Here is a 271,122-nt window from a genome sequence, read left to right as displayed (position 1 = left end):
TATATTCTGACATCATGTTTGACCTACCAAAATGAACCATCTCACATTTACCTAGGTTGAACTCCATCTGCCACTTCTCAGCCCATTTTTGCATCCCATCAATGTCCTGCTGTAACCTCTGACAGCCCTCCACACTATCCACAACACCCCCAACCTTTGTGTCAGCAAATTTACTAACCCATCCCTTCATTTCTTCATCCAGATCCTTTATAAAAATCAAGAGTAGGGGTCCCAGAACAGATCCCTGAGGCACACCACTGGTGACCGACCTCCATGCAGAATATGACCCGTCTACAACCAGTCCTTGCCTTCTGTGGGCAAGCCAGTTCTGGACCAACAAAACAATGTCCCCTTGGATCCCATGCCTCCTCACTTTCTCAATAAGCCTTGCATGGGGTACCTTGTCAAATGCCTTGCTGAAATCCATATACACTAAATCTACTGCTCTACCTTCATCAACGTGTTTAGTCACATCCTCAAAAAATTCAATCAGGCTCGTAAGGCATGATCTGCCTTTGACAAAGCCATGCTGACTATTCCTAATCATATTATGCCTCTCCAAATGTTCATAAATCCTGCCTCTCAGGATCTTCTCCATCAACTTACCAACCACTGAATTAAGTCTCACTGGTCTATAATTTCCTGGGCTATTTCTACTCCCATTCTTGAATAATGGAACAACATCCGCAACCCTCCAATCTTCCAGAACATCTCCTGTCCCCATTGATGATGCAAAGATCATTGCCAGAGGCTCAGCAATCTCGTCCCTCACCTCCCACAGTAGCCTGGGTTACATCTCATCCGGTCCCTGTGACTTATCCAATTTGATGCTTTCCAAAAGCTCCAGCACATCCTTTCTCTTAATATCTACATGCTCAAGCTTTTCAGTCCACTGTGAGTCATCCCTACAATCGTTAAGATCCTTTTCCATAGTGAATACTGAAGCAAAGTACTCATTAAGTACATCTGCTGTCTCCTCCGGTTCCATACACACTTTTCCACTGTCACACTTGATTGATCCCATTCTCTCATGTCTTATCCTCTTGCTCTTCACATATTTGTAGAATGCTTTGGGGTTTTCCTCAGTCCTGTCCGCCAAGGCCTCCTCATAGCCCCTTCCAGCTTTCCTAATTTCTTTCTTAAGCTCCTTCCTGCTAGCTTTCTAATTCTTTAGAAAACTATCAATACCTAGTTTTTTGAACCTTTCACAAGCTCTTCTTTTCTTCTTGACTAGATTTGCAACAGCCTTTGTACACCACAGTTCCTGTACCCTACCATTCTCTCCCAGTCTCATTGGAATGCACCTATGCAGAACTCCACGCAAACATCCCCTAAACATTTGCCACATTTCTTCCCTACATTTCCCTGAGAACATCTGCTCCCAATTTATGTTTCCAGGTTCCTGCCTGATAGCTTCATATTTCCCCCTTACTCCAGTTAAATGCTTTCCTAACTTGTCTATTCCTATCCCTCTCCAATGCTATGGTAAAGGAGATAGAATTGTGATCACCATCTTTTTCAAAATGCTCTCCCACTGAGAAATCTGACACCTGATCAGGTTCATTTCCCAATACTAGATCTGTTACAAGGTGGGCGTTGATGGCGGACCCAAATGCAAGACACAGACACTGAAGTACTAGGATCAGGACAAGGTTTGTCAAGAAAGCAAGGGGAGTCAGGAAGAAACGACGATGGACATGGACACAGACCCTGGATGGGACAAGGACACCGGGCCTGGGCTAGGACTAAGACTACGAAAGCGGGACCAGGACAAGGAACTTGGAACTAGGAGCCTGGGCTTGGACTCTGAGCCAGAGACTGGACAGGGACCCAGAACCTGGGTCTTGACTTGGGCTTGGACCCTGGATCTAGGCAAGGACTCGGGACTAGGATCTTGGCAAGGACAGGATGTGGCCACAGGACAGGACGAGGAATCTCCAGCACCGGACTGGGCGAGGCACTGGAACTAGAAGAGGACACAAAGCTCAGATTTGGACAGGGCTGGAACACGGCGCTTGGACTTGATCTTGGAACACGGGAACACAGAGCCTTGGACTTGGACTGGATGAGGTACTCCAGGGCAGGACGAGGCTCTTGGACCAGGGTTGGCTCGGCTCTTGGACTCAGCTTGGTTAGGCTCTTGGGTACGGAGCCGGGACTCCACCTTGGACACAGAGCTGGGACCCCTTCTAGGACGCAGGGCCAGGATGACTGCTGAGGCAAACTGTCAAGGGACTCCTGGACTAGACGAGATCACGAAACCTTGGCTTGGACAGGACAGGAACACAGTGCCTGGAACTTGGAACACAGAACACAGAGCCAGGACCCCTTCTTGGGAACAGGACCTAGGGCCGGGACTCTTCTTTGACATGGACACTAAACACGGGGACGCAAAGAGATAGTTCCAAACTCAATGGTAGATAGTTCCTTATCTCGGTGTGGCAAGGCTCTGGTCTCACTCTGGTAGTTGAACTTGACAGGGATGCAGGTGAGGCTTCAGAAGGAAGGGAGGGGAACAGTCCAGACCAGAATCCTTGGTTTGAGAGGTATTTATGTGCCAGTTGAAAACGAGACTCAGGTGCCTCAATTAAGGCACTCAATGGAACAAGGGAAAACAGGAAAACCCAGAATAAGGAATCGATGGACCGGACCGTGAACCGGAATGCAGACTTCATGGACCAGACCATGACAAAATCAAGGACAACCTTTCCTCTTGTAGGCTTATCTACATATTGTGTCAAGAAACCTTCCTGAACACACCTAACAAACTCCACCCCATCTAAACCCCTCGCTCTAGGAACATGCCAATCGATATTTGGGAAATTAAAATCTCCCACCACGACAACCCTGTTATTATTACACCTTTCCAGAATCTGTCTTCCTATCTGCTCCTCAATGTCCCTGTTACTATCGGGTGGCCTATAAAAAGCACCCAGTAGAGTTATTGACCCCTTCCTGTTCCTAACTTCCACCCACAGAGACTCCGTAGACAATCCCTCCATGACTTCCTCCTTTTCTGCAGCCGTGACACTATCCCTGATCAACAGTGCCACTCCCCCATCTCTTTTGCCTCCCTCCCTATCCTTTCTGAAACATCTAAAGCCTGGCACTTGAAGTAACCATTCCTGCCCCTGCACCATCCAAGTCTCTGTAATAGCCACAACATCATATCTCCAAGTACTGATCCACACTCTAAGCTCATCTGCTTTGTTCATAATACTCCTCGTATTAAAATAGACGCATCTCAAACCATCTGTCTGAGCGCGTCCCTTCTCTATCACCTGCCTATCGTCCCTCTCGTACTGTGTGCGGCCTTTTATATATTGGCGAGACCTGACGCAGGCGGGGAGACCATTTCGCTGAACACCTACGCTCTGTCCACCAGAGAAAGCAGGATCTCCCAGTGGCCACACACTTTAATTCCATGTCCCATTCCCATTCTGATATGTCTATCCATGGCCTCCTCTGCTGTCGAGATGAAGCCACACTCAGGTTGGAAGAACAACACCTTCTATTCTGTTTGGGTAGCCTCCAACCTGATGGCATGAACATTGACTTTTCTAACTTACATTAATGTCCCTCCTCCACTTCTTACCCCATCCCTTACTTATCTATCTATCTATCTATCTATTTATTTATTTATTTATTTATTTATGGCCCTTTCTTTCGCTCTCTCTCTTTTTTCTCCCTCTGTCCCTCTCACTATAATTCCTTGCCTGCTCTCCATCTTCCTCTGGGCTCCCCTCCCCCTTTCTTTCTCCATAGGCCTCCCGTCCCATGATCCTCTCCCTTCTCCAGCCTTTTGCCAATCAACTTTTCAGTTCCATCCCTCCCCCTCCTGTCTTCTCCTATCATTTCGGATCTCCCCCTCCCCCTCCCACTTTCAAATCTCTTACTATCTCTTCTTTCAGTTAGTCCTGACGAAGGGTCTCGGCCCAAAACGTCGACTGTACCTCTTCCTATAGATGCTGCCTGGCCTGCTGCGTTCCACCAGCATTTTGTGTGTGCTGCCTGAATTTCCAGCATCATGCAGATTTCCTCGTGTTCTCGTACTGTCTCCAAGCTTTCTCTATTTGTGAGTCAACTGCCTCTTCCTCCGTCTCTTCAGTTTGATTCCCACCCCCCAGTAATCCTAGTTTAAACTCTCCCCAGTAGCCTTAGCAAACCTCCCTGCCAGGATATTGGTCCCCTGGGATTCTCCTTCCCACTTCAGGATATCGTGAACATGATCAGAAACATCCCGGACCCTGGCACCTGGGAGGCAAATGTCCTTCCATGCTTCTTTCCTGTGCCAACAGAATCGTTAGAGTCCCCTATCACTGCTGCCATCCTCTTCCTTTCCCTACTCTTCTGAGCCACAGGGCCAGACTCTGTGCCAGAGGCACGGCCACCGTTGCTTCCCCCCAGGTAGGCCGTCTCCCCCCAACAGTACTCAAACAGGAGTAGTTATTGTCAAGGGGTACAGCCACAGGGGTACTCTCTAGCCTCTGACTCCTGTTCTTCTCTCTCTTGACTGTTACCCACTTCTCTGTCTCTCAAAGCCCAGTGTGACTACCTGCCTATAGCTCCTCTCTATCACCTCCTCACTTTCCCTGACCAGATGAAGGTCATCGAGCTGCATCTCCAGTTTCCTAACATGGTCCCTAAGGAAATGCAGCTCGACGCATCTGGTGCAGCTGTAGCTGTCCGGGAGGCTGGGGGTCTCCGAGACTTCCCACATCTGAAGCACAGAACACCAGCCTCACACACATTCTTCCTGTCTGTATTCTACAGATGCAACCTACCTTGCCTTGACCGGTTGAGCCAAAGCCTTCCTACTCTGTCTTCCTCTACTTCATCGCCTGCTCCCCTGATGCCCACTCTATGAAGCTGCCTCCTTTTAAACTCTTCTCACTGTTCTTACTGGCTGACGTTCACGCGCTTGTGCAGTGATGCCCCAATCAAACCGCTGAAGAAATAACCGTCTCCTTTTAAACTCTTCATTGTAGCCATTATTGAGACTTGGTTGCAGGAGGTGCAGGACTGGCAGCTCAGTGTTCTGGGGTTCCATTGTTTTTGATGTGGTGGAGTGGGAGGGGTAGCATTACTAGTCAGGGAAAATGGCATGGCAGTGCTCAGGACAGACTGGAGAGCTCGTCTAGTGAGGCTTTATGGAGAGAAATGAGTAATAAGAAAGGTATGACCATGTTAATGGGATTATATTATACACCACCCAACAGTCTGTGGGATTTAAGAGGAGTAAATTTGTACAGAGATTACAGACTCTTTCAAGAAACATAAGTTTGTGATAGTAGGCGATTTTAACTTCCCCCATATTGACTGGGACTTCCACACTTGTAAACAGACTGTATGGGAAAGAGTTTGTAAAATGTGATCAGGAAAGTTTCCTGAGTCAGTACATGGAAGTCCTAATGAGCGAGGGTGGGATATTAGATATCCTATTAAGGAAGGAAACAGAAGTCTGTGCAGGGGAGCACTTTACATCTTGTAATCGTAATGCCATTAGTTTCAAGGTAATTTTGGAAAAGGGTAGGTCTGGTCCTTGGTTTGAGATTGTAAATTGGAGAAGGACCAAATTTGAAGGTATCAGAAAGGATCTTGCAAGTGTGTGCATTGGGACAGGTGGTTTTCTGGCAAAGGATACTTGGTAAATAGAAGGCCTTAAAAATGAAATTTTGAGAGTACAGAGTCTGTCAGAATAAAAAGTAAGGATGACAGGCTTAGGAAACCTTGGTTTTAGAGAAACATTGAGGCCCTGGTTAAGAAAAAGAAGGTATTAGCAGGTATTGGCAGGCAGAAACATATAAGGTACTTGAGGGGTATAAGAAATGCAAAAAAATAATTAAAAAGGGAATCAGGAGACCTAAAAAATTGGTCCTCTGGAAGATCAGAATGGTAATATATGCATAGAGCCAAAACAAATGGATTTTTTGCATCTGTATTAACTCGGGAGACAAACACAGAGTCCATAGATGTGAAGCAAAGCTGCAGTCAGGTCATGGACCCTATACAGATTACAGAGGAGGAGGTGTTGGCTGTCCTGAGGCAAATTAAGGTGGAGAAATCCCCAGGGCCTGACAATGTGTTCCCTCTGGACCCTCTGGGAGGTTAGTACAGAAAACGCAGGGGCCCTAGCAGAGATATTTAAAACATCCTTAGCCACAGGTGAGGTGCTGGAGGATTGGAGGATAGCTAATGTTGTTCTATTGTTTAAGAAAGGCTCTAAGAATAAGCCCAGAAGTTATAGGCTGATGAGCCTGACATCAGTAGTGGGAAAGTTATTGGAAAGTATTCTAAGAGACTGGATATGTAAGTATTTGGATAGATAAGGACTGATTAGGGATTTTCAACATGGTTTTGCGTTGGGCGCGAGGCCAAGTGGTTAAGGCGTCCGTCTAGTGATCTGAAGGTCACTGGTTCGAGCCTCAGCTGTGGCAGCGTGTTTGTGTCCTTGAGCAAGGCACTTAACCACACATTGCTCTAGTGTCTGTGCAAGGAGTGGCGCCCCATACAGACTTCCAGTCTGCGCCTTGTAAGGCATGAAAATGCCCGACGCAGGCCTCTCATGGTCTGAGTCGACATTCCCTCCCCCCCTCCCCTTTATGCTAACCAATCATAGAGAGTTTTACAGGGAACTTATCAAGAAAGTTGGTGAAGGCAAGTTTGTAGATATTGTTTGGCAAGGCCTTTGACAAGGTCCCACATGGGAGTTTGGTCAAGAAGGTTCAGTCACTTGGCATCAAGGTGAGGTAGCAAATTGGATTAGACATTGGCTTCATGGGAGAAGTCAGAGAGTGGTAGTAGATGGTTGCCTTTCTGACTGGAGGCCTGTGACCAATGGAATACTGCAGGGTTCAGTGCTGGGTCCATTGTTGTTTGTCATCTAGATCAATGATCTGGATGATGTGGTAGACTGGATCAGCAAATTTGTGGATGACACCAAAACTGGGGATGTAGTGCACAGCGGGGAAGATCATCTAACCTTACAGCGGTACCTAGACGAGCTAGAAAAATGGGCTGAGAAATGGCAGGTGGAATTTAATACAGACAAGTGTGAAGCGTTGCACTTTGGAAGGATCAACCATGTAGGCCTTACATAGTGAGTGGTAAGGCACTGAGGAGTGTGGGAGAACACAGGGATCCGGGAATACACATCCACTGTTTGTTGAAAGTGGTGTCACAGGTAGTTAGGGTCGTAAAGAAAGCTTTTGACACATTAGTCTTCATAAATCAAAGTACTGATCGCAGGAGATGGGATGTTATGTTGAAATCGTATAAAATGTTGGTCAGGACTTATTTGGAGTATTGTGTCCAGTTTTGGTCACCAGCCTACAGGAAGGATGTATAGATAAGACTATAGATAAGATTAAAAGGATGCAGAGAAAATTTACAAGAATGTTGCCAGTACTTGAGGACCTGACTTAGAGGTAAAGGTTGAACAGGTTAGAGCTTTATTCCCTAGAATGTAGAAGATTGAGAGGAGATTTGACAGAGACATACAAAATTGTAAGGGCTATAGATAGGTTAAATGTAAGTAGGCTTTTCCCACTGAGTTTGGGTGAGATTGCAACAAGGGGTCATGTGTTAAGGGTGAAAGGTGAAATGTTTAAGGGGAACATGAGGGAGAAGTTCTTCACTCAGAGGGTAGTGAGTGTGGAATGAGCCACCAATACAAGTGGTGGATGCGGTGTCAATTTGAACACTTACGAGAAATTTGGAGAGGTAAATGGATGGAAGCAGTATGGAGGGCTATAATCTGGGTGCAGGTTAATGGGACTAGCAGATTAATGTTTTGGCATGGACTAGATGGGCCAAAGGACTTTTTTCTGTTCTGTAACTCTATTATAAGGAATATCAGAATAATTATCCCAGTGCCTTATGACTCCTACCTTATAAGGTACTATGAAAAACAGAATGAACAAACATGTAGAACATAGTCTTGTGTGTGGCAGCCAGAGAAAATTCTTTAGTGAGGTATAGTAATAATATTCACAAGATATTTGGATAAGTGCATGGATAGGAGGGGCAAAGGGATATGGACCAAATGCAAGCTAATGGAACTAATTTGGTGGGCACCATGGTCAGCACAGATGAACTAGGCTGAAGGATCCATTTCTGTGCCGTGACCATCTTGTTTCATCACCTTGAAGTTGTATAGAAACACAAACCTGTTAGATTGCACCTGTGTAAGAATGCAATAGAACCAGGAGTTGGTCATTCGACTTGTGTGCCTACTCTGCTCTGCGATAGGATCGAGCACCTCCACTCCATTCTTCAAAAGCAGAACTTCCCAATAACTAAACATTTTAATTCAGATTCCCATTCCTGTTCTAACATGTTGGCACATGGCCTCCTTTGGTGCTATGATGATGCCACCCTTTGGGTCTAGGAGCAACACCTTATATTCTGTCTGAGTAGCCTCCAACCTTATGGCATGAATATTGATTTCTCCCAATTTCTCTGTTCTCCACTCTGGCCCACTACCTCTTCTCACCGCCCCCGGTACCCCTCCTTCTTCCCTTTCTCCTGTCCCATCAAATTGCTTCATCTCCAGCGCTTTACCTTACCCACCTGGCTTAACCTATCACCTTTTAACTAGTCCTCCTTCTCTTCGCCCCACCTTTTTAACTCTCCCTATTTCTTTCCGTCCCTGAAGAAGGACCTCAGCCCAAAACATTGACTGTTCATTTCCATGAATGTTGCTTTACCTGCTGAGTGTGCGTTGCTCTGGATTTTTAGCATCTGCAGAATCTCGTGTTCATGAACTATCATGTCACCTTCCTCCATTAAAACTCATCTCCAGATTCACCCAATTATAAAATCTGTCAATACACATTGAGCAGGTCTCCACAGAGAATTCCCTACGGCCTCCAAATCTGTGTGAGGAAATTTCTTCTCATCTTTATGTACTGATCCTTTGTGACGGCAGTCCCAACTTCTGGGCATTCCAGCCAGGAGAAACATGAATGCTTTCTCTACCATCAAGCCAAAAGGTACTGCAACAAAGAAACAGGCCCTTTGGCCCATCAGGTCCATGCCAACCCGATCTTACACCCAGTACCCTCTATCCGCACCCAGACCATATCCTGCCAAGCCCTTCTCCATCCATGTACGTACCTATCCAAAACTCCCTTAATTTTGTACCTTTGAAACAGATCAAACTGTATTCAAAGATTTACACAGGTAAATGAACACATATAATTCTAAAGTGAAATAAAATAAAGATGCTTTTTAAAAAAATTCACAGATTTTTATTGTTTTTTTTGGCTAGATTTCAGAATCCTCTTGTGAGAGGTATCAGCACCAACTTTACAAGTAGTAAACAATGACATTACATTAAAAGGTTTCCAGTAGCTGCCCATTCACTTCAAGTACATTTAAGAACATTTTATATATTAGATCAGGTGATCTGAGTGCAATCTGAAATAACCCATGCAACAACTTTTTAAAAAAGTTTTGGAAACAGTTGAAAACTCACATTTGGATACAATTGTTTTATTAATGAATGGGTAAGGCATTTACAAAGTGTTATGTCACAGGTGGCTGAAATTAAAACAAGAATGATAAGTCTTGATTGTAACATGGGAGGAGGATAGGACTGACAGGGCCAGTTTATCGAGTGTTGTGCCAATTTTTATTCTGGGCTACATTATCATTTTAGTCCAGTTTATCTGTGAGAATGTTTCATAGTCAGGTAGGTAGGCTGTGAAGGGACATACGGACAATCCAAGGTAAGCCACTCGATCCTCCAGCTCCTTTGCACCCAATGGTCCCTGCAAGGCTGACATCAGAAGCAATGCTGCCACCTAGAACTACAATATCAGGGCACAGATGAAATGGTATTTTGGCAAGGTTCTCAAATTCTTGGTCCTATGTGTTTTATAGTAGGTCAGAAAATGCTCATCAAAATGGTCTGGGTATGAGGATTAGCTGCTAAAGCACCATGTCATTGAAAGTGGGGACAAAACTCAAAGCAAATAAGCTCTAATTAACCTAGATAAATCACTTTGTCTTCTATACTTAAATATGTGAGAAGGTATCAATGTAAAAGCTGTTGCACATATTTAATTTGAAGGGAAAATTCCTCCAAAATACATGCATTTCAGAATTGTAAATGCTCCATTTAATTATCACATTAAAATTTACAAAAATCATTTCCCCCCAATAATACAATAAAATTAAAGCCCGAAACACCAGAGACTATTGTACTGTTCCTCCAAACATTTGTTTAAAAACAATTAAAACATTTGCACAAAGATTACTGCTTTTTTCCAAGCTTTCAAACCAGTGTTTTGATCAAAATTCTTTTCAAGAAATAATCATGATTTTGAACTGAGCTTAGGCAAAGTGACAGCACATTTATTGCCAAAATCTGAATCATTTAGATAATCTATATTGATCAACTTTAATAAAAAGTAGCCTGTATTCAAAAGTTTTAACAGCAATGGCACTGAAAAGTATGGTACTTTGTGCGATTGCGTCACTATAGTCAGCACCCTTATTAAGGTTAGTGAAGACCAAATCCATAGGCTGAGGTCACAAAGAAGTTTTGCTCAATAGAGTTTTAATTTTCCCCAGAGGTAATTCCAGCCAACCAACAAGCACTTCAGAACAGAAAACACTCTGATTTTGCATTGAATTTGCATAAACAAATGGGCACCTGGATCCACTTTCATTCCTCTATTAAAAAAACTCATAATTAGCTAAATAATGGTCCAATATAATTAGCTAATTCTGAAATTGAAACTGCTATTGATAGAATTTCAATGTGTGCATATTCTGAGAAAGGTACACTGCATAAGCTCCAAATCAGCAAACAACTAAACCTCTGTAACAAACTTCGAAAAGTTGCCTTACTATTTTTTGAACCTCAACCATTCTGAGCAATCAGTACAGGCTATGATGTTAAGAACCTGCTGCACCAATATTTTAATGACTTAACAGCCTTACAATTTAAATAGTTGAGCAAAATAGAACTGTAGCACAGGAAGAAAACAACTACCAGACCATCATAAATGAACTTAAAACTTGTTTTAAACTACCTTTTCCCCCATAAATACTTTGGGCAATTCTGAAAGTTTAAAAGTTCAGCTTTCTGAACATTACTACATTAAGTTTACATGTAACTCTAGAGTTAAAACATTACAAAAGAAAATTTTCAAGAGCTCCTCAGTTCAAAAACTGAGTTATTACTGCATTAAACTGCAGCAACATGGAAATTCTGCAACTATTGTCGATTCATGATGAACCTTCTTGAGGCTGTGCACAGTAATTGCTGATGGAAGGAATCTGATCAGCAAATGACTGAGTCATCCACTGGCCGTCAGGAACCTGACAAAATGTTGAGTCCACGTTGAATTCGCTGTTGCTGGTTGCTGATACAAAACAAGTCTGGTAAGTTCAAGGATATAGCAAAAGCAGCATTGACAGATCAAAATTGCAAGCTGAAATTGTAAAATCCAGGTGAAAACATTTTAAGGTCACTAATCTTTAACAATTTTCATGCACAAAAATTTTAATGTCCATTTCCTGTTCCGAGACAGACATTAAGAATCTATCTGGAATCACCCAGGAGTTCAACATGTTTTGTGCAATATTTTCAAACTCAAATTACCACAGGAACTGCTTAAGGGGAAAGAAAGTTGGTTTTATCCTTTCCTGCACAACACAGTAAGTTGTTGGTAATCCAATCTTTATCAATTACTCTACAGCACACTCAAATGACAAAAAAATTGCCAGGATCATAAATTTAATGTCACATTTGCTCCTACACATCTATAATTGCTACATCATGCCTCAAATTATTTATGTACTGCATCAGAAGAGTTATTTGCCAAATGCATTTGAAATAGAAACTAACTGGATCAATACTAGCTGCCTGAGCAGTCATCCTAGGAAGCACATTGACAACTCCCTCACTGAACTGGCTTTTTTATAATTTTGGAGTCCATCCCCTTCACACATAGGCTACAGAATTCTAGTTCCACTGTCTCGGATAAGGCGAGGAAAGCTCATGGTGGTCAGTTGACACCCTACTCTATTCTAAAAGGAGATTTTTCTTTACATTTTAAACAAGACAGGGACTTGTACAAGAAGATATTATTATATTTCCTTTAGGAAATAAGAACCAGAGACAGGGGCAGATGCAGGAACAAACCACAAGTTCCACCAATTCTGATCTGCCACTCATTAAGATCATGGCTAACCTGATCAAACAAACTATTCTTTCTGATTCCCATCCCCACTGATTTCTGTTATTAGAATACTTTTTCATATTTAATGATTGCACGTGATACCACTATGTATTTCATAGTACTTTAATACCTTGGGGACTAGCTATAGTAGTATCACTGTAATACTATTCCATTGCCCTGAGCAACGCTAGGTGTTCACACATCTGTAAACCATCTCACATATCAAATGCAAATTAGCGAGAAATGCTCAAGAAGTACTAAGTCCAAACTACTGCGGTTTTGTCATTAATGTCCTTTCTTTTCATGTTTCTGCTTCCAAAATAATCGGTATATCAGAAGATTGTTCTATGAATATTTGCTCAACTATTCTACAAAGACACAAATGGACCCTAGGAAAGGGGTAACAAGGCAACAAATATAAAGGTCTGGAGAGATCATAGGCTGATGATACAGTGATTAGGAAATTACAAGCAAACTGTTCTTTGACACAGCTGACAAACTTTTTATTATGAAGTATATGCAATGCTAAATAAAAAGCATGTATCCTGCACTAACTTTTGAATTATGACACTAATTAGCTGTATTGATTTAATTATCTAAGTTTTACATAATTGTCAACAGTCCACATTTCCTGCATGCTATTAGAACAGGAGATATTCACAGAATTGTTACAAGGTGAAAGACCATTCTGCCCATTGAGTTTGCATTTGCAATCCTGTTAGTCTGTGTTGTCAAGCAACACACATCAAAGTTGCTGGTGAACGCAGCAGGTCAGGCAGCATCTGTAGGAAGAGGTACAGTCGACGTTTCGGGCCGAGACCCTTCGTCAGGACTAACTGAAGGAAGAGCTAGTAGGAAAGTGGGAGGGGGAGGGGGAGATCCAAAATGATAGGAGAAGACAGGAGGGGGAGGGATGGAACCAAGAGCTGGACAGTTGATTGGCAAAAGGGATATGAGAGGATCATGGCACAGGAGGCCCAGGGAGAAGGAAAAGGGGGGCAGGGGGAACCCAGAGGATGGGCAAGGGGTATAGTCAGAGGGACAGAGGGAGAAAAAGGATGGAGAGAGAAAGAATGTGTGTATATAAATAAATAACAGATGGGGTACAAGGGGGAGGTGGGGCCTAGCGGAAGTTTGAGAAGTCAATGTTCATGCCATCAGGTTGGAGGCTACTCAGATGGAATATAAGGTGTTGTTCCTCCAACCTGAGTGTGGCTTCACCTTTACAGTAGAGGAGGCCGTGGATAGACATGTCAGAATGGGAATAGGATGTGGAATTAAAATGTGTGGCCACTGGGAGATCCTGCTTTCTCTGGCAGACAGAGCATAGGTGTTCAGCAAAACGAACTCCCAGTCTGCATCGGGTCTCGCCAATATATAGAAGGCCACATTGGGAGCACCGGACACAGTATATCACCCCAGCTGACTCACAGGTGACGTGTCACCTCACATGGAAGCATCCTCTGGGTTTTTTCCCCCCCTCCCCCTTTTCCTTCTCCCTGGGCCTCCTGTCCCATGATCCTCTCATATCCCTTTTGCCAATCAACTGTCCAGCTCTTGGCTCCATCCCTCCCCCTCCTGTCTTCTCCTATCATTTTGGATCTCCCCCTCCCCCTCTCAAATCTCTCACTAGCTCTTCCTTCAGTTAGTCCTGACGAAGGGTCTCGGCCCGAATCGTCGACTGTACCTCTTCCTAGAGATGCTGCCTGGCCTGCTGCGTTCACCAGCAACTTTGATGTGGGTTGCTTGAATTTCCAGCATCTGCAGAATTCCTTGTGTTTGAGTCTGTGTTGTCTGCTCTTTTCCTGCAGCCTACAACCTTTTTATCCCTTAGGTACAAAATAGCTGGATTTGAATGAAATAAATTACTCAACAAATTTGCTCCAAAGCATTGATTATGTTGTGACTTACCTGGTTCAGTAGCAGCAAAATTGCATTGCCCATTGCTTTCAGCAGTTCTTTCAAGGTAGGCACCACCATAAGCAGCTTCATAGCCAGGGTCATATTTTTCCTCTTTGATTGCCATTTTCTTTGCTTCCGCTGAAAGGAGAATTTTAACATTATTGAAATCTCTTTGTTCCCTAAACAATGAAAACTAAAAAGTCAACTCCCATTTAGGCTGTGGCCTGAGCAAGAACCTGATCAATGTGGACCATTAAGATGGGAAGGTTGGGGATTTTACACTTGGCCAACAAATGGGAATTGAACAAATCAATAAAACAACATCAAACATCAACTGGACAGAAAATAGAAAATCTCAGTAAGGTGACCCTGTATTATGGGGTGTGATTGAGGGGTCACATTTCCAGAAAATGGCCTGCACCACAATTTTCCATAATTCGAAGTAACACCACCAGCACGTGCACCAAGAAATGTCAGCAGAGAATAAAATAAAAATTGACAAATTCTGAGAGAGTAAATTTTATTCCACATGTCAGATTTCTAGGCAGTGATTTGTGAATTCCTTAAAGACAAATTTCTGTTAACCAAACATAATGCACGGTCACCCATGTTTACAATTTTAATTCACCGGTCTATTTGGGCATATTCTTCTTTGAGGAATCTCTGATATGCATCCTTATTTGACAGTAGTTCTTTCTCTAATTACACATTAATGAAACAACAACTTGGCTTTACCAGTCAGTTAAGGAAATTATTGGAGCTAGCTTTATCCAATTAGATATCCTTTTGTTATTGAAGTAAGTAATAAAGAGTTCAGATTGAGTCCTGATGTAGTGTCATGTCCCAGCATGAAACGTCGACTGTTTATTCAATTCTATAGATGCTACCTGACTTGCTGAGCTCCTCCAGCATTTTATGCATGTTGCTCTGGATTTCCAGCATCCGCAGAATATCTTGGTGTCCAGATTGGAAGCTGGCTGGGCTTAATTGACCTTGTATTACCCTAACCAAATACTAAATCGTGGGCTTTGTACATTGTTAAAAGAGCAGAGGTTCCTAATACAACATCAATCCCCAGGTTTACAATGTTGATGGTTGCATCAATGTAATAGCATTTTTGTGTAATCTACCAGTCTATCTGGTACAAGAACTTAAGCTCTATTTGATGAACACAGCACAATACAAAAGTTGTACAGTGATAAAATTGTTTAAGTTTCCTGGATAGCAAGCAGATTCTTTGAAAACTAGATTTATTTTCCTGTCAATGTAAATGAAAATTACAATGGATCTTTGCAGAGATTTAATCATATACTGTACTCTGGATTAATGTCAGTTTTTGTACTTTTTTTAAAAGATTAGTTTCATCTGTTGCAAGTACTTTGAAACGCGCAGTAAAATGTATTGTTTACGTCAACGACCAATATAGTCCAAGGAAGTGCCGGGGAAAGTCCGGAAGTGTTGCCATGCTTCTGGTGCCAAAAGAGCATGCCTGCAGCTTATTAACCCTAACCAATACATCTTTGGAATGTGGGAGGACACTGGAGCACCTGGAGGAAACCCACTGTCATGGGGAGGGTGTACAAGCCCTGATCGTTGGCGCTGTGAATGTTATGCTAGCTGCTATGCTACTGTGCCACCCTATACAATTCTATTTAAAGCTATTACTTTCATTCTAATATGAAAGCATAATTGACCTAAGCAGATTATTCCCAAGCAACTGAACATGATAGGATGATTGGTAAATGGAGAAAGTTAAGTCTACATATTAGAAGAATAAAAAGCAATATTGAACTAGACCCCATGTAGATTTTCAATCTGAGTGAGTTTGTTTGAATTGCAACCACATTACTAACCTTGAGCTTTTTGCAAATCAAACGAGTATTCAACTTCTGTGACCTCTGGAGCATTCTTAATGCCTTTCAAATGATTTCGTAGTTCCTTTAGCTTGATATAATAATGTACCTTATCCTGGGCCCGAGGAAACTGTGCACACCTTGCACTGGAAGAGGGCATGACATAGATCACCTTTAAAATAAATTTACATTAATGTAATTACCCTTACAGAAAACCCACTGAAGGAAAAGGAAGTGAGATTGTGCCTTGGCTATCTGGCATTGACAATAGCACAATGAAAGGATGAAAAAGGATAGCATGTAAATATAGAGAATAATGAACCCTGGGGTTGGATACAAGGCAAGGCAAATCAGAAGCACTGGGGAAATTTATTAGATACAGGAAAGGATTCTGGGATTCATAGATGGATGGAAGATGATACTGAACAAGACGTTGAAAATTTGAAAAGTATAATATTGTAGATGCTGGAAGTTTGAAATAAAACCGGAAAATGCTGGAAATCTTATTTGAGTTGACAAATGTTGTTGGATAGAGAGGAATCAAAAGTAATTGGGGATGCTTTGGGGACAAATGAACAATTCAGAAATCTACAGAACTAAGGCAGGGTATAACTGCATCATTCTATTACTAGTTAGGATAAACTAGTGGATCACCAGGACAGAAACAGTCCCAAGAAAAAGAACAAAGGGAATTCCAAGTCAGATCACTGGGTTGCAAAACGCCTGAGATTATTTTTTTCAGCAACCTGAGCACAGGGGAGTTCAGGTTTCAAACAAGGCAACAGATTCTCCGAGTAAGAAAATAGACAATGGACCACAATTCCAAACTGAAAACCAAACATGAATTTACATGAAATATAAGCAGAAAAGACGCCATTCAACTCTCAATGCCCCATCAGCCATTCAGTAAAATCACAAATGATCCTTTATTTCAACCCACTTTCCTGGACTGACCCCATGTCACATGATTTCCTTCATAATAAAACATTGATCAATCCTTCTACTGCAGATAGGTACTCCTTAGCCAGGGAAACCACATCTATACAGGATTTCTTCTCCAACCTCCAGTAATTTCTCTCCCTCCCACCTTCTCTTTTCTCATTCCCAATTCTGGTTACACTCGCACCCCTTCTCTTCTACTCACCTGCGAAACACCACCCTCTGGTGTCTCCCCTCCTTCCCTTTTTAATCTGACTTATGTTTCTTTCCTTTCCAGTCTTGATCAAAGTCAGGTCAAAGTACATTTATTACCAAAGTATGTATATTATACAACCTTGAGATTCACCTTCTTACAGGCAGCGACAAAGAAACCCAATAGAACCCATTAAAACAAAAGAACACTATCAAACACCCAACATGCAGAAGTAAAAAAAAAGGGATAAGAAGTGCAAATAAAAGAAAACAAATAGCATTCAGAACTGAAGTTCACAAAAGTGAGTTCACACTGTGATAGCTGCAGGCCACAGCCACAGTTCGGTGCAGATGCGTCAACCTTGTGGAGGTTTTGTCATCTCTTCCCTGAAGTGTCTTGGCCAGAAATATCTACTGTTTATTTCTCTCCATGGATGCTGCCTGACTTGCTGAGTTCCTCCAGCGAAACTCCACAAAATTTCCAGCACCTACAGAATCCCATGTTTAAGAGCTGGATACACTTTTCAGATGCACTCTTTGATTTAATTGCCACAATAAGTTTCTATTTTTAAATCCTGTTCTAATAAAGACCAACATTCTATTTGGCTTCCTAAATGGAAAAACACAATTATTTTCTCACCAAAGTACATTTTCCTCAGTATAGTTCACCTGCCATATTCTCACTCATTCACTTAGTCTGTCTCAGTACCCTGAAACCTCTTTGAACCCTCTTGATAACTCTCACCGCCAGTTTAAAATCATCTTATTGCTAAAACAAATGCTTCCAGAATGCATACAACCTAAATGAAGACAAAGCAGCAGATTTTTGCTATAGGGTACAGCAGCAACAGATGAAGCTCATTAGTTAATGATATTTATTATGTGAAGATATGGCAGCAAGATAGGAATGAAAGAGAAAACTGGAAGTGGGATTTCAGATTAATTCTATATGCTATAAGGTTGGGTAATATGCTTACGGTTTCTCCTTCTGGAATCTTGTGTGGCTGTTGCCCAAATTCCAAATTCTTGACCTTAACTCCAAACACTTCCTTGCTAAATATTTCATAAATGCCTGTAATAAATGATTAGTAGAATCAAATTTAATATAGTCACCAAATTAACAAGCTGGATTCTAGTCATCCATTTCTGAAGTGCTGATGCTTTTCAACAGAATCCCTTCATCAATACCAACGGACACTTTGACCTAAACATTACTTTTCTGTCTGATGAATTAGAATGTATAGATTTGTCAAAATGAGGGGCTTGAGGATCTTTCTAAACTAATGATTTAAGGATTAAATCCATATCCCTCAGAAAGTATAGATGGTCAGGTGGCTTTTTACCTAGAGGGTGATCTTAAATCCAGCGTAAATTAATGGGATAAAATTATACTCTTTTCCCCGTTGGTGCAAATGCATTTTCTTCTGTCCTGAGCACGATCTAGGAACGTTAAAGCCACCACTAGGTCGTATTCTCTACTACACACACAAATAATTTCCATAAGATGAAGAAGCCATTTGGCCCATCGAGTCTGCTTCATCATTCCATATGGCTGATTTATTATCCTTCTCCACACCATTCTCCTGCCTTTTCAACATAATTTCAGATATGAATTTATAGCCAGAGCCAAACTCAATCTGATTTTACTACTTCAAATTTGCACTTACATTTTCCATTAAAAACAGCAATCCGTGGCTTATATTTCTGCAGTTTTTGCAGAAGTATTTTTCCTCCTTCCCGAATCTCTTTACTGAAATAAAAATAGAAATTAAATTTTCATTTTAAGCAAAACTACAAATCAGAAACTACTTCACATTCATTAGTCACCTTTTAAGGTCTTTGCTTCCTGGAGTAGTTCTCTCCACCATGTTTGTGAAACCAATTCCATATTTCTCTGGTAAAGAAGCATCATCCATGTGATTTAAAGGCACATCAATAAGACCAGACATAAATAAGCACTTCCCTGTAGAAAAAAAGCAGAAAAATGAGTTTGAATATACATATTTTAAAATAAATTCAGGTAACACCTCAGAAACATAGATATTCCATTTCTGAAAGTGTGTCACTCCCAACAAATACAAAACATCTGAAAGATTTAATATCCACCAGTGTTGCTGAGCCATTCAAGAACTTACAAAAATGATTTCCAGGTCCAGGATAATGATGTCCTTTGTATGCAGCCATCAACCCGGGATTAATTCCAATCTAAAACAGACAACAAGCACAGTACATATTGAAAAGTTAATTATAATTCGTATGTAATGAAAACATACAAAACTAAAATACCCAATAATTGGCTTTCTTCATTAACAATAGCAAGGTTTAAAAGATATTTGCATAAATACATGGATAGGAAAGGTTTATAGGGGTATGGATCACATGGGACTGACTAGCTTAGGTGGGCACCATGGTCAGCATATGACAGTTGTATGTTATATTATCAGATTCATCTTAAGACTGCATCTCTAGCATAGAAAAAGTTGACTGAGGGACTTGATTTTGTGTTGAACACATCCATTACAACTGCGTGTGATTATTATGCACAAAGTTCTCTGCAACATCCCTGAAGATTTTACTGGTGCTGGCCAATACTTTTAATCAACAATGATACTGTTCAACAATACATTCCACACTGAGATCACTACAGCTGAGCCCAATGCTGTCACCAGTGAGCACTCCCCATACTGCCCCAGTTTGCGTATTACATCAGCGGTCCCCAACCACCGGGCTGCAAAGCAAGCGCTACCGGGCCACGAGGAAACGATATGATTTGGCGATAGGAGTCAGCTGCACCTTTCCTCATTCCCTGTCACGCCCACTGTTGAGCTTGAACACACGCGAGGTCATTACCCGCGCGTCATCCATGTCAGCACGGGAAGAAGATCAACTCCTCGAGGTTGCAAGTCACGGCCGGCTGAAAAGTATATTTGATATGACATCTCTGATGGCATTCTGGATCAAAGTCAAGGCTAAATATCCTGAGTTAGCCAGGAAAGCACTGAAAACGTTGCTTCCATTTCCAACATATCTCTGCGATGAACGCAACGAAAACCAAATTGCGGAATAGACCGGACATAAGGAACCCCCTTTGAGTATCGCTGTCTCCCATTACCCTTTGATGGCACCGTCTTGTTGCAGGAAAACAAGCCCAGGGCTCCCACTGATTCAGCGATATTGGTGTGTTGCAATGATTTTATAGGTTCATACGAGGAAAATATGTGCTGTGTGTTTAATATCCAAACGTTACTTAAAATGTTATGATGCTATTGACTTACTTATGTAACCATATAACAATTACAGCACGGAAACAGGCCATCTCTGCCCTTCCAGTCGGTGCCAAACGCTACTCTCACCTAGTCCCACCGACCTGCACTCAGCCCCTAACCCTCCATTCCTTTCCTGTCCATATACCTGTCCAATTTTTCTTTAAATGATAATATCGAACCTGTCTCTACCACTTCTACTGGAAGTTCGTTCAACACTTACTTCAAGCTCCCCTGTCCTCCCCTGATAATTGACTTATCACTATATTCATGTGAGGAAAATATGCGCTGTGTGTTTAATATTAAATTCGTTAGATAAACCCTTTTAGAAATGAAATTGAGTGTATTAGCCACTTATCACCAATATTCCGGTAGTGATTAACACCCCTACCACCCCCTGAACTGAATCGCCAAAAATGATTTGTAGAAAGAATCGGCACGTACATGCATGCGTAAATCACGCATGCGCACTGGTGCCCGCACAAGGCTTCATGGCCATTGTAGGCTTTTCGGGGTAAGCTCAACGTGTTTCACTGCTACTCTTGTCCGTTGGCAACCCTACCCGCACCCCCCTACCCCCGATCGGCCGCTCCGCAAGAATATTGTCAATATGAAACTGGTCCGCAGTGCAAAAAACGGTTGGGGACCCCTGTATTACATAGACAGCTGGGATGCCACATCCATGGCTGACCCTGACTAACAGAGGGCCTTTCAATTGCATATGTGATGATTGCAATATACACCATTAGAGTAAGGAAACACCTGGGTTTCCCTGTGCTTTAGGAGAAGCCTGTTTAGAGAAACTACAGCTGCTGTTCTACAACTAACAAAATATTGTATTTATCAGATGTCCCAACACAGTTCCCAAGATCACAACAAACAAAAAAAAATCTACACCATGCTGTGCAAGGAGACACTAAAATAGATTTGTTTAAAGACAGCTTTTAAGCATCATCTTAACAGGAAAAGAGAGAAGTAACCAGATGTACAGAGGAATGTATCAAGGCACTGGCAGCTGAAGACAGGATGCAAACTGTGATGGAATTAAATCTGGAGATAACTAGTTCAAGGAACACAGGTTTGAGTACTTTTCCCCTTGAATTCATTGTCTTTCAATCATCCCTTAAATTCTCCCTCCAAATTAACCTCATAACCTGCATTCATCACCACTCCATGAATATAAGACTAAAAGACATAGGAGCAGCCTTCTTCTAAACTCTAGCAAGTACAAGCCAGGGGCCATCAAATACTCATGTTAACCCTTTCATTTCCTGAATCATTCTCTGGAACCTTTCCTATGATAGCACATCTTTTAGATAAAGGGCCCAAATCTGCTCACAATATTCCAAGTGTGGTCTGACCAATGCCTTATAAGCCTCAGGATTATATTCAAAAACAACAGGAATTCTGCAGATGCTGGAAATTCAAGCAACACACATCAAAGTTGCTGGTGAACGCAGCAGGCCAAACAGCATCTATAGGAAGAGGCGCAGTCGACGTTTCAGGCCGAGACCCTTCGTCAGGACTAACTGAAGGAAGAGTGAGTAAGGGATTTGAAAGCTGGAGGGGGAGGGGGAGATGCAAAATGATAGGAGAAGACAGGAGGGGGAGGGATAGAGCCGAGAGCTGGACAGGTGATAGGCAAAAGGGGATACGAGAGGATCATGGGACAGGAGGTCCGGGAAGAAAGACGGGGGGGGGGGGGGGGTTGACCCAGAGGATGGGCAAGAGGTATATTCAGAGGGACAGAGGGAGAAAAAGGAGAGTGAGAGAAAGAATGTGTGCATAAAAATGAGTAACAGATGGGGTACGAGGGGGAGGTGGGGCCTAGCGGAAGTTAGAGAAGTCAATGTTCATGCCATCAGGTTGGAGGCTACCCAGACGGAATATAAGGTGTTGTTCCTCCAACCTGAGTGTGGCTTCATCTTTACAGTAGAGGAGGCCGTGGATAGACATGTCAGAATGGGAATGGGATGTGGAATTAAAATGTGTGGCCACTGGGAGATCCTGCTTTCTCTGGCGGAGAGAGCGTAGATGTTCAGCAAAGCGGTCTCCCAGTCTGCGTTGGGTCTCACCAATATATAAAAGGCCACATCGGGAGCACCGGACACAGTATATCACCCCAGTCAACTCACAGGTGAAGTGATGCCTCACCTGGAAGGACTGTTTGGGGCCCTGAATGGTGGTAAGGGAGGAAGTGTAAGGGCATGTGTAGCACTTGTTCCGCTTACACGGATAAGTGCCAGGAGGGAGATCAGTGGGGAGGGATGGGGGGGACGAATGGACAAGGGAGTTGTGTAGGGAGCGATCCCTGCGGAATGCAGAGAGAGGGGGGGAGGGAAAGATGTGCTTAGTGGTGGGATCTTATCCGCGTAAGCGGAACAAGTGCTACACATGCCCTTACACTTCCTCCCTTACCACCATTCAGGGCCCCAAACAGTCCTTCCAGGTGAGGCATCACTTCACCTGTGAGTCGACTGGGGTGATATACTGCGTCCGGTGCTCCCGATGTGGCCTTTTATATATTGGTGAGACCCGACACAGACTGGGAGACCGCTTTGCTGAACATCTACGCTCTGTCCGCCAGAGAAAGCAGGATCTCCCAGTGGCCACACATTTTAATTCCACATCCCATTCCCATTCTGACATGTCTATCCACGGCCTCCTCTACTGTAAAGATGAAGCCACACTCAGGTTGGAGGAACAACACCTTATATTCCGTCTGGGTAGCCTCCAACCTGATGGCATGAACATTGACTTCTCTAACTTCCGCTAGGCCCCACCTCCCCCTCGTACCCCATCTGTTACTCATTTTTATGCACACATTCTTTCTCTCACTCTCCTTTTTCTCCCTCTGTCCCTCTGAATATACCTCTTGCCCATCCTCTGGGTCAACCCCCCCCCCCGTCTTTCTTCCCGGACCTCCTGTCCCATGATCCTCTCGTATCCCCTTTTGCCTATCACCTGTCCAGCTCTCGGCTCTATCCCTCCCCCTCCTGTCTTCTCCTATCATTTTGCATCTCCCCCTCCCCCTCCAGCTTTCAAATCCCTTACTCACTCTTCCTTCAGTTAGTCCTGACGAAGGGTCTCGGCCTGAAACATCGACTACGCCTCTTCCTATAGATGCTGCTTGGCCTGCTGCGTTCACCAGCAACTTTGATGTGTGTTGCTCAGGATTATATTCTTTCTTTTATATTCTATTCCTCTTGAAATGAATGCTAATATTGCATTTGCTTTCCATACTACTGACTCAACCTGCAGGTTAACCTTTAGGGAATTCTAATGAGGTCTCCTAAGACCCTTTGCACCAATGATTTTTGAATTTTCTCCCCGTTTAGAAAATAGACTATGCCTTTATTCCTTCAAAGTACATGACCATATACTTTTCGACACTGTATTCCATCTGCTAGTCATCTGCAAATTTGGCCACAAAGCCACCAATTCCGTCATCCAAATTATTAGGGTGAAAGGAAGCGGTCCTAACACCAACCCCTACATAATTCCACTAACCAGAAAAGGCCTTCTGCCAGTCAGCCAATCTTCTATCTTTCCTGTAATATCATGGGCTCTATCTAAGTAACCTCAAGTGGGGCACCTTGTCAAAGGCCTTCTGAAAATCCAAGTAAACATCCATTTACTCTCTTTTGTTTATCTTTGCCCGTTATTTCCTCAGAGTTTCAAGAGATTTGTCAGGCAAGATTTCCCCTTAAGGAATCCATGCTGACTTTGGCCTATTTTATCATGTGCCTCCAAGTACCTAGCGACACATCCTTAATAATGGACCTTGTCATTTTTGTCCAAGAGACAGGACTGGATGTGGAGATCAGGTTTAATTGCATTTGATCCCCTCCAATCAAGTTTTCACCCCTGTCACAGAACCAAAGCTCTCTTAAAAATCAGTTGACATCCTATATGATTATGTTAAAGGAAAATCTTCCTTCATTTATCTTCACCTATCTGCAAACGATGACAAGTCCACTGCACCATCTCCTCCAATACTTTCTCTTGCTCTTGTTTGACTGGGTAGGACGGGACCTGTGGCTCTGTTCTTATCTACACAGTAGTAGTCTATACTATTTGCTCTTTCTGTTTCCACACCTGGTATTTTTGATGACATCGGAAGGATCTATCCCCACCTCCTTCTCACTTGTAATGTCATCCAGAGATGTAGGATCAACATGAACATGTACTGCAGTGTAACCCAAGTTTTCCTCACTACCACTCCTTCATAGTCAACTGAAATTGAAAGGCTGGTTATCTGTAATACAGTACCAAATACATTATCTTTAGTCCCCATCACGAACTCCATTTTCTAGTTCATTATATCTTCTTTGGGGAACCATCAGAGGCTATGTCAGACTGCTTAGTACTTCGATTTTATTCTGAAGCTGAAGCTACAGACCACATATCTGTAATTCACTGTTGACTGATCTTCACCTCTATAATATTGTTAGGCTCTGCCTTATTCAAGCTAATCTGCTAAAATATTTTTCTTTGTTTTTACATCTGAACTATTCTAGAACATTCCAGCCCATTTTCCCCCCTCATTTTATCCTGGGTGAAGCTGAGACCATTAAAAAAAAACTTGCTCCTCAGGTCCCATTCACTAAATGCCATTGGGTTTGCTAATTCAGCTGCACACAAGTTATACCTTGATCTTAAAAACCTATCCTTGTTTCAAATCCCTAGTCTCACTTCTCCCTCTCTGTGACTGGTTCAATTTGCAGAGGTAGTGAGATGATGAGGTGAAGGGGATGGCTACGAGTACAGCTTACAGAGGTGTTAAGTTTGGAGGGTGAAATAATTAGAAAAAGGCAAGCACCATGAAGTGTTCACGTTGTGGCTCCCTGATATCATAATGTCACATCTTGGATCTTGCCAGCAGGATATCAGCCTACCAATTAAAAACTGATTCAGGCTTGGTTTTATGAGGCAAGATCACAATAAATCTCTATCCTCATTTCAAGTACAAGAATAGAAAAGGAAATTGAAAGATTAGTCCAAACCAGATAGCTTAGGGACTACTTTTTAATGATTTAAAAATTATTTTTAAAGCTCCACTATTAAGTTTAAATTCAGTTTATTGTCATTCAACCATACACATTTATACCACCAAATGAAACAATATTCTTCCAGATAAAGGTGCCCAACACAATACACATACTTCACACACAACAGTTATATTACCACAAATAAATTAACAAATAATAAGGTGCATTTATGAAACAAATTAAAAAGTAAACAATATATCATTACTGGCGGTTCATAAGTGGTCAAACCTGGGTGGCAGGGAGTTCTTATGGTCGGGGGGTGGGGGAGAGCCATTTCTCACCCTAACTATTCTTGTCCTCATGCTACAGTTCCTCCTGCCTGATGGTAGAGGGCCAAAGAGATTGGTGAATGGACAGAGGGATCATAGAAATAACTAGGGCACTGTGTATGCACAGAGACCCAGATAATCCTCTCAGCAGTCCTCTCAATGCTTTGTAGGGACTTGTAATTCCCTATCAGACAGTTATTGATTAGAATGGGGGGTGGGAGGTGGTGGAAGAGAGGAGGAGCTTCATTCACCTCAATCTCCTGAGGAAGTAGAGATACTGTTGTGCTTTCTTGACCAAAGAGATGGTGGCGAGAGACCAGGTGAGATCGTTCATTCTCAACATTCACTCCCAGAAATATAGTGTTCTTAACTCTCTACAAGGAGACAAATTATTTCCCTTTTCTATCTTTGAAGAAGGGCTTACTCAATGAGCGGTAGGGCACTGAGGGGTGCAGTGGAACAGAGGGATCTGGGAATGAAAATCCATAATTCCTTGATAGTGACAACACCAGTAGATAGGATCATAAAGAAAGCTTTTGGCACACTGGCCTTCATAAATCTAAGTACTGAGTACAGGAGACGGAATGTTATGATTAAGTTGTATAAGATGTTGGCAAGACCAAATTTGAATATTGTCTGCAGTTCTGGTGAGACTACAACTAGAGGTCATAGGTTCAGGATAAAAGGTGAAATATCTAAGGGGAACATGAGGAGGCAGTACTTTATTCAGAGGTTTGTGTGAGTATAGAACAAGCTACTAGCTGAAGTGGCGGATGTGGGTTTGATGGATGCCAGAAGTTAAGATAGAGAAGTTTGTACAAGTACATGGATGGAAGGGGTGTGGAGGGCAATGGGACGAGGCAGAATATAGCTTGGAACAGACTACACATAGGCCAAAGGGCCTGTTTCTGTGCTGCAGTGCTCTATGACTCTAAGGACATGAGAAAAAAAAACACTAAACTCTGACTGTTGAATTTAAAACATCTGGGCTTCTGGACTTTGCTAATCTCCAGCATTGTTTATAAGAGGAATCAATACCAGCCAAAGGTCTGTACAGAGAAGTACATCTCCAAGTATTCAGTATTTTAAATAGCGAGAGTGTTATTGCATTAGTGACATGAATAAAGAAGAGCTGGGATTCAAAACCAAATACTGAACAGCAATCAAAAGATCACTAGCACCCCTAAGTGGCAATTAGGGCACTCGCAGCAAAGTCCAGTCAACTAAATATAGAGGTTATATTTCTACCACTGCATCTAGTCATCAAAGAAATCAGTACAGTTCCAGCTTTCATTAATGCCAGGAAATGCAATATTTCATGTTAACAAATTCACGCCATTCATTCAAGCATCAGCATAAAAATTTTACTTTATGCTTTCTAATTAGTGTAGGATTGTAATGCAGATTATATATGAACTAAGTTAACATTTTTGTGATTAGATAGAGGAACTTGTTTCATAAGATACCAATGATAGACACAGGGCCGAAAAACTGGAGAATTTGATATTTTACATTCTTCTTCCAAGAGTGAGGATAAATGCAGAAAATGCAGATCAGTGAATTTAACTACAGCAGTGGTTAGAAGCAATATTACAATTTTAAAAATACTTAGATGAGTATGGACTAAAGTCAGCAGTGATTTGTAAAAGGTAAATCACATTTGTCTTTTTCTTGATGAGCTAATACAGATTGATGGGGCAATGCAGATGATGTGTTGTGTGTGGACTGGAGGAAGATGGACTGTAGTGCCACTCTAAAGCTGTTTTTGGACCACAGTTAACAATCTGAATTCAACTGCACAATGAAGAATTTAAAAATTAGACCATACAAAACTATAAGTATAGTAAACACTGAAGTGTATGATAGTACAGCAAAACATAGACACGCCACTGGAAGAAGCAGATAAAACTTAACACAAATATTTGAAATGAGAAATTTGCAAGAAAAAAGTAGAATGATAATAAAGATGTGCAGTAACTGGGAAACTTGTGTGTATAAAGCTTTAAAAGTGGCGAAGTACATTGAGAAAACAGTTAAAAGCAAAGCAATTGAAATCTCAAACTTTGAAAAGGAACATGTATTACAAAACTGAGGTTATTGAATTGAATTGACTTTATTTCTTACATCCTTCACGTACGTGAGTAAAAATCTTTACTGTACATGTCCGTCTAAATGTGCAATTGTAGTAATTTATAATAAATAGAACAGTCAATGTAATATAGAAATAAACTCAAATCAGCGTGAGTTAATCCGTCTGATGGCTCAGTGGAGGAAGCTGTCCCAGTGCCTGTTGGTTCTGGCTTTTATGCTGCGGTACTGTTTCCTGGATGGTAGCAGCTGGAATAGATTGTGGTCGGGGCAACTTGGGTCCCCAGTGATCCTTCGGGCCCTTTTTTCACACCTGTCTTTGTAAATGTCCTGAATCATAGGAAGTTCACAACTACAGACGCGCTGGGCTGTCCACACCACTCTCTGCAGAATCCTGCGATTGAGGGAAGTACAGTTTCCATACCAGGTAGTGATGCAGCCAGTCAGGAAGCTCTCAATTGTGCCCCTGTAGAAAGTTCTTAGGATCTGGGGCCCATACCGAACTTCCTCAACCATCTGAGGTGAAAGAGGCGCTGTTGTGCCTTTTTCACCACACAGCTGATGTGTACAGATGTGAGGTCCTCCGTGATGTGGATGTCGAGGAACTTAAAGCTGTTTACCCTCTCAACCCCGGATCCACTGATGTCTATAGGAGTTAGCCGGTCTCCATTCCTCCTGTAATCCACAACCAGCTCCTTTGTTTTTGCGACATTGAGGGAGAGGTTGTTTTCTTGATAGCACTGTGTTAGAGAGATGACTTCTTCCCTGTAGGCCACCTCATTACTGTTTGAGATTAGGCCAATCAATGTACTGTTGTTGGCAAACTTAATTATCAGATTAGAGCTGTGGGTGGCGATACAGTCATGGGTATACAGGGAGTAAAGGAGGGGACTTAGTACACAGCCCTGAGGGGCTCCTGTGTTGAGAATCAGAGGGGTGGAGATCAGGAAGCCCACTCTTACCATCTGCCAGCGAACTGACAGGAAGTCCAGGATCCAGCTACACAAGGCAGGGTCAAGGCCGAGGTCTCTGAGCTTCCTGTCCAGCCTAGATGGAATTATGGTGTTGAATGCTGAACTGTAGTCCAAGAACAGCATTCTCACATAAGAATCCTTCTACTCTGTTATAACAAAACCCAGTGGTTCAATCACAACAGGAATACTGCATTCTATTCTGTTGTTGCACTTTAGGTAGGACCCAAAGGGCAGCAATTTACTAACCTAGTTTCAGGGATGAAGGCTGTGTGACAAGGAAAGGCTATAGAAACTGAATTATTCTGGAAGAAGATGTGAAAGGGATGTTCAAAACAATGTTTTCAGACAGAGTAGAATGAGAATTATTGCCCTTAGTAGAAGGATTGAGAATCAAAGATGACATGAGCACAGCTAGAAACTTGCATTCAGAATGCACTTCCTAAAAGGATAAAGATGATAGATTCAATTGTAGCGTTCAGAAGAGAAATGGATCAGTACTTAAAATAAAACCGAACTACAAGTCTTCAGAGAAAGGGAGGACAGCGGTAACAGCTACATTCCCAGTTCAGAGATCTGACATGGACTCAGTTGTGCACAAGGCAGTTTTAAAAAAAAAATGATGAGTGTTAAGTCCTGTAAGAATTTTAGAAGTTTCAATGAGATTGCCTCTTGTGTTTTTGAAATCTGGAGTGCTGAGCCAGTGTAGTCTTGCTTTGTATGGCAGATCTAAACACTGCGGTGATACCTGCGGGCTGCACCCAGCATATATCTGGGTGTGTTGGTTGTTAATGCGAATGGCACATTTCACTGTGTTTCGACGTACCCGAATCTGAGATCAGCATTTTAGGAACCAATCCAGTGATTCATCATTGCACTCCCTCATGACAGGTATATCTTCATAACTCCAACACAATACTCCATTTGTGATCTCAAGACTATAAAATTGCGGGAAAATGCTATACTCTGATCCTCTCCCAACAAGGGCCAACATACCACTTGCCTTCCCTTCACTTGCTGCACCTGTACATAAACCTTCAACGACTGGTGTGCAGAGAACACAAGTCTCTTGGAACATCAAATTTACCCTTAACTGTCACCTTTAAACAAAAACACTGCTTTTCTGTTTTGTGCACCATAGTAGAGCACCTCACATTTCCACATGTAGGAAGGATGCTTCCCACAGATGAGGAATATAGAATTAGTGGTACACTCTCAGCATAAGGGCTATACCTTTAGACTGAGAGGAGGGCGGTGACTTTTTGGAATTCTATGCTCTGGAGGACTGTGGAGGATTGGTCTTGAACTTATTTCTTCAGGAACTTTTTTGAAAATTAAAAATGGATCACGAATAATCTTATGAGCATTTAACCACAAGTTCAAACCTACAAAGAGCACATCTATAAGAAGCACTGTCTCAGGAAAGCAGCATCCATCATCAAGGAACCCCACCATCCAGGCCATGCTCTTTTCTCGCTGCTGCCAGCAGGGAGGTGGTACAGGAGCCTTAGGTCCCACACAACTAGTTCAGGAACAGTTATTACCTCTCAACCAACAGACTCTTGGACCAAGAAAGATAACTTCACTCACTCCAATGCTGAATTAATTCCACGGACTATCTTTCAAAGACTCTGCAGCTCATATTTTCGATCTATATTACTTATTATTATTTTGCTTATTTTTGTATTTGCACAATTTGTCACCTTTTGCACATTAGCACCCTGTACTTTTGTTGTGTGCAGATTTTCATTGATTCTATTCTGTTTCTTAGTATTTACTGTGAATGCCCACAAGAAAATGAATCACAGGGTAGTATATGGTGACATATACTTTGATAATAAATTTACTTTGAACTTAGAACTCTGAAATAAAATTCACAAGAAACTTTACTTACAATCACGATGTCCAAGCCATAGGTCAATATATCTGGTAGGGTTTTTGTCAAAAGCTCAGCTTCTGTTGTTCCGTTGAAGCGATCAATTTTTCTCTTCACAGTTTTAAAAGAATCTGTGATTTTCTCTTGCTTTCCCCCTGATTTTGCTTCTGTTTTGGCTCGCTTAGTTCCTGCTCCCTCAGATTTCTTTTGTTGTGTTCCTGCTGGTCTTCCTCTTTTTCGTTTTGGAGCTGCTGAACAAACACGTGAAGTTCAGAATTACTTCTCTCTTGCTGTAATATCAGTCACCATTGCTTCATTTATCTCATAGCTCACTGGCAGTTTTGACAAGACTCTGGAGTCCACTCTAGACAGAGTCCTTGACTTTAAAAGTACTTTACATTACTAGAATAATTTCTGCTCAATAAATATTAAAATTACTTTCTAAATGCATAATCAACTGAATATTTGTTTTGGCAGTCTGAGGTTTCCACCTGCTCTAAGCAGGCCACAATCATACCCAAGAATGTTGTAACCTGCCTCATCGTTCGTTAGCACTTACATCCACTGTCATGAAACATATCAACACCTGTGTGAGGAGCGACTTGGATCTGCTACAATTTGCCTACCGTCACAACAGGTCCACAGCAGATGCCATTTCGTTGGCTCATCACTCAACCCTGGAATATCAGGTTATTAAAGATACCGTACACACATCAGGATGCTCTTCATTGATTACAGGTTTGCATTCAACACTATCATCTCCTCAAAACTAATCAGTAAGCTCCAAGACCTAGGCATCAATGCCGCCTTGTGCAACTGGATCCTTGATTTCCTCACTTGCAGATCCCAGTCAGTTTGGATTGGCAACATCTCCTCCAATATCACCATAACTACAGCTGCACCACAAAGGTGTATGCTTAGCCCCTTTCTCTACTCACTTTATACTTTGAGGCTACTGTTGTTGGCCAAATCAAAGATGGTAATGAATCAGCATATACGAGGGAGATTAAATATCTGGCTGAATGGTAACAAATCATAACAATAAGTCACCTAATGTCAGCAAAACCAAGGAACTGATTACAAAACTACAGGAGGAGGAAACCAGAGGTCCACAAGCTAGTCTTATCAGGAGATCGGGGTAGAGAGAGTCAACAATTTTAAATTTCTTGGCACTATAATTTCAGAGGATCTGTCCAGGGTCCAGCATGTAAGTGTCATTACAAAGAAGACAAGGCAATGCCTTACCTTCTTAGAAGTTTGCAAAGATTTGGTGGGTCAACTAAGACTTTGACAATCTTCTATAGATGCGCAGTGGAGAGTATACTGACTGGTTGCATCATGCTCTGGTACGGAAACACTAATGCCCTTGAATGGAAAAGCCTACAAAAAGTAGTGGATGCAGCCCAGTCCATCACGGTAAAGCTCTCCTAACCACTGAGCATATTAACATGGAGTGCTGTCACAGGAAAGCAGCATCCTTCATCAAGGACCACTACCATTTAGGTCATGCTCTCTTCTCACTGCTGCCATCAGGATGGAGGTACAGGAGCCTCAGGACTCACATCATTACTTCAGGAACAATCATAATCCCTCAATCATCAGGCTCTTGAACAGTGTTGATAATTTCACTCATCCCAACACTGAACTGATTCCATAACCTATGGACTCACTTTCAAGAACTCAACAATTCATGCTCTTGATATTTATTAGAATATAGAACACAGAATAGTACAGCACAGTACAGGCCCTTAGGCCCACAATGCAATTGTTTATTATTAGTTTTTTTCTCTATTTTGTATTTGCACAATTTGTTGTCTTACATGTTGGTTGTTTGTTGTGTGCAGTTTTTCATTGACTTTATTGTTTTTCTTTATTTACTGTGAATGCCCACAAGAAAATTAATCTCAGGGTTATATATGATGACATATGTGTACTTTGATAATAGATTTACTTTGAACATCTAAACCTACTGGTTGAAATCATTCTGGAAGAAAGTTCACTTTAGGCCAGTGGCAAAAAAAAATTACAGGCGGCAGAGAATTCTGTCCTTTCACCAGCATCAACAGACTGATGACGCACTGCATTGCAATCTGATTTCATTCAAGAGAAAAAGGAAGCCTTGAGTTGAATTTCCACACAGCTGAGAATTGCCTAAGTCACAACAACTCACTTGTCAGGATCCATCTGTAAATGTATTTATTATTCAGAAAAGTATAGTGCAGTGACTCTCCAGATTTCATTGCCTCAAATTATGAACACGAATTAATTAAGTTTATGTCAGTTTAGAAACAGACAACACAGGATAAGATTTTTGTCCCTCAGTGTGTGGTAAAATAAAATCCTAATTTACAAATGGAAATTTGAGGGAAGAGACAGAATGGAGAATATTTGCAAATTTCTTAAAACGGTAGATGAAAAGCAATAGCAATATTTTTATAATGTATTTTCCCTCCCTTTTAAGATGTACCAAGATGCACCAAAATCAATATATTACTTTTTGTTATATTCTGTTACTGTCTGTAAATGCTCTTGAACTACAAGGGATAACTTCACTTACCCCACTAGTGAAATGTTCCCACAACCTATGGACTCACTTTCAAGAGCTCTTCACCTCATGTTCTCAATATTTATTTATTGCTTCCTTCTTTCTTTCTTTCTTTCTTTTTGTCTTTTGCATATTGGTTGAACACCCAAGCTGTCCATACCGATTTGTTATTCAGTCGGAGAAAACACTCAGAGGCTACGTTTTCGCTCGAGCAATTCTTTATTTAATTTGATCCGAGGAGAGGTAACCACCATACGCTTCTACAGCGTCTGGCAATCAACTCTGCCTAGCACGAGTACAAGGTTACATTTATATCCAAAAGAAATGGTTTCAGTTAGCACCTGTTTCCCCTGTCCACGCTTGTGACGGTTTTGTGGTTAGCAATTTCATCATGGTCACAACAGCTTCACGTGCAGAGGTACAGGTCAGTAAGCGCTTCTATTCTAAGTGATGAGCATGCAGTTGCAACATCCTAACCGTGCCCGGTTCTGTTGTCTAGTTCCCGCCACTGCTATATTTTCCAGGTCACATACACATTTAACCCTTCCTATCCCATACTCTAACCCCCTTTTCACTTACACATTCCCTCCTTTTATCATCTCAATGATAACCACCAATATCATGGAAATCCTCAGGTATCGGTTCAAGCAGCTCACCGGCTTCTACAGGGTTCTTCACTACCATCATTGGTTTTGCCGGCATTAAGTCCCCTAGGGAGAAAAAGCCAGCCACCCCATACCCAGCCACTTGTCCCGGGGTGAGGGTAGTCAGTTTCCAGTAGTCCACGCAGAACTCTTGGGAAACCTCTCTCTTAAGTCTTGCAGGTGGTGGTGCCATTGTAGAAGAAGAAATACCCCTGAGAAGTGTACAGGGTTTCAATATACCCTTGGCTGTCATCAGATACCCATGGTCCTTCCAGGCACTTGGGCTTTTACCGGGAGGAGAGGAGGCCCATTTGGTCCCCTCGATGTAGTCCGGGCAGGGGAACAGGTGGTTGTAGACTCGGAGGTGTGTGCGGTGTCCTTCTCCGCATAGGAGGTGTCTTCCCCGGACAGGGGCACACAATTCGACTTACTACAGGTACAGGTGACGCTCTGCCCTTTGTTCGAGGGGCGACACTGCCTTCTTTCGCAGACGTCATATAGGCAGGCGAAGGGTGTGCAGGCAAAAATGTCAGAGCATCTCCATTCTGTCCCGTTGTAACAGTTCTCGTAGCCTGGGCCTCCCCACGGGGGTTTGGGGTTGCCCTTCCACCAGAGGTCTCCCTTAAACCATTCTGTACTGTAACGGTGGTCACTACTTGTCCATGTAATGTTAGCCAGAGGAAATAAGACAGTCCGCCACAGGGGCCTTGGTGGGGTCATAGGTAAGTTTCACCCTCCTTTCCTTAGGCAGGGTACTGTTGCGGGGGGCGCGCCGGAAAGGTTGGTAAGTGCGGTCCCAGTGTGGGAAGATAGTGAATAGGGAGGAGACACTCGTGGGGGGAAGATAACAGATGATAGTGGTTCCAAATAATCGTCTATGTACCTTTTGAAAGTAACTTTCACTGATATATCCCAAGGGGGGGGCCTTCCAAGCATGGAGCTTTCAGTGAAACCCCAATTCCTTTTTTTTCAAGGTGCCCCTCTTTGAGCCCACTAAGGATGTTGAGGTCCCTTTTGGGCTCCCCAGGAACACCTTCCTTTATAGGACTGGTTTTCCAGTTGGTTCTTCATTCGGTTCCTTCTGCAGTCAAAATCAAACCTGCGGTTTCGGTACTGACAAGGGAGGACCCAAGAGTTCCTTCCGTCCAGGACTAGCCCAGCGGTCTGGATGCTCGAGCTTTCCGGTACAGTAATTGATCTTGGTAATGTTCCATTCCCCTAATTTATCATCCCTGTCACCCCCACACATCAGAACATCCTGACTGCAAAGATGATATACCCTATTTTCCCGCTCTGTATCGCAGGTATGTACTCGTCCCCTGATCCTACCCATAGTTTCTACTATCCCTAAAAGGATACAAACAATCAAAGTTATCCTACCTTCCATCCCCCCGAGCATGGTTTTAGGGCTGTGGCACTCCAAAAAGAAAAAGACACAGGGAACAATCTTAGTACAATTATCACTACTCTTTTAGTCCTTCACAGTTCCTGGTGATTCTGGGTCCCAGCGTTTGCAGTCGCTCAGATGGATTCAGCGCTGTTGTCCTTCCACCTTGACTGCTGAAGAGGTCTGCAGGAGGACCTGGTGCGGTCCCTTCCACCAAGGTCCCAACTTTGGTCTTTCCCAGTCTCAGATCAGCACCCATTCGCCAGGTTCGGGGTTAGGCCAGTCGCTATTGTTTGCTCCCTCCTTACAGGCTTCCACAACCTGAGTATGGAGGAACTTCAAAGAGAGTGTTAATTGCCTACAATAATCCTGTAATTCTTGTCCCATTATTTGTAAATCCATTACAGGAGGGGGAGGTCTGTCACTGTCCCAGGGAGTCCTACCAGGTCGTCCATAAACTATCTCTGCTGCAGTTAGTCATGTCCCAATCTGGGGAGTGATCTGCATATGATATAATGCCAGCGGAAGCACTTTCAACCAGTTCTGTCCGGTCTCTAGGGTTAGTTTAGTCAATTTGTCCTTTAGTATCCCATTAGCCCTTTCCACCAGTCCTGCCGCTACAGGGTGGTGGGAGCAATGGAACTACTGGTCTATCTTTAGTAATTCACAGAGTTCCTTATTGATCTTTCCAATGAAGTGCGGCCAATTGCCTGAAGACAGGCGACAGGGGATTCCAAATCATGGTATGATGTCCTTTACTAGTATCTTAACCACCGTACTTGCTTTGTTACTGGTAGTCGGAAAAGCCTCTATCCACCTGCTAAACACATCTACTATCACCAAGCAATATTTGTAACAGTGTACTCGAGGCAGCTCAATAAAGTCCATTTGTAACACTTGAAAAGGCCCCCGCGGAAGTGGAGTCCGGCCTCTTTCACATTTGATAGATTTTCCAGGGTTTACCTTCTGGCAGGTTAGGCATCGCCTGGCTCTGTCCTTTGCTGCCTCCTGCATGTTAGGGCTCCACCAGGTTCTCAGCAATATTGCACACATTCCCTCCTTGCCCAGATCTGTATCAGTGTGTAGTTTATCGACAAGAAGGGGTAACCATGCATCTGGGGCACATATTTGTCCCGCTGGTGTCTGCCAGAGACGCGTTACAGAGTCTTGAACGCAATTGTGGTCGCGCCACAGGTCAATTTCAGCCTCGGGGCGTCCCCCTGGGGCTGCAAAATGGTGGATATGTCAGGACCATTAGGGGGTCTGCGTGATAGCAATGCACACTGTTCTGTGCTCACTTCCCAGGGGCCAAGTAGGGACACCTCTTTTGCTGCCGCGTCGGCGCAGGAGTTACCCTGGGTCACCGAGGAGGCGTCTGTTAAATGGGCAGCGCATTTAATAGTTGCCAATTTGGAGGGCAACAGTATGGCTTTAAGGAAGTTGGAGATATAATCAGAATTGGCAATAGGTTTGCCCGTCGAAGTCTGGAATCCACGCTGTGCCCAGAGGGATGTGAAGTCATGGGCGACGCCAAAGGCATAGCGGGAGTCCATATATATATATTTGCGCTGACTCCCCAGGCTAAAATGCAAGCCCTAGTAAGGGCAAACAATTCCGCCTTCTGGGCCGAAACGGGAGGTTTAAGGGCCGCTGCTTCTAAGGTCTGGGAGCAAGATGTCACAGCATAGCCAGCCACCTGGTCGCCTGCAGGGGAGATTGAAGAGGATCTGTCCATGAAAAGAGTAAGGTCAGGGTTGGGTAGTGCATGGTCAGAAAGATCAGGTCAGGGGGAGGTAAGAAAGTAGTTAAGTTCTATGCAAGAGTGAGGGGGGGGTTGGTTAGGGGTGTCGGTGGCTCCTGTAAAAAGGATGCTGGATTGATAGCAGAGCAATATTCAAAAGTAAGGAGAGGGTTCTGAAGGAGGGCAATCTCGTATCGATTAAGGCGGGCCTGGGTAAGATGTTGAGTACTGTGGGTAGTGAGCAGCGCCATAATCATGTGGGAGGTATAAACTGTTACTGGCTGCTGAAGGGTGATATTAGCAGCTGCCGTGACCATGCTGTAGACGGCGGGTAATGCTTTAGTACACGGGGGAAAGCCCTGGGCCACTGGGTCCAAGGCTACAGAATAGTAGGCAACCGGACGGCGTTGGTCTCTGCGTGTTTGTGCCAAAACCGCTGTTGCACAGTCCTAAGTGGGAATTGTCGGGTCAACAGAGACCAGTCATTCCCGGAATCATGACCAAAATTAGAGTTGGGGTCTGGGGGTCCGGGGTGGGACCATCGCCCAACAGCCCATCAGTTGGCGAGCCACCGCGTTGTGCTTTGGCCGGGGCTTTGGGACTGGAATCTGGGAGTGCTGTGTGGTCCACGAGCAAGTTCGGGTAGCAACATAGTCCGAACATAGTGGGGTATCAGATCCACCATTAGTAATAGTCCCGGGAAGTATGGAGGATGCCGGGACGGGGGTTGATGTGGGGATAGGAGAATAGGGGGGTGGTCTCCAGACCTGACCTGAAGGATCTGGTAAACCGGGTGGGGGAGGGAGTGGGATTCCACCAGGGGCTGAAGGAACTATTACACCCTCATTGTTGGTTTCTTCGTCGGTGTCAAATAAAATCTGCAGTCCTGACATATCCAAAGGCGCACCTTTCCCAGTTGATTTAATTTGTTGTTTATCAAATAATTCACATAAGGCCTTTTTAAAACCACATATGGTCGGACCTGGCCCTGATCATTAGTAATAGGGACGTTCCATTTTTTTTTGGCATTTTTTTACCAGTATGTCTGTCTGGAATGCTCACTTAATCTGTCCGCTACTTTTACCTACTTTGTAATCAAATCTTTGCATTATTGAGAGCAATTTTGCTTCCAGACTTCAGTCACTGCTTTTTTTGCATTTGTCCAGGTCCCAAGTTCCCCCTAACGGCCAATCCCCCCCCCACCCAATCTTTTATTTAAGCGCGCCCTACGACGTCTTAGATTCTTTTCTAGCTCCAGATTCTCCTTACACATCTTTCCGAGTGGGGTGGTAATGTTCCCCTTATCCAAAGTCTGACCCATGTTTATCACTTTACTCCCGCATCCACTTCAAGGTCCTGACCTTCGCGTGGGGGATTTCCCCTCTTGACAACCGGTCTAAGGCTGGATGCAGTTTCAGTGAAATATCACCCGCCCCTCCCTGATTCTTTTTACTGCAGTACTCGTGTGCGAGGCAACCCCAACTCAGTCACTCGTAGAAAAGCAAGATTTCCACTAGTTCATAAGTGTACCCCAAAACGTTTTTACAGCATCCGGATAGACTGCAGGGGAGAGCCACTTCCCCTGTGTTTGGCCAAACGTCTGCTCTGCCCTCTGCTGATCAATTTAATCTACACGCCCCGTCCCCTCCTACGCCAATTAGAATGGTTACCAGCTTCAAAATGTAATAGGTTACTGCCACTAACCCGCTGACCAATTTGCTGTAACACACTCAAAGAAAAACGTAATAGGTCACTACCAATGATCTACTGCCCAATTTATTAGCACCAGCAGGCTTTAATACTCAGAATACTTCGGGGATTCTGACCCCTCACTGAGGTCCCGGACATCCAAAACAAATCCTGCGCTTTGGCCCCTGGCCTCGGGGTCCCCGACTCCCCGCCTTTCAGACACTGTTTCTCTGCGCGTCGGCCCCCGCCCTCGGGGTCCTCGACTCCCCGCCTTTCAGACACTGTTTCTCTGCGCGTCGGCCCCCGGCCTCCGGGTCCCCGACTCCCCGCCTTTCAGACACTGTTTCTCTGCGCGTCGGCCCCTGCCCTCCGGGTCCCCGACTCCCCGACTCCCCGCCTTTCAGACACTGTTTCTCTGCGCGTCGGCCCCCGCCCTCCGGGTCCCCGACTCCCCGCCTTTCAGACACTGTTTCTCTGCGCGTCGGCCCCTGCCCTCCGGGTCCCCAACTCCCCGCCTTTCAGACACTGTTTCTCTGCGCGTCGGCCCCCGCCCTCCGGGTCCCCGACTACCAGACACTGTTTCTCTGCGCGTCGGCCCCCGTCCTCCGGGTCCCCGACTCCCCGCCTTTCAGACACTGTTTCTCTGCGCGTCGGCCCCCGCCCTCCGGGTCCCTGACTCCCCGCCTTTCAGACACTGTTTCTCTGTGCGTCGGCCCCCGGCCTCGGGGTCCCCGACTCCCCGCCTTTCAGACACTGTTTCTCTGCGCGTCGGCCCCTGGGTCCACGACTCCCCGTTTTTCAGAGAATATTTCACTGCGCGTCGGCCCCTGGCCTCGGAGTCCCCGACTCCCCGTTTTTCAGACACTGTTTCTCTGGGCGTCGGCCCCTGGCCTCGGAGTCCCCGACTCCCCATTTTTCAGACACTTTCTCTGCGCGTCGGCCCCTGGCCTCGGAGTCCCCGACTCCCCGTTTTCCAGACACTGTTTCTCTGCGCGTTGGCCCCTGGCCTCCGGGTCCCCGACTCCCCGTTTCTCAGAAACTGTTTCTCTGCGCGTCGGCCCCCGGCCTCCGGGTCCCCGACTCCCCGTTTTTCAGACACTTTCTCTGCGCGTCGGCCCCTGGCCTCTGAGCCCCCGACTCCCCGTTTTTCAGACACTGTTTCTCTGCGCGTCGGCCCCTGGCCTCGGAGTCCCCGACTCCCCGTTTTCCAGCCACTGTTTCTCTGCGCGTCGGCCCCTGGCCTCCGGGTCCCCGACTCCCCGTTTCTCAGAAACTGTTTCTCTGCGCGTCGGCCCCTGGCCTCGGGGTCCCCAACTCCCCGTTTTTCAGAGAATATTTCACTGCGCGTCGGCCCCTGGCCTCGGAGTCCCGGACTTCCCGTTTTTCAGACACTATTTCTCATACAGATTCTCTTATCAGAAATCAATCAACGTTAAAACCACTTACCCTCGTGGCCTCTACCGACTGTGGTCCGTGGAGTCCGCTGAGCATCTCAACAGGAACCCTGAGGGGAACCAGCAACCAAAGGAGACCGTGAGAGGACCGGGAGAAAGTCACTCTGTGGGCTGTCCGTCTCAGTGGCATCCAGTGGATCGCTAGTTCACTAACACCAGGATCGCTGGAAGCTCCCGTTGGGACTCCTGGCTGGCTCGCCAAATTGTCCATACCGATTTGTTATTCAGTCGGAGAAAACACTCAGAGGCCACGTTTTCGCTCGATCAATTCTTTATTTAATTTGATCCGAGGAGAGGTAACCACCATACGCATCTGCAGCGTCTGGCAATCAACTCTGCCTAGCACTAGTACAAACAACAGGAATTCTGCAGATGCTGGAAGTTCAAGGAACACACATAAAAGTTGCTGGTGAACACAGCAGGCCATGCAGCATCTCTAGGAAGATGTGTGTGTAGCACTAGTACAAGGTTACATTTATATCCAAAAGACATGGTTTCAGTTAGCACCTGTTTCCCCTGTCCACACACTTATGATGGTTTTGTGGTTAGCAATTTCATCATGGTCACAACAGCTTCACGTGCAGAGGTACAGGTCAGTAAGCGCTTCTATTCTAAGTGATGAGCATGCAGTTGCAACATCCTAACCGTGCCCGGTTCTGTTGTCTAGTTCCCGCCACTGCTATATTTTCCAGGTCACATACACATTTAACCCTTCCTATCCCGTACTCTAACCCCCTTTTCACTTACACAAAGCTGGTCTGGTTTTTCATGGATTTTATTATGGTTAATATTCATTTATGGATTTATTGAGTATGCCTGCAAGAAAATGAATCTCAGGTTTGTATATACTGACATATGCACTTCGTTAATAACTGTACTTTGAACTTTGAGTTTCCCCCTGAATCCTGCGCACCTGGTTTTCTCCCACATTCCAAAGGCGTGTGAGTTAAGGCTATTAAGTTGTAGGTTGGTGCAGGAAGCATGGTGACGTCCTCCGACTGTGTTGGTAGTTAATATAAAATTACGCCTTTCACTGTATGTTTCAAAGTACACGCAAGGAATAATGCTAATCTTAATCTTAGGGACAGGATAACCAGTTAGTGGATAGCTCCTACATTTAGAGTTGTGGAACCAAGCCAACATGCCAATATAATTATATTGAGGAATGATAAGGCTGCTCTTGGACGCAGGTGCATGGAATCTTTAACTGCCACCTGATGCTGCCCAGACTAGATGGTTTTGAATTATAAGGAGAGACTGGGTTTGTTTTTCCTGAAGTGCAAGAGGCTGATCCTATTATTGTGAGGGGAAAACGTAAGGCAGATGGCCCCAGAGTAGGGGAAGTCTAAAACTAGAAGGTATAGGTTTAAAGTGAGACGGAAACAATGTAAAGAGGACCTAAGGGCAATTTTTTTTCACTGTACATTGGAAGGAGCGGCCAGAGAAAGTGGTAGAGGCAGGTACGATTACGATGTTTAAACGGCATTTGGCCAGGTAAATTTAAATGGGAGATTTAGGAGGATCCGAGCCAATCACAAGCGAATGGGACTAGCTCGGTTAGGTACCTTTCTCAGAATAAACCAGTTCTGTAGAACTCTGACCGGTCTCCTAGAACGCACCTCAGACAGTACGGCATTCCCTAGTACGACAATGCCAACGTCCGCCTCCAGTTTTAAGACGCTAAAATCCTGAACCAGATATATTTACTGTAAAAGTTAACTTCGAGTTGTGTTCAATGGCAAGATACGGACTGGTCGGCTTTCCTTACCCTGTGCGGCCTCCGGCGCCGGATGCACAGGCCCGGGCGGTGGATGGCAATCAGTCGGCTGAACCGCCGCAGACTGTGGGGCCGTGGAGTTGTACCTGAAGATAGAGAGACAAGGGATGAGTCAGTAGCGTCCGTGACGGAGGAGGAGAGAGGTCGGCGCCCGGGACCTGGCATTGCTCTCGGTTTCGCTCACCAGTGCAGCGCGTATCCAGGCGGCGGGTCCGGGGCCGGTGCTTCCATGATCACAGGCGGGAAACCGGTTCGTGGATAGTCGAGCAGGGGAAAGAACAGGATCGCCCCGGCCTTCCTCTCGTTCTCCGCCGGAGCCCCGCTGCTTCAGCCGCTCGCCTGAACAAAGGGGGTGCCTAGTCACTGCAGCAGGGGCTGCCGGGCTCCCGCACCTCCGGAGAGGGGGGAAGGGATAACAGAGGACAATTATTAAAAACATCCCAGATATCCTCCTGGAGTAAATAGATTATTTCGGGAGTATTGAAAAAATTAATCGTGCAATATCAAACAATTTTTCTTTAAATGAAATAAAAATAAATGTATTATCACGTTTATTTCAGTGCTCCCCCTCTCCATGTTGGTGGATTCCCAACGGTTATTCCGACGCTCAATGGCTTCCTACGCGGTATTCCGGTTTGGAGAGCTGTGAGTGAAATAATCACCTCTATCTCTTCCGTTTTACTCCCCCCTCCCCTTAGAAGTAATCTGTTGGTGTGAAGTAAAGCCGGAAGGCTGCCGAATTATTTTAAGCGGTTTTCAGGGATGAAATAATGCCATCTGCTGAGCTGCGGAACCAAGTTATCGGCGGCGATGTGCCAGGGATGGGGCGAGGGTTTATGAGCGGCGCACTGTAGCAGGTAGCAGGGGGGCTGGAATGGTGAGTATGAACAGCGAGTAGGTCGTGTCTTCCCAACCAAAGTACAGTATCGCACTCTGTCCGTATTTCTTGGTCATCTCACGGAGGTCTGCTGGTTGAGTTACTGAATTAAAATAATTCTGTGCCCTCTATCCATCAGGATCACTTGTGACCTTCCAGGAAGGTCCTTGCTGTCTTTACCCAAATCTGTTTTATATCTGATTCCAAACCAACGTGTAGTCGCCTCTTCACTCATGCTAAACGATGGCGTTGCCAATGACGTGTATATCTTGTCAGCCTACTTAAAATGGCAAGAAGTAAACTTTAAAACAAAACATTAGCTGTTAACAACAGGAATTCTGCAGATGCTGGAAATTCAAGCAACATACATCAAAGTTGCTGGTGAACGCAGCAGGCCAAGCAGCATCTGTAGGAAGAGGTGCAGTCGACGTTTCAGGCCGAGACGTCAGGACTGACGAAGGGTCTCGGCCTGAAACGTCGACTGCACCTCTTCCTACAGATGCTGCTTGGCCTGCTGCGTTCACCAGCAACTTTGATGTACATTAGCTGTTAGTTACTGTCTCATTACAGGGAGGATATGGAGGTTTTGGAAAGGGCACAGAAGAGATTCACCAGGTATCAGCTATAAGGAGTAGTTGGACAAATTTGAGTTGTTTTCTCCGGAGGGTGAGGGGAGAAGTTCATAAAATTATGTGGGGCATAGATGGGGTAGGGTTTCTTTATCTTCGGGTAGAAATATCAAATGAGGGCATGCATTTAAGACGAGAGGGGGAAGGTTTAAGGGAGATGTGTAGGTTAAGTATTTACAGAGTAGTAGGTGCTTGGAGCGGGCGCTCGGGGTAGTGGTGGAAGCAGATATGACAGTGCCGTTTAAGAGATTTTTAGACGAACACATGAATATGCGGGGAATGGAGGGATATGGATCATGTACAGGCAGAAGTGATTCGGTTTAATTTGATATTGTGTTTTGCACAGACATCTATGTTTGAAGGGCCTGTTTCTGTGCTATACTGATCTATTTTTCCCTTGGAAAAGTGGGTGAAACCCCAAGGCCATGACAGAAGGAGTTCTTAAGAGTGCCTGAAAAGACTGCAAGAGATGCTGAATAAATTGGGAGCCGTGCTGGCTGTCCCTTCAGAGACTCTGGTGTTTATCATTGGTGTCATCCACAGTTGAGGTGTTACTCTCAACTTTACATCCATGGATTGGGGATGTTACTAGCAAGGCTGAAATTTATCCAACATCCTTACTGGTTGCTAAGAACCAACCAATTTGAGACTTGAATTTGGTATGGACCAGATGGAGAGGTGTAATTGTCTTTCCTTGTTGGGGGGGGGAATGTGGGTCACTGACATTTCATTGATTTCGTGATGATAAGTGATGCTAACCTCTTTATCCAGATTTAATTATCTGAATTAAAATTTTCCACCTGCGGTTGAAATTGGGATTGATTTATTATTGTCACATATACTGAGACACAGTGAAAGCTTTTCTCTGTGTGTCATTCAGATAGCTCATTCCATACATAAGTATATTGAGATGATATAAGAAGAAAATGCTTAATGCCTGATCAGCATTCTTAATACTACTTTAAAAACTTAACAGCTTGATAACCATGCTCCAAGTAAACAGAAACAAAAATGCACATCCAACATTTAGAAGGTCTTAGACAGCATTGGTGGGGGTGAGGAATGGGAAAGAAAGCTAATACTTCAGCCAGAATGCTTAGTCAGAATATTTAGGTGTGGACTCTTCAGCATAACTAGAAAATTATTTTAAAAGGGCTGTTGGAAGATAAACTAAATGAATTGCTAAGTATCTTAATGCAAGCAAGGAAATGATCTGAGTAACATCTAATCTGCCTGGACAACGTACCTCATGGGATGATGATGTAATAACAGGGATTATAGAAGGGGAGGGTTTACAGTATAACAAAATAATTGTGCTATATTGACATAAGATTTTTTAGTCCCTTAAGTAGGAATGAGTCATAGAAACCACAGAACAGAAACAGGCCCTTCGGCCAATCCTATCAGTGCCGAACTCTTATGCTGCGTAGTCCCTTCAACCTGCACCCGACTGTAGCCCTCCACACCCCTCCCATCCATGTACCTATTCAAATTTCTCTTAAATTTTGAAACCAATCCTGCGTTCACCACTTCCGCTGGCAGCTCTTTCCACACTTTCACAACCCTCTGAGTGAAGAAGTTCCCCCTTACGTTCCCTTAAACATTTCATCCTTTACCCTTAACTCGACCTCTAGTTCTAGTCTCACCAAACTTCAGTTGAAAAAGCTTGTTTGCATTTACTCTATCTATGCCCCTCATAATTTTGTATACCTTTATTAAGTCCCCCTCGTTATTTTATGCTCCAGGGAATAAAGTCCTAACTTTATTAGTTGATAAGAAGGAGAGGGTTTATAACAAAATAATGTTTGTGCTATATTTGCATCAGATTGTTTTAATCCCATAATAAGGAATAAGTAACTATTGAAGTGATAACTCTTTTTACAAACCACAAAATCGAATATAAAGTTCACAGATGACATGTAAAGCAAAATAAACAGGTTGGGGTGTAGGCAGGAATAGAATATGTCAAGGTTTATGTGGAAACTCGTTTGGATCATAACCACCAATCCAGACACATGTTGGGCTGTTTCAGGGAATCAGAATCAGATTTAATCACTGGCATATGTCGTGAGATTTGTTAACTTAACGGTAGCAGTACAATGAAATGCATGATAAATAAATATAGAGAAAGAAAAACTGAGTCAAGAATATATAGTTGCAACAAAGAGTTTGTGAACCCTTTGCAATTACCTGGTTTTCTGCATTAATTACTCATAAAAAGTGGTCTGATCTTCATCTAAGTCACAATAATAGACAAACACAATCTGCCTAAACTAATAATACACAAACATTTGTACTTTCCATGTCTTTATTGAACACATTGTGTAATCATTCACAGCCTAGGCTGGAAAAAGTATGTGAACCCTTGTATTTAATAACTGATAAAACCTCCTTTAGCAGCAATAATCTCCACCAATTGTTTCCTGTAGCTGCTGATCAGACTTGCGCAATGGCAAGGAGGAATTTTAGACCACTGTTCCATACAGAACTGTTTCAGTTCATCAATATTTCTGGGATACCTTGCATGAACAGCCGTCTTTAGGTCATGCAACAGCATCTCAATTGGGTTAAGGTCTGGACTCTGACTTGGCCATTCTAAAACATGAATTTTCTTAATTTTAAGCAATTCTGTTGACTTACTCTTGTGTTTCACATCATTGTCTCGTTTCATTGTCCAACTTCTATTAAGCTTCAAGTGACAGACTACTACCCTGACATTGTCCTGTAAATTGTCTTGATACAATTTTGAATTCACAGTTCTCTCGACGATTGCAAGCTGTCCAGGCCCTGAGGCAGCAAAGCAGCCCCAAACCTTGATGCTCCTTCCACCATGCTTCACAGTTGGGATGAGGTTTTGGTGTTGGTATGCAGTGCCCTTTTTCCTCCGAACATAGCAGTGCACATTTCTGCCAAAAAGTTCAACTTTTGTCTCATCTGTCGACAACATTGTCCCGGAAGCGTTGCGGAACATCCAGGTGGTCTTTTGCAAACCTTGAGACATGCAGCAATGTTTTATTTGGAGAGTGATGGTTTCTTCCATGGTGTCCTTCTATGAACACTATTTTTGTGCAGTTGTTTTTTTTTAGAGTGGACACATGAACAAGTTCTGTAGGTTTCAGGTATTTTGCTATTACCCTTGGTTCTTTTTCATCTCCTTCAGCATTGCACATTGTGCTGTTGGTATGATCTTTGTCCACTCCTAGGGAGAGTAGCAACAGTACTGAGTTTCCTCCATCTGCAGACAATTTCTCTCACTGTGGACTGGTGAACACTCAGATCTTTAGAAATGCTTTTGTAGCCTTTTCTAGTTTCATGCATCTCTATAATTCTTCTTCTAAGGTCCTGTGAAAGTTGTTTAAGTTGGGCAAGGTGCACATATACAGATCTTTCTTGAGAAGAGCAGGCTCTGTCAGTAACCTGACTTTGTGTGTCTTTTTTTATAGGGCAGAGCATCTCTACAATCCACACCTTCAATCTTGTCTCATTGACTGGAATACCTGACTCCAAATAGCTTTTGTAGAAGGCATTACCCCAGAGGTTCACATACCTTTTTTGAACTTAGACTCTGATTGTTTAAATGGTGTACTCAGTATTGACGGGAAGATGTACAATTATTTTTGTGTTATTAGTTTAGGCAGATTGTGTTTGTCTATTCTTGTGACTTAAATGAAGATCAGACCACATTTTATGAGTAATTAATGCAGAAAACCAGGTAATTGTAAAGGGTTCACAAACTTTTTCTTGAAACTGTATATGATTATTAAATAATTATGTTAAAATAATTAGTGCAAAAAAACAGAAATAAAAAAAGTAGTGAGGTAGCGTTCAATGTCCATTTAGAAATCTGATGGCAGAGGGGAAGAAGCTGTTCTTGAATTACTGAGTGTGTGCCTTCAGGTTCCTTTACCTCCTTCCTGATGGTAACATTGTGAAGAGGTCATGTCCTGTGTGGTGGGGATCCCTAACGATGGATGCCAGCTTCCCAAGGCACGGCTACTGGAAGATGTCTTGGATATTACGGAGGCTGGTACCCATGATGGAGCTGACTAATTGTACAAGTTTCTGCAACTTATTTCGATCTTCTGCAGTAGCCCCTATACCAGATAGTCATAGTCATAGTCACACTTTATTGATCCCGGGGGAAATTGGTTTTCGTTACAGTTGCACCATAAATAATTAAATAGTAATAAACCATAAATACAAACATTTGTAATTAAATAGTATATGTAAATTATGCCAGGGAATAAGTCCAGGACCAGCCTATTGGCTCCGGGTGTCTGACCCTCCAAGGGAGGAGTTGTAAAGCTTGATGGCCACATCAAACCACATAGATGGTGTTGCAGCCAGTCAGAGTGCTCTCCACAGTATATTTGTAGAAGTTTTTGAGTGTTTTAGTTAACAAACCAAATCTCCTCAAACTCTTAATGAAATATAGCTGCTGTCTTCCCTTCTTTATAGCTGCATCAATTATGTTGGGACTAGTTTAGGTCCTCAGAGATATTGATACCCAGGAACTTGAAGTTGCTCACTCTTTCCACTTCTGATCCCTCTATGAGGAATGGTTTGTGTTTCCTTGTCTTTCCCTTCCTGAAGTCTACAATCAACACTTTGGTCTTGTTGCTGTTGATTGCAAGGTGTTGCTGCGACGCCATCACCATCTGAAATTCTGATAACGATGACTGTATTATCGCAAATTTATAGAAGGCATTTGAGCTATGTCTAGCCACACAGTCATAGGTGTGGAGAGAGTAGAGCAGTGGGCTAAGCATGCATCTCTGTGGAGCACCAGTGTTAATTCTCAGCAAGGTGGAGATGTTATTTCTAATCTGCATAGATTGTGGTCTTCTGGTTGGAAAGTCGAGGATCCAGTTGCAGAGGGAGGTACGGAGGCCTAGGTTCTTTAGCTTTTCAATCAGGGCTGTAGGAATGATGGTGTTAAATGCTGAGGTATAATCAATAAGCAGCATCCTGACATAGGTATTTGCATTGTCCAGGTGATCCAAGGCTGTGTGGACAGCCATTGAGATCGTGTCTGCTGTAGACCTATTGTGGCGATAGGCAAATTGCAGTGGGTCCAGGTCCTTCCTGAGACAGGTGTTGATTCCAGCCGTGGCTAACCTCTCAAAGCATTTCCTCTCTGTAGATGTGAGTGCTACTAGATGATAGGCATTGAGGCATCTCACGCTGCTCTTCTTGGCCATTGTTATAATTGTCGCTCTTTTTAAGCCGGTGGGAAATTTTGACCATAGCAATGAGAGATTGAAAATGTCTTTGAATACCCCTGTCAGTTGGTTGGCACAGGTTTTTGAGCCTTACCTGGTACTCCATCAGGCCCTGTTGCCTTGCGAGGGTTCACCCTCTTGAAAGACAGCCTGACATCATCTTCTGAGACAGAGATCATAGCTGTGGTTTTATTCTCCCTTTCAAAGTGAGCATACAAGGCATTGAGCTCGTCTGGTAGTGAAACATCGCTGCCATTCATGAGGTTAGGTTTTGCTTTGTAGGAAGTAATGGCCTGCAAATCTTGCCGGAGTTCACGTGCATTTGATATTGCCTCTAACCTTTCCCGGAACTGTTTCTTGGCTCTTGAAGTAGCCCTCTGCAATTCGTGTCTGGTTTTCTTATACAGACCTGGATCGTCAGACTTAAATGCTACTGATCTAGCCCTCAGCAGGCTATGAACCACCTGGTTCATCCACAGAGTTATAGCATTATGTTTCATTTATGTGCTGGACATTCGATGTAACTTGTACTTGCCATATTGAATAAACATCATTTTTGTAGGAAGGAAGAGTGCAAATGTATTTACATTAATTTATTTTATCTGAATTTATTTTCTGTAATTGGTAGATTACATCTGTTAATTGCAGTGTAATTTGAGCAAAGTTGTAAATTAATAATGTGTAATCTGATGTTTATATCACAGCTGTCAGCATTACTAAGGAGACTTTTATGATCAAGTAAAGATGCCAGCAGGAGTATCCTGGCCCCGTTACTTAATGATGTTGGGAACAAGCATCCTGACAATGTTTGCAGGAGCAGAAGTAGTGCACAGATACTACAGACCGGATTTGGTGAGTGAGAACTCACAAATTCTGTTTCTCTTTGGTTTGTTCACCTCTCTAACTTTGTATCCTTTACTTTAATATTCTTCGATTGGTGAGCAGGGTGTAGGCAAATTCATCTTGGGTCTGTGCTGATCGCTTGCCTCTAGGATAGAAACATAGAAAATAGGTGCAGGAGTAGGCCATTCGGCCCTTCGAGCCTGCACCGCCATTTATTATGATCATGGCTGATCATCCAACTCAGAACCCAGCCTTCCCTCCATACCCCGTGACCCCTGTAGCCACAAGGGCCATATCTAACTTCCTTTTAAACATAGCTAATGAACTGGCCTCAACAGTTTGCTGTGGCAGAGAATTCCACAGATTCACCACTCTCTGTGTGAAGAAGTTTTTCCTAACCTCGGTCCTAAAAGGCTTCCCCTCTATCCTCAAACTGTGACCCCTCGTTCTAGACCTCCCCAACATCGGGAACAATCTTCCCGCATCTAGCCTGTCCAATCCCTTTAGGATCTTATACGTTTCAATCAGATCCCCCCTCAATCTTCTAAATTCCAACGAGTACAAGCCCAGTTCATCCAGTCTTTCTTCATATGAAAGACCTGCCATCCCAGGAATCAATCTGGTGAACCTTCTTTGTACTCCCTCTATGGCAAGGATGTGGACTCCTTAGTTGTTTTCCAGTTTTAATTTTCACTTCCTTCAACCTTTATTATCTGTAATTTCGTGGTTAAGTTTGAGAAGCTCATGTAACCCTCAGGTCCTCAGGTTCGGCCAGCCTGTGGTCATCTAGGGGAGAACAGCCTCTGGCCCTGCCAAAATGAGAAATCTCATTTGTGTGGATGCTGTGTGATGTGTTGCCCAGTTAGAAACCCACACCGCAAAATATCAAACAGTACACAATATGTGATTAAACGATTGAGCTTTATAATTCTTAATTTGACTGTGGTTAGTAAAGAAACAAAAAAAAGAGGGCCCATTCTCATGAAACAGTCTATTGCTCAACGTTGGAGCTCACTGTTCGTTCATTTGTTCCTGTCGACCTCCGAGCATAGCCGGCCCTCAGACCTTTGCTCCTCAGTCCCCTCCATCCGGTGGTCTACCAACTCTCTCCATTCACGTCCTCTCTCTCCATCGCTTCCCGATGAAAAACCACGAAATCCCGGCTCCCAGACACACAAAAAAGAACAACACCCCCTCATTGGCTAACATGCCCCGTTATCTCTAGTCATAACCCAAACCTTGCTGCTACAGAGAAACCATTTCCTTAGCAGTGGAACATTACATAGAAATCATTACATTCGCCTTAGCAGTGAAACCTTACAGCGTGTTACACTTATTTTCAAGGTGTGCACTGAATCCATGATCCCTTTGTTGTGAGCTCTGATACAAGTTCTGGTTCTAGTCTCACCCAACCTCAGTGATCTAAGAACTGCACGCAGTATGGCCTCACCGATGTCTTGTACATCTTCAACATAATACCCCAACTCCTATACTCAATATTCTGAGTTATGAAGGCCAATATGCCACAAGCTCTCTATATGATCCTATCTACCTGTGACACCAGTTTCAAGGAATTATGCATCGGTATTGGTAGATCCTTTACCAAGGTATTTTGTAAATCTGGATAGTTTGGGAACAGAGGAGTGGTGTTTTTTGAGTATCTGGAAGCAGTGGGGAAAGTAGGTGATTAATTGCTGTTGCAAGATCTGTCCCACCAAATCAGAAGGTCATTGGCAAAGTTAAGTGAAGTCAAATGATTCATTACAGTTAACGGATAAACATAATTACTTTAGGGGCAGCATGGTATTACAATATTGGTGACCCGGGTTAAATTCCCGTTGCCCGTGGTATTACAATATTGGTGACCCAGGTTAAATTCCTGTAAGAAATTTGTATGTTCTCCTCATGACTGTATAGATTTCCTCCAGGTGCTCCAGTTTCCTCCCACATTCCGAAGATGTACAGGTGAGTAGGTTATTGGGTCACATGGGTGTAATTGGGCAGGGTGGACTTGTTGGGTTGGAAGGGCTTGTTACTGTGCTATCTCTAAATAAAATAAAAATGGTGTTAAAAATATTAAGATTCGGTTTTATTTATTCAGCAGTTTTTAGATATTTTTCTGAACTCATTTGCCTGTTATGCTTCTATTCCCTGCTAAACTTTATAATTTCCTATTTTTATTTTTAGAGTATACCAGAAATTCCACCCAAACCAGGTGAACTTAAAACAGAGCTTCTTGGACTCAAAGATAAAATTCAGACTCATAACTCTGAAAAACACTGAAGGAAACAAAGCAAGAAGACCCATTCTCATAAAATATATAAACAACAGCTAAAGAGATTGACCTAAAACTGTAAAGTTAATTACACATTGTTTTGCAGTCTAGATTTTCTGTGATAACTTTTAAGTGGTCTCAAAGAGTGCAGTTGCATCCACTTTATACATTGCAGTTAAAGTGAGAAAAATAATTTACCACATCCATCTTTGGGTTACAGATTAACACCTATTGACCACTCATCCTGACCAGTGACACGTGTTAAAATGAAAACAAATTGATTTGAAGTCTATGATTGTACCCTGAAATTGTGATCCTTATAGCAGATTTATTCATATGAACAAAATTGTATATACTTGATGTGACCTAAAGTGACTCTTAATGCAAACACCAACTTGGTTAACTGAATTAATCTAATGTAAACTTTATGTAGATATTTATATTCTTGTGCAGATGTTAACTAGAATCCATGGTATTGTGGGGAGATGCAATGTAAATATATACATTTTCTACTGAAGCCAAATCTGATTAAGGTGGCCTTAAATATGTACTTTGAGGTCACAAATTTTCCTTGAGTGTACATTGCTACAAATAAATATACTTGAACTTGAGCATATTTGTTTTTGTTCAAGGTTACTGATTACATTGGTTTGTTTGTCGTCATTGCTACTTCTGGCACTTGCCTGGCATTATCCAAAATCCTTTATTTGCTCCAAGATGAAACTGACAAATGTCTGAAGCAGCTATATTGATGTGAAAATTCAAGATTCAAAAATTTACAGTATATGCTTAAACTACACAACGTTACCTGTAAACGGGGTTACAAGAGCTTTGAATTGTCTTGCATTAGACAACCTATCATAAGGCTGATGACTATGATGAGATACATCTTGGGGTTGGGAAAATGAGATTTGGATAACCAGAGTCTTCATTGACAACCCTGAGCCTGGAGTTCAGGATAATGACACTGGCAAGGCTGATGGTAGCAAAGATCTAAGCCTGTAAGTCAAGGGCTGACAGCCATTCCTGTAGTACTGTGTGAGAGTGGTGGATGAGAGGGAGGAAAGGAGTTTGTGTTATTGTTCTATGGTACATTGTGGGCATGACATATTGGCACCAGAATGTTTGGGCATACTTGCAGGCTGCCCCAACCACTTCCTTAGGTTTTGTTATTTAATGCAAATGATACATTTCACTATATTTTGATGTACATTTGATAGATGAATCTGAATCTATCAGCCAATTATTTGGAATATGATGCAATATAATTCATTCAGAAAATCCATTTATATAAGAACCAGGCAAATCACACCAATCTTGTAGTGATGTAAAAAGAAATCAAACTTCACTTTAGAAGTCAAATTCACTTAAAATTATTGGAGGATATGGACATTACTGTACAATAAATACAAATTCTATCTCTAATTACTCCTAACCTGAGAAGAAAGTCAACTGAATTAGCAGATCTGAAATTAAATAAGCCATATACAATGAGGACAGGAGACTTCATGAAATATTAAACTAAAAGGGCTTTTACAATAACCTACTTAGAGCAGTGATTTAAAAAAAAATTAGCTTTGTATTAATTACTTGAATTTAAATTACCCAGTTTCCTTGGTAGGAGTTGAACCCCTGTATCATCTGTTAATTGCTTATTCACTAAGCTAGAATAAAGCTGGTGATCACCAGAAGACCCTATGCACAATGAAATCACTAATGTTCTTAAGGGAAGGTCATCACCGAGCTTCATCTGTACTTCTAACCCTCAGCAATTTGAGTGTTATCTGAAATGGGCCAGCAAGGCAAAGATGTGTTATACTGATACAAAAAGCAGAATACACCACCTGGCATCAAGTTATATACCAGATTCAAAGGCAAACATTGCCCAATCATCTTTATGCTCATTTACTGCACTAAAAAAATAGGGTATCAGTCAGGTTAATTATCATTGACATATGACAAATATATTTTGCAGTAACAGTAGTGCAATACATATATTATTAAAGTAGACTAAGCTACATAGCATGATATAGCTTAATATAATCCTTTATTGAGACTGAATCAGTAACAGTCAATGCAGAGAGGATGTTTTCCTATGGCCAAGACTATTAGAAGCCCTTAGGAATTGCGTATTTCATTCCCGCACTTAAAGGCTCAGGACCAATCTATATATCTACAAAGAGGAAAATTGCATGTGGCAAATCTTTGCTACAAGCAAATATGCTTTACAATCACTCTAATGCAAATATATTTTTTTAAGACCAATAGTAAATACTTCAGGTCCAGACCCAAATAAACCCCATTCTTGTACTCAAATCATATTGCAATAACCAGCTATTTGAAGCTGCATAATCATTATTACCTAGAACACCAACATCCAAGGTCTCGCCATTTAATAGGTCTTTTCAAAAAGTCCTCAAACAACCCTTCCCAGACATCAGCTATATCCTCGCCAGCTGTCTACATTCTCTCCTTCCCCAACAGCAACCCCCATATCCCAATCTTCACCAATACTAATGATCTGTGCCACAAGTGAGATTCTGAAGAAATATTAAATAAGCATAAACAAGTTTGAGAGTTTGTGGAAAAGTTTTATTTATGGTTTACATGACACTTCACAAGAAATTGTCATTTTAAATATTACAAATTTACAGTCATTTCACTTCCACAAGGAATGTAAATAACATACAAAACTCCTTTGCCCTCCTAGACCTTTTAATAGGGATGAATGGATCATTTGTTCTTCAACATTCTGTTCAATAGTTTCACATCCCAGCAGTATACATCTCCCTATTCAATGTAGATTAATGATAGTAATTAATCCCTTATAATTCAATTTTTGTATCTGTGGGTTTCTGGAACAGATGGAAAGGATAAAACATTAGTTTTTAAAATTTAAACTACAAACTCAAAGCATTAAATTAATTACAAACAAGACCTACTTCAGTCTGTTCTTCTGTTTCACTTTCCTCTGCATCCTCTTCCTTCACATCATCATCTTTTGCCTCATCTTGTTCATCATCTACAATTTCTTCATATTCTTCAACCTAAACAGGAAAACAGAAATTGTTTCCAAAGTTGCAATTAGATCAACAGTCAATCATAATTACCATAGAATTATCAATTCATTTCATAAGTGATAAACTCCAAGGCACCATAACTAGTTGCTGAAAATTAAATTAGGGGAACTAGAAAGACTGATATAGGACCAATGTATAAATCTTAACCAGTCACCTGAGCATTGAGATCAATGTTCATGCTGAGACGAAGCATTCTTTCAATTCTATCACCGTATGCTTTAGTATCTGGTAATTGGTATCCTGAACGTAGTGTAGCAGTCTCAAGCAACACCACAGCAAGATCTGTAGCAGTATTATCATCTTCACTTTCCTTTACAAAAAGCAAGATTTCTCATTAGTTGGTAATTCACTTGTAAATTTTCTAAATTCAGTCTAAGACTAGCTGACTTAAAATTTCACCTGTCATTTTAGTACAGTATTTTGCTTGCTATTTGGCCATTTGTTATACCTTTTCTGCCGATGGGCAATTAATGCTATAGGAAATTGACAGATCACAAAAACCATTTCTATACAGTTCACTTTACAAAAAGCAACAGCATAAAATGAGCCAGAGCACATTCTCCACATGTCCTGCTCAACTAACAATTCTCAATAAACTTGCCTTAACTCGTCTCAGCATTTCCTTAATCAAAGGATGTCTTGGGTTAACTTCAAATGTCTTCTTTTGGCCAGAATAGTAGCTGCAGGTTAAAACACCAGTAGATAAGTTTACAAGTAAAATCAAATCCCATCATTCTTCTCCACTACCCATTTTAGCTTTAAAGGAACACAAACACACAATGAGTACTCAAAATGAGTGCTCACTCTTCAACCACAAAATTCATCTGTTTTTCATGATTATGGAAACAGCTCATTTCATGTTATGAATTGTACCCGTTTAAAGTTTATTAAAAACCAACTTACTTTGTGGAAATATCTTTTCCAGTCTGGTAGGCCTGGGCCTTCATGATTCTCTCCATATTACCAGACCACCCATATTGACTAGCCACTAGAGCACAAGGAGAATCAGTGAGACGCTGGGACAGGACAGCCTTTTCAATCTTAAAAAAATAAAATAAACATTTTAATTTTATTTGGAAACAATTTTGTCAATCCTAAATATTGAAAGCAATTAAAAATGGCAACACAAACTTATTCAGGCAAAGCGATTATACACCAATAAAACCTTAATCAAGAACTAGAAGACAGGTGGAAGCTCCTTACAGCAACACTTACTCAGTGAAGTTACTGAGGTTTTTCCTGACTATTTGCATCGGGATAATTTACTGTGATAAGGATTTCTTTGACTTCAGAAGCAGATAGCAGATACAAATGAATGTTATAAATTGTATACCTTATCTTTCAGAGCTTTATCTTTCAGCCAGGTCAAGAGTGGCTCATACTCTTTCTCCAATGCTTCATGTTTTTCTTTTGCTTTTTCACTTTCGTCAAATTTCAACCCTTCTTTGGCAACATTCTGGAATCTCTTTCCATCAAATTCAGGCAGAGCTTGGATACAGTATTCATCTACAGGTTCTGTAAGGTACAAAACCTCATATCCCTTCTTCAACAATCTTTCAACAAAGGGGGAAGATTCAACCTACAAAAAGAATGGGATGTAGTTTGATAAATTAAGCAAAGTTTTTAATACTCCAATGTACAAGAGATACTGTAGATACTGAAAATACAAACACACAGAATGCTGGAGGAACTCAACAGGTTAGGCAGCAACTATAAAAAAAATAAACTGTCAACTTTCAGGCTCAGATCCTGATGAAGGGTCTTGGCTCAAAACATTGATTGAAAAATCTCTTTGTAAATAGGCCTATGCTGATTATTACAATAATATCTACTATTACCTCTTTCCTGCTTGCTCCAGCCATGAAGTAGATTTTGTCTTGTTTCTCTTTCATTCTTTCCAGGTACTGCTCTAAGCTAGTCTGTTTGGACTCATGGTGAGAAGACTGGAACCGTAGCAACTTAGCCAAACGGGTTCTATTAGAGTGATCCTCGATTACACCCAACTTGATGTTGGTTCCAAATTCCTTCCAGAATATTTCTTCATATTTTTCTTCTGCAATCTTCTTGATCATGTCTAGGGTTTTACGCACTAGCTTCTTTCTAATAACCTATTTTAGATTAGAAAAAATGTCAGTCCAGTTCAGCAACAGAATGAAGACAACTATTGAATGCAATTTAGGTTTTCTAAAAAAAAATGCAAAGTACTATTGAAACAATCTGTACACATTGATCTAAAAGCTTAGGATAGTGCCAAAGCACTAAAGCTACCCAATTTTAAATTAACCTAGAGCTCAACTACTGGGCATTTTCTAAAAACACTTCATCTGTGTTAAATTAACTTGTTTGCTATCTCATACTACTGTATTCAGATACTCAAACTCATGCAGTAGATACCTTCAGCAATTTATGTTGTTGCAGAGTTTCACGGGAGACATTCAAAGGCAGGTCATCAGAGTCCACCTGGTGGGGAATAAAAATGTTAAACGCATGAGCTGCTGAACTGTCAAACTGCCACATTGAAAGCTCAAGTTTAGAAGGGTCATCTGGACATCTACAATTGACAGTTCTGTTGGTGTGCAAATTTCAAGACCAAATTTTAATGTACGTTACAAATACAGTGGATGCTGGTTAATTAGGACTCACCAGGACCAGTAATTTAGTCTCAATTAAGCAGCTGCCCCAATTAACCAGTTACATGGAAAAGTTAAAAAAATATTATCAAAAAGACAAGTTACCATTTAACAGAGTATTTAAATGAAATATGAACAAATTAGAATAGAACACTCAATGCTACAGAGTACTATAAAACTATTAGTTCCTAATAGTTATCAAAGGAATCCATCCATGTAGGGGGGTGGGGTCCAGAAAAGGTAGCACCTCTGGTATCCATTGATCATGTCCTTGTATCCATTCTGGAGCAGCTCACTCACCTTTGGTCCCCACCAGATACTTAGCTCTCAGTTGTGGCTTTAAGTAGCTGTTTGTATGCAACAGCAGCCACACCCCAATACACCGCTTTGACAGGCAGGCTAAACCAAGTGAGGGTAGCCAGACACCTCAGTGAAGTAAGGACATATTTGTTCAAGCAGGTGAAGCTAGCCTCAGCAAACTGGGTAGATGAAATCAACAGTGAGATCCAATGGCCAAGGCAGTGGTTCTGCAATGCTTTGTGGAGAATGACAAGTACAGTAAGGCACAGAAGTCATGGTTATCCATTGCAACCAATGAAAGTCCCAGTTTGTGCCGACTACTCATACCACTGGACCAGGATTTCTGAGGTAGAGAAATTGGAACTGTCCCAGTACAACAGCTTTTCCACTTTAAAAACTGTTGCACAGGTTTCACTGTCATCGTTAGTTGCAATGGACAACCAATAAGGCACAGTGTTTTTTTGATAGCACTAATTTTGTTCCTTTACAGTTAGACACCTAATGCAGATAATGGACTGCTTTCATACAATATTTTCAATGACTGCATCCTCCAAATCTTCATTTTCATTGTAACATTCAAGATGATTATTATGGAAACCTTTAAAATTCTTTGTAGCTCCTAACTTAATTGCTTCATTTTCACTCTCACTGTTTCTGGCATCTCCAAGCCTGAAGCTTGAAGCCACAGTGAGCAAAACAATGCTAAAACCGTTCTACTAGTTTCTTGCCAACTATCAGTGATAAAAATCGTTGCTTTTTGAACACAAAACACACACACTACTATTTAAAAACTATTCACCGACCATGGTGTAGAGCCTAACGGCAACAAAAATTCACACAACTGATGCTAGTGAGAAACTGTTTATTTGCAACACTTATGCTGCTTTAGGGTGTTGTCAAAGGGAATCCCAGTTATTTTCTTGATTAGCTTTAGTTCTTTAAGGGTTGACCCAAATAAGCAGCTGCCCCGATTAACCGAAATCCACTGCATCTAAAGATCGAATTTTGATCTAATCAGGATCAATACAACCCAGTTAGATTCTGGAAATCAGTTTTTTTGTCTCTGACCACATGTAAATACACCACTTATGAATACTTACCACCCCCTTAATGAAATTCAAATACTTTGGCATCATATCATGGAAGTCATCTGTGATAAACACTCTACGAACAAACAGCTGCAAAAAGACGAAATTTGATTAATGATGGCCATAATTTTGAACGTAATTATTGAAAGCTATTACTAGAGCAAAAACCACTAGAGCTACAGGTCTCCAGTTTTAGAACAACCAACTAAGCACAAGAGATTCCTGCAGTTAGAACTCTAACTCTATCAAGCACACAGGAAACATTTAAAAATATCTACGAATTCGAAGTATAGGGAAAAAAATTTAAGTCAAGAAAGAATCAACGTCATCTTGTTGAATGGCTTTAGTTGTACTGTTGTTCTTATGCTTTAAATCAATGCAATGTGCTTCAAATTGGCACTTGGAAGCACCCTTAGACATTGTTTCACTGCTGTAGTAGCCCCTGATCTTTAAGCTACATAATGCTTGTAATTGAAAGATTTAATTGCTCCAATTACACAAAAGCTCACACTGGAAGAGAAGCAGGTAGAATTGTAGTCCATGTTTTCTTTCTAAAGGAAAACAGAAACAAATCAGCAGTGTTCTCCAAATCAATTACATCAGATATTTCAGTAAGAATGCAGAACCCCACTGGATGTTGGGGTCCGTGTTCCAGTGTCCAAGTACAAACTGATAAAACATCTTTCAAAAAAAATACTAGTTAGTATTGGTAGCAATTCTGGCAAGTGTGACAGAAATTGCTAAAGAATCAATTTTCTTTTGATAATTCAACATACCTTAATGTAGTCAGATTTTTTGGATCCATATTCATCAAATAAACCACGGGGTGCAGTTTTGGGCACAAACAGTATTGATTTGAATGTTACTTCTCCTTCAGCAGTAAAATGAATATGAGCAATTGGTTCATCTGTGTCCTAGGGAAAAGAAACCTTTCATCAAAGACAAGATAAATGTATTATGATGTGATGGGGAGTTCTCCATTTGCTGCATTAGACTTGCTCTATGCACACAATGAGTGTGATGATTTTTAGGAGCACCCACAAGTGTATTCAAAATAATACCAGGGTCACTGTCAGCTAGGTATTTCACATTGCAATGTTTGCAGGCTTCAAGGCTGTATGGTGACACATATTTTGATATTAAATTTACTTTGTACTGAATGCCTTCCTTGTTCCAAAAACTTAATGAAATGGTGAAAAGAATCAGTTCTTCAATGCTGTATACAATTTTATTCCTTCACAAGCTTCTGTCCGCACCTTTGACAGCTAACCACATTTCTAACCATCACTCATCCAATCTTCACTCCATTAATCTGCCATTTTGCTCTCTGCAAGCTTAACTTCCACTTAAGGCAAATATACTTTCACTCTGCAGATGCTATGGCCAGTTAAGTGTTTCCATTACTGATTTTAGGAACTTGCCTCCTCAAATGCCTTCAACTCCGTTAACACCCAGTTTGCTTGATGTTGTGACTTTTAAAACAATGAAGGCAAAGGCACCAACATCAAATGCTGTAGCTATTCTCCAAGTTATTTCATTTAAGGTTCACATTAAAACTTACTTCCGGCTAACTATGAGCAGCTACTCCAAACCAATAATGCATAGCAACATTTCTGAAGTGTTTTGAAACACTCAAATTAAAGTATTGCACAAGCTATGATTTTTTTCTAAGAACTATACCATTCTGTAGTAATGCGAGCTTGCAATGTTTAATTTTGTCCAGAAGCATCAACAGATGTGTGTACACAGCAGAAATAAAATGTTACCTTAGAAAAGGTCTTATAGAAAGCTGTGTACTCATCATCTTTTATTTCTTTGGTTGGTCTTTGCCAGATGGGTTTAATGTCATTCATCAGCTCCCAATCCCAGACAGTCTTCTCAACCTGCAAGAAATAGGAATTGTGGTAACATAGAAAGCCTAAGCGGCTTGTCTTGCATGTCTGCCATCTTGCTTTTGCTGGCCTATGATTCCACAAACCTTTATAAAATAAGCAATACTTTCAGAATTGGCTGAAAATGGTCCAGTATCAAACTACACCAAGATCGCTGTTTGTACTCAAGGATATAACCAATCCGCAAGCTTCCACTCTGGAAAATTACACTGTACTGCAATAAATCAGGAATTTTGGGAAGAACATCTTATATTGGGGTAATATGCAAGTTCTAAATAGGAATGATTTCCACTCATTTCGATTCTGTAGAGCACTTGTGACTACTGCAGTATTTCACCAAATTTAGAGCTGTCTACATTTGATGGGAAAACTAACCTTAGTCAAAAATCTGAATACCTAGTTTAAAAAAAAATCCAGCACTCTTGGGACTAGTAAATTTTCCAGACCATCATGTCCCTGACCCTTGGTACTTTAGACTTCAATGCCAGCCCAAGTTGCACAGCAGCCCACAGTCCATACTCTGGCACTGCTCCCCTGCTGCATTCTTGATCCTAGATCCATTCACATTGGCTTAGAGTCTCATTAGCAACCAACGAGTGATCCAGATGTTAGATCATATTTCTAAACTGGATGCCAGATTAAGAGTTCATCATGACCAATTCTTTAACACAACCAAGCTTCGTACCTTCTTTGTTTTCTCTTTTTCTTCAGTTTCCTCTTCAACTGCTGCCTCATCATCACTATCTTTTTCCTTTTCATCCTTCTCCTTTGCTTCCTCCTCATCTATTGGTTCCTCGACAGTTTCTGTCTATAATGTAAAATTTCTGTTAATAGACGTCATTTAAATTAATCAATGCTAATCCAATTTAGCAACTCAGAATCACCTTGCTGCTCCAGATATAGATAGGAAAGTTGATGAATTGGGAGTACTTCTTCACTAGATTTTTGATCGTTTCCAGTTCAAGGTAGTCAGATGCTTCCTCCTTCAAAACTAAGCTACAATGAACAAGTACATTTAAAGATTAGATTATTGCACTTAGGGAAAAGGAATGAGTTCTTTAAAGCAAAAACAAGCCAGATCCAAATGACCATATTTTAGCAAATCAAACTATTAACCACACCTCCCTTAAAATATTGAAATCTCTCTCAACTGGTACCATCAGGGAAATTTCTATGCACCAAACCAAAGTCAATTTCAGTAAAAATAGCAAAGAACTCTTTCACTTACGTGATAGTTGTACCTCGTCCCAGTGTGTTTCCTCGAGGATCCTCTATTATGGAAAACTCATTGGAGTCAGATTCCCAGATATGCTGTGTACCATTGTTGTGCTTGGATGTGACAATCACCTTATCTGCCACCAAGAAAGCAGAGTAGAATCCAACACCAAACTGACCAATTAACTCCGAGGTGGACTGGTCCTCATTTTGCATCTCCGTCAGCTTATTTAAGAATTCACTTGTTCCAGACTTTGCAATTGTGCCAAGGTTTTTAATCAGCTCCTCTCTAGTCATGCCAATACCGGTATCTGTGACATGAAGCATGTTCTTCTCTTTGTCAGCCTAAGAAAACAAAGAGTAATGTTCTTAGCTCCTTATCAATCACACCATTTTTTTTGTACATAAACTCCAAGCACATGAATGATTTAATTTATGTATACCTTTCACATCATTTTCAGAACAGCTCCAAGGGCTTTTGAAGTGCATGTAGTCACAGGAAGTGGTAATCTGTACAAACTCCCACTTTCATCTGGTTACTCTTTTGGCTTACTGAAACTACACTGACCATCAAGTACTCATTTAAACTAATCTTTATTTCCCCCACAACTCCAGTTTATCATTTGCTTACACACCAGATCCTGTTTAGAGGGACTAATTAACTCACAAGCCAAACCATCCTTATGTCATGGGAGAACAAACGAACTCCACACAGGTCACTGTTGAACCTGGATTGCTGGTCTGTTAGGGGCTGCCCCATCATCTTGTTTCCGATGGAAACAGAAATGCTGTTCAAGGAATAATTATGGCCAGGGCACCAGGAGTAATTTATACTTATAAAATAAAGCTCTAGGGATTTTATCTACTATACACACATGAAGCAAGGCCTGGGCAGGTCAGTTAATGACCACTGAATGGCAGATGGCCTTCTTTTGTTCCCATTTTCCAATATACTCAATAAATCCTCTGAAAAGCAGAACCTCACTACAAACTCTGGATAATATCATTCACATTAAGCAGAATTTGTTAACCAGGCCCTGATCTGGCTGGAGAACAGCAAATTAAGATACACTTGATCCTTATCCAATTTAAAAATACCCAACATGCTCAATTATATGATAAGTAGAGCATTACCTAAAGGTCTTCAATTGCGAATTTGATTACAGAGGACCTCCCCAAATTATGAAATCCTGACTCATGTACAGTAATACATACAACCAAGCATCTGATAGACTGGCAAAATGGATTTGGTGACTACAGGCATTCTTTACCATGAGAGTACTCAGTAATTGGCTGCATTTCTGACTTGACTTCTGGGTTACAAACAGTTCACAAGGAGGAAATATTGTGGTGACTTGGGGCAGACCTGTACTAGAGCAAAATTAAAAATTAATGAAACCAAACCTTTATCTTGATCGTCATTTCCTCTGTGGCATGCAGTGCTGTTTCATTTGTTAGTGATATCAATCGGATCTTGTCCAGCGCATCAGAAGCGTTAGAAATCAGTTCACGCAGAAATATCTAGTAATAATTACAATCATTAAATATTCTGCAAACATACAATTGAATGCTGATATGAATTGGAACTATATCCCAGCACCATCCAGTCAGAAGGAATTGTTACAATACTTGCTTGTTCAGAATATTAATATCCACAGAAAAGCAAAACAAAATCTCAGTCATTTCAAAACAATTCCTCCCTTTTGCTAAGAACCAAGGAAGCAATCATTGGCATTCAAGGAGCAGAAATGAATCATTTCAGCCTAGGGCATCACTTGGTTTGCCCTAACTTGCATTGCTCAGAGAACCATCAGTTACTAAATGACCTGTTTTTTCCTGGGGTTGGAATTGAGGACACTTGCTATCATTTCCATACAGAATTCAGTGCAATTCATGGGTTCCTGCCTGTAGTTAAGACATGACAACATGCAGGTATGGATCACAATAGTACACTACATGTGCCAGATAATGATAATCACCAAAAGATTAACCTCAATGGCACTATCACCAAATCCCGATCAGTTTCAAAGTGGAGAGGTGGGGATCACCTGCCTTTCAAGAGGTTGGAACTGAGGATGTTCACTGTCACTGTCAGCCAACCACAAGAACAGGCCAGAGACTTGCCTTCTTGACACTGAAAATATTTCCCACCATTCACAATGCAATAATCAGGTGTGAACTTTTGAATTGCATGGATAAGCACAGATACAACACTATTCAAGACAAAACATTTGATTGGTACTTCATCTACTGCATCAGCTTAAAGACAAGAATGGAAAATAGTGGTTTGTCAAGACCCATATTCCAAAATAGGGTCATTTCTACTGAGCGGAGACAAATCCAAAAGTGGCAAACCACTTCTGTAGAAAAGTTTACTGAGAACAACCATGGTCAAAGATCATGATCACTTGCATCATACAATATGACATATAATGATGATGAATGCTCCAAACTTACCTCTTTGTTTTTATAAAGTGAATTAATGATCAACTTCATCATTCTGTTAACTTCTGCTTGAAACATAAACTTTTCAGCCTTTTCCCTTATTTCTTTAACTTGAGCAGGATTCAATCCATCTAGCTGGATAGACTCTTCCTCCCTAAGAGAAAATTCAGTAGTTCTTACACACATGCAAGAGACCATAGTTCAAGATATTGTTTTTTGAAGAGGCGCAGAAAGCTTCTGATTGCTAAGCAAGCCAAACTAGCAAACAGTTGTAATTTACAATTCCATCATTTACATCTAGGATTTACTCCATTCAACTGACACCAAATGGCTTGCAGCCAGTTGATTGAAACCAAGATACTGTACAAGTATATCACATATGCTGGTAACATTGTAAGTCAAGGTTACAGTTTAAGATCAATTCTCTACAAGGTCAACCTAAACTGTAACAATTAAACAGTTAATTTCTCAAACATAGCACAGGCATACAGGTTAGAAGTATGAAATTACATGCCAGAAGATAAAATACTAGGCAAGTAGATGCTGGAGAAGGTACTGTGTAAAACATTTGAGAACAAACTCAACGTAACAGCTTGTTACAAAATCTTTAAGCAGCTCACAAACTACAAAATTAAGACTGTGATTGGTACTTTATCTACTGCATCAGCTTAAAGAACAGAAAATAGTGGTTTGACAAGACCCATATTCCAAAAAATGGGGTCATTTCTACTGAGTGGAGACAAATCCAAAAGTCTCCACTAAACAAATTGCTGGGCTCCATGTAAAAGCAGGTGCATGCAAAAAATTATTTATCGCAAGAACAAATGCCAATTAGTTATACTCCCAAATATTCATAAACTTAGCGAGGCAATGCTCTAATGGGGTGGAGGTACTTCTCTACCCCTCCCCTCCACTAGCTTGCAGGTCACCCTTGGACAAGATGCAGCACCTGCTTAGTTTCCACCCCCCCATTTGTCTACTCAGATAGCACAAAAAAACAAAAAGAATGTGAAAGAAACATCAAGCCTACCCCCTGCACAAAAAAAGGCACCCCGATCAGCAAACCACTGAACACTCCTCCTCATCCTGCACAAAACTCAAGAACACTGACCCCCAAACAACCTCTCCCCACACAAAAAGAACTAAAAATATTAACTTAAAAATCAGAATGGGCAATTGCTAGCAGGCTATTTTTCATTGGTTCTCTTGCTTCAAGTGAAGGTGTGCGCACCTCATGTTGTTACTGGCTTAAGACAATAATCCTGCAGTTTTATTGGCAGTATTTTAAGTATGTAAATAGCTGGATGCAACATGTTATGGGTGGGATTTGAAATTGCTCAACTAGACAGAAGTAAAACTCGTACCTTGTAACAACTTCATCGTCAGTTCTTGAGCCATCCCTGCTTTTCCCAAGATCCTCCTCCACTGTTTCATCTTCTGCCCTAACAAAAGCTGAAAAAGTGCACATCTTCAGTGTAAAAGAGAGTAAAACACAGGAATAATGAACACCACAGTAAATAATTGACCATACTAAATCACAGTCCCCAAGCTCTGGTCTTACGAGAAGCAGAATCCTTACCAGAGGCTTTATCATAATTAGGAGCACCCCTACTATGGGACAGGAATTGCATGCGTTTGTGGTACTTAGCAGCAAAGAAATTAATTGAGTACTTGCTTATTTTAAGAATAAAGTGTTGGAATAGAAAGGAACAACAGAAGGAAGAAAAACAGTGCAAGTTAACTGCAAATAAGGAGTGTGAAGAACAGAAAACAAGTACAGTGACAGATTTTGTGCAGAAGCAAAAGGGGAATAGACCAGGAGACCCAAATAGTTAATATCTTAGGTCAATAACCAACATGCACACTATCAACTCAACCTAGGGGACAAAAGGACATCTCACCACAGATTTACATGGTCCATTCAATATTTCCAGCACTGTTGTCAGTCCATTTTCCCCCAACAATTGTAGCTCTTTTTTTGTTTCTCAATTAGAAGCAGAGCTGGGTGTGGTGAAGGGGGATTCTGTCTGAAGTGGATGCTGGGCACAAAGGATGTTTGGAGGGATGACTGCAACCGAAGTGGATGTTGAGAGCAAAGGATGTGTGTTTTTTTGGGGGGAAGACAATTAATTCTGAAGAGAATGGTTGGTGCATTAGATCTTTCCGAGGGGAACACGATTACTCTGTCAGAAATGCATGAGGGGCACAGATTTTATTTTTGGGAGAGGAAGACGATAACTTGGGTCGAAAATAGACAACAGGTCTGGAGAACCAGCCTTCGGGTGGTACGCGATGAAGGGCGTAGGATGAGGGGATGGGGCTCTGGGAGAAGATGGCATTAAAGTTTAGGATCACCACCCCACCCCCAAACCACGAGGTTCCCTTCAGAACGTCTCCCTCACATACGCCGCGCCCCCGTTTCGCCCGCAGACTTCTCGAAGACGCGGTCGTGGGAGGTTGGGGGGGGGGGGTTGAAAGAAAGAAGCCGGAACCCGACCCTCGGAGCTGAGAAGGTTCCAGAAACCCGCCGCCGTCGACGTGCAACTCACCGAAGGCCAAGAGCGCGCACAGCACCGCCAGAAACCAGGCCTGCTTCATCATTATTCCCGATCGGAGAGCCTCAACTCCTTGCGCTTGGCTCTGGATTCACCCCCCAACTGCCTCGGCTGACCGACCGCGCAATACCACCACCGCTTCCCTCTGGTCCTTCGCTAAAACCACTTAGGCGAGAGAGGGGCGGGGCCACAAGGCCGCGCAGGCCAGCCAATCACAGCGGACCACGCAAAAAGCAGCCCGCCAGTCAGACTCGAGTGCGAAAACAGTTTGACCAATCACCGCCTTCCATGTACCATCTCCTACGTCGAGAGCGTGGCTCGCTCCAATTGGCGGAGGGGCGGCTCCAGCGCAAATGGTTCAAAGTTTTTTTTAAATTGTTAATTTCTGAGCTCAGTATTTTTTATGATGTTTCTTCTCGTGATCGTGCAATATTCCGTTCTATAGAAAAAATTGAACTTTAAAATATATATCCTTCCGGGGTTGTGTGACTGGGGTCTCCAGCCGTTTACCTTGGTAACGAGTCCAGGAAACGGTTGCGATGGAAACAGCAGATACTCCGGGCCCGGAGAAAGCGGGAGGGCTTGACAAGAGCACAACATCCTGGTGAGTTTATTTGTTCAAACAAAGTTTATACACTTACAGAGAATATATGGATGTGGAAGATTCCTGTCACATAAAATCGAACTTTAATCTTAAGAATAAACAGTCTGCAGAAATCTGTGAGGAAATGTTATAAAGTGCCTTTCACATTCAATTTGTCTGTACGCAGTCTCAGAGCGCCTTCCAATTTATACCATACTTAATTATTTAGGCAACAAGTTTGTGCATAAGCTCTCTACTTCGTTATTTTCGTACATCTTATTTTCTACCAGCACCACACAGTGACTGTAGCTGTTGCACTTTATTCTGCATTTTGTATTTTAGTTTGTTCTACTTCAATGAACTGTGTAGTGAATTGATACGTAGGAACAGTATACAAGTTTATCTCTGTATCTTAGTGCATGTAGCAATAATAAACCACTTCCAGTGATAATCCCTTAATAAATTGCCTTGGTGATGGTGAAAGAGATAAGTATTGACCAAGACATCAGGATTTATTTTCGTGATTTTTTCACGTGTAAGATGGCAGCGAGGGCCAATGTTTAGTATCACATCCAAAGATCATTCACACTTGTGTGCAGTTCTGGTTCCCCAGAAGGATGTTCAAAGAAGATATTTGTTATCAAAGTACACATATGTAATCATATACTACCTTGGAATTCATTTTTTTTGCAGACATTCAGAGGAAAAGGAAATACAAGGAAATCAATGAAAAACTATACTCAAACAAAACTTGGCAAAGACATGAACAAAAGACAAACTATGCAAATATAAACAATTAATACTGAGAACATGAGTTGTAAAGTCCTTGATATGTCATTAAGCTAGAAAGGATACGGAAAAGATTCACAAGGATGTAACCAGGACTGGAGGGCATGAGTTACAAGGATAGTTGGAATTTTTTTTTTCTTGGACCATAGGAGGCCGAGAAGTAACTATATTTAAAATCATGAGATGCATAAATAAGGTAAATGTTTACTGTCTTTTTCCTAGGGCAAGAGTGTCTAAGGAGAGGGGAAAAAAATAAAAGGGGACCAAGGGGCATATTTCCCCCCCCCCCCCACACACACAGGATTGAGATGCCAGAAGACATTAGAACATTGAATGTAGAACAGTACAGCATAGGAACAGGCCCTTCAGCTGACAATGTTGTGCTGAACCAGCTAAAAAGTAAATTAAAGACACCCAAACATTAATCCCTCCTATCTACATTATGTCCATATTCCTCCATCTTCCTCACATTCATGTGCCTATCTAAACATCTCTTAAAGGCCTCCAATGCATTTACCTCCACCACCATACCAGGCAGCACATTCCAGGTATCCACCATTCTGAGTTAAAAAAAAAAGCTTACCCCTCACGTCCCCTTTGAACCTACCCCTCTCACTTTCAGTGCATGCCTTTTGGTGGTAGGCATTTCAATCCTGGGAAAGAGATACTCCCTGTCTACTCTGTCTATGCATCTCAAACATACAAACCTCTATTAGATCTCCCCTCAGCTTCTGCCACTCCAAAGAAAACAACCAAGTTTGTCCTGCTTCTCATGAAAGCTTATGCCCTCTAAACCAGGCAGTAGCCTGGTAAACTACTTCTGCATCCTCTCCAAAGCCTCAGCATCTTTCCTAAGTGTATGCAGTACTCCAGAAGTAGCCTAACCAGACGTATAAAATTGCAACATAACCTCTAGATTTTTTTTCTATAAATTAAACTCAATGCCTCAACTAGTAAAAGCAAAGGCTGGCTGGTGGCATAGTGACATCAGCACTGGACTTCAGGGCGAGAGGTCCTGAGTTCAAATCCGGCCGGCTCCCTTGCACGCTCTCCATTTGTGCCTGGGCTGAGTGTTGAGCTAGCAAGGCGACCTCGTGGAAAAAAAACCTAGAGAAGGATGGGCTCCGCCAGATTTCAGATGCCCAAGACAGATGACTCCCCTGGGGGGGGGGGGGAACAGAGAGACAGACTAACTATATGAGCCTTCCTACCCACCCTATTCATTGGTATAGCTACTTTCATGGAGCTATGAACTTGGATGCCAAGATCTCTCTGCTCAGCAACACTGGGTCTTGCCCTTAACACTGTACTGTATCCTTGTACTTGCCCTACCAAGGTTCAACACCTCACATTTATACGAGTTAAACTCCATCTGCCATTTCTCTGCACGTATCTGTAACTAATCTATATCCTTAATATATCACTGTATCCTTGAAGAGGCAGGTTAAATTACAATGTGGGGAAAGCATTTGGCTCGGTAGATTGGTAGAAAAGACTTGCAGGGATAAGGGCCAAATGCAGGCAAATGGGAGTAGCGCAGGTCAGCATGAATGAGTTGAGCCGAAGGTCCTGTTTCTGTGCTGTACAACCCTCGGACTTTAAAATGCAATATTCCCTTGGTCATGCCATGGTATGTCATTTTAGATTTTTGTTGCAAGGAATACAAACTTAACTAGGCAAGGGAGTAGGCAATTTACGCCCTGCTAGTCAATAGGATCATGCCTCAACACCATATTCCTCAGTCTTACCTAGAGTAACCTTTTCACCTATTTGCTTATCAAAAATCTATCCTTAAACATATTCAGACTGCTTCTACAATCCTTTGAGTTTTCAATACTCATGATTCTCTGAGAGAGAATATTTTGCCTTATCCATCTGAAATAGGTAACCCCTTAATTTTAAACATTGTTCTCCAACTGTAGTATTGGATTTCCACTCAAGGCCATGTGCAGGTGCTGACAGGGAGACAGCATGGAATTTGGTTGGTTTGTGTTTCAACTGTAACAGTGAATTTAGAAACCAACAATATACTTCAGCTAATCAAAGTTTAAGGTAAATTTATCATTGTCACCATATACAACCTTGAGATTCATTTGTGTGGGCATTCACAGCAAGTGCAACAAAACAATAGAATTAATGAAAAACTGCACACAAAGACAGACAACCAATGTGCAAAAGACAACAAACTGCAAATACAAAATAAAGCAATAAATATTGAGAACATGAGATGAAGAGTCCTTGAAACTGAGTCCATAGATTGACTCTGATAATGGCTCGTGAAGCATCATCATGTTTAACTGTATTAAAGAAGCATTATATACAGGTGTATTCATCACATGATCACAAGGGGTATTTGATTAATATTTTCTGACAATTGGTTAAAATGGCACAATCTCCACATGCAAGTCACGTCTGACACAGTTATAAGCAGGAGTCGCCTTTGAGCCTCTTCTGTCTTCCATAAAGATCTTTGGCTAGCTTTCTACATCAACTCCATTATCATGTTTCACACCACAGACAGCAGCCATTCAGCCCACCAAGCTGATGCTGGTTCTCGAATCAATCCCACCCATCCATCCATCCCTCTTCAGGAATTAAGTGAAGAGGCCAGTTTTCTTTCACATACTGAGTTGCAGCTTGCTTTTTCCAGCCAACTGTCTTAGTCCTGGAAAATACTATTCTAAATTCTTCACAGGAGTTATTAATGAATACAGGCATAGGGTAGTAAATAGGACCAAGTGTTGCAGAACAGAATTGGGGCTCAATGAGATTTACTGGTAGATGTTTCCTACCTGCCATACCTTCAACAGTGCCCTTAGGTCAGCTGTAAGGTTATCAGCCAGGGACCCCACCTTTCATTGGTATGCGAGCAAAAAAATCATCGGTGACTTCAACCAGGCCTATTTGAAGAAAACCCTGCCTAATTATCACCAGCACATAACCTGTAGCACCAGAGGTCCCAACCTGCAAGTCCACTGCTACACTGTTATAAGGAATGCCTATTGTTCCTTCCTGAAACCGCAATTTGGCAAATCGGACCATTTGGCTGTACTCCTACTACCCGCAGCCAGACAGAGCCTAAAAGGCAGGGCTCCAGAGATTAAGATAACTAAGAGGTGATCGTGGGAGGCAGAGGAACAATTACAGGATTGCTTTGAGTCAGTGGACTGGGCCGTGTTCAAGCACTCTTCTGAAGATCTGAATGACTCCACCAGGGTCATTATAGACTTTATTAAAAACAGCTGTGTCCCGACAAAATCATTCAGAGTCTTCCCCAATCAGAATGGACCATGAAATCTGGAATTTGCTGCGAGCCAGATCAGAGGCATTCAGGTCTGGAGATCAAGAAAGCTACAAGTGGTGCAGGTATGATCTCTGGAAAGCCGTCTGACTGGCCAAGTGAAGATTCTGGATTAGACTGGAATCAACGAGGGATGCTCAACAGCTGTGGCAGAGATTGAATGCCATAACCGCCTACAAAGTTAAACCAAGCGACACGGGACACAGCAGAGCTTCACTTCCGGATGAGCTCAATGCCTTTTCTGCTTGGTTTGACCACCAGAACATGGAGGAACCATCACGCACCCCCACACCTCCCGATGATCCTTTGGTCTCAGTATCTGAAGATGACATGCAGGCTGCCTTCAACAGGGTAATCCAAGGAAAGCATCCAGTCCTGACAGAGTACCTCGCTAACTACTGAAGAACTGTGCTGGTGTGTTCCTGGATATCTTCAACCTCCCATTTTGGTAGTGTGTGGTACCTACCTACTTCAAGCAGGCTTTAGTCATACCAGTGCCCAAGAAGAGCATGGTAACCTTCTACAATGACTAATGCCCATTGGCACTTACATCCACAGTGATAAAATGTTTTGAGAGGCTGTTATTGAAACATATCAGGTCCTGTTTGAGTGGCAACTAGGATCTGCTCCAATTAGAGTACTGGAGCAACAGGTCCACAGCAGATGCCATCTCATTGGATCCTCGCACAACTCTGGAACATTTGGACAGCAAAGATGCATCCATCAGGATGATCTTTATTGATTACAGGTCAGCATTTAATACCATCATCCCTTCAAAACTAAATCAGTAAACTCTAAGACCTGGGCCTCAGTACACCTTGTGCAATTGGAATCTGGAATTCCTCATTTGCAGACTCCAGACAGTTTGGATTGGCAAAACCCTCTGCTGCACAATCTCCATCAGTACAGGTGTGCCACAGGGCATGTGCTTAGCCCCCTGCTCTACTTACTTTACACCAGTGACTGTGTGGCCAAGTACAGCCCCAACACCATATTTGTTTGCTGATGACACTACTATTGTGGGGCAAATCAAAGGTGGTGATGAATCAGCATACAGAAGGGAGATTGAAAATTTGGCTGAGTGGTGTCATAACAACCCCTCACTGAATATTAGCGAGACCAAGGAACTGACTGCAGACTTCAGGAGAGGGAAACCAGAGGTCCATGATGCAGTACTCATCGGGGGATCAGAGATGGTCAGTAACTTTAAATTCCTAGGTGTCACCATCTCAGAGACTGTGTCCTGGACCCATCATATAAAGGTAGTTGCAAAGAAAGCTCCTCTACTTCCTCAGGAGTCTGTGGGGATTTGGCATGACATCAAAAAACATTGACAAACATCTATCAATGTACAGTGGAAGGTATACTGACTGGCTGCATTATGGCCTGGAATGGGAACACCAATGCCTTTGAATGGAAAATCCTACAAAAGGTAGTGGATTCGGCCCAGTACATCATGGGTAAAGCCCTCCCAAACATTGAGTGCACCTACACGAAACGCTGTTGTAGAAAAGCAGCATCCAAAGATCCTCATCACCTAGGTCATGCTCTTTTCTCACTGCTGCCATCAGGTAGAAGGTACAGGTGCCTCAGGACTTGCACTACCAGGTTCAAGAACAGTTACCACCCCTCAACCATTGGGCTCTTGAACACTCATCTATTGAGATGTTCCTACAACCAATGATGTCACTTAAGGACTCTTTATCTTGTTATTTCATGCTTTCGTTATTTATTTATAACTGCATTTGTGCAGTTTGTCTTCTATGCTCTTGCTTTTTCATTGATCCAGTTTACAGTTACTATTCTGTAGATTTTCTGAGTGTGCCAACAGGAAAAGAATCTCAGGATTATATGCAGTGACGTGTCTGTACTCCAATAATAAATTTTACTTTGAAATATACCCAATGACTTGGTCTCCCACAGCCATCTGTGGCAATGAATTCTAGATACACCACCCAACTGGCTAAAGATATTCCTTCTCTTCTCTATTTTGTAGGGATGTCCTTCTATTCTGATACTGTGCCCTCTGATCCTAGACTCCACCACTACAGAAAGCATCCTCTCCGATTTCTCTCCACATCCACTCTATCTAGGCCTTTCAGTATTCAATAGGTTTCAACGGGCTCTCCCTCATTCTTTTAAACTCCAGCAAGTACAGACCCAGACCAGCAAATGTACCTCCTACTTTAGCCCTTTCATATTGAGAATCATTCTCATGCACCTCCTTTGTGCAACTACAAATAAACTGCTGACAATACTCCAAGTGAGGTCTGACCAATGCCATATAAAGCACCAGCATTAGATCCTTGCTGTTCTAGTCCTCTCAAAATGAATGCTAACATTGCATTTGGCTTCCTTACCAGCGACTCTACCTACAAGTTAACCTTTAGGGAATCCTGCCCGAGGACTCCCAAGTCCCTTTGCACCTCTGATTTCTGAATTTCCCCCTCCCCATTTAGAAAACACTCTATGCATTTATTCACCAAAGTGCATGTCCATACACTTTCCTATGCTATATTCCATCTGCCACTTCTAATCTGTCCAAGTCCTTCTGCGGACTTCCTGCTTCCTCAGCAATACATGCTCCTTCACTTCATATCGTATGCAAACTTGGCCATAAATCCACCAATTCTGTCACCCAAATCATTATTGTGCAAAACTCTTAGGCACATGTAAAATAAAACTCTGTTAAGCAATGATACTTTCAAAAATAATGAAGTGAAAAGTTTCTAAATATCAGAAAATGCAAGTGAGAGAGAAAAACAAAAAAAAAAATTAGGTGGTCAGTTCTTCCATGAATCTTGAAGAACTTGCTACAGTTGTCTCACTTGCTTTTGCCTCTTCAGGTAATCTCAGACAGCCAGATGATGTTAAGGTCAAGGTTTTATGGAGGCCATATCATCTGTTGCAGAACTCCTTGTTCTTCTTTTCACTGAAGATAGTTCTTTATGACCTTGGCCATGTGTTTGGGGTTATTGTCCTGCTACAGAGTGAAGTTGGGGCCAATCAGATATCTCCCTGATGGTATTGTGTGATGGATGAGAATCTGCTTGTACTTCTCAGCATTAAGGATTCCATTAATTCTGACCAGATTACCAACTCCATTTGCAGAAATGTAGCCTCAAACCTGTAGGGAACCTCCATCATGATTCATTGTTAGCTGCAGACACCCATCCATGTAACACTCTCCAGCTCTTCTATGGATAAACTGCCTCCAGTTAGAGTCAAAATGTCAAATCTTCATTTTCAATCCAAAGCATTTGCTGCCTTTGTTCAACACCTCAGTCCTCATGTTTTTGTGCATAGATGAGTCTCTTGGCTTTGTTTCCACTTCAGGGGAATGGCTTTTTGGCAGCAATTCTTCCATGAAGACCACTTCTGACAAGACCTCTCTAGACTTTAGAGGGGTGTTCTTGGGCTCCAATGGTTTTTGTGAGTTCAGAGCTGATAGCAGTGCTGGACTTCTTCTGATTTCTTAGAAGAGACATCCATTTGATATATCTCTTGTCAGTTGCACTCAATTTCCACTGCAAACCTTCCCCATCTCTTTGTGCTTCTTCAGAACATCTTTAAACTCCTCTCTACCATGAAATTTCTGCATGGGAGAGACCTTGCTGATGTAGGCTGACTACCTTGTGTTTTGCTACTAATCTCCCTCTTGCCATGGTGATGATTTGAAGGTTAAACTGTCACATCTGCCACACCCTCACCTTTTAGTTTGGTTATCCTTCCCCCAGTTTGATTCCTTCTACACCTCTTTTTGTTTCAGTTGATCAGTTTAGTTAATTCAACTCATTATGTCATTGATCATTAGCACCTGGTTGTTATTTTTGTTTAATCATGCATTGGGCTATATACCTTCAAGTAATCAAGTTTTTAATTTGAAAAGTGGCCTATTACTTCAAATCTTACTTTCTTTAACAAAATACAACATTTTCTTTGTAACATTAATTTTTTTGAAAAATTAATGTTTGGAAATCTAAAATTTGCCTTTTCTACAGACACACTAATTCAGAACACAAAAAAAACAACTAAAACAAAGTTTGTATAAAAAAATTCAGGATGCCTAAGATTTTTGCACAGTACTGTACGACATGAAAAGAAGTGGTCCTAACACCATCCCCTGTGTAACACCACTAGTCACTGGCAATCAACCAAAAAAGGTCTCCTGCCAGTCAGCTAATACGTATTTTATGCATGCTAGTATATTTCTTATTTTTATAAGAAGCCTCATGTGCCGAAGACGCCGCGCCCCAGTGGCCTCAATGACTACAGACCGGTGGCATTGACCTCCCACATCATGAAGACCCTGGAGAGACTTGTTCTGGAGCTGCTCTGGTCTATGGTCAGCCCACACTTAGATCCCCTCCAGTTCGCCTACCAGCCCCGACTAGGAGTTGAGGATGCCATCATCTACCTGCTGAACCGTGTCTATGCCCACCTGGACAAGCCAGCGAGAACTGTGAGGGTCATGTTTTTTGACTTCTCCAGTGCGTTCAACACCATCCGCCCTGCCCTGCCAGGGGAGAAGCTGACAGCGATGCAGGTGGATGCTTCCCTGATATCATGGATTCTTGATTACCTGACTGGCAGACCACAGTACGTGTGCTTGCAAAACTGTGTGTCCGACAGAGTGTTCAGCAGCACTGGGGCTCCACAGGGGACTGTCTTGTCTCCCTTTCTCTTCACCATTTACACCTCAGACTTCAACTACTGCACAGAGTCTTGTCATCTTCAGAAGTTTTCGGATGACTCTGCCATAGTTGGATGCATCAGCAAGGGAGATGAGGTTGAGTACAGATCTACGGTAGGAAACTTTGTCACATGGTGTGACCAGAATTATCTGCAGCTTAATGTGAAAAAGACTAAGGAGCTGGTGGTAGACCTGAGGAGAGCTAAGGTACCGGTGACCCCTGTTTCCATCCAGGGGGTCAGTGTGGACATGGTGGAGGATTACAAATACCTGCGGATACAAATTGACAATAAACTGGACTGGTCTAAGAACACTGAGGCTGTTTACAAGGAGGGTCAGAGCCATCTCTATTTCCTGAGGAGAATGAGGTCCTTTAACATCTACCGGATGATGCTGAGGATGTTCTACGAGTCTGTGGTGGCCAGTGCTATCATGTTTGCTGTTGTGTGCTGGGGCAGCAGGCTGAGGGTAGCAGACACAACAGAATCAACAACCTCATTCGGAAGGCCAGTGATGTTGTGGGGATGGAACTGGACCCTCTCACGGTGGTGTCTGAAAAGAGGATGCTGTCCAAGTTGCATGCCATCTTGGTCAATGTCTCCCATCCACGACATAATATACTGGGTGGGCACAGGAGTACATTCAGCCAGAGACTCATTCCTCCAAGATGCAGCACAGAGCGTCATAGGAAGCCATTCCTGCCTGTGGCCATCAAACTTTACAACTCCTCCCTTGGAGGGTCAGACACCCTGAGCCGATAGGCTGGTCCTGGACTTACTTCATAATTTACTGGCATAATAACTATTTATGGTTCTATTACTATTTATTATTTATGGTGCAACTGTAACGAAAACCAATTTCCCCCGGGATCAATAAAGTATGACTATTACTATTACTATGTGTGACACTTTGTCAACACATCAGGACTGGTCTGATGAAGGGTCTCAGCCATAAATGTCAACTTTTCGTAGATGCTACCTGACCTGCTGACTTCCTCCAGCATTTTGGATTTACAGTTCTGGAAAATCTCTTCTAGAGAAATAAAGAAAGTAAACATTTCAGGTTGACAAGCTTACATTTTGCTTTGGAATAATTGATGTTGGGTGATGAGCCACCAGTTTAATCTCTCTTGATGGCAAGTTAGGAGTACATTTGTCGTAAGGTTTATACTTGGTGCCTTTTCTTTTAAATAATTAAATCTCATTAAAATATTTGCTTAATTAGAAATGATTTAGATAGCTAAATAAAAGTTCAGTAACTTAATTTTATCTTTATATCCACCAGTAGTATTAGTGTGACTTCCTAATTCAAAGCCAGAGTAAAATTTATTATCAGAGTACATACAGTACATGTCACCACATACAATTCTGAGATTCTTTTTGGGGCTTGCATACACAACAAACCTATAGAATGGTATCTGTAAACAGGATCAATGAAAAAGCAAGAGCATAGAAGACAAAAAACTGCAAATGCAAATATAAATGTAAGGGGTTTCTTCTTTTATGTTACTGCTGAGGCTAATCAAAATGGCTTCTTTGTTATGTTAGAATAAAATGGCTTCTTTGTTATGTTAACTGCTGAGAAAGTGCTTCTCTCTCGCAGCTTGTTTGGGTTATATTATTGATAAGAGAGTTAACGAACCAATTGGGATAGATGTTATTCTTTCTTGTGTGTCTGTAAGCTATTGTTTTCGCGGGCTTTGAGGCAGAAGGCGTGATGGGGACAGAGAGAGGAGATGTGATGCTGTAAACTGGCCGATGGGACGGACCCCAAGCAGGAGTCCGAGGCCCAGGGCCTTCGGCGAGGAGAGGAGACGAGGACAGACTTGTGTGGAGCATCTGGTCGACCACCTTGGTTGGTCCCAGGCGGCAGGTCGAGGAGGTCGGAGGGGATCGAATGGTGGAAAGAAGACTACGTTACTTGATCTCCAACTGTTGTGCACGAAGTAGTTGAACTTTGATAAGTTTGGCGCCTTTACTTTCCTTTTATATTTTACCTCTATTAAATACATAGTTCCAGTAAGATCTATGAAGTGTAATCATTTAATTGCATATGGTGTATTGTCTGTTATTTGGCGGGGTAAGATACATAACACAGCATCCACACAAACTTGATTACTCAGTTTGGCGGGGCCAAGGGCTGCTCCCCCTAGACGGAAGCGAGCTGAGCGAGCCCGAGGCTTACCAGGGCTACATAAATAACGAAAGCATTAAATAACATTAACTCTATGGTGGCCAGTGCTATCATGTTTGTGGTTGTGTGCTCGGGCCGCAGGGTGAAGGTAGCAGACACCAACCGAATCAACAAACTCATTCGTAAGGCCAGTGATGTTGTGGGGATGGAACTGGACTCTCTCACGGTGGTGTCTGAAAAGAGGATGCTGTCCAAGTTGCATGCCATCTTGGACAATGTCTCCCATCCACTACATAATGTACTGGGTGGGCACAGGAGAACCTTCAGCCAGAGACTCATTCCTCCAAGATGCAACACAGAGCGTCATAGAAAGTCATTCCGGCCATCAAATTTTACAACTCCTCCCTTGGAGAGTCAGACACCCTGAGCCAATAGGCTGGTCCCGGACTTATTCCATAATTTACTGGCATAATTTACATATTACTATTTAACTATTTATGGTTTCATTACTATTTATTATTTATGGTGCAACTGTAACGAAAAGCAGTTTCCCCCGGGATCAATAAAGTATGACTATGACTATGACTAACAAGATAAAGCGTCCTTAACATGAGATCATTGGTTGTGGGAACATCTCAATAGATGAGTGTACTTATCCTCTTTTGTTCAAGGGCCTAACAGTTGAGGTGTAGTAACTGTTCTTGAACCTGATGGTACGAGTTCTGAGGTACCTGTACCTTCTATCTGATGGCAGCAGTGAAAAAAGAGCATGTCCTGTACAACTTGAAAAGAAGTGGCCCTAACACTGTGAGGATCTTTGATGATGGATGTAGTTTTTCTACAACAGTGTTTCATGTAGATGTGCTCAATGGTTGGGAGGGCTTTACCTGTGATGTACTGGGCCAATACCTCTGTCTTTTGTAGGATTTTCCATTCAAAGGCATTGGTGTTCCCATACCAGGCTGTAATGTAGCCGGTCAGCACACTTTCCACTACAATATCTATAGAAGTTTGTCAAAGTTTTTGATGTCATACTGAATCTTTGCAGACTCCTAAGGAAGTAGGAAGCACAGTTGTGCTTTCTTTGCAATTACATTGATATGATGGGTCCAGGACAGGTCCTCTGAAATAGTGATACCCAGGTATTTAAAGTTACTGACCCTCTCCATCTCTGAGCCCCTGATAAGGACTGGCTCATGGACCTCTGGTTTCCCTCTCCCAAAATCTACAATCAGTTCCTTGGTCTTGCTGACATTGAGTGAGAGGTTGTTGTTATGACACCATTCTGCCAAATTTTCAATCTCCCTTCTATATGCCGACTCATCACAACAAACCTGAATATGGTGTTGGAGCTGTACTTTGCCACACAGTCATAGGTGTAAAGCAAATAAAGCAGGGGGCTAAGCACACAGCCCTGTGGTGCACCTGTGTTAATGGAGGAGATGTTTCTGTCAATCCGAACTGACTGGGGTCTGCAAGTGAGGAAATCCAGGATCTAATTGCGCAAGGAGGTATTGAGGCCCAGGTCTTGGAGTTTACTGATTATAGACAATAGGTGCAGGAGTAGGCCATTCGGCCCTTCGAGCCAGCACCGCCGTTCACTGTGATCATGGCTGATCATCCGCTATCAGTATCCAGTTCCTGCCCTATCCCCATAACCTTTGATTCCACTATCTTTAAGAGCTCTATCCATCTCTTTTTTGAAAGCATCCAGAGACTTGGCCTCCACAGCCTTCTGGGGCAGAGCATTCCATATATCCACCACTCTGTGGGTGAAAAAGTTTTTCCTCAACTCCGTTCTAAATGGCCTACCCCTAATTCTTAAACTGTGGCATCTGGTTCTGGACTCACCCATCAGCGGGAACATGCTTCCTGCCTGCAGCGTGTCCAATCCCTTAATATTCTTATATGTTTCAATAAGATCCCCTCTCAGCCTTCTAAGTTCCAGAGTATACAAGCCCAGTCGCTCCAATCTTTCGACATACGAAAGTCCTGCCATCCCGGGAGTTAACCTTGTGAACCTACGCTGCACTCCCTCAATAGCAAGAATGTCCTTCCTCAAATTTGGAGACCAAAACTGCACACAGTACTCCAGGTGTGGTCTCACCAGGGCCCTGTACAGCTGCAGAAGGACTTCTTTGCTCTTATACTCAATTCCCCCTGTTATGAAGGCCAGCATGCCATTAGCTTTCTTCACTGCCTGCTGTACTTGCATGCTTGTTTTCAGTGACTGATGTACAAGAACACCTAGATCTCGTTGTGCTTCCCCTTTTCCTAACTTGACTCCATTTAGATAATAATCTGCCTTGCTGTTCTTGCTACCAAAGTGGATAACCTCACATTTATCCACATTAAACTGCATCTGCCATGCATCTGCCCAATCACCCAGCCGGTCCAAGTCACCCTGCATTCTCATAACATCCTCCTCACATTTCACACTGCCACCCAGCTTTGTGTCATTGGCAAATTTGCTAATGTTACTTTTAATTCCCTCATCTAAATCATTAATATATGTTGTAAACAGCTGTGGTCCCAGCACTGAACCCTGCGGTACCCCACTGGTCACCGCCTGCCATTCCAAAAGGGACCCGTTAATCGCAACTCTTTGTTTTCTGTCAGCCAGCCAATTTTCAATCCATGTCAATACTCTGCCCCCAATACCATGTGCCCTAATTTTGCCTACTAATCTCCTATGTGGGACTTTATCAAAGGCTTTCTGAAAATCCAGGTACACCACATCCACTGGTTCTGGATTAGTTTTGAGGGGGATGATGATACTAAATGCTGAGCTGTAATTGATAAAGAGTATCCTGATGTATAGAGCTGTGCTGTCCAGATGTCCAAGGCTGTGTGAAGAGTCAATGACAGAACATCTGCTGTAGACCTGTTGCTCCCATAATTCATGGTAATAAGCAGAAGCAGTACTAAGGACTTTTCCCTGACTGTAAAATTTACGCCACAGTATCAGAGGTCTGCCATTCAGCAGATGATTTAGAAGTCACTGCCCAAGAGAACTGAGATGTGCAGTCTTTGAGTATACCTAAGGCTGAATTTGATGGATTATTGAATGTTAAGGAACTAGGCAGAGAAAATAGAGATGAGGTGGAAAGCTTTCTTGAATGGGGAGCAGGCTCAAGGGACCATGTACCCTGTGTCTTGTATTATGTTCTTAAAGAGAAAGATTAGTTTTATTTGTCACGTGTACATCAAAAGATTGAAATATACAATTAAATGCAGACAATACGAAGATAGATTGAGGGGCAGGCAGTGTTGAGGAAGTAGGGAGTCCGCAGAAGGACTTAGACACATTAGGAGAATGTACAAAGAAGTGGCAGAGGAATATAGTATAGTTGGCCCTCTGTATTCGCGGGTTCTGCATCCGCGGATTCAACCAACCGTGGATTGAAATTATTCGAAAAAGTTCCAGAAAGTTCCAAAAAGCAAAACTTGAATTTGCCGTGTGCCAAACACTACACCAAATCCATGCGAATGAAGTGACGTGTAGACGTACCCTGCTGTAGCCACCCGCCATTTCACAGATCCTCAGTCTCTCTCCAGCACTCGTTGTTTAAGCATTGTTCAAGCGTCTTGTTCATTCGCTACTTGTGTTGTGAGTGAGGGGAAGGAGTTTAGGGCTAGTAAGGGATGGCTGGCTAGCTATGTAAAGCACTACAGCTTCAAAGACTTAGAGATCACGGGAGAATCGGCATTGGCTGATGCTGAGGCAGCATCAGCGTTCCCAGAACAGCTACAATGGTTGCATCTGTACTGAACATGTACAGACTTTTTTTTCTTGTCATTATTCCCTAAGCAATACAGTATAACAACTATTTACGTAGCACTTACATTGTATTAGGTATTATAAGTAATCTAGAGATGACTTAAAGTATATGGGAGGATGTGCGTAAGTTATATGCAAATACTATGCCATTTTATATAAGGGACTTCAGCATCTCCGGATTTTGGTATCTGCGGGAGGTCCTGGAACCAATCCCCTGCGGATACCAAGGGGCGACTGTATTTGGAAGAGTATGGTCATGCACTTTGGTAGAAGGAATAAAGGCATAGAATATTTTCTAAATGGGGAGCAAATTTAGAAATCAAAGGTGCAAAAGGACTTGGGTGTTCTTGAGCATTGTTTCCTAAAGGTTAACTTGCAGGTTGAGTCGGTGGTAAGGAAGGCAAATGCAATGATAGCATTCATAATGGAGAGGACGAGAATATAATAACAGTGATGCAATGCTGAGGCTTTATTTCGCTTTGGTCAGACTGCATTTGGAGTATTGTGAGCAGTTTGGGCCCCTTATCGAAGAAAGGATGTGCTAGCATTGGGGGACAGTCCAGAGGGTCTTCTTAAGAATGATCCCAAGAATGAAAATGTTAATATTTGAGGAGTTCAGAAGAATGAGGGGGGATCTCATTGAAACCTATCAAATATTGAAAGGTTTAGATAGAGTGGATGTGGAGAGGATGTTTCCAGTAGTGGGGGAGTCTACGACCAGAGGGCACAGCCTCCAAATAGAAGGGTGTCCCTTTAGAACAGAAATGAGGAAGAATTTCTTTGGCCAGAGGGCGGTGAATCTGTGGAATTCATTGCCACTGGCGGCTGTGGATGCTGAGTCATTGAGTATATTTAAAGTGGAGGTTGATAGGCTGTTCATAAGTAAAGGCATCAAAGGTTAAGGGGAGAAGGCAGGAGAATGGGGTTGAGAGAGATAATAAATCAGCCATGATGGAATGGCGGAGCAGACTTGATGGGTTGAATGGCCCAGGTCTGCTCCTATGTCCTATGGTTTAAATCAAAGCAGCAAGGATTGTGCTGGACAGCCTGCAAGTATTGCCATGCTGCCAGCACCTACAAAGCATGCCCACAACTCACTAACCCTAATCATACATCTTTAGAATATGGGAAGAACCCAAAGCACCCAGAGAAAACCCACACAGTCATGGGAAGAATGTACAAACTCCTTACAGGCTGCGGCAAGAATTGAACCTTTATCAGTGATCACTGGCTAACTGCTGCACCATTATCTTCGTAAATTAATTGTTTCTATAACTTTTTTATTACATATGTCATCCTTCTGATGCTAATGTGTCTCCTATTTATCCTTTATATTATACATTATTTGTGTATTAATTAAATATTTAACTTATAAACAAATTAGAAATATTGCAGCTACATAATTATGCTGATTTTTTGAAGTTTCTTTTTTAACAGCAGAGCAGAGGCTGAAGTCATCAGCAGTGTGGAATTCCAATGTGAAAAAGGATGTTGAACTTCTTCACAGGACTATCGCTTTTTTGTAGTGATAATGAAAGTCGTGCAGAAAGTTGGTGGAAATATATACATACATGAACAATTTACTTAATTTCATCTAAACTTTATACAATTTTTGGGGTAAAATCAATGCTAGGATGCTGAAGTAAAGAAAGAGATGAAAGGTGTGCTACTCATGTAAACGAAACTTTGGAAATAATTTTAAAATTTTCATCAATACTTAATGTGAATGAATATTTAAACATGGTGAGGAGCTATGAGAGAGAGAAAAATGAATATCTTGCACAAAACCCTGAATGTATCTACAGACCACCCATTGAGGTACTTCTCTGTTCAACACTGGAAGATTTTCAAAAAGAAAGGAAGTATTTGGAAAAGAATGTATTTCCAATTTTAAGTGAACTCTGTAAAACCAGAAGAAGCTGCTTTAAAGTAGTAGATGTACAACAGACTCTGCACGAGGGACATCATGATCGAAACACTGATTCCCTCCAGCTAAAGTTAACACTAGACTATATCACCAAACACTCACCTTCCCTCATATGCTTGTTAGGTGAAAGATATGGTGAATATTGCACAACAAGTTTTTCAGTGGGAGGATCAGATGTGGAAGGTTTATCCAAGCTCGAAAGAAATTTGATCATCGCAGCAAAAAATGGTTATCCTTGGATATTGGATGAAAATTACCGAACATGCAGTCTGATGGAGCTTGAGATAATCGAGGCAGCTTTTTTAAATGACTCTCAGTTCAGCTTCTTTTACATCCGAGATCCTCAGTATTTTGATGACCTACTCCTGAGTGTCCCTCAGTATGAAAGATGGATGGTGGAACGTATCTATAAAAGCAGAGATCATTATGAGGAAAGGAAGGTATGGGAGTTGAAGGAAAAAATAATCAGTAAAGGATTACCTGTCAAATTTTTTAGGAGAATTGAAGAATTGGGAGAAGCAGTCTTGAAGGACTGGAGAGATGCCATTGATAAGTTGTATCCCATGGATTTAGTTCCTTTGAATACAGGTAAGTGTATCTCATGCTTTTTTTTTATAGAGTCGTAAGTACGGTTCTCTCCTTAGTTGTTATTATAACTTCTTTCTGGTGTTAGTGGAACCATTTCTAAACTATGAGGAATGGAAATTATACTTCAATTAACACTCAGGGGTAATAAAATTAATAAGCTCCATATCTACATTTTAATCACTGTCTTTCCAGGTGAGGCAACACTTCCCTTGAGAATCTATTGGGGTCGTCTATTGTGTCCGGTGCTCCCAATACGGCCTCCTGTACATTGATTTCAATAGGTTTCAATAGGTACATTTAATGTCAGAGAAATGTAAACAATATACTTCCTGAAATTCTTCGCAAGCATCCACGAAAACAGAGGAGTGCCACAAAGAATGATTGACAGTTAAACATTAGAACCCCAAAGACGCCCCCCCCAGCTCCCCTCCACGCACAGGCAGTAGCAACGCAATGACCCCACCGACCCCCCCCACCAGCAAAAAAGCATCAGTGCCCTCCACTGAGCACTCAACTGTGCAGCAAAGCGTCAATAAAGACACAGACTTGCAGTCCCCCATAAATTACTTGTTCACCCAGTAATTCGACATATCACAGGCTCTCTCTCCCCCAAATAAGGGATAAAGAGATGTCTCCATTTCACAGCGAGAGGGGAGACATAACAAACAACTCGCTGATTTACGATGGTAAAAATCTGTTGAGCGCCTTTTCCAAGTTCTGCATCCAGGGTCGGCTCCAAGGCACAGCTCTCTGGACACATAGCCCACGGCAGCTAACCTGCTGCTCCCAATGTTCCATGTTCTCCCGCGATGCCTCAGTCAGGGGCACCGACCTAGAATCGGCTTGTCTGCAGAGCTACGAAAATCCGGCACCCTGAAGGCGTGCTATTCTTCCAGGCTACGTCCTTGGGATATCAAGAAGTGGCCAGTTGTGAGGCCCTGAGAGCAGGTCCCATTCCCACAAAGAACCAAAGTCAGAGTGTAACTCCAGGTCAGGGTCTTCAAAAGAACCTTGAAAAGGAAACCTTGGTGAGAGGCGCCGTAAATTGGGAGACCACTTGGTCAAGCACCTCTGCTCCATTCACTAAAATCAGAACTTCCCAGTGGCCTAACATCTTAATTATGATTCCCTTTGATGTTCCGACATATTATTCCATGGCCTCCACTTGCGACACGATGAGGCCACGCTCAGGATAGAGGAGCAACATCTTTTATTCTGTCTGGGTAGCCTTCAACCTCAAGGCATGAATATTGATTTCTCCTTCCAGTAAAAATGTTCCCTCCCCAACTCCTCTTCTTCTATTACCCACCCTGGCCTCTTACCTCTTCTCACCTTCCTATCACCTCCCTGGTGACTTTCCTCCTTCCCTTTCTCCTATAGCCCACCTTTTTCTCCTTCAGTTTCCTTCATTTCCAGGCCTTGACCTATCCCACCCATGTGGCTTCACCTATCACCTTCTAGCTATCCTGCTTCTTCCACCCTTGGGCCGTGAATCCCAGACTCATACACCCTTGGGCCATGCTTAAAAATAGATGTATACTATTTGCTCCATTTCAGTGGTAATATACGCCTTCATAAACAGGATGGCTTACTTAACAGAATGGAAGATAGTTATTTGGATGTAAGGAATTGGTCATGTGGCACATGTCTATGCCAGCAAGGATGTGATAAAACAATGTGTTACATATATGTTAACAATACGTGCCAACTTTCTCTAATTGTTTACAATTGAATGTGGGAAAGTTTACAGTTGTTAGGTTAATTACCCTCTATTAGATCATAATTATGTAAGTGAAAGACGGAAGCAACCTGTAATAAAATGCATTTATATCCCAGTAATTGATATTATGTTCGTCAATAAAATGAGAATCAGTTCACAGAGAAGCCGTCTCATATCACATCTCCACTAATGTACAGTAGGTAGTGTTTTAATGCAGCGGTCCCCAACCACCGGGCTGTGGACCAGTACCGGGCCACAGAGCATGCGCTACCGGGCAGCGAGGAAACGATATGATTTGGCGATATGAGTCAGCTGCACCTTTCCTCATTCCCTGTCACGCCCACTGTTGAGCCATTACGCACGCGTCGTCCATGTCAGTGCGGGAAGGAGATCAACTCCTCGAGCTTGCAAATGATGGCGGGCTGAAAAGTCTGTTTGACATAACATCTCTGCTGGCATTCTGGATCAAAGTCAAGGCTCAATATCCTGAGATAGCCACGAAAGCACTGAAAACGTTGCTTCCATTTCCAACATATCTCTGCAATGAATGCAACAAAAACCAAATTGCGGATTAGACTGGACATAAGGAAGCCCATTCGAGTATCGCTGTCCCCCATCACCCCTCGATAGGACCGTCATGTTGCAGGAAAGCAAGCCCAGGGCTCCCACTGATTCAGCGATATTGGTGCGTGGCAATGATTTTATAAGTTCATACGGGGAAAATATGCGCTGTGTTTAATATCAAAACGTTACTTAAAATGTTATGATGCTACTGACTTATATAACCATATAACAATTACAGCACAGAAACAGGCCATCTCTGCCCTTCTAGTCTGTGCCGAACGCTACTCTTACCTCGTCCCACCGACTTGCACTCAGCCCATAACCCTCCATTACTTTCCTGTCCATATACCTATTCAATTTTTCTTTAAATGATAATGTCGAACCTGCTTCTGACACTTCTACTGGAAATTCGTTCAACACTTACTTCAAGCTCCCCCGTCCTCCCCTGATAATTGACTTATCGCTATATTCAGGCGAGGAAAATGTGCTGTGTGTTTAATATTAAATTCGCTAGATAAAGCCTTTTAGAAACGAAATTGAGTGTATTAGCCACTTATCACTGATATTCTGGTGGTGATTAAAACCCCCCCGAACAGAATTGCCAAAAACGATTTGTGGAAAAATAATCGGCAGGTGCACGCATGCGCAAATCACGCTTGCGCACTGGTGCCCGTGCAAGGCTTCATGGTCATTGTAGTCTTTTCTGGGTAAACGCAACGTATTTGACTGCTACTCTCGTCCGTTGGCAACCATCCCCCCACCCCACCGGTCCGCCGGTCCACAAGAATATTGTCAACATGAAACCGGTCTGCACTGCAAAAAAGGTTAGGGACCCCTGTTTGAATGGAAAATCCAATGTAATTTACATTCTGACCTCATGGTGGCCCTCTTCTTCAGAAAGTTCTTCCATTGCAGTTCTTTAGAAATTAGTGTCATTAATTGCTTAAGTGATTGAGTTGTTGTATATACTTTTTGCTTACCTTCATAAGTCAGGAGATAGAATGTATAAAATTTCAGATGTTATCTTGAAATTTTGCAAAACACTAGTTAGACTGTCCTTGGAGTATTGTTCTGGTTGCCACACTATAGGAAAGATGTGATTGTATTGAGAGTGCGGAGGAGATTTGGCAAGATGTTGTCTAGATTGGAGGACTTTAGTTTTTGGGGAAAGCTTGGAAAGGCTGGGCTTGTTTCCTATCGATCAAAGGAAGTTGAGGAGAATGTGGAGTTGGTGGAACCAGATATAATCACTATGCTTCGGAGACATTTGGACAGGCACTTAAGTAGGCAACAAAGAAGGATGTAGATCTAATGTGGGCAAGTGGGATTAGTGTAGATGGGCAAAAAGGTTGGTGTGGACGTGGTGAGCCATGAGGCCTGTATGTTGTATGGCTCGTTAATTTTTATATTCGTGAGAATGCAGTCATAAATATTATTCCCAGCAAACTGAAACCTCAGAGAATAAACTTATAATGATGTTAGCTACATCTATTCAAAATCCAAATTAAACTACATCTGGGGAACTCGGAACAGTTCTAGATGCCATGCATTTGGAGGTCAGGATTTTAAAAAGCAACGCTGGAGAGATCTGTCACGTTCTATAGCCATGTAATCAGTGTCTAATCCATCAATCAATTGAGGTGAACGTCAACATAGCCTGCAATTTCTTATCATCTGAATCATTCCATGAATTGGCATTTCCTACAGCCATGTAAGAGTTTGCAGCTGACATACATACATAGAGTCATAGATGTTCACTCCTCTGTAAGCAGAGGTCACCATTGTGAGAATGGTATTTTTTTAAATCTACGAACTTCTCATGTGAATTTGTGGTGTACTTAGGGCTCTGATTTTCAACCAGGGATCCTTCATCTATTGGGAGCCATTCTAAAGATTAAAATATTAGCTTTATTTGTCACATGTACATTGAAACATCGAAACATACAGTGAAATGCGCCGTGTTACATCAATAACCAACACAATCCGACGATTGTGCTGGGGGCAACCTGCAAGGGTTGCCATGCTTCCAGTGCAAACATAGCATGTCCACAACTTGCTAACCTTAACTCATACATCCTTGGAATGTGGGAGGAAACTGGACCACCTGGAGAAATCGATGGGAACATGGGGAGAACATACAAATTCCTTAAGAAAGCGGTAGGAATCTGACCAGATTGATAATCGCTGGCACTGTAAAATGATTGTGCTAACTACTTTGCTACCGAGCTACTTTAATAAGCTGGTTAATGCTGTACAACTGTGAACCTTCCATGGCTCTGTCAAGCATTATGGAAAAGATTATAGTACAAAATTCAATTTTAAGATATTTGCTATATTAAAGGCTTCTTGTTCTGGTTCAGGATCCTGGATGTGCTGGAAAATGAAATTATAGTGATGAAGTTTAAGGGTGTTGGGGAAGCGAGAAATGATTCTCTGATTCTGGTAAATAGCGGGTTAAAATTAAGTGCGAGCTTGTATCTGTTCTGTTCTATGAAAAGTTGCAGAGACTGTTCTTGACTGAAAAAAACTGCCTTCAGTTTGTTTAGATTAACAACTCACAGCTGTCCCTTTGAGAACGATCTGTGGGCTGTATTCACACATGCTGCATACATCATGTCTTATGAGTTCACATATTGATCTATGTTCCCACCTTTGTCTATTCAAGTTTAGCTGATAAGGCAAGAATTAGTCTGTAATTAAAACCCGTGATTTAGTGTACTCTCTTATCTAAGTCATTAAGTTTTGCTGTTACTGATTTGGTGGGAATATCCATTAAACTGGCTGTTTTTTGTTTTGCCAGTTCTATAAATTATGACGTTTCTGAGGGTTAGACAGAAAGCTCGTCAGAGCCACCCGAGAGAGAGAAAATTTCTCTCTCTGATGATCGGCTCCAAGTTTTACTTGCCAGCTGAGTTTGAACAAATAAACAGGTGAAAGATTAAAGTAAGGACTTGTGTGTGGTGTGGTTATTTGATCTGGCAAATTTAAGTTTACATTTGGTGCAGTGACTCCGATCTCAACATAGGGAACGTTTCTCTGGGCTGAGTAAGTGACCGAGGGTTTGAATCAGACACAACTGAGTGGTAGGGCGCCTCGAGGTGTTTTACCTCTGGTCACTCCTTGTGTCCGGTCAGGCGTTCTGCCCTCCGCCCACCCATCGAAACTTGTACCTTGATAGGATCCAGCGAACCACCCGAACCAGGAGGAGCATGGTAAACAGTTGTTTTGTGAAGTATTAGCGGAGAATAAGGCTAGCCGTTGTTTTGTGAGGTTGCTGCAAGTGACATTGGCTATTCTGTATTATGCTCGGAACGGGAGAAGTGGTCGCCGCTGCCTGACGAATTTGGTAAAGGGTTGCACATGCCTCAGAATATGGCCGGTTGAAATTTGATGATAAGGATACTAGACTGGCAGCCCAGTAAATTTCTCAACACAGCTAACAGGGGTTACTTATATCCCAAAAATATGCCGGTTGAAATTTATGATTATACGGGATTGGTAACCAGGGACTTTTGGCCAAACAAAGAGGAAAGGGACTGCCCTGCAGTCTATCCGGATGTTAAGTGCAGCGCTAACAAAGAAACTGGGAAACAGTGTGTGGCCACCAAGGGGAACTTGGGATATAACCTCTTGTGAACAAGTAGTAAATTTAATTTGGAAAAAGAATTTGTGGAAAAAAAAGTGGAGATTATTGATTAAAGAATGGAATAGTACTTTACTGGCCAGTTGAAGGAACAATGCATGTGATAAAGGGGTGTAGAGGTATATAGGTTAGAAGGAAATCCCAAGAAATTGGAAATATTAAAGGCGGAGTGCGAATGGGTAGATGGGAGAAAGAAAAAGAGAACGAGAGAAACAAAGAAAAAAGGCAAAGGCAGATATGGACAGATAGGAAGGTTAACATAGAAACATAGAAAATAGGTGCAGGAGTAGGCCATTTGGCCCTTCGAGTCTGCACCGCCATTCAGTATGATCATGGCTGATCGTCCAACTCAGAACCCTGCACCAGCCTTCCTTCCGTACCCCCTGATCCCTTTAGCCACAAGGGCCATATCTAACTTCCTCTTAAATATAGCCAATGAACTGGCCTCAACTGTTCCCTGTGGCAGAGAACTCCACAGATTCACCACTCTCTGTGTGAAGAAGTTTTTCCTAATCTCGGTCCTAAAAGGCTTCCCCTCTATCCTCAAACTGTGACCCCTCGTTCTGGACTTCCCCAACATCAGGAACAATCTTCCTGCATCTAGCCTGTCCAATCCCTTTAGGATTTTATATGTTTCAATCAGATCCCCCCTCAATCTTCAAAATTCCAACGCGTATGAGCCTTGTTTATCCAGTCTTTCATCATATGAAAGTCCTGCTATCCCAGGAATCAATCTGGTGAACCTTCTTTGTACTCCCTCTATGGCAAGGATGTCTTTCCTCAGATTAGGGGGCCAAAACTGCACACAATACTCCAGGTGTGGTCTCACCAAGGCCTTGTACAACTGCAGTAGTACCTCCCTGCTCCTGTACTTGAATCCTCTTGCTATAAATGCCAGCATACCATTCGCCTTTTTCACCGCCTGCTGTACCTGCATGCCCACTTTCAATGACTGGTGTATAATGACATCCAGGTCTTGTTGCACCTCTCCTTTTCCTAATCGGCCACCATTCAGATAATAATCAGTTTTCCTGTTTTTGCCACCAAAGTGGATAACTTCACATTTATCCACATTAAATTGCATCTGCCATGAATTTGCCCACTCACCTAACCTATCCAAGTCACCCTGCATCCTCTTAGCATCCTCCTCACAGCTAACACTGCCGCCCAGCTTCGTGTCATCCGCAAACTTGGAAATGCTGCATTTAATTCCCTCATCCAAGTCATTAATATATATTGTAAACAACTGGGGTCCCAGCACTGAGCCTTGCGGTACCCCACTAGTCACTGCCTGCCATTTTGAAAAGGTCCCGCTTATTCCCACTCTTTGCTTCCTGTCTGCCAACCAACTCTCTATCCACATCAATACCTTACCCCCAATACCGTGTGCTTTAAGTTTGCACACTAATCTCCTGTGTGGGACCTTGTCAAAAGCCTTTTGAAAATCCAAATATACCACATCCACTGGTTCTCCCCTATCCACTCTACTAGTTACATCCTCAAAAAATTCTATGAGATTCGTCAGACATGATTTTCCTTTCACAAATCCATGCTGACTTTGTCCGATGATATCACCGCTTTCCAAATGTGATGTTATCACATCTTTGATAACTGACTCTAGCAGTTTCCCCACCACCGATGTTAGGCTAACCAGTCTATAATTCCCCGGTTTCTCTCTCCCTCCTTTTTTAAAAAAGGAGTTAAGATCAGCAGTGCTGCACGCGAGATCCAGGGCGCCAATATGGGATCCCAAACCCATGTCTGGCATACCGACCCTGTTTGAGGACAGTCACCATGATGAGGATTGGGCACCCACTGTATCCCCCACCTTACCAGGGGCCAAGTGCACCCAGTGCTCCCAAACCCCAATCCTCCCAGTACTCAGATACGGTGGCCACTTGGGTAAAACAGCAGCGGTAGGGAAGGGGAGGCTCTCTATACCCTGAGATCCAGGAAGGGAATACCGAGGATTATTCTGAGACAGGGAGGGAAGAATCCAATAAAATCTCAGGAAGTGGAAGGCAGAGTTAAGATACCAAACCTTTCAGGAGTTACAGGCAGGAATCCATAATGAGAATGAACAAACAGACCAGATTATTCAAGCCTTGGAGAGAGCTCTCCAACAACCTGTAAATATCACTAAAGTACTTGAATGCAAACCTAAGCCTGGGGAATTGGGACCTGACTATTGGGAGCGATTTGTGGCCTGCTACGGCAATTTCACAGGAGACAAAGCCTCTAATAATGGGAATCTGTCCCCCCAGTTTAATGCCTTACTGCTCCAATGCTTACCAATTAAGTCAGCCAATATGATTAAAACTAATAATATGGATTGGCCTGACAATGACTGAAATCGAATGCAACGAGCTTTACCATATTACTGGGACCTGGCTTTCGAATCCCGATCAACCCCAAAGGGACTAGTATTAAAGGTGAATATGTTCACCGGGAAGAAGGACATAAGCGGGCTATATCTGGGGGTCAGAAATGGGAACAAAAATCTACCAAGGGACAGGTGGGGACAACAACCCGTTTAAAAATTGACAAGCAAGGATGCTTCCTACCATGAGTACCACCCATCAGGAAGAGCCCAATGTAATATTGCAAGTCGCTGCAATTCTAATTCCATTTATGATTGATACGGGGGCAACCACATCTACTCTCGATCAGGAAATAGTATCAGAAAAGGGATTCCAGCTATCAGATGCTACAATCACTCTGTCTGGGTTCGAAGGCACAGAATGCATGTATTCACGTACCCAGCCACCGCCAGTCTGGGGTGTAATCTAGCAGGGAGAGACTTGCTCTGTCCGTTGGAAGATGAGATTCTATGCACAGACAGGGGTATCACCCTGGGACTAGTGAACAACCGACAGCTTCCCCAGTTACCGATCCCCCCCCCCTCCAGGGGTGGGCACTTAATCTGGACTCCGCTTTGTTTGAACCCCCCTCTGCCAGAGGCAGACCCTCATGTGACTCTGTGCTATGATCCTACGGGGTGCTCAACTGAGGAAAGCCAATATTATGCACCCCTTGAGGGACAGAAGTTCCCAGTCACGGTGATTGGAGAGGTTAAAGGAGAAGAGGGTAGTGTATTTCTGGCCGAAGGTTATTCCCCAGGGTTTGCCCTGGGTTCAAGCCAAAGAGCCTAGGGTTCCTTGCCTACACCCTGACGAAACAAGGCTCCAGTACCGAGGGAGAATGGCAAGACTTGGCTGCGGGCCAACTCCAATACTGGAAGGAGTTGGAGGTGAAGACGGGACATCTGGTAAGACACTCTTTTAATATTAATCGAACCCAAGACGCTGTACCACATCTCTGGGCAATTTCAAGCCATGAAGTCGGCCACACCAACTGCCCCGCTGTCCGGATCACCATGAAAGAAGGACAGACTCACCCATCCCTTCAGCAATACCCCCTCAAGCCCGAGGCAATGTCTTATGAGGATGGAAGCTCTTTTGTGGATCCAGCAGGAAAACGATGTTCTGGCTATGGGATAGTGACAAACAGTGAAATAGTTAAACAGGCCTCTTTTGAAACAGCTGTCTCCAACCACAAGGCTGAGCTGTCTGCTGTGACTCGTGCCTGTATCCTAGCAACAGACTGAAGTGCAGTCTAACAGATTACTCAGTTCTGATTTTGAAGAATCCATCACAAAACCAATTCTTTGTAGAAGATCTTAAAAAAAGAACACCAAGTCATATATGAAGGTGACTTTGAAGAGGGAGTCCATAACTATTTGGAACAAAATAAAGAGGACCTGAATGAAGGCTTTAGTGGAGGAGCCAAAAGTACAAGCCTAAGCTGGAATCCTCTTTGATTAATGTTTCGAATTTTAAAATGAAAAAGCCTGTGAAAAAGAAATCTCAAACCAAGACTAAAGTGCAAAGCTTTACACAGACTCCCGTTAGGTACTGACGGCAGAACTTTGGAGATTCCTGACTTCCTCTGGCCACCCCATTAGTAATGCTACCTTTTAAACAATTTACTCACCGCTCTACAGCTACCTCAAGTTTTGGCTATAATAAATGTGCAGCCCATACTGGGGAATCTGATGAGATATCTAAGAGCAATGCTAGGGCTGATGCAGCAGCTAAACAGACAGCCTTGAATCCAACACCTTTAGTCCCCTCGGAAACCCAGCAGGCTCCTATTAGACAAAATCTAAGGACAGGTATGCCAGATATGGGGGAAATACGTAACTTCCAGGGGGACGCCCCTGAAGGAGAGCGCAAACTATGGTCCCAAATGGGTTGCCACCTTGAACCTCAGACCAATTTATGGGTAACCCCTGCAGGACAGGTCTGTGATCCCTCTGTATTTTTACCTATTTTGATAGATTGTGTACATAATTGTGCACACCTTGGCAAGGAGGGAATGGTTAATACATTATTACAATCTTGGTGATGCCCTGATTTCCAGAAAGCAGTTGTAAAAAAAAAGCTGCAAAAGGAATGCCTTGTGTTTCTGGAACTACCCCCTTGCCTTTTTCTTGTTTGCAACTTGATTTTATAGAATTACCTAGAGTACATTGTTATAAGTATTGCTTTGTGATAGTAGATGTATTTAGCAGATGCATTGAAGCTGTTCCTACAACTAATAATACTGCTATGACTGTTGTGAAAATATTGCTAAAAGAAATTATTCCTCGCTATGGACTTCCAGAAATGATAAGCTTGGACAATGGACTGCATTTTGTAGCCAAAATAAATGAGGAAATTTGCACGGAGTTGGCTATAAGACAACAGCTCCACTGCATCCATCATCCGAAAGCAGCTGGCATAGTGGAACAAGACAATGGTACTTTGAAAGATAAGTTGGCCAAACTTACACAAGAAACTGGATTGACCTGGTTGAAGGTTTTACCCTTAGCCCTATTCCATATGAGAATCACGCCATCAAGTAAGACGGGGTTATCACCTGCAGAAATTATCTACTGGAAGCCTTTGAGAACCCCACAGGGACATCGACCTTGCTTGCCATTCCTCCCTGAGGCTATGTCCACGCTACACCGGATAATTTTGAAAACAAAGCCTTTTCTCTTCGTTTTGACCCTCCGTCCACATTGAAACGGTGTTTTCATCCCCCGAAAACGGAGCTTTTCTAAAACACTCTCCAGAGTGTGTAAATTTGGAAATGATTTTTGCGTGTTGTATTGTGGACGGGGTGGACGGGGTAAACAGAGATATTTAAAAACGCTGTCATGACAATACCACAACAACAATGGTTTTTCTGCTTCTGCATGGTACTGCGCAAGCACTGCCAGACGGCTGTTATAACGTGCAGTCGGTGTGAACGGCCTGAGAGTTAAATTGTAAAGTGAGCTTTTTTGACTAGATCTCCTAAATTGATTTGATTGAGTCTATCTTTTAAAATATTAATGTCAGAAATACTGCGCAGGTCTGGCGGCAGAAGATACCACTCTCTTGTTGATGTTGGGTAAAGGACGGCTTCATGTGTGTGTTGTTTACTATATTGTCTACGTTAATAGCTTGTTTGGAGTTAAACATCTCCACGTTCTCCACTGCTTTGCTGACTTTGTAGTCGTTTGTAACTCACAGAAACAGCTCAACTTCATTATCTGTCTAAACGAAGAAGTCCAGTCTGCTTTTTCCAGCAGAGGTTTTCTTTGTATTCCTTGAAGATTTTGTTGAAAACTTTCTTGCGCTGTTGTTGTTGGTACTCTAGTTTTTGACCAATGGAAATAGCACAACGCCGCCGGGGAAAGGTAAATATTACACCGTTTCCTCTTCGCTTGTTTTCTGTAGATGTGTCTGCGCATGCCCAGTAGGAGTATATCTGTTTTAATGTGGACAGAGATAATTTGAAAAACGCCTAGCGTGGATGCCTGTCATTTTTACTCAAAACTGGCGTTTTCAAAATTATCTGGTCTAGGGTGGATGTAGCCTGAGAACTTACCTGCAAAATTAGATATGCATACCTTGGGGGAGGAGATGGGAAAATACTTATGCAAATTCACTAAAACTCTCCAAAGCTTGCATTCACAGGTATGACAGGCCTATGAGGAAGACGAAACCCAGCCTAAAGGTGACTACCCCACGATTGAGCCTGGAGATTTTGTCCTGATCAAGAACTGGGATCGAGGGAAACTCGGACCTCAGTGGAGAGGTCCTGATCAAGAACTGGGATCGAGGGAAACTCGGACCTCAGTGGAGAGGACCACACTCACCATGACTGATTCTAAATATTTCACAACAACCAGGAAAGGAGAAATCTTCAAACTCAAAGCAGAATTCAACAGTGACAAGCAGGAGAAAAAGAAAGAAGCAATGAAGAAAGTGATTACGTCAATGACCTTTGGCAAAGATATCAGTGCCCTCCTTCCTGATGTCATAAACTGTATGAAATTTGGAGTTGAAGAAGCTGGTGTACCTCTATCTAATGCACTATTGTTGCACACTTGGACAAAAAAGGGACTTCCAGGCGCGCGGAAGTTTAAAATAACATCTTTATTTTCCTTTCTGGAAATACCGGAACACAGCGCATCGGCTTACCATGCATGCTGCGGGGGTGTCACCGTCTACTTCATCACGTGCACACTCCCGTGCCCCCAGGACCCCTCAGCTGCCCCAAGTGCCTGTATAAGTTTTTCCCCTTGTAACCATCAACCAACCCACTAAAATATTACCATTGCTAGTGCAACTGAACATTAATCAAATTGTGAATGAACAAAATAACAAACCAAAGCAATAAAAATAATATGAACATAATATAAGAAAATTAGGGGGGTATCCAGTGTCCATTAATATGCTCCACATTACTATGGGTCCCACAGTCTCCCCTTCAAAATGAATGTCGTCCTGACATTATAGATTTCCCAGGGTACTCATGTCTTCAACTGGTGAGTTATAGTGGTAGGTTATAAAGGAGTCAGTCTTTCGGGATACTCTGTACAGCAACAGTCTTTGACATGACATACATCTCCCTCTTTATGTCATGTGTCAGCAACAGGCATCACTGGCCAGTTGATATCTTAAGTGCTGCTCTGCTACTTGTGCGGGCTATGTATCTCGGACTGAAGGTTTTGACCCTATGTCCGCCCCACAACCCATTACACAGACCCACATGTCCTACTGTATGCCTCACACATGTTCCAGTGTCGTTCTGTATATCAGTGGTCTGTGTTCGACTGATGGTTGACCCAATGTGTTGTATGTGAGTGTCTTGTGTGGGTTTCTTTGTCGGAAAGGATACTTTCTTATGGGAGTAGACTACTGCTCAAGATCCCTCTCGTCTGCTTCAACAGATGATGACGCCTGCTCAGAGCTCATCTTGTCTGCTTCATCAAATAACACCTCTCGCTCAGCCCCTGCAGTTTCTCCATTCTCCATCTCTGGTTCCATCCTACCTTCCTCACCCTCATCTGGACACTCAACTTCCTCACCGCCTTGCTCCAGTTCTCTGCCAGCTGCTTGTGGTTGGAACTCCTCTGCTTCCACTCTCAGCTGGCTTCTGAACGGGTCGAATGACTCTGCTGGTCGTGTGGTGATGAATCTCCAGTTACTCTCATCCTCTGAACTACTGTGCGGATCTCTCTCCTTCTGCCTTTCCTGCCTTTCCTTCTTCTTATCTGTGTCTGGCTTTTTCTTTCACATTTTGTTTTTCCCCTGCTCATCTTCTTCCACGGGCAGAAAGTCACAGGGCAGTATCAGGTTCCTGTGTAGGACTCTAGTCCTTCCTGGGCCTCTGTCAGGTCGTATGATGTAGACAGGGCTGTCCTTGCGCTTCCTCGCGGTTACGATGTGGACTTGCTCCTCCCAATAAGACCTGAGCTTCCCAGGTCCTCCTCTGTCCCGAAGTTCCGCACTAATACTCTACACCCTGGCTGTAGTTCCACTCCATAGGTCTTCTGGTCATACTGCTTCTTTGCTCTATTTTGCTCCCTCTGAGCTGTCTGTGATGCCAGCCTGTATGCCTCTTGCATCCGCCTACTCCACTTACTGGCATATTCGCTGTGAGAGGTGCTCTGGTCACTTGGTGTCAGGCCAAACATAATGTCCACAGGTAGCCGGGGGCTTCTACCATAGAGGAGGTAGTATGGGGCATATCCTGTCGCTTCACTATGCGTACAGTTATACGCATGTATGACCTTGACTAAGGAGCTCTTCCAATCTGACTTGGCTTCCTCTGTCAAGTTTCTCAGCATGGAAAGGAGTGTTCGATTAAATCTCTCAACCTGACCGTTTCCAGCCAGGTGGTAAGGTGTTGTGCATGAGCCTTGGATGCCACAGTATTCTTCCAGCTTGGAAAACAGCTTATTCGCAAACTCCTTGCCCTGAACATGATGCAACTTGGCCAGATATCCAAATTTGAGCGCAAAGTCTCCAAAGATCTTTTCAGCGGCAGTTTTTGCTGACTTGCTGGTACATGCGTATGCCTGGGCAAAGCATGTAAAGTGATCGATGACAGCCAGGATATACTCATATCCTCCTTTACAGCTTTCCAGATGCAGGTAATCTATTGAAACCATCTCAAAAGGATATGTGGTTACTACATTAACCAGTGGTGCTCTAGTTGGCTTGTTCGGGCACTTCTACTTCAGGCAGCTACACACCTTGGTCACATAATTGTCCACATCTCTTTGCATACAAGGCCAGTAGAGTTGCTCACGGATCAGGCTAAGTGTCCGCTCCACTCCTAGGTGTCCCATCTCCTCATGCAGCTCCTTGTACATCAGCTGATGGAATGTTTTAGGTAACACAAGTTGATCTCAAGTCGCTGACTTTCTGTACAGGATGCCGTCTTTGTTGAAATACAACTTGTTTCTCTCCCTTACTAGAACAGAGGTGTCATCACGCCGGTCTCTTCCCCTTTGATGAGGCCACTGTCCTGTCATGATATACTCTCGCACCTTGCCAATGACTGGGTCATCCTTTTCTGCTTCCTTTAGGTTCTGGGTGGAGATTTCTGCCACTGTAGAAGTTAGTCTTTCATGCTTTACATCAGTACATGCTGCAGTGATGGTGGCTGGACACAACCGGGGCTCATGTTCATGCGATTCTAGTTGGAGTACCTGTGTGATAATTGTTATTGTCTCTGGCTCCATTTCCTGTGAGCATGTGCGGATGTACTGTTCCATATCAAGTGGCAACCGTGACAAGCCATCCGCATCTCCATTAACTTTCCCAGGCCGATACTTGATTGAGAAATTAATGTGAGCTAACTCCACAATCCACCGATGTGTTGTGGAGTTCAGCTTCGCTGTGGTCAAAACATAGGTTAAGGGATTATTATCGGTGTAGACAGTGAATGAGGGCGCATAATATAGATACTCACGAAATCTTTCACAAATGGCCCGCTTCATTGCCAAAAACTCTTAACTTTCCAGAATGGAGGTGGTAATTCTTTTCTGGTGCAGTTAGTGTTCTTGACCCATAACCTATGACGACTAGCTTGCCTTGTTGTCTCTGGTGCAGTACTGCACCCAGCCCCTCCTGAGAGGCATCACATTGCAACACAAACGGCTTCTCAAAGTCGGGGTAACCTAGGAGTGGTGGGCGCAGCAGGTACTCTAACAGCTGGCAGAGCACTTCCTGGTGTTTTTTGGTCCCGGTGATTGGTTGGCTTGGGGGTAGCTGGTCTGACTCTTTACGTTTCCCCCGCTCCTACTTGCACTTGATCCTTGGACCTTACTTCCTGGGGTCTTCTCGGTGGATAACAGACTGTATAGTGGTTTGGCAGTGCGTGACAAGTTTGGGATATATGGGCGGTAGTACGATAGGAACCCTAGCATTTTCCTCAGGTCTCCCACAGTCTCAAGTCTGCGGTCTTTGAGTGCTTGTACGGGTGCTATCTCAGCAGGATCCATGCAGTAGCCATCTTTGGATACAATCTTTCCCAGGAATTTCACTTTGTCTTTAAACACTTCACACTTTTTAGCTATCAGTTTTACCCCATGTGCTTGGTAGCGGCATAACACCTCTCTCATATCCCGCAGATGGTCTTCAAAAGACTGGCTGTGGACAAGATTGTCATCCAAATATGGCTGACGTGTTTCATCTCTCAAACCCACGAGGCACTCCTCCATACTGCTAAGACAGGGACAGTAAAGACGACATTTTTGATGAGTCTTTCAAGGGGTGGGTCCTCTCCATCCACAAAGTCAAATAAGGATGAGGAGTAAGTCCTGAGATTGTGGTGATGGTCTCATCCACAAATGTTAATCAAACAAAAGAATACAATGTCAAACAGTTGGAGACACAAGAGAAACTGCAGATGTTGGAAATCTGGAGTAACTCACAGTGGCGCCATATGAGCTCAGTGGGTCAGGCAGCATCTCTGGTGGGAAAAGGACAGCGACATGGTCCAGATCTTGGTCAAGGTTAATTCTCCAATTCCCTCCATGGATGCTGCCTGACCTACTGAGTTCCATCAGACACAATGGTGAAATATCTTCCATTAAGAGTCATAGAGTACTACAGCATAGAAATAGGCCCTTTGGCCCATCTAGTCAATCATCATCATCATCAGGTGCCATGCCCAGTTTGAGCTTTGACTGCCATGGCCCACACACTCCTGTTTCGGGTCAAGTGGATCAATTCATTGGTATTCATTAACAGTTCTCTGGCTGCTGTCTCCATCATCATTTGTCTTTGTCTTCCTCTTGCTTTCTTCCCTTCAATCTTTCCCATAATTACTGTTCATTCTAACTCCTCTTTCCTAATCACATGTCCAATGAAGTTGCATTGCCTTTTCACGATCTCATCCATTATTTCTCTTTTTGTGTTTGCTCTGTTCATGACATCCTCGTTAGATATTCGTTTCATCCATGATATTTTTTGCATCCTCCTCAAAAACCACATCTCTGCTGCTTCAAGCAGCACACCTCAAAGTTGCTGGTGAACGCAGCAGGCCAGGCAGCATCTCTAGGAAGAGGTACAGTCGACGTTTCAGGCCGAGACCCTTCGTCAGGACTAACTGAAGGAAGTTAGTCCTGACGAAGGTTCTCGGCCTGAAACGTCGACTGTACCTCTTCCTAGAGATGCTGCCTGGCCTGCTGCGTTCACCAGCAACTTTGAGGTGTGTTGCTTGAATTTCCAGCATCTGCAGAATTCCTCGTCTCTGCTGCTTCAGTTCGTTTCCTCATGTTACTAGATATTGTCCAACATTCTGAGCCATATAACATAACTGGATAAACGTAACACTGCAGTACTCTGAGGTGGGTTGTCATGCCTAGTTTAGTATTGGTCAGTATACTCTTCATTCTCGTAAAGGTGTCTTTTGCTGTCCCTATTCTTCTTTTGATGTCCATGTCGCACCTACCATCTGATGTCACCCAGCTTCCTAAGTAGCAAAAATTCTGTACTTGTTTTATGTCTTCATTTATTCTCAGCCTGCAGATAGGATTCTCCTTCTTTTTGGATATCACCATACATTGTGTCTTTTTGCAATTGATAGATAGACCCATTTTTGCACTTTCTTCAACGATTATATCAATTAAGTTTTGTAGTCCTTCCTCCGTACTTGCAATTAACACAGTGTCATCTGCATATCTGAAATTATTGATGTTTTCACTGCCAACTTTGATTCCCAAGATGTCTCTTATTTTTTGTAATATTGTTTCACTGTACACATTAAATAAATCAGGGGAGAAAACACACCCTTATCTAAAGTCTCTCTTGATTTTCATAAACTGACTCACTTCTCCATCTATTCTTACAGCGGCAGTTTGTTCCCAGTACAGATTTCTGATTAGGCGGAGGTCTTTCGAATCTAGATCTAGAGTTTTCTGTAATATTTCAAATAACTTATTGTGCTCCACTTTATCAAATGCTTTTGTGTAGTCGATAAAACAAACAAATTTTTTTACACTTGAATAGCTTGTTCTGATAGTATCCTTAACATCAATATTGCATTTCTTGTACCTTTATCTTTCACAAAACCACATTGTTCTTTACCTATTTCAGCTTGTATCTTACTTTTATCTCTTGTCATCAAAGTTCTTGGAAGTATCTTGGTGATATGACTCATTGAACTTATGGTCCTATGTAATTCACATCCTATTGCTTCAGGTTTCCTAGGAAGAGTGATAAATACTGATTTTTTTCATCTCTTCTGGTATTATTCCAGTCTCATAAATGTCATTGATTAAACCAGTAAGTTTTTCAATTCCATAGTCTTCAAGGGTGATAATTTGTTCTATTACTAATTCATCAGGACCTGCTGCCTTTCCTTTCTTCATCTTATTTATTGCATTAATAACTTCAGATTTTAAAATACTTGGACCTTCAATGTTTTTCTTAATTTTTGGTTTTTCACCTCTATCGTCTTCAAACAATTCCTGAATATACTCAGTCCATCTGTTCATAATCTCATCTTTTTCCATGATAATGGTACCGTCCTTTGCTTTCAAACATCCACCTGAAGAACAAAGGAGCTTTTTACCAGTGATATTCTTGAGTTGTTGATGTAACCTTTTTGGATTAGTAATAGGGATTCTTTCTATTTGCTCACATTCCTGGTTTAACCATTGTTCTTTGGCTTTTTGACATAAGCTTTTAACTTTTTTATCTAAAGACTTACACCCTATAGGATTTGCTTTCTTCCATTAGATTTCTGATTTCATCTGTCATCCATTTATTCTTTGTGCTTTTTTCTTTTTTAGGAATCACTGGCTTTGCTGATTCTACCAAGGCATCATTTAGAGGGTTAAATTTCATTTCTACATGATTGCTATCATCTTCAACAGATTCTATTTCTAGACTTTGAAATCTATTCCTCACTTCAATTGTAAATTTTTGTCTTAAGTTTTCTTCTTTAATTAATTGCAAGTAGTCAAGGGATTGTTCAGGTTTTTGCTTCAATTTTTTAAGTTTTACTTTTACCTGCCATATTACTGGGTTATGGTCACTATTACAGTCTCTACCTGGATATGTTTTGCATTGAGTCAATGAGTTTCTAAATCTTTGGTTTATAGTAATAAAGTGAATTTGATTTCCAGTGTTATCACTTGGACTTTTCCAGGTTCTCAAGCTTCTTGGATGCTTTTTAAAGTAGGTATTCATAATGACCTGATTATGCATCTTGCACCATTCTACCTCTTTCATTTCTTTCCCCTAGTCCAAATTTTCTTATGGTATTTCCATCAGCACCTTGTCCTACTTTAGCATTTAGATCTCCCATGACAATAACAGCATCTTGAGATTTGCATCCATTCTTTGCTTGTTCAAGCTCTTCATAGGAGTTATCTATATCCTCTTTTGTTCCATCTGTTGTTGGTGCATATACCCGTATAATTGCTAAATCAAATGGTTGTCCTCTGAATCTAATAAGAAGCACTCTTTCTGATATTGCCCAATGTCCTAAAACACTTTTTGCCATGTTTTCATCCATAAGGATTCCTACTCCATTAGTATGGGATGTTCCACAAGAATAAATTAGTGTTTTGTTTCTATTCTGACATGTTCTAGCACCTATCCAACGAACTTCGCTAATTCCCATGATGTTAATCTTTAGTTTTTCCTTTTCATTTATCACATTGTCCAATCTTCCAGCTTGATATAGGGTTCTTACATTCCAAGTGGCAATAATTTTCTTTTGTGTTACTTGAATTTTATGAGCAGTAGCTTGATGATGGTCGGGGATCCCCTGCTGACCAAATTCATCCGTCCAAGCGAAGCATCTTCAGAATTGTCTTGAAGATCCTCTTGACGCTGTTGTTGTGTGATACATTTTGTGAGTTTGAGCATGCTTTTCTTAGCAAATAGATTCTAGGAAACCTAGTATCTGGTAATGGTGGTTTGCTATTGCCTACCGTTGGGTGACCTAAAGAAATCACTATTTCTCTTCCCAAATGTTCATCCACCTGTACTATAGCCATTGACATTTGAGGTCCTAGCTCATCCACCTTCTCCGTCATAAGCTCAGTTACTGAACCTGGCGGATCTGCCGTTGGCCTTCGCTCGTATCCTGAGCAGGAACCCTTGCAGGTGCTACTGTTCTGGGTCAGAGTGGCCCTGGGAGCAATGAATGACTAAGGGGTAACTCCACTTTCCCCAAAGCTCTGTAAGTCCCCAATCAGAACCTCATTACTGGTTGCAGTTTAGAGTCATACCCAGGACTATATACTCATCTAGTCAATGCCGAAGTATTATTCTTCCTTGTCCCATTAACCTTCACCTCTACCATAGATCCCATATCCGTCTTATCCATGTACTTCTGTTAAATGTTCAAATCAAACCTGCATTATCACTTCCGCTGGCAGCTCATTCCACATTCACACCACCCTCTGATCTGATACTTATTCATTGTCACCTTCTGTGCATTCATGTAGGCCAGAATTATGTGTATTTTTATGCCTCTCATGAAAATCAAAACCATGCAATTGCACAATAATCATTGTTGAATGTTTTACTTGATACCCTTTTTTAGTGTATTTTGATACCCCATTACTCCAGGACAGTTTCCCCAATGATTGTAACACACTAATGGATTTTTGGGCACTTGTCATGTACAGATATCCCACCCTGCAAAAACTCATTTCAGGGAGGTAGCACCACCACCCCCGCCCCCCGCAACCCCATATACCCCCCCCCCACCCCGCCGGTGGACCTCCATGGGTGTATGAAGACAGGATATACAGGATATATATGTATATATGTAAGGGGGTTTCGTCTCTTATGTTACCGTGTAGGCTAATTAAAATGGCTTCTTTGTTATGTTATACTTGGGAATGCTTCTTTGTTATGTTAAACGCTGAGAAAGTCCTTCCTGCTAGCAGTTTGTTGAATCACGCTACTGATAAGAAGATGTTATGAACCAATTGCGATACTTGTTATGTTTTTGGTGTATCTGTAAGATATTGTATGCGCAGGGTTTTGCGGCAGAAGGTGGGAGAGAGGGACAGAGGATGAACCAAGTGCTGTGATGTCCACTAACGGGGTCAGACCCCGAGGAGGGCGTTCGGCGAGGAGATGGAGACAGACTCGTGTGGAGCGTCTGGTCGACCACCGTTGTTGGTCCCAGGCGGCGGTCGAGGTGGTCCAAGGTGAAGAAGAAGGTTCCCGAGCTCCAACTATTTGTGCACGAAGAGATTGAACTTTGATAAGTGTGGTGCCTTTTATTTTCCTTTTATATTTTATTCTCTATTAATTATATAGTTCCAGTAATATCTATAAACTGTAAATCATTTAATCGTATCTGGTGTATTGTCTGTTATTTGGGCGGGGTGGGATACATCACACAGCATCCACACAAGCCATTACCCAGTTTGGCGGGGCCGAGGGCTGTTTCCCTAGACAACAGCAACCCTGAGGGTGGCCAGGGGAGCTACATGTGTGTGTGTGTGTGTGTGGTGTGTGTGTGTGCGCGCGCGCGCGCGAGGCCAAGTGTTTAATGCATTCGTCTAGTGATTTGAAGGTCGCTAGTTCGAGCCTTGACTGAGGCAGCGTGTGTGTCCTTGAGCAAGGCACTTAACCACATATTGCTCTGCGATGACACCAGTGCCAAACTGTACGGGTCCTAATGCCCTTCCCTTGGACAACATCGGTGGCATGGAGAGGGGAGACTTGCAGCATGGGCAACTGCTGGTCTTCCATACAACCTTGCCCAGGCCTGCGCCCTGGAAACCTTCCAAGGTGCAAATCCATGGTCTCATGAGACTAACGGATGATATTCCTTGTTGAGTATTTTGTTGGCGGTCTCAATGCTAATGGCTAAATGCTAATGCAAATAGCTTTTCTGTTTCTTTTGCAAACTTTCCTTGTACTGTGATGTGGCTTGCTTGGCAGATTTGAACATTTTGCCAGAAGTCTCAACCTCATAGCAGTCTGTGTCAATGAATTTGTTAATTTTGCAAGACATCAGATTCACAAGTGTTTTGTGAGACATCTGACTTCTGAATTCTGTCTTAATGTGACGCACCATGCTGAATGCCCTTTCTACATCACAATTAGAATTTGGCAGCACCAAAAGCAGCTTCATCAACTGGCAGAGCTCTTTGAATCTCAGCTGCCCTGTGCTCACAGATTTTACTTTGGACAGCTTCCCCCAGAACTCATCAACTGGCAAACTTTTGTAGTTTGGCACCAGTCCTCCAAGGTTAGTTGAGACATAATCCAGGACTTCCAAGTGGAGCTGTTCTCTTGCATCTGCCTTGATCACATTTGGAAATCTCTCTGCCAAAGTCAAAATCTGCTCTGGATTCACCTCATCTTGGCTCTCTGTATTGACCACTGATAGATTTTTCAAGATTTGGTCTCTCATTGGGAACTTCTCCAAGACTTTTTGAAAGCACCTGACATAAAATGCTTTGGCATCTTTGAAGAACTGCTTTGTCTTGTAAAGGGGGATCTCTTGTGCTTCCTCGCTTAGCAACTGCCTCCTTGCCAGGACAATGAAAGAGAGAGAGAGGTCGACTGTAAAGCCTGCCCACAGAGAAAACTGATAGATCTACTTAGCACAAAGAGAGACCAATCAGGATGCTCTCTTTCTCTCACTCTCTCACTACATCTTTGTCTGTCTGTTTCTCTCTCTCTCTCTCTCCCCCCCCCCCTCCCTCTCCTGCTCTCAAAAAAATCGATTTCCGGGATATTGTATATAATTTGCGAATGTCAGGGACCTGCTATCAATATGCGGAAGACTCCCAGAACTTCCAGGAGAGGTGGGATGTCTGCATGTAAAGAGCTTCAAGGGTTTTTGGCCTCAATGGCCTCTCTTCAGCCAGGACCATCTTGGCATGAGCTTCTGCAAACTGGGTTAACTGGTTTATGGTCAGCAATCAGAAGTATGAGTGGTGGATAGACAAGGTTGGGAAAACAACAGATTTGTGCTGTACAATGTCAGTGTATGTCTCCTCTAGAGAGGTTGAACTATCCAAGTGCTGAAATATGATCCCACTAAATCTGAGTTTGCATAGAAACAAACGCAGCATGGATGTCTGGATGGGGTGGCATGGTAGCGTAGTGGCTAGCGTAATACTTTACAGTGCCAGTGATAGGGGTTCAATTCCCGTCACTGTCTGTAAGGAGTTTGTACGTTCTCCCAATGACCTTCAGCAGCTCTGGATTGCCCCCACATTCCAAAGGCATACAGGTTAGGGTTGGTGAGTTGTGGGCATGCTATGTTGGTGCCAGAAGCATGGTGACACTTGTGGGCTGCCCTCAGTACAATCCTCAGATTGTGTTGGTCATTGACACAAACAACACATTTCACTGCATGTTTCAATGCGATGTGATGAATAAAGCTAATCTTTAAAAAAACAATGTTGGAGTCCTTACTGCAGCACCCATTGTGTGGCTTCTGTCCTGTGTGTTGTGCATGAGCGTTCACATGGAGCTGACTACTTCTGTAATGCTTTACTCCAGGCTCCATGCAAAGCCATGCGTAAGTTTGCAGTTGAAATCAGCATCACCCACACGACCTTACAGAAACCAGATTATGCTGTAAGCACCTTAATGTGTATGCTTTACAGTCTTCATCAATTCACTTCCACAAAGTAGTCCTTCAGTGAAATTGCTGGAGCTAGCCCGTGACCTAGACCTCTGGGGTGCTGACTTGTGTGCTGACCATTTCCACCAATCTAATTAAAAATCTCAACTCTAAATTTAGTCTACTAGATTTGGGGATCTGAGCTGGTGAAGATAACTTTAGATGGAGGTGCTACTGTGTCTTCTTATTCTTAGAGTCACAGAACACTACAATACAAAACAAGCCCTTTGGCCCAACTAGTCTTTGCCAAATTAATCTTTTCTGTAAGCTCCTTTAAAGATTAGCTTTATTTGTCGCATATACAATGAAATGTACAGTGAATGTGTCGTTTGCGTTAAATCAAATCAGTGAGGATTGTACTGGATATCCTGCAAGTGTCACCATGTTTCAGCTGCCAGCATCGTATGCCCACAATTCACTAACCCTAACCATATGTTTTTGGAATGTGAGATGAAATGGAAACACCCAGAGGAAACCCACATAGTTATGGGGAGAATGTACAAACTCCTTACAAGCAGTGGTGGGAATTGAGCCCCGACCAGTGATCACTGCTGTTATAAAGTGATGTGCTGTTACACAACCATGCTGCACCTTGCCACTTCTTGGCCCATGTGTGGTCAGATGAGAAGGCATAATGGCTTGGTCATGTTCAATGGAGACAGTAGATAACAGGAGCTTATTTTACTTCTTTTTAGGAGAGAGGAGTGTGTGGGATAAGTGGTGACGATATATGACAGATACAAATATATTTGAGCACACTATGGTTTTCAAATGATATCGATTGCTCCATTTGCTAGCCACCAACTCTATAATGGCTGAGCTTGTGCTTGCTGACTCTCTGTCCTCATTTTGTTGTGTCTTTTCCCAATCAGCTCCTGCAGGCACAGGCTGCATATAAGAGAGTGTTAATGAGTTATAAACTGTATAAGGTGGATGGGTAGCAAGAAATGCTTTTAAGATGCAAGATTCATTGATGAGTTTACCAAGATTGTTGCTGATGAAAATCTACAATGCAGATTGTTGATATACCTTACATAAAACCTTAAAAATGTAAAAGACAGATAGTGTAATGTAACCTTTTAATCAAAACATGGCATCATAGTTGGAGATTGAAAGCCTCCTGTTGTTTGCTGTTGTTCAACAGTTGATTAAGGTATTCTCCAGCTGCTGCTGTGCTGCGTTTGTTACCCTGCACACATTACATTTTCATTATATTAATGGTATGTAATAATTTTTACTGTTAAGTACATATGTGTAATTAACAAGTGTAAAACAAAGACCGCTTACTGGTAGCACATAAATTCAGAGTCGAAAATTACTGCGATCCCAAACTATGTCAATATATATTCCAAAATCCAAAAAAATCCGAAAACGGGAACACTTCTGGCCTAGGCATTTTGAGTAAGGGATACTCAACATATAATATTGGGCAGGAGATACAGGAGCCTTAGGTCTCACACCACCAGGTTCAGGAACAGTTATTACCCTACAGCCATCAGGCTCCTGAACTGGTATTGATAACATTACTCACCACAACTCTGATCTGATTGTACAACCTATAGACTCACTTTCAAGGACTCGACAATTCATGTTCTCTGTAATTTTTTTATTTGCATAATTTGTTTTCTGCGCATTGGTTGTTTGTCAGTCTTTGTTTATGTATGGCTTTTCGTAAATTCTACTGTATTTTTTATTTTCCTGTATATACCTGCAAGAAAATGTACCTCAAGGTAGTACATAGTAACATATATGCACGTTGATAATATATTTTCTTTGGCTTTGAACAGTGGTTTATGTTGGTGGTTAGCATCCGTTTGTGAAATAGATTCATAACCTGAATTAGCACAGCTTAGTTTAAAATGATAGATGTGAGTTATGAAATTCATTACTAGCTAGTTCAAATGAGCAGAATATTATTAGTGGTCGTTAGGTATTTGAATCTTTGCATGAGATGTATAGGATAAACTGGCATGAATTCCCCATGTCATTTGTGCATATTTTTATGTGTGAAAGAATTTCTGAGTCATTGATAATGTTAATAGTATTTCACTGCATGTCATAACTTTAACAGAAAGGACTGTGGACTACTGTTAATGAGCTGGATAGCACTGACTTAACCAAAAATGTTCTCTCTTTCAGATCATGAAAGTTACCTTGAACTTTCTTATCATGAAGCATTTGCACAAAGGTATTGCAAGGTATTTGTGGAAAATGCAGAAACGCAGAGGATTTTTGGAATTCTGGATGCATTTGCATTTATTCCCCCAAAAGATGATCAAATTGAAGACAACAGCAAGTTAACTCACTTCAAATATTGTAGTAACTCAAGTACCACAGAACCAAGGTGTAGTAAATAAAAAAAACAAGGGCTTGAAGTTTGTCCTTAGATTTCTAACCAACATTGCAATTTCACATCACATTAAGTACTGAAAAGTTCTTGTTCTTGTTTTCTTCTTGTTTTTCTGTTCTGTTGTATATCTAAAAGCATAATGTTCTCCCTGTTTATTTTCTCCCTTCATGTAATCAGTTGGTTTTTACAAAACATAACTCTAGCCAGTCATAATGAACACCTCATGCTAATACTGTCACAATGATTTGACCTGTAGAGTGAATTTCAAACAACTAAATTGGAACACAGTATAATACTACAAGTCCAGGTGTTGTTATGCATAGTATTTTAAATACAAGATTTTTAAATACACATAAAATGCTGGAGGAACTCAGCAGGTCATGAGTCTTGATGAAGGGTTTTGGCCCGAAACATTGACTGTTTATCCCTCTACACAGACACTGCCTGACCTGTTGAGTTCCTCCAGTATTTGTGTATGTTTCCTGGATTTCCAGTATCTGCAGAATCCCTGGTGTTTAAACAAAAAATGATTTCTTGCAGCCCATTGCTGCAACCGTGAAGTGATGTTTGGAATGAGAAAAGACAAAATTTAAAGATGTTACAGTGGGGAGTGCAAAGGTTCCCTTAACTTAAGTTTTAACTCTTCATCTCCCAACATGTCAAGGTCAATTCCAGATGTAGGAATTCACGTATTATAGGGAAAGAGAATTACTTTTTATAATTCTAATTCTAATTTTTAATTTATCTTTGATTTGATCAAAATATTAAAAATGATGACTTTTACATGAGAAGGGACTGAGAAATCCAATTATAACAATTTAATTTATTAGAAACTAATTAACAATAATTTGTTTAATTACCATTGTGTTAAAATACTACATTGAGGTTATACCATTTTCCCTGAATTAATAAATTTGCCACAAAGTTAACACTTATAATGTAGCATGTAATGGCTTTCAAAACATTCATTGGTCATGTTTTCATGTTTCTTCTGTTTGACTTGCAGGGCAAATGTTACAGTGGATTGTAAATCTCTCCTATTACTCTGTGGAGAGACAGGCTGTGGCAAGACAGCTATAATCTGCAACTGGCTGAAATACTTTCAGAGAAAAAATCCCAGTATCCTGGTACTATCTCACTATGTCGGCTGCAGTTCAGCCAGTTATGACATTATGTCCTTCATGAGGCGTTGTATTTTAAAACTACGTTTTGAATATTATGGTAATTATATCTTTCTTTAAAATCAGCAAATATTGTTCAGATTTATTCTTTGCCAGCATTTGCAAAGTTGAGTTATTCAATATTAGTTCATTCTCCATATCTATCTTCTGCTGCTTCTAAGCAACATACACAAAATGCTGGAGGAACTCAGCAGGCCAGGTGGAATCTATGAAAAAAAGTACAGTTGATGTTTTGGACCGAGACCCTTCATCAGGACTGGAAAAAAAAGATGAGCTGGGAAGTTGATTGGTGAAAGAGATACAGGGCTGGAGAAGGGGGACTCTGATAGGAGAGGATAGAAGGCCATGGAAGAAAGAAAAGGGGTAGGAACACCAGAGGGAGGTGATGGGCAGGTAAGGAGGTAAGGTGAGAGTGGGAAATGGGACTGGAGAATGGTGAAGGAGAAGTGGGTGCATTACTGATGTTCATGCCATCAGTTTGGAAGCTACCCAGATGGAATATAAGCTGTTGCTCCTCCAACCTGAGTGTAGCCTCATTCAGACAGTAGAGGAGGACATGGACGACATGACAGAATGGGAATGGGTAGTGGATTTAAAATAGGTGGCCACTGGGAGATCCCACTTTTTCTAGCGGATGGAGCGTAGGTGCTTGGTGAAGCAGTCTCCTAATCTACGTCGGGTCTCACTGATATACAGGAGGCCACACTGGGAACACTGGATAAGTGCCAGGAGGGAGATCAGTGGGGAGGGATGACTGGGCAAGGGAATCACGTAGGGAGCGATCCCTGTGAAAACAGAAAGTCAGGGGAGGGGAAAATGTGTTTGAAGGTGAGATCCCGTTGGAGATGGCAGAAGTTACGGAGAATTATGTGCTGGACGCAGAGGCTGGTGGGGAGGTAGGTGAGGACAAGAGGAGCCCTATCCCTGGTGGGGTTGCGGGAGGATGGGGTGAGGGCAGACGTGCGTGAAATGGAAGAGATGCGGTTGAGGGCAGAGTTGATGGTGGAGGAAAGGAAAAGCCTTTCTTTGAAGAAGGAGAATATCTCCTTAATTCTAGAATGAAAAGCCTCATTCTGAGAGCAGATGCAGCAGAGGCAGATGAATTGAGAGAAGGGGATAGCATTTTTACAAGTAACAGAGTGGGAAGAGATATAGTCCAGAGTCAGTGGGTGTATAATGGATATAGAGACAGATAGATTGAGGAAGGGGAGGGAAATGCCAGAAATGGACCAGGTAAATTTGAGAGCAGGGTGGAAGTTGGAGGCAAAGTAGATGAAGTCAAAGAGCTCCTCATGGGTGCAGGAAGCAGCGCCGATGCAGTCATCAATGTAGTGTGGAAAAAGTTGGAGAGTGATACCAGTGGAGGTTGGAACATAGACTGTTCCATGTAGCTGACAAAAAGGCAGGCATAGCTAGTACCCATGCGAGTGCCCATGGCTACACCTTTTTTTTTAGAAGGTGCTTCTAGATTGCATATATATTCAGTGGCCACTTTATTTTGTACCTCCTGTATGTTCATAGTCTTCTGCTGCTGTAGACCACCCACTTCAAGGTTCAACATGTGTGTTCAGAGATGCTTTTATGCACACCACAGTTGTAATGCATGGTTATTTGACTTACTATCACCTTCCTGTCAGTTTGAACCAGTCTGGCCATTCTCCTCTAATCTCTCTCATTAACAAGGATTTTTTTGTGTCTTGCAACATTCTCTGTAAACTCTAGAGACTACTGTGTGTGAAAATCCCAGGAAATCAGCAGTTTCTGAGATATTCAAACTACCTCATCTGGCAACAACAATCATTTCACGGTCAAAGTCACTTAGATCATATTTCTTCTCCATCCGGGTGTTTGGTCTGAACAACAACTGAACCTCTTGACTATGTCTGCATGCATTGAACTGCTACCATATGACTCAAGTTGAAGTTCAAGTTTAATTGTCATTTAACCATCCATGAATGCCAAATGACAGTGTTATTCTGGAGCCAAGATGTGAAACAACAGTACCAACAGTCATACACAGCAGAATGCCACATAAGACACATATAAGATAGCAAGCACCTAAAAGATATCAGTAAAATACAGTCACACAAAAATATAGTTTAAGGCCCTGAGTCCACGAAAATTGCAGCAGTTTGCAGTCGAACACAAGATGTTACTGATGCGATGGGAGATGAGTACCTCCATACAATAGCTTTCACTAAACAGGTAGTGCTGAGCAAACTTCAGGGCCTGAAGATAGATAAGTGCCCTGGTCCTGATGGAATACATCCCAGGGTACTGAAAGAAATGGCAGAAGTTATAGCAGAGGCTTTGGTAATAATTTATCAAAATTCTCTGGATTCTGGGCAGGTCCCAGCAGATTGGAAGACAGCGAATGTCACGCCACTGTTCAAAAATGATGTAACGTCTGTAGTTGGGAAAATGCTTGAAGCTATCATTAAGGAAGAAATAGCGAGGCATCTGGAAAGAAATGGATCCATCAGGCAGATGCTGCATGGATTCAGCAAAGGCATGTCCTGTTTGACAAATTTACTGGAGTTCTTTGAGGATGTAACAAGCGTAGTGGATAGATGGACGTTATTTATTTGGATTTCCAGAAGGTGTTCAATAAGGTGCCGCATAAAAGATTTATCCATAAGATAAGGGTGCATAGAGATGGGGATGATGTATTAGCATGGATAGGGGATTGGTTAACCAATAGAAAGCAGAGAGTTGGGATCCATGGGTGTTACTTTGGTTGGCAATCAGTGGTGAGCAGTGTGCCACAGGGGTTGGTGCTGGGTCCGCAACTGTTCACGATATAAATTAATGATCTGGAAGAGGGGACTGAGTATAGTGTACCTAAGTTTGCTGATGATACTACATTGAGTGAAAAAGCAAATTGTGCAGAGGATACAGCAAGTCTGCAGAGAGAAATGGATAGGTTAAGTGAGTGGGCAAGGGTCTGGCAGATGGAGTACAGTGTTGGAAAATGAGAGGTCATCCACTTTGGAAGGAAAAATCGAAGAGCAGATTATTATTTAAATGGTAAAAAATTGCAGCCATGCTGCTGTGCAGCGGGACTTGGGAGTGCTTGCGCATGAATCACAAAAAGGCTATCGAGAAGGCAAATGGAATGTTGTCCTTCATTGCTAGTGGGATTGAATTTAAGAGCAGGGAGGTTATGCCACAACTGTTCAGGGTAATGGTGGGGCCGCAACTGGAGTACTGCTTGCAGTTCTGGTCTCCTTACTTGAAGAAGGATATACTGGCTTTGGAGGTGGTTCAAAGGAGGTTCACCAGGTGGATTCCAGAAATGAGGGGTTTAGACTAAGAGGAGAGATTGAGTTGCCTGGGACGTTACTCACTGGAATTCAGAAGAATGAGAGGAGATCTTATAAAAATGTAAAATTATGAAAGGGATAGATAAGATAGAGGCCGGAAAGTTGTTTCCACTGGTAGATGAGATTAGAACTAGGGGACATAGTCTCAAGATTCGGGGGAGTAGATTTAGGATGGAGATGAGGAGGAACTGCTTTCCCCAGAGACTGGTGTATCCGTGGAATTCTCTGCCCAATGAAACAGTGGAGGCTACCTCAGTAAATATATTTAAGGCAAGGTTGGATAGATTTTTACATAGTAGGGGAATTAAAGGTTATGGGGAGAAGGCAAGTAGGTGGAGATGAGTCCATGGACAGATCAGCCATGATCTTATTGATGGCAGAGCAGGCTTGACAGGCTGGATGGGGTATTTCTGCTCCTATTTCTTATGTTCTTGTGGCTTGTCTTCTGCTGAGTGAGAACTGAGGGTGGGGGGGGGGCAGCAATGACTCCAGCTTGGATGCTGTGCCACACTGCCCCCAGCACTCCAGTTGAGTGTACCGACTCAGATGTCTCTCTCCCGGGCGGCTGTAAATATTCGACACCACGGCTTGAGGCCTAGTTCTGCCTATGACTGAGGCCATGCAGCTCCAGTGCCATCCGCCCCTGCTGTCCATCAATAAATCAATGAATTGGACTTGCAGCATTCCACATTAGCATTGTCCAACAGGGTCTTGTGATCACAAGAAAAGTGACTAAGGCATGCTGTTAGGCTGCACACTGCCTTCACGCACCAACTCCTCCGATGCCTCCCTGACACAGGCAGCAGCACAATCTGCATCAAGCCCAGCTCCTTCAGTTTTGTGTATCTGCAAATGAGTAACTTGCTGATGTGGTAGACCTGCAGAACTTTAAGTTCTTAATGTCTAGTGGGGTCTTGTGATCATAAAAAATATATTTAAAAAATAGCATCTTTGGTTTGCCCTGTAGAAGCCACTGCAACTGAGCATGCTGCCATTGGTTGATATTTGCATTAATGAGCAGGTGTACTTGTGTACCTAATAAAATGGCCACTGAGTGTACTTGTAAACAGGGAGCGTATTTAACAAGATCCCCAAAATAGATGATAACATTTATTAATGATCACCGTGAACAAAGAATTGCACGGGTTACTCACTTAGCACATTATTGCAAATGTACTCAAAAAGGAAGTGATTTCTCCATTACCGGAAGTAGTAATTGTAGTAATCTTATCCTGTAGACATTGCATTTCCTTTAGTTGACAGTGGAAACCTACATTGGTAAATTTTAGTCACGTCTTATTTCAGATCTGCAATGAACACAAAGTCAAGGTAGTAATATACTGTTCAACATTTTGATATGCATAGGACACAGATCTGAAATTTTCATTTGTTATTAAGGGATCCAACTCTTGTTTCAGAACTGATGTGATGTATTGACTCCAGTCTTGAAATGCAGGAGTACATGTGGAGAACCAGCAATCCTTAGCTAGTCCTTAGATACATCTTGCTTAACTTGGTAGGACTGTTTGTGCGTCTCTGACAATAACCTGTCACCCCAGTTAACATTTCAGCTTTGACCCTTGCCCTCCAGTAGCGATAGTATTCCAATTGGCTATAGATTGGAGTCAGTATTAAAATATACCAGCCTCCTACAGAGGTCACTGTCAGAATTAGGTTTAATATCACTTACATATTTTTTAAATGTGTTTGTTTTGTAGCAACAGTACAATGCAATACCTAAAAAGCCTATAAATGACAAAAAATACGTATATACGGATATTAAATTAACTAAGTAGTGCAAAAAGAGAGCAAATCAAAGTCTGCTTCAGTCTCACATTTCTAGTTCTTTGGGTTAAAATCAGGTAAGGATTAGAAAGATAGGGAGTGCATTTTTTTCTGATTAAGAACAACATCTGATGTCAGCTCATTTATACGTTAACATGAAGTGATGCATAATGAATATGAAACATTTTTATAATTGGATTTCAGGAGCTGAAGATCACCCCAGTGCTTTCAGTGAGAACCCTACGGATACGTGGATATTTCAAATGATCCATGAAGCCTTTGTGGCATCAATTGGTTTGAAGCCATGTGTACTGGTGATAGATGGGGCTGACAGACTAAGTGGGACCCGTGGGTTGACAGCACAGCAGGTATAATGATAATCATTAATAATAAAATCCAGAATAAAGAGGTATTTGTAAATGTGAAAACTAAATCCAACAATTCATAGTAGTTCAAAGTTCTCTAAGAATGCATGAGTTTGGTATTTTCCAGCCAAAATAGAAAAATGAAATTAGAATGGAAAATGCTCAGCAGGAGCAGGAGCAACAGCATCTGTGGAGAGAAAAAAACAGAGTTACAATTTCAAAGGCATGTTTTAAGTTGCAGTGAAGGGGGACAGTAGGGATGTGGTGGCTGGGAACAACAAGGTGAAGAGGGTGGTAGGGTGAAGAGAGAGGTGCTAGGGTGAAGAGTAAGAGAATCTGGACGAGGTAGATGCCATGTGAAGGCTTGTTAATGGGAGTTAATACTCTTGAGGGAGATAAAGTGGAGAAAGAAAGAAAGAAAAAGACAGTGCTGGAACTCTGAGGTGCAGAACACAGCAGCTGCAAGAAACCTGAAACCTGTTCTCTTTAGAACAGAGGTAAGGAGGAATTTTTTTTAGCCTGAGAATAGTAAATCTGTGGAATGCTCTGCCACAGACTGTGGTGGAGCCAAGTCTGTGTGTATATTTAAGGTGGAAGTTGATCATTTTCTGATCAGTCAGGCCATCAAAGGATATGGCGAGAAGGCAGATGTTGAGTAGGATCCAGGATCAGCCATGATGGAATGGCAGAGTAGACTCGATGGGCTGAATAGTCTAATTCTGTTCCTATGTCTTATGGTCTTATAAAGAAAATGGTGGAAAAGCCCAGGAGGTTAGGCAGATTATAGGGAGAAGGAAAGATAATGGGATAGAGAGGGAAAGTAAATGGGCCAAATTCTGCTCCTATGTCTTATCTGTGATGAGAGGAAAATAAAATTAATCTACAGGTTGACAGCTTCATACAAGAACAGACTTGAAACTGAAAAGCATAAAACTACAGCTACTCAAAGTCTGAAATGATACCAGCAAATGCAGGAAGCATTCAATAGGACAGGCAACCTCCACCCCAACTTCGTCTCCCCATCACAAAATCTTGTGGACCTGAAATGCCAACAAAACCCACCCTTTTTCCTGCTCCATCAACATAATCTCTTGATTTTGTCAGTCTCTTCCAATACTAATCAAATTTTGAAGTAAATTTATTATCAAAGTACATATATGATTGTGTAGCCAGGTTTCCATCGAACTCAGTACTGTATATAAGTTTGCTGATGACACAACAATTGTAGGCCCTATCTCGGGCAATGATGAGTTTGAGTACAGAGAGGAAATTAAGAACCTGATGGCATGGTGCGAAGACAATAACCTATCCCTCAACGTCAGCAAGACGAAGGAATTGGTTGTTGACTTCAGAAGGAGTAGCGGACCGCACTACCCAATTTACATCGGTGGTGCACAAGTGGAACAGGTCAAAAGCTTTAAGTTCCTTGGGGTCAATATCACAAATGACCTGACTTGGTCCAACCAAGCAGAGTCCACTGCCAAGAAGGCCCACCAGCGCCTTTACTTCCTGAGAAAACTAAAGAAATTTGGCCTGTCCCCTAAAACCCTCACTAATTTTTATAGATGCACTGTAGAAAGCATTCTTGTAGGGTGCATCACAACCTGGTATGGAAGTTGTCCTGTCCAAGACCGGAAGAAGCTGCAGAAGATTGTGAACACAGCCCAGCACATCACACAAACCAATCTTCCGTCCTTGGACTCACTTTACACCGCATGCTGTCGGAGCAGTGCTGCCAGGATAATCAAGGACGTGACCCACCCAGCCAACACACTTTTTGTCCCTCTTCCCTCCGGGAGAAGGCTCAGGAGCTTGAAGACTCGTACGGCCAGATTTGGGAACAGCTTCTTTCCAACTGTGATAAGACTGCTGAACGGATCCTGACCCGGATCTGGGCCGTACCCTCCAAATATCCGGACCTGCCTCTTCGTTTTTTTTGCACTATCTTACTTTCCCTTTTCTGTTTTCTACTTAGATTATGAAGACACGCCGTCCTCTTTTATTGTCACTTAGTAATGCCTGCATTAAGAAATGATACAATATTTCCTCTGGTGTGATATCACAAAACACAGGACAGACCAAGACTGAAAAAAAAACTAACAAAACCACATAATTTATGATTTATAATTTAAATTTTTAATATTTACTATCAATTTGTAATCCAGGGAGCACGAAGCGCAGAATCAAATATCGCTGTGATGATTGTATGCTCTAGTATCAATTGTTTGGTGACAATAAAGTAAAGTATATGTCACCATACACTATCCCAAGAGTTAGTTCCTCTTTCCTGCCCATTATAATGGAAGATTGCGGAGGCTAGGCCTACAGTACAGACTATGTGTGAATAAGATTACTGGTTTTCATACACACATTGCTTTGAATGTTGATACATTTGAATATTGAATCTTTGCTCAAAACCAGCATAGCTCCCTGCCTCAATGTTTTGTGTTTTGCTGATTTTAAAAAATATATATATATTTTTAAAAGATTTATGAAAAGTTAGAAAAACAGCATTGTGTTGCATATTTGCAAAAGGTTGTTGTTAATCAAGATCAAGTTTATTGTTGTTATATCATGCACAAACATGTTATAAATACCATGAAAACTAGCATCTTGCAGCAGCAATGTAGTACATTGCAAGATGAGAACAAACATAAGTTAACATAAATTAATATAAATTATACATAACTTACACGTGTGAAAATAAACATAATAACACTAGTTTCAGTATTTTATGTGGCTGTTGTCTCTACAGGTAAAGGAATTTTCATGGATTCCACAACTTCTCCCAGCTGAGTGTAGACTTATTGTAACCACGGTCTCTTCCAGCATTTCCTATGTATCACTGAAAAAACATCCAGATGTAAAGGTGGTGCATATTTCCAGTACACCTGACTATAAAGCACAAGTCTGTATTTTGCAGAAACATCTTGCTAGGCCCCACAAAGAAGTAAGTGAGAGCCAAATCCAAAACATTGTGAGTAGAAAACTGAGTTCCTTTCCACTAGTGTTGGTTATTTTGGCTAATGAACTCCGAGTATGTGAACCATTTAGAAATGAGACTGAATGCCTAGATGAATACCTTGAATGTCAGACTATTCGGGAGCTGTGGACAGCTGTGCTAAGGCGATGGATTGAAGACTATGGTTGGACTTCTAATACTGTAACAACGAGCAGTGGAAAAAACACCTCTCTTTCCAATTTACCTAATTCCTCCAGCTCAGGTTAGATTCTGTATTTTGTATTTTATGTATTCTGTACAACAATGAAACTCTGCAAAACAAATAAATACCATTTGGAAAGCTAATGCCATAATGCCCACAGTTAGTGTAATGAAGCTGTGATATGTTATTTTACACTAAATATATGCCTTTGATCTAGAACATAGAACACAAAACAGTACAGCACAGTACAGGCCTTTCAGCTCACAATGCTTGTGCTGACCTTTTAACCTATTCAATCTAATGCTTTCCTCCCACATTGCTGTCAGGTTTTTTTTTCATTCATGTACCTATCTAAGTGTCTCTTAAATGTTCCTAAGGTACCTGTCTCTACCACCACCCCCAGCAGTGCGTCCATGCATTTACTGCTCTCTGTGTTAAAAAAAAATGACCTCTGGCCTTCCCACTATACCTTCCTCCAATCACCTTAAAATTATGGCCTCTCTTATTGTCCGCTGGCTGTTCACTCTATCTATGCCTCTTGTACACGTCTATCAAGTCATCTCTCATCCTTACTTGCTCCAAAGAGAAAAACCCAGCTCGCTCACCCGTTCCTCATAAGATGCACTTTCTAATCCAGTCAGCATCCTGGTAAATCTATTTTGTTTTATGGGTTACCCTGAAAGTCAGATTCAGATCTGAGCAGGAACAATGGTAAGGATTTTCCACTTGCTTTTGGTAGCTATTGGTCACGTTATTGAACAGACATGAAATAGGGTGGATTTTTTCCCCCAAGAATGTCAGCCCAAAGTTTTCCCTATGAGCATTCCAGCCAGTCAATGGACCAAATCTGATTCTATGGGAAGTGGAGAAGTCCAAGCCAAAAGTATCACCAGACAAAAACAGAAGTACCATCAACCTAAAAAGAGAAAGTAGCAAGCTACCCATGATATAAAGTAGCTCTTTTGCAAAACTTCTACATGGAACTCAAGAATCCACTACACCTAGTGGAAAACGGCAATGGCTATCAGAAAGATAACTGATAACCTGTACATTGAACCAACCAGGAAATTGCCAATACATCCAAGTTTAATCTGGGAATGAGTTTTTAAATTGCTAAAATTGACCCCTTGTCTTCAGAACCATATTGTTTCATTGCACGATTCAAAGAACATCAGGACTTGTTGGTATTCTGTGGAACTTTATATAGTATTCTTCTATGACAGCTTGACAGAGCAGACAAAAGCTTTATGCTCCTCAGAGAGTTGTGAGTCTCTAGAATTATCTGAGAAATCTGTGGAATTCGGTAACATAGAGAGTTGTGAATCTTGAATTCTTTAATAGGGAGAATTGTGAATCACAGGAATTGCGAGAGAGAGAGAGAGAGAGAGAGAGAGAGAACACTGAATCTAAAATTCTCTAATAGAGTTGTGAATCTCTATAATTCTCTGATGGAGAGAGTTGTGAATCACTAGAATTCTCTAATAGAATTGTGAATCTGGAATTCTCTGAGTGACAAAGTTGTGAATAGCTGGAATTCTCTAACGGAGAGAGAGTTGTGAATCCCTGGAATTCTCTAACAGAAGGAGTTACAGGAGGTGGATTCATGGAATATATTTAGAGCAGAGGTTGGCAGACATTTAAAGTATAAATATCTGCTAGCCCAAAACATACTATGCTTGGACTATCTATGCCCTTGCAGTTTTCTGGGACTCTTAGACCCCTTCCATATTTTGTGGTTAACAGCAAAGGTTAGCTTGTGGCATTATTTCACCCATTTACCTATACAGTATTGTCAAAATAAATACAATTTTATTAAAAATGGTTACACTTAGGTAGACGTCTACTATTTTTATTATTTCATTCTCTGGGCATTGTTGGCAAGGCTAGCATTTATTCGCTCTTCTCTAATTACCTTTGAGAAGGTGGTGGTAAGACACCTACATGAAATACTTCAATCCTTCTAGTGAAGCTATACCCTCGGTACTATTGGGTGGGCAGTTCCAATATTTAGATCCCACAACGATGAAGGATCAGCAATTATTTCCAAATCAGAATGGTGTGCGATTTGGAGGGGAACCTGCAGGCAGAGGTGTCTTCTACTATTATCCTTCTTGGTGATAGAAGACGGGGTTTATGGGCATTGTCAGAGTAGCCTGGCCAATTAACTACAGTGCATTTTGTATATAGCACATACTGCAGCCACTGCATGCATATGATGGAGGGAATAAATGGTTAGAATGCCGATTGGGTGATAATTTCCCAGACTGGAATTGTGCTTTCCTTGAGGAAGACTTACCTGGACAATTTTCTACATTATTGGGCAGATGCCAATGTTGTTTTGGAACAATTGAGTTAGTCTTAGAGAGCAGGTATACTCTACCAGCACAAAAGTTGTCTAGTCCTGTTGCCTTTGCTCCACCCGGTAATCTCAGTCATTTATTATGTACAGTAAATCAAATTGGCTGGGTTCTGTGTTGGTGAGGGTCTTGGGAGGAAGAGAGAGGGATGCAGTTTCATAGTAATAATATTGGGTTATATGTCTTATATTCGTGTTAACATAGATTAAAGGTGATCAAGTTGAAGTGGGTAAGATGACAAAAGTAGATAATAGGGTCAATAGAGAAAATCTATTTAGAAACAGAAAAATAGAAAACCGACAGCACAATACAGGCCCTTCGGCCCACAATGCTGTGCTAAACATGTACTTACTTTAGAAATTACCTAGGGTTACCCATAGCCCTCTATTTTTCTCAGCTCCTTGTGCCTATCCAGGAGTCTCTTAAAAGACCCTATCGTATCCGCCACCACCACCATTGCCGGCAGCCCATTCCAGTCACCAGTCTCTGCATAAGTAACTTACTCCTGACATCTCCTCTGTACCTACTTTCAAGCACCTTAAAACTGTGCCCTCTCGTGTTAACCATTTCAGCCCTGGGAAAAAGCCTCTCATCATCTTATACACCTCTATCAGGTCACCTCTCAATCCTCCGCCGCTCCCAGGAGAAAAGGCTGAGTTCACTCAACCTTTTCTTATAAGGCATGCTCCCCAAGCCAGGCAACATCCTTGTAAATCTCCTCTGCACCCTTTCTATAGTTTCCACATCCTTCCTGTAGTGGGGCGACCAGAGCCGAGCACATTATTCCAAGTGGGGTCTGATCAGGGTCCTATATAGCTGTAACATTACCTCTCGGCTCTTAAACTCAATCCCATGGTTGATGAAGGCCAATGTACCATATGCCTTCTTAACCACAGAGTCAAACCTGCACAGCAGCTTTGAGTGTCACACTTATCTGGGTTGCACTTCATCTGCCACTCCTCAGTCCAGTTTTGTATCCTATTGATGTCCCGCTGTAACCTCTGACAGCTCTCCACACTATCCACAACACCCCCAACCTTTGTGTCATCAGCAAATTTACCAACCCATCCCTCCACTTCCTCATCCAAGTCATTTATACAAATCACCGAGAGAAAGGGTCTAGAATAGATCCCTGAAGTACACCGCTGGTTACCGATCTCCATGCAGAATATGACCCATTTACAATCACTCTTTGCCTTCTGTGGGCAAGCAAATTCTGGATTCACAAAGAAGGGCCCCCTTGGATTCCATGCCTCTTTACTTCCTCAATAAGCCTTGCATGGAGTACCTTATCAAATGCCTTGCTAAAATCCATATACACTACACCTACTGCTCTACCTTCATCAACGTGTTTAATTACATCCTCAAAAAATTCAATCAGGCTTGTAAAGCATGATCTGCCTTTGATAAAGCCATGCTGATTATTCCTAATCATATTATGCCTCTCCAAATGTTCCTAATTCCTGCCTCTCAGGATCTTTTCCATCAACTTAGCAACCACTGAAGTAAGACTCACTGGTCTATAATTTCCTGGGCTGTCTGTACTCCCTATCTTGAATAAAGGAACAACATCTGCAACCTTCCAATCCTCTGGAACCTCTCCTGTCCCCACTGATGATGCAAAGATCATTGCCAGAGGCTCAGCAATCTCCTCCCTCGCCTCCCACAGTAGCCTGGGGTACATCTCGTCTGGTGCTGGAGAATTATCCAACTTGATGCTTTCCAAAAGCTCCAGCACATCCTTTTTCTTAATGTCTGTATGCTCAAGCTTTTCAGTCCACTGCAAGTCATCCCTACAATCGCCAAGATTCTTTTCTGTAGTAAATACTGAAGCAAAGTATTCATTAAGTACCACTGCTATCTCCTCTGGTTCCATACACACTTTTCCACTGTCACACTTGATTGGTCCTATCCCCTTACATCTTATCCTCTTGCTCTTTACATACTTGTAGAATACCTTGGGGTTTTCTTTAATCCTGCTCCTCAAGGGCTTCTAATGGCCCCTTATGGCTCTCCTAATTTCATTCTTCAGCAACTTCCTGCTAGCCTTATGATCTTCTAGAACTCTATGATTAACTAGTTTTTTGAACCTTTCGTAAGCTCTTCTTCTTGACTAGATTTACAGCAGCCTTTGTGCACCATGGACCCTGTACCTTACCATCCTTTCCCTGTCTCATTGGAACGTGCCTACGCAGAATGCCACGCCAATGTCCCCTGAACATTTGCCATATTTCTGCTGTACATTTCCCTGGGAACATCTGTTCCCAATTTATGCTTCCCAGTTCCTGCCTGATAGCTTAATATTTCTCCTTACTCCAATTAAACACTTTCCTAACTTGTCTTTTCCTATCCCTCTCCAATACTATGGTAAAGGAGATAGAATTGTGATCACTATCTCCAAAATGCTCTCCCACTGAGAGATCTGACACCAATACCAGATCAAGTACAACCTCTCTTCTTGTAGGTTTATCTACATACTGTGTCAGGAAATCTTCCTGAACACACCTAACAAACTCAGCCCCATCTAAACCCATTGCTCTAGGGAGATGCCAATCAATATTTGGGAAATTAAAATCTCCCAACTCGACAACCCTGTTATTATTACACCTTTCCAGAATCTGTCTCCTTATCTGCTCTTCTATGTCCCTGTTACTATTGGGTGGTCTATAAAAAACAACCGGTAGAGTTATTGATCCCTTCCTGTTTCTAACTTCCACCCACAGAGAGTCAGTAGACAATCCCTCCATTACTTCCTCCTTTTCTGTAGCCGTGATACTATCTCTGATCAGCACGCCCCCACCTCTTTTGTTTCCCTCCCTGTCCTTTCTGAAACATCTGAAGCCTGGCACTTGAAGTAACCATTCCTGCCCCTGAGCCATCCAAGTCTCTGTAATGGCTACAACATCATAGCTCCATGTGCTGATCCACGCTCTAAGCTCATCTATTTACTGGTCCTGGGGTTCATATCGAAGGAAATTCATAGAATTAGATCTCGGGCAACTCTGATGACTGAAAACATTTCTTTACATAAAGAATAATGGAAATCTGGAATTTCCACTCCACCAACAGTGGGCAGTGATGAGGTAAATTCAGAATTTAGCAAGCAGGACCATAAACCAAAAGACTATAAGACATTGGAACAGAATTAGGCCATTTTGTCCATCAAGTCTGCTCTGCCATTCAATCATGACTGATTTATTTTCCCTCTCAACCCCTTTTTCCTGACTTCTCCCCATAACCTTTGACACCCTTACTAATTAAGAACCTATCAATCTCAACCTTAAATATACCCAATGACTTGGCCTCCACAGCCACTGTGGCAATGAATTCCACAGATTCACTGGCTAAAGAAATTCCTCTTCATATCTGTTTCTACTTTGAGTCTGTGTCCTCTGGTCCAAGACTCTTGCACCAATGGAAACATCATCTTCTAGATCCTTTTTCATCATCTCCACATTCACTCTATTTAGATCTTTCAATATTTATAGGTTTCATTAAGACTCCCCCCTTCATTCATCCAAACTCCAGCGAGTACAGGCCTGAAGCCATCAAACACTCTGTGTTTTGTCTTTTCTGATTTGGGCATTGTTATGTTATCTCTAATCACTGGATCTCACTAAGTGTGAATTCACAGCTGTTGATTGCTCATTAATACATTGTTAAGCAATTACCTTTCATCATCAGGGTGGCCATTTATATCGTTTGTACAGTTCAGCTAGTTAGAAGCAATTTGTTGGAAGTCGAGGGAGTTTTGATCAGTGAATTTACCTTTCATGAGAATGCTGAGAAGTACTGTCTTTTTACACAGCTCCTTGTGTACTGTAATATGTTGGCGATTCATAAAACCGTCTATAACTATAGCTACACTGGGTCTGGAAATAGCTATCTGTCTAGCTTGAGAAACAGGGAAACCTCTTGACTGAGGATAGAATTCTCTGCATACACTAAACGTTTAAAGCAACACTCACAACACGCTGGAGGAGCTCAGCAGGTCGGACAGCATCCGTGGAAACGATCACTCAATGTTTCGGGTCCTGACGAAGGGTTCTGGCCTGAAACGTTGACTGATCGTTTCCATGGATGCTGCCTGACCTGCTGAGTTCCTCCAGCGTGTTGTGAGTGTTACTTTGACCCCAGCATCTGCAGAGTATTTTGTGTTTATTAAACGTTTAAATCCTGGGATCACTCTTGTAAATATCCTCTGAACTCTCTCCAATGGCAGCACATCCTTTCTGATATTATGGGGCCCAATTTTGTTAGAATTAAATGTTGTGGAACCAAGGCAAATTAAAAGCAGATTAGCTGTGATCTAATTGAAAGTCAAAGTAGATTTGAAGAGCTGATTAGCCTACTTTTATGTGTGTAGCCTATTCATAATGCTGAAATAGAGTACCTCTGGGGCATGGCATCACAAAGTTTATCACCTTTAAGGAAAATCTACTTTAAGAATTAGAGATCTGCACCTGTTGTAATCTTCACTGACATTTATCCTACTGACTGATGTTTCTTTATTCTTTTTGTATTTATTACAGGAATGAGTGGATGGGTAGTTGATACCCTCTGTCTCCTTAGTATATCACGTTGTGGATTAGCTGAAGAAGACATCCATCAGCTTCTAAGGTGTCTTGGTTACAATGAGGCAGACAAGGTCAGCAGCTATGACTGGAACCTTTTCCGCGCTGCATCCATTGAGTGGATACAGGAAAGGCCAGATGGACTGTTGAATTTCACCCACCATTCCATACAGGATGCTGTGGGATATTTCCTGCTAGGTAAAATATGCATCTGCTAAAATTGAAGATGAACATTAAAATCTTAGAGCCATATTTCATTTGCATTATCTACAATGAAAATTTAAAGTACCTTAATTGCAGTCCAACAATTCTACTTCATTTTGATATTGCATAATGAAGTGATGACCAGTTCTGTAGAATATTATGCAGAATTAGCATCTGTAGCAACTGTAATGTAATATGGCATTAGAAAATTAATCAGAATCAGGTTAACATCATTGGGATTTGACATGGCATGTTGTTTTGTGGCAGCAATGCATTGCAATACATAATAAAAAACTATAAATTACATTAAGATATATATATGTGTGTGTTAGGGTGGTGGGGATAAGCTTCAAAGATTTCAAAGGTACATTTAATATCAGAGAAATGTATGCAATATTCATCCTGAAATGCTTTTTCTTGGAAACCATCCATGAAAACAGAGGAGTGCCCCCAAAGAATGAATGACAGTTAAATGTTAGAACCGCAAAGTCCCCCCCGCTTCCCTCCCTCCCACGCGTAAGCGGCAGCAAGCAACAATCCCCCGTCTCCCCACCGGCAAAAAAGAGCATCAGCACCTGCCACCGAGCACTCAAACATGAGCAAGGCAACAGCAAAAACACAGACTTGCAGTACTCCAAAGACTGCATTGTTCATCCAGCATTTGCCATACCACAGGCTCTCTCTCTCCCTAATCAGGGAGAAAGAGGTGTCCCTGTTTCACAGCGAGAGGGGAGACATAACAAACAACTCGCTGGTTTATGATGTTAAACGTCCATTGTGTCACTTTTTCCGAGCTCTGTGCCCAAAGATCTTGGGTCTGTGGGCACACAGCCTTAGATCCTCCATCTCTCATGACACACCAGCCTTTTGCTCAGACACCGACCTCCAATGCCCCCCCGCCTCCGTCTCCAGAGCCTTGACTAATCTTCTGGAATTTTTTGAGGATGTAACTATGAAAATGGACAAGGGAGAGCCAGTGGATGTAGTGTATCTGGACTTTCAGAAAGTCTTTGATAAAGTCCCACATAGGAGATTAGTGGGCAAAATTAGGGCACATGGTATTGGGGGCAGAGTACTGACATGGATTGAAATTGGCTGGCTGACAGAAAACAAAGTGTAGCGATTAACGTGTCCCTTTCGGAATGGCAGGCGGTGACCAGTGGGGTACCGCAGGGTTCAGTGCTGGGACCGCAGCTGTTTACAATATATATTAATGATTTAGATGAGGGAATTAAAAGTAACATTAGCAAATTTGCCGATGACACAAAGCTGGGTGGCAGTGTGAAATGTGAGGAGGATGTTATGAGAATGCAGGGTGACTTGGACAGGCTGGATGAGTGGGCAGATGCATGGCAGATGCAGTTTAATGTGGATAAATATGAGGTTATCCACTTTGGTGGTAAGAACGGGAAGGCAGATTATTATCTAAATGGAGTCAAGTTAGGAAAAGGGGAAGCACAACGAGATCTAGGTGTTCTTGTACATCAGTCACTGAAAGCAAGCATGCAAGTACAGTAGGCAGTGAGGAAAGCTAATGGCATGCTGGCCTTCATAACAAGGAGAATTGAGTATAAGAGCAAAGAGGTCCTTCTGCAGCTGTACAGGGCCCTGGTGAGACCACACCTGGAGTACTGTGTGCAGTTTTGGTCTCCAAATTTGAGGAAGGACATTCTTGCTATTGAGGGAGTGCAGCGTAGGTTCACAAGGTTAATTCCCGGGATGGCGGGGCTGTCATATGTCGAAAGATTGGAGCAACTGGGCTTGTATACTCTGGAATTTAGAAGGCTGAGGGGATCTTGTTGAAACATATAAGATTATTAAGGGATTGGACACGCTGGAGGCAGGAAGCATGTTCCCGCTGATGGGTGAATCCAGAACCAGAGGCCACAGTTTAAGAATAAGGGTAGGCCATTTAGAACAGAGTTGAGGAGAAACTTTTTCACCCAGAGAGTGGTGGATATATGGAATGCTCTGCCCCAGAAGGCTGTGGAGGCCAAGTCTCTGGATGCTTTTGTCAGGAGGTTTCGATTTTTATGTTACTGCGGAGGCTAATTAAAATGGCGTCTTTGTTATGTTAATCTGGGGAATGCGGCTTTGTTGTGTTAAACACTGAGAAAGTTTGCGCTAACAATTTGTTTTTGGTTTAGAGTCTGATAAGAGAGTGCTATTAACCAATTGGGATAGTTGTTATGGGTTTGGTGTATTTGAAGATACCGTATGCGCGGGGTTTTGGGGCAGAAGGCGGAAGAGCGAGACAGAGGATGGACCAGGTGCTGTGAGTCCGCTAACGGGGTTGGACCCCGAGCGGGACGGAGACGGACTCGTGAGGAGCGTCTGGTCAACCACCGTTGTTGGTCCCAGGTCGAGGTGGTCTGAGGGGGTCTCAGGGTGAAGAAGAAGGTCCTTGAGCTCCAACCGTTTTTGTGCACGAAGAGATTGAACTTTGATAAGTGTGGCGCCTTTTATTTTCCTTTTATATTTTATTCTCTTTTAATTATATAGTTCCAGTAATATCTATAAACTGTAAATCATTTAATTGCATCTGGTGTATTGTCTGTTATTTGGGCGGGGTGGGGTACCTCACACAGCATCCACACAAACTAATTATCCAGTTTGGCGGGGCCGAGGCTGTTTCCCTAGACGACAGCGAGCCGAGTGACCCTGAGGATGGCCAGGGGGGGGCTACATTGTGTGGGCTTTGTCCGAAATTGAGTCTGCTGGTATGCTGTGTGGGTGCCCTGTTTAAATCTGTAATGTGTGTCTCTGTGGGTTATTTGCTGGTTATTGCTGTATGCGTTGTGGGTGCAGTCTTTGTTCGAGTTCAGGCTGGCATTGACGAGTTGGAGGTGGCACTCGGGGCTGTCCATGCGGTTGGGAGAGAGAGGAAAGAGTGGTCTGATTTGTAGGTAGGGTCTGCGAATAAATGTTCTAGCTCTGGTAGGCTCTGCCTGGCACTTGGGATAGTGTCCACCCCAAGAGGGGCGGAGGCGTGTGAGACGTGGGCGGAGCGGATCTCTCAGTTGTTAGATGAGTGGCAGTGCTTGGTTGAGGGAGAGCGACAGGGATTGGTTGAAAGTTTGAGTAGGCGGGCTGTTGACGGTGTTAGAGCTGTCAGGTTCACTTACACCGTAGTGACAGCTGTCAGTTATTTGAAAGGGGGGGGGAAGTTTTCAGTGTGTCTTCTCTGGCGAGGAGGGCGGCTAAAATGCTTGCAGTGCCAGGAGGATCATTTCAGGGGATCAGTTGTTCAGCTGATCAGAGAGGTGTCGGGAAACTTAGTGGAGGGCCAGTGGGGGAACGGCTTGGGGTCTCTGGGGAAGCACGTTCCCAGCAATGTACCAATGAACTTCCGAAAGGAAAAGACCCTATTCCTGAAGGCTTAGAGGGGCCACGCCCCAGGGTGTCGCTATGGATAGAGGGAAGCGATGCTAAAGCTATCCTCGACCCCGGGGCACAGATCAAGTTGTTGTACAGTTTGTTTTACAACCGGTGTCTGAAGCATTTATCCTTGACAACCGCAAGGGCACCGGAGACTTTGGGTACTAGTGGCAGTAGTTATCCAGAAGACAATGATTGGTTAATGACCCTGGAGTTCATGGAGGCATTGTCTGGGCACCCAGCGTGTCGAGTTGCTTCTGAGGACGTGTGTAGAGGCCCTGAGCCGGTACCGAATTTAAACGAGACCCAGCGGTGGTACGGCTTGGGGAAAGTAGCTGAGGGTGAGACCCTCTTAGTAGATGCTCCGAACTACCACGAGGGAGGGGAGTTGACCGCTGAAGACACCTCAGTGAGAGAGAGGTCACGGCAAATGTACCCTAGCGGCGTGGAAGATGAAGGCAGCGTGTGTGTGGATGATGCGATGTGGTTTAATGTGCTGCATCTGAGGAGTGGATGTTGCCAGATCCTGAGGAGTGCGGCTGTTGAGCTGAAGATGGCCTTTACTAGTTCCCTAGGATTCTTCCAATCCGAAAAGATGCCCAAGGGCATATCCGGAGTCCCTGCATCCTTCCCGCGGGGCATGAGGAAGACCATGGGGGAAGTGAAGGTGTGTGGAGTTTTGACGTATGTGGATGACCGCCTGGAGCTTGGATTCGCCTGGGGGGACTATGAGGCGATGCGAGTGGCTGAGCCCGGGCGACCGAAGCGAAGTGTCAAATGTGGAGGAGTTTTTGGCCGGAGGAGTTTGTTGCAATGTGAGAAAAATGACCGACGTACCAGTTGAACTTCCTGGTGTTGGGACAGACGGTGGTGGACCGGGGGATGGAAACCCAGGTCATCAATCTGAATGAGACACAGGGAAGAGAGGGGATTTGCACCACACTGCGGTCATATACTGATGAATTAATCCAGCGAGAAGAAACAATGACCCACCTTCGAAGGGATCAGCAGAAACTCAAGACGTCCATTCAGAACAGATTGGAAGATTTACAGGTTGGGAAAGATCAAGGAAGTGTTCTGACTAAGGTCAACAGAAAACCAAGAGCCCAGGGAGGGGAGTTTGACTACACTCCCGAGGAGGTGAAGAAACGGAGGACAGATCTCGGAAAAGGGAGGCGGACGCTTGAAAGGAACCTGAAGGTGACTATCGCGAGTTTAAATGAAGTGGAAAAACTGAAAGTTGACCTGGAAGACGTCCTCAGGAAGAAACAACCGGAGGCTGAACATTCTTTAACTGCTGCTTTTCAGGTCAGGGTGGAAGAAGCTGGTGGGGTAACTGCGTCCCAGACTGAGATGGCCAGGAACCCTGAGTCAGAACTACTGAGGCTGTGGCGAGAGTTGAAGGAGTCCCCGAAGAAGCTGACGTCTCGACTGCAGGAGGCTGAAGGGGTAGCCCCGGCTAAATGTTTCAGTTTGGAGAAACTTAAACAGCAGCTACCGATCGAGGGAATGAGGAAGGATACGGATTCGAAGGATGATGTGATGCACATGTGGAACATGCTGCCTTTCGCTAACTTCCCCGTGATTGAGGAAGAGACTCTTGGCCCGTCTCCCACTGAGTCAGGTGTAGTGGGGAGAGCTAGCTGTGGGCAGTCTGAGTTACAGTAGGATCAGGAAGGGGGAGAGGCGGGGCCCCGGACACTGGACTGGGGGCTCCGAGCTGTAGTGGTGGCCTGAGTGGGAGAGGAGTTGGCAAGCAGGCCCGAGGTATCCCTAGTAGTGTCTGAGCCTTTTGGGTTTAGGTGAGGGGGTACGGAGGTCTCAGAGGGTTAAGAAGCTCCCAGATAGGTTGGCCTACGTAGCGCCCGTGGGACGGGAGTAAGGTCCACTGTTTGGGGAGCACTGTCACTGTGTGTATCTGTGTATGTGTGTGTTGTGTGTCTGTAGGACTGGGTGGCGAGTTATTTATAAGTCATGAGGACATGACTTTATTTGGTGGGGGGAGAGTGTAAGGGGTTTTCGATTTTTATGTTACTGCGGAGGCTAATTAAAACGGCGTCTTTGTTATGTTAATCTGGGGAATGCGGCTTTGTTGTGTTAAACACTGAGAAAGATTGCGCTATCAGTTTGTTTTTGCTTTAGAGTCTGATAAGAGAGTGCTATTAACCAATTGGGATAGTTGTTATGGGTTTGGTGTATTTGAAGATACTGTATGCGCGGGGTTTTGGGGCAGAAGGCGGGAGAGCGAAACAGAGGATGGACCAGGTGCTGTGAGTCCGCTAACGGGGTCGGACCCCGAGCGGGAGGTTCGGCGAGGAGACGGAGATGGACTCGTGTGGAGCGTCTGGTCGACCACCGTTGTTGGTCCCAGGCGGCCAGTCGAGGTGGTCCGAGGGGGTCGCAGGGTGAAGAAGAAGGTCCTTGAGCTCCAACTGTTTGTGCACGAAGAGATTGAACTTTGATAAGTGTGGTGCCTTTTATTTTCCTTTTATATTTTATTCTCTTTTAATTATATAGTTCCAGTAATATCTATAAACAGTAAATCATTTAATTGCATCTGGTGTATTGTCTGTTATTTGGGCGGGGTGGGTTACCTCACACAGCATCCACACAAACTAATTATCCGGTTTGGCGGGGCCGAGGCTGTTTCCCTAGACGACAGCGAGCCGAGCGACCCTGAGGGTGGCCGGGGGGTGGGGGGGAGGCTACACTTTCAAGAAAGAGATGGATAGAGCTCTTAAAGATAGCGGAATCAAAGGTTATGGGGATAAGGCAGGAACTGGATACTGATTGTGGATGATCAGCCATGATCACAGTGAATGGCAGTGCTGGCTCGAAGGGCCGCATGGCCTACTCCTGCACCTATTGTCTATTGTCAATTGAAACTCAGTCTTCCGAAGACGAACGGAGCTCTTAGGCTGAGCCCTTGGCGTGCCAAACAACGGCCAGTTGTGAAACCCGGAGAGTGGGTCCCATTCCTGCAAAGAACCATAGGCAACATGTAGCTCCTTCTACCTATTAAATGATCCCAATGGCGTGCATCTCAAATAGCTTCTGACAACCAAGTCTAACTCCTGCCCTTCACATATGGCTTAGCTACCAAGCCCAATGGACCCATTTCAATTGACAGGAGAAGGGGCAAAGGTAGGCTACTGGCACCTTTAAACCTTGGACTTCCATGGATCAAGGGTTATGATTCCAAAAATAAGTAATTTCCGGACAGTGATTTACAGTACAAAGGACCAAAACTGAAAAGTTGAAAATGACCACAAAATATAATTAAAGAAAAAACAATTCAGTGGTTCTCAGATTGTGTCCTATTATTTTTTTTGTTTCCTGATTTCACTACTTTCTTTGACATGTGTTATTTTAAATTGCAGGTGCTATTGCTTCAGTCAAAGAATCCACGTTAAAAAGTCCACTTAACAACAAAAGAAGCAGAATTCACCAACTATTTCAAGAGTATCTATCACAGCAGGCTTATACCCTGAAACTTTACCAGGAACTACCTTGGCAATTGAAAATGAGTGGAAACCTCTCTGACTTATGTACCATTGTAGCTAATCCCACGTAAGTTAAAATATTTGTTTGTTTGAGATATTTCAAATCATTGTATTAAGAACTTTAAGCCGGATATTTTCTTATTAAAGGACTTTACACCACACAACAAAATTCCAATAAGTGTAAATTAAACGAATAAGATAAAATGATGTTAATTCTATTAACCTTACATTGCATAATGCACAAGACTCTTAGTAAAGCTCATGATTTTTTTGCAAAATCTTAGTGAGGGTATTGGCATTCATTGTTAATGGAGGAAATTTGACGGCACTATTTGGAATCTGCATGTGTGCTGATATTCAGAGAACATTCTCCATGAGTCTGTGTTTGTCCATAGAAAAGTGACAAGAACTTGGATGTACTTACTAACTATTCTTTCTGTAAATTAGCTACTTACACTTTTAAATAGAGGGGTCACATCCTTCAATCCAAGGAAGAATTGCAAAATATATAGAACTTTGGAACCTGTTAACTGATAATCCAATTTCTCTAAACCACCTCTTTCTAAATTCTAAAATATAGATCATCAGGCCCTTGTGATTTATCAATTTTCAAATTCACCAACTTCTCTAGTTCTATTTAGCCTTTTCAGTTCTTGGTTCTCACCTGACCCTTTTATTGACTCTAATATATCCAGCAAGTTTATGCACCTTCAGTGAAGGCAGGCACAAAGTAATTATTTCATTCCTCTGTCATTTTATTATACCTTGTTAAAGACAAGAGATCCACATTTACGAGGGGTGATTGATAAGTTCATGGCCTAAGGTAGAAGGACTCAATTTTAGAAAACCTAGCACATTTATATTTCAATATAGTCCCCTCCTACATGTACACACTTAATCCAGCAGTCATGGAGCATACAGATCCCCTCTTTGTAGAAGTGGTCCACAGCACAGGTGATTGATAAGTTCGTGGCCTAAGGTAGAAGGACATTCAAACTTTCTGCATTATCACTCAAAGAGTTGAACTGCATGTGCATGTAATGAGAGCATCTTGGATGTCCAGGTGGTCCACAGCAAGGGTGATTGATAAGTTCATAGCCTAAGGTAGAAGGAGGTGAGTTATACAGTTCTCTGAAAATACAGAAAGTTTGAAGTTAATAACTCATCTCCTTCTACCTTAGACCATGAACTTATCAATCACCCCTGCTGTGGACCACTTTTTGGAGGTCCACGACGCCGACTTCTACAAAGAAGGGATCTGTATGTTCCACGATCGCTGGACTAAGTGTGTAAATGTAGGAAAAATATATGTGCTAAGTTTTCTAAAATTGACTCCTTCTACCTTAGGCCACGAATTTATCAATCACCCCTCATATCCTTGTTAGCCTTTTGCAGTCTTGCAAGCTCTTGCAGTCCATTTTTATATTTCTTGCCACTCTCCTTTCATTTTTAAAACTTCCTTCATAGTTTTCTTTGTCTTTCTCTGCTGGTTTCCAAAAAGGTTCCAATTATCAACCATCCTGGTGTTTCTGGGAACTTTTTAAGTCCTTGGATTTAGTAATTTAGGAATGCATGATTTATAGTTTGCATACCCTGTATGTACAAGTGAGCAGGTGGTAGATGGAAAATGATATGCATTTGCTGACTGTTGTGGGCTTCAGGTATCTTCCGCATTTCTGACTTACAAACTGTATAGGTTGCAACTGTTCTGGTTATGAATAGTTCACAGAACCATAACCCTGACATAACCTGAGGGCGTCCTGTATGTTTAATTTCTCTGGATAGCCACAGAAAAATTATTTATTTTCATTTTCTTTGTGCCTCAAAGGATTTTTTTTTGCAACTTGTGCACTATTTCTTTAAATGTCAAATATTACCCGTCCACCACCATACCTTTCAATGTATTTTTCCAATCAACCACAGCCAATATTCACACTGTAATTTCAGCTTTTCTTAATATTCCTCTAAGCAGTGATGCATTTCTCATGCGTTCAAATAATAATTGAAATGGATAAATAATTAAAATATTTATTTGAAATGACTATTTATTTCAGCTGACCAGAAAGGTCACTTGCTTGTTCATTCTTTTGTGAAATACGTAGGAACACTTCTTCATCCATAAAAATAATAATCTATATATTTAATAAAATATGTTTAATTATATTAATTATTTAATTATATTACATTTCATTACATTATATTTGATTAAGCCATATTATTAAATTCACAGGGGCATAATTTTGATATGTAGATTGAGGCTTCTCTGTCCCAGTCCTGTCACCACAATACCACTTCATTAGCCTATAGTAAAAGCTAACCGCTCCCCGCCCCCAGCAGAAACTCAATCCTTGTGTTTAATCAATGGATTGCTTCCTGCTTCTACAACAGAAAGTAACTAATGCTCAATAGTTAAAACCATTGTGACTTTATTCTAGCCACAGTGGCCACAAACCTACTCAAAACTGTGCATTCCCATTACAAACTGGAATTGGTTCCTATGGACCCAGCTCCTTCAAGTGCTTTTATTTATATTGTGTAGTTTATATCAATGGTGCTAAAAGAAAATCAAAAAAAAGTCATGCTGAAAATAAAAGGTATTATTTATTTCCTTTCTCTTTAGAATCATGCATGTAATTTGCCAAAATGCCAAGCATTCATATCAATCAAAACTGGAGCTCATCTGTTACTGGGACGGGTTATCAAAAGCAGGGTTTGATCCTGCAGTTACCTATCACAACATGGTGAATCAGTTGGTGGCCACATCCAACCTGTCAGCAGGAAAGAAATGTACAACAGCAGTCATAGGTACCATGAAGAGATAATAACAGTGTAAAAATTCAAACTATAAACTTTCCTTATCTTTAATGCTGTAGACAATGGAAATATATATTACCAGCAGATGGCCTTGTTATATTACCTTCAGTACAGATTCCTTAATTATTGATTTTAGAACATAGAACAAAACAGAACAGTACAGACCCTTCCTCCACAAAGTTGTGCCAACCTTTAACCTTCTCCAAATTCAATCTAACCCTTCCCTCCTACATAGCTCTGAATTTTTCTATCATCCATATGGCTATGTAAGAGTTTCTTAAGTACCGCTAACATATCTGCCTCTACCACTATCTTTGGCAGGGTGTTCCATGCACCCACAACTCTTTATGTTTTAAAAAAAACTGGCTCTGACATTCCCCTTTTAGTTTCACCTTAAAATTATGCCCCTGGTATCATACACCTCTATTAGGTCACCTCTCATCTTCCTTTACTCTGAAGAGAAAAATCCCAGCTTGCTCAATCTATCCTCATTAAGCATGCTTTCTAATCCAGGCAAAATGTTGGTAAATCTCCTCTGACCCTCTCTGAAGTTCCCACATCTTTCCTATAATGAGGCAACCAGAACAGAACACAATATTCCAAGTATCATTTTAATGAAAGTTTGGATGCATTCATTTATAAAAGAGCCCAGACTTATGCAGTGATGTCCAAGGCTGGTCATTTCATTCACACTGATACAGCACCCATATATGTAAGTGCCTCACCCCACCAATCATTGCCACAAGCACATCCCAGCTCAAAGCTGCTGGTGTGTGACTTAAGATCCTGAATGGTACTATTTAAAAACAAACAATTTTCATTCATTTCAACATTTGGAACTAACATATAATACTTGGGAAAGTGAAAATAGTAAATGAAAACCAGGAACTGTAAATGCTAGAAATGTGTAATAAAAACAGAAAATTTTGGAAACACACAGCAGGACAGGGAGAATCTATAAAAAAAAAGTTAGAAAGCGTCTTACACTGCCTGATGTACAGAATGTTTCCAACATTTTCTGTAACAATACTAGAGACCCTAATTTCTCAACAAAGGTCATTCACCATGCTTCAAAATAATAATGTTGTCATTGCAGTCGGTGACAGCCAAATGGCAAAGTACAACAACTGCACTCGAGCTGCTCTGGTATGTTTTACTGCTGAATTTCTAAAGGATCTTGACAAGGTCACAACATCAGAAGAATTGCTGCTGATTGCTCTTTCCTTGCTACCAATGGTAAAATTTAATTTTTGGGGTAATTAAGTCCATAGATAATATTTGAAATAGCAAGGATCTTGGTGACCAGTTATCATTGCAATATTCATCTTCAATTTTTATAGCTATCTTTTACCTTAAAAGTCTTTATTAAGTAATAAATTTATTGTTCTGCAATAATACTAAATGACAACAGGCATAAAATTTGGAAAACTGACATTAAAACAGATATGTTTTAAACTCACAACATTGAGTTAATAGCCTAGAAGTATTCTTACATGTTTCAAAGTTCATGTGCAGTACCCAGTGCAGTTTCCATTAAAAATCTGTTCTCTCAGTTGCAAAATCTATGACTTTCATTGTGGCAAGGGAAGTGGTGGAGGACAGGTAATAGGCTAAGTTTAAAGAAATCTAAGATAAAGAGATAAAAATTAGCTTTATTTGTCACATGTACATTGAAACAAACAGTGAAATGCATTGCTTCTACCTGATCAAATCAGCAAGGACTGTGCTGGAGGCAGCCTACAACCGTTGTCACACTTCTGCTGCCAATATAGCCCGTCCACAACTTCCTAACCCTAACCCTAACTGTACATCTTTGACATGTGGGGGGGAAATTGGAGCACCCAGAAGGAAATAAGGGAAAGTCTGCCGATGCTGGAAATCCGAGCAACACACACAAAATGCAGGAGGAACTCAGCAGGTCAGGCTGGAGTTCCTCCAGCATCTTGTGCGTATTGCTCGGATTTCCAGTATCTGCAGATTTTCTCTTGTTTGTGATCGGATTACTACACTGTGAAGTCTCTTCCAGGGATGCCTACCCTGAAGAAGTTTAAATCTTCCCTTCGACGGGAGTTCGGTGAAACCTTCTCTTACTGCTCCCCCTCTGCGATCCCTGCTGCTCTCCGACTCTTCGACCACATGCTTACCCAGACCTGCTAGTCCTGCCGAAGGGTTTTGGCCCGAAACATCGACTGTACTCTTTTCCAAAGATGCTGCCTGGCCTGCTGAGTTCCTCCAGCATTTTGTGTGTGTAACCCAGAGGGAACTCTTGCGCTTATGGGGAAGAACGTTCAAATGCCATACAAACAGCAGCGGAAATCAGACCATCATTGGTAATTGCTGGCACTGTAAGGTGATTGTGCTAATCGCCATGCTACTGTGCCAGGAGCATAGTGGAAATAGTGGGAGCTTATAGAGATGGAGCAAGTTGTGGATGGGCCAGGCCTACAGAGGAATTCAAACACAAGGTTAACTGCATTAAACTTGTTATAAAAAGTGAGGATATGTATCATCGGGGGGTGGAACACTTCAGGATAAAATGTGATGAGCAGAGAAAACAGCAAAAGTTACTTGAATCCCCAACAAATCTACTTTATTATTTCCTGTCAATATTCACCTTACGTAGAGATATTCCTGTGCCTAGTGTTACTTTATGTACATATAATCAGTTGATGTATATAGGCTACTCTTATGTGCTTCTATTTATTGTGTTCTTTATGTTTATGGTGTTTTTTTAATGTTGCATCTGATCCAGAGTAACAATCATTTCATTATCCTTTATACTTGTGTGCTGAAGAATGGTGAGAAATGATCTTGAATCTTGACTGTGGGAGACTAGAGAATAGCAAAACACTGATGTAAATAAGTTTGAGGGTAGTAAATAAGGATTTTAGGTCATGGAAATAGAATTTGCCAGTCTTGTTATTAGGAAATGAAATTGAATGTTTTCAAAAGAAGTACTTCATATCATCCACGAGGAAATCTGCAGATGCTGGAAATTCAAGCAACACACACAAAATGCTGGTGGAATGCAGCAGGCCAGGCAGCATCTATAGGAAGAGGTAGAGTTGACGTTTCAGGCCGAGACCCTTCGTCAGGACTCGTATCATCCTATCACTTAAGATTCTTTGTCATGTCCAACTACTGTTGAAATGTGAGTTTGAGTACTGAAGAAGGGCGTCAGCCTGAAATGTTGCCTCTTTATGCCTTTCATAGAGGCATACAAAATTACAACACAAAAACAGGCACTTCGGTCCATCTAGTCCATGCTGAACTATTAGGTTGCCGAGTCGCATCAACCTGCAACCGGAACATAGTCCTTCATAACTCTCCCATTAAGCACCTACTGAAATGTTTCATAGATGTTGAAATTGAACCTGTATCCACCACTTCTGCTGGCAGCTCGTTCCACTCTCACCACCCTCTGAGCGAAGAAGTTTCTCCTCATGTTTCCCTTAAACATTTCACCCTTCACTCTTAATCCATGTTCTCTAGTCCTAGTCGCACCCAACCTCAGTAGAAAAAGCCTCTATACCACTCATAATTTTGTATACCTCTATCAAATCTCCCTCATTTCATAGATGTTGCCTGACCTGCTGAGTTCCTTGTGGAAAGCGGCCAGTGAGTGAGTGAGCCAGTGAAGGAGTGGAGCTTTGAGGCTTTGACTCGAGAGATTCTGGCAGTTCTGGCAGTTGGTCTGTGCAATCAAGTAAATCAAGATTTGAATAGATCAGCAGAAAGCCGTTGATTAGACAATCAAGATTTGAATAGCTCAGACTCAGCAGAAAGCAGCAGATTGGGCAATCGAGGTCTGGTGACCAAGCATTTTGAAAAGCTCAAACAGATAAATAGAGGGATAGCTCAAGCGAAGCGGCCAGTGAAGGAGTGGAGCTTTGAGGCTTTGACTTGAGAGGCTTCAACGAGAAGAGGTGGAGGTCAAGCTAGCTCGCAGTTAGTCTTTACAATGTCTCCTGAGATGGTGATGTGCCTCTCATGTGAGATGTGACAGTCTTGGGGGAATGCCCCTCTCCCGCAGAGTCACATCTGCCAGAAGTGCATACGGCTGGGCGATCTGGAAGGCCGTGTAAGGAATCTGGAGCAGGAGCTGGATGACCTTCGACTCATAAGGGAGAATGAGGCAGTCATAGATGAGAGCTACAGGGAGGTAGTCACACCTAGGCTGTCAGAAGCAGGTCGTTGGGTGACAGTCGGAGGGGGGAAAGCGAAGGTGAGCAGACAGGTAGTGTAGAGCGCCCCTGTAGCCATTCCCCTGAATAATAAGTTTACCGTCCTGGATACTGTTGGCGGGGATGACCGACCAGGTGTGAGCCATGGTGGCAGGGCCTCCGGCACTGAGTCTGACCCGGTGGTGCAGAAGCGTGGGACGGAGAAGAGGGGAGCTGTCGTCATTGGAGACTCTATAGTCAGGGGAGCAGACAGGAGATTTTGTGGATGTGAGAAGGACACCCGCATGGTTTGTTGCCTCCTGGGTGCTAGGGTTTGGGATGTCTCTGACCGGGTGCACGACATCCTGGTACGAGAGGGAAAGCAACCAGAAGTCATGATACATGTTGGGACCAACAACATAGGCGGGAAGAGGGATGAGGTCCTGAAGTGTGAGTTTTGGCAACTAGGCAGAAGGCTGAAGAACAGGATCTCAAGGGTGGCGTTCTCAGGATTGCTGCCAGTGCCACGTGACAGTGATGGTAAGAATTGGAGGAGATGGCAGTTGAATGAGTAGCTGAGGAGTTGGTGCAGGGAGCAGGGTTTTAGATTTTTGGATCATTGGGATCTCTTCTGGGGAAGGTGGGACCTGTACAGATTGGATGGGTTGCACCTGAACTTGAGGGGGAGCAGTATCCTTGCAGGTAGGTTTGCTAGCATGGTTCGGGAGGGTTTAAACTAATTTGAGGGGGGATGGGACCCAGAGCAATAGAGCAGTGAAAGAAGTGCATGGAGTAAAGCCAGATCTAACATACAGAGAGGCTTTGAGGAAAGAGAAGCAGAATAAACGGTGTAAAGACAGTAAGGTAGAAGGGTTGAAATGTGTGTACCTCAATGCAAGAAGCATCAGGAACAAAGGTGATGAATTGAGAGCTTGGATACATACATGGAATTATGATGTAGTGGCCATTACAGAGACTTGGCTGGCACCAGGGCAGGAATGGATTCTCAATATTCCTGGATTTCAGTGCTTTAAAAGAGATAGGGAGGGCAGAAAAAGGGGAGGAGGGATGGCATTACTGGTCAGGGATACTATTACAGCTACAGAAAGGGTGGGTAATGTAGCAGGATCCTCTTTTGAGTCAGTATGGGTGGAAGTCAGGAACAGGAAGGGAGCAGTTACTCTATTGGGGGTATTCTGTAGACCCCCTGGTAGCAGCAGAGATACAGAGGAGCAGATTGGGAGACAGATTTTGGACAGGTGCAAAAATAACAGGGTTGTTATCATGGGTGACTTTAACTTCCCTAATATTGATTGGCACCTGATCGGTTCCAAGGGTTTAGATGGGGCAGAGTTTGTTAAGTGTGTCCAGGACGGATTCCTGTCACAGTATGTGGTGAGGCTGACTAGGGGGAATGCCATACCAGATCTAGTACTAGGTAATGAACTGGGTCAGGTCACATATCTCTCAGTGTGTGAGCATCTGGGGGACAGTGACCACTGCTCCCTCGCCTTTAGCATTATCATAGAAAAGGATAGAATCAGAGAGGACAGGAAAATTTTAATTGGGGAGGGGCAAATTATGAGGCTATAAGGCTAGAATTTGCGGGTGTGAATTGGGATGATGTTTTTGCAGGGAAATGTACTATGGACATGTGGTCGATGTTTAGGGATCTCTTGCAGGATGTTAGGGATAAATTTGTCCTGGTGAGAAAGATAAAGAATGGCAGGGTGAAGGAACCATGGGTGACAAGTGAGGTGGAACATCTAGTCAGGTGGAAGAAGGCAGCATACATGAGGTTTTGGAAGCAGGGGTCAGATGGGTCTATTGAGGAATATACGGAAGCAAGAAAGGAGCTTAAGAAGGGGCTGAGAAGAGCAAGAAGGTGGCATGAGAAGGCCTTGGCGGGTAGGGTAAAGGAAAACCCCAAGGCATTCTTCAATTATGTGAAGAAAAAAAGGATGATAGGAGTGAAGGTAGGACTGATTAGAAATAAAGGTGGGAAGATGTGCCTGGAGGCTGTGGAAGTGAGCGAGGTCCTCAATGAATACTTCTCTTCAGTATTCACCAATGAGAGGGAACTTGATGATTGTGAGGACAATATGAGTGAGGTTGATGTTCTGGAGCATGTTGATATTAAGGAAGAGGAGGTGTTGGAGTTGCTAAAATACATTAGGACGGATAAGTTCCCGGGGCCTGACGGAATATTCCCCAGGCTGCTCCACGAGGCGAGGGGAGAGATTGCTGAGCCTCTGGCTAGGATCTTTATGTCCTCATTGTCCACAGGAATGGTACCGGAGGATTGGAGAGAGGCGAATGTTGTCCCCTTGTTCAAAAAAGGTAGTAGGGATAGTCCGGGTAATTATAGACCAGTGAGCCTTACGTCTGTGGTGGGAAAGCTGTTGGAAAAGATTCTTAGAGATAGGATCTCTGGGCATTCAGAGAATCATGGTCTGATCAGGGACAGTCAGCATGGCTTTGTGAAGGGCAGATCGTGCCTAACAAGCCTGATAGAGTTCTTTGAGGAGGTGACCAGGCATATAGATGAGGGTAGTGCAGTGGATATGATCTATATGGATTTTAGTAAGGCATTTGACAAGGTTCCACATGGTAGGCTTATTCAGAAAGTCAGAAGGCATGGTATCCAGGGAAGTTTGGCCAGGTGGATTCAGAATTGGCTTGCCTGCAGAAGGCAGAGGGTCGTGGTGGAGGGAGTACATTCAGATTGGAGGATTGTGACTAGTGGTGTTCCACAAGGATCTGTTCTGGGACCTCTACTTTTTGTGATTTTTATTAACGACCTGGATGTGGGGGTAGAAGGTTGGGTTGGCAAGTTTGCAGATGACACAAAGGTTGGTGGTGTTGTAGATAGTGTAGAGATTATCAAAAATTGCAGAGAGACATTGATAGGATGCAGAAGTGGGCTGAGAAGTGGCAGATGGAGTTCAACCCGGAGAAGTGTGAGGTGGTACACTTTAGAAGGACAAACTCCAAGGCAGAGTACAAAGTAAATGGCAGGATACTTGGTAGTGTGGAGGAGCAGAGGGATCTGGGGGTACATGTCCACAGATCTCTGAAAGTTGCCTCACAGGTAGATTGGGTAGCTAAGAAAGCTTATGGGGTGTTAGCTTTCATAAGTCGAGGGACAGAGTTTAAGAGTCACGATGTAATGATGCAGCTCTATAAAACTCTGGTTAGGCCACACTTGGAGTACTGTGTCCGGATCTGGTCGCCTCACTATAGGAAGGATGTGGAAACATTGGAAAGGATACAGAGGAGATTTAGCAGGATGCTGCCTGGTTTAGAGAGTATGCATTATGATCAGAGGTTAAGGGAGCTAGGGCTTTACTCTTTGGAGAGAAGGAGGATGAGAGGAGACATGATAGAGGTGTACAAGATAATAAGAGGAATAGATAGAGTGGACAGCCAGCGCCTCTTTCCCAGGACACCACTGCTCAATGCAAAAGGACATGGCTTTAAGGTAAGGGGTGGGAAGTTCAAGGGGGATATTAGAGGAAGATTTTTTACTCAGAGTGTGGTTCGTGCGTGGAATACACTGCTTGAGTCAGTGGTGGAGGCAGATACACCAGTGAAATTTAAGAGATTACTAGACAGGTATATGGAGGAATTTAAGGTGAGGGCTTATATGGGAGGCAGGGTTTGAGGGTCGGCACAACATTGTGGGCCGAAGGGCCTGTACTGTGCTGTACTGTTCTATGTTCTATGTTCATATTATGTATGTTACTCTGCATTTCCAGCATTTTGCAATCTCTTGTGTTACTGAATTCTGAAGCATGCTTTGCTTACTTGCAGTCGTGTCCTTTGGACCTTATGGAAACAGAGATTTATTTTAAAGTGCACTACAACATTGGGGATGCCTGCCTCAATGCAGGAAAGTTACAGGATGCAGAAAAGTATTTTCAAAAAGCTTTGCACTCTATTGATTTTGCATCAAAAGACATCAGGAAATGCCTTCCTGAAACTGTAAGCTGCACAGGTAATGAAAAAATTATGTTACTCATGAAAGTGTATTTTGTAACATGCCAGAGGATATGCAGTGCAATGTGAAGTGTGACACACTATTTGTGATCAGTTCTGGTTCTCAGATTGATTTCCCCTCCCCACCCAACACCCCCCCCACCCCCCCATGGCGATCTCTTCTCCACAATCTGCATTTTAATTCCGAAAATGGAATAAAAACTATGGATTTATAAAATTGCACCCCGAGCTTCTACCATGCCATAATGAGGGTGTCCATGAACCTATTTGTAAATCTGGACTATAAACCACAAGGATCACTCTCCATCAATGTTCCACAATAAATGTAACAGTTCTTTGCTGTTTAATTTTTATTCGATTGGGAAATGTAAGTTTGTTTACATTTGAGGGGTTTACACTTGAGGGGATTCGCAGCCCGTTCCTTAGCTAGAGCCTTCAGCATTTTGGGCATTGAGGGAGAGAGGAAGAGGAGAGCCATCCGCAGTACCACCGATGCGGCAGAGAGGGCCTCAAGATGGCTGTGGCTCAAAAGGGGGGAGCCATGGAGTCATAAGTAGCTAGCCGTCTGGACACAAGCTGAGGTCTGATCAGCCCCGGTTGGGTCACCTGGAGGAGGGTGTATGACGTTGAAAGACCCGAAACACCCGATGATTCCAGGGACATCACTGAAGATGTGTCCAGAGGCATCAGTAGATGTATGTACACAACAGATGTTGTACCCATTGGGGGATATCTTGAGGCATGTAAGAGGAGATTGATTCGATTTCTGTCCATGGAAAGCTCATGCAACTGTTAAAAGACTGGAAGCAATACCACTCAGCCTGCATGTTATGAAATTACATTGGTTTAGTTCATCTTAGACATGGACTGTTTGCCTGCAGTGCCTGCCCACTCTGACTTATGTTCTCCATGTGGAGGACCAAACAACTGACAGTATGCTCTCAAGGGGTACGGAAAAGTCAGAATGAGCTCTGAAATGTAACTGCACCTCAGGTATTTTATCTCGAAGCCTGATCCAGAATGCCTTATTAGCTTATGATATCTGCTAAGGGCTTTTCAGCTACTTTTTAACAATTAAAGTAAATTTTAATTTTTTTAAGCTAACAAAAAAATTGAACTTACATTAATATTTGCCTCTACTTGACTTTTAACACTTTGTGCCCCCATTTAGATGAATAGCATAAAACAGTGACCAGAGGCCAGAAAAAGCATCTGGCAAGTGTTGATTGAAACAAGTTCAAAGTTCAAAGTAAATTTATTCTCAAAGTGCATGTGTGTCACCATATACAACTCTTGAGTTTCATTTTCTTGTGGGCATCCTCAGTAAGTCCAAGAGACACAATAGAATCAGTGAAAGACTGTACCTAACAGGACGGACAAACAACCAATGTGCAAAAGACAACAAACTGCAAATATAAAAAGAAAAGAAATAATAGTAAATAAATAAATAAATAAATAAGCAATAAATGTTGAGAACATGAGGCGAAGAGTCCTTAAAAGTAAGTCTATAGGTTGTGGGAACAGTTCGCTGATAGGACAAGTATAGCTGAGTGATGTTATCCCCTCTGGTACAAGAGACTGATGGTTGAGGAGTGATACCTGCTCAGGAACCTGGTGGTGTGGGTCCTAAGGCCCCTGTACCTTTTTCCTGATGGCAGCAGTGAGAAAAGAGCATGGCCTTGATGGCGGGGTCCCTGATGATGGATGCTGCTTTCCTGCGACAGTGCTTAGTGCTGTTGGGTTCAGTGGTAGGGAGGTCTTTGCCTATGATAGACTGGGCTATGTCCACTATATTTTTAGGCATTTGTGTTCAAGGACATTGGTACTTCCATAGCAGGCCGTGATGCAGCCAGTCAGTATACTCGCCACCATACATCAATAGAAGCTTGTCAATGTTTTAGATGACATGCTTAATCTTTTCAAACTCCTAAGAAAGCAGAGGCATTGCCATGCTTTCTTTGTAATAGCACTTATGTGCTGGACCAGGACAGATCCTCTGAAATGATAACACCGAGGAATTTAAAGTTGCTGAGTCTGTTCATCTCTGATCCCCCCCCCCCCCATGAAGACTGGCTCATGGACTTCCGGCTTCCTCCCCATGAAGTCAATAATCAGCTCCTTGGTCTTGTTGACATTGAGTGAGATGTTATTGCTGTGGCACCACTCATCCAGATTTTCAAACTCCCTTGTATATGCTGATTCATCACCATCTTTGGTTCAGCCAGTGACAGCGGTGTTGTCAGCAAACTTAAATATGGCATTGGAGCTGTACTTAGCCACACAGTCATAAGTATAAAGCGGGTAGAGCAGGAAGCTAAGCACACAGCCTTGTGGTGCGCTTGTGCTGTTGGAAATTGTGGAGGAGATGTTGTTGCCAAAGCAAACTGATTATGGTCTGTAAGTGAGGAAATCAAGGATCCAATTGTACAAGGAGGTATTGCGGCTTATTGATTATTTTACAGGGGGTGATAGTATTGAATGCCAAACTGTAGTCAATGAAGAAAATCCAGATGTATGCACCTTTGCTGTCCAGATGTTCCAGGGTTGAGTGAAGAGCTAATGAAATGGCATCTGCTGTTGACCTGTTGTGCCAGTAGGCAAGTTAGAGCAGATCCAAGTCAATTCTCAGGCAGGAGTTGCTATGTTTCATCACCAACATTTCAAAGCATTTGATCACAATAGATGTAAGTCAAAGATTCCCAAGCTGGGGCCCACAGACTCCTCAGTTAATGGTAGGGACCCATGGCATAAAAAAGGTAGTGAACCCCTGATTTAAGAGCTACTGGATGATAGTTATTGAAGCAGGTTACCACTTTCTTCTAAGGCACTGGTATAATTGAAGACTGTTTGAAGCAGTTGGGTACTTCAGACTGCCAAAGCAAGGGGTTAAAGATCTCGGTGAACACTCCAGCCAGTTGATCAGCACAGGTCTTTAGTACTCAGCCAGGGATCCTGTCTGGGCTGTATACTTTCTGTGGGTTCACCTGCTTGAAGGATGCTCTCATTTCGGCCAGAGACTGAAATCATAGGGTCATTGGAGGCTGTGGGAGTTCTTGAAGGTGCGTCCACGTTTTGACAGTCAAAATGAGCATAAAATGCATTGAACACATCTGGGAATGAAAAAAGGTTGTTTTCTGGCTTCATAAGTGGGAGGCCTTCAAAAGTGAAATGTTGAGAGGAGAGTTTGTATGTTCCTGTCAGATGCAAGGTGCATTCTGACTCACTGCAGCATTACACTGGGCTCATTGGTGAATGCACCAGTGTAACAGGAAGTCAGATGTAATGAGGCCTGTCAGTTAACTCAATTTGACCTCTGTTTAAACACAATGATAGAATCAATTCCCTTAAGCTATCGCAATAAATACTTACCAAAGTGATACATTTAAAAAATGTATTGATATCCATACGAAGCAAATTTATCATCAATTTCTCTTGCAGTGCAGTTGTTGTGCAAATTGGCAAACCTAAAGATGCGTGAAGGCTCACCCAGAGTTGATGACATTTTACAGAAGACCAAGAAAGTGACTAGAAAAGTTCATAATCCATGCGGAGAAGCAAATTTAAAAATTCTTGAGGGCTTCCAGAAGTGAGTTTCTATATTGATTATTTCAGATTGTTTTTTTTCTCACCAATGGGCTGTGTTGCAGCAACTTATCAATTTGGAACTGAATACTGACTATTCATATTTATTGTCCATTCTGAATTTATATGCTATCCCCTTCAAGGACCCTTGTGAATTAACCACAATGTACAGGACTGGTAATTGAACTTGGTAAGATTTCTAGTCTTCTTTCCTTAGAATATGTTGGCAAATGCATGTTAACAACCCACTCCCATTTATGTAATCACTAAGAGCTGGGGGTGTCTTTGGGGGTTCTAACACTTAACTATCATTCATTCTTTGGGGCACTTCTCTGTTTTCGTGGATGTTTGTGAAGAGAAAGAATGTTTGGATGTATGTTGTAGATATTTCTCTGACATTAAATGTACCTATTAAAATCTATTGAAGTGCTTCTGTTTCTACTATCAACTACAGCCCAAGAAAACTGCACTTATAGTACCGTGCAAAAGTCTTACTGTGAAGATGCATTTAAAAATGATGAAATTAAAAGTTTCTAAATATCAAAAAATTACTATAAAGAGCATGAAACAGTAAAACCTAAATCAAATCAATATTTGGTGAACCACACTTTGCCTTTAAAACTGCGTCAATTTTCTTAGGTACACTGTCATGCAGTTTTATAAGAAAATCGACTGGTAGGTTGTTCCAAGCACCTTGGAGAACTTCCCATTGTTCTTCTGCAGACTTTGGCTGTCTCGCTTGCTTCTGTCTCTTGAACTAGTCCCAGACAGCCTTGATGTTGAGATTAGGTGTATGTGGAGGCCATACCATTTGTTGCAGAACTCCTTCTTTTTGCTGAAGGTTGTTCTTTATGACCTTGGCCACATATTTGGGATTATTGTCCTGCTGCAGAATGAATTTGGGACCGATCAGATATCTCCCTGATGGTATTGCATGATGGGTGAGAGTCTGCTTGTACTTCTCAGCATTGAGGACTCCATTAATTCTGACCAGATCACCAATTTCATTTGCAGAACTGTAGCTCCAAATCTGCAGGAAACACTGTGCTCCACTTTTGGCTGCAGACACTCATCCATGTTAATGCTGTCGAGCTGTTCTATGATAAACTGCTTCCTGTTTGAGCTGAAAATGCTGAATTTTGACTCATCAGTCCAGAGCACTTGCTGCCATTGCTCAACACCTCAGCCCATGTGTTTTTGTGTGCAGGCAAGTCTCTTGGCTTTGTTTCCACTTTGGAGGAATGGCTTTTTGTGGCAATTCTTCCATGAAGGCCACTTCTAGCAAGACTTCTCCAGAATGTAGAGGGATGTACTTGGGTTCCAGTGGTTTCTGTGAGTTCAGAGCTGATAGCAGTGCTGGACTTTTTCAGATTTAGAAGGGACATCAGTTTGACGTATCTCTTGTCTGTTGCACTCAGTTTACGTGGCTGACCACTATGTTTCTGGTTGCCAGCCTTGCCCGTTTCTTTGTGCTTCTTCAGAAGAGTTGGACAGCACATCTTAAAACTCTTGTCTGCCATGAAATTTCTGCTTAGGAGAGACCTTGCTGATACAGAATGATCACCTTGTGACTTGTTGCTATGCTCACTCTTGCCATGGTGTAAAAATGGATGATTTGAAGGTTAAACTGTCACATCTGACACCCTCACCTTTCAGTTGTTCTTCTTCGGCAGAACAACTAAAAAGGTGCATTACCACCACCTATCTTTTAGTTTGGTTGTCCTTCGCCATTGTTTGATTCCTTCTACATCCGTTTCTTGTTTCAGTTTACCAGTTTAGTGCATTCAACTATTTATGTCATTGATCATTAGCACCTTTTTTTTTATCTTTGTTTAATCATACACTGAACTGTATACCTACAAAGTAATCAAGTTTTTACTTCAAAAGCGGTCTATTAATTACCATGTTACTTTCTTAAATGAAATACTAAAATTTCTTTGTAACATTTTTTTTTGGAAAATGAATGTTTGGAAATCTAAACTGCTCTTTTCTACCAACACACTAATGGAGAAGTAAAAAAAAAATCTAAAACAAAATCTATATAAAGAGTTTAGGGTGTGGAAGACTTTTGCTTGGTACTGTAGATCTCCCAGCTTCCAGACTTCAGAACTGTAAGGAGTAGTCTAGCAGTGGACAGACAAGTGCTTATGCAGTGCTAGTAGCATGATCCCTCTGTTTCATTTTGTGCACAGAATAGAACCAGAACACCACAGAGTAGTGCAACCCCCTCAGCCCACAATGTTGTGCCAATTTTAAACCTACTCTAAAATCAATCTACCTCCTCTCTCCTAAAGAATCCTTCATTTTTCTGTCATCCATCTTAGGGCTTCTTAAATTCCCCTAACGTATCTGCCTCTACCACCATCCCTGCCAGGGTGTTCCATACACTCAGTACTCTCAATGTAAAAAAAAACTTTCCTCTGACATTCCCCTTATTCTTTACTGGAATCACTTCAAAATCGTGCCCAATCATGTTAGCCATATCTGCCCTTGAAAAAAGTCACTGACTATCCACTTGATCTTTGTCTCTTATCATCTTGTAGACTTCGAACAAGCCATTCTCCTTTGCTCCAAAGAGAAAAGCCCAAGCTCGTTCAACCTATCCTCATAAGACACGCTCTCTAATCTAGGCTGCCTCCTGGTAAATATCCTCTGCATTCTCTCTAAAGCTTCCACATCCTTTCTATAATGAGACAACACAACATTCCAGGATTGACAATGAAATGTTTTCTTAACCATTATATTCATCTGTCTTGCTATTTTCAAGCATTATTATTTTATTTAGAGATACAGTGTGGAACAAGCCCTTCCAGTTCACCAAGCTGTGCCGCCCAGCAGCCCATCAATTTAACCCTAGCTTAATCACAGGGCAACTTACAATGACCGATTAACTCACTAAATGATACATCTTTGGATTGTGGTAGGAAACTGAAACACTTTGAGGAAACCTATGTGCAGACAGGAAGGAACGTTTAGTCTTGCTTACGGAGGACGCTGGAAATGAACTCCGAACTCCGATGCCCCATGCTGTAATAGCATTGCACTAACCACTGCTCTACCATGGCCCTTAATCTGGACATAATACTGTATATCTCTGGACATAAATATCAAGGTTTCTCCACTAAGCTTCTCAGTATTCTTCTCTATATTTTTTCTCTTGTTTTATTTGCTTTCCTAAAGATGTTGCATTACCGGACTTAGCCGGACTAGCTCATTGACAGTTCCCTGCAGAAGAGACTTTCTTCCTCACTTTCATCACATGGCCAACTTTTATATCATCTGATACTCTATTAATCATGGCTCATATGCTGTCTAAATCATTTGTATAAAACACAAAGAGAAAGGCACTTGACACAAGGCTCTGGAAAACCTCACTATGAAAAGCCTTTAATCTCCGAAATAACTACTGGCCATCACATCCTTGCATGTTGTCACTAAGCCACTTTTGATTCAATTTCACTTTGTGTTCATGTGCTTTTACTTTTCTGGTCAGTTTAATATAGAACTTATCAAAATCCTTGATAAAATAGACATAGACCATATATAATGACTACCAATTCTCTTGTTTCTCTCGGCCCTCTGCTCTCTTGTCAAAAAATGATTGTTCACATTTTTCCCTTAACAAATACCATAAGACATTGGAGCTGAATTAGGCCATTCGGCCCATTGAGTCTGCTCCGCCATTCCATCATGGCTAATTTATTATCTCTCTCAACCCCATTCTCCTGCCTTCTCCCTGTAACCTTTGAAGCCCTTGTTAATTAAGAACCTATCAAACTCCCCTACATTTTAAATATTCCCTCCTCATTTGTCTGTGGGAATGAATTCCACAGATTTACCACCCTCTGGCTAAAGAAATCTCTTCACATTTCTTCTATTCTGAGGCTGTGTCCTCTAGTCCCAGACTCCCCCATTATAGGAAACATCCTCTCCACACCCATTCTATTTAGGCCCTTCAATGCTTGGTAGGTTTCAGTGAGATCTCCCTCATTCTTCTAAACTCCAGTGAGTTTATCTAATTTTTCGGTAACTGGAGAGCACTGGAAAATGAAGCAGACACTCTCAAAACAGTCTAAGGAAAACAATCCACCCAGTGCTGGACATTCATCCACTTTTAAAGATGCTAAACCTTTTACATTTTCTCTTTCTGTGTCTTTGTTTGATCTAGGTACCTCGTGCCATTCTCCATAACTACATCTGCATTCTTCCCTCTTTTATGAAGTCAGGTATTCATCAGTCTCTGCAACATACTACGTCTCAGAACTTTCTCCTTTCTTAGTTATCTTCCAGTTCTTTATGTAATTATATAACATTTTGATGGTTTTTGATTTTATCTGCTTTTCTTATGTACTTTCTTAGTCTTCTGAATATCCTTTAGAATTTGATTTCCACTCTCTCTACATCTCTTGCCTTTTAGTCATGCGGAGCTTTGTGTCCAATGTCTACTTCCACATTCTATATTTTTTGCTCCTTAGTCACAGGGGCTCTAGATTTGGGAATGCTATCATTTTAGTCTTGGAAATATAATCATAATCTTATTCTTGTTTTTTTAAATCATATAACCCTGTGGGAATAATCAGCACTTCCTTTTACTCTATGGAACTTGCAGAGACATGGTACTTCCAATTACTTACATATTTGCCTGATACTATTAACCTTTTAATCTTTTAAATCCCTCATTATATGGTAACATAAACCTGTTGTTCTTTTTCCTTCCTCCCTCTTTTACCAAGTCTCTTTACTTGCTTACAACCTGTCATATTTAGGGTGTCATGGTAGCCTTGCGGTTAGTGAGAAGCTATTACAGCTCAGGGCAACGGAGTTCGGCGTTCAATTCTGGCGTCAATGTGTAAGGAGTCTATACATCCTCCCCGTGGAATGTGTGGGTTCCTGCCAGGAGCTCTGCTTTCCTTCCACATAGTTTAAAGAAGTACCGGTTAGGTTAATTAGTCATTGTAAATTGTCCCATGATTAGGTTAGGGTGAAATTGGGGTTGTCAGGGGTTGCTGGGTGGCGCAGCTCGAAGGACCGGAAGAGCCTATTCTGTGCTGTATTGCTAAATAAATATACTATTTATTACATGATTACATTGTGACAAGATAGACCCATTGGGGAGATTGCCTATTTATAAAATTTTCTGTTTAGATTTCTGTTGTAGCTTGTAACTTGTCACAAGCAGACATATAAAACTGAAAGGTTACTATTTTTAGTGGTATTACTTTTCACTTGAGTTATTTTATATTTCTCTTTACATCTTTGTGGAAAATTCAGTTAAAAGGACTGTTCAGACACATTGTACACCTACTCCTCAATTCAGATTTGCTTTATTTAAATTATGTGACAACTGTTTAGCCTGAAGGTCACACTTTGATGTATAATTTACACTGCTTAATTCAAATTAGTGAGTAATTTTCGGGCCATGCTATATTAGTTATTAGTAATGATTTGTAAATGAGGCAGTAAATTCCTTTTTAATCTAGCCCTGGGACTACATTTGTCTGTAACATGCCTCAGAAGTGAATCATGACAGAACTATTATGTGCAATTACATCAAAATCTCCAATAATATTGTTTAGCATACAAATCTTGATGGGTTTTAGCATTAACATTAAAATGCATAAAAATATAAATGATAAGAGTAATTATAATACATATTCAGAAAAATGCACACAATTGTGAATAAATATTTCCTCATCACAGAAATTGATATTTAATCACGGTTCCTTAAGGTTGTCATAGCTGGGGGAGGTAGTGGGGATAAGCTCCCACTACCTATTAAATGGTCCAAATGGCGTATGTCTCAAATAGCCCCTGACTACCAAGTCCAACTCCTAGTCTTCACATGTGGCTCTTGGCCCAGCGGAACCATATCTACTGACAGGAGAAGGAGCATAGGGAGGTTACTGGTGCCTTTAGATCAGTTGTTTGGGGCAGATGTGGCTTATTAGCCGTGGTTGAAAGCTCATCTAGAGGAAGGAAAACTCTAATCTCAAACCTTTGCTGCCTTGCGGCTATACCCACTCATGGAGAAGGCTTCAAGAGTAAACCACGAGGAAAGGACCAGAGCTGGAGATCCTAAGGCAGTCCTACGTTGAGTTCAACATTTACTGGCAACTCTCGTGATGCCGCTGGTGCCAGGGTGTATCGATCTCTACTGTTCCTTTAGATTCATCAGCTGCTGAGAGGAGGAGCCTGCTGCATGGGGTTGCTCTCCATATCGTACTGCCCCGGCTTGCACATCACGTAGACAGCTGGGATGTAACATCCATGGTTGACTCTGACACCAATGGAGGGCCTCACTTGAAGAAAATTAATCATTTGACTTAATTGCCATTATCCTATTGTAAATTATTTTAATTTTAGCTTGATCTGTGAAAATTGGTTATCACATTTCCCTCACTACAGTAAAAACTCTACTTCTAAACTAACTTACTGGTTGTACTGTGCTTGAAATGTCCAATGTTTAAAGGCATTATGAAAGCTTTCTTTAAGATTATATCAATAAACCATTCAGTTTTTTCTTCTCTTTGGATCAAAGAGAGATAAAAGAATTTATTTGTCACATGTACAGTACATCAAAATGTACAGTGAAATACATAGTTTGGATCAAGTCAAATCAGTGAGGATTGTGCAGGGTAGCCTGCAAGTATCACCACACTTCTTGCACCAACATAGCATGCCTGTGTAGGTTTTCACAAATAAAATGGCAGAGGCATTTTATGTTTCAGAAAAGCGGAAGCAACTCATTTATTCAACTCAAAGAGCGCCGAAAACCCTTTATGTAATTATGTCATCACATCAGATCAGCCTCTTAAAGTAAAACTCCAACTCAATATCAGTGGTTGTGAATTATGTACGCTTCCATGAATTATGTTATCCTACACAGGTCCCCCAGAATTCACTAAAACCGGCCTTGTGAGCCTGTCCAAAGCTCGGACGAGCTGCCTGGTTTGAGTCCTATGTTCCAGGGATGGAGGAACAGCAGGTGCCTCTGCTGCCCAAAGGTGCGATGACATGCTCATGGTCATGTTGTGATGGCAGGGGCATGGTAGTGGAATCCTCCAAATCTTGGTGGGCTGGTTTAAGGCAATCTAGTGAAATACATTCAGGTTTACCTCTCTTATCTATGATAGAAGTCTTTTCTTCCTGTTCCAAAACATGGAACGGGCCATTGTACGGGGGCCTAAGGGGATGTTGGTGTGCATCATAGTGGACACACACAAACAAGGCAGAATGCAGGCTGACAGGAACCCATAAGTGCTGTACGCCATGATGGGAGGTAGGAATAGGTGAAAAGGAATTGAGTTTACTGTGGAGGGTGGAATGCTGTTGAGTAGGCGACCCAGCAGTCATGGCATCAGGAATGAAATCACCTTGCACTCGTCCGTAGACCAACTCAGCCACAGATGACTGCAGGTTCTCTTTTGGAGCTGTTCTGAGCCCCAGCAGAACCCACGAGAGACAATCATGCCAACACTCAGCAGTCAGGGAAGTCATTAGAGCAGCCTTTAAGGAGCAGTGAAACTGCTTGCATAGGTCATTGGACTGCGGGTGATACACCATGGTGTGATGTAGCCTAACACTGAGGTCCTGGTCCATCGCAGCCCAGAGGTTTGATATGAATTGGGTACTGCGGTCAGAGGAAATATCGATGGGGTACCAAACCGAGCAACTCAGGTGTTGATGAATGATTAAGCCATGATTGCGGTCTTCGTTGATGCTAGGGGGATGACTTCTGGTCACCAGATGGTGAGGTCCACCATGGTATGGAGGTGCGTGAAACCACAGGAGGGGGAAGGAGAATCATCAAGGTCCACATTGACATAGTCAAACTTTCGCTAAGGGACCTCAAAAGGAGCCAATGGTGTCTGGACATGACGGTTAATTTTTGCCTGCTAACATTCCAGACAGGCTGCAGTCTAATCACGCACCTCCTTTTGAAGGCCATGCTACCAGTGTAACCAGTTTCTGTGAGGCTTTCTGGCCCAGATGTGAGAGGCCATGGATGGTCTCAAAAACAGTCCGCCTCCAGTTTGCAGGCATGATGAGGCAAGGGCAGTTGGTTGAGACATCGCACAGGAGAGAAACCAGCTTCCCCAAGCTTAATGACAGCTAACCACAAGCCTGTGACTGTAGTTCTGTAAGCTTGGACCTCATTGTCAGTGGTTTGGTCAGCTGCCATGCAGCAAAATCAACCCCATGTGCATGGCCCCGATGGCTGGCCGTGAGAGGCAATCAGCCAAGGTATTATTTTTCCCCTTGACATTTGTATATTAGTTGTGAACTCTGATATGTAGGCCAAGTGGCGTTCCTGTCATGCAGATCAGGGGTCTGACATTTTGGCCTTCACGTGCATGAGGGATTTGTGGTCAACAGAATGGCAACCCTCTAGAAGAAAACAAAAATGACAGACAGCCAGATAGAGACCGAGAAGCTCACAGTCAAACAGACCAACTGTTCATGCACAGCACCCACAGCATAGTCTGAAGCACCAGTAGTAATGGCTATAGGTGCTTTGGGGAGTGGGTGTGCCAGTAGGGTCACATTGGAAAGAGCTCATTTAGGGTCACCAAATGTCCTGGTCATGTTCCCTGACCAGTAAAGCACTTGATTAGGTATATTGCCTTTAAGCACACTATACTGGGGAAGCATAAGTTCAGCAGCTCATGGAATGAAACCGTGATAGAAGTTCACCCTGCCTGAAAATTCCTGTAGTTTTTTAGTAGTGCTACTAAATTCATAAGAGTGGCTACTTTCGATGGGAGGGGTTTCGCACCTTCTGCGGAGATGCATTTGCCAAGAAAGTCAATGTTCAAATAAACTGGCATTTAGCAGGGTTAATAATCCACCTGTGTTGGCTTAAGCACTCAAAAAATGTGCGGAGATAGATACATGTTTGGACTTGGATGCCCTGGTAACAAGTATTCATTCAGGTAAACTAAAAGAAAATCCAAGTCTTTTAATATAAGAGTCTATCAGCTGATGGAAAGTCTGTGATGCATTTATTAGCCCAAATGCATGCGCAGAAACTCAAAGAGGCCAAATGGGGTTATCACAGCCATCTTGGGAATGTCTTCCAAGCACACAGGCACCTGATGGTAGCCCCTAATTAAACTGATTTGGGAAAAAACTGACTTTCTGGCTAAATGTGCTGAAAAGTATTGGATTCTGGGATCGGGTAGCGATCGGGGTGATGACTTCATTAAGGCCGACCACATGGACGGCAACCAGCATCAAACTTAGGAACCCTATGGAGGGGTGAGACCAAGGGATATTCGACCATCATACAATGCCAAGTCTTTGCACATTGGCAAACTCAGTCTTCACAGTTGCCAGCTTTTCTGGATCCAGTCTACACATGTGGACATGGACTGGGGGACCAGTTGTGGGAATGTGGTGCTCGACCTCGTGTTTTGTGACTGTCGTGGAGAATGTGGGCTTGATGAGGTTTGGGAATTCATCCAGCAGTCAAGTAAACTCACATGTGGTGGTGCACGCGCTTGACAGAGTCGTTGTGGGCAACTTATTGGAGGAGCAGGGTAACGACCCAAAGGCCTTGACATCCACAAGCCAGCAGTTCTTAAGATCAACTACCAGTCCTTGGGCACACAGGAAATCTGCACCAAGCAGAGGTCTAGCCATTTTAGCCAGGACAAAGTCCCATATGTAATGTTGCCCACTGAAGCAGAGTGTCACCCTTCATGTCCTGTAAGTCTGGATCTTGCTGCCATTGGCAGCCTCTAGTGAGGTTTCCTCGCTCTTTGCCTTCTCATCAATAGATGATGCTGACAGTACACTCACTTGAGCACCCGTGTCACACAAGAAACATTGCCCTGAACAGGTGTCCGTAATGAACAGTAGATGTCCCTGGTAGCTGAACCCCACAGTGTTTTCAGACTTCTGATGTACTGATGTGCTGGCACTGTCGAAGCTGCAAGGCGACTGGTACTTTCTAGTGCTCCTACCAAAACAAGCATGGTAAAAGCACAGGCCTGGCGTCCTCTGTTTCACAGGCACAGGTATCCTTATGTTGGGGGCCTTGCTGACCGAGCATATTGAGCTGGGGAAAAGAGGAGGAATGATGCCTCACTGCCCAGCTGAGTGTAGACCATCAGCCATTTTAGCAAGCTCCCTGAAGTCTTACAATGATGCATTAGCAAGGGCTACGCGATCTTGATCAGGCATTTGCTGCATGAAGAATTCTTTATAAATAAAACAAGGATGGTAATTTCCCAGTAGAGAAAACGTGGTCCATTAGCTCCGAAAGCTTACCATCACCGAGGCTGGGCAAGGAGAAAACTGTTTGACGTGCTCAGAGTCTGGCAGTCTAATATTCTGTAAAAGGTGAACTTTCAGCGATTGGTATTTATTGTGTTTAAGCAGAGTCACCACCGAACGATGCTACTACTAAGAAATATCTGGTGGTGTTGGCGGAGATTTCTTGAAGTGCAAATTGAGCCTCAGCTTGTACAAACCAAGGGATAGCATTTTGCTCCCATTACTTTGGCAGTTTGAAACTGACTGCATTGGCTGACATGTTCAATAACTGCAATCATCCTAGAGCATCAGGGTCACCAATATAGGTTTCCGCAAATAAAATGGCGGTGGCTTTTTTATGTTTCAGGAAAGCCGTAGCAACTCATTTATTGAACACCAAAAAACTGAACTCAAAGCGTGCTAAAAACCCTTGACATAATTACATCAGACCAGCCTCTTAAAGTGAAACCCCAAATCAATGTCGTTGGTTGTGAATTATGTACATTTCCATCAGTTATGTTACCATACACCTGCAATTTACTTACCTGAACCAGACCTCTTCGGAGTGTGGGAGGAAATCAGAGCAACTGGAGGAAACCCACATGGTCACGGGGATAATGTATAAATACCTTGCAGACAGCAGAGGGAATTGAACCCTGGTCTTACAGCTGGCATCGTAAAGCATTGCGCTAACCACTACGCTGCCATGCGCCCCACAAAGTCTATTTCTTAGAAAATAATTAATCTTGACCATCCTTTAAAAATTTTTGATTAAAATAATTTCTCTGTGTTCTTAGGATACATGTAGGTAAATTTTCTGTGGCTGAACAATGTTTCCAAGAAGCTTTGAATATCAGGCAGAAATGGTATGGTGAATTACATCCCCTTGTTGGTGAGATATTGGAACACTTAGGAGATCTGTTGTCCTGTTCAGAGAAATCGGAAAGGTAATCGCTGCCATTCATGTAATTCTTCTATTTTCAAGCAGGTGTTAAAATTCTTGTAGCCAAAATTCAATGTGGTATTACAGAAAGGTCTTTATTGTATAGTCCTAAACTTTCATGAAAAGTTATCATCATGAAATATTACTGTTTCTCTCTCTACTGATGCTGTCTGAATTGCTGAATATTTCTATTTTCCGTTATAATCCACATTTCCAGTATCTGCCTTTTGTTTATCAGATATTTTAAAGTAAAGCACTAGTAAGTCTCCTCCTAAGCTGTAGAATGAATTCCAGAAAACTAAGGCTCATTTGAAGGCACAATAAATAAGATTGCAGAAAAGTAATGTCAACCAACAAAATGGGAGAGCATTTTGGAGATAGTGATCACAATTCTATCTCCTTTACCACAGCATTGGAGAGGGATAGGAACAGACAAGTTAGGAAAGCATTTAACTGAAGTAAAGGGAAATATGAAGCCATCGGGCAGGAACTTGGAAGCATAAATTGGGAAAAGCTGTTCTCAGGGAAATGAATGGCAGAAATGTGGCAAATGTTCAGGGTATATTTGAGTAGCATTCTGCATAGGTACATTCTAATGAGACAGGGAAAGGATGGTAGCATACAGGAACCGTGGTGTACAAAGGCTGTTGAAAATCTAGTCAAGAAGAAAAGAAAAGCTTACGAGAGTTTCAAAAAGCTAGGTAATGATAGAGATCTAGAAGATTATAAGGCTAGCAGGAAGGAGTTTAAGAATGAACTTAGGAGAGCCAGGAGGGGCCATGAGAAGGCTTTGGTGAGCAGGATTAAAGAAAACCCAAGGCATTCTACAAGTATGTGAAGAGCAAGAGGATAAGATGTGAGGGAATAGGACCAATTAAGTGTGACAGTGGGAAAGTGTGTGCGGGACCAGAGGAGATAGCTGAGGTACTTAATGAATACTTTGTTACAGTATCCACTACAGAAAAGGATCTTGGCGATTGTAGGGATGACTTGCAGTGGATTGAAAAGCTTGACCATATAGACATTAAGAAAGAGGATGTGCTGGAGCTTTTGGAAAGCATCAAGTTGGATAAGTCTCTGGGACCGGATGAGATGTACCCCAGGCTACTGTGGGAGACGAGGGAGGAGACTGTTGAGGCTCTGGCAACGATCTTTGCATCATCAATGGGGATGGGAGTAGTTCCGGTGGATTGGAGGGTTGTAGATGTTGTTCCCTTATTCAAGAAAGGGAGTAGAGATAGCCCAGGAAATTATAGGCCAGTGAGTCTTACTTCAGTGGTTGGTAAATTGATGGAAAAGATCCTGAGAGGCAGGATTTATGAACATTTGGAGAGGCATAATATGATTAGGAATAGTCAGCATGGCTTTGTCAAAGGCAGGTTGTGCCTTACAAGCCTGATTGAATTTTTTGACGATGTGACTAAACACATTGATAAAGGTAGAGCAGTAGATGTAGTGTATATGGATTTCAGCAAGGCATTTGATAAAGTACCCTATGCAAGGCTTATTGAGAAAGTAAGGAGGCATGGGATCCAAGGGGACCGTGCTTTGTGGATCCAGAATTGGCTTGCCCACAGAAGGCAAAAAGTGGTTGTAGATGGGTCATATTCTGCATGGAGGTCGGTGGCCAGTGGTGTGATTCAAGGGTCTGTTCTGGGACCCCTTCTCTTCGTAATTTTTATAAGTGACTTTGATAAGGAAGTGGAGGGATGGGTTAGTAAATTTGCTGATGAGACAATGGTTGGGGGTGTTGTGGATAGTGTGGAGGGCTGTCAGATGTTACAGCAGGACATTGATTGAATGCAAAACTGGGCTGAGAAGTGGCAGATGGAGTTCAACCCAGATAAGTGTGAGGTGGTTCATTTTGGTAGGTCAAATATGATGGCAGAATATAGTGTTAACGGTAAGACTCTTGACAGTGTGGAGGATCAGAGGGATCTTGGGGTCCGAGTCCATAGGACACTCAAAGCTGCTGCGCAGGTTGTCTCTGTGGTTAAGAAGGGTTATGGTGCATTGGCCTTCATCAATCGTGGGATTGAGTTTAAGAGCAAAGAGGTAATTTTACGGCTATATAGGACCTTGGTCAGACCCTACTTGGAGTACTGTGCTCACTTCTGGTCATGTCACTGCAGAAAGGGTGTGGAAACTATAGAAAAGATGCAGAGGAGATTTACAAGGATGTTGCCTGGATTGGGGAGCATGCCTTACAAGAATAGGTTGAGTGAACTTGGCCTTTTCTCCTTGGAGCAATTGAGGATGAGAGGTGACCTGATAGAGGGGTACAAGATGATGAGAGGCATTGATTGTGTGGATAGTCAGAGGCTTTTTCCCAGGGCTGAAATAGCTATCATGAGAGGGCACAGTTTTAAGGTGCTTGGAAGTAGGTACAGAGGAGGTGTCAGAGGTAAGTTTTTTATGCAGAGAGTGGTGAGTGTGTGGAATGGGCTGCCAGCGGAGGTGGAAACGATAAGGTCTTTTAAAGGACTCCTGGATAGGTGTACGGAGCTTAGAAAAAATAGAGGGTTATGGGTAACCCTAGGTAATGTCGAAAGTAAGTACATGTTTGGCACAGCTTTGGTGGCCAAAGGGCCTGTATTGTGCTGTAGTTTTTCTATGTTTCATATACCTTTATTGGTAGTGGTAATTTGAAAAAAGTCAATGGGTGAAATGGTTTTCCTGGAGCAGAGGGGAACAACAGAACCAACATAAGCATCCTGTCCTTACACAGGGGCTCCATGTAAAAAGTCGAAAATTCCTTTCATCCCACAGATGCTGCTCGACCCACTGATTTCATCCAGCAGATTGTTTGTTGCTTCAGATTCCAACATCTGCAGTCTTTTTTCTCTAAGCACACTGGTTGCCAAACATTTTAATTCCAATTCCTATTTCTGTTCCAACATGTCGGTCCATTGCCTCCTCCTGTGTCAAGATGAGGCTACCTTCCCTTGGTCGAGGAGCAACATCTTATATTCCATCTGGGTACCCTCCAACCTGATGGCATGAATATTGATTTCTCCTTCGGTAAAACAAAATCTACCCTCCCCCCTCTATTCCCCACTCTGACTTTTTACTTTTCACCTGCCTATTACTTCATGGTGAGTCCTCCCCTCTGTCCCTTTCTCCTATGGTCCACTCTCTTCTTACCTGCCTGTTACTTCCCCCGACTCCCCTCCTCCTTCCTTTTCTCCTCTGTTCGACTCTCCTCTCCTATTAGATTTTCCCTTTTCCAGCCCTTGATCTTTCCCACCCACCTGAATTCAACTGTCCCCTCCTTCCTGGCCTCCTTCTCCTCCCCCACAGTTTTCTTCTGGCATCTTCCCTTTTCTTCTCAGTCCTGAAGAACGGTCTCAGCTGGAAACGTCCATTGTTTGTTCATTTCCATAGATGCTGCCTACCCTGCTGAGTTCCTCCAGCATTTTGTGTGTGTTGCTTTGGGTTTTCAGCATTTGCAGACTTTCTTGTGTTTATCATTATCTTACCTTGTTTTGTAGCTCTTATCGAGAAGCAGCTTTTGTTCTTCTCTAGCACTAGGAATATTCTTCAGCAGTGACTGGAGTAAGAAAGTGGGATAAGACAGAAGATCACAAGACATAGGAACACAATTAGAGCATTCAGCCCACCAACTCTGCTCTGAGATTCCACCGACTGATTTATTTTCCCTTTCAACTTAATTCTCCTGCCTTCTCTTCATAACCTTTGATGCCCTGACTAATCAAGAACCTATCGACCTTGCTTTAAGTATACCCAATGACTTGGCCTCCACAGCCATACGTGGCAATGAATTCCACAGATTCACCACCCTCTGATTAATGAAATTCCTTCTCATCCCTGTTCTAAAAGGATGTCCTTGTATTCTGATCCTATAAGTTAACCTTTAGGGAATCCTGCTCAAGAATTCCCAAATCAATTTGCACCTCTGCCCACCACTTTCCCTGCTCTTTGATAGTTGCTGAGCCCCAATACGAGCCCACCATGCTAATCAGTCCTCATGTCAATGCCGACATCTCTTTGCCACTCCTTCTCTCTATCTGGACTGGGCACCTAGAACAGCAAGAGTATGGGAGGAGGCATTAAGGCAATGTTTGTGGCATGCTATAATTCAAATGCAGATTTACTTATCATGTGTACATTGAAGCATCCAGTGAAATGTGTCATTTGTGTTAGCAACCAACAAAATCTGAGGATGTGGTGGGGGCAGCCTGTAAGTGTTGCCACACTTTCCAACATCAATATAGCATGCCCAGCATGTTTAACAGAACTACACAAGCATCAACAAAACTAATAACAACAGCAACAACAAAACAGAACAAACCAACAACAGCAAAGTAAACTCCTTTCCCACTCTCACACAAAGACAGATCTCTGCCTCTAATCCCAGGACACGCTGCTTCCAGGCCTCCAGTAATGGCCCTGGACTCTCAGATGCATAGACATCAGGCGTCCAGTCTCTAGCCCCTGGCCTGGACTTGGAGACTTGCAGACAATGGGCTTCTGACCTCTGAACAAGTTGACCAAGGGGCTTTGACCTTTGGGCTTCCACCTCCAGACTCACTACCCTCTGGACTTCAACCTTTGGCTTTGCCCTCTGGACTTCGCTGACCTCTAGGTATTGACCCCAGGGCAATAGGATGTTTAATTCATTTTATGCTTCAAGGCCACAAATATCTTCACAGTACAATTACTTGACCTCTTCGATAGTGGTTTACCTTAATTTAAATGTGCCTTTGATGCAGGTTTAGTTAATGATTAAGGTAAAAGAACTATAAACAATGAGAGGCAATGTGGTCTCTCAAATCTGTAGTGTTCAAGAAGATCAAAATATTTCTCATGAAGTTAATTTAGACCTTGCCTGAGTCATTGCAAATAACTAGTGCCAGGTGCATGGAATTTTAAGAGCCTGGGCAGTTTAGCTTGAATCAATATCACCTTTAAATGGTTTTGCTGAATGAAAATAGGAAATATTTCTCAAATAGATCATAATATCATAAAAATAGGAGCAGAATTGGACCATTTGGCCCATCGAGATCGTGGCTGTTTTATTTTCCCTCTCAACTCCGTTCTCCTGCCTTCTCCCTGTAATTTTTGATGCGCTGACCAACCAAGAACCTATCAACCTTGCTTTAAGTACAGTATACCCTATGACTTGGCCTCCACAACTGTCTATGGCAATGAATTCCGCAGATTCACCACTCTCTAGCTAATGAAACTCATGTTCAACTCTGTTCTAAACATCAAACTAGGAAAGCAGGACAAATAATACACAAAGAAGTGGAAATGCAATACTTGCTCGCCCATCAAAAATTAAACACACATACATGGAAAGACATTTTGAGAATGTTTTTTATTACTATAGTTGGTATTTGCTGGGTGCTTTGAATATACAGAGAGAAGTGTCTATATACTCACATTGTATTTTCTTTATTTATAGCTTTGACAGGAATCAAGCCGAAGGGGTTTACAGACAAGTGATCAAAATTCAAGAGGAAAATATGCGGCTGGCCACATCTCTTCTAATTAGAGATCAAATCAATCTTAACAGAGCCCTTGCAATTTTTAAACTAGGTCTGATATCTGCATATTTATTATGTCATTTTCTTTTCATGTACAAATATAATTACATCATACAGTTTGTAGTTGAAGTATAAGATGCTTCATTACAAATTCATTAATTGTCCACGTCATTTAATGGAACTGACTGATTTAAAATATATGTATACAAACTAGCAACAGAGCTGACAGATTGAAATGATCTTGAAAATGCTGGATATACTTATAAGAATTACAAGACCACGAGACGTAGGAGCAAAATTAGGCCATTCAGCCTATTTAGTGTGGGCTGCCATTCTATCGTCATTACCCACCTCAACCCCATTCTCCTGTCTTCTTCCCGTAACCTTTGACACGCTTACTAGTCATGAACCTATCAACCTCCGCTTTAAATATACCAAATAACTTTGCCAACACAGTCATCTGTGGCAATGAAGTCCTCAGGTTCACTACCTTCTGGCCAAAGAAATTCATCCTTATCTATGTCCTGAAGGTATTTCCTCAGAATACAGAGCAGATCAGTCATTTTAGCATTTTAGGTGGGTGGCCTTTCATCAAAATTGGGAAATTTTGGAAGGGAAACAAGTATTAAGCTGTAGCAAACTGGGGGAAGGCTGCATAGAGCAAAAGGGAAGGTCTGTGAGAGGGTGGAGATGAAAGATTGAGTGAATCAAGCAGTAATGATCATAAAAATCGTTCGGACAGAGATGGTGCTCAGTAATTGGTGTCGGAGAGCTGATCAAAGCTCGAAGCTTTTGGATGACTCAGAGTCGGATTGTGGTCAGCATGGCAGGGAGAGTTTTTCTTCCTTCTCCCATCTGCATGAGATGTGGGACATTTGAGAAACTTTGAACTTTACTGTGCTCATGAACTAGTTCATCAAGTTATGGTATTGTGCACTGTTGTAACTATATGTTATAATTATGTGGTTTTGTAAGTTTTTTCAGTCTTGGTCTGTCCTGTGTTTTGTGATATCACACTGGAGGAAATAATGTATCATTTCTTAATGCATGCATTACTAAATGACAATAAAAGAAGACTATGTGTCTTCATAATCTAATCTAAAAAGAATTGTTTAAAATGGAGGTCGATAAAATTATGAAAGATGTTTGAATTGAACTGGTACAGAAGAGGAGTTGAGACATAGAGATGAAGGAACTGTGAAAAAGGAATGGCATTTTTACCTGTGACAGGTGGGAAGAAGTATTAAGAAAGCTCTGAGTGTCAGTAGGTTTATAAAAGGTATTGGTCCCCAGAGATGGAGACAGTTATTGAGAAAGGGGAGAGAGGTGTTAGAAATGGATCATGTAGATTTAAGGGCAGGGTGGAAGTTGGGGACAAAGTTGATGAAATTGACAGCTCAGCGTGGGTGCACAAAGCAGCACACCAATGCAGTCGTCAATGTCACGCAGAAAGTTATGAGGAGTCTTACTCAGTGAAGGCTTGGAACATGGTCTGTTCCGTGTAACCAACAAAAAGGCAGGCACAGCTGGGACTCATGTAGGTGCCCATGGGTTTTGAGTTGTTACGTGTGAGGACTATTTCCACCAGAAGGAGGAGGGTGATGATGGAGGGTTTTGTCTGGGCCTTTCAATATTCAATAAGATCCCTCCTCATTCTTCTAAACTCCAGTGGGTGCAGGCCTGGAGTCATCAAACCCTCCTCACATGTTAACTCTTTCATTGTTTGGTATTTGGGTTATAAACTATTGAAGAGAGAGCATCCGAAGCTAATGTTCTTTTCTTTTTTGACTTCCTTTCCTGGAATTATATTCATTAACAATTTAAAGGTAATAAAACAAATTTCGCAGATATGGCTATGGAGGAGACAGGCAAATCAATTCATGCTGAATATAGAGATAAAATCTGTGTTTTGTACAAATATTCATATGCAATTACTTTTCTAATTAGGTAAACTTCTACAAAGTGATGTAAGTTATAGGGCTAAAAAGAGGGCAGTAGAATGTTTACGCCAGTCATTTGACCTTCTAACCAAGATGCTGGGTTCCAGTCATCACCTAACAATGGAAGTTCGAAGGTATGAAATATATAGATTTGGTTGGTCATTAACTGCATATAAATTCCTGACCTCACAAATTTTCTTTTTGTCATAGGTTTCTGAAAAGTGCAGAATTACAAATCCACAAGGATTTTACTTTCTTTAAGAGGCCAGCAGCCTCAACCCTTGGAAATTCCTTAAGTGTACCAACATCAGAGGAAAATGGGCTGACCAGTCCTCGTTTCACTTACAAGCAGCATCAAACACCGAAGAACAAACTTAAATCAAGATTATCAGCTGGCAAACATCAAACCAGTAGCCAGACAGTAACCAGTTTAAAGTCTGTAGAAATGATAGACAAGACACAAAGAGATGTGTGTTCTAACTTAAGGGCTGATGTCTTATGTGAGCAGGATAAAGAAGATACTATTTTGGAACAGGAGAATTTGGTCAACTGGAGATTGGCTTCAAATATACACACTTGCAAACGTGACCTTCCTCCACAGCCAAGTTCATTAATGGTACGGCAAGGAAGTAAATATCCACCTATTAACAGGATCTCATCTGCCAAAACCCGTGCCAAATCTTCCTCAGTCTGCAGGCCAATAATGACTTGCAAACAGTCTACATTTGAGCGTGACATTAACATTTTGGTACCACCTTCAAGAACCAAAGTGGTTTCAGAAAAGGTCATTTGCTTGGCATCATTCATCCTGGCTGCATCGAACTCTCCAAAACCATTGCTGCCCAAAAAACATGGGATTAGAAAGAATACTGGGATGGCTTGATGTAAAGGGCATGTTTCTCTGCTGGTGTACATTGCCATAAGGCAATAGGTCTATCCCAGATTTTTTAAATTGAGGTTTTTTGTGTACAGTATTCTGAGTAGACTATTCATGAAAGACCACATTATTGTAGTTGGAAATAGAACAGGAGATTTGGAAAGTGAGTTAGCCAACATCATTCTTAAATTCTTGTTGTTTACTAGTGAGGTTCTGTGATGTGATGGATTATCATAATTAAAGAACTGAGTAATAAAAATGTGATTAAATAAAATCTTATTTTCTTTATCATTGAAACTTAACATACCACAAGGGATACTAAAAATTGTGAAATGTCATAATATGAGAGAAATTTGGATTTGGTTGCTGTTGCTACAACTACTGTATGTGCAAAAGTTTCAGTAATTTGTGCTCATCTCCTCCACATTTGACTTTTTTAAGTCAATGGAAATAAATGTGCAAGGATGACACTTCTGGCAGCTACTACTCTTGTGCCCTGGGTGACTAAGTACAATTTTTCACCTTCTGTTGAAACTTCTAATTAGAATTATCTGCAGATTAAGATACCCACTTCCATAGGGCAGGAGGTACAGGAGCCTTGGGTCCCAGACCACCAGGTTCAGGAACGGTTATAAACCTTCAACCATCAGACTCCCGAACCAGAGTGGATAACTTCACTCACCTCAACTCTGAACTGATTCCACAACCTATAGACGACTCTTGTTCAAGAACTCTACAACTCATGTTCTCAATATTATTTATTTACTTAATCATTTATTATTATTATTTTTTGTATTTGGAATGTTTGTCTTCTTTTGCACATTGGTTGGTTGTCAGTCTTTGTGTGTAGTTTTTCATTGATTCTATTGTATTTCTTTATTCTACTGTGATGTCTGCAAGATAATGAATTTGGTATTACAGCTTGGGGCGTCAGAGTTCGGACTTCAATTCTAAAGCCCCCTGTAAGGAGTTTTTCCATCCTCCCTTTGAACATGGAAATTTCCCCCGGTGCTCTGGTTTCCTCCTACATTCCAAAGATGTACCAATCAGTAGGTTAATTGGTCATTGTAAGTTGCCCTGTGATGAGGTTAGGGTTAAATTTGTGGGCTACGCGGCGCAGCTGGTGGGCCAGAACGGTCTATTCCACACTGTATCTCTAAATAAATAAATAAAATGTAAATATAAAAGGTTAAGGGATGGTGCAACAGTTTAAAACAATTAAAGTTCAGATGAACAGATAGAGTGGAGGTAGTAATTTGTCCTTAGTTACTGTATGTTCATCTACACTGACTAAACACTGTGTAAAGCTTGCTGAAGTCAATGAGCCAGTCACTGAAATCAGGAAGGGGTTGGTGCACATTTTATTAATTGCATTTAGAGATACAGCATGGTAACAAGCTCTTCTGTCCCAACAAGCCTGTCCCACCTAATTACATCCACGTGACCAATTAATCTACTAACACATACGTCTTTAGAATGTGGGGGGGGGGTGGGAAAGCAGAACACCCAGAAGTAACCCACGCAGTCACGGGGAAAATGTACAAACTCCTTCCAGGCGGTGTCAAGAATTGAACCCGGATCCCTGGTACAGTAATGCGTTACGCTGACCACTAAGCTACCTTGTGCTCCTGCCTACATCAACCGTGCTGACATTGAGACAGTTGAGAGCTTCAAGTTCCCAGAGACAACATCACCAATAGCCTGTCCTGGTCTAATCACATACACACTACAGCCCAGAAAGCTCACCAATGTCTCTACTACCTCTGAAGGCTAAAAAAGTTCGGCACGTTCTCATCGAAACTTACCAATTTTTGTCGATGCACTATAGAAAACATCTTACCTGGAAGCAAAACGGCTAGGTATGGCAACTATTCTGCACGTGACTGCATAAACTGCAGAGAGTTGTGAACACAGCTCAACACATCACAGAAACCGGTCTCCCCTCATGGACTCTGTCTGCACTTCTCATTGCCTCAGTAAAGTAGCCAGAATATTGGTACAAACAACATAGGTAGGAAAAGGGAGGAGGTCCTGAAATATGAGGTTATCAGGCAGGTACTTGGAAGCATAAATTGTGAACAGATGTTCTCAGGGAAATATACGGTGGAAATGTGGCAAATGTTCAGGGGATATTTGCGTGGCATTCTGTATAGGTACGTTCCAATGAGACAGGGAAAGGACGGTAGGGTACAGGAACCGTGGTGTACAAAGGGTGTTGAAAATCTAGTTAAGAAGAAAAGCTTATGAAAGGTTCAAAATATAGGTAAGGATAGAGATCTAGAAGATTATAAGGCTAGCAGGAAGGAGCTTAAGAATGAAATTAGGAAAGCCAGAAGGGGCCATGAGAAGGCTTTGGTGATCAGGATTAAAGGAAAAACCCAAGGCATTCTACAAGTATGTGAAAAACAAGAGGATAAGATGTGAGGGAATAGGATCAATTAAGTGTGACAGTGGGAAAGTGTGTATGGAACCGGAGGAGACAGCAGAGATACTTAATGAATACTTTTCTTCAGTATTCACTACAGAAAACATCTTAACGATCGTAGGGATGACTTACAGCGTATGAAAAGCTTCACCATATAGACATTAAGAAAGAGGATGTGCTGGAGCTTTTGGAAAAGCATCAAGGTAGATTAGTCTCCAGGACCGGATGAGATGTACCCCAGACTACCGTGGGAGGCAAGAGAGGAGATTGCTGAACCTCTGGCAGTGATCTTTGCATCATCAATGCAGATGGGAGAGGTTCTGGAGGATCGGAGGGTTGCAAATGTTGTTCCCTTATTCAAGTAAGGGAGTAGAGATAGCCCAGGAAATTATCGACCAGTGAGTCTTACTTCAGTGGTTGGTAAGTTGATGGAAAAGATCCTGAGAGGCAGGATTTATGAACATTTGGAGAGGCATAATATAATTAGGAATAATCATCATGGCTTTGTCAAAGGCAGGTCATGCCTTACGAGCCTGATTGAATTTTTTGAGGTTGTGACTAAACACATTGATGAAAGTAGAGTAGTTGATGTAGTGTATATGGATTTCAGCAAGGCATTTTATAAGGTACCCTATGCAAGGCTTATTGAGAAAGTAAGGAGGCATGGGATCCAAGGGGACCGTGCTTTGTGGATCGAGAATTGGCTTGCCCACAGAAGACAAAGAGTGGTTGTAGGTGGGTCATATTCTGCATGGAGGTCAGTCACTAGTGGTGTGCTCCAGGGATTTGTTCTGAGACCCCTTCTCTTCGTGATTTGAGGAATGACCTGGATGAGGAAGTGGAGGGATGAGTTAGTAAATTTGCTGATGACACAAAGGTTGGGGGTGTTGTGGATAGTGTGGAGGGCTGTCAGAGGTTACAGCGGGACATTGATAGGATGTAAAACTGGGCTGAGAAGTGGCAGATAGAATTCAACCCAGATAAGTATGAGGTGGTTCATTTTGGTTGGTCAAATATGATGGCAGAATATAGTATTAACGGTAAGACTCTTGGCAGTGTGGAGGATCAGAGGGATCTTGGGGTCTGAGTCCATAGGACACTCAAAGCTGCTGCACAGGTTGTCTCTGGTTAATAAGGCATACGGCGCATTGGCCTTCATCAACCGTGGGATTGAGTTTAAGAGCTGAGAGGTAATGTTACAGCTATATAGGACCCTGGTCAGGCCCCACTTGAAGTACTGTGCTCAGTTCTTGTTACCTCACTATGGGAAGGATGTGGAAACCATAGGAAGGGCGCAGAGGAGATTTACAAGGATGTTGCCTGGATTGGGGACCATGCCTTACGAGAGTAGATTGAGTGAACTTGGCCTTTTCACCTTGGAGTGACGGAGGATGAGAGGTGACCTGATAAAGGTGTATAAGATGATGAGAGGCATTGATCGTGTGGATAGTCAGAGGCTTTTTCCCAGGGCTGAAATGGCTATCACGCTTGGAAGTAGGTACAGAGGAGATGTCAGGGATAAGTTTTTTTACGCAGAGAGTGGTGAGTGTGTGGAATGAGCTGCCGGCAATGGTGGTGAAGATGGATACAATAGGGTCTTTTAAGAGACTCCTGGATAGGTATATGGAGCTTAGAAAAATAGAGGGCTATGGGTAATCTTAGGTAATTTCTAAGTAAGTACATGTTCGGCACAGCATTGTGGGCTGAAGGGCCTGTATTGTGCTGTAGGTTTTCTATGTTTCTAATAATCAAAGACCACATCCACCCTGAACGTTCTCTCTTCTTCCCTCTCCCATCAGGCAGAAATTACAAAAGTAATTTCATTTGAACTACCAGGATAAAATGAAATAGTTCACAAGGCGCAAGAGATATATGTCTCACAGAAGAAGTTTTTCTCAAATGGCAGGGGTAGGCAACCATGGCTGACAAGGGAATTAAGGACTGCATAAAAGCCAAGGAAAGGGCATATAATGTAGCAAAAGTGAGTGGGAAGTTGGATGATTGGGAAGCTTTTAAAATCCAACAAAAGGCAACTAAAAAGGCTATAAGAAGGGAAAAGTTGAAATATGAGGGCAAACTAGCCAATAATATAAAGGAAGATACTACAAGTTTTTCCAGTTATAAGGAGAATAGAAGGGAGGTGAGAGTTGATATTGGACCACTGGAAAATAATGCTGGTGAGGTAGTAATGGGGGACAAAGAAATGGCAAATGAACTTAATAAGTACTTTGCTCAGTCTTTACTGTGGAAGACACTGTCTGTATGCCAGAGCTCCCCGAGTACCAGGGAGCAGGAGTGTGCACCATTGCTATTACAAAGGAAAAATATGCTAGGCAAACTGAAAGGTCTTAAGGTGGATAAGTCACCTGGACCAGATGGACTACATCCCAGAGTCCTGAAAGAGGTTGCTGAAGAGATAATGGATGCATTGGTCATGATCTTTCAATGATCACTTGATTCTAGCATGGTTCTGGAGGACTGGAAAATTGCAACTGTCACTCCACTCTTTAAGAAAGGAGGAAGACAAAAGAGAGGAAATTATAGGCCAGTTAGTCTAACCTCAGTGGCTGGGAAAGTGTTGGAGTCATTATTAAGGAAGAGGTTTCAGGGTACTTGGAGACTAATGATAAAATAAGTCAAAGTCTGTATGGTTTCTGTAAAGGGAAATCTTGCCTTACAAATTTGTAGAGTTCTTCGAGGAAGTAACAAGCAGGGAGGACAAAGGAGAGGCAGTGGATGTCATTTAATTAGATTTTCAGAAGGCATTTGATAAGGTTCCTCACATGAGGCTGCTTAACAAGATAAAATCCTATGGTGTTACAGGAAATATACTGGGATTAGATTAGATTAGATTAGATTATGAGGACACTCAGTCCTCGTTTATTGTCATTTAGAAATGCATGCATTAAAAAATGATACAATGTTCCTCCAGAAAGATATCACAGAAACACAGGACAAACTAAGACTAAAACAGACAAAACTACATAATTATAACATATAGTTACAACAGTGCAAAGCAATACCATAATTTGATAAAGAGCAGACCATGGGCACGGTAAAAAAAAGTCTCAAGTCCCGATAGCCCCATCATCTCACACAGATGGAAGTGCCGCAAACTTGCTGATGCATTGGAAGCACCCGACCGCAGCCGACTCTGAGTCCATCCGAAAACTTCGAGCCTCCGACCAGCCCTCTGACACCGAGCACCAAGCGCCATCCTCTGCCGAGCGCTTCGACCCCGCCCCAGCCACCGAACAATAAGCAAAGCCAAGGACTTGGGGCCTTCCCCTCCGGAGATTCTGGACCACACAGTAGCAGCAGCAGTGAAGCAGGCATTTCAGAAGTTTCACCAGATGTTCCTCCATGCTCTCACGTCTGTCTCCATCAAATCAGGATTGTGCACGGCACCCTACTTGACAGATAACAGATATCATTCACCAGAGTGACCGCTGCGAGCTGCATCGCGTCGCCATCTTCTCCTCTTAAATAGAGGAATGGCCTTGATAGGATAGATGGAGAGAACGCTCTTCCTTGGATATTGCAGTTAGGTCCATGATGAAATATTTACAGATTTTAGAGCCCTGCAAGGTCGAAACAGCTAAGTTTTTCCTTTAGGGATACAGCATGATAACAGGCCCTTCTGGCCAAACAAGCCTGCACAGCCCAATTGCACCCATTTGGCCAATTAACTAATTAACCCATAGATCTTTGGAACGAGGGAGGAAACCAGAGCATTCAGAGGAAACCCACACGGCCACGGTCAGAACATACAAACTCCTTAAAGATACGGGTGGAATTAAACCTGGGTTGCTGGTGCAGTAATAGTGTTACGCTAACCACTACACTACTGTGCTGCCCAAGTTTAATTATATGTTTTCTTATGGGGCTAAGTGAGTCAGCTGTCTATACCTAACAAAGAAAGTTGAAATCTACCTCTGGTCCAGACTCCCCTCCCAGCACTCACCCTGAATCAGAATCAGGTTTAATATCACTTGGCATGTGTCGTGAAATTTGTTGTTATGCGTCAATATGTAATATTAAAAACTAATTTACAGTAAGTAAGTGTATTTTTTAAAAGTTAAATTAAATAAGTTGTGCAAAAAAAGAAAAAATGTACTGAGGTAGTGTTCATGGGTTCAAAGTTCATTCAGAAACATGATGGTAGAGGGGAAGAAGCTGTTCCTGAATCATTGAGGGTGTATCTTCAGGCTTCTGTACTTTCTCCTTGATGGTAGCAATGAGAAGAGGGCATGCCCTGGGTGATGGGGCTCCTTAAAGATGGACACTGCCTGTTTGAGGTATTGCTCCTTGAAGGTGTCCTGGATGCTGGGGAGGCTGATGTCTATGATGGAGCTGTCTGAGTTTACAATTTTCTGTAGCTTGTTTCCGTCTTGTGCCAGTGCCCCCATCCCATACTAGATTGTGATGTAGCCAGTTAGAATGCTCTCCATGGTGTATCTGTAGAAATTTGCGGTTGTCTTTGGTGACACACCAATTCTCTTCAAACTCCTAATGAGATATAGCTGCCGTTGAGACTTCTTTGCAGCTGCATCATATGTTGGGACCAGGTCAGATCGTCAGAGATGTTGACACCCAGGGACTTGAAATTGCTCACTCTTTCCACTTCTGATCCTTTGATGAGAACTAGTGTGTGTTCTCTCATCTTACCCAGTCTGAAGTCCACAACTACTTCTTTGCTCTTACTGACGTTGAGTGGAAGGTTGTTGCTGCAGCACCACTCAACTAACTGATATACCTTGCTCCTGTACACCCTTTCATCGCCGTCTGAAATTCTGCCAACAATGGTTGTGTTGTCAGCAAATTTATAGATGACATTTGAGCTATGCACAGCCACACAAAGAAATGGCGGATGAACTTAATAAGCACTTTGCTTAGTCTTTACTGTGGAAAACACTATCTGTATGCTGGTTAATTCTTCCTTGATTGAAAGAAGGGAATACCCTGATTTTACTTGATCTTGTCCATATGTGACATCATTCCTGTGAAGGAGAAGTTGATTTTTTACTGGCCCCTGTAATAGCTTTGTTAGACCTACATCAGATCAATATAATAACGGACAATGATAATACTAATTGGACTATCTAACAACAACCTCAGCATTGTGGCCAGACAGGACAAATAATCTCCTCCCTCCCTTACGAGGATCCACCTATCACTAGTCATATTCTGCTCCACCCTTCCCCCACCCCACCTTTTTATAATGGTTGTCTTCCATTTTTCTTTCCAGTCCCAATGAAGGCTCTCGCCTCAAAAAGGCAACTGCTTACTTCCCTCCACAAATGCTAATTGATGGCTGGGTTCTTCCAGCCCCTTTGTGTGTTGTTCCAGACTTACAGCATGGGCAGTCTCTTGTGTCTCCACAACCCGAAGTTGTTGTTTTTTCAATCAAAAAAATGGGGAGAAGTATCTTGCAGAAAGATAAACTAGTATATCATGGTTAAAAAAAACACAAACATCTATAAAACTGCAGAAGCTGGAAACCTATCATAAACAGAACCTGCTGGAAGTACTCAACAGGTCAGGCCATGAAATTTGAAATCTATAACTTTAAACAAAGTTCCATTGACAGAAGGGAACACACACCTGTCCTCATTGAGATATCAGGAGTGGAGAGGGTGAGAAGTTTCAAGTTCCTAGGTGTCAACATCGCTGAAGATCAATCCTGGGCCACTGATGCAATTACAAAGAGGCTATATTTCATTTGGTGTCTGAGGAGATTTGATATGTCATGAAAGACTAGCGAATTTCAACAGATGTACTGTGGAGAGCATTCTAACTGGTTGCATCACTGTCTGGTATGAAGGGGCCACAGCACAAGACTGGAAAAAGCTGTAGGGGGCTGCAAACACATCCAGCTCAATCATGGGCACCAGCCTCCTCCCCACCATCGAGGACATCTTTATAGGCGATGTCTCAAAAAGGCAGCATCCATCATTAGGGATACTCACCACCCAGAGCATGCCCTCTTATCATTAACTACCATCTGGGAGGAGGTACCAGGAGTCTGAAGACACACACACTCAGCAATTCAAGAACAGCCTCTTCCCCTCTGCCATCAGATTTCTGAATGGACATTGAACCCAGGAACACTACCTCACTATTTTTTGCTCTCTTCTTGCTCTATTTATTTAGTTTTTATATATATTTCTTATTTTAATTTATAGTATATTTTATTCCACTGTATTGTTGCTACAAAACAAATTTCACAACACGTCCATGACAATAAACCTTATTCTGATTCTTTTTTTATATGTATATCCCATCACACAAGCAGGTCAGATCTACCCAAGGTCGCCATAGAATTATTAGTGATTATCATAAGATATGGACAGAATAAGTTATGCTTTAATCCTTTAATTAACAGTGCAAAATACAAGCAGTCCACCCAGCTGAAAATAGGTACCGGCAAAAGCTGGGGGTTAACCTCGCGATAGACTGGCATCCTATCCGGCGGGGGGGGGGGGTGGTTCTCGTACTCTCAGTAGCTTCATGCCACAGAAACCGGCATAAGCACCAGCCTGATGGGCCACAAGGCTTGGGACAGACTTTGACTGACAAAATACAAGACAGAACACCACTCTGGTTTTGAAATCTGTTACTTACCAGCACATCACCTTCCCAGTGGTGTAGGAGACGTGGAGTAATGAGCCATTCTTCTCTTCCTTGCTCGACTTTAAAGTGAACAGTGATCTTTGCAGATATGGTTTATATTCCTTTTTCTTCATATTCAGTTGAAATAGCTCCTCGTTTCCCTATCTCTGGAACATAAAATGTCTGTGGATAGTACAGCTAAATTGGTTGCACAGTAACTGAATCTTGCAGAAAATTTGTTTTGAGAGGTAAGGAATCAGAAACTGTTTATTATTACTGACACATGTCATGATATTTGTTGTTTAGTGGTAGCAGTACAATCCAATACATAAAATAAGAAATTATGAATATATGTATATAAATAAATTATTGCAAAAAGAGAGTGAAATTAGTGAGGTAGTGTTTATGGATTCATTACCCACTCAGAAATTTGATGGCAGAGGGGAAGAAACTGTTTCTAAAATATTGACTGTATGTCTTCAGACTTCTGTACTTCTTCCCTGATGGTAGTAATGAGAAGAGGGCATGTCCTGGGTGGTGGGGGCCCATTCTGATGGGTGCTGCTTTTCTGAGCATCGCCTTTGGAAGGTGTCCTCGATGGTGGGGAGGCGAGTGCCTGTGATGGAGCTGGCTATATTTACAACTTTCTGCAGCTTTTTCCAATCCTGTGCGGTGGCCCCTCCATACCAGAAAGTGATGCAACCAGACAGAATGCTCTCCATGGTATATCTGCAGAATTTTGCTAGAGGTTTTGGTGAGATACTAAATCTCCTTGGACCCCTTGACACATAACATGTTGTTTTATTTGTGGAACCACCTTTAGTGTCTCAGCAAATTATTTTCTGATCACATACTCTGTTCCTGTTGTCCCTGATTCTCATCAGCAGATAGCCAGGGATTACTGTGTTGTATGGCTGTGTCGCTGTGACTCACAGTCCTGATGAAAAATGCTCTTTTTAGAAGCTTTAATTAAGTTTGTGTTGAAAGTCCCATAGGAGTAAAGCAGAAGGATCTTGGCTCAAAAAAGTTAAGAAATAGAATTGGTTTTGGATGAAACAACAAGAGGCAGATGGGGATTGTATATAACCCTCCAATAGTAATGGTAATGTAAGTCAAGATGGCACTGGAAATGGTCAAGATGGCACTGCATCATATGATGACACTTTGCAGGCATTTGTCAGTGTTTGTTGTTTATTGTTTTTTCATTAATTCTTTTGAATTTCTTAATTTGAATGTCGGCAAGAAAATGAATCTCTAAGTAGTATATGATGACAATACATACTTTGATAACAATTTGAACTAATAAATTAAGAAATTTGGGGAGTTGTTGCTGAATAATATTGTAATCATAGTGGAACTAAATCTACATATTGACTCTGTACATCTAAACTAGCACAAAAATGGTGCAAAGGACAATAAGAGATAGTTATTATGTTCAGGAACCAAGAGGGGACAGTCTATTCGTGATCTGGTGTTGTGTAATGAGAATGAATTAATTGATAATCTGGAGCCTTTATGGGATTACAGATAATAAGAGAAATTTTATATAAAAATATAAAATGATTTTGTTCATCTTGTGAACCTTTGTTTCCAGTATATCATTCTATGTAACTTCTGCCATCTCCAATGAGATCCTACCACTAAGCACATCTTCTCTCATACAAACCTCCCTCCCCCCAACATCTGCTACCCCGCTTTCCATAGGGATTGCTCTCCATATGACTGCTTTGTCCACACATCCCTCCCCACTGATCCCCCTGCTGGCACTTATCCCTACAAGTGTGACAAATGCTACACCTGTTCTCACCACCATTCAGGGCTCCAGATGAGGCAACATATCAACTGTGAGTCTTTCAGGGTCACCTATTGTATCATATGCTCCTCTACGTTGGCGAAAGATGACACAAACTGAGGGAATGCTTTGTTGAACACTTTTACTCTGTCTGCTGCAAAAGGCAGGATGTGCCAGTGACCACTCATGTCAACTCAACTTCCCATTTCCATTCTGACATGTCTGTGCATGGCCTCCTTTCCTGCCACGGTGAGGCTAAGTCAGGTTGGAGGAGCAACATCTCATATTCCATTTGGGTAGCCTCCAACATGTTGGTAAAAACATCTATTTCCCCAACTTCTGGTAATTTCTCTCCTATTCCTCCTTCTCTCTTTTTCCATTCTCCATGCTGGCTACCCTCTCACTCCTTCTCTTCACACCTGCCCATTACCTCCCTCTGGTTCCTCTCTTGCTTTTTTTTCTGCTATGATCCATTGTCCTCGTCTATCAGATTTTGTTTCTTCTTCTGCCTTTATCTCTTCAACCTATCCTCTCCCATGTTCTCACTTCATCTCCCCTCACCTGATCTCAACTATCATCTGCCTTTTTGTACTCCTTCCCCTCCCTCACCTTTTTATTCCAGCTTCTTCCCCCTTCCTTTCCAGTCTTGATAAAGGGTCTCAGCCCAAAATGTTGACTTTTTATGCTCCGCATAGATGCTGCCTAACTTGCGGAGTTGCTCCAGCGTTTTGTGTGTGTTGCTCTTAAATCTGTATAAAGCAAGCTGTGAGCGAAAGAGGTGTGATATTTCTGGTAGATATAAAACTATACTAAAGGTTGGAGACACAAGAGATGGCAGATGCTGGATGCTGGAGCAACAAACAATCTGGTGGAGGAATTCACAAGTTGAGCGGCATCTGTTGGGGAAATGGAATTATTGATTTTCAGGTTGAGATCCTGCATCAGGTCCTATTGACCTGCTGAATCCCTCCAGCAGATTGTTTATATTAAAACTAAGCAATTGCTAACTTTTAGTGAATTAATACAGATCTTACAAGTAATATAAGTGCATCTAACAGAGAAAAACTTACAAAATGCTGGAGAAACTGAGCAAATCAGGCAGCATCTACAGTGGCATGCAAAAGTTTGGGCACCCCTGGTCAAAATTTCTGTTACTATGAATAGCTAAGCAAGTAAAAGGTGATCTGATTTCCAAAAGGCTTAAAGTTAAAGATGACACATTTTTTTAATATTTTAAACAAGGTTACTTTTTTATTTCCATCTTTTACAGTTTCAAAATAACAAAAAAGGAAAAGGGCCCAAAGCAAAATTTTGGGCACCCTGCATGGTCAGTACTTAGTAACACCCCCTTTGGCAAGTATCACAGCTTGTAAACACTTTCTGTAGCCAGCTAAGAGTCTTTCAATTCTTGTTTGGGGGATTTTTGCCTATTCTTCCTTGCAAAAGGCTTCTAGTTCTGTGAGATTCTTGGGCCATCTTGCATGCACTGCTCTTTTGAGGTCTATCCACAGATTTTCAATGATGTTTAGGTCAGGGGACTGTGAGGTCCAAGGCAAAACCTTCAGCTTGCACCTCTTGAGGTAGTCCATTGTGGATTTTGAGGTGTGTTTAGGATCATTATCCTGTTGTAGAAGCCATCCTCTTTTCATCTTCAGCTTTTTTACAGACGGTGTGATGTTTGCTTCCAGAATTTGCTGGTATTTAATTGAATTCATTCTCCCCCCACCAGTGAAATGTTGCCCCTGCCACTGGCTGCAACACAAGCCCAAAGCATGATCGATCCACCCCCATGCTTAACAGTTGGAGAGGGGTTCTTTTCATGAAATTCTGCACCCTTTTTTCTCCAAATATACCTTTGCTCATTGCAGGCAAAAAGTTCTATTTTAACTTCATCAGTCTTGTTTCCAAAATGCTTCAGGCTTGTTTGGATGTTCCTTTGCAAACTTCTGACGCTGAATTTTGTGGTGAAGACACAGGAAAGGTTTTCCTCTGATGACTCTTCCATGAAGGTCATATTTGTGCAGGTGTCGCTGCACAGTAGAACAGTGCACCACCACTCCAGAGTCTGCTAAATCTTCCTGAAGGTCTTTTGCAGTCAAACGGGGGTTTTGATTTGCCTTTTTAGCAATCCTACGAGCAGTTCTCTTGGAAAGTTTTCTTGCTCTTCCAGACCTCAGCTTGACCTCCACCGTTCCTGTCAACTGCCTTTCTTAATTACGTGACAAAATGAGGAAACGGCTACCTGAAAATGCTTTGCTATCTTCTTATAGCCTTCTCCTGCTTTGTGGGCATCATTTATTTTAATCTTCAGAGAGCTAGGCAGCTGCTTAGAGGAGCCCAAGGCTGCTGATTGTTGGGACAAGGTTTGAGGAGTCAGGGTATTTATAAAGCTTTGAAATTTGCATCACCGGGTCTTTCCTAATGATGACTGTGAACAAGCCATAGCCCTAACAAGCTAATGAAGGTCTGAGATTTTGGTAAAAGTTATCTGAGAGCTCAAATCTCTTGGGGTGCCCAAACTTTTGCATAGTGCTCCTTTCCTTTTCTCACTCTAAAATTGTACAAAACAAAAATAATACACTAATCTTGCTTAAAATGTTGAAAAGAATGTTTCATTTTTAACTTTATGACTTTTGGAGATCAGTTCATCTTCTACTCACTGAACTAATTGCAGTAACAGAAATTTTGACCGGGATGCCCAGATTTTTGCATGCCACTGTATGGGGATGAATAAACATTCGACATTCCACTCATCAGGACTGGAAAGGAAGGGGGCAGAAACCTGAATAAGAACGTGAGGGGAGGGGAAGGCTGACAGATGATTGGTGAGATCAAGTGAGGGATAAGACAGCTGGGTGGGGGGGGGGGAGGTGTATGAAATAAGAAGCCAGGAGGTGATTGGCAGAAAAAGAAAAGGACTGATGAAGGAATTTCATAGGAGAGGAGGTTGGACCATGGGAGAAGAGGAAGGAGGACAGGCACCAGAGGGTGGTGATAGGCAGGTGAGGAGAACAGAAGAGGTGAGAGAGGAGCAAGAATGGGGAATGGTAAAAGAAAGAAGGGGGAATGGGGAGAAATTACTGGAAGTTAGAGTAATCAATGTTCATGCCATCAGGTTGGAGGCTACCCAGAAGGAAGATGAGATGTTTATCCTCCGACTTGAGAATGACCCCATCATGGAAGTAGAGGAGGCTATGGACCGATATATTGGAATGGGGAGTGGAATTAAAATGGTTGGTCACCAGGAAATCATGCCTATTAAAGGTGCTCAATGAAGCGGTCCTTCAATCTGTGTCAGGTCTCACCGATGTAGAGGAGGGAGCACTAAATACGGTAGATGATGCCAACAGACTTGAAGGTGAAGTGCTGTCTCACCTGAAAGGACTACATGGTGGTGAGAGAGGAGGTGAATGGACAGGTGTAGCACTTGTGCCACTAGCAGAGAAGGGAGATCAGTGAGGAGGGACAAATGGACAAGGGAGTCACGAAGATAGTGATTGCTGCAGAAAGCGGAGTGTGGGTGGGGGGGGGGAGTGGAGGTAAAGATGTGTTTGGTGGTAGAATCCCTTTAAAGTTAGTGGAAATTCTGAAGAGTGATGTGCTGGATGTGGAAAAGTTATACCGTCCCACAGCCATCCAGAAAATTTAAAGATATAATTGCATTGGATAAAGGAAAAGTAGTATAACGTTTCCATAGAAAAACTAATCCTAAGGATTGGAAACATTTCAGAATTCAGCAGAAACCAAACCTTGTTGTTGAGGAAAAGTAGAAACATAAAAATAGATTATAGAAAGTTTCATAGATGTATAAAATCAAGGTTCAATGTGTTGTGCGTTCAGAGAAGCTCTTCTGCACACCACTGTTGTAATGTATGGTTACTTGAGTTACTGTTCCCTTCCTGTCAGCTTGAACTAGACTGACCATTCTCCTCCGACCTCCCTTATTAACAAGCCATTTTTGTCCACTGAATTGCCCACTCACTGGATGTTTTTTGAGATAGTTAAACCACTCTGTCTGCCACCAACAAATATTCCATGGTCAAAGCCACTTAGATCACATTTCTTCCCCATTCTGATGTTTGGTGTGAACAACAACTGAACCTCTTGACCATGTCTGCATGCTTTTATGTCTTGAGTTGCTGCCACATGATTGGCTGATTAGCATTGACAAGCAGGTGTGCGGGAGTACATAATAAAGTGGCTACAGCGTGTAGTCCAATGGGTGTGCTGACTCAAAGCCCGAAATCAGAACATCTTTCCTGAGGATGAACCCTTGCAAAGCATCTCGCTCTGATGGTGTACCTGGTAGGGCACTGAAAACCTGTGCTGAACCTGGCAGGAATGTTCAAGGTCATATTGAACGTCTCACTGATGCAGTCAGAGGCACCCAACTGCTTTGAAAGAGTGACAATCATACCAGTGCCCAAGAAGAGCAGGGAGAGCTGCCTCAGTGACTATTGCCCAGTTGTACTCACATCTACTGAGGTTGGTCATGAACTCCTGCCTAAATATCACCACAGTACGTCTCCAGTGGCTACAATCTCACTGGCTCTCCACTTGGCCTTGCATCACCTGGACAACAGCAATACCTATATCAGGCTCCTGTTTATTCACCACAGCTTAGCTTTCAAAACCATCATACCTTCAGTAATAATCAACAAGCTCCAAAACCTGGGCCTCTGTACTTCTTTCTTCAATGACATCCTTGGTTTCCTCACCAGAAGACCACAGTCTGTGCAGATCAGAAATAACATCCCCTCCTCTTTGATGATCAACACTGGTACACCTTAAGGATGTGTGCTTAACCTACTGCTCTACTCTCTCTACACCCATGACTGTGTAGCCAGGCACAGCTTGAACTTGAGCTATGAATTTGCTAATGATTCAACTATTGTGGGCAGAATTTCAGATGGTGATGAGGTGGTGTGAGGGAGTGAGACATATCAGCTGGTTGAGTGGTGTCACAGCAGTAACATTGCACTCAGTGTCAGCAAGATCAAGACATTGATTGTGGACTTCAGGAAGTTAGTTAAGGAAACATACACCAGTCCTCGTTGAGGGAACAGCAGTGGAAAGGGTGAGCAGTTTCAAATTCTTGGGTGTCAGCATCTCTGAAGATTAATCCAATGCCAGACACATTAATACAATTACAAAGAAGGCACGATTGCAGCTATATTTCATTCGGACTTTGAGAGACTTGGTATGTCACCAAATACTCTTGCAAAATTCTACAGATGTACCATAGAGAGCATTCGAACTGATTGCATGACTGTCAGATATGGAGGGGCCACTCCACAGGATCAGAAAAAAACTGCAAAATGTTGTAAACATAGCCAGCTCCATCATGAGCACTTGCTTCCCCAGCACCAAGAATATTTTCAAAAGGCGACGTCTCAAAAAGGCGGCATCTGTCTTTATGGACCCCCATCACCCAAGACATACTCTCTTTGTTCTTTAAGAGTTGTCCCCAATAAGTGGCTCATTGATCATCTTTGATGATTACTACCATCAAAGAGGAGGTACAGGAGCCTGAAGACACACACTCAATGTTTCTGGAACAGCTTTTTGCCCTCCATCATCAGATTTCTGAATGGACAATGAACCCATGTACACTACCTCACTATTTTTTCTTTTCTTTTGCTGTACTTATTTAAATTACTTTTTATATATACAGTGGATTCCAGTTAATTAGGATTATTGGGACCAGTACATTCTGGCCCAATTAAGCGGTTGCCTGCCCCAATTATTTGAAGTTTCATGGAAATAGTTAAAAAGGCAAACTACTGTTTAACTGAGTAACAAATTATGTATTTACATGAAATACAGAACAAACGAACACTACCAATATTTACCAACGGAGGAATTCATTAAATGTACTTGATTGGTAAACTATCCATTCTTAGCCCCGTAAAGCATTGAGGTTTTCCCAATAAACAACAATTGCTTTTTATCAGCTCCTGACATTTTTGAACACCACAGCACAGTTATGCAATCCATTGGTTCCTGTGAACCTGATAGTGGTGTGTGTTTGTAGCTAAGGGAACCGTCCGGTGTGGCTCAGTAAAAAAAAGGCCTGTTTCATCAGAGTTGTAGATATCATCTGAACAAAATGTTTGAAGCAAGTTGCGGTTTTTGTAGACCTCCATGTTCCTGCACTTACAGCATCAGCACGACCTTTCCCGCCATGAGCTTGCTTGAATTTAATGTGGTGCCTACATTCCCATCAAGACAACCAACTGTTGCTTTAAAATCTTCATGACCCTGTTTCTTTGCTAGCTCCTCTGACTTGCTTTCTGACATTGGTCCACTGAGATGCACATCTGGTTCAGTTACAATGGAAACTCCTTGACTGAGGGACTCTTCAACATCTGGATCCTTATCTTCATGTTTTCGTTTTTGGGATGTTCCGTGCTTCTCCTCGTGCAATGCCCATTCTTCTCGCAATTTATCTTGCTGATGTATCAAGCGTATAATTGTAGATTTTGGCACTCCAGTTATCTCTGCCAGTTGACGACGATTGGTGTTAGGCAGATGGCTTTTAATTTGGTCCAGTTGGGTAATTTTTTAGATCTTTTCATGGCAAGGGTCTCAAAAAAAGTAAAAAAAACACACACAAAATTATTGAAAATCACTGCTCTTTGAATCTGTGTCCTTTGGCCCAAACGGATAACATATCACAAGCACATGCAACTGATACAACTGTTCACTCTAAACACGTTGTAGTCTCTAACAGTAACACAAATCCACGTGACTGACCGTCTCCTGCCACAGTTAAGCAGCATAATGTCCCAAATAAGTGAAGGGAATCCCAGCTATCTTCTTGATTTGTTTTTGTTCTTTAAGAGTTGTCCCCAATAAGTGGCTACCCTGATTAACCAATGGCCCAATTAACCAGAACCCACAGTATATATTTTGTGCTGTAATTTTTAGATTTTAAAATTATTATTATGTACCACTATGTATCACTGCCACAAAACAACAAATTTCACAACACATGCCGGTGATATTAAACCTGATTCTGAATCTGACCTGCATCCTAGGGCTGTAAAGGAGATAGCTATACAAACATAATGAGAGCACCGCTCTATCCTTCTATTTCTGTATTGATCCTGACATTACACCCTTTGAGTTTTTGAGAACAACAGATTCCTGGGAACACCAGCTCTTGGAAATGCCCTTCCCAGTCACTCACCACCCTGACTTGAAAGCATATCGCCGTTCCTTCATTGTCGCTGAGTCAAAATCATGGAATTCCCTTCCTAACAGCACTGTGGGTGTACCTACACCTCAGGGACTGCAGCGGTTCAAGAAGGCAGCTCATCACCACCTCCTCAAGGACAACTAGGTTTGGGCGACAAATGCTGGCTTAGCTGGTGACGCCCACATCCCATAAATGAATAAATAGATAAATAAATAAATATTCAACTTCTTTCTCAGCTCCTCATTTTCTACTGGTGTCATCTGTACTAATGTAAACCAGGACCTCTGACTGCTCACCCTACCCATTGAGTGATGATCCTTCATCTTGCCTCAGTGAGGGAACAACGAGAGCGACATGGTCACATAGCAGCGTAACACTATTATAGCACCAGCAACCTGGGTTCAAATCCCCCGCTGTCCATAAGGAGTTTGTACATTCTCCCTGTGACCATGTGGGTTTCCTCTAGATGCTCCAGTTTCCTCCCACATTCCAAAGATGTTCGGGGCAGTAGCCTAATTGGTCACATGGTTGTAATTGGGCCAGAAGGGCTTGTTACCGTTTTGTATCTCTAAAGTAAAAAAAAAACCATCCTGGAGTTACAGTTGCCCATCCCCGCTAACTATTGAAACCCCCATCATTATTGACCTTTCAGTTTCCTGTGTGAGGCTGTAGGCTGTGGTTGCATTCTGTTGAAGATCCATGGTCCCCAGCAATATCTGTTAGAAGATCGAAGCCTTGAGTCTCCGAGCTCACTGGGCAAGTTGAAGGTCCAATGTCTGCGAGTCTGCTGAAGGCTGGAGGCCTGGGGATGGCCTGCCCTGTGCCTAGAGGACTGTCTGTGTCTGTGCTTGGGAGGGTGGATGGATGTGATGGAGATAAGGGGTTTGTTTTGTTTTTTGTTGTTATTGTTTTTGTGTCCTGCGAACATGGTGGGCCTGCTATGTTAGCACTGGAACGTGTGGTGATACTTGCAGGCTGCCCTCCGCACGTCCTTAGAATCAAGATTGAAGATAGTTTATTGTCATTCATCAATACACAAATGTAAAGGAGAAGAGAACAAAATGATTGTTGCTTTGGATCTGATGCAACATAAAAAACACAATAAATATCAACTCTCCTACTAAATGTCCATTTGAATTTTCAGAACGTGTGGAACAGATTGGGAAAATCACAGAATGCTGGAGGAACTCAGCAGGTCAGGCAGTACCCATGGAGAGGAATAATCAGCTGACATTTCATACTGAAATGCCTTGTCAGGATTCATAGGGAAACTTGATAATGAAATGAAACTTGCCAGAGCTAACAATCACGCAAGCAAAATCAATGATCCAATTTGGCCAGAGCACCTCCCACTGAATTGGCATTACTTTATCAGAAATCATGTCACAGTGGAAGCCAAGCTCAGATGGAATGTTGTAATGAATTTTTAAAATCAATGATCCCCGTAAATAAAGTTCACTGCTGTGAGAGTGCAGTTCAATGTCCAGTACATACTCCTTCTGAGACAACCTTCTCTTTGGAGTTATGGGTTCGTAGGCAAGTTCCTTTCTCCAGGACACCAAATCTTTCCAAACTCAATCCTTCTTTTCCATTAGCTAGAGACATTTTCCTTAGGGCAGAAATGATTAATAGAAGGAGGCATAATTTTAAAGTGATTGGTGGAAACTATAGGGAGGGGGTATTTCTTTTAAAATTTTAGTTTATTTAGAGGTACAGCACAGAAACAGGCCCTTCCAACCCAACAAGCCGTCACTGCCCAATTACACTCATGTAACTAATTAATTTATTGGCCTATATGTCTTTGGAATGCGGGAGAAACCGGAGCACTCGGAGGAAACCCACACAGTCACGGGGAGAACGTACAAATTGCTTACAGAGAGAGGCAGGAATTGAACCTGGGTCACTGGCATTGTAATGGCGTTATGCTAACTGTACTGTCAGAGAGTGGTGGGTGCATGGAACGCCCTGCCAGGGGTGGTGGTAGAGGCAGATACATTAGGGGCATTTAAGAAACTCTTAGATAGACATGTGGATGATAGAAAACTGAAGGGCTATGTAGGAGGGAAGGGTTAGACTGATTTTGGAATAGGTTAAAAGGCCAGCACAACATCATGTGCAAAAGGGCCTGTACTGTGCTGTAATATTCTATGTTCAACTAGAATCAATAAGCTTTAACAAAAAATAAAAATAGATTCATAAATACAAGAGATCCTGCAAATGTTGGAAATCCAGAGTAACACACAAAATGCTGGAGGAAGTCAGGAAGTCAGGTAACATCTATGGAAAGCAATAACAAGTTGATGTTTCAGGCTGAGACCCTTCATCAGCTCTCTGCCAAAGGGTCTCGGCCCAAAACATTGACTCTATATTAAAATAGATTCAATCTGGTTTTGTTTTCATCTCTAAGCTGTTCAGTCTAAATAATAGGCAAGTTGAAATCCCACATTAATATTACCTAATTAGTTTTAGTTTCTCTGTTCTCTACAGTTCTCTTACAGTTTCTACAGTTCTCTGTGTATTGCCTCCATACCTTCTGTATTTATCTGTTCTTTATTTCATTATGTTTCCATTCCCCTGTCAAATTAGTTGAAACCCTCCCCACATATCTCTAAATGTCAACTTGTATATCTACAGAATATTTTTTTATCTGTTAATATTATTTTATGCACTGTATGTGATATATGTTGCTGTGTTTTGCACGTTGGTCCCAGAGGAACATTGTTTTGTTTAGCTGTATATATGTGTACAGTTGAGTGATAATGAACTTGAACATGAAAAGCTTTAACAAACTTCCAGCCCCCACCCCTGCGAGGATGCCGGATCTATTCTGGTTCCATGTAACCACTCCAGTTTATACAAGTCTCACCTTTCCCAGAAATAATACCAGTAACCCAGAACTCTAAAGCAATCCTCCTCTGCACCATCTCATTGGCAAGTGTTCAACTCACTTAACTTCCTATTTCCACTAGTACAAGGCACCGGAAGTAATCAAGAGGTTATAACTTTTAAGGTTTTTTTTTGATCTTCTGCTTAGTTCTCAAAATTCAAATTGCAGGGCTCTGCCATCACTTTATTCTTTCACTGGTGCCTATATGAACTCTGACTTCCAACTACTTACATTCTCCCTTTAGAATGCCTTGCAACCTGTCTGTGATAGACTTGTCCTGAGCACCAGGGAGCCCATACACTATCCTGGATTCATGCCTACAGACACAGAGGCTGCTGTTTGTTCCCCTCGCTATTGAGCCATCCACCACTGAGCTCCTCACCCCTCGTGCAGCTGGCTATAGCCCATGCATTAACATTCACCACCAGTGTATTTCTGTAATACCAGCTTTGGTTATTTCCAAACTTCCGCTTGCATGTTTCTAAATCAAAAACATTTTTTTTAAAGAAATGCACATATTGGAGACATGAAATAAAAAGAAACACTTATCATCTCTGGAAGAAAAAAAATCTTTTCTACTTCTCCTACCACAGATGCTGACTGACCTGCTGAGTATTTCCAGGGTTTTCAATGACTAGTTTCTCGCTGAAAAGCAGACGCCAAAGAGGCTGCAGATGTAGAAATCTGAAGCAACAAGCAATTGGCTAGAGCAAAGGTTCCCAACCTGGGGTCCGTTTTGATGCCTAATGTTATTGGCTCATGGCATAATAAAAAGTTGGGAACCCCTGTGCTAGAGGAATTAATAAGTCAAGCAGACTCTGGTATGGTGGGGTGGAGGGAAAGGAACTATTTACATTCTGTGTTGAAACCCTGTACCAGGACTGAGAGTAGTGAAAAGGAGGTCATAGAGTAGTATATTACAGAAACAGGCCCTTCAGCCCATCTAGTCCATGCCAAACCATTAATCTGCCTAGTCCCATTGATCTCCACCTGGACCATAGTCCTCCATATCCCTCCCATCCATGTATTTATATAAATTTCTCTTGGGGAGGTGGCCAGTATAAGAGGAGAGATGGGTGGGGGGGTGGTTGGTGAGAATATTTTAGCTGTTTCATCAGGTTCAGTCCTGATGCAAGGTTTCAATCTGAAATGTCAACAATCTCTTCCCCCTCCCCATCCCCCGCAGATACTGCTCAATCCGCTAAATCAAGTCGTCAATTTTATCGTCACATGCATGTAATGTGAGGTACAGGTACAATGCAAAACTTGCTTGAAGCAACATCACAGGCACTTCTGGCAGATTGCTGCTCAATGCAAAATACCTGTTCAACTCCCTTTAAAATTTAAATGCACGTGCAATGCAGAAATGTTTGTAGCAATTTAATTTCTCAATGTACAGAGGAATTTGGGGTCCAAGTCCATAGCTCAAGGTTCTATGGTGCAATAATCTAAAGGGGGAGGGAGCGTGGCCATGCTAGTAGACAGGGTGGTAAAGGTGGCATTGGGTATGCTTTGCCTTCATTGGTTGGGTCATTTAGTATAAGAGTCAGAAAGTGATGTTGCAGCTATATAAAACTTAGGTTAGGGAGCACTTGTGTGCAATTCGGAGACAGCGTCTTCCCCTCCGCCACTATTTCATGAACACTGCCTCATTATTCCCTTTTCATACTTCCTTTATCCATCCGTCTATTGGAATTTATAGTAACTTATACATCTTCTGCTGTACTGTTGCCACAAAACAACAAATTTAATGTAAACAGTGATAATAAATTGATTCTAATTGCTAATTCTGATTGCGCCTTTCCAGGAAGGATGTGGTGACCAGTGCAGAAGCGGTTTAAACCATAAGACATAGGAGCAGAATTAGGCCAGTTGGCCCATCTCTGCCATTCCAACATGGCTGATTAGTTATCCCTCTCAATCCCACTCTCCTGCCCTCTCCCCGTATAGCCTTTGACTCCCTGACAAATCAAGAACCAATCACCCTCTGCCTTAGATATACTCAATGACTTAGGCTCCACAGCCATCTGTGGCAATGAATTACTATAAAGATGCTTTCCTTTCCAGACTTTGCGGCCGGAATGTAGATACCAATGTCCGTCCATCATGAGAGAACCAGCCCATGATAGCTCGTTTGCCACACGGTGCTGTATCCATCAGCACCACAATCCCACAGTCCACTCCACAGCAAACCTCGCCACACCTTACCTTCCTCCTACCTTGCCACACCATACCTCCCTCCTACCTCCCCATACCTTATCTCCCTCCTACCTCGCCACATCTTACCTCCCTCCTACCTCCCCATATCTTATCTCCCTCCTACCTCGCCACATCTTACCTCCCTCCTACCTCACCATACCTTACCTTCCTCCCACCTCGCCATACTTTACCTCCCTCCTACCTCGCCACACCTTATCTCCCTCCTACCTCGCCACATCTTACCTCCCTCCTACCTCCCCATATCTTATCTCCCTCCTACCTCGCCACATCTTACCTCCCTCCTACCTCACCATACCTTACCTTCCTCCCACCTCGCCATACTTTACCTCCCTCCTACCTCGCCACACCTTACCTTCCTCCCACCTCACCATACCTTACCTCCCTCCTACCTCGCCATACCTTACCTTCCTCCCACCTCGCCATACTTTACCTCCCTCCTACCTCGCCACACCTTACCTTCCTCCTACCTTGCCACACCTTACCTCCCTCCTACCTCACCATACTTTACCTCCCTCCTACCTCGCCATACCTTATCTCCCTCCTACCTCGCCATACCTTACCTCCCTCCTACCTCGCCATATCTTACCTCCCTTCTACCTCCCCGTACCTTATCTCCCTCCTACCTCGCCACACCTTACCTCCCTCCTACCTCCCCATACCTTACCTCCCTCCTACCTCGCCATATCTTACCTCCCTTCTACCTCCCCATACTTTACCTCCCTCCTACCTCACCATACTTTACCTCCCTCCTACCTCGCCATACCTTATCTCCCTCCTACCTCCCCACACCTTACCTCCCTTCTACCTCGCCATACCTTATCTCCCTCCTACCTCCCCACACCTTACCTCCCTCCTACCTCACCATACTTTACCTCCCTCCTACCTCGCCATACCTTATCTCCCTCCTACCTCGCCATACCTTACCTCCCTCCTACCTCGCCATATCTTACCTCCCTTCTACCTCCCCATACCTTATCTCCCTCCTACCTCCCCATACCTTACCTCCCTCCTACCTCGCCATATCTTACCTCCCTTCTACCTCCCCATACCTTATCTCCCTTCTACCTCGCCACATCTTACCTCCCTTCTACCTCGCCATACCTTACCTCCCTCCTACCTCACCATACTTTACCTCCCTCCTACCTCGCCATACCTTATCTCCCTCCTACCTCGCCATACCTTATCTCCCTCCTACCTCGCCATACCTTACCTCCCTCCTACCTCGCCATACCTTACCTCCCTCCTACCTCCCCATACCTTACCTCCCTCCTACCTCCCCATACCTTACCTCCCTCCTACCTCGCCATATCTTACCTCCCTTCTACCTCCCCATACCTTATCTCCCTTCTACCTCGCCACATCTTACCTCCCTTCTACCTCGCCACACCTTATCTCCCTCCTACCTCGCCACACCTTACCTTCCTCCTACCTCGCCACACCTTATCTCCCTTCTACCTCGCCACACCTTATCTCCCTCCTACCTCGCCACACCTTATCTCCCTCCTACCTCGCCACACCTTACCTTCCTCCTACCTCGCCACACCTTACCTCTCTCCTACCTCGCCACACCTTACCTTCCTCCTACCTCGCCATACCTTACCTCCCTCCTACCTCGCCATACCTTACCTCCCTCCCACCTCGCCACACCTTACCTTCCTCCTACCAGCCATCTTACCTCCAATCTTTCTGGGCGTGTGTTGACAGCTTTGACATTGAGGGGAATAGATTTGACTTTACCTGCCAGGATGCTAACTGGATCTGAGGGTATGAGCCACAAAGGGAGATTAAACAAGTCTAAAGCAACACACAGGAAACACTGGAGGAACTCAGCAGGTCAGGCAACATCTACGGAAATGAGTAGATAGTCATCCTTTCAGGCCAAGACCCTTCTTCAGGACTCATTGAGACCATAAGACAAAGGAGCAGAAGTCGGTTATTCGGCCCATCGAGTCTGCTGCGCCATTTTATCATGAGCTGATCCATTCTCCCATTTAGTCCCACTCCCCCGCCTTCTCACCAAAACATTTGATGCCCTGGTTACCGGAGACAAACTGGTTTTGTTTGTTTTCTGGAGTCTTGGAGGCTGAGAGACCTGACGGAAGTTTATAAGATTATGAGAGACGTAGTTAGGATAGGTAGAGTCTTTATCCCACGATAGAAATGTCTAAATGACATTCTAGAGGACATATATATAAAGGAAGAGGGTGAAAGTTTAAAGGAGAGGCAAGTTGTTTTCCCCCCTCAGAGTGTTGGGTGCCTGAAACGGATTGGCGGGAAGAGTGTTGGAAGTAGGTACCACAGTGGTAATTTAAGAGACTGCCAGACGTGAATGGAGAGATATCCACTGTGTACAGGCAGACGAGATTTTGTTTGTTTCAGCACAGACGTCGTTCTCAGTGCTGTATTCTGTATGCCCTTTCTCTGGCGCGGTTCTTGACAAGCAGATTAAGATCTGTACACCAGTTCGGCGGCGTGCTTCGATGCGATGAAACCCTCCCATTCTCTGGTGTGGGACTGGCTGAGGCTCTGTTACAGGGAAGTGACGACAGGCGGGTTGGGGCAGTGAGTGGGAGTTTGTTTCTGCAGCTCCCGCAAGGGCAGCGTCAAGACAGGCGAACGACGCTGCCATAACTCAGCCCCCTCCCTCAGACAAAAACCGGCGCTCGGAAGATGACCTCTCGGACCCTGGCTGTCAGGACGGCGACCAGATGCTTCCAGGAGGTGTACCTACCCCGGACTGTCACTCCTCCGCAGTTGGGCTGCAGTTTGACGCACGGTCGGCTCGGCGGCTCCCGTGCGGCATGCGGTGTGGCGTGTCCCCGGAGCCTGGCCGGCCGCCGCAGCGCCGCAGTCCCGGCGCAACCGTGTGCTCCGTACACGGACAGCGCGGCTCACGACCGGAGTTACCTGTGGTCCTTGTACAACGAGACTAAGAAAGGTGAGGAAGGGAGAGGCAGGGTGCTCAATGACTTGCTATCGGACACCCCCCAATCCCCACTACAGGTAGAGGGACCGTTCGGCCCGTCGTGGCTGCCTGTACTCCTAAGTCCCAAATCCTGGTCAAAACACCCACGATCTGTTCAGCAGTCTAGTTTCCTGTAAATCGAGTCCCTGACAAGAAAGCGCCCTATTCAGAGGCGAGCCTTCCCCTGACAGTTCATTTCACTGGAATCTGCATGCTTTGCTCCTAGCTCCGGAAATCTATCGCTGCTCGGCAGCCCTGACCGCGCGTTCGGAGAGGTTCAGTCCCACTGAAGTCGTATTTCAGAGGTGAACTGCCAAGTGCCGGACTGGCTACTCAGCGCCTTCCAGCCTTGGGTGAATGCAGACACTGGAGCTGGTGTGCTAGGGTCGGGACCTGGAGGTATCCGGTCCCCGGCTCGGTCGCTGCACCCACCCGCTCTCTGCCCCCGCCGAGGAACGGTTCATTTAAGCTTCTGTAGAGAACGGGGAGCGGGAATGAGAGGCGACGAAGGATTTCTGTGTTTGAGCTCACTTGCTTGTGTGGGTGTTTAGAGAGTCATGAGAGCTATACAGCCGTGTTGACTGAGTTTTCCACCTGCACTAGTCCCGTTTCCCCACAGTTCGCTCATACCGCCCCCACCCTTCCTCATCCATGCACCTGTCACCCCCAACCCTTCCCCATCAGTGCGCCTGTCACACCCCCAAATTCTTCCCTATCCGTGCACCTGTCACACCCCCAAATCCTTCCCTATCCGTGCACCTGTCACACCCCCAAATCCTTTCCTATCGGTGCACCTGTCACACCCCCAAACCCTTCCCCATCTGTGCACCTGTCACCTCCAACCCTTCCCCATCTGTGCACCTGTCATACCCCCGACCCTTCCTCATTCGTGCACCTGTCATATCCCCCCACCCTTCCCCATCCGTGCACCTGTCACACTCCCCCACCCTTCCCCATCCTTGCACCTGTCACACCCCCAAATCCTTCCCTATCCGTGCACCTGTCACACCCCCAAATCCTTCCCTATCCGTGCACCTGTCACCCCCCAAACCCTTCCCCATCTGTGCACCTGTCATATCCCCCCACCCTTCCCCATCCGTGCACCTGTCACCCCCCCAAACCCTTCCCCATCCGTGCACCTGTCATACCCCCCCACCCTTCCCCATCCATGCACCTGTCACACCCCCAACTCCTCCCCATCTGTGCACCTGTCACACCCCCCCCCCACCCTTCTCCATCCTTGTCGTTTAAACAATGCAATTGTGGACTGGTTCCATATACCCCCTCCCCCCACCCTTCCCCATCCATGCAAATGTCACACTCCCCCACCCTTCCCCATTCGTGCATCTGTCTGCATGTCATTTAAACAATGCAATTGTGGACTGGTTCCATATTCCCACCATCTTCTGTGGGAAAACAAGCTGCTTCTTGGGTCCTTTCTACATCTTTCCCCTCTCATTTTAAACCTATTCCCTTTAGACTGAGCGAACTAGGGCTATTCTTTTTGGAGAGACGGAGGATGGGAGGTAACTTGATAGAGATGTACAAAATGATAAGAGGCGTAGATCAAGTGGACAGCCAGAGACTTTTTCCCAGGGCGGAAATGTCTAATATGTGGGGATATAAATTCAAATTGTTGGGAGGAGAGTCCCAAATCCTAGTGCCTTTACCCCCACCCCCTCTCCCTCATTCAAATCCTCTCCCTCACGCAATTCCTCTCCAAAACTCCTACAAACTGTTCAGCAAACCTAACTTCCTGTAGATGAGACCCTGATAAGCAAACACCCTATTCAGAGGGAGCCTGCCCATGATAGTTCATTTCATTGGAAGAGAATGGTGGATACATGGAACCTGCTACCAGGGGTGGTGGTAGAGGCGGACACACTAGGGACTTCTAAGGGACTCTTGGGCAGATGAATGGTAGAAAAATGGAGAGTTACATGGGAGGGAAGGGTTAGATTGATCGTGGTAGGTTAAAGCATTGACACAACATGAGAGGCCGAAGGGCCTGTACAGTTCTATGTACCAGATACCCCTATTCTGGGAGAATGAATGTGACCATTTACCTTATCTCTGCCCTCCATTATTTGATATGGCTCTATAAGGCCATCCCTTAGCCTTTTTAATATATTAGTGTATGATATGTATGTACGTGTGTGTGAGAGAGAACCTATTGTATGTGTGCATGTTGGTCCTACGCTGGTGGTCACTGATGTGCGGGCATTAAATCCTGGACTGGACTAAAGGTATCTTGGTCCGTCTTGTCACCTTCTATGTGAACCTTGAGTCAGTGCATTGGGAGCACGCTGAAATCCAGGATAAATGGTAGGAGTGCATCACCTCACAGGTTATCCACTGGTCAGATACTTCCACCCCATCTGTGGAAAGTATGTTGTTCCCACATTGGTCTTTTCAATTATCACCGGGCCCCATGGAAGCTGAATTATTATAGTGTCAAAGCACAGAAGCAGTCCCTTCAGCCCATCTAGCCCATGCTGAGCTATTATTCTACCTAGTCCTATTGAACTGCACCTGGATCATAGTCCTCCATACCTCTCCTTATAAAGTACTTGTCCAAACTTCTCTTAAATGTTGAAATCGAACCCACATCCACCACTTCCCTTGACAGCTCATTCCACACTCTCACCACTCTGAGTGAAGAAGTTTCCCTTAAATATTTCACCTTTCACCTTTAACCTATGACTTCTAGTTGTAGTCTTACCCAACCTCAGTAGAAAATGCCTGTTTGCATTTACTCGATCTATACCCCTCATATATTTGTATACCCCTATCAAATCTCCTCTCATTCTCCTACACTCCAGGGGATAAAGTGCTAACCTATTCAACCATTCCCTAAAACTCAGGTCCTCGCGTCTCGGCAACATCCTTGTGAATTTTCTCTCTGCTCTTTCAAACATATTGCTATCTTTCCTGTAGACAGGTGACCAGAATTGCTCACAATACTCCAAATTAGGCTGCACCAATGTCTTATACAATTTCTGTGGTAGTCTCCTTTCCACAGAAAATAGTTGATGCTTCAAGGTTTTGTTTTAATTTCAAAAAGAAATTGGAAAGAAAAGCTAATTAGAAAACACATCCCACCTCATCAATATTGAGTTCTGTACAGTAGTATTTTTCTTTTTTGGTACATACTGCCTGTTACACTGCTGGTGTTTAGGACAACAATGAAGGTCCTCCCATCTCTGGCAGTGTTCAGGGCTTCCGTTATTATGTCTGTAGCTTCCTCTTAATCTTCACTATTTCAGTCCTGCAAGTCCTGGGTGGAGACTCAAGAATACTGTCGCACTCAGATGTAGAAGGATTCTTCATTGCTGTGTCCGTAACCATTTTGTTTTACCGGTTAGGGTTGTTAGCTTTGACCTGAAGCCCTGAACCTGGAGAATTGGAGCCAAAGCATAAAGCCCTGACTCCAGCCAATACAGCTCTCTGGGTCAATGAGGCACGCGAGCCTCCAAACCACAACAAGGTTGGAGGTGTTTTTTGGAAATTGGTTTATTATTGTCACAGGTAGTGTAAAAGGAAAAAAAAACAGTGCAGAATATATTGTTAGAGTTATAGAGAGAGTAAAGAAACAGTTAGTGTTATTTATCACATGTTCGTTAAAACATACAGTGAAATGTGTTGTTTAAGTTTGTGACTGACACAGTCTGAGGATGTGCTGGGCAGCCTGCAAGTGTCACCATACTTCAGGCACCAACGTAGCATGCCCACAAATTACTAACCTAACCGTACGTCTTTGGAGGAACCCACACAATCACAGGGAGAACATATAAACTCCTTACAGACAGTGGTGGGAATTGAACCCCAATCACTGACGCTTTAATGTGTGACACTGGTCACTATTCTACCCTGCTGGCCCAGGAAAGTGTAGTGCAGGCAGACAAATGAAGATCAAAGGCCATGGCGAAGTAGATCGAGAGATCAGGTGTTCATCTTGATTATTTGAGGTATGTTCTAGAGTCTGATAACTTGTAGCAGTGGTCCTCAGCTTTTAAATTGTCTGCCTGATGGGACGGGGCGAAGAGAAAATGACTCGGGTGAGAGGGGTCCTTGATTATGCTGGCTGCTTTTCCTGAGGCAGTGGGACATTTCGACAAACTTAGTGGAGGGGAGGCTGGTTTGTGTAATGGACTGGAGCAGGTTTGCAGCTCTGCAATTTCATCAAGGCGTTGGACAGAGCATACCAAGTTGCGATGCATCTGGTTAGCATGCTCCCTGTGCGTTTTAGGAAGGTCATTCCAATCCCAACAAATCCCAATAATCTGGCACCTTTTGTCATCTGTGGATCTTCCAGATTTTTGGATATTACTTCAGCACACTTTTAATTCACTTGCTTGTGAAGACATTACACTAGTACAGTAAATCTTACAGTGAATCAGGTGAGTTCAAAAGGAGAATGTGAACAGGGCTTCAGTTAGATTAAAGGAAGTTCAGGAAATGGAAGCCGACGATCCAGATACTAAACCATTGGGAATTCCAAAGACAGGCAGTGGACTATCGGAGTTTAATTGTACTGAGAATGTTGTGTGGAAAGCAAACTTTGTTTTGTGGATGGTTGTCTTGTAGCGATTATCGTCCTCAGATGCTTATGAAGATGTAACTCTGCCTTGACTTTCTTGCCTATCATTAAAGTTCATCCCTGTCCTGTAGTTCTAAGTATATTGCACAGTAGCAATTACACATTCCACTCTGCAGCAGAAATACGGTTCCATTGTAGTCAACGCAACGGAATTTCAGAACTGGAATGCAGGGTACTTTTTCTGCTACACAGAACAATTACTGAATGTAGAGGAGTTTGAACAATGACAGTTTTATCATGATTAATTTTACAGTATTTTATCTTATTTCCTTGTCATGCAGATGGGGGCTATTCGGCCTATTGAGTCTGTGCTAGCTCAGTGCAATCCTATTTCAGCATGCATTTCCCAGTAATTTGTCCTGCCTTCCCCTCTCCCTGTGTCGCCCCCCCGCCCCCCCCCGCCAAACGACTTGTGTTCTCTGATGTGTCCTAATGGATAGGAAGTTCAGCATGAAAGTTACAGGATGCCAGATTCCCAGTGCTTGGTAGCAAGAAGCATGATTCTGATCTATGGGTACAGATTAGGGAGGGGGACTCTATCTGCAATGGGAAGAAGTAGGAAAAGAGATGGGTGTTGGTCACTTGTCTGTAAAGACACTGCCCAGAAGAAGTTGATGGCAAACCAGTTCTGTACAGACATTTGCCAGAAACAATCATGGTCATGGGACCGTGATCGCCCGTGTCATATGACACGGGACATAATGATGATGATGTTGGGTTTCAAACAATTTCATTCACTGGACAGAAAAATGTAAAGCAGTAATACTAGGTGCTTACCAGCAATGATCCAAAGTTCATGGCCAAGTTTACCACAACTCTGCTAACTTTCTTAAGCTACCTGTGATTCCAGGAAAAATCCAACTTATTCTGGGGTGCATTTTTCTAGCTAGTCTAGAGCTTTCTCAGTGTGCTCTGATAGTTTTAGAGTGACTGAGATTAAATATTTGTGGAGAACCATCATCATCTATAAAGTTCTAGTGCAGTAGAGTCGGTCCTCTACCCAGAGGCTCGTGACAGATGACTTTCCATTTATAGAGAGGATGTCGACTGAAGCACAAGGTATTTGATCCTTGGAGTGACTGATCTCAGATCAGGTTTCTCATTAGGTAATATGTCTCTTTTAAGGTTTTGTGCCTCCGCTCTACACTGTGCTACTAAGGAAGAATGTGGTTCTATTTTTAAACTGGGATCGACGGATTAACAGTGGGCAAAAAAAGCGTGGGTTAAAATGCAACTAAAGATTTGCTTCGTTTGTCACGTGTACATCAAAACATACAGTGAGATGCGATATTTGCGTCAAATCAAATTGACTGTATTGTTCGGGGGCACGCAAGTGTCATCACATTTCCAGCGCCAATATAGCACACACGGCAATTTACTTACCCTAACCGCTTTTTGCTTGAATGGGAGAGAAACCCAAGGAAACCCACGCGGTCACTGGGAGAACGTACAAGCTCCTCGCAGACAGTGGCAGAAACTGAACCCCAATTCTACAGCTGGTGGTGTAAAGTGTTGTGCTAACTGCTACCCTACTTCTGCCGACCGGCTGAGGTCTTTTTTATGAAATAGAATTGCAATTGGAGTGCTTGTGATTTTGGAAGGACAGTATTTGTATTGTGTTGCGTGTTGTTGCTGGGCCACATGCAGGTGTATGAACCCAACAATACATGTGATATAAAGAAACAGGATGGAGTTTAGTTTATATAAATATATTTTCAACACAGGTAATTCTACGTACAGAAGTACACTGTTCAGCTGTTTCACTTGTGTTTGTGGTGCACGTAAGTTTCCTTCCTCTCTGCATTTCTCCCCCATCAATTGGGTGAGAGGACGTGGATGTTGTTGGCTAGACCCATATTTATTGCTAACACAGGAGCCTCTGCAGGTGCTGAAAATCTAGAGCACCACACACAAAATGCTGGAGGAACTCAGCAAGTCAGGCAGCATCTATGGAGAGGAATAGTCAGTCAACGTTTTGGACCAAGACCTTTCATTAGGACTGAGAAGGAAGGAGGAAAAATCCAGATAAGAAGGGGAAGGGGGCAGAAGGAAAGGAGTACAACTTGGCAGGTAATGGCAAGGGGAATGGTACAGGGAGAAGAAATGAAGTAAGAAGCTGGGAGGTGATAAGTGGAAGAGGCAAAGAGCTGAAGAAGAAGGAATCTGATAGGAGAGCATAATGGGAGAAAGGGAAGGAGGAGGGACACCAGAGGGAGGTGATGGGCAGGCGAGGAGAAGGGGCTTGAGGGGAGCCAGAATGGTGAATGGAAGAAGAGAGTAGGGTGAGGAGGCAGAAATAAATGGAAGTTAGAGAAATCAATTTTCATGCCATCAGGTTGGAGGCTACCCAGATGGAACATGAGGTGTTGCTCCTCCAATCTGAGAGTGGCCTCATCATGACATTAGAGGAGGCCATGGAGCTACATGTCAGAATGGGAAAGGGTGGACAAATTGGAATGGGTGGTTAGTGGGAGATCCCGGCATTTGTGGCAGACAGAGCAAAGGTGCTCCACAAAGTGGTCCCTCAATTTATGTCAGGTCTCCATAATGTAGAGGAGACTGCATTGGGAGCACCTGTCTCTGTAAAGTGAAACTCTCATAGAGTTTAATCCCCTCCATAGATGCTTCCCTGGAGCATAGGAGAGTGATCTTACTGAGGTGTACACAATTATGAGGGGTATAGATAGGGTAAATGCATGCAGTTTTTCGCCCCTGAGGTTGTGTGATTCTAGAACGAGAAGTCATACAATAGGTTTAATGTGAAAGGGGAAATTCTCAAGGGGAACCTGAGGGGGAGTTTCTTCACTCAGAGGGTGGTGCGAGTGAGAGAGGGTGGTTCAGGGGTAGTTGTTGCCCTACGACCATCAGGCTCCTGAACCAGTGTGGATAACTCACCTCAACTCTGAACTGATTCCACAACCCATGGACTTGCTTTCAAGGCCTCTCCAACTTGTGTTCTCAATACTCTCTATCTATCTTCTTTTGCACATTAGCTGTTTGTCTGATTCTGTAGACTTTTCATTGATTCTATTGTGTTTCTTTGTGTCAACTGTGAATGCGTGCAAGAAAAAGAATCTGAGTAGTATATGGTGACACGTAGGTACTTTGATAATAAATTTACTCTGAACTTTGAAGTGGGATTATTTGTAAAGGTTAAATATTTACTGAGAACCTGGGTCTGGTAACTGACCTTTACCCTCGCTTTCCCAGATCTGAGCTTCCCAGGAAGATCCATTTACCTTAATCCGGATGGGATATTTGCCAACAATGAAGTCTGCCTCTCGGACATTGAGGTTTATGGCTTCGACTACGACTATACCCTGGCTTTTTACTCCAGCAACTTGCACACTTTAATCTTCAATGCTGCACGAGAAATCCTCATTCAACAACATAAAGTGAGTACCTGCTTCTTGAGCACATTCTTCGGCATGTGATTGGGATCAGTTTGGATATCGTGAAGTCAGTAGGCTCTGTTTAGAATCCAGGCTGGTGCTCGCAGTGTAGCCCTGCCAGAGCTGCTGTCTTGTGGATGAGTAGAGACTCCAACTACACTTACAGATGAACACAAAGGACAGCACGCCTTAGTTGTGGATTGGAGTATCGTGTTCAGTTCTGGTCGCCTTATTATAGGGAAGATGTGAAAGCTTTGGGAGGGTACAGAGGAGATTTACCAGGATACTGCCTGGATTAGAGAGCGTGTCTTATGAGGATAGATTATGCCATGGTGGGTGGTGGGGGTTGATGCTTTTTGTTGGTGCAGGTGAGGTGGGGGTTGATGCTTTTTACTGCTGCCTGTGCGTGGGAGGGGGAGGGTGATCTGGTGTTTTCTCTCATTCGTTCTCTGTGGTTTTTCTTCTGTTTCATGGGTGTCTGCGAAGAGTAAGAATTCTAGGTTGTATACTGTATACATTCTCTGATATTAAGTTGAACCATTGGTAGATTAAGTGAGCTTGGGCTTTTCTCTTTGGAGTGAAGGAGGATGAGAGGTGACTTGATAGAAGTGTACAAGGTGATGTAGTGGGCAGGCAGAGACTTTTTCCCAGGGTGGAAATGACTGATACGAGGGGAGCATGATCTTAAGGGGATTGGAGGAAAGTATGGTGGGGGAGTAGATGTCAGAGGTAATTTTTTTACACAGAGAGTGGAATGCACTGCCGGGGTGGTGATAGTGGCAGGTGCATTAGGGACATTTAAGACACTCTTAGATAGGGAGGACTATGTAGGAGGGAAGATTTAGAATGATTTTAGAGTAGGTTAAAGGGTCAGCACAATTTTGTGGTCCAAAGGGTCTGTACTGTGCTGGAGTGTTCTGTGTTCTATGTTCTGTTATTCTCTTTAGTATCCTAGCCATGATTTATTCCTGGACAAAGTCCAATCCAAATGAATAGGCTGGACGATTAATTTTTTGCTTTTCTCCTTCCCTCGTCCCAGTCACTTTCCTTCATTGATCGTGAAGGCCATTGTGAGTTTCTGTACTTGTGGGAGGTGCTACCACACTGCAAGTTTTTGATGTAATAGTCTTAATTTAAACACCAAACCATGAACCAAATCAGTTTTTCTTCTTATTTATTGGGATTTGTTTTTGTGTGTTGGACTTTAACTATAGTTATGAACTGTTTTGATACTAAAGTAGAGTTCGGGCCAGAATCGGTTCTGCCACCAGAGGTTAGTTGCATCAGAAGGTTGTCCACTGGAGCTAGGACATTGAGTTTGGATTTTGTAGCGCGAACTCCATTTCTTTCCAGAGAAATGGGTGCCCAGCTGTTACTAATACGAGTGTGGAGCTGGGGCTAGGCTGGCATCTGGTCTCCTTGTGCTGACTGGTTACAGTTTTATCCTGTCTCCAAGCGGGTGTTTGGAGTCCAAGTCAAATTGAGTCTGGAATCATTGATGCAAGTACGGTGAGGTACCGGTACAATGAAAACCTTGCTAGCAGCATTGTCTAGCAGTCAGAGGCCCAGGGTCTGCGCATCTGGAACTGCGGTCTGGTAGTCGGAGGCCTGGCATCTGCGCAAAGAGGACCGTGGTCAGGTAGTCAGGTGTGTGTGTGTGTGTGTGTGTGTTGGTGTTCGTGTGTGCCTGTGGGTGACGGTTGTGGTGGGAACAGGATTTGTTTTGCTGTGGTTGTATGTTGGCAGTGCTGGCTCATTGGGCTAGAAAGGCCAGTCACTGTGCTGTATCACTCCCACATCTTCGTCCCTCAGAACTGTACCTTCACACCAGCCTGGAGAGGATGGAGATCTTTCTCCTGCCTTTCATACCCTGTGGCCAACTGCATAACTACAGCAGAGGTGTGGTAGTCAGCTGCCACATTCAAATGGGAATTCAGAGTTTATGACGGTAGCCTCTTTATCCTTGGCTCAACAAAGACTTTAAGGTGCCAGTTTTTTTTTTATTATTGCCAAAACATGGCACTTCCAGAAATTCGTACAGCATTTTTTCGAAATACAACTTGGAATCAAATCTTTTGCAGGAGATGGAGATGTGTGATATGTCCTCCTGCCTTGTACTTTTCTACAGACTCACTTTCATGGACTCTTTACAACTCGTGTTCTCAGCATTAGTTATTAATTTGTACAGTTTGTCTTTTTTTGCACATTGGGTGTCACTGCTCGTGTATAAAGAATTTCAAAGATTAGCTTTATTAGTCACATGTACATCAAAGCATACAGTGGAATGTGTCATTTGTGTTAAAACAAATCAGTGAGGATTGGGCTGGGAAGCCCACAAGTGTCGCCACATTTCTGGCATAAACATAGCATGACCGCAACTCTCTAACCTTAACCTGTACGTCTTTGGAATGTGGGAGGAAACCGGAGCACCTGGAGGAAACCCACACGGTCATGTGGAGAGCGTACAAACTCCTTACAGACAGAGGCAGGAACTGAATGCCAATCTTACAGCTTGGCTGTAATGTTGTTATGCTAACCACCAAGCTGTCCTTTATATAGTTTTTCATAAATTCTATTGTCTTTCTTTTTCTTTTCCTATAAATGCCTAGAAGAAAATGAGTCTTGAGGTAGTGTATGACAATGTATACGTATTTTGATAATAAATTTATTTTGAACTTTCCTATCATTTTAGAATAGCTCCTGTTAAACCATTCTTGCTGCAAATACAGTACAGTAATCTTCCTCTGTCCATCATTCCCCTCACCTTATCTGGTTCCTCCTTCCAGTCCCTGCTTAACTCCCTTCCCCTGTCTCTCTCTCTGGGCACCGGCTACCCTCACTCTACACTCTGTCCTGATGCAGCATCTGCACCACCTCCCCCCAACTCGCTGCATCCCTTTTCCTCCACAGATGGATTGACGCACTGATCACAAAGTTCAAAGTAAATTTGTTATCCATATATGTGCATGTCACCATATACCTGAGATTCATTATCTTGCAGACGTTCACAGTAGAGCAAGGAAATACAATAGAATCAATGGAAAAACTACACACAGAGACTGACAAGGACCCAATGTGCAAAAGAAGGCAAGTACAAAAAAAAACCCGCTAATAATATTAAAGAAATAAGTCAATAAGTACTACTGAGATCATGAGTTGTCGAGTCCTTGAAAGTGAGTTGTGGAATCAGTTTTGAGTTATGGTGAATGAAGTTATCCCCACCGGTTCAGGAGCCTGATGGTTGTAGAATCATAACTGTCCCTGAAGCTCGTGGTGCAGGTCCTGAGGCTCCTGTACCACCTTCCTGATGACAGCAGTGAGGGGAGAGCATGGTCTGGATGGTGGGGATCCTTGATGATAGATGCTGCTTTCTTGTCACAGCGCTCTTTGTAGGTGTGCTCAGTGACGGGGAGGGCTTTGCTTTGTCTGTTTCCACCTCTTCTTGTAAGCTTTTCTGTACTTGGGCATTGTGTTTCCATACCAGGCCATGATATTACCAGTCAGGATACTCTCCACTAGCTAGAGACATTTGGACTTACTCCAGTGCTTCGTTTTTGTTTCGTCTCCTATTCCACCAGTTGCTTGCGTCTCCAGTAACTTTCCTCTCGTGCTTTCCCATGGTTTGTTGCCAGAGCCCTGTCCAGTGTTTGAGGTTTCCCTGGACACAAGCTGCTGGAGGGTGACGGTGACTGTCCACTGCCCACACACGAGCTCTTGTTGGATATGAGCAATCCCTCCACTTACAACCTCTCCACAAACCATGTTCCCACACAGCCTCCTTGCTTCTAGTTGTTACTAAATTGCACATCACAAAACAATTCTTGTCCTTTCTTAACTTTAGGTTTATTCTGTGTCATTTTGGATGAAGGAGTTTTGTAATGGTGCCCTGCTGTTGTACAGGATCTGTTTTATCATAATATTGTACGGTTTTGTTGCACAGCCTTTGATTCATTTGTTGTCTGCCACAGCACTGTGGGTATAACTTTCACACTAAACCAGCTTATGGGCTCAAGAAACAAAAGGTAGTTACTTGTTTCAGAACCTTGATTGGCACAAATCCTGAAACTTCAATCTAGTCACAGTAAAACTGCTTTTCGCTGAATGGATTTCACAAACGTAAAAAAAAACAGTGCAAAGTGGATGTATGCTGGCACCACTCAAAACACTTTTTTTGCTTCTGTCTGAGTTTTTTATAGATACCGACTGTAAGACACAGGAGCAGAGCTAAGCCATTTGGCCCAAAGAGTCATGCTGATTTATTAACACAAACACGAGGAAATCTGCAGATGCTGGAATTTCAAGCAACACACATCAAAGTTGCTGGTGAACGCAGCAGGTCAGGCAGCATCTCTAGGAAGAGGCACAGTCGACGTTTCGGGCCGAGACCCTTCGTCAGGACTAACTGAAGGAAGAGTGAGTAAGAGATTTGAAAGTGGGAGGGGGAGGGGGAGATCCAAAATGATAGGAGAAGACAGGACGGGGAGGGATGGAGCTAAGAGCTGGACAGTTGATTGGCAAAAGGGATATGAGAGGATCATGGGACAGGAGGCCCAGGGAAAAGGAAAAGGGGGGGGAAACAGAGGATGGGCAAGGGGTATAGTGAGAGGGACAGAGGGAGAAAAAGGAGAGAGAGAAAAAGAATGTGTGTAATTCCACATCCCATTCCCATTCTGACATGTCTATCCACGGCCTCCTCTACGATAAAGATGAAGCCACACTTAGGTTGGAGGAACAACACCTTATATTCCGTGTGTGTAGCCTCCAATCTGATGGTATGAACATTGACTTCTCAAACTTCCGCTAATGCCCCACCTCCCCCTCATACCCCATCCGTTATTTATTTTTATACACACATTCTTTCTCTCTCTCTCCTTTTTCTCCCTCTGTCCCTCTCACTATACCCCTTGCCCATCCTCTGTTTTTTTTCCCCCTCCCCCTTTTCTTTCTCCCTAGGCCTCCTGTCCTATGATCCTCTCATATCCCTTTTGCTAATCAACTGTCCAGCTCTTGGCTCCATCCCTCCCTCTCCTGTCTTCTCCTATCATTTTGGATCTCCCCCTCCCCCTCCCACTTTCAAATCTCTTACTAGCTCTTCTTTCAGTTACTCCCGACGAAGGGTCTCGGCCCAAAGCATCGACTGTACCTCTTCCTAGAAATGCTGCCTGGCCTGCTGCGTTCACCAGCAACTTTTATGTGTGATGCTGATTTATTATCCCTGTTAATCCCATGCTTCTGCCTTCTCCCCGTAACCCTTAATGCTCTTACTAATCAAGAACCTATCTACCTCCGCTATAAATACTGTATACCCAATGGCTTGGCCTCCACAGTAATAGTAACAGGCCCTACTGGCCCAGTGAGCCTGTGCAGCCCAATTACACCCATGTGATGATTTAACCTGCTGACCTGTACGCCTTAGGAATGTGGGAGGAAACCGGAGCATCTGGAGGAAACCCACACAATTATGAGGAGAACGTACAAACTCCTTACGGGCAGCAGCGGGAATTGAACCCGGGTCACTGGCGCCATAATAGTGTTGTGTCGTCCCCAAGAGTTGGCAATCTTTCTTCAGGGTCGGTTGCACCCGACATTTCTCTCTCTACCATTATCTTTTAGCCCTTTTCATGTGCATGGGATGAGGGTTTTGTTTATGATCCATCCCAAATTGTTCTATGGTGGGGAGTTGTCTTGCATAGAAGTAGCAGTTGAATTGAGGATATGAGTATGCAGCTCAGGAATTGGTGCAGGCAGCAGGATTTCAGATTTCTGGATCGTTGGGATCTCTTCTGAGGAAGGTATGACCTCTACAAAAAAAATGGGTTACACCTGAACCCGAGGTGGACTAATATCCTTGTAGGCAGGTTTGCTGGAACTGTTGGGGAGGGTTATTTGGCAGGGGGTGGGAGTCGGAGTGATAGGGCTGAGGATGGGGCAGTGTGTAAGTGAGACCATGTGAGGAAGGACAAGCAGATGAAAGGGCAGAATTGCAGTCAGTGGAATAAGGTGAAGTGTAACATGGGGGCAAAATGAAAAAGTGATGAACACAGCACTGAAGGTATTATATAGGGCTGAGGGTAGATGATCTTGTTGTACAGTTAGAGATTGGAAGGAATGACATTGAGGCTGAACGTGGCTGAAAGAAGTTCCTAGTTGGGAATTTAATATCAAAGGTACCCATTGTATCGAAAGGATAGGCAGGTAGGCAGAGGGGGTGGGGTGTCTCTGGTAAAAAAAAATTAAATCATATCCTTAGAAAGAGGTGACATATGATGGGAAGATGTAGAATTCTTGTGGGTAGAGTTAAGAAACTGCAAGGGTAAAAAGACCCTGATAGGAGTTATATACAGGCCTCTAAATAGTAACCAGGATGTGGGATATAAATTACAATGGCAGACAGAAAAAGCATGTCAAAAGGGCAATGTTACGATAGTAATGAGGGATTTCTATATGCAGGTACATTAGGATTGGGTTACATCTGAGCTCATTATATCATTTTATCAGCTTGTACCCTATCCTCAGTCCATTTACTGTGACTTCAGTGGAATGGTCTTCCAGCGCAGATTCAGCGTATCACTGTGATTATACACTCAGTGGAATGGTCTTCCAGCGCAGGTTCAGCGCATCACTGTGATTATACACTCAGTGGAATGGTCTTCCAGCGCAGGTTCAGCGCATCACTGTGATTATACACTCAGTGGAATGGTCTTCCAGCGCAGGTTCAGCGCATCACTGTGATTATACACTCAGTGGAATGGTCTTCCAGCGCAGGTTCAGCGCATCACTGTGATTATACACTCAGTGGAATGGTCTTCCAGCGCAGGTTCAGCGCATCACTGTGATTATACACTCAGTGGAATGGTCTTCCAGCGCAGGTTCAGCGCATCACTGTGATTATACACTCAGTGGAATGGTCTTCCAGCGCAGGTTCAGCGCATCACTGTGATTATACACTCAGTGGAATGGTCTTCCAGCGCAGGTTCAGCGCATCACTGTGATTATACACTCAGTGGAATGGTCTTCCAGCGCAGGTTCAGCGCATCACTGTGATTATACACTCAGTGGAATGGTCTTCCAGCGCAGGTTCAGCGCATCACTGTGATTATACACTCAGTGGAATGGTCTTCCAGCGCAGGTTCAGCGCATCACTGTGATTATACACTCAGTGGAATGGTCTTCCAGCGCAGGTTCAGCGCATCACTGTGATTATACACTCAGTGGAATGGTCTTCCAGCGCAGGTTCAGCGCATCACTGTGATTATACACTCAGTGGAATGGTCTTCCAGCGCAGGTTCAGCGCATCACTGTGATTATACACTCAGTGGAATGGTCTTCCAGCGCAGGTTCAGCGCATCACTGTGATTATACACTCAGTGGAATGGTCTTCCAGCGCAGGTTCAGCGCATCACTGTGATTATACACTCAGTGGAATGGTCTTCCAGCGCAGGTTCAGCGCATCACTGTGATTATACACTCAGTGGAATGGTCTTCCAGCGCAGGTTCAGCGCATCACTGTGATTATACACTCAGTGGAATGGTCTTCCAGCGCAGGTTCAGCGCATCACTGTGATTATACACTCAGTGGAATGGTCTTCCAGCGCAGGTTCAGCGCATCACTGTGATTATACACTCAGTGGAATGGTCTTCCAGCGCAGTTTCAGCGCATCACTGTGATTATACACTCAGTGGAATGGTCTTCCAGCGCAGATTCAGCGCATCACTGTGATTATACACTCAGTGGAATGGTCTTCCAGAGCAGTTTCAGCGTATCACTGTGATTATACACTCAGTGGAATGGTCTTCCAGCGCAGATTCAGCGTATCACTGTGATTATACACTCAGTGGAATGGTCTTCCAGAGCAGTTTCAGCGTATGACGACGATTATACACTCAGTGGAATGGTCTTCCAGCGCAGATTCAGCTTATCACTGTGATTATACACTCAGTGGAATGGTCTTCCAGCGCAGATTCAGCGTATCACTGTGATTACACTCAGTGGAATGGTCTTCCAGTGCAGTTTCAGCGTATGACGACGATTATACACTAGACCTGTTCACCTCATTAATGCAAATATCTCATCAGCCAATCACGTGGCAGCAACTCAGTGCATAAGAGCATGTAGACATGGTCAAGAGGTTCAGTTGTTGTTCAGACCAAACACCAGAATGGGGAAGAAATGTGATCTAAGTGACTTTGACCGTGGAATGAATGTTGGTGCCAGACAGGGTGGTTTGAGTACCTCAGAAGCTGCTGATCTGGGATTTTCACACACAACAGTTTCTAGAGTTTACAGAGAATGGTATGAAAAACAAAAAAAAACATCCAGTGAACGGCAGTTCTGTGGATAAAAATGCCTTATTAATGAGAGAAGTCAGAGGAGAATGGACAGGCTGGTTCAAGCTGACAGGAAGGTGACAGTAACTCAAATGGGCAGAAGTTACTCTGATATGCAGAAGAGCATCTCTGAATGCACAACACGTCGAACGAAGTGGACGGGCTACAGCAGCAGAAGACCATGAACACACTCAGTGGCCACTTTATTATGTACAGGAGGTATCCAATAAAGTCGCCTGAGTGTATTGTTATGTTTAGTTCTACAGATTAGGGATGACTTTCTAAACAACAGTTGCAAGACCTTTCAGACTTGGTTAGAAAGCATCCAAACACATAAAGTGTGATTAAAATTCTGGAACACAATTGGTTGTTGATTTGAAATCTGGAATTGATCAACTTTTCAGGCACAGCATTCAGCAGTTATCCGAATCTGGAGCAGCAAATAAGAACCTCCAGCCACCCAGGTTCAGTTCTCGCTGCTGCCTTAAGAGATTGTATGTTCTGCCCATGACTGCATGGGTTTCCTCCAGGTGCTCTGGTTTCCTCCCACGTGCCCAAGACATATGGGTTAGTGAGCATGCTTGTTGGGCTGCAACAATGCTGTATCTCCAAATAAATTAAAATACATCCTCATCATCATCAGGTGCCGTGCCCAGTTTGAGCTTTAACTGCCACGGCCCACACACTCCTGTTTTGGGTCAAGTGGATCAATTCATTGGTATTCATTTTCAGTTCTCTGGCTGCTGTCTCCATCATCATTTGTCTTTGTCTTCCTCTTGCTTTCTTCCCTTCAATCTTTCCCATAATTACTGTGCATTCTAACTCCTCTTTCCTAATCACAAGTCCAATGAAGTTACGTTGCCTTTTCATGATCTCATACATTATTTCTCTTTTTGTGTTTGCTCTGTTCATGACATCCTCATTAGATAATTGTTTCGTCCATGATATTTTTTGCATCCTCCTCAAAAACCACATCTCTGCTGCTTCAATTCATTTCCTCATGTTACTAGATATTGTCCAACATTCTGGGCCGTATAACATAACTGGATAAACGTAACATTTCAGTACTCTGAGGCGGGTTGTCATGTCCAGTTTAGTATTGGTCAGTATACTCTTGATTCTTGTAAAGGTGTCTTTTGCCATCCCTATTCTTCTTTTGATGTCCATGTTGCACCTGCCATCTGATGTCACCCAGCTTCTTAAGTAGCAAAAGTTCAGTACTTCCTTTATGTCTTCTTCGTTAATTCTCAGCCTGCAGATAGGATTCTCCTTCTTTTTGGATATCACCATACGTTCTGTCTTTTTGCGATTGATAGATAGACCCATTTTTGCACTTTCTTCAACAATTATATCAATTAAGTTTTGTAGTTCTTCCTCCATACTTGCAATTAACACAGTGTCATCTGCATATCTGAAATTGTTGAAATTATTTCATATCTGAAATTAGAGTACAGGGAATGATAAGCACAGCCGATTCTGTAGATGCTGGAGATCTTGAGCAGCCCAATAAATGCTGGAGGAACTCAGTGGGTCAGGCAGCATCTGTGGCTGGAAATGAACAGTTAATGTTTTGGTTCAAGACTCTTCGTCTGGACTGGTTTCTTAAACATTCTTTAAGATTTATCCGGAATTCCTACCACTTTATCCAGATGTAGCGTAGTAACTTGAAACATCGACTGTCCATTTCCTTCCACTGATGCTGCCAGACCTACTGGGTTCTTCCAGCATTTTGATCAGGTTTTCCCAGCTATGGTGCAGAAGCAGATATACAGAATTAAGCCTTGGATTGGCCATGATCTCACAGAGTTAGTGAGTAGGCTTTGGGGAGACTGAATGACTTGCTGCTGTTTCTAGGTCACTGCTCTGGTTATTGTTGACTTAATCTGGTTGGACCTAGTGTGTGTACAGCACAGTGACTTGGCTAGTTCAATCCACCACACAGGGGTAAGAACTGACCTGAATGGTGAATATGATGTCATTGGAAAGTTGCTGGGCAAGTCTCCTGGGTTGGGACTTTATATTTTTGACAAAACCTCTCTTCCCACCACAATACATTACAGACGTCAAGTTCAAGATTATTGCCATGCACATATATACAGGACTGTGTAAAAGGCATAGGCACATACATATAGCCAGGTGCTTAAGACTTTTGCACTATACTTTACTTGTCAATGTGGAGAGTGAGTTTGTAAATCTGGCAAGAGCAAAGGATGTTAGGAATGCCGAGGGTGAAGTGTCGTGCGAGGAGTGTGAGACAGGTGGCAGAGAAGGAGTGCCGGTGGGGGGGGGGGGGGGTGGGCTTGCAGACACACCCAGCCTGAGACACCAGGTAAGGTCATTTGATTCCAAACAATTGATTCATTGACCACTACAGAATGTCTCTCTGGTGCTTCCCACTCCCTCCCCTCGCTCTTCCTCTTTTCTCAACCATGATTCCCCTCTCCCTGCCCCCTCCCCACTCTCAGTCCACAATAGGGACCCACATCAGAATCAGGTTTGTCATCACTCCCAAATGCCATGAAATTTGTTTCTTTTTGTAGCAGCAGTACAGTGCAACACATAAAATTACTACCATACTGTGTAAAAGCCTTATTCACCCTAGCTGTATATGTGTACCTAAGACTTTGCATAGTTTTGTACAAGGGGTATAAATGGATGTGGATGTGGTGAGGACCTACAAGTACCTGGGGATGCACCTGAATGACAGACTTGAGTGGGGCACCAACACAGAGGCTGTGTACAAGAAGGGCCAGAGTCACCTCTACTTCCTGAGGAGACTGAGGTCCTTTGGAGTATGCAGGCCTCTCCTTCACATCTTCTACCAGTCTGTTGTTGTCAGTACAATCTTCTACATGGTGGTGTGCTGGGGCAATGGCATCAACACGGGTGACGCCAACAGGCTCAATAAACTGATTAGAAAGGCTTTCTCTTTTATAAGAATCAAACTGGGCACACTGGAGTCTGTAGCAGAACAAAGGACCCTACAGAAAATCCTGGCAATGCTGGACAATGTTTCTCACCCTCTGCATGCCACCTTGGCTGAACAGGGGAGCACTTTCAGTAATAGACTAAGACAACTCTGCTGCCCCAAAGAGTGCTATATGAGGTCGTTCTTACACTCGCCATTAGGCTCTATAATGAGTCAACCTATAGTCAGGGAAGTGATGACCCTTCCTGTTAGACTGTTTCTGGTAACTTATCTTTTACTTTTTCTACTTCTGATGTTTGTATATCTCTGCACTTGTAATGCTACAGTGACACTGTAATTTCCTTTGCAATCAATAGAGTATCCATCTATCTAAATGCCAATAAAATGATCTTTTTGCAGCATTAGCACCATACATTACAAATGTAAAGTACATAAACTTAAATTAACATACATTATTTATGACTTGCATGACAAAACTAAGCATAACACCATTGGGGCAGATTGAGGGAAATGTAGTCCAAGGTTTTTTAAAAATTTTAATTCTACATCCCATTCCCATTCCCATTCTGAGATGTCTATCCATGGCCTCCTCTACTGTAAAGATGAAGCCACACTCAGGTTGAAGGAATACCATCTTATATTCCGTCTGGGTAGCCTCCAACCTGATGGCATGAATATTGACTTCTCAAACTTCCGCTAATGCCCCACCTCTCCCTCGTACCCCATCCGTTATTTATTTATATACACACATTCTTTCTCTCACTCTCCTTTTTCTCCCTCTGTCCCTCTGATTATACCCCTTGCCCATCCTCTGGGCTTTTCCCCCCTCCCCCTTTTCCTTCTCCCTGGGCCTCCTGTCCCATGATCCTCTCATATCCCCTTTGCCAATCACCTGTCCAGCTCTTGGCTCCATCCCTCCCCCTCCTGTCTTCTCCTATCATTTCAGATCTCCCCCTCCCCCTCCAACTTTCAAATCTCTTACTAGCTCTTCCTTCAGTTAGTCCTGACGAAGGGTCTCGGCCCGAAACGTCAACTGTACCTCTTCCTAGAGATGCTGCCTGGCCTGCTGCATTCACCAGCAACTTTGATGTGTGTTGCTTGAAATTCCAGCATCTGCAGAATTCCTTGTGTCCAAGGTTTATTTGTGGGTTTTCAGGCTAGTGAGGGAGAAGCTGCTGTTGATCCATGAAGTGTAAGTTTTTGGGCTGCTGTACCTCCTGCCTGATGGCAGCAATGCAAGGAGAGCATGGTTTGGATGGGGTTCTTTAATAACGGATTTTGCCTTCCTGAGATATTGCCTCTTGAAAGTGTCCTTGAAGGATAATATCAGCAGTGCTCACTACAATACTACTGGACTGTGTGAAAGCCTAGTTAATAAATACAAATGTGTCAAGGAATTGGAATTGGTTTATTATTGTCTCTTACTGAGATACAGTGAAAAACCTCGTCTACTGTTCATACAGGTCAAATCTTCACTCAGTGCGTTGGACAAGGTAAAACAGTAACAGAATACAGAATGAAGTGTAACAGCTATAGAGAAAGTGCAGTGCAGATGTACAATAAAGTACAAGCTCGGAAAAATGAGGTAGTTTGTGAAGTCAGAGCTCCATCTTGTACTAGTGAACCAAGTGTAGTCTTATGCCAGCGAGGTGGAAACTGTCCTTGAGCCTGGTAGTGTGTCTTCAGGGTTTTGTGTCTTTTGCCTGATGGAAGAAGGTTGAGTAGGGTGGCTGTGGTCTTTGGTTATTCTGGCTGCTTTACTGAGGCAATGAGAAGTGCAGACAGAGTCCATGAGGGGAGACCGGTTTCTGTGATGTGTTGAGCTGTGTTCACAGCTCTCTGCAGTTTATGCAGTCACGTGCAGAATAGTTGCCATACCTAGCCGTTTTGCTTCCAGGTAAGATGTTTTCTATGGTGCATCGACAAAAATTGGTAAGTTTCGATGAGAACGTGCCAAACTTTTTTAGCTTTCAGAGGTAGTAGAGACATTGGTGAGCTTTCTGGGCCGTAGTGTCTATATGTGATTAGACCAGGACAGGCTATTGGTGATGTTGTCTCTGGGAAGCTGAAGCTCTCAACTGTCTCAGTGTCAGCACGGTTGATGTAGGCAGGAGCACAAGGTAGCTTAGTGGTCAGCGTAACGCATTACTGTACCAGTGATCCGGGTTCAATTCTTGACACCGCCTGGAAGGAGTTTGTACATTTTCCCTGTGACTGCGCGGGTTACTTCTGGGCGTTCTGCTTTCCCCCATATTCTAAAAATGTATGTGTTAGTAGATTAATTGGTCACGTGGATGTAATTAGGTGGGGCAGGCTTGTTGGGACAGAAGAGCTTGTTATCGTGCTGTATCTCTAAATGCAATTAATAAAATGTGTACCCACTCCTTCCTGATGTCAGTGACTGGCTCATTGACTTCAGCAAGCTTTACACAGTGTTTAGTCAGTGTAGATGAACATACAGTAACTAAGGACAAATTACTACCTCCACTCTATCTGTTCATCTGAACTTTAATTGTTTTAAACTGTTGCACCATCCCTTAACCTTTAATACTTACTAGGTTTGTTAATGTAAACTGTTTAATCCTATGTATTGTCCATAGTACAGCATTGCAACCATAGAACTATAGAACACTACAGCACAGAAAACAGGCCATTCGGCCCTTCCAGTCTGTGCTGAAACATTATTCCGCCAATCCCAAAGACCTGCACCCAATCCATAACCTTCCAGATCTCTCCCATCCATGTACCTATCCAATTTATTCTTATAACTTAAGAGTGAGCCTGCATTTACCACGTCAGATGGCAGCTCATTCCATACTCTCACCACTCTCTGAGTGAAGAAGTTCCCCCTAGTGTTCCCTCTAAACCTTTCCCCTTTCACCCTAAAGCCATGTCCTCTCGTATTTATCTCTCCTAATCTAAGTGGAAAGAGCCTATTCACATTTATACCCCTCATAATTTTGTAAATCTCTGTCAAATCTCCCTTCATTCTTCGCCCTTCGGCCCACAATGTTGTGCAGAAATAATCAAATGGTCAAATAAACTAATGCCTTCTGGCTACACTGTGTCCGTATCTTCCATTTCCCTGACATTCATGTGTCTATCTGAACATCTCTCCAAAATCCCTAATGTGTCTGCTGGCAGACCACAATCTGTGCGGGTTGGTGGTAACATCTCCTCCTCTTTGTAATCAACACTGGCGCACCTCCAGGATGTGAGCTTAACCCACCCCCTCCACACCCATGACTCAACTGCCATCTATAAATTTGTTGATGATACAACCATTGTTGGCAGAATTTCAGATGGTGACGAAAGGAGCGAGATAAACTGGTTAGTTGAGTAGTGTCACAGCAACAACCTTGCAAATCTGTAAATATATATATTTACTGTAATTCATTTTTTTTCTATATTATGTATTGCATTGTACTGCTACTGCAAAGTTATCAAAAATCACGACATATGCCGGTGATAATTCCGATTCTACCACCACCCCAGGCAGTGCATTCCAGCCATCCATCACTCTGTGGGTATATAAAAAAAAACTTGCCCTCTCTCACCTTTAAATGTATACTCCCTTCATGATCTGCTCTGTATCCACTGTCAGAACCACTATGTCCTTTGCAAAGCATGGTGCCTGGAACTGAATATAACTCTGACCTAAATGCAATCTGACCCCCTGCCCTAACTTCTTAACAGATGAGAAGCTTTTGATGGCTCTGGGCCTGTACTCAGTGATTCAAAAGGATGAAGGGGGAATCTCATTGAAATTTACCAAATATTAAAAGGCCTAGATATAGTGGACGTGAAGAGGATATTTTCAATAGTGGGAGGGTGTAGGATCCAAGGGCACAGCCTCAGAATAAAGGGACATTCTTTTAGATCAGAGATGACCTGGAATTTCTTCAGCCTGAAGGTGGTAAATCTGTGGAATTTGTTGCCACAGACGGCTGTAGAGGCTAAGTTATTGAGTGTATATAAGGCAGAGATTGATAGGGTACTGACGAAAGGTTCTGGACGGAAACGTTGACTGATCGTTTCCATGGATGCTGCCTGACCTGCTGAGTTCCTCCAGCGTGTTGTGAGTGTTGCTTTTATCCCAGCATCTGCAGAGTATTTTGTGTTAGAGATTGATAGGTTCTTGATTTATAATGGGGTTAATGTTTATGGGGTGAAGGAGGGAGAATGGGTTTTAAAAAATCAGCCAATATTGAAAGTCTAGTTCTGCTCCTGTATCTTATGGTTTATCTAAGATGACCCATATACTTCATACAATGCACACTATGGAACTCTAGTGAAAGAATGGGTCAAAAGATGATTCTTCTCCAGGCTGTCACTGCCTAGTTCCCATGGCTGGAACTCATTTTCATTTATCGATCCCAAGTGGGAAATTCTTTCATTACAGCAGCAACATTTAAAAACACACTTTAATAGTGTTCAGACTTAACTAATAATAAAATACAGAATAATAATACATCCAATAATAATTTACCAATGTGCAATAATAATGTATGAAATAAAGCAGAGACTACTGTACTGTGATGTGTGTTCTGCCACAGAGAGATGAATTGTTGTATATGCTTATTGCATTTGGTAGGAGTTGACCTTTAGGGTGTTCTGCACAAGGACTCCCAAGCCCCTTTGCATCTCAGATTTTTGGATTTTCTCCCCATTTAGAAAATAGTCTAGAAATTTTTTTCTACCAACGTGTTTGACTGTGCACTTTCCAACATTGTATTTCATTTGCCACTTTCTTGTCCATTCTCCTAATCTGTCTGAGTCCTTCTGCAGCCTACCTGTTTCCTCAACACTACCTGCCCCTCCTCCAATCTTTGTATCATCTGCAAACTTGGCAACAAAGCCACCTATTTCATCATCTAAGTCAGGGGTCCCCAACCTTTTTGCACTGGATTCTTGCGGACCGGCCGAGCGGGGGTGGGGGGTGGGGTAGGGTTGCCAACGGACAAGAGTGGCAGTCAAATATGTTGTGTTTACCCCGAGAAAGACTACCATGACCATGAAGCCTTGCGCGGGCACCTGTGTGCGCATGCGTGTACATGCCGACTTTTTTCTACAAATCATTTTTGGTGATTCTGTACCGGGGGGAGTGTTAATCACGACCGAAATATAGGTGATAAGTGGCTAATACACTCAATTTCGTTTCTAAAAGGGTTTATCTAACGAATTTAATATTAAACACAGAGCGCATATTTTCCTCGCATGAATATAGTGATAAGTCAATTATCGGGGAGGACAGGGGAGCTTGAAGTAAGTGTTGAACAAACTTCCAGTAGAAGTGGTAGAGGCAGGTTCGATATTATCATTTAAAGAAAAATTGGATAGGTATATGGACAGGAAAGGAATGGAGGGTTATGGGCTGAGCGCAGGTCGGTGGGACTTGGTGAGAGTAGCGTTCGGCACGGACTAGAAGGGCAGAGATGGCTTGTTTCCGTGCTGTAATTGTTATATGGTTATAAGAGTCACTTATAAGTCAATAGCATCATAACATTTTAAATAACGTTTGGATATTAAACACACAGCACATATTTTGCCCGTATGAACATATAAAATCATTGCAACACACCAATATTGCTGAATCAGTGGGAGCCCTGGGCTTGTTTCCCTGCAACAAGACGGTCCTATCGAGGGGTGATGGGAGACAGCAATACTCGAAGGGGGTTTCCTTATGTCCAGTCTATTCCGCAATTTCGTTTTTGTTGCATTCACTGCAGAGATATGTTGGAAATGGAAGCAACGTTTTCAGTGCTTTCGTGGCTATCTCAGGATATTTAGCCTTGACTTTGATCCAGAATGCCGGCAGAGATGTTATGTCAAACATACTTTTCAGCCCGCCGTAATTTGCAAGCTCGAGGAGTTGATCTCCTTCCCGCGCTGACATGGATGACGTACGCGTAATGACCTCGCGTGCGTTCAAGTTCCAAAAGTGGACGTGACAGGGAATGAGGAAAGGTGCAGCTGACTCATATCGCTGAATCATATCGTTTCCTCGCGGCCCGGTAGCACATGCTTTGCGGCCCAGTGGTTGGGGACCACTGATCTAAGTCATTGATATACAGCATAAGAAGAAGTGGTCTCAACACCGACCCCTGTGGAACACCACCAGTCACTGGCAGCCAACCAGAGAAGGATCCTTTTATTCCCAATTGCTGCCTCCTACCAATCATCCAATGCTTTAACCATGCCAGTAACTTTCTTGTAATACTATAGACTCTTAACTTAGTTAGCAGCCTCATGTGTGGCACCTTGTCAAAGGCCTTCTGAAAGTCCAAATATACAGCATCCACTGCATTCCCTTTATCTATCCTACTTGTAATCTCCTCAAAGAACTCCAACAGGTACATCGGGCAAGTTCTTCCCATAAGGAAACCATGATGACTTTGTCCTATCTTGTCCTGTGTCTCCAAGTACTCCCTAACCTCATCCTTAACAATTGATTCCAACATCTTCCCAGCCACTGAGGTCAGGATAACTGATGTATAACTTCCTTTCTGCTGCCTCTCTCCCATCTTGAAGAATGGAGTGACATTTGCAATTTTCTAGTCCTCTGGAACAGTGCCAGAGTCCAATGATTCTTGAAAGTTCATTACTAATGCCTCCACAGTCTCTACTGCTATCTCTTTCAGAACAATAGGATGCAGTTCATTTGCTCTGGGTGACTTATAGAAAATCTACCGCACAATACAGGCCCTTTGGCCCACAAAGTTGTACTGAACATGTCCCTACCTTAGAAATTACTGGGGTTACCCATAGCCCTTATTTTTCGAAGCTCCATGTACCTATCCAAAAGTCTCTTAAAAGACCCTATCGTATCCGCCTCCACCACCGTTGCCGGCAGCCCATTCCACACATTCACCACTCTCTGCGTTTAAAAAAAACTTACCCGACATCTCCTCTGTACCTACTTCCCAGCACCTTAAACCTGTGTCCTCTTGTGGCAACCATTTCAGCCCTGGGAAAAAGCCTCTGACAGCACATTTGGAAAGCGGTGAAACGATCGGACAAAGTCAGCATGGATTTGTGAAAGGAAAATCATGTCTGACGAATCTCATAGAATTTTTTGAGGATGTAACTAGTAGAGTGGATGGGGGAGAACCAGTGGATGTGGTATATTTGGATTTTCAAAAGGCTTTTGACAAGGTCCCACACAGGAGATTAGTGTGCAAACTTAAAGCACACGGTATTGGGGGTAAGGTATTGGTGTGGGTGGAGAATTGGTTAGCAGACAGGAAGCAAAGAGTGGGAATAAACGGGACCTTTTCAGAATGGCAGGTGGTGACTAGTGGGGTACCGCAAGGCTCAGTGCTGGGACCCCAGTTGTTTACAATATATATTAATGACTTGGATGAGGGAATTAAATGCAGCATCTCCAAGTTTGCAGATGACACGAAGCTGGGTGGCAGTGTTAGCTGTGAGGAGGATGCTGAGAGGATGCAGGGTGACTTGGCTAGGTTGGGTGAGTGGGCAAATTCATGGCAGATGCAATTTAATGTGGATAAATGTGAAGTTATCCACTTTGGTGGCAAAAATAGGAAAACAGATTATTATCTGAATGGTGGCCGATTAGGAAAAGGGGAGGCGCAACGAGACCTGAATGTCATTATACACCAGTCATTGAAAGTGGGCATGCAGGTACAGCAGGCGGTGAAAAAGGCGAATGGTATGCTGGCATTTATAGCGAGAGGATTCGAGTACAGGAGCAGGGAGGTACTATTGCAGTTGTACAAGGCCTTGGTGAGACCACACCTGGAGTATTGTGTGCAGTTTTGGTCCCCTAATCTGAGGAAAGACATCCTTGCCATAAAGGGAGTACAAAGAAGGTTCACCAGATTGATTCCTGGGATGGCAGGACTTTCATATGAAGAAAGACTGGATGAACTGGGCTTGTACTCGTTGGAATTTAGAAGATTGAGGGGGGATCTGATTGAAACGTATAAGATCCTAAAGGGATTGGACAGGCTAGATGCAGGAAGATTGTTCCCGATGTTGGGGAAGTCCAGAACGAGGGGCCACAGTTTGAGGATAGAAGGGAAGCCTTTTAGGACCGAGATTAGGAAAAACTTCTTCACACAGAGAGTGGTGAATCTGTGGAATTCTCTACCACAGGAAACAGTTGAGGCCAGTTCATTGGCTATATTTAAGAGGGAGTTAGATATGGCCCTTGTGGCTACGGGGGTCAGGGGGTATGGAGGGAAGGCTGGGGCGGGGTTCTGAGTTGGATGATCAGCCATGATCATAATAAATGGCGGTGCAGGCTCGAAGGGCCGAATGGCCTACTCCTGCACCTATTTTCTATGTTTCTATGTTTCTATTCACACGATCAATGCCTCTCATCATCTTATACACCTCTATCAGGTCACCTCTCATCCTCCGTCGCTCCAAGGAAAAAAAGGCTGAGTTCACTCAACCTGTTTTCATAAGGCATGCTCCCCAATCCAGGCAACATCCTTGTAAATCTCCTCTGCACCCTTTCTATGGTTTCCACATCCTTCCTGTAGTGAGGCGACCAGAGTTGAGCACAGTACTCCAAGTGGGGTCTGACCAGGTCCTATATAGCTGCAACATTACCTCTTGGCTCCTAAATTCAATTCCATGATTGATGAAGGCCAATACACTGTATGCCTTCTTAACTACAGAGTCAACCTGCGCAGCTGCTTTGAGCGTCCTATGGACTCGGACCCCAAGATCCCTCTGATCCTCCACACTGCCAAGAGTCTTATCATTAATACTATATTCTGCTATCATATTTGACCTACCAAAATGAACCACTTCACACTTATCTGGGTTGAACTCCATCTGCCACTTCTCAGCCCACTTTTGCATCCTATCAATGTCCCCTTACCCTTATGTACCCTTACATCTTTCAGCTTTTTGAGCACTTTCTCCTTTGTAACAATAACTTCACTCACTTCTCTTCCCGCACACCCTTCAACATCTGACACACTGCTAGTGTCTTCCACAGTGAAGACTGATGCAAAATACTCATTTAGCTCATCTGCCATCTCCTTGTTCCCAGTTATTATTTCTCCAGCCTCATTTTCTAGCAGTCCTATATCCACCCTCATCTCTTTTATTTTTTATATTACTTGAAAAAACTTTTTCTATCCACCTTGATATTGTTTGCTAGCTTGCTTTCATATTTAATCTTCTCCCCAATGTAGTTTTTTTAAAAGCTTTCAAATCCTCTATCTACCTGCTAATTTTTGCTTTGTTGTATTTATTCTCTTTTGTTTTTACATTTGCTTTGACTTCCTTTGTCAGCCACAGTTGTACTATTTTGCCATTTGAGTATTTCTTTGTCTTTAGAATGGATTTATCCTGCATCTTACTCATTTTCCCCTGAAACTCAACCCATTGCTGTTCTGCTGTCGTCCCCGCCAGCATCTCCTTCCAATTTACTTTGGACAACTCCTCTCTCATACCACAGTAATTTCCTTTACTCCACTAAAATATTGCTATGACAGACTTTAATTTCTGCCTATGAAATTTCAAGTTGAACTCAATCATATTGTGTTAAACTTTCACCTAAAGAATCTTTTACCTTAAGCTCCCAAATCACCGCTGGTTCATTACAGAAGACCTGATCCAGTATAGTTGATCCCCGACTAGAATGATTGACAAACTGCTCTAAAAAGCCATCTCATAGGTATTCAACAAATTCACCCTCTTGAGATCCATTACCAACCTGTTAAAATCTCCCATGACTATCCTAACATTGCCCTTTTGACATTTGAGGTATTTCTTTGTTTTTTTAAGATAAGATCAAACTTTATTTATCCTGAAGCAAATTATTGTTGCAAGTTTGCTCAGTCAGAAATACAGTATATACTTTAGAATACAAGGTGTAAGCATTGAGGTGTGAAAAAGTTTACAAAATGTGCATTAAAGTGTAATAGTGCAAAATACAGGTGTGCAATGAAACCATATACTAGTATGCTTAAGGAGGAGGAGTTGTGGAGTGCTAGAGCCACAGGGAGAAAGGATCTCCTGTGGAGTTCAGTGGTGCACCTCGGAGGAATCCGTCTGTTACTAAAGGTGCCCCTCTGTTTGTCCATGGAGGGGCTGAGAGGGATTGTCCATAATGTAGTTTCTGCAGAATCCTCCTCTCAGACACATACACCAGTGGATCCAGTTCCACCCCCAGAACAGAACCAGACTTCCTGACAAGCTTATTCATCTTCTTGGCATCAGCTGCTCTCACCCTGCTGTCCCAGCAGACTACAGCGAAGGACAGAATGCTGGTCACCACTGAGCCGTAGAACATCTGCACCGTAGTAATGCAGACATTGAATGACTGGAATCTCCTCACGAAGTACAGTCAGCTCTGTCCCTTCTTGTACAGAGCCCCTGTATTTTTAGTCCAGTCCATTTTATTGTCCAGGTGAGTTCCCAGGTATTTGTAGTCCTGCATAATTTCCACATCCGTTCCCTTGATGGAGATGGGAATGTAGGGTGTTTTCACCTTCCTGAAGTCCACCACCAACTCCTTTGTCTTAGTGATGTTGATCTGCAGGTGATTCAGTCCACATCACTCAACAAAGTTGTCCATCACTCTTCTGTACTCAGCCTCTTGACCCCGGCTGATACAGCTCACAACCGCCGAATCGTCCAAACACTTCTGCAGGTGGCAGGACTCTGACTTGTATCTGAAGTCCGAGGTGTAGATGGTGAACAGGACAGTCGGATGAGGTGCCCCCGTGCTGCTAACCACGGTATCTGATACACTGTTCTGCAATCTCGCATACTGTGGCTGTCTGAACAGGTAGTCTGTAACCCAGGACGCTAGTGGAGCATCCACCTGCATCTCCGTGAGCTTACTCCCTAGTAAAGTAGGTCGTATACTGTTAAAAGCACCAGGGAAATCAAAGAACATGACTCTCACAGTGCTGCCTGGCTCATCCAGATGGGTGTAAGCCCGTTGAAGCAGGAAGATAATGGTGTCCTTGACTCCAATATGTGGTTGGTGATCAAATGGCAGTGGGTCCAGTGAGGGATTTACGATGGTCTGGAGGTGTGTCAGGGCCAGTATTTCTAATGATTTCATAACGTGTGAGGTCAGTGTCACTGGTCTGTAGTCACTGGGTGTGGTGGGACATGTCTTCTAGGGTAGTGGAACTCGGTAGGATGTTTTCCACCCTCTCCAGGCTCAGGCTCAGATTAAAGATGTATTGAAATACTGCACCCAGCTGAATAACACACACCTTGAGTACCCCTGGGCTGGTGCCGTCCGGGCCCACAGCCTTGCCTGGGTGAAGTCTGCTGAGCTCTCTCGTCACTGCTCAGCAGTGACAGTCCATGTGTCTGTGGTGGGCGGCTCCCTAGCGTCCTTTGAGAGAGACGAGGGGTGAGAGGGGAGGAACTGGGGTGAATGGGTTGTAGAGGGGTAAATAAACAAATCTATCCTGCACCTTCTTGGTGAGAGGTTTACCAAGACCTCTTGTCATACACCATTGTTCAGCTTTTAATTCTTCACCCTGACCAGCTTAAAACCAGTTGCAAAGAACTTAAGTAAAGTGGAAACATAAGTTTAATAAATTTTAATACATTTAAGTGACAGAAATCAATTCAAAGACAATAAAAAAAAGGTTTACCTGTACCTCTCTTTTCAATTCAAGTGGAGACCCCATACAAATGATTGAGCTGAGACTAAATTCACCCCACCCCTGTAAAGTTGAAGGGTCAAATAGTAATGGTTTATTATTGTCACTTGCATCAAGATAGTGAAAAGTCTGTCTTGCATACTGTTTATGCAGATCAGATCATTACATAGTGAATCGGGGTAGCACAAGATGATGCATTAACAATGCCAAAGAAAGTGTAATAACTGCAGAGAAAGTGCAGTGCAGGTAAACAATAAGGTGCAAGTTCATAACAAGGTAGATTGTGAGGTCAAGAGTCCATCTTATCGTACAAGAGGTGCTTTCAAGGGTCTGATAACAGTGGAATCAATGCTGTCCTTCAGCCTGATGGTACAAGACCAGATTTGAAGTGCACATGCAAAGAAGGTCAGGCAGCATCTGTGGGGAGGAATAAACAGTTGACGCTTTGGGCCTAGACCCTTCATCAGGACTGGGGAGGAGGGAGGAAGAAGCCAAAATAAGAAAGTGTGGGCAGGGGAGGGAGTACAAGCTGGCAGATGATAGGTGAAAGCAGGTGAGGGGGAAGGGTGGGGTGGGGGACGGGCGATGAAGGAAGAAGCTGGAAGGTGATAGGTGGATGAGGTAAAGAGCTGAAGAAGGAGGAATCTGATGGGAAAGGATAGTGGACCAAGGGAGAAGGGGAAGGAGGAGGGAAACTAGAGGGAGGTGAGGAGAGAAAGGGTGAGAGGGAAGACAGAAAGGGGAATGGAAAAAGAGAGAAGGGAAAGAGAGCAAAATTACGAGAAATTAGAGAAAATGATGTTCATGCCATCAGTTTGGAGGCTACCCAGACAGAATAAGAGGTGTTACTCTTCTGTGTGGCCTCATCATTGCAGTAGAGGGAACTATGGACCAAGGGCATATATTTCCCTTGGCTCAGTACGTTTGTGATTTGTACCCACACTGTGCACGAAGTCCAGTGGCTGAGAGACCAGGATCTGTTCTCCAACTCGTTTTGGACTTGCGTGTTGCTACGATGGGTGAGCTGGCCTCTGAGCACCTCGACAGCAGTTTTTTATTGAACTGTGGGCACAAGATTAAACCCCACGTCAGTGGCTGCACGAGGATGATAAACCTGTTTCAGGTTAAAGTCCACCTGTATCCAAATTATTGGCTGTGGAGAGCTGTTGTTTAGGTGGGGCAACATTTCTAATGTGGTCACGTGATGACATGAGAGTTCTGGGTTCATATTTGCCAACAAAATTCACTTATTACTGATTCGTGTGTTTGTAATAACAGAGAGGTGAGCAGGTTAGATTGCAATAGGCAGGTGAGCAGGTTGGATTACTACAGACAGGTGAGCAGGTTAGATTACTACAGAGAGGTGAGCAGGTTAGATTGCAATGGACAGGTGAGCAGGTTAGATTACTACAGACAGGTGAGCAGGTTAGATTACTACAGAGAGGTCTGTCTGTCTGTATCTTGTTTTATGGTGGTTGGCATCCAGCTTAATGGTGCATTACCACCACCCTCTGCTCCAGAATGTGCACTAGACATACATTCTAAATCCCTTCACCCAATCACACACACACACACACACACACACACACTCTACAGAGAGGTGAGTAGGTTAGATTACTACAGACAGGTGAGCAGGTTAGATTGCAATGGACAGGTGAGCAGGTTAGATTACTACAGACAGGTGAGCAGGTTAGATTGCAATGGACAGGTGAGCAGGTTAGATTACTACAGACAGGTGAGCAGGTTAGATTGCAAAAGGCAGGTGAGCAGGTTAGATTACTCCAGACAGGTGAGCAGGTTAGATTGCAATGGACAGGTGAGCAGGTTATCTGCTAAAGATATCAAAGCATCAATGTTTAATGTTAAAGACCTAGAACAAACTTTAACTTAATTATCTGTGCAGCTTAGAGGTGGCTGGGCTTGGGTGGAAATGCCAGCAGTGGTAAAGACCATAAGATATAGGAGAAGAACTATCCATTTGACTCATCATGTCTGCTCTGCCATGCAGTCATGGCTAACTATATAACGCCATTCTGCTGCCTTCTCCCCATAACACTTACATCCTTACCAATCAAAAACTTATCAATCTCTGCCTTAAATACACCAGACTACAATTCAAAGTTGCTGGTGAACGCAGCAGGCCAAGCAGCATCTATAGGAAGAGGCGCAGTCGACGTTTCAGGCCGAGACCCTTCGTCCTGACGAAGGGTCTCGGCCTGAAACGTCGACTGCGCCTCTTCCTATAGATGCTGCTTGGCCTGCTGCGTTCACCAGCAACTTTGATGTGTGTTGCTTGAATTTCCAGCATCTGCAGAATTCCTGTTGTTTGCAGACTACAATTCGGCAGATTTGCCCTCTCCAGCTGAAGAAACTCCTCCTCATCTCTGTTGTGAAAAGGTGTTCCTTTATTAAAGATTAGCTTTATTTGTTACATGTACATTGCATTTCACTGTACATGTCATCGCTTGCGAAAAATCAAATCAGAAACGTTTGTGTCACCATGCTTCAACTCACTATCCCTAAAGGGTGCATCTGTGGAATGTGTGAGGAAACCAGAGCAAACCCATTTGATCACAGAAAGAATGTACTAAACTCCTTTTGGGCAGCGGTGGGATTGAAACCTGATCATTGATCGGTGGCACTGTAAAGCGAAGTCCTCACCGCTGCTTTACTGTGCCACCAGACCCTTACTCTGAGGTGTGTTCTTGCAATAGCTCCTTCTGTTAACAAAGCGTCACACAACAGTGAACTCCATTAAAGGTCCTCCAATGGAATTTGGAATGCAAGATCTTCATGCTCTAAATTGGCACATCAGTGTACTTTACAGTGAATTGGAAATCTGTGCGTTGTTCCCTTTTAGAGAAATAGAACACTACAGCACAGACACAGACCATTTGGCCCATCTAGTCCATGCTAAACTGCCTACTCTCATCAACCTGTGCCCAGACCATAGCCCTCCATACCCGTCTCATCCATGTACCTATCCAAATTTCTCTCAGATGTTGAAATTGACCCCACGTCCACCACTTGCGCTGGTGGCTCAGTCCACACTCTGTACCATCTTCTGAGTGAAGACGTTCCCCCCCACGTTAAACATTTCACACCAAACCCATGACCTCTTATTGTAGTCTCACCCAACCGCAGTGGAAAAAGCCTGTTTGCAATATACCCCTCATAATTTTGTATACCTCTATCAAATCTCCCCCAGTCTTCTATGTTCTAGGGAATAAAAGTCCTACCCCATTCAACTTTTCCCTATAATTCAGTTCCTCAAGTCCCAGCAACATCCTTGTAAATTTTCTCTGCACTCTTTCAATCCTGTAGGTATTTTTCCTGTAGGCAGATGACCAAAACTGCACAGATCCTCCAAATTAGACATCACCAATATCTTATACAATTTCAACATAGCATCCCAACTCCTGGTACTCAATACATTGGCACATTGGCCTTCATGGGATCCGGGGAAGTTTGGCCAGGTGGATTCAGAATCGGCTTGCCTGCAGAAGGCAGAGGGTTGTGGTGGAGGGAGTACATTCAAATTGGAGGATTGTGACTAGTGGTGTCCCACAAGGATCTGTTCTGGGACCTCTACTTTTTGCAATTTTTATTAACGGCCTGGATGTGGGGGTAGAAGGCTGGGTTGGCAAGATTGCAGACGACGCAAAGGTTGGTGGTGTTGTAGATAGTGTAGAGGATTGTCGAAGATTGCAGAGAAACATTGATAGGATGCAGAAGTGGGCTGAGAAGTGGCAGATGGAGTTCAATCTGGAGAAGTGTGAGGTGGTACACTTTGGAAGGACAAAATCCAAGGCAGAGTACTAAGTAAATGGCAGGATACTTGGTAGGGAGGAGCAGAGGGATCTCGGGGTACATGTCCACAGATCCCTGAAAGTTGCCTCACAGGTGGATAGGGTAATTAAGAAAGCTTATGGGGTGTTAGCTTTCATAAGTCGAAGGATGGAGTTTAAGAGTCACGATGTAATGATGCAGCTCTATAAAACTCTGGTTAGGCCACACTTGGAGTTTTTAGCCCATTTTCTCAGCTGGATCAGAGCCTGTTGCAAGCTTCCTTGCTGTCCACTGCACCCTAGTATTAGTATTATCTGCAAGTTTGCTGATTCAGTATACCACATGGTCATTCAGATCGTTGATATGGGTGACAAACAGGCATAGCACCAAAACCTGCGGCACAACACTAGTCACAGGCCTTCAGTCAGAGAGGCAATTATCTACATCCACTCTGGCTTCTTCCGTGAGCCAAATGTCGAAACAAATTTACTACCTTATCTTGAATGCCGAGCGAATGAACCTTCTTGACCAACCTCCCATGCAGGACCTTGTCAAAGGCCTTGCTAAAGTCCGAGCCTTCATCAACTTTCCTGGGAACTTACTCGAAAAACTCTTAAGATTGCACGGTAGCTCGTGTCTAACCAGAAAGCCATGTTGACTATCCCTAATGAGTCTCAATCTATCCAAATACTTAGATATTTGGTCCCTGAGAACACCTTCCAATAAATTTCCCACAACTGATGTTAGGCTCATCAGTCTATTATTTCTTGGCTTATTCTTAGAGCATTTCTTAATCAATGAAGCAACATTACTTATTTTGGCACCTCTCCTGTGGCTAAGAATGTTTTAAATGTTTCTTCCAAGGTCCCTGCAATTTTTGCACTAGTCCCCACAGGATCCAAGGGAACGCCTTGTCAGGCCCAGGGGATTTATCCACCCTAATTCATCTCAAGGCTGGGGACACCTCCTCCTCTGCAATCCGACAGACCTCGCTGCTGCTTTGCCTCACTTCTATAGACTCTGTGTCCATCTCCCAGGTAAATACAAATGCAGAAAATACACTTAAGATCTCTCCCACCTCTTTCGGCTCCATGCATAATTACCACTCTGATCTTCCAGAGGACCTATTTTGTCCCTCGCATTTCTTACACTCCATCAAAACCTCATTTGTTCCGACCTGCTATGCACCTCATTTCTTTCCTTAACCAGGGCCTCAATATCCCTTGAAAACCAAGGTTCCCTAAACTTGTCATCCTTGCCCTTTACTTTGACAGGAACATACAAATTCTGTACTCTCAAAATTTTACTTTTGAAGGCCTCCCATTTACAAAGTACACCTTTGCTGGAAAGGAACCTGTCCTAATCCACACTTAGCAGGTCCTTTCTGAAAGCATTAAAATTAGCCTTTCTCCAATTTAGAATCTCAACCCATGGACCAGACCTGGCCCTTCTCATAATTACCTTGAAACTAATAGCATTACGATCACTAGATGCAAAGTGTTCCCCTACGCAAACTTCTGTCACCTGCCCTGTTTCCTTCCCTAATAGGGAGTCGAGCATTGTACACTCTTTCACTGGGACTTCTATATACCAATTTAAGGAAATTTTCCTGAACACATTTGACAAACTCTTTTCCATCCAGCCCTGCTATGCTATGGGAGTCCACTCAATGTGTGGAAAGATGTAATCACCTATCACAACCTTATGTCTGTGATCTCTACAGATTTGCTCCTCTAAATCCTGTGGACTGTTGGGTAGTCTATAATATAGCCCCATTAATGTGGTTGTTATGATTTTCTACTTCAAAGCATTAAACTAATTCAAATAAAGATGGGAGTCTGGGAATGCAGTTTAACTTTAACTTTGCTTTAATCGAGACCTGCACGTATTGTGCCTGCATGTTGTGTGCTGGGGCAGCAGGCTGAGGGTAGCAGACACCAACAGAATCAACAAACTCATTCGTAAGGCCAGTGATGTTGTGGGGATGGAACTAGACTCTCTGACGGTGGTGTCTGAAAAGAGGACGCTGTCCAAGTTGCATGCCATCTTGGACAATGTCTCCCATCCACTACATAATGTACTGGTTGGGCACAGGAGTACATACTGCCAGAGACTCATTCCACCAAGATGCAACACAGAGCATCATAGGAAGTCATTCTTGCCTGTGGCCATCAAACTTTACAACTCCTCCCTTGGAGGGTCAGACACCCTGAGCCAATAAGCTGGTCCTGGACTTATTTCCTTGCATAATTTTACATATTACTATTTAACTATTTATGGTTTTATTATTATTTATTATTTATGGTGCAACTAACGAAAACCAATTTCCCCCAGGATCAATAAAGTATGACTATGACTATGTATCACATGGTAGTCTGATGATGTATGCAATTAACTAATTTATACATGTAACCTGTAATTAATTAAACAAGAATCACACATCACAAAATTACTCATATTATTGAAATAATAAATACATTCACTCCTCCCTGCTTAGCTATAAAATCCAACTCAATGCATCAAACTATATGCACAATATAAGATAAAATGTAACTACCATATACAGACATCCACAGCATAGCATATTTTAAATTGTCTCATTCAGGTTTAAAGATTTGATCGCTGTGGAGGATTTCTTACTCATGGGATAACTTCCTTCCTGACAAAGAAAGTTACTAGGCTTGGCAGGTGAAACTCGTGGCTGTGAAAGATTCTTGGGGTCTGAGACCTCCTCTATGGTCACTGAAGGAGTTGTCACTGAAACTTCAGCAAATGGTTCTGAAAGTGGTAGCCAAGTGCTTCCTACCAAGGGGTAAGCTGTGCTTCCTTTTTCTAGTTTGTGCACCTTGATCTTGGGAAGTTCACTGGAGTATTCTCTTATTAATCCTTTTGTTGCTCCCTTTATGATCTGATCTCTCCTCTTTGTTTCCTCATCCACAATATCCTCTGATGAATCCTTAGTTTTTATATTTCCATTGACTCCTTTCTTTTTGGTCTCCCATTCATCCAGTTGGGCTTTGGTGTTTGCATCTACTTTTATGAGCAGATTTTTGTCTCCCACATGAAGTTCATGCAGTAAACTTACTGCACGTAGAGTAGATTCTGGTTCTTTATACTCACAAAAGCTGAATGCTTGCAGCTCCCCTGAAGCTCCTTGAACTCTCTTCCAGCTTAAAGCCAACCTACGTTTCATAAGTAACTGCCTGATTAACACATCAGAAGCTTTCTCAGATTTGTTGCCTACAAATACTGTTTGACCAGTGCTTTCGTCACTTTCACGTTTCCTCTGAGTAGCATGGTTGATTTTTGATCCAATATCCTTTCCAACCAGAGGTGCAGACCTGTTTGTCCTCTGTTGGGCAATAGTTCATGGTGTACAGCATGGAGACAGTAGTGGCATCATCCAGTACCCTTCTTAATTTGTTTTCAGTTAGCTTCATGGCATGCAATGATGTGGCATGTAAATAGTGGCTGGATTTCCAATCAAGTTGTATTTGTTTCAGCCAATCATGCCCCACAATGCTGACCCTCCTGTATTTACCACAGACAAGCTCGATGTGGCTTGTTGGTTGGATTTCACTTTAACGAATGTCATTCCCACAGGAGGTATCATTTCTCCAGTATAACACCTTCCGACCCTATGTCACCTCTTTCCAAATATTTGATTTCATTTTTTACCAACAGAACCACACCACCCCTCTGCCTTCCTGCCTTTCCTTTCGATACAATGTGTATCCTTGAATATTAAGCTCCCAGCTATAACCTAACGCTCACACAACCTCTTCAATTCAACCACATATGTTGTATCCAGGCTAGCTTTGGCAGAAAATAATTATAACTAACCAATGATGATTTTAATCTAATAGTATATTAGCATATGATCGAAACTATTAACATGTGATCGAAACTATTCTAAAACTGTCCTAACTCGCGTAATTGTAAGATTTCCTACGTACGTGATGATCAATGTTATAAATTGTGAAGAATTGTGATTTGGGGGAGGGTAGTGTCTGGATTGGCTCTTTGGGAGATCAATCTGTAACTTCCCCCATAGCATGCTATGAATAAAGAGTAAAGTTTGATAAAGCATTGCTTGTTTTATTGTGTTCGTGGTATTTGCGCTCTTGCATCGGGTCGATCCACCTTGACAGTAGTCCTGGCATGGATGCTACATAGCCTCCTCCATGATGGGAGTGGGACAAACAGACCATAAGCAGGGTGGGTGGGATCCTTCATGATGCTACTGGCCCTTTTTCTGGCACCTTTCTGTGTACATGTCCTTGATGGCAGGTGCACGGGTGTTGGTGGTGCATTGGCCAGTTTTGACGACCCGTTGTAGAGCCTTGCTGTCAGTCGCAGTGCAGTTTCTGTACCACACGGTCACACAGCATTTAGGATGCTCTCCACTGCACATCTGTAGCAAGACATGAGTATTGATGCACATAGGCCAGCTCTCTTTGGCCTCCTCAGAAAGCAGAGGCATTGGTGAGCTTTCTTGACTGTGTAGAATGTGTTCTGGGACCATGAGAGGTTGTGCAAGATGTGCACTCCCAAGAGTATGAAACTGCTCACAGCTTCCACTGCTGTGCCGCTGATCCAGATTTGAACACCGCCGTGGCAGTCTGAGCATTCGAATTTGGCGTTAAAGGAAAAAGTTTCTAACAAAAGAAGCTCAGGATGCTTCAGAGTACTTCATAGTCGATGAAATTCCTTTGAATTATCATGTTGTAATGCGCGAAGTGAGTAACTAGTTCGTGCATTGCAAGCTCCTTCCCTGCCTTTGCATTTCAGATTGCTCTTCACCCCGTGTGGAACTACTGTGATAGAAGAAAGAATTGAGTTTGAAATTAAATACAAAGAAAGTATTGCAGTTGCTGGAAATCTGCACCAAGAAGAGATAATGCTGGAAAATCTCAGCAGGTCAGCCAGCATCTGTGGAAAGAGAAACAACGTTGTCTGAAAGAAGGGATGCAGATGGGTAGATTTTGGAGTTACATAGAGGCCAGACCAGCTGAGATGGAGGTAAGGTAAATGGATGGAGCCTAGGTAGAAGATTGGATGTGATCTTAACAAACGATGGAACAGGTTTGATGGCTTGCCAACGACCTGGGTTCAATTCCCACCACTGCCTGTAAGGAGTTTGTATGTTCTGGCTATGACCCTGTGGGTTTCCTCTGGGTGCCCTGGTTTCCTCCCACAGTCCAAAGATGTACTGGTTAGTTGGTTAATTAGCTACATGGGTGTAATTGGGTGGGTGGCGTGGACATGATGGAGGAAAAGGACCTGTTGCCATGCTGTATTTTAAATAAAAACAAATAAAATTAAATTCTGCTGGAATCTGAAGTTGAATAGTCCATAGGGCCAGAAGACAAAGGAGCAGAATTAGGCCATTCAGCCCATCTGAAGGGTTGGATTCCCTCTGCAGGCTTCCCCCATCCTGCAACCCCCTCTGCTTGTCCAAAGCCCTCCCCACCATTGAGCACATCTAAAAGGAGTGCTGCCCCAAGAAGTAGCATCTATCATCAATGACCCACCAAGCATGTTCTCTTCTTGCTCCTACCATTGGCTACAGAAGCATAGTTCCCACACCACCAGGTTCAGGAACAGTTAGTACCCTTCAGCCATCAGGCACCTGAGCCAGTGTGGATAACTTAGCTCACCTCAACTCTGAACTGGTTCCACGACCTACAGGCTCACTTCCAAGGATGCTACGACTCAGATGAGTCGAGTAAGTATTTTGTGTCAGTCTTTACTTTGGAAGACACTAGCATCATGCCAGAAATTCGGGAATGTTGGACGGGGGGTGGGGGGCGCAGGAATGTAGTCATTATTACTAAAGCTGAAGATAGACAAGTCACCTGGACCAGATGGACTACATCCTGGGTTCTGAAAGAGGTAGCTGAAGAGATTGTGGAGGCATTAATAAAATAGGCCGATTCATCAGATTGATCATATTGGCAATGAATATGAATAATTGCCATCACAGACAAAGCCTACTATTGAGTACATTTACAAGGAGCACTGCCACAAGAAAGCAGCATCCATTATCAAAGGCCCCCACCATCCAGGCCATGGACTCTTCTCACTACTACCATTGGGCAGGAGGTGGAGGAGATTGGGTTCCTCACTACCGGGCTCTTATTCTCAGTACTTCTTTTATTTGTTGTCTTTTGCATGTTGGTTTTGTCAGTCTTTGTTAATGTGCAGATTTTGTAAATTTGATTGTATTTCTATATTTTTCCTGTAAATGCCTGCAAGAAAATGAATCTTAAGGTAGCATATGGTAACATATTTGTACTGAGCAGGTGAGAAGGGCTCTGGGGAAACTCAGACACGGCAGAGCATTGGGACCGGATGGTGTGAACCCCAGGGTCCTGAAGGAGTGTGCTGAGCAGCTGTGTGGAGTTCTCCAGAGCATTTTCAATGAGAGTCTCAGCCTGGAAAGGGCCCCGACTGTGTGAAAACATCATGTGTGGTCCCAGTATCCAAGAAAGGCCAACTGAAAATCTTGAATGACTACCATCCAGTGGCCCTGACCTCACACATCATGAAGACCCTGGAGAGGCTGGTCCTGGCTCACCTCTGACCCCTGGTCAGATCAGCCCTCGATCCCCTGCAGATTGCCTACCAGGAGCACATTGGAGTTGATGATGCTGTCATCTACCTGCTGAACAGAGCCTTCTCCCATTTGCATAAGCTGGGCAGCACTGTGAGGTTCATGTTTTATTGATTTTTCTTGTGCCTTCAATACCTACAGCCCTCACTGCTGGGGGAGAATTTCCATTCCATGCAGGCTGGCACTTCCATTGTATCCTGGATAATGGACTACCTGACTGACAGACCACAGATTGTGCGGCTTCACAGCTGTGTGTCAGACATGGTTATAAGCAGCACTGGGGCCCCACAGGGGACTGTATTGGCTCCCTTCCTGTTTACCCTGTATACCTCAGACTTTAGATACAACACAGAGTCATGTCACCTGCAGAAATTCTCTGATGACTCAGCAATAGTTGGGTGTATAAAGGGAGGACGGGAGGATGACTACAGGGCCCTGGTGGAGGACTTTGTCGAATGGCGCAAGCTGAATCATCTGCAGCGCAATGTCAGTAAGATAAAGGAGATGGTGATGGACATTAGGAAGACTAAGCCTGCATTGCTCCCTGTTACTATCGATGGTGAGGATGTGGATGTGATGAGGACCTGGGGGCACATCTGAATGACAGACTTGAGTGGAGCGCCAACACAGAGACTGTGTACAAGAAGGGGCAGAGTCACCTCTACTTCCTGAGGAGACTGAGGTCCTTTGGAGAATGCAGGCCTCTCCTTCACATGTTCTACCAGTCTGTTGTCACTATTACAATCTTCTGCTGGGGCAATGGCATCAACACGGGTGATGCCAACAGGCTCAATAAACTGATTAGAAAGGCTGGCATGTTATAGGAATCAAACTGGACACACTGGAGGCTGTGATAGAACAAAGGACCCTCCGGAAAATTCTGATAATTCTGGACAATGTTTCTGACCCTCTGCATGTCACCTTGGCTGCACAGAGGAGCACTTACAGTAATAGACTGAGACAACTGCATTGCTCCAAAGAGCACTATATGAGGTCATTCTTGCCCTCGGCTACTAGGCTCTATGAGTCAACCTATAGTTGGAGAAATGATGACCTCCTCCTGTTAGACTGTTATTTGTTTAAGCTCTGTTTACCACACCCTGCTATCGCAGACCCCCTGTGCAATGCTGTGCAATCCACCGTCACTTCTTATCTGGACGGTGTGAATGTGCACCCATTACTGTATAATATTAAGGTAGTTAGTTCTTGCGCTACCATCTTATCAGTGTAAACTTGTGAATCTTGTACATCTTGTTTTTAAGGTAACTTATTTTTTATTCTTTCTTATTTCACATCTAATATTTGTATATCTGTGCACTTGTAATGCTACTGTGACATTGTAATTTTTGGGGATCAATAAAGTATCTAACTATCTTTGATAATAAATGTAACTTTGATCCTTACTCTGTACTGTTTGACAGACAACACAGCTTTTAAGTTGGCAGGGGAGATGTTGGTGAGGTTGAGCTGGGTTTAGTCATCATGTATAGAATGCTAACGGCACAGAAGGAAGCCATTCGGCCCATCAGTCCGTGTTGGCTCTTTTCCTGGAGCAATCTCAGTGCAGGGTGAGATATTCCATGCTCTAATGGAATTGTCTCCTTTATCCCTAGTATCCAGAAGATCTGCGGAGCTATGATTACAATCCAAACTTTGTGATACGTGGACTTCACTATGACGTGCAAAAGGTTAGTGATTTGACTTTTTTTAAAACTTCTTTAAATTTTGTTCAGAGATGCAGCACAGTAACAGGCCTCTCTGGCCCAATGAGCCCACACTGTCCAATTACCCCCACGTGACTCATTCACCTACCAACTCGTACATCTTTGGAATGTGGGAGGGAACGGGAGCATCCGGCGGAAACCCACACAGTCCTGGGGAGAAGGTACAGACAGCGGTGGAATTGAACCCAAATCACTGGTGTTGTAAAAGCATTACGCTAACTACTGTGCTGCCCTGCTATCCAAATTGTGTGGCTGACCGTTATCCACCTGTGTGACTGCTTCAGTACAGGACTAATTGGCAACCATGGCTTCTCCTTATAAAAGAATGACTTTAAAAGGTATAATGACTTTCAGTCACAAACGCAAGAGTATCTTCAGATGCTGGAAATCTTGAGCAATACACTCAAAATGCTGGAGGAACTCAGCAAGCCCAAAATGTTGTCACTTATCCCCCCCTCTCCCACCCACCCACCCACCTTCCTCCTCAACTGACTTCACCTATCACCTGCCAGCTTGTACTCTTCCTCCTCCCCACAGCTACTTGTACTGACATTTACCTCCTTCCTTTCCAGCCCTGATGAAGGGTTTTGGCTTATTTTACTGTTTATTTTACCTGCCTTGGTGAAACACGTCAGAAACTGGGGGTGGAAGGGCACTTTATCAAATATCTGCACTCCATCCACCCAAAATGCAACTTTCCTGTGGCCAAGCATTTTAATTCCAATTCCCATTCCCATTCTGCCATGTCGATTCATGCCTCCTCCTGTGCCACAATGAGGCCACCGTCAAGATGGAGGAGCAACACTTTATATTCTGTCTGTGTAGCCTCCAACCTAATGGCATGAATAGCAATGTCTCCTTCCAGTTTAAATAAAATTCCCTCCCCTTCCACTCTTCTATTCCCCACTCTGGCCTCTTACCTCATCCCCCCTGCCTGTCACCTCCCCCTGGTGCCCTTCCTCCTTCCCTTTCTCCTATGTTCCACTCTCCTCTCCCATCAGATTCCTTCCTCTCCAGTCCTTTACCTTTCCCACCCACCTGGCTCCACCTATCACCTTCTAGCTCTCCTCCCTCCCCTCCACCCACTTTTTTACATCTTCCCCCTTCCTTTCCAGTCCCGAAGAAGAGTCTCGGCCTGAAATGTCAACTGTTCATTCCCCTTCATAGATGCTGCCTGACTTGCTGAGTATTTTGTTGCTTTGGATTTCCGGCATCTGCAGTATTTCTTGTACTTATTTCTCTCCCTGATCCTACTGGCCTGTCAACTAGCAGGCATGTTGTTGCGAAAGGGAACTTTGGATGATCAGCTCTGTGTTAATTTTTCAGCACTATTATTTTTCTCAGTCCCGTTGTATGATCTTTGAAAGCTTTTTGTAGTCTGTCTATTGAGTCACTCTATGAAACTTAATCTTGATTTCCCCTGCTTTGGCTCCATTCACTGTCAGTGACATTGTGCAGATAAGCTTTTCACCAGATTTCTGCCACTCCCTGCATGTGTTCAAGGCTAAAAATAACTTGTGGGGGGGCGGGTGGTGAGCTGCTGTTAGTGACTGAACGCTGAAGAGGGTAAAGTGGGAGTCCGTCTTGATAGAGGATAGGACGGATGAGAGAAATTCCTTTACTCAGAGCTGTGATTCGTTGGAATCTTTATGCCTCAGAGATCTGCAGATATTTATGTGGCTTTTAAAATATAGGAGCAGAATTAGGCTATTCGGCCTACCAAATCTGCTCTGCTATTCGATGATGGCTGATTTATTTTCCCTCTCAACTCAATCCTGCTGCCTTCTTGTTGTAACCTTTGATGACCTTTCTAATCAAGAACCTGCCAGCATTTAGGTTTCCTTGTAACTGGTTCACACACCCTCCCCCAACCCTCTCTTTCCACTGCTCGACCCTCTGTTCTCCTGCTCTCCACTCTCTCCTCCATATCTTCTCTCAGCCCAATGCTTCGCATCTCCCCTCCCTACCTCCTCAACCACCTTTCTGTATCCCCCCTCAGGCTATCTCTCTATACTCCCCTGCCCACCTTTCTCACGGACCACCTCTGTTCTTCCCCCACTGACCTTTGACCCCGGTCCACCCCTACATACAGTATTTCTCACCACCAATGTCACAACCTTGGTAGTGAATATTAAATGAATCAACGCATAAGGATACTAAGAGAAGAAATCAACTATAATCTTGTTGGAATGGGTTTATTATTGTCACATGTACTGAGATACAGTGAAAAGCTGGTCTTGCATACTGTTCATACAGATCAGATCATTACACAGTGCATTGAGGTCGAGCAAGGTAAATCAATAACATTGCAGAATAAAGTGTAACAGCTACAGAGGAAGTGCAGTGCAGATAAAATGAAAGATCAATAAAATGAAACAATAAAATGAAAGATCTTAACAAATAGATTGTGAGGTTAGGAATCCAACGTATCGTACTAGACAGCTATTTAGTAGTCTTATAACAGTGGCATATTAAATACTAGGGGTTCTTCAGATGCTGGAAATCCAGAGCAACACACACAAAATCTTGCATTTATGAACAGTCGACATTTCGGGCCAGGACTGGGAAGTGGGAGGGAGGGAGAGGGGTATATGAGAAACCAGGTGACGGGGGGGGGAGTTGGGCGGGTGGGCTTGGGAGAATGAAGTAAGAAGCTGGGAGGTGATAAGTGGAAAAGGTGAGGGGCTGAAGGAGGAGAATGGTGGACCATGTGAGAAAGAAAAGGAGGGGTATCAGGGGGAGGTGATGGGCATAGTTTACTGAAAGGTGCACACTGAGGCAGGAGACTCTGCAGATGTTGGATAGCCAGAGCAACGCGCACAAACTGCTGGAGCATCTATGGAGAGGAAGAAAGAGTCAATGTTTTGGGTCGAGACCCTTCGTCAGATTAGGCATATTAAATATTTCACTAGTATGAATGGTGTAGCAAGTGGAAGAGGCTAAATAACTGACTTCATGCTTCTGTTTTTTATATTGTCGTGTTCCTTCTGTTTTGGCTTCAGGGAATTGTGATGAAGATTGACGCCTTTCACTACATGCAGCTGGGAACCGTGTACAGGTGCTACTTTATAGAATGGTTATCTTGCTTAATCTCTCTGCCCAAGTGTGTCTGTGTCTCAAATTTTGTGAATATAAGTATCAAATTCAAGTTGGGTATTACAACGCTAAGGGTGGCCTGTAGCATTGTGGTTAGTGTAATGCTTTACAGTGCCAGCAATCGAGGTTTGATTCCCGCTGCTCTCTGTAAGCAGTTTGTACGTTCTCCCCATGACTGTATGGATTTCCTCCAGGTGACCAGGTTTCCTCCACATTCCAGAGAATTACAGGTAAGGGTTAGTAAGTTGTGGGTGTGCAATGTTGGCATGGGAAGCGTGGCAACTCTTGCCCCTAGCACATCCTCGGACTGTTGACACAAAATTGTTCCGATGTGCGTTGACAAACTTCAAAGAACATTTATTATTGAAGTATATATACCATATACAACCTGAGATTCATCTTCTTGCAGACAGCCACAAAGGAAAGAAACACAATAAAATCCATGAAAAATCCCACACCACAAAGACGGCCAAACACCCAATGTGCGAGAAAAGAACAGATCATGCAAACAGAATAACTAATACACACAGCATGGACCACAGAGTTCCCAAAAGTGAGTGCCTAGGCAGAGGCCAGTTCAGCGCTGAGGCAAGTGAGACTTCACGTCCTTGACTCTCAGCCTCATCGTCTTAATCTTAAATCTGGCTCGGTGCTTAACTTTCTTTAATTTCTTCCTCTTTGGCCTGGGTCCCTCAGCTTCAATCCGGCCCGCTGTTTAAATCCAGCTCACGGTTTCGATCCGGCCCCAAGCCTGCTCCAGCAATGGCCACCGTGGCTGCATCTGCATTGTTGAGAGTCCAGTTTGTTGAACGCTTCAGACTACTGCAAAAACGTCAAGTTGTATGAACGGTTCAAAAACCAAAGGGAAATTACATGCTGCAGTTTGCAGTGATCGTACTCCAGAAAAAATTATACTTAATAGAATAATTAATAGTTTGGCCTTAAAAATATTGCCATGTCTCAGGAGTGTGTGACCTGGTGGCCCAGGGGCCTGGACACAAGGTGCGAGCCGACGATCGACTGCAGTGCTTCTGTCCGATTGAGGCAAGGTTGAAGTCGATGGAGGCAAGAGTGGAGTGTGGCCGTCTGCCTGTGTTTGACCGGCCTTCCTCTCCCTCTTGCTAGCTGCTGTCGGAGGAAAGTGCAGGAGTCTTGTGTTCCATGTTGCGAGGATTGATTGGCAAAGCTCGTGTCTGTGGACTTGTTCTGGGGGGCTTTAAGGTTCATGTTGCTTGTCTTTCTGGGTTCAGGTTACTCTATTATTGCTGGTTTTGAGTTGTTTGATTGGGGCAATCGGTGTGGACTGAGGTGCCTCCGTGATTATTGACTCTGCGGCCTGCCGTTGGCCATCGGCGTGGAGCTGAGCTGAATAAACTGAATACTCTTGGTTTGATGTTTGGTTCACTTGCTTTTTGCCATTTGCACAATTTGTTATTTTCTCATGCCTTGGGTGTTTGATGTTTTCTTCGAATGGGTTCTGTGCTGTTTCTGTGTTTCGTAGCTGCCTGTGGGAGGTCGAATCTCAGAGTTGTGTTCTGTAGACATACTTTGATAATAAATGTACTCTAAATCATTGAATCTGCAGTGTTTAACATAGACAAAGGGCAGATTTTGAGTATTACTTAGCTAGGTGGAAATATGGGTGAATTGAGTCATATAACATGGAAGCAGACCTCTTGGCCCAACTTATCCATACCGACTGTTTCTCAGCGAGCTGGTCCCATCTGCCCACGTGGGTGATAGAAGGCCCTTTGCCTTCTAAAGGAATGTAGATAGATTTGACAGCCAGAGGGCAGCTAGCTACCTAGTGGAGTTCTAGCCCTCTGCCTTGGTCCAGTCAAAGACATTCCACACTAATGGTGCTAACTTTCATTTTAACTACAGGGGGTTAAGACCAGTTCCAGATGAGCAAGTCATCGAGATCTATGAAGGGACTCACGTTCCTTTGGAGCATATGAGTGACTTTTACGGCAAGGTAAATTTTATTGATTTTTTTACTTGGAGATACAACGTGGTAGAAGGCCCTTTCAGCCCAATGGGCCTGCTCTACTCGGTTGCACCCATGTGACCATCTAACCTACTAACCCATGTTTCTTGCGTGGGTGGCAAACAGAGCTCCCGGAGGGAACCCATGTAGTCACAGGGAGAACGTACAAATTCCTTACAGGCACAGGCGGGAATTGAACCTGGGTCGCTGGCAGCCCTTCAGACCTATTCCACCATAGAGCAAGATCATGTTTAATCTTCTACCATAGCTCCATCCACTACCTTACCTCCATCTCGGGTGGTCTGGCCCTTACACAACACTAGACCCTACCCATCTGTGACCCTTCATTCTGACATGTGGCAGCGGTCCATGTAAATGTGGGGACGGACTGGGTTGCGTTCGCCACTTCTGTAGCCTTTCCCATGTGTGAATATCAGAGGCTGAATGCCATCAAAAGTGTAGCAACAAACGTTGGGTTACTGATCTATCAGAGGGGGTGGGGAGCCTGGATTCACTCAATTCAAATCCCAGCAGAACTTTATTTTATTTAGACGTACAGCATGATACCATGTCTATACAGCCCAATGAGTTTGTTCCGTCCAGTTGAAATGGACCTGGGTCACTGGCGCTATAAAGCGTTACACAGGCCACCACCTTGAATATGTTGAAGCATCTTGCTACAGATGTGTGTCTGCACTTCTGAAGCCGGGTGATTACAAGTGAAGATTGATTTGGACTGTTAACAAGTTAATTTTGTTGTTCCCCTTCGCGCCTTGTGGTGCATCAGGCGGCATTTTTGCTGCTTCTGTAGTACTTGACCTTTTTTTACGAGGCTGAGCCTCTAGCTCGATGCTCAATCCGGCATGGATGGAAGGTGTACAAGGAGCCGGCTGGAATTGACCCGGGACCATCCGCCTCGAAGTCCAGTGCTGACGCCACTATACCACTGGCCGGCATTTTCATTTTGTGACCCTTTCAAAATAAAGTTTGTTTCGTTCGTTCGTTACGTGCCATGTCATATGACATGGGTGATCATGGTCTTTCCATGACCATGATTGTTCTTTGCAAATTTTTCAACAGAACCGGTTTGCCATCGTCTTTTTCTGGGCAGTGTCTTTACAAGCTGGGTGAACTCAGCTATTATCAATACTCTTCCGAGATTGTCTGCCTGGCATCCGTGGTCACATAAGCAGGACTTGTGATGTACACTAGCTGCTCATACGACCATCCACTACCTGCTCCCATGGCTTCACATGACCCTGACTGGGGGGCTAAGCAGGTGCTACACATTGTCCAAGGGTGACCTGCAGGCTAATGGAGGGAAGGAGCGGTTTACTTCTCCTTTGGTAGAGACATATCGTCACCTCACTCACCCCCCCCCACCAAATTTTTTTAGCTGTGTTGTCTAATGCAAGTCATTCTCTTTGAATAAATTTAAGCGATTTTATTTAACTAGAGCTCGCATGGATTTACGATGAAGCAATTTATGGACATATTCTCGCTGCCAGAGTTAACGTTGCTCTCTTGTGTCAATGACTATTTTATCAAGCAGAATATTGACTTTGAGCCAGTTTATGTTTACAAGGATGTCAAGGTAAGATTTCATAATACCTGCCCTTGCTCTTTCACTTCTCTAGCATGTCATTATTGTCTCAATTTATTAGCTATTTTTGTATTTTGTTATGAGGCCATTCAGCCCATTGTAGGTCCTGCTATGCTGGCTGTCCAATCAATGGCATCAGTCCCATTCTCTTAGATCCCTGTAGTTAATCATCACCAATAAGCCCTTCATCTGGGTTCTACTATACACCTACACCAGGGTCAATGTATAGAGGACAAATAATACGCAACCTATATGATGTGGGTGGAAAACAGAGCATATGAAGGAAGCCCATATGGTCATAAGGAGAACATGCAAACTCAAGTTCAAATTTAATTGTCATTCAATCATACACGAATCCCCATGAATACATCCAAATGAGATAACATTCCTTCAGGGCCAAAGTACAAAACGGAGTACCTGCAGTCACACACGGCACAAGGCACATGTAGCACATACAAGACAGCAGTAAAAAGCAGTTACACAAAAAATATATAGTCCAAGTCCCTGAGTCCACGAGTGTTGCAGCAGTCTGCAGTCAAATGCAATGCCTCTTGTCTTCTGCCAAGCAAACACTATCCACACCACCTCCTGCACTCTGGGGGAGTGCACTGACTCCGATGCCAGTCTCCTGGGAGGCTGCAAGTGGGTGACACCACAGCTTGAGATCTAGTCCTCGCTACAACCAAGACCACACAGCCCTCCCACCATCAGCCTCTTCCGTCCGCCAACAAACCAGTGAATTGGACTTGCAGCATTCCACATTGACAATGTCCAAAAGGGTCTTGCAATCACAAGAAAAGCGACTGAAATGATCACTTGCTATAAGACTGTACACCTCCTTCATACACCCCACAGCGACATCTCTCTGACGCAGGCAACAGCATGACCACACCAAATCCAACTCTTTCAGTTTCTCCACCAACGAGCAACTTGCCAATGCAATAGACCTGCAGTACTCTTAAGTTCTTAATGTCCAGCAGGGTCTTGCGATCATAAAAAGACTATAACACCTTTGGTTGGCCCCGTAGAAGACACTGTGTCCGAGTGCGCTGCCATCTTACCGGAAACCAAACTCCATGCAGCGAACGCCTCACGTCAGGATCAAACAGGGTCACTGGAGCTATTAAGCAACAACGTAACCTGTTTCCATTGCTGGTCCACTTAAGATGCAAGCTATAGAAATGGGTTGATAGAGTCAGAGGGAGAGAAACAGCATAGAAACAGGTCCTTCAGCCAGTTAAATCTGCACCAAAAATAAACCAAATGTTTATTTGTCACGTGTACATTGAAACTTATGGTGAAACGTATCGTTCTTGTCAAATCCGCAAGGATTGTGCTGTGAGCATTCCGCAAGTGTTGCCACGCTTCTGATGCCAACATAGCATGCCCACAAGTCCCCTAAATGTATGCCTTTGGAATGTGGAAGGAAACCAGAGAACTCAGAGGAAATCCGTACGGTCACAGGGAGAACATACTGTATAAGCACCTTATAGACAGCGGTGGGAAATGTACTCTGATCAGTCATCGCCGGCACCGTAAAATGATTGCACTAAGCACTACGCTGCTGTGCCCTTCTCTAGCAATGAACACAGTGATAATGGGGTAAAAACTGTCAGCCACCCATTTGCGCTAATTCTACATTAACCTCAATGTTTATTTTATTGGAGTCACTTACAGCACAGAAACAGGCCCTTCAGCCCAGCACATTCATGCTGACCAAGTTGCCCACCTGAGCTCATCTCATTTCCCTATTTTTGGCCCATAGGCCCATATCCCTGTGAACCTTTCCTATCCATATACCTTCCTAGATGTCTTTTTAACTGATGTAATTGTATCAGTTCTTTCAATCTTCTCATGAACTCCATCCAAACTCTCCCAGATGCCTAGACCAGCTTACAGTGCTGCTCAGTACCATACAGTACCTCCCAGCTCTCATGTCTTTGGGATGTGGGAGAGAATGGGAGTAATTGGAGAACTCAGTGTGGTCCCAGCTCTCATGTCTTTGGGATGTGGGAGAGAACAGGAGTAATTGGAGCAAGTCTGTGTGATCCCAGCTCTCATGTCTTTGGGATGTGGGAGAGAACGGGAGTAATTGGAGAACTCAGTGTGGTCCCAGCTCTCATGTCTTTGGGATGTGGGAGAGAACGGGAGTAATTGGAGCAAGTCAGTGTGGTCCCAGCTCTCATGTCTTTGGGATGTGGGAGAGAACGGGAGTAATTGGAGAACTCAGTGTGGTCCCAGCTCTCATGTCTTTGGGATGTGGGAGAGAACGGGAGTAATTGGAGAACTCAGTGTGGTCCCAGCTCTCATGTCTTTGGGATGTGGGAGAGAACGGGAGTAATTGGAGAACTCAGTGTGGTCCCAGCTCTCATGTCTTTGGGATGTGGGAGAGAACAGGAGTAATTGGAGAACTCAGTGTGGTCCCAGCTCTCATGTCTTTGGGATGTGGGAGAGAACGGGAGTAATTGGAGAACTCAGTGTGGTCCCAGCTCTCATGTCTTTGGGATGTGGAAGAGAATGGGAGTAATTGGAGCAAGTCTGTGTGGTCCCAGCTCTCATGTCTTTGGGATGTGGGAGAGAACGGGAGTAATTGGAGAACTCAGTGTGGTCTCAGCTCTCATGTCTTTGGGATGTGGGAGAGAACGGGAGTAATTGGAGCAAGTCAGTGTGGTCACAGGGAGAATGTGTAAACTCCACACGGAGACAGCACCTGCCATCAGGATTGAACCCTGGTTGGTTCTGCTTCGAGACGGCTGTGCCCCTGTGCCTTGCTATAGATAGGAACTTGCTTGATTATGTATTGAGCTAGTGGGACAGCTAGTTGCGAAGATTTGGTATGTCATCAAAGACTCTAGCAAAGGTCTACAGATGTACCTTGGAGAGTGTTTTGAGTGGTTGCATCATCATGTGGTATGGAGGGGGCCACAGTACAAGTTTGGAAAAAGCTGCAGGCTGTTGTAAGTTCAGCCTGCTCAAAAAGTCAGCATTCATCATTAAGGACCCTCACCACCCAGGATGTGCCCTCTTCGCATTACTACCTCTGGGAGGAGGCACATACTGAATAATTCAGGAACAGCTTCCTCTCCTCTGCCATCAAATTTCTGAATGGACAATGAACCAATGAATGCTCACGATTTTACTCTCCTCTTGCACCTCATTTTATATATGTGGATAAATATATAAAACATTTCATAACATATGGCAGTGATAATAAACCTGATGTGATTCTGATTCTTATCGTGCAAAGTTCAGGGTTTTGTTCATTCTATCTTTGAACTTGGCTTCAAGTTAGTTTCGTTCAATAATTAATTGATGCATTTTGGAGCTGCAGGTGAGTCCAACCTTGGATCTTAATATTTATACTTGATAGCATTTTCATGAAGATTGACAAGCTTCTTAATTTATGATTGGCAGGAGGTAATTCGAGATGTCCATGTGAAGGGAATTTTGTATCAGGCAGTTGAGCAGGACATTGGTATGTATACAACTGTGATAGTGTTGCTTCTATCAGATTGAGTTTCATGATTCTTTAAGGTGAATTGGAGGAAAGTATATGGGGGGTGGGGGGAGAAATGTCAGGTAAGTTTTTTTTTTATGCAAAGTGATGAATGCCCCTAACGTAGCATTGAATGCTCTCCCAAGGTTGGTGGTAGGGGCAAACAGGCAAATACATTAGGGACTTAACAGAGTCAAAGGCACATGGATGAAAGAAAAATGGTGGGCTAAGTGGGAGTGAAGGGGTGGATTGATCTTGGAGAAGGCTAGAAGGGTGGCCCAACATTTTGGGCCAAAAGATCTGTCCTGTGCTGAACTGTTCCATAACCATCTGCAATTCCAAAACTCCAGAATAATCCCAAACACCTTGCAACACAGTTGATTCAGGATGTCTGACTGGTCTTAATTTGAATACGCTTGTTATACCACAAAGAAGGGCGTGCAAGGCAGGGTCTGTGCCTGACGGCAATATGCAAGTTGCGTGCAGGCTAACCACATGGTGTCTTCCTTTACAAACCAGAAAAGTACATATCTCACGAGGAGAAGACAGGCGCTGTGCTGGGAAGGTTGATCAACAATGGCAAGAAACTGTTCCTTATTACCAACAGCCCTTATAGTTTTGTGTGAGTAGGATTTTTGATTTATTGATAAGTGAAAGGCTATGTTGCAGATTTTTTAAAAAAATTGCTTTGACCAGAGTTGGAAGTTCTTAGGCATAGCTGATTTTTCCAGTATTTTATGGTGAGATGTTTCTGATGCATTTGCTCTATATGTTTACTGTGCAACAGCAATAAAGGAATGCAGTACATTGTTGGCAAAGATTGGCGTGATCTATTCGATATCATCATTGTTCAAGCAGAGAAGCCAGAGTTCTTCAATGACAGGCGAAGGTCAGTGCAATAAGGTTGTTGAGGAGCAACTCCACAGCTGCATGCACTTCTGTTTTTGTGTGGTGGATTAAATACACCCTCTTTAGTGAAGTGCCTTATAGCTTAGACCATAAGACCCATCGGAGTAGAATTAGGTCATTCAGCCCATCAAGTCTGCTTCACCATTCCATCATGGCTGATTTATTTTCCTTCACAACCCGATTCCCTGTCATCTCCCCACAACCTTTGACACTGTCAATAATCAAGAGCCTGTCAAGCTCTGCATTAAGTAAACCCAATGACCTCCACACCCGTCTGTGGCAATGAATTCCACAGATTCACCACCCTCTGGCTGAACACGTTTCTCCTCATCTCTGTCCTAAACTGACGTCCTTCTATTCTGAAACCGTGCCCTCTGGTCCTAGACTCACCTGCTATAGGAAACATACTTTCCACGTCTACTCTATGTATGCCTTTCAATTTTCAATAGGTTTCAATGTGATTCCTCTTCATTCTTCTGAACTCCAGTCAGTACAGGCCCAGAGCCATCAAATACTCCTCATACATTGACACTTTTATTTCTAGCGTCATTCTCATGAACCTCCTCTGGACCCTCTCCAATGCCAGCACATCCTTCCTTTGGATAAGGGGGCCAAAACTGCTCACCATATTGGGAGTGCAGTCTAACCAATGCCGCACAAAGCTTCAGCATTATATCCTTGCTTTAACTAGCATTGAAAATTAAATTGTTCTATTTTTCTTTAGGCCCTTCAGGAGAGCAAACCCAAAAGATAAACTGCACTGGGATAAAATCACCAAACTGGAGAAAGGGAAAATCTACAAACAGGTAATATTTTGCTATCCATTATTGTTACATTTTAACTGCACTTAGTACACATGCTATTCTATTTTATTAGGATGATGATGTAATTTATTATGATAACGGGATCAATTCAGTTTTAATCCAGGTCTTTTTTATGATAAGTTATGGAAAGTGGTTCATAAAAATTTACTCAAATGATTCATTTGACTTGGTGTCTCAAATAATTGAAAACTCTGTACTGTTCGTCAAAATTGACGACAAAACCATTAATTTCTCTGTCAAAATGAAATGGCTTACTGTGTGTATGCTGCCAAGCATTTGACAGTCTGGTTCTGATCAGTCCATGATATACACTCAGTGCCTTTTTATTAGGTACAACTGTACACCTCGTTAATGCAAAAATCTAATCAGCCAATCATGTGGCAGCTTCTTAGTGCATACAAGCATGCAGACATGGTCAAGTTGTTGTTCAGATCAAACATCAAAATGAGGAAGAAATGTGATCTAAGTGACTTTGACCGTGGAATGATTGTTGGCACCAGATGGGGTGGCTTGAGTTTCTCAGAAACTACTGATCTCCTATTTTCATGCACAACAGTCTCTAGAGTTTCCAGGGAATGGTGTGAAAAACCAAAAAAAATCCAGTGAGCAGCAGTTCTGTGGCGAAAATGCCTTGTTAATGAGAGAGGTCAGACTGACAGGAAGGCGACATTAATTCAAATAACTACATGATACCACAACAGTGTTGTGCAGAAGAGCATGTCTGAACCCGCAACATGTTGAACCTTGAGTTAGATGGTTGTAGCAGCAGAAGACCATTAGATGCCGAATAAAGTGGACACTGAGTGTAACTGCTGGGGATAAAACTGGCCATCCGTAAGAAGCATGAAATTTATTCCATTGAAAGGAAGCTCAGATTTTTCAATGCCCATTAGTTCAAATTAGGGTTTTGTTTCTGGGGTTAAAAATGTAATAATTAAATAAATCAAGTTAACAAAGTAGATGATGCAGCAAATTGAGAATTCATTGTGTGAGTATGTATTGAATAATTGTGTTATTTCAACGAGATTTAGACTTAAATATAGATTTTGTTTCATTATTAGAATTTCATAATCCATTTTATTAAATGATGGAAGTTTACTTATTTCTATGGACTGATATTTTCTTATGTGTGTTTCACTGTGTATAAAACACTGTATATAATTCCCCCCATCCAGCTCCCCTCCCACCTGTGCGTAAGTGGCAGAAAGCTTTATTGATTTTTTGAGATATGGCACGGAATAGGCCCTTCGAGCTACACCACTCAGCAATCACCTTATTTAACCCCAGCCTAATCATGGGACAATTTACAATGACCGATTAACCTACCAACCGCTACATCTTTGGACTGCGGGAGAAAACTGGAGGAAACCCATTTGGTCACGGGGAGAATGGACAAACTTTTTACAGGCAGTGATGAGAATTGAACCTGGGTCACTGGTACTGTAAAGTGTTGTGATAGCCACTACATTACCTGGCCATTTCATTGAGTGTTACAAGAACAAAGAATGATCAAAGAAAGAAGAAAAGAACAAAGAAGTTGTGGTTATCTTATACAAAAGCTAGCTCAGACTAAAATGATAACATTTCAATGATAACAATGAGCCTATATAAAAGTAAGGTTCGAGTTGCATGAAACCTGCTACAGAAAAACTAAGAAGCTTCTAGAGAAGTACAAAAGCAGCTGTGCAAGGGATTATATTAAAATAGAGAAGTTAAACTACAAGGAAAACAACAATTCTGCACCCTAAATTAACACCAATATGCTCTCAGCAAACTCCCACAAACAGATGTGAAGTAAATAGAATTGAACAAGTTTGAACATAGAGCTAAGTTACTGGGGAGATGATCTGAAAATCAAAATTTCGCAATTGCTGGAAATCTGAGGTAAAAGCAGAAAATGCTGGAAACACTCTACAGGTCAGGCAGCATCTGTGGAGAGAGGAACAGTTTTACTATTTCAGGTTGAAGACTCGATTCAATGACCTGCTACAACGTTAACTCTTTCCACAGATGCTGCCTGACCTGTTGATGTTTCCGCCATTTTCTATTTCTATTTTAAATTTACACAAATGTAGTCCTTTGATTTTCTTTTCTAGTTTGCTAATTTCCTTTGATGGGGAGGCGAGGGATTTGGCAAACATGGACATTTGGATATAACCATTGCATCTCAATGAGTTGCTGGAGGAACTCGGTCGAGATGGAGGGTCTCAACCTGAAACGTTGAGTGTCCATTTCCCACCACGGATGCTGCCTGACTTGCTGAATTCCTCTAGCAGCATTATTTATGGCTTCTGTTCTAACACCTGCTGTCTCTTGTGTCTTCATAATATTCTAATCTTGGAAATGCTTTTCACCCCTAGGGCAACTTGTATGAATTTTTAAAACTCACTGGCTGGATTGGTTCAAAGGTGCTTTACTTTGGGGATCACATTTACAGTGACCTGGCTGTAAGTATGAACTTAAGATCACAGACCAAAAAATCCACATACTATGCAAGGTGTAATGTTGTTTATATCATTGCTTATTCTAACTGGATTATCATATTCTGATGAGGTTGACCTGTTACTGAAACAAGAAGTAAGGAGGAAGGTAGCGTGGGAAGACATGTTAACTGCTGTGATGAAATACTCACAAGGCAGTTAAGAACCTATGAGCACAGGTTTCAAATGATGGGCATCAGATAAAAGAGACGATGAGGAAAGACTTCCTCAAAGTTCAAAGTAGATTAATTCTCTAAGTACGTATATGTCAGCATACACTCCCTTGAGATTCATTTTCTTGCAGGCATTCATAGTAAAGAAATACAGTCAAGTAATTGAAAAACTACACACAAACAGACAGACAAATGACCAATGTACAAAAGAAGACAAACTGTGCAAATAAATAGTACTCAGAAAATCAGTTGGAGAGCTCTTGAGTTCTTCAAAGTGAGTCCATAGTTGGTGGAATCAGTTCGGAGTTGAGGTGAGTGAAATTATCCATGCTGTTTCAGGAGCCTGATGATTGAAGGGTAATAACTGTTCCTGAATGTGGCGGTGTGGGACACAGGCTCCTGGTGCACCTGGGAAGCTGTCATGAGCCTGGTGCCTTAGGGAACGGTAGAAATGAAGTAAATCAGGGAATTGGGATTGACATTAACCTGAGCGAAACCTGCAGTCCACGGGAACACATAACATAGAACAATACAGCACTGGAACGACCCCTTTGGCCCACAGTGTTGTGCTGAACCAAATAAATTAGTAATCAAGTGGCTAGCTAATCTCTTCTCTGCCTACACAATGCCTGTATCCTTCTATTTCCCTCACATTCATGTGCCTATCTAAATGTCTCTAATATTTCTGCCTCTACAACCACCCCAAGCACCCATGACTCTCTATGTTAAAAATGTCCTGCCCCTCATATCTCCTTTGAAATTGCACCCCCCCACTGGTATTCGCCATTGAAACGCTTGGGAAAAATATCTTGTCTGTCTACTCTATCTATGCCTCTCATTATCTTCTAAACCTCTATCAGATCTTCCCTCAGCCTCTGGCACTTCAGAAAAAACAACCTAAGTTTGTCCAACCTCTCACTATAGCACATACCCTCTCATCCAGGCAACATCCTGGTAAACATCTTCTGCTCCTTCTCCAACATCCTTCCTATAGTGGGACGACTGTATGCAGCCTGACTAGAGTTTTATAAAACTGCAACATAACTTCCTGACTTTTGAACTCAATGCCTCGACAGGCAGAGGGCTGACAAGTGAAGATGATTTCCACGTGCACAAGTACGGTGAGGTACAGGTACAATGAAACAACTTACTTGCAACACCATCATATGGTTGTAGATTCAGAATATATATAGGTATTATAATGCATGTATGATTTGAATTATAGAAAACACTGAAGAAAATCAAAAAGACGATGTAAAGCAAGACATTATACTTGGGGCGGCATGATAGTTTATCAGTTTGTGTAGCTTTATTAGAGCACTAGTGACTTGGATTCAATTCCTGCCGCTGTCTGTAAGGAGTTTGTACTCCTTGTGCCCATGTAGGTTTTCTCTGAGTGGAATTGGTTGATTGGTCACATGGGTGTAATTGGGTGTTGTGAGATCATGGTCCAGAAGAGCCTGTTACTAAATAAAAAGTAAAATAAAAATTAATTAATACAAAAAAAAACAGTCAAGTCCATGGTCGTGCGAGAGGTGGTCTGTAGTGTCCTGTTGCTGAGGAGGTGTTAGGGTTGTGCAGGTCGGTTCAAGAACTTCCTCACCATTGAGCACGTCTACAAGGAGCGCTACCACAAGAAAGCAGCATCTGTCATCAAGAACTCCATCATCACAGGCCATGATCTCTTCACGCTGCTGCCACTGGGAAGGAGGTACAGGAGCCTTAGGTCCCACACTGCCAGATTCAGGAACAGTTATTACCCTTCAAACAGCAGGCTCCTAAACCAGCTCTTGAGGTAGTCCATTGTGGACTTTGAGGTGTGTTTAGGATCATTATCCTGTTGTAGAAGCCATCGTCTTTTCATCTTCAGCTTTTTTTTTACAGATGGTATGATGTTTGCTTCCAGAATTTGCTGGTATTTAATTGAATTCATTCTTCCCTCTACCAGTGAAATGTTCCCTGTGCCACTGGCTGCAACACAAGCCCAAAGCATGATCGATCCACCCCCGTGCTTAACAGTTGGAGAGGTGTTTTTTTCATGAAGTTCTGCACCTTTTTTTCCTCCAAACATACCTTTGCTCATTGCGGCCAAAAAGTTATATTTTAACTTCATCAGTCCACAGGACTTGTTTCCAAAATACATCAGGCTTGTTTAGATGTTCCTTTGCAAACTTCTGACACTGAATTTTGTGGTGAAGATGCAGGAAAGGTTTTCTTCTGATGACTCTTCCATGAAGGTCATATTTGTGTAGGTGTCACTGCACAGTAGAACAGTGCACCACCACTCCAGAGTCTGTTAAATCTTCCTGAAGGTCTTTTGCAGTCAAACAGGGGTTTTGATTTGCCTTTCTAGCAATCCTACGAGCAGTTCTCTCAGAAAGTTTTCTTGCTCTTCCAGATCTCAACTTGACCTCCACCGTTCCTGTTAACTGCCATTTCTTAATTACATTATGAACTGAGGAAACGGCTACCTGAAAATGCTTTGCTACCTTCTTATAGCCTTCTCCTGCTTTGTGGGCATCATTTATTTTAATTTTCAGAGTCCTAGGCAGCTGCTTAGAGGAGCCCATGGCTGCTGGTTGTTGGGACAAGGTTTGAGGAGTCAGGGTATTTATAAAGCTTTGAAATTTGCATCACCGGGCCTTTCCTAATAATGACTGTGAACAAGCCATAGCCCTAACAAGTTAATGAAGGTCTGAGACCTTGGTAAAAGTTACCTGAGAACTCAAATCTTTTGGGGTGCCCAAACTTTTGCATGGTGCTCCTTTCCTTTTTTACACTCTGAAATTGTACAAAACAAAAATAATACACTAATCTTGCTTAAAATGTTGAAAAGAATGTGTCATCTTTAACTTTATGACTTTTGGAGATCAGTTCATCTTTTACTTGCTTAGCTATTCACAGTAACAGAAATTTTGACCGGGGTGCCCAAACTTTTGCATGCCACTGTAATTGGGAAGCTTTTAAAAAAGCAATAGAAGGTAACTTCAAAAAAACACAAGGAGAGAAAAGATGAAATATGAAGGTAAACTAACCAATAATTTCAAAGATACCAAAAGTTTATTTCAGATATGTAGAGTAAAAGGGAGGTGAGTGTAGATATTGGACCGCTGAAAGTGATGCTGGAGAGGTAGTAAATGAGGACAAAGAAATGGCGGACAAACCTAATAAGTATTTTGCATCAGTCTTCACTGTGGAAGACACTAGCAGTATAGCATAAATTTAAATGTAGATGCTAATACTGAGGAGAAGGTGGTTGGGAAGCTGAAAGGTCTGAAGGTAGATAAGTCACCTGGACCAGATGGACTACACCCCAGTGCTCTGAACCATTAGTAATGATCTTTCAAGAATCACTAGCTTCTGGAATGGTTCCAGAGGACTGGAAAATTGCAAATGTCACTCCCCTCTTTAAGGAGGGAGGGAGGCTTAAGAAAGGAAATTATAGGCTAGTTAGCTTGACTTCAGAGGTTTTGAGGTTTTTGGAGACGCATGATAAAGTAAGCCAAAGTCAGCATGGTTTTCTTAGTGTTGAGGAAGCAGGAAGTCTACAGAAGGACAGACGGATTAGGAGATGGGGCACAGTGGCAGATGGAATATGATGTAGGGAAGTGTATGCCCATGTACTTCGGTAGAAGGAATAAAGGCGTGGACTATTTTCTAAACAGGAAGAAAATTTAAAGATCAGAGGTGCAAAGGGACTTGGGAGTAATCGTGCAGGATTCCCTAAAGGTTAAATTGCAGGTTGAGTCAGTGTTAATGAAGGCAAATGCAATGTTAGCATTCATTTCAAGAGGACCAGAATATCGGAGCAGGGATGTAATGCTGAGGCTTTATAAAGCATTAGTGAGTTTGCATTTGGATTATTATGAACAGTTTTGATAACCTTATCTAAAAAAAAATGTGCTGGCATTGGAGAAGCTCCAGAGGAGGCTCGTGAAAATGATTCTGAGAATGAAATGCAGGAGAATGGGTTGAGAGGGATAGTAAATCAGCCATAGCAGAGCAGACTCGATGGGCCGAGTTGACTAATTCTGTTCCTATGCCTTACGGTCTTATGGAAAACTTCACTCACCTCAACACTGAACTGTTGAGGAGTGAGGTCACTTTGAAGGACTCTACAACTGATTTTCTCAAAAAAGTTTATTTTCTATATCATATTATTATTATTGAATTTGCAGTTTGTCTTTTGCACATTGGTTGTTAGTCTTTGTGTTTAATATTTCATTGATTCTGTTGTATTTCTTGTCTGCTGTGAATGCCCGCAAGAAAATGAATCTCAGGGTAGCATATGGTGGCATATAGTCATAGAAAATTACAGCAGAGAAATGGGCCCTTCAGCCCATCTAGTCCATGCCGAACCATTTAAACTACCTACTCCCATCGACCTGCACCCGGACCATAGCCCTCCCTACCCCTACCATCCATGTACCTATCCAAACTTCTCTGAAATGTTGAAATCAAGCTTGCATGCACCATTTGCACCGGCAGCTCTTTCCACACTCTGAGTGTAGTTTCCCTTCATGTTCCCCTTAAACTTTTCACCTTTCACCCTTAACCCATGACCTCTAGTTGTCGTCCCATCCAACCTCAGTGGAAAAGGCTTACTTGCATTTATCCTATTTATATCCTATTAATTTTGTATACTATCAATTCTCACCTCACAAGAGCAGAGAACGTAGAACAGTACAGCACAGGAACAGGCCCTTTGGCCTACAATGTTGCACTGAACCAGCTAAAGAGTAGATCAAAAACTGCTGAAAACTAATCCTTCCTACCTACACAATGTCCATATTCCTCCATCTTCCTCATCTTCATGTGCCTACCTAAACATTTCTTAAAGTATCAAATGTATTTGCCTCTACCACCATACCAGAAAGCACATTTTACTCAGCGAGGCATCCACCACTCTGAGTAAAAGAACTTGCCTCTCAGCCTCTCACATCCCCTTTGAAGCTACCCCCTCTCACCTTCAATGCATGCTCTCTGGTATTACCCTGGGAAAAAGATGCTCCCTGTCTGCTCTACTTAGGCCTCTCATAATCTTATAAACCTCTTTCAGATCTCCCCATAGCCTCCACCACTCCGGAGAAAACAACCCAAGTTTGTCCAGCCTCTCATGATAGTACATGCCCTCTAAACCAGGCAGCATCCTGGTAAACCTCTTCTGCCTCCTCTCCAAAGCCTCAATATCATACCTTTAGTGGGACCTGTATGCAATACTCCAGATGTGGCCTAACCAGAGCTCAATAAAGTAGTAAAATAACCTCTTGACTTTTGAACTCAATGCCTTGACTAATAAAAGTAAATATTCCATAAGCTGCCTTAACCACCTTTCAACCTGTGTAGTCACTTTCAAGGAGCTATGAACTTGGATCCCAAGATCCCTCTGCTCAGCAGTACTTAAGGGTCTTGCCCTTATCAGTGTATCATCTCCTTGCATTTTCCCTTCTGAGTTGCAACAGCTCACATTTATCTGGGTTAGACTCCATCTGTCATTTCTCTGCCCTTATCTGCAACTGATCTATATCGTGCTGTTTTCTTTGCCAGTCCTCTACACTATCCACATCTCCACCAATCTCGGTATCATCCACAAGCTTACTGACCCACCCTTCTACATTTTCATCCAGGTCATTTACATACATCAAAAACTCGAGGTCCCAGCAGATCCCTGTAATAATAGGCATCCATTAGTCTCATGAGACCATGGATTTGCGCCTTGGAAGGTTTCCAGGGCGTAGGCCTGGGCAAGGTGTATGGAAGATTGGCAGTTGCCCATGCTGCAAGTCTCCCCTTTCCACACCACCGATGTTGTCCAAGGGAAGGGCACTAGGGCCGATACAGCTTGGCACCAGTGTCGTCGCAGAGCAATGTGTGGTTAAGTGCCTTGCTCAAGGACACAACAGGCTGCCTCAGCTGAGGCTTGAACTAGCGACCTTCAGATCACCAGACCGACGCTTTAACCACTTGGCTACGCGCCAACACAGATCCCTGTAGAACACCGTTAATTACAGACGTCCAGCTCAAATAAGTCCCTTCAACCACTACCTCTGGATTCAGAGCTGGCTTCTGCATAGAAGACAAACAGCCAACTTAGTGCAGACCCCATGCATCTTAATCTTCTGGATTGGCCTCCCATGAGGGACTTTGTCAAATACCTTACTAAAATCTATATGGCCAAATTCCACCACTTTACCTTCATCAATCTCTCTCATTACCTTGTCAAAGAACTCAAATCAAGTTGGTAAGACATGACCTGCCCTGCATAAAACCATGCTGGCTCTCCCTAATTAGGCCATAAGTTTCCAAATGCTCATATATCCTATCCCTAAGAATTTTCTGCAGCATTTTCCCTACAGCTGATGTGAGACTCACTGGTCTATAGTTTCCAGGATTTTCCCTTGTTCCCTTTTTAAATAGAGGTTCAACATTAGCCGCTCACCAGTCCTCTGGGACATTGCCTGTGCCTAAGCAGGACATGAAGACACGGATCAAGGCCCCAGCTATTTTGTCTCTTGCCTCCTTCAATAACCTGGGGTAAATCCCATCAGGCCCTGGGGACTTATCCACCATAATACTTATTGGGAGACCCAACACTTCCTCCTCCTTGACCTCTAAACTCCCTAACATATTTATATGCTCAGCACTGATCTCCTGGCCCACCATGTCCTTTTCCTTGGTAAGTACTGAAGCAAAGTACTCATGAAGACTCACTCACATTCTCTGCATCCAAGTAAACGTTCCCCCCTTTATTCTTGAGTGGTTCCACCCTCTCTTAGTTATCCTCTTGATGTATGTATAGAATGTCGTGGGATTCTCCTTAATCCTACTTGACAAGGACTTTTTGTGACCCCTCTTGGCTTTCCTAATTCCCTTCATTTGTACTTTTCTGGTTTCTTTACACTCCTCAGGTGCTCTGTTTGATCCTAACTTCAGAAGCTTTACATACTTCTCCTCTTTCTTGACTAAATTAATCACCTTTCAGGACATCCAAGGTTCTCTTATCTTTCCATCCCTGTCCTTCCTTGTAACAGGAACATACCTTTCCTGTACTCCATACAATTGATCTTTAAACACCCTCCACATGTCTGATGTGGACTTGCCAGTAAAAAGGTGTGCTCTATTAACGCTTTGTAGCTCCTGCCTAATGCCCTTGTAATTTGCCGTATTCCAATTTAAGACCCTCCCACAAGGACCATACCTATCCTTATCTATACCTATCCTGAAAGTTAAGGAGTTGTGGTTACTGTTCCCTAACTGCTCACCCACTGAAAGATCAGTCACCTGGCTTGGCTCATTACCCAACACTGCACCCTCCCTAATCCTGAGTTCTACCAAAATGGACTAAACTGAACCCTCCATCTTCTACTTTCTGAGGAATAAAATCTTAATTTAATCAATCTTTCCTTATAACTCAGGCCCTCCAGATCTGACAACATCCTTGTAAATTTTCTCTGTACTCTTCAAACTTTATTTACATCTTTCCTCTAGGTAGGTGGCCTGAACTGCACAAAATACTCCAAACTAGGCCTCACCAACGTCTGTATAACGTCAACGTAACATCCCATCTCCTGTACTCAGTACATTGATTTGTGAAAGCCAAAGTGCCAAAAACTTTCTTTACAACCCTATCTACCTATGACGCCACTTTCAATGAATTGTAGATCCCGGATCCCTTTGTTCTACCACACTCCTCAGTGTCCTACCGTTCACTGTGTAAGACCTACTCTGGTTGGTCCTACCAAAGTGCAACACCTTGCACTTGTCTGTTTTAAATATATGTGATTTGATAATAAATTTGCTTTGAACTTTGAAGTCATACAGCCCTGAAATGGGCACCATGGCCAACTATCAAGTTCACACTGTCTTCTCTGTTGCCATTGAAGGATTTGACCTTGAAGCATGGGTGGAGGACAGGAGCAATTGTCCCCGAGCTGCGATCGGAGATTAAAACTATGAATACAGAGGAGTACAATGAGGTGGTCGTGTGGCTGCAGGGTCTTACAGGATTGCTTGAGCGCGTGCAGGTGAGTGTCTGACATTCTCACCAGCAAATTTAGAAACATTAAAGCAACAGTGGTAAAGAGAGTGGCTTCAAATTATTAATAGGTTTGGCATAGATCTAACATTTCATCAGTGTCCTCCTTTGACCTGGGAGAAAACCAGGAAATTAAAGTGTACATGTCTATGAGAGCTTTTCTATCTTAAATCTTTTGGTTGGTTAGCAATCAATTGATAAATGGTGGCACCTCCTGTACCTAATAAAGTGGCCAGTCAGTGTACGTTCCTGGTCTTCTGCTGCTGTAGCCCATCCACTTCAAGTTTCAATGTGTTGCGCATTCAGAAATGCCCTTCTGCACACCACTGCTGTAACGCGCAGTTATTTGAGTTACTGTCGCCTTCCTGTCAGCTTGAATCAGTTTGGCGATTTCCCCTCTGACCTCTCATTATCAAGGCATTTTCACCCACAGAACTACCACTCACTGGATTTGTTTTGTTTATTGCATCATATTCTGCAAGCTCTAGAGACTGGTGTGTGTGAAAATCCTGGAGATCTGCAGTTTCCGAGATGCTCAAACCACCCCATCTGGACCAACAATCATTCCACTGGCAAAGTCCCCGAGATCACAGTTTTGGTCTGAACAACAACTGAACCTTTTGACCATGTCTGCATGCTTTTATGCATTGAACCGCTGCCAAGTGATTGGCTGATATACAGGTGTACCTAATAAAGTGGCCAGAGTGCGGGTTATGGTCTTTTAAATTTCAAGGCCATTTTTAAAATGGTATGATAAAAGTCAAAGTCCATTTTATGCATCTCTCCCTTTGAGTCATAGAGCATGACCTCACAGGAGCAGGACTTTCATACCATACCAGCCTGGTCTTCTGCCTAGTCCGATCAACCTGAATACAGACCATAACCCTCCCTACCCTTCTCATCCAGACTTTTCTTGCATATTACCACTGGAGTGGTACAGTAGCCTATTAGTAACACTTTATAGCGCCAACTGTAAGATTGCTTTCAAATCCCACCGCTGTCTGTAAGGAGTTTGTATGTTTTCCCTGTAACCGCATGGGATATTTTCTGGGTGCTCCGGTTTCCTTCCATGTTTCAAAGACATGTGGGTTAGGGCTGGTTAGTTGTGGGCGTGCTATGTGACCACTGGACACAAGGAAACGCTTGTGGGCTGCCTCCAGCACATCCTCGGACTGTGCTGGTCGTTGATGCAAACAACACATTTCACTGTATATTTTAATGTACATAAAGCTAATCTTTAAAGAGGGAAATCTCTCTTCAATTGAACCCACATCTTCCACTTCCACTGGCAACTCGATCCACAGTCACACCACCCTCTGAGTGAAGAAGATACCCCTTCAGATTGAAATCAAATATTTCATTTTCTCCCTAAACCTACGACCTCTGGCTTCACCCAGCCTGAGGGGGAAAACCCAGCATGCATTTTACCCTATTTATACCCCTTATCATCTTGTACACCTGTATAAAGTCTCCCAGAATTCTCCTGCACTATAGGGGATGAAGTCACTAGCATATTTAACCTAGATTAGGACTTGCAGTCAGTGACTTCCTGTTTGATAAACTGTGCATGTGATAAAAAAATGAATCTGAACCCAAATGACCTCCAGTACGAATCTTGGCTCTTGTTTGAATTCTCTACTTGAGGCTACGGCTGTGTGAAATGATGATTGAATTCTCTACTTGAGGCTACGGTTGTGTGAAGTGATGATTGAGGGAGTCCAGGCTGCTGACCTCTGTGATAACTGACTCGAACTGGCCCTATGTATTCAGTTAACCTGTGCCTTTTAAAATGTCGCTTTAGGTTTATGAAGATGCAGAGTCCCGGATGGTTTTACAAGAATGGATAAAGGAGCGAAACCAGCTGAGGTGAGTGGGCAGTGCAGTTGTACGTGAGTAGGTAAAATTATTGCACAGAGACAAGTTGAGGTGGCTAGCATCTTCATTTATGAACAACACCGCTAAGAAGTTAAAGTTAATCGTGATCTTTCTGTTGTATGAGTGTAACACAAAATGCTGGAGGAACTCAGCAGGTAAGGCAGCATCTGCCCTTCATCAGGATATAAGAACTAGGTCTGAGAGCCTCTCAATTTTGCAGTTTTAATGTCCTTGATGTTCCCAGTAGTTTTTCCCATCAGTGATGTAGTATTAATCCCAATGGCCTTTTCTCCTCATCTGACTGAAGATGCTAGCGATATAAGCCTTGACTTCACTCTCCTAAGGATTGTTGTGGCTGCAATGTCTGTCCATTTGGCCAACTAAGACAGATAAGCAACTGTTGTGTGACACGGGAACCTAAGTCAAAGTCAAGCTTATTGGCATATCCAATGGACATGTTAGATGCAGATACCATTGTAACATTTAAGAGAATTTCCGCTAGGCAAACATGAGATTCTGCAGGTGCTGCAAGTCCAGAGTAACTCACACAAAATGCTGGAGCGACTCAGCAGGTCAGACAGCATCTATGGAAAGGAATAAAGAGTCGATGCTTCGTTGGATAGATACATGCATACAAGGGTTGTGGAGAAACATGGTCTGTGTGCAGGTTGATGGGACAAGGCAGAAGATCGGGTTGACATGGCCTAGATGGGCCGGAGGGTCCGTTTCTCTGTTGTAGTACTCTTATGCCTCTATGTACACAAGTCCATGTGTGCACAGGTGCAATTAAAAACTTACAACAGCATCAGATAAGCAACATTCACAAAAAAACAAGTTAATTAGAGTTTTGATTAGGAAGAGTGTCAAAGGTAACAGGGAGAAGAAAGGAGAATGGGATTGAATGGGATAATAACTCAGCCATGATAGAATGGCAGAACAGACTTGATGGGCCAAATGGCCTATTCTGTTCTTATGTACACAATTATTATACACAATTGTTACAAGAAATAACACAACTAAAACAAAAAGAAAGTCCACATGCAAAATGATCAAAGTGATCATCGTGTTGCTGAACTGAGCTAGTGATTAGTTGGTTCAAGAAGCAAATGGTTTAAGGGAAGTAGCTGTTTTTGAAGCTGGTGCTAAGGGATTTCTGTGCCTCTTGCCTGATGATAACTATGAGGGGATGGCATGGTCCAGATGTTGGGGATCTGTGATGAATATTGTCTTCTCGAGGCAGCATCTGTTGTAGACACTACACGAGGATCATGGGCACACAGTATATCGGGGTTCCCAATTTGGGGTCCACAGACCACTCAGTTAATGGCAGGGGTCCATGACACAAAAAAGGTTAGAGTCCCTGCTCTATACTATGTGTCGCCCTCCAATGTAGCGTTGAGGTGTGTATTTATTTGTGTTCCAGCTGCTGACCACCTCTTTGCTCTTTCAGGGAACTGACCAAGACCATCTTCAACCCCCAGTTTGGGAGCATTTTCCGAACCCACCACAACCCCACCTACTTCTCCCGGCGGCTCTCGCGCTTTGCCGATATATACATGGCGTCCTTGAGTTGCATCTTGAACTACAACCTTCACAACACGTTCTATCCTCGGAGGACGCCCCTGCAGCACGAAGCTGCTCTCTGGACAGACCTGTGCGGAGGCACGCCCAGCAGCCCTCACGTCGAAGGGATGGCTCAGATTAAGTGACGTTCTGGAAAGCACGTGGACGAACATATCAGTCCTGCGGCAGTTCAGGCCTATGCTTTAATCATTTTATGAGTAGTTATATACGCTTACTGGCCACTTTATTAGGTACACCTGCTCATTAATGTAAAAATCAGCCAATCATGTGGCAGCAACCTAATGCATAAAAGCATGCAGACATAGTCAAGAGGTTCAGTTGTTGTTCACACCAAACATCAGAATGGGAAAGAAATGTGATCTAAGTGACTTTGACCGTGGAGTGATTGTTGGTGCCAGGCAAGGTGGTTTGAGTATCTCAGAAACTGCTGTTTTCTTGGGATTTTCACGCACAACGATCTCTAAGAATTTACAGAGATTATTGCGAGAAACAAAGAAATATCCAGTGAGTGGAGGTTCCTTGGGTGAAAACGACTTGTTAATGAGAATGGTCAGACTGGTTCAAGCAGACAGGAAGATGACAACAATTGAAACAACCAAGCGTTACAACAGTGGTGTGCAGAAGAGCATCTTTGAATGCACAACACATTGAACCTTGAAGTGGGTGGGCTACAGCAGCAGAAGACCACAATGGGTCCCACTCCTGTACCCAATAAGGTGGCCACTAAGTGTATGGAATCCAGCGAGCTGAAACTGGCCGTGCTGGGAACATGTTCAGCTGTGCTTTTGCCCCATTGTGAAGCTGGAAATTTTAGTGTCGTCTCCTGCTCAGTTTCTCTCTGGATTGAGTTACTTGAGTAGCCAGTTGGTGTATCCTTTAGTGGGGTCCGATTGGGATTTGAGTAACGGTGTTACTTTTGGCCTGAGAGACGTTGCGACCATTAAAGCCTGCTGATATGACTGGAGCTTTAATGGAATGGGCTGGTGACCTTTTAGGGGAGAGGAAAGTAAGGGAAAGGATTTAAGAAAGATTTGGGTTTTCATCAGCTCTCCCAGTCTGCTGGAGTTAGAGAAAAAGATCATCAAGGGTTCATGCTGTGACTCCACAGCCAGACCACTAACTGTACTGAATGTTGGTATCAGGTGTGAGCATGGAGCTGTATATAGACACCATCTTGACACCAGGTTGCTCACAGTATTCACTTCGAACATAATCTTGTGATGGTTCTCCAAAATGTACCCTACCCTGAGATTTGCAATCTAGTTTTCAAAAGAAGTTCAGTTTCACAAAATGCACTAGCCACATGCAGGTAGATGTGTCACAGACGATGACTTTCTTTGCCAATCGTAATTTACTGGCCAGTACTGATTGAATTAGTGTTGTTTACCTTTATCTGTATAATATAGTTTGTGTAATAGTCTTGGCTGGACCTGTTACGTATGTCGTAGGTTAGAATCAGAATCAGGTATAATATCACTGGCGTATCTTGTGAAATTTGTAATTTTTAGTGTAGAACTGCGGATGATGTTTTTAAAACAACAGTTTACATTTGATACTATGACAGAGCCAATCACAGAGAATCGATTGAAATAGCAGTTGTGAAGCTGGGCTTTGAGGAGATTTTCAAAAAGGCGAGAGGGGTTATTGTGAACCGAGGAAGGAGGATGAGGAAGGAGTTGGAGAGGAGCAAGACCCTTTTGTACACACATTAACTCAGAGTGCAGGCTGAAAACTGGGCACGGACTCAGGGCGGCAGGACGTCTCTTTCAAACAGAGATGGGGAGGAATTTCTTTAGCCTGAGGGTGATGAACCTGTGGAATTCATTGCCACAGATGGCTGTGGAGGCCATGTCATTCTGTATATTTAAAGTAGAGATTGATGGGTTCTTGATTAGTAAGGGCATCAAAAATTAAGGGGGGGAGGGCTGGAGAATGGGATTGAGAGGGATAATGAATTAGCCTTGATGGAATGGTGTAGACGACTCGATGGGATGAATGGCCTAATTCTGCTCCTATGGCTTATGGTCTAAATTTAAAAAAATATTTGTACTTCTATATTAGACAGAGTGAGACTATTTTTTTTGTGTTCAAAGTTGTGAAATGTCTACAAATTTTCTACCATACCTTGTAAATTGCTTAGAGCTCTGCAGAATATGGTAATTTTTCCTACCTTGTTAACTATTCCTAATTACCTCCAAGTGAACTTTTATTATACTTTAGATATTCATTTTGTACAGCCACTTAGTGACCTGGGTTAAATCCTCACCGCTGGTTCCATCTGTGTGGAGTTTCCACATTCTCCCTGTAGTTGGTGGTCAGCAGAGATTCAGTGGGTCAAAGAGCCTGTTCTGTGCTGTATGTCTCTTTGACTGTGTGGCTTTCCCCTCAGTTGCTGGGGTTCCCATTATGTCTTGCAGGTTTTTTTAGATTAATTGGCAACTAATCCCATTGTGTGTATGTGAATGGAGAATCTGTAGGAAATTGATGGAAATAAGACACAGGAACAAAATTATGCCTTTCGGTCCATTGAATATTCCTTGCCATTTAATAATGGGTGATTTATTTTCTCTATCAACTCCATTCTCCTGCCTTCTCTCTGTAACCTTACCAAATCAAGAACCTATCAACTTCCACTTTAAGTATACCCAATAACTTGGCCTCCACATCTGTCTGTGGCAATGAATTCCACAGATTCACCACCCACTGGCTAAAGAAATTCCTCCTCACCTCTCTCTGAAAAGGAGGTATTATTTTGAGGCTGTGCCCTCTGGTCCTTGACTCCCCCTAGTGGTTCACAGGTGATGTTTCCTGTGTTCCCATGAAAATCGCAGGGGGCCCCTGTTGTTCAGTTGCTCTGAAACTTTGGGAGAATGAGAAAAGCATGAGAAAGTGATTAAATTAGTTTTTCACGTGTACCTCGAAATATACAGTGAAACACACTGTTTGCGTCAATGACCAACACAGTCCAAGGACGTGCTGGGGCAGCCCACAAGTGCCACATTGCTTCCGGTGCCAGCATAGCACGCCCACATCTCACTAACCCGAACCTGTACGTCTTTGGAATGCAGGAGGAAACTGCAGCACCCGGAGGAAACTCCGGTCGGTCCCCTGCACATCCTCCTACTCCGTTGGCCATTGACACACTTACTTCACTTCACTTCACTTCACACTTCACTATGTTTTGATATACATGTGACATCTTTACTAGTACAGGAACAGAAGCACAAAGCTGTGTCAATCTAATTAAACTGGTAATTAAAAGCCTAACTAAACCAATCCCTTCCGTCTACACAACATCTGATCTCTCCTATATAAGAATACTTTAAACACCTCTGTTGTACTTTTCTCCACTCCCACTTCTGGCTGCATTTTCCAGGCACCCACTGTTCTGTGACAAAAAAAAAATTCTGCCTAGTCATCTCCTTCGAACTTGCCCCTCTTCGCCTTAAATGCATGCTGTCGAGTATTAGATGTTTCCACTCTGTGGAGGGGGAGTGGTGGAAATGCTGCTGGCCATCCATTCTGTCTCTGCCTCTCATAACCTCAAAAGCTTCTGTCAGGTCTCTCCCAGTTCCCTGCTGCTCTAGAGCAAACAACCAGTTTGGCAAACCTCTCCTTTATAGCGCGTGCCCTCTAATCCAGGCAGCAACCTGGTAAAACTGTTTTACACCCTCCCAAAAACCTCCACATTCTTCTATCCTTATAGAACATAGAACAATACAGGCCCCTCAACCTGCAATGTTGTACTGATCCTTTAACCTACTCCAAGGTCAAGCTAACCCTTCCCTCCCATGTAGCCCTCCATTCTTCTTTCATCCATGTGCCCATCTAAGAGTCTTAAATGCCCCTAATGTATCTGCCTCTACCACCATCCCAGCAGTACACTCCACACACCCACCACTCACTGTATTAAAAAAAAAGACCTCCTTCTGACAACTTGCCTATACTTTCACCTAATTGCCATAAAATTATACCCTCTTGATTTAGCCATTGCTACATTAGAGATAAAGGTACTAGTTCATTGCACGTCTCGTTCTCCTTTGTTCCAGAGAAAAGCCCTAGCTCGTCTCACCTTTCCTCAAGGTCATCTCTCTAATGCAGGCAGCATCCTGGTAAATTTCCTTTACACTCTCTCTAAAGCTTCCACATCCTTCCTATAATGAGATGACCAGAACTGAATACAACACTCCGTGTGGTCTAACCATTTTTTATGTGAGCTGTAACATTACCTTGCGGCTCTTCAACACAATTCTCCGATGAATGAAGGCCAACATACCAGACGTCCTCTTAACCACCATATGTTTTGCATTTACAAATGGGTTGTTATTATTATATTGTCTTGGGTTGGAGCTGTTCAAACCAACCGAAGGTACACTGGTGTCTGGACTGGAGACACATTGGAAGCCCAGGGGTCCACTTGACCACCAAGATAAGTTCCATGTATTAAAATCACTGTAAAGTGAGTCATAAGGAGAGGGTTCACTTGTGACTTGAGATTTATTAAATATTCTCAAGACTTTAAATTTGTCCCTAGAGCTTTCTTCTCATATTCGATTGACTTGAAAACTTGTTTTGATAAGTGGTCTTAATAGTTCTATTACTGTCATTGGGTTAATTGCATATCTAGAGATTAGGTATGCAAATGAGAGATGCATATTTAACTGACTGTATGAGCTAGAATTCTAATTCTAGTGATTTTACGTTTTAAGATGAAAATCAACACATGAAATCCTAAAACACTTTGACATTTTAATTATTGATCTTAAATGTTCGTAGTATTTATGCATATTTTATGAAAAAGGTTTTTAATTTATCAATTTTGAATTAATAAGTGTGACTTTAACTTAAGCTAAAAGCTATTTTTCCCATGAAAGGGAATTTATCTTGCAGGATTTTAAAGCACAGGCCACTTAGCGGTTCTTAGGAAACATTAGAGATGCAGTGTGTTCCTTTTCTTTCTGTGGACTATAACAATGCTTCTCTGTACATGTCAGAGTGGATTAACAATGTGTTTTACTCTGTATTTTCCTGCAGGGAAAGGCTGCAGTGGAAATGCAGCTGAGCAACTGCAGTTTCAAAGTTTTGCTGATAATGCCTTTAAAAGGTCTTTAAACCTCAAAGCCTGGATGCTGGCAGTTAGGACATTGCCCTGTAATGCAAGATTTAAAAATGTCTTGAAACCTTGTTTTCTTGTAAACTGCCATTGTAAACTGCCAGCAATAAAAACAAAACTGCATGAGGATTTGGAGTGTGTGATACTTTTTTTTAAAAGTGAACTCAAAAGCATTTATTATTAGTGATTCCTAATGCTGCTTTCACATTTGGAAGCTGTCCTTGGAAATGCAGTCCATGCTAAAGATGGATGGAATGAAAAAGTGACTTGTTATTCTTGCCTGTAATCTTCTCATGTATTAAATGGCACTTGTATTCAATCCAGCATTCTCACCATAGCTGCTGGCGTGTTTAATATAGAAAATGAATAGCAACCTTTCTTCCTTTGCCAGTCACCCTTCACTTGCTGTGTGCACTTGCTTTTGTCCAACAAACTGACGACCAGTATTTAAAAACAGACCAAAGAAACATTTCCAGGACAAAATAAAAATGGCAGATGGTGTAGCAACTGGCTCTAACTATTTTAGAGCCAAGCCTAATTGCTTCATCATTTGATAGGAGGTGCTTTATAAAGGTAAAGATTAGCTTTATTTCCCAGGTGTACATTGAAACATACTGTGAAATGTGTAGTTTGCTTCAAATCTAATCAGTGGGGATTGTGCTGGTGGTGCTTCCAGCACCAACACAATGCGCCCATCACTCACAAACCCTAACTCATACATCTTTGGAATGTGGGAGGGAAACTGAGCATTTCGAGGAGACTTACGAGGTCATGAGTAGAATGTACAAACTCCTTGCAGGCAGTGGTGGTAATTGAACCGTGCCATTGGCTCTGTAATAGTGTTACACCAACCACTATGCTACAGTGCCACCCCCCACCCCCCCATGGTTGATGATAGGGTTACCAATTCTGCTTAATTGTTTTTCCCAACCCCATTCCGAATCAGGTTTATTGTAAATGATGTGTCATGAAATTTGTTTTGTGTCAGCTGTACAGTGCAAGACAAAAATTACTGTACGTTACAATAAAAAGGGGAATAGTGAGGTGGTATTCATGGGTTCTTGGATTGTTCAGAAATCTGATGGCGGAGGGGAAATGGTTGTTCCTAAGACGTTGAATGTGGGTTTTCCTGTCCCTCCTGTGCCTGAGAAGAGGGCATATCCTGGAAGGGGAGAGCCCTTAATGACGGGAAGGCAGGAGAATAAATAGTGACATAACCCATTTTTCTGTTTTCTCTCTAACTCTTAACCCATTACTAATCAAAAAACTATCAGTCTCATTGACTTGGCCTCCACAGTCCTCTCTGGCAACAAATTCCACAGATTCACCATGCTCTGGCTGAAGAAATTACTCCTCCTCTCTTTTTATTCTGAGGCTGTGGCCTCCGATCCTAGACTCTCCTACTAATGGGACAGTCTGTCCAGGCCTTTGAGCATCTGATAGATTCCAATATAATCCCTGCTCATCCTCCTGAGCTCCATCGAGTTATGGGCCCACAGGCATCAAATGCTGTCCATGCATTATGTTTTGTGTTATTCTTAACACTTTTAATACTTGAAACACACTTACAAGTGTTAAAGGGTTCGCGTGCTGTGTCATTACTGGACAGAAGGCTGGCTGGTGGTGCAATGGCATCAGTGCCGGACTCCGGAGTGAAGGTTTCCGAGTTCGAATCCAAGTCGGGCCACCCCCTGAGCACGCTTTCCATCTGTGCCGGGTTGAGCGTCGAGCTAGCCACTCGGCCTCATAAAAGAAAAAGGGTTGGGTCAGGAACGTTCCTATCGTGACCTGGTTAATCCGAAAGGAGACCAATCCTGACACCATGTGCCAGACAAGAATGGCTGACTGGTGCAACGTGCAAAAACATAACTGGACAGAAACAGGGCCTTCGGCCCATCTGGTCCATGCCAGTCTCATCTTCTGTCTAGTCCCATCTACCTGCATCCAGAACATAGTCCTCCATATCCCTCTCATCCATCTACCTATCCAACCTTCTCTCGAATGTTACCATTGACCTTGTTATATGAAGTATTCCCATCTACCACTTGCACTGGCAGCTAGTTCCACACTCTTGCTCCGTCCTCCGAGGGAAGAAGTTCCCCTTCAGATTCCCCTTCAATGCTTCACTTTTCACCCTAAATCTATGACCTCTAGTTCTAGTCTCACCCAGCCTGAGGGAGCAAAGCCTGCTAGCATTCACCCCAACTATACCCCTCATAATTTTGTATACTTCTGCACGATCCAGCAACTACTCTGCTACTGAAGCTGACCTGGCGTGGGGCATTCACAAATGTCACAGTGGCAGATTACACAGGTAATGGCAGGATTCCTGGCAGTGAGGAGGATCAGAGAGATTTTGAGGGCCATGACTATAGATCCCTCAAAGTTGCCGCACAAATTGATAGGATGGTAAATGGTGTGTTTGCTTCATTACTGGGGGGATTAAGCCAAAGAGCCGTGAGGTAACATTGCAGGTCCATAAAAATCTGATTAGACCACACCTGGCGTATTGTGTTCAGTCTGGTTG

At 43.1% G+C, this 271,122-nt stretch overlaps 5 protein-coding genes across 9 annotated transcripts; 3 read left to right on the top strand and 2 right to left on the bottom strand.

Moving 5' to 3' along the window:
• Nucleotides 1–9,218: 9,218 nt before the first annotated feature.
• LOC134351765 (G/T mismatch-specific thymine DNA glycosylase-like) lies at nucleotides 9,219–42,198 on the bottom strand. Of its 2 annotated transcripts, none has more exons than XM_063058397.1 (10): nucleotides 42,020–42,198; nucleotides 41,827–41,921; nucleotides 30,617–30,849; nucleotides 19,216–19,285; nucleotides 18,908–19,043; nucleotides 18,748–18,830; nucleotides 18,058–18,152; nucleotides 15,950–16,121; nucleotides 14,106–14,234; nucleotides 9,219–11,375 (listed from the first exon to the last, which is right to left on the bottom strand). In XM_063058397.1, the coding sequence occupies exons 1-10, from the start codon at nucleotides 42,064–42,066 to the stop codon at nucleotides 11,239–11,241; spliced, it is 1,197 nt and encodes a 398-aa protein (XP_062914467.1). In that variant the 5' UTR covers nucleotides 42,067–42,198; the 3' UTR covers nucleotides 9,219–11,238. The 2 variants fall into 2 exon arrangements, with proteins under 2 accessions (XP_062914467.1, XP_062914468.1); XM_063058398.1 differs by having other exon boundaries at nucleotides 30,617–30,846.
• LOC134351766 (ubiquinol-cytochrome-c reductase complex assembly factor 6) lies at nucleotides 41,084–52,324 on the top strand. Of its 4 annotated transcripts, none has more exons than XM_063058400.1 (4): nucleotides 41,084–41,518; nucleotides 42,396–42,480; nucleotides 49,268–49,415; nucleotides 51,594–52,324. In XM_063058400.1, the coding sequence occupies exons 3-4, from the start codon at nucleotides 49,308–49,310 to the stop codon at nucleotides 51,687–51,689; spliced, it is 204 nt and encodes a 67-aa protein (XP_062914470.1). In that variant the 5' UTR covers nucleotides 41,084–41,518; nucleotides 42,396–42,480; nucleotides 49,268–49,307; the 3' UTR covers nucleotides 51,690–52,324. The 4 variants fall into 4 exon arrangements, with proteins under 4 accessions (XP_062914470.1, XP_062914471.1, XP_062914469.1 ...); XM_063058401.1 differs by lacking the exon at nucleotides 41,084–41,518 and adding an exon at nucleotides 42,237–42,292; XM_063058399.1 differs by lacking the exons at nucleotides 41,084–41,518; nucleotides 42,396–42,480 and adding an exon at nucleotides 42,513–42,712.
• A 1,927-nt stretch (nucleotides 52,325–54,251) lies between these two features.
• Nucleotides 54,252–67,063, bottom strand: hsp90b1 (heat shock protein 90, beta (grp94), member 1). Its single transcript, XM_063058396.1, has 18 exons — nucleotides 66,881–67,063; nucleotides 65,696–65,783; nucleotides 64,344–64,485; nucleotides 63,291–63,407; nucleotides 61,900–62,231; nucleotides 61,556–61,667; nucleotides 61,357–61,479; nucleotides 60,546–60,662; nucleotides 59,556–59,693; nucleotides 58,792–58,869; nucleotides 57,156–57,221; nucleotides 56,600–56,869; nucleotides 56,095–56,340; nucleotides 55,665–55,801; nucleotides 55,363–55,441; nucleotides 54,916–55,071; nucleotides 54,624–54,728; nucleotides 54,252–54,536 (listed from the first exon to the last, which is right to left on the bottom strand). Exons 1-18 carry the CDS (start codon nucleotides 66,930–66,932, stop codon nucleotides 54,507–54,509), a joined length of 2,388 nt encoding a protein of 795 aa, XP_062914466.1. The 5' UTR covers nucleotides 66,933–67,063; the 3' UTR covers nucleotides 54,252–54,506.
• Nucleotides 67,064–67,208: 145 nt separating this feature from the next.
• On the top strand, nucleotides 67,209–168,579 carry ttc41 (tetratricopeptide repeat domain 41). The gene is made up of 16 exons (XM_063058395.1): nucleotides 67,209–67,490; nucleotides 83,604–84,681; nucleotides 110,196–110,400; nucleotides 111,413–111,627; nucleotides 116,900–117,063; nucleotides 119,816–120,284; nucleotides 127,114–127,353; nucleotides 134,118–134,307; nucleotides 136,861–137,045; nucleotides 138,151–138,290; nucleotides 145,031–145,214; nucleotides 148,655–148,802; nucleotides 159,853–160,002; nucleotides 165,427–165,560; nucleotides 167,456–167,582; nucleotides 167,659–168,579. The coding sequence occupies exons 2-16, from the start codon at nucleotides 83,907–83,909 to the stop codon at nucleotides 168,329–168,331; spliced, it is 3,999 nt and encodes a 1,332-aa protein (XP_062914465.1). The 5' UTR covers nucleotides 67,209–67,490; nucleotides 83,604–83,906; the 3' UTR covers nucleotides 168,332–168,579.
• Nucleotides 168,580–194,024: 25,445 nt separating this feature from the next.
• nt5dc3 (5'-nucleotidase domain containing 3) lies at nucleotides 194,025–268,864 on the top strand. The gene is made up of 14 exons (XM_063058394.1): nucleotides 194,025–194,400; nucleotides 202,238–202,422; nucleotides 237,310–237,384; nucleotides 240,423–240,478; nucleotides 242,401–242,491; nucleotides 243,960–244,097; nucleotides 247,521–247,581; nucleotides 248,122–248,224; nucleotides 248,390–248,491; nucleotides 249,236–249,317; nucleotides 251,696–251,782; nucleotides 259,872–260,012; nucleotides 261,825–261,889; nucleotides 263,349–268,864. The coding sequence occupies exons 1-14, from the start codon at nucleotides 194,133–194,135 to the stop codon at nucleotides 263,605–263,607; spliced, it is 1,713 nt and encodes a 570-aa protein (XP_062914464.1). The 5' UTR covers nucleotides 194,025–194,132; the 3' UTR covers nucleotides 263,608–268,864.
• The last annotated feature ends 2,258 nt before the right edge of the window (nucleotides 268,865–271,122 follow it).

This window comes from Mobula hypostoma, chromosome 9 (genome assembly GCF_963921235.1).
Source record: "Mobula hypostoma chromosome 9, sMobHyp1.1, whole genome shotgun sequence".
In the NCBI taxonomy this organism is placed as follows: domain Eukaryota; kingdom Metazoa; phylum Chordata; class Chondrichthyes; order Myliobatiformes; family Myliobatidae; genus Mobula; species Mobula hypostoma.
Note: the sequence above shows the minus strand (reverse complement) of the source record. Positions and strands in the feature narration are given on the sequence as shown.

Coding starts and splice junctions, on each gene's coding strand:
- hsp90b1 (XM_063058396.1), bottom strand. CDS start 66,932: ATGATGAAGCAGGCCTGGTTTCTGGCGGTGCTGTGCGCGCTCTTGGCC. Junction 65,784..66,880: donor GTGCGCGCTCTTGGCCTTCG/GTGAGTTGCACG, acceptor GCACTTTTTCAG/CTTTTGTTAGGGCAGAAGAT. Junction 64,486..65,695: donor GACGATGAAGTTGTTACAAG/GTACGAGTTTTA, acceptor ATTTTCTCTTAG/GGAGGAAGAGTCTATCCAGC.
- ttc41 (XM_063058395.1), top strand. CDS start 83,907: ATGGTGAGGAGCTATGAGAGAGAGAAAAATGAATATCTTGCACAAAAC. Junction 111,628..116,899: donor ACTACGTTTTGAATATTATG/GTAATTATATCT, acceptor ATTGGATTTCAG/GAGCTGAAGATCACCCCAGT. Junction 138,291..145,030: donor CTCTTTCCTTGCTACCAATG/GTAAAATTTAAT, acceptor GCTTACTTGCAG/TCGTGTCCTTTGGACCTTAT.
- LOC134351766 (XM_063058400.1), top strand. CDS start 49,308: ATGCCAGCAGGAGTATCCTGGCCCCGTTACTTAATGATGTTGGGAACA. Junction 49,416..51,593: donor GATACTACAGACCGGATTTG/GTGAGTGAGAAC, acceptor TTTTATTTTTAG/AGTATACCAGAAATTCCACC.
- LOC134351765 (XM_063058397.1), bottom strand. CDS start 42,066: ATGGAAGCACCGGCCCCGGACCCGCCGCCTGGATACGCGCTGCACTG. Junction 41,922..42,019: donor CCTGGATACGCGCTGCACTG/GTGAGCGAAACC, acceptor CTCTATCTTCAG/GTACAACTCCACGGCCCCAC. Junction 16,122..18,057: donor AGATTCCAGAAGGAGAAACC/GTAAGCATATTA, acceptor TTTATTTTAAAG/GTGATCTATGTCATGCCCTC.
- nt5dc3 (XM_063058394.1), top strand. CDS start 194,133: ATGACCTCTCGGACCCTGGCTGTCAGGACGGCGACCAGATGCTTCCAG. Junction 242,492..243,959: donor TGAGTGACTTTTACGGCAAG/GTAAATTTTATT, acceptor TTATTTAACTAG/AGCTCGCATGGATTTACGAT. Junction 260,013..261,824: donor GATTGCTTGAGCGCGTGCAG/GTGAGTGTCTGA, acceptor ATGTCGCTTTAG/GTTTATGAAGATGCAGAGTC.